This window comes from Mercenaria mercenaria, chromosome 9, assembly GCF_021730395.1.
Source record: "Mercenaria mercenaria strain notata chromosome 9, MADL_Memer_1, whole genome shotgun sequence".
NCBI lineage: Eukaryota > Metazoa > Mollusca > Bivalvia > Venerida > Veneridae > Mercenaria > Mercenaria mercenaria.
This window is the reverse complement of record NC_069369.1, coordinates 53,673,481-53,961,838: the sequence shown is the minus strand read 5'-3', so window position 1 is coordinate 53,961,838 and position 288,358 is coordinate 53,673,481. Positions and strand designations below refer to the sequence as shown.

Genomic DNA, 288,358 nt, shown 5'->3' with positions numbered 1-288,358 from the left:
TAACATTATGAACAAAAAAGCGAAAACTCATTTCCTACAGGGAAAACAAACAACAGTAGAATGCTTAATGGACGAGTACTATTTGTACGACATGGGCTCATAAATAAGTAAATAGAGTCTAGAATACAACAGATATTAATCTGGAGACTAAGACTTTTATGATTTGTTATCTTTTTATGACAATGTTCATTTGTAATATTATATTCTCAAATGTCAAATACAGGTATTGCATGCAACATTTCTGTCATTTTGGAACGAAGTTTTGTTTTCAAAAATGTCTACGGATTCTTAATTTTTTGAATTATGTAAATGGTGAAGAAGCAATGATGAGAATCGTTTGATAAATTACGAAAACCTCTTAGCTGGTCAGCACTGAATTCTGTTATGCATGTACATGTGTGTACAGATATCATTTTATTTTATAAAGACCGCTTGGTTCCCTTACGAGTGTTATATTTTGAGAGAGGTTTGCCTGACTAAACAAATACCTAAAATATATCTCCCAAAGCTTTACTTTATTCACACAAAAGCAAGATTGACGCCAATAAGTTCATGATTTTATAATATGAGCCGTGCCATGAGAAAATCAACATAGTGAGTTTGCGACCAGCATGGATCCAGACCAGCCTGCGCATCCGCGCAGTCTGGTCAGGATCCATGCTGTTCGCTTTCAAAGAATATCGTTATTAGAGAAACCATTAGCGAACAGCATGGATCCTGACCAGACTGCGCGGATGCGCTGGCTGGTCTGGATCCTTGCTGGTCGCAAACCCATTATGTTGATTTTCTCATGACACGGCTCATATTATAAAATAGTTGAGATTCCTTACAAAGAATACGACAGCATTAGTCAATAAAATTTATATAATAACCTAATTCAGATTGACATTATACTAACTTCTTTTTCTGGAAAAAATAGACGATTTTTCTGTTTGTTTTTTGGAGTCAAACGGATCATATATTACTATATAAATTTTAAGATAGACGCCTGCCCACCCCAGCTCTTGCATATGCAGTAAACGAAAAGCTGTGGTCAGACTCGGCCTGTCCCATAAGCGGAACCAGATTTTTCTTTGGGGATGAAACCATATCAGACGCCAGACAATCATCTAGCATTAGAAGGGTAAGTAAAAAGCAAAGGCATAGTTATAGTCCATTAGTAATCTGGGTAATTAACTCGATAGTCCTAAATAGTAAAATGAATAAAAATCAAGAAGTGCAGTTTCGGATTCTTATACACAAAACAACATAAAAGGGAATATTGGTTTGCGAGGTAACCTCACCACTAAATCGCGATTTGTTGCATATTTTACTCATCTATGCAAATATTTCACGGTCCTGTACATAAAAGAACACTTCAGTTCGTCGTTTCCCCGGCAACACCTCTGAAATGGTGTGTATAAATAAGAATCAATTTTTTTTATGTACTAAGACGGGCAACACCTCACGGGTTTCTTGCAAATCCAAGAATCGCGCTACAGCTTTATACAATTGGATAAGCTGTTTAGGAGATGTTGTTTGAAGAGTTTTCCATGTTAGTTCTTTCGACCCCTAGAAGCGTTTGAACAATTTAGATGAACATTCAAGCCGAGTTTCTTTAACTTCCAACAGAATGCCGTTTGGAAACTATATTGACGAACAAAACGAATGGTTTGAATTTAAAATTGTTAAAATTTGTCTTCTTATGCAGTGGGAAGCTAAAACAGTTTCCTCGAATCATAAAATTCACTAAATTAAATTGCTTACTTCAATTTCAAGCTGAACGTCTGTAATTCGTCCACAGAGACAATGTACTGCTATTAGTTTTCTGCAGGAAAAGTCGTTTCCCTCAAGCTTTGGTTATATTTATATATCTTTATTATACATGATGTAATTCATTGAAAGCCTTTGAGATTGTGGATCCAGATAGGTTTGAGTGTAAATATTTTAATAGCATCGTGCCAAAGACTTTAGATGTTAATTGCGTATCATTATGGCATGTCAAACGTTGCTAAATTATATATGTATGTTATTATTATTGTATGTTTGTTATTGTTATTCAATGTCTTGTCATTCATATTCTAAAAGTCATTATTGTTATTCTATATTTCGTTTTTCTATTGTATCTTTGATATTGTTATTCAATGTCGTGTCATTCATATTCTAAGTCTTACCATTGTTATTCTATATGTTGTTATTCTTATTGTATGTTCGATATTCTCATGGTTAACGTCATTATTGTTATTCTATATTTCGTTATTTTTATTGTATCTTTGATATTGTTATTCAATGTCGTGTCATTCATATTCTAAGTATTACCATTGTTATTGTATACTAGTATGTCGTTATTCTTATTGTATGTTCGATATTCTTATGGTAAAAGTCATCATTGTTGTTCAATATCTGACGATTCTATTTACAAAACGTGTCATTCTTATTCTATGTTATGTAATTAATTGTATTTGTATAGCGTCGCTGTGCTATTTATATCATGGGAAATCGCACATACAATAAGAATATCAACCTTAGAAAAAATAATGAATATACAACAACAATAACGTCTTTTACAATAAGAATATCGAACATACAATAAGAATAAAGACATATAGAATTACAATGGTAACACTTAGAATATGAATGATACAATAATAATAACGAAACATAGAATAACAGTAATGAATTTTACAATAAAAATATCGAACATACCATAAGAATAACGACATATACAATAACAATAGCAAATTTTAGAATATGAATGACACGACATTGAATAACAATAACAAACATACAATAATAATAACATACATATATTATTTAGCAACGTTTGACATGCCATATACCGTGCCTAAAACACCAACTTCCAAAATTATTTCATTTATTATAATAAGTTATCTTTCATGCAAGTTTTATGATTTTTCTCTTTTACAAAATGATATAATAGTATTCTCTTATTGAATAGCTTGTAAGTCAATTGTCAAACCTTTTGCCCGGGGTCGAGATGACTGAGAGCATGTAGTCTTGACTATTACAGGTTTTCCATTTGTACTGAGATCTAGTAGTTTTGAATTTTGAACGGCAATCTATTTCACAAGTGCCGTACAATTTGACAATATTTTAAAGTTGTTTTAGCCCAATTTTCGACTATAGCCCAGTTAAGCTATGTTGAACTATAGTCTGGTCAATAGCACAAACTGCGGACCATCGAGTCTTGTAATAATTCACTTTAATACACCGTTTTAATGCAGGAAGCATGTGATAAGTCTGGATATTTATTTGTAGATGATAATGAACTCCAATATAATTTCAATAGAGGTTTTATGACATTTTAACTTTGAGAGTAATAATGATATTTTTCTAATTATCAACTATCACTTAGATTTTAAATCTAGCTTAATTTATCTTTGCGCAGTTTTTCCATGATAGACAGAAGCACAGTTCATCTGTCTTCATATCTGTGACTCTTGCCGCCATTTTATCAGTTTAGTTTTTCTCTTCATTATGAACGAATTAACAAAGACATCCTTCATGACAGTAAAATTTTCGTCGAACATGCAGATTTTACTAATGAAATTTCGTTTTTCTGGTTCAGATTTTCATATACATCATGGAGAGATACATACGATAAACAGAAAGCAAATTATCCGTCTTCTAGCGAGTATATATTAACCAAACCTTGGGATGAGCGCTAAAGAGAACAAAGCCATATTAATTTAGAAGCAAGTAGGCTTTAACTCGATATATATGCAAGCGTATTGATTTAACTTAAAGAAACAAATAAATCATGATTGTATTAGTGCGCTTAGGCATACTGTTTTCAGTCCGTCACTAGTTGTTTTATTTCGTAATTCGTCACTAGATTTTGTTTACCTATAATGAAATTGTGAATATATATCTTTACATATTTAAACAAACAACAACATTTATAAACAAGAGGGCCAAGATGGCCCTAGTTTGCTCACCTGAGAAACACACCATAACAGTTTAAACATGTGTGACCTAGTGATTTAATGGAAAATATTCTGGCCAATTTTCATTAAGATTTGAACACAAATGTGATATCTTAAGTTTAAACAAGGTTTTTCTTAGATATGACCTAGTGACCTAGTTTTTGATCCCAGATGCCCCATATTCAAACTCGACCTAGATTTCATCAATGCAATCATTCTGACCAAATTTCATGAAGACAAATTGAAAAATACAGTCTCTATCGCATACACACAAGGTTTTCCTTTGATTTGACCTAGTGACCTAGTTTTTGACCACAGATGACACATATTCGAGTCTGACCTTGATTTTATCAAGGTAATCATTCTGACTTAATTTCATGAAGATCAATTGAAAAATACAGCTTCTTTCACATACACAAGATTTTTCTATAATGTGACCTAGTGACCTAGTTTTTGACCTCAGATGACGCATATTCAAACTTGACCTTCATTTTATCAAGACAATTATACTGACTAAATTGCATGAAGATCAGTTGAAAAATACACCCTTTATCGCAAACACAAAGTTTTTCTTTGATTTGACCTTGTGACCTAGTTTTTGACCCAAGATGACCTAGTTTCGAACGTATCCTAGATGTCATCAAGGTTATTATTCTGACAAAATTTCATGAAGATCAGTTGAGAAATATAGCCTCTATCCAATACACAAGGTTTTTCTTTGTTTTGACCTAGTGACCTATTTTTTGATCCCAGATAATCCATTTTCGAACTTGGCCTTGATTTTATTAAGGCAATCATTCTGAGCAATATTCATGAAGATCAGTTGAAAAATACAGCTTCTATCGCATATACAAGGTTTTTCTTTGATTTGACCTAGTGACTTAGTTTTTGACCCCAGATGATCCATTTTTGAACTTAGATTTCATCAAGGTAATCATTCTGACAAAAATTCATGAAGATCAGTTGAAAAATACAGCCTCTATCGCATACATAAGCTAAATGTTGACAGACAGACAGACAGATGGACAAACAGACGACGGACGCCGGACATCGAGCGATCACAAAAACTCACCTGAGCATTGCTAAAAACTTATTTAAAATTAAAATATGAAACTCTATTTTTTTTCAAAAAAAATATAGACATTAGTTAGTTTAAAGCGATTTTTGTGCGCAGCGAAGCGTGACCACAGATTTACCATACCACAAATTTACGAACGAAATTTCTTATCCGAAACCGAAGAACAAGTAGTTCCATGTCCTCCTTAGATTTTACGTAATTCAAGTCTGTTTAACTTGCAGAAAACTTCTGAAATTTAACTTTATCAACAAATACATTGCTTGAGTATATATTGGTCGTTATCTATATTTATAACAAAAACAAAGCGTATGAAAATGAGCACGTTTGTTTTGATCACATGACCAAAACATTTCTTTATCACGTGACAAAAAAACTATAAATAACCTACAAAAAATGAAAAATAGTACTTCAGCACCATCCGCGTAGATCTACATATATATTGCAAGAAAATCAACGGAAGATGTGTTAATTTATCTATTTTTCATAGAGAAAGATACGATCCTTTCATAATATTTACTTTAATAATTTTTATTTGCACGAAATTGCAGCCGTAACGGAGTGGGCAGAAAATTCGTACCTGTTTTCCGAAAATACGAACATATGCACTTCAATTTGAGTTAATTTTACATTCTAGCTGCTGTTTGTGACTGACATATTATTAAAGGGTATAAATAATTCGAAATAAACATTATTTTAAACAATTCCGCCTTTTAATCGCCGTTAGATTCGCGGTGTTTTCGTCCCCAAATATTCACGAACTGGCGTACGATTTCTTCTCGGATAATTAAAAAGTAGAGGGCTTCGGAAGACTGCAACGAAATCATTTGAGACAATTCAAACTAAGTTTGAAAACTTTCAATTATCAGTATTTGCATTTTTAACAATAAAATTCGTAAAACGATCCTTTGGAAGCATAGATCGAATGCAACCAAGAAGAATAATTATTAAGAAAGTCAGTAGGTCACATTCATGGTCAATGAAATTCAGTTTTACGATTGGTGTGCAAAACTATGTATGTCATTAAAATTTCAAGCAGACTCGGATGAATTAGTCTGTTCATGAGAATGAAATTTGCAACACCCCTTACGTCCCCTAGCACCGGCTTAAGCGGATCTCTATTACACATATGTTGAATGGACGCCATGATCCTGAAGGACCAGAAAATATAATAAAACTAAAGCATGCATGTTGTATTATGATGGATATTACATTAATCTACAGCTGAAAAAATTATTGAATGCAACCTGAAGATTATGATGTGTGCTGATATTGAAGACAGGTGTAGTTGTTTTGGTTGTTTTAAAATTGTTTGTGTTTTATTTAATCATATTTTATTGTATATCTTCATTACATACATAACATACACATATCTAATACAAACGTATGAAAATAGCAAATGGGTTGGACTTAAAAGTTATACCAATAATATCATTGTAAATATCCGGTTATGGTTGCTTTTTAGTTTAAGAACTATTCTGAAGTGTCTTTTATCTATGTAATTTATGTATAATATATTCATGGCCTGCTTTTACCAAGATGAGATCTCATTTAAAAAATTAAAAACAAATCACCTGTCAAGCCCTCATGTTCACAGGGGCCTGAACATAGAAACCCGTTTCTGATCAAAAACTTGAGAACCACTTGACCAAGAATATTGAAACTTCATAGGATGATTGAACATGTAGAGTAGATGATCCATATTGATTTTTGAATCACTTGATCAGAAGTTAAGGTCACAGGAACCAGAACATGGAAAGCAGTTTCCAACCAATAACTTTAGAATCATTTGACCGAGAACCTTCAATCACGATGATAGGAATTACAGAGTAGACAAGTAAAATTTTGATGCAGAGCATCAAATCGCCGGAGAACTGAATTTAGAATAACGTAAAAAAATCACGAAATTTAATGATATACATATACTCCATACAGACAAAATTTATCACGTGATCCGAAACAGGTATACACAGAGTTTTCCAGCCAGTGTGTTTACATACCACATGTACACATTGCAAAAATTAACTAGTGTTATCTGAAATAAATAACACACAAAAATTTAATTAAGTTTCAATTGTTTAAATGAAACTATATACCTTTTATTCACTCAGCAAAACAGCTGCATTGTCCGTCAAGAACTTTTGATTCTTTTAGACGATGTATGTGGTAATTCATTTTTCCTCTTGATTCGACAACATTTTGCTTTTAGAAGGAATTAATTGTCTGATTTACAAACAAACGCATCGTGTATATAACTTTTAATAAAAAAATTGTATCCTTTTTCAAATACCCTGTTTTATTTCCTCTTTCTTTTAAGTAATCAGCTGCAATATTTTAGAATTCCATTTAATTTTTATTCCAATTCAAAGAAATGATTTCGTTTAAACGAAATAAAAAAAGTCTCACATTACCTAAGTGGAAAAAAGTGTGTAACATGTCACTTTAGGGGCACCGTATGAGGGTCTAATTGTTTATGTATTAGCAAGTGAAAAAAATAAATTAACTGTGGTTATTAATCTGACATGGTTGCAGATCCATTGTAAAGGCATTCTCCCTGCAGTGTAGTGACGAATGTTTACTGTTTCAGACACGTGATAGGGCTTTAAATACGGAGTGTAAGATAAGTCTTTATAATTTTTATCTATTTCCTAAAAAGCTATCTTTGAAATAATAAAAATGTGTATGCATTTTCAGCTCCTAATTCCTTAATATAAGCCTTTCATAACTGCCAATATTTTTCTTTTTTAATATCATTTTTTGTCATATTTTAAAACTTCTCCTAAGCTGCAGAATCTAAGCGTATTAAATATAGTCGCCGGTTTCAACCGCGACTAATGATCCTTAATGTTTCTGGGTCACTTGACCTAAGGGAAAGGTCAACAGTTGCCTGAATTGAAAAAATCTTTCTGATCAATAACTTGAGAATCACTTGACCCATAATGTTGAAACTTCATAGTTGATTATACATGCAGAGTAGATGACCCTCTTGACTTTGGGGCTCACTCGATTAAAGTTAATGTTACAGGGACCGAAATGAAAACGGGTTTACTTGGGAACCACTTGACCCAAAATCTTGAAACTTCATAGGGTGATTGACACGCCAAGTAGATGATCCTATTGCAGCCAACCGTAAGTGTCTCTTTGATCTTTCGCTCTTATCCTCTATTGACCTTTGCCTATAAAACTACACTCTGGGATGACATGGACATCATCTAGTTTTGAAATTAATTGCTCTTCTTCAAAGGAGGGCGGTATATTGTAAATGTTATTGTTTGACGGATGTCGGTCGTCTGTAGACAATCAGTTTCGGATGATAACTGGAGAAAGCTTAGGATAGGATCACGAATGTTGAGCGGGAGATTTGTCATGACCAGCAGATGACCCCTAGTTCAGTAGTCAAAGGTCAAGATTACATTGATAATGAAACTTTTTGCCAGAAAACTAGATTATGATTTGTGTAAAATCACATTTGATTACGGATGTCATTTAAGACTGGTAATGACCCTAATTATTATTTAATGTCAATACGTCAAATGTCCAGTGTGCAGTGACCAATAAATTCTGTTCCTTGTCAGTTAGTTCATGCAAGTGTTCTACAAGCTCTTGTTATAACTAGAATCTCCAAACATTACATAATTATGAATTAGTACATGACCTTTGCTCGCATCAAACTGTTCGAGTAAAAGCAAAGTGTTTCCCATTGATTTGTTAAACAAATGCTTATAATTCAAAAAAGATGTTGAGCAAGATAAACCAAACCTCACAAAATCTTCAATAAGCACATGAGCTTTGCTCATATATTGTTTTATCCCCTTTGACAAAGTAAAAGCAGAGTTTTGCCCCTTGATTTGGTAAAAAATGGTTGAAAATGCTTATTATTCAAAAGTAGTTTGACTAGAATCACCAAACTTAAGCTAAATGTTCATGCCCATTACCAGAAGCTGTCAACCGCTGCCCACATCAGTCCTCTCAGTGCTTTGATTTCTTAATGCCAATGCGTATTTCATTTCAAATTTCATCAGTGATGTCACTACCTAACGAAGACCTTGATCATTTAGACATCCTCTTTCATTACAACATTAGCTGTCTCGGTGTTTTATTTACTGAGACAAGATATGTTGCAGAGATAATATCAGTCAACATAATATCAAGGTTTCTGTCAGGAAATGAGATGTTCCAATTGTTCTATCCAAAATTAGAACATAGAAATGATATATTTACAAAACAAAACATCGGCAATATTACAATATTAAGATAATTTTAATTTGACTCCTCTGTTCCTTACGACAGTCCAAATGCAAGTTCCTTTAGAGGATTATATATAAAACACCATTTTAGAAAGGGATTGTGTGCAAAATGAAATTAGTATTCTCAATACCTGAGATATTTGAAAAGGCAATGGAGACCACTTGCAAAATTAAAATTAAACACGGAAACTCAAAAATATGTAGATGTATCACAACACTGCTCTGGCGTCATGGTTTTTAACAGTTTTACTTCTTTTCCACTACAGATTCCTGTCGTTGTGTTATAAAGATTTGCCTTCAGCCGTATTTAGCATCAAACTACGGAAAAATGACAAGGAGTGATGTCGATTTCACGGATATTATATCTCTTTCATATGACTTCTAGTAAAATAAAAATGAAACAAATACAATATTGTATAATGAAACGTCTCACCAAGATATGCCGACCCGCACCTACAAACAGTTTAAGATTCTTATAATCTAGGACATATCAACAGAAAGTAACCGATAAAGACAAATTGCTAGCAATAACGTTATCTTTGTGACTTGCGTACTTTGATAACATGTCTGTTTACAGTAACTTTGTAGGTAAGACTTCCAATTAAACGATATCCGATTTCATTACATTTTATTTATTTATTTATTGGGTATCGACAATGTTCTCCTTATCTTGCAAATTTATCACGTACTTTGGCAATGCCTCAAATATGGTGGCATCTACGTCTGTTTGCTAGATGATTTCTTTTACAAAAGACTTTTTATTATTAAGACTATTTTACCCCTTCATGTTTGTGAGTTTTGCGTCAGTTTATCTGACCTTAGATGATATTCATTATAAGTTAGCTACTTGATGCATGGCAATAATGTATCTATCGAACGTAAACCTTTTATCAAATAGTAAAACAATCGTAATATTTTCGTAGATAACCACGTTACAACAGTTTTATTTTAGGCGTTTCGCCGGCGGCTTTCATTAATGTTATTCTTTGTCAGAGTACAAAACGTAGCGTCGCGTCTACTTCCGTACTGACCGATATATATAAAAATGGTCAGTTAACGCAGTGGTACAGTGCTACATACATACAAATTTAAACACGCACGTACTTTCTGTAAGAAATGTACATCTAGAGACAGAAATAGTGCATCATATCAATCAAACCCTCCCTTTTCCTACTGATTTTTAATAAAACGTTGATGATAGCAAAAGGGACAGCTATTTGAAAAAAAATAATAGAATATAAACAATAATAAATTTTATAAGTAATAAAATAATATAAATTAAAAAGATCTGAGTCAGAAGACCAATAACAATACACTAGATATACAAAGTCTTGAAGAAAATATCAGTCATCCCAACATTTTTATTTGTTTCTTGCCACTAAGATTTTATGTTTGCAAGAACAATTATAGGTGTCAATGATTTATTCATGCCTAGACTGCTAGGCAGACTTTTTCTTTTGTACATTAGTCAAATGTCACACCTCCTTGTAACATTTTCTCCAAATCAAATTGAGCACTCACATGATTACATGCAACATTGTCAATCATCTCTGAAAACGAGCAAATCAGGTGACAACGGCAAACCCATGTGATCTAACATTAGCAACACGTTTGGAAATTCATAATTTCAGGCAAATTGACATTTATACCAGGACCTTTGAAAAAAATACGTGTTAAGGCTTTTTCCGTAATATATTTGTCAAATTCACAATACTTTCAAATGATTGCATTGTTTACATTTTAACTGTTCCGTGTCAAAAAAGTCCGGAAAAGGAGTATTTTTGTAATACAAATATTGTTGGGTTTTTTTTTTTTGGTCAGTTTGTCACTTGTGTTACAAGCAAGGTATATCACATTCAACTTTTAAGAAATATATCTTTGCAATATAAAGTTCAAAAATGAAAAAAAAAACGTGATAATTTAGCTTCAGCCCAACTAACACGCGGCGGCAATGTGTACTGTACCGGTAAGGGAAAGTAACACTATGTCGGAATTTGGAATTTACATGATTACTAAGAAAAGTCTCTGAGAAACCTAAATCTCGTATGAACAGATATGAGCCGCGCCATGGTAAAACCAACATAGTGGCTTTGCGACCAGCATGGATCAAGACCAGCCTGCGCATCCGCGCAGTCTGGTCAGGATCCATGCTGTTCGCTAACAGTTTCTCTAATTCCAACAGGCTTTGAAGGCGAACAGCATGGATCCTGACCAGACTGGGCGGATGCGCAGGCTGGTCTTGATCCATGCTGGTCGCAAACCCACTATGTTGGTTTTCTCATGGCACGGTTCATATATTACATTGTCGACTGTTTCTAGATTTGCTGATTTAATTCAGGAAACGTACGACATGGTTTCGATTTCTTAGAATAGTCAGAATGAAACAACAGGAAACCGAAATCAAGAGAATCAGACTGGAGCAAACATGAAGTGTCATGTTCCATAACAAGTTTCTGATGATTGAGCCGCACCGTTAGAAAACAAACATAATGCATTTGCGACCAGCATGGATCCAAACCAGCCTGCGCATCCGCGCAGTCTGGTCACGATCCATGCTGTTCGCTAATGGTTTCTCTAATTGCAATAGGCTTTGAAAGCGAACAGCATGGATCCTGACCAGACTGCGCGGATGCGCAGGCTGGTCTGGATCCATGCTGGTCGCAAATGCATTTTGTTGGTTTCCTCATGGTACGGCTCATATGATAATTTAGTGTACGTACAATACAATATAATGAGATTTAGATACAATATATGTAGGGTTATAGGAGCTTTCCTATCATACAGATGACCTAGAAATGCTGAACTACTAACAAATTCCAATAGATACGAGAGTTTTAAAGTCTGAATCAAGCAAAATAAACTGTTTGAGCAATAGCTCATTTAAACTAATACTAAACAATCTTTACAACGAAATACATTCATTTGATATCTGCATGAGAAGTTCTTGCAATAAAAATTAAAGCAATTATTACACAATATCGTTTTTTGCCATCGTTAATGTCAAGTCGTACAATATTAAACTCTTAAATAGACATTGCATCCTGCAATTTTCTTTCACTAAAGGTTCAAATAACAGCTTCGTTATGTCCTTGTCTCTCTGTAAAAGTTCTAAATGAGCCAATGTTCCAAATTGGAATCATTAAACACGGGGTTTTATTGTGTAATGTCGGTAATAATCTGAGATTAAAACGGTTTTTAAACAGACAATTATTACGCAAATCCACCGCCGTGTGTTTCCTGTTCTTTATATAACAAAATGATTTTAATACAAAACCTGTATTAGTGACATAAAGTCAAAATTGAAATAACAAAATACCTAATATGAAGTATGTTCTTTTACCTTTCAAGAAATTATCTTTACTATTTCAAGACTTACAATGTTTTTAAGGTTGACACCGAATGCATTTTAAGAGACGTGACGTTAGAAATATCACGTCGTTGTATTTTTCATGTCATTTGAGCTATAAATTATGCGTATAACTAAGCTAACTAAACATGATTTTACTGAAACAAAAACTTAACCGTGTATTTTTGGTTTCTTTACTAGCCTTTTATCTGTAGACCTCTATATTATTTATTTTTAAAATATGGTAGAATATGATTTTTTTAGATAACTGATTTGCAATATACTAGTCTCTAGTTTCTGCATGAACATAAAAAAAACACTAATCTGAATTATTTAGTATGCAATAATTATATCATGTCACTAATACGGGTCTTCTCATGGATATAAACACATGAGAAATTGAAAAACAGAATAAGATAACATATATTTATCACACACTCATTTTGCATGGAAATATATAGCATGCACATCAATATCAAAACTAGCTATATTGTGCAAACCTCTCTGACAAGAAATATGACTGTCTTATATTACAGGATATTACATTTGACATTTGATAAAACGATTTGTACATTATGTTATTCTATACCTATTTTATCTATTCAATCGCGAACATTCATTTGCAACACGTGACCGTACAATATATTTCGGTATTTGGATGCACGTGCGTACAAAAATCCTGTATTTTCTGTATTTGGACGCACGCGCGTACAAAAAATCCTGTATTTTCTGTATTTGGACAGTTCAACAGTCCCATATTAAACATACGATAAAGCCCGAAACGCGTGAAAATGTTCCGAATGTATAAAGTAGGCGCTCTATGTACAGAGTTTGATTATGCGTCTTGAAATCTGGATTTACTTTGAGATTTTTTTTGTTCACAACACACAAAAACGATTCAAGGGATAACAATGCTATCTGATTTGGATATTAAAACGTTCGTTAATAATCAAAAACTTAAAAATACAGTAAAACGGATCATCAGATGTTGAAATATTTGAAAAGTCGCTTAAAGAAGCCGTTCCGGACGAAACCTAGACATTGGTATCAGCCCTGACTGTCTGAATAGCTATCTCAGCAGTTTTTATTTAACGGTTAAGAAACAAAATGGAGACGATTATGAATGGCAACGGACGGGCGGTCAGCATCCAAAACATGTCTGCTCTATAATTCAGTTTTCGTCGGATCTTCACCAAACTTGCTGACAATGTTTGTGGGCATTACATCTCCGCCAATTTCGATAACCAGCCAAATTGTACCAGGCACTCTTTGATTATAGTCCTTGAATTACTCGAAAAACGGAGGAATTTAGCCTTGTCCGCTCTTTTAAGTCGAACAGTTTTCATCCGATCTTCACCAAACTTGCTGACAATGTTTGTGGTCATAATATCTCAGCCAAGTATTATTACCACCCAAATCGCCAAATGGCTGTTGTAGGGAGGTTGCACCATATACTTGTTTTAATGATGATACGCAGAAAAAACAACATTCAATGAATTACGTATATTACGTATGAAGTGAAATAAATATAGAATAAAAAGGTTATTTAAGGTCTAACATTGCTCTGTATAATATATATTTGCACTCATACCAAGCTGGGAAAAACTAGAAAAGGCAGGAATACAATATTCAGTGAAACATTTTTAATTTAAACTATTATTATAGTAAGATAAAATAAACATAGAATAAAAAGGTTATTTAACATTGTACTGTACAATACGAGATTATATCTTTATAAAATTCTGCTGTCTAATCAGACAAAACAGTCGTAAATTACTTGTCAATAATCACAATCAAAATTTAAGTACTATAATTAAAAAATAATAAGTTCCCAAATGTGGTTTATCGTAGAATAACCCGAGTTTTGAGTTCTTATGGTTAAGAATATATCACGAAGGCCGTTGACCTGAGTGATATATTGTTTCGCATAAGAACGAAAAACTCGGGTTATTCTATGATATATCACACTTGGGAGCTTATTATTTCGATTCTAACACGACATACTAGTATCAACAGTGTTAGAAAAAAATGGTCACTACTTTTTACGACCGTGCAACGCACCTGGATCGGATGACGTCATTGCACGCGAGTGGTTTATTGCAGAATAACCCGAGAAAGAGTTTGCTCTACATGTATGTAGGTTATTTGCTGGTCGTGTTAGAATACATATTTACATGACCTTAATATAAACACTTGGTCCTATCTAAAATGTTAAACAGGCTTTGGTAAATTCATATTCAGATTTGAAGTTTACTGCATGCAAACAGTAAAGATATACATATCATTATCATGATGTGCTTCCCTGTTAATAGCGATGCATGCCAGTTGCGTTCAAAATGAATGTTTCAAATTGAGTGAGAATCTGAGAAACTGTTGAAATCATAATCGAATTAAACTACAAGTATTTAATATGTATTTAAACTTTTAGCTAATTCAAACTTAATGCTGTTTCACACTTTGTGGTATTTCCAGTTGACACTTTATAATACTTTGTGTAAATGAAGACGCAGACAAGTAGTTTAGAAAAAAAATAATATTATCTTAAAAAAAAAAGATATTTGCAGACTGTTAATTACTTAGTCTTCCTATAATGTAATTGATATTACTCTAAATGTTGTGCAAATAAATGTCGTAGCAGGGCTTGAATCCGACTTACAAAATAACTGTGATGATGTCAGCTATCAGAAAAGTATGCAGACTGAGAACATAAAACAACTGTTAACTGTTAGAAACGGAGCCTGTTTAATTTTTCTTTCGCTATTGATTACTGAGTTTGTGTTGGCTTCCGTTTATTGGTGAGTGCAGACCTGTTGCCCTTAAATTTACTAAGACTACACATTATCCAATCACTGATGTTTCGTAAAATAAATTTCCACTAAGAATGCAAAACAACAGCTGTTTTATGGCTCTCGAAGACCTAATTAGAGAATTTATATGGATTTTCTTTCCTGCATTTGCAAACTTGGTAAGGATTCACATCCGCAATTTGTACTGAGAGCTATTTTTACATTTAAATGCAGACGCATTTTAAGGCAGAACTGAATCTTCTTTAAATTCTCTTTTCCAATCTATTCATGACATTAAGTAGAACTAATATCAAGTCCGTATATTGTTGTTGATTTCATTACTTCTGCATTGCAATCCGATATAATTATAAACAAATATCAAAGGAATGTTTCATGCAAATATAAATATATAGAAAATCTAAATATGTATACAATTCAACGATGTATAATTCTTTCGTTTCGTGTCATGAGAAATATTTTAATATAGAACTCGCAGATGTTTGGCGTTGCAGTTATTCATCTCTATCGTATTATCCATATCATTATAACATTATTATGTCTGTGACAAATTTGATCATTAACCCATTTCAAACAATCAAAGAAGCTGAACAATTCCATTAGGGTCTTACGGTGTTCACGCTAAAATAAATAACGCTTCGCTTCCGGCATATCCGGTACCATGATAAGTAAAACCTGCTGCGACAAAATACTATATCATAAAAATGTCATAAAACAGCACGCAAAGGCAAGATTCATTTCCTACAGGAAACTAGTAACGGCGCACAGTCTCTAAGAACGTGTTCTAGATTTGCGACATCAAATCATATGCACAGACCTACTTTAAAAATGTATCACTTATTTCACGTTCAACCACAAATTATTGTAAACAGTTAATATTTGAAGCAATACGTTTTTGCAACAAACTAAACATTAATCTGTTTCGCATTATTTTTATTTATCACATGTTTGACGTCGCGGTAGTAAAATAAAGTCGTTACATAACTTTGTTATTACGCTAGTGTACTAATACTTTGACGTTGACGTCGTTTTAATTATAGTAGACGTTGGCCGAATCAGCTCTGTCTATAATACGTAAAGAAAGGAGAAATGCGAACGTTTAAGCAGGAAAGGCTAACATTTGATAAAAAGAATATTGCAGGTGTGTCTTTCCACATTGAATCTATTAAAACTCGTTGACTAAAAATTGATACAAATGATTTGCACAGCCTGGCAGTTTATTATTTTAATATTCCATATGATCAATACTGTTACGATGTATCACTTTGGAAAATAATCCATTTTAATATTCATATTATTCCTGCTTATGAAGAAGTCCCAATCCGTGACTCTAGCTACTTCCCCCTGACGATCCGTCCACCGTCACAAGCAACGGCTGTTTACAATCGGCGTGATCGAGGTACTTCAGTCTTTGATACATGATTTCTAACACAATGATTTAATCGAAAAAAGAAAAAAAATCTGAATAGAAATTTTATTCTTGTACTTGTTTTTGTGTGATACGCTATGTGTCATGTTATGAGCCCCATGTGGTTCTGGGAGAATTGGAATCACTGCCTTACCCTTGCATGATCGTAAGAGGCGACTAATAGGGTCTTAACACTTGGTTTTGCTGTAACTCTGTGATTCCAGCAGGTATGCAAATTTTGATTCGATACCTCGTGTTTTTATTTCGATGTAAATAAGATGTGAAAAACAAAATTTGTTGTCCTGTCTTGCGCCATATAACCTATACTGTGTTGGTGCGCCGTAAAACCCAAATAAAAAAATGTCATGTTATGAACACTTACCAGTACCTGACGACAGTAACCCACTAACCTATATCATCGATTTGTTTTCCTCCATTTGTGACGGCACAGTTTTATTACTCACTGCTGGCGTATTTCATTTGCCGTTATGTAACTGTACCGGATAAGAGTTAATGGGAAGCACACCGTCTAATTCTAAGCGTATTAACGCATTATTTGTTGTATTTTTTTCAAGAATCTAACATCGAATTTCAACATGTGAAAGAAAAAATGTTATGGGAGAGATGTACCTTTATCTATTCACCTGTGCTTGTTCATTCATGAACATCCGGGATAAAGCTAACTAGTGCGTTGGACAAATCGAGCACGACTTTACACTGTGCTAAATAACGTATGTTCATGCATATATTTAATAGCTGTTTTTGTATAGGTTTTACATGCGGATGAACGCCCTTATTAACGAGACAAATGTATTACATACAGCAAATTAAAATATTATTTTCGTTTCTTTGACTCTGGAGCTTACAAGTTTTGTTCGATATGAATCACTAAGGATTACGCCTGCTTTCTGATTTGGTTGAGTTGGACGTTATATCAGACTAAAATGAAATGAAAGTGATAATTACGTCATGAGTTGCACTACGCTCTTAGAAAGTGGCCGTGGTGTACAACATATTTCGAAATATTACAATTATGGTCCATTTTATTTAATAAGTTAAGTTGTTGTGTTGGAAAAAATAATATTTGCATGACTGTCATTGCAAAAGGTTATTTACGGAAGCTGGTCATGAGATAATACATTTCTCCTTACTGCCTACATACACTACTGGATGCACATACCATTAAACATGGTTTAAAACCCTGTAAAATATCCATTAAAATTGGAAAAACCGTTAAATAACCCCATTAATTCTTGCATCACTTTATTTAACATGTTTCACAATATTAATGGGTTACATGTTAAAATACCATTAAAACACCCATTTTTGACTAAGAATCATGCCATTAAGAATTTAGTTTGGTAGCTAAAAAAGTTAATGGCTTTGAAAAAATAGTGAAATTCTGTATATTTTTAATTTAATAGGATTATTCATGGCCCTTAAATTTGATTTACTGCCCATTAAATGTTCAGGTTCTGTACGATTTCATTAAAGAGTAAACTTAATGGCCTTTAACAGCAATGTGATGCACATTAAATCCTACATTTAGTAAAATGTGATTCGTATATTTTCTTTTGTTTTGGTTTTTGGCTTGCACTCCAATTGAATGCTTACAATTCTAGTCCCATATTGTTCTAAAATGGACTTTAATCACAATAAATGCATACTACGCACACATCGTCTATAATATATCATGATGTTATTATTAATATTTAGTTGCATTAAAGTTATTTCCCCTTGATGCAGATACGCCATTTTTTTTTCAAATGTTTGCCAAATTGTGTTCCTACAAAAAATCGGATTTATTTCAATGAAAGTCGGATGAAAACATATTAATTCATTTGATAACATCAATCTACATTATTTTGGTAAGGGTAAATACGTATTGATGCATGCCACTTTTTCTGTTTTTTTTTTTTTGTTTTTCCTGACCAAATAATCAGCATTTGTATAAGAAAATGGGTGAGGTAAGGAATTTACATTATAAAATGTGTTCAGACAAGTTTAGATTTTCAAATTTTCCAATCCTTGAGTAGAAACTAGGGTTTATAGAGAAGTGAACAGTACACATGGTTGTGAAGATTTACAGCCTGATTTAAATTCATTTGGGGCATGGGCAGATCAATCGCTTCTTCGTTTCAATGAATCAAAGAGTGTGATACGCTTGATTGGGGAGGGGGGGGGGAAGCTACTTGTGATGCAATCCCTCAAACATTTGCTCTTAGCTGTTTAAGTACATGCACCTGAGCACAAAGTACTGAAGTAAAGCTAAATTGTGATTGCCAATTGTGCGCTGACATAGTCATCAACAGTTGCTTTTTGAATACACCTGATGCCTAATGTCTGTACCAATAAAAACTTGGTCAGAATGTTCGTCAATATAAAAATGTTGAATAGTTAAAACTACCCACATGGTCACTTGATCTATTAAACCGGTACCTGTAAATGTACAATACAATACAATATCCATTTATTTTCTCATTTCATATGAACATATGACAGAATAAGGATACAATATGACAAATGTTTGTACGAGGCTGTTAAATGCTTAAACGTTCGCATTTCTCCTTTCTTTACGTATTATAGACAAAATAATGAGAGAAAAAGAAGAAACAAATATTCGTCTAGCATTTTACAAAACACTACATATGTATAGAAAGTTAGATACTATTACATGTATAGTAATACGTAGTTTAAATCAATACGGCAAATATCAATATGAAGTTGATTACCTTAAGATGTCTTATTCTGATGGCAAATTTTCACGGCTCTTAATTTGATATACCATTAAATATTACGAACCCATTAAAATTGAATCTGACATATTTAATGAGACCATTAATCATTTCTTTAATAATTAACTGCCATTAACAGAGTATTAAAACAATTAATGGCCACATTAGTTCTTACTAATTAATGTGGATTTAAGGGATACTTTTGTCAATTAAAAAATTTCATGGAGTTTTAAGGAGCCTGTAACTTATTTTAATGGTTTATTTTAAGCAGTTTTTCATGACCATCAAAGTCATTTTAACAAGGTATATTTTACCAGGGTTTTAATTTACTTATTTCATGGCTTTTTAATGTATGGCATTAAAACTATGGTCATAAAAATCCCATTAAATAGTAAGAAGTAATGGGTGAATTTTAATGGTGACCTGTTAAAACTCTGTTAAAAACGTTTGAAAAAATTAAGGCAATTTTCATGACCCTTTTAATGGCATGTGCATCCAGTGATAGTCAGTTTCAAAAGAATAAATGGAATTGAATATGTTTAAATGAGCGTACCGAATTATTATTTCACTCAAAAGACATTTACAGTAGTAATCGGCACCGATGCAGGTATAACACGTTCTTGGGCAGAATGTCATTTGTCTTTGGAAACTGATCAAATGCATTACATTAGATTAAGGAACTAGCTGACAAGGCAACTAATGTATTAAATAGTGTTGTGTCAATGAGCTACATCATAAACATATACGTAAAATAGGTATCCAGTCCAACATAAGTGTATTTTACCGATTTCAACGAAAACTATACGTTGAATACATGCTCGACTCACTTTTGACGAGACAACATATTCTGTACAAAGAAATAACCCTTACCCTGCTAAATTTCTATAATGAACTTGCCCATCTTTCAATTCGGAAAGTACCATTAACTGTTAAAAGGGGTACTTACCATAACTATACTGATTGAATGGCGAACAGTGCAGATCATGATCAGACTGCATGGATGTGCAGGCTGATCCATGATCTACACAGGTCGCAAAGGCTGAATAAATCGTGTTCAGCATGATAAGGGATAAAATACATCGCTGCCGAAATGTTTACTTCCTCCTATCTAGCCAAAAAGTACCTTGAATGACACATTGCTTTACGGTTTTAAAGTAAGGATTTAATACTGCAAATGTTTATCGCAATCAACACATAGTTTACAATTATACTCGAATTATACTCTTTTTTCTTTCTCTTTTAATTTTCTATTAAAGTGTAAACAAAATTGACGCAAAGTAAGAAGTTTTATGTAAGAACTATGCAGTCAGACGCTCCCGGCTCACCAGTGGATACGTTGAATGGTTGAACATTTAATTGTAAGTACATTTGTAAAGCTCTTCATGATATAATAAAAGATCACATGGCGGGTTTTACACGTCGAACACGTCAGGAAAATGCAAGTTTTCTTCATTTATATAATCGAGATTTAAGGTGTCAATATCTAATGCAATGATTTACTTTTTAAGCAACTATTATAACGTTCTGTTAAAGATGAGTCGTGCTTAGCAAATATCAATAAATATATAAAAATAACATTTTTCTAAAATCAAAAAGTCATTCTATTACGAAATTATTCGCTACAATGTAATTTTTCAGTTTCAATTGCGAGATCTTATTCACCAAAAAAAATAAAATCGGTTGGCTTCCCCTGCAGATGACATTTAAAATGTCGAATCACTGTTCCGATAAAAACAAATTTACAGATATAAATGATTTATTTGCTTACCGAAAGCTTGATGTAAAAGAAGAAGTCAACACTATATCGTCATCATCGTCAGCTTAATCATGTAGTTTACATCTCATCGGAAAGAAACATCTTTGAAATTTTTGATTTATGCTTACTGTAATAGAAGCTGGTAATACTATAATAAAATCTTTATGATGTAAACAACTTCTTATGGCGTAAATTAAAGTTTATTTCGTCAAATGTAAATGTCTTCATGAACATTTTCTCATAAAATTGTTATTTCCTTGTAAGGAAATTAATGCGCTGAAGTTGATGTAAGCATTTACAGTTATTGCCGTCCGTTATTTGTTGCCATGGTAACATTTCATATCTTTGACACTTCTTTTGGATAAGATTACCACCATGCAATTTCCGCAGTTCGGTGTTCCAAGAAATCAACAACTTTAGAGATGTTATTTCCTTAGGAAGCAAATAAACCCCTGACCAGTTCTTTGAATTGGAACGTTGGTTCACTTATTGGCACCGTCCCTGCGAGTGCAGCCTTTATTGAATGTCTTCTGACTAATAAACATGTTCGGAGTACACTTGTATAATACAATATAGAAAATGACTTTGACCTGACTTTTATCACTAAAGAAGAAACTTCAGGATGTGCTACAAAATATAAACACATGTGCTTGATATTCTGCTTGACTTATTTGAAATATTTGAGCCATGCCGTGAGAAAACCAACATAGTTGGTTTGCGACCAGCATGGATCCAGACCAGCCTGCGCATCCGCGCAGTCTGGTCAGGATCCATGCTTTTCGTTAATGGTTTCTCTCATTGCAATAGGCTTTGAAAGCGAACAGCATGCATCCTGACCGGACTGCGCGGATGCGCAGGCTTGTCTGGATCCATTCTGGTCGCAAAGCCACTATGTTGGTTTTCCCATGACGCGGCTCATTTTAACTTTAATTATGGTACATATGTTTGATTAATGAAATGTATACTAGGAAACATTGTGTGATTTCGAAAACCTTAGAGAATTTTGATCTACACTACAGATTTAAAGAAAAAAGAAACTTCTCACAGTTACAAACTGGCGTATATGTTGTGATATTTTAAAAATAAAATATACCCACCCGTGTGCTGATATTCTGTATATTTGTCCGTGATAAAAGAAAGAAAAATATCATACTGATTGTGTGTTAGTATATCTCACGTTATCATTGTTTTTAACAATACATATCATTATGACCATGGTTGAAACATGGTTTGACCAGGTATCGCAGATGGAACACTATGGTAAAAGGCCTGAAATGGCAATTTGACCATAATCTGGTCATGTCTAAAACATGGTTTGACCAGGTATCGCAAATGGAACATTGTCACATCATGGCTATAACAGATATGTCATACCCGTGATATGACAATGAATTGTCCATGTTATTGCTGAAATCATCTTGAACTGATTTGAACATGTCCAAATCATTGCCGGATCGCTCTCAGACGACACGTTCTGAATCATATCATTGTCAGTTCACAATTTCTTGTGACCATGTTCCAACTTCGATGTGGTAATGTTCCATTTGCGATACCTGGTCAAACCATGTTTCAACCATGGTCATAATGTATCTATATCACAGCCGAAACCTGGTCATTTACCATGGTTTTACCTTGTGTTAACCATGGTTATATGATGGTTTGTCCATGAATTCTTCCGCAGGGTTTGTTGACGAATGTAAAAGCTTATTACGTAAATATAAGAAAAATTCAAATATACCCATCAAAATTACAAAAATGCAAATGCAAAGAATGAACATTTTTTTTTCATCACTTGCGTCCAATATATTAGGGTACTGTTTCGCCCCGACTTCATCTCAGTGTTGTTATATTTTCTGGTCCTTCGGGATCATTGATTTCAACTCATTTAGATTCGAAGATTGAATACTGCTTAAGCCGGTGCTAGGGGGCGTGGGCAGTGTTGCATTTTCCATTACTGCTCATGAACAGACTCAATCAAACCGAGTCTGCAATTTTCACTTTTTGCATTGTTCTCGGTGCTTCCGAGGGATCTACTTTCCAGATTTTATTTACTTCACAACAGCGGGTGTTAAGTGCTGTGTGGCGGCCGTAAAAAGTCGCCCCGACTTCATCTCAGTGTTGTTATATTTTCTGGTCCTTCGGGATCATTGATTTTAACTTATTTAAATTTGAAGATTGAATACTGCTTAAGCCGGTGCTAGGGGGCGTGGGCAGTGTTGCATTTTCCATTACTGCTCATGAACAGACTCAATCAAACCGAGTCGGCAATTTTCACTTTTTGCATTGTTCTCGGTGCTTCCGAGGGATCTACTTTCCAGATTTTATTTACTTCACAACAGCGGGTGTTAAGTGCTGTGTGGCGGCCGTAAAAAGTCGCCCCGACTTCATCTCATTGTTGTTATATTTTCTGGTCCTTCGGGATCATTGATTTCAACTCATTTAGATTTGAAGATTGAATACTGCTTAAGCCGGTGCTAGGGGGCGTGGGCAGTGTTGCATTTTCCATTACTGCTCATGAACAGACTCAATCAAACCGAGTCTGCAATTTTCACTTTTTGCATTGTTCTCGGTGCTTCCGAGGGATCTACTTTCCAGATTTTATTTACTTCACAACAGCGGGTGTAAAGTGCTGTGTGGCGGCCGTAAAAAGTCGCCCCGACTTCATCTCATTGTTGTTATATTTTCTGGTCCTTCGGGATCATTGATTTCAACTCATTTAGATTTGAAGATTGAATACTGTTTAAGCCGGTGCTAGGGGCGTGGGCAGTGTTGCATTTTCCATTACTGCTCATGAACAGACTCAATCAAACCGAGTCTGCAATTTTCACTTTTTGCATTGTTCTCGGTGCTTCCGACGGATCTACTTTCCAGATTTTATTGTATATCACTGTCTACATTTATGACAACACATTGCGACATAAGTTGTACTAAGTGTTGTGTATCGTCCACTTGTCTTTGGAACTGCCACTGGCAGTAATTTAAATTTTAAAAATCAAACCTCAAAAAAGAAACGTCACATTAAAAAACACCAACACATCAAAAAATAAATTCTCAACGTGAACATGTCTACCCAAGAGATAACATAATAAGGAGGCCTATCCGTAATGGCATCGGTTTGTTTGGTCATTTACTAGCTATAATAACGTAAACAAAGACATTCAAGTTCTATAAGTTGAAAAGACAACTTGACATTTTGCATGTATAAACTGGCAATCGGGAAACTATAAATAATGCACGAATGCATCATACCGAAATCAATTAAAATATATCTTTAATCTCTCCTTAAAGTGAAAGGTTTTAAGAATTCTTTTCACCCGAACACAAAATTTAGTCAAGATTTAGGTATTTAGTCACAGCACTACAACGTCAATATTCAAAACAGTTTCTTAAATTTCGACCACAAATTCACATATTATTTCATATACCGCTTTGTACTATCTAAAAACGGGACACTTTTCACAATACTTAAAACATGCATAGAACTGTGTAAAATATATCTTAACACCTACTCTGCAAATCTTTGCAGAGAAACTCTGTTAACGCTGCAATATTTATATCAAAGATTCCGATGTTCTGCTGTACACATTACCATTATTAGTACGACATGTGTACTAAGATCTGTCCTACAATAATAAATTAGCGATGAAGCGGAATAGGATAACACTTAACACAGAATAATAATTTTAAAAGCAACACATGTTTACTGTAAATCATAGAGATAGAGCTCATTCATGTAAGGCAATGATCTTTTGGAGAGGTGAATGTTTGTTTTACTGCGAGACAAGAGGTTCAGTCAATGTCAGAATTCTGTAGTGCATAAACTCATGATAAACTGTCATATCGCATGAGATATTAGAACTGGTAGTCACGTTCTGACCTGCTGTCTAAAAGATTTATTGATGGTTAATGAAAATGTTACAATGTCATAACTCTCTTGACTAAAGTTTATTGAACCTTCCAACGACATGTGTCATTGTGTTCCTTTTGGTCCTTCTTTCGTCCTCGTTGGATAAACATTGTATGTTTTACTTGTCTATGCTTTTCATGTACAGTTTCATTCATGTGCACACCTTGCCATGGGTTACGGTTTGAGGTAATTGTGATCTTGCGATGTGATCATTCATCATAATCATCTGAACTGATTGATTCCGGCAAAAAGGTAAACCCATCATAACATAAAAAACATGCCCACTTTTTACTTTACGTTAATATGTTTGTCTGAGATATAAGTTCAACTAAATTTCATCTAAAACGTAACGTACCTTCTAAAATCAAAATTGAATACGTTTGTATGGCATATTTGGACAAAGGTTTTAACATGTAGAAATGTTCTTGGGCCTTTGCTGTCAAACATATAATTTGCATTAAATACTTAATAATAGCTAATTCTTGGAGTAGATTAATGCGTTAGATGACATAAAAAGTACATTTCTGTTGAAAACGATGTCAAACGCGTGTCACAACCTACCTCCAATATATTTAGCCAAAATATACATATAATTCTTTTGAGACAAATCCGGAGATACAGTGGGTAGACCCACTATATCATTAGTATGTCAAATACGAGCACGAAGGGCAAAACTAATTTCCTACTAGAAAGTAATAACAATAGACTATAAATTGACGAGTTCTAGATGCATGCTGAGAGATGTATAGAATTTGGTAGACTCTCATCTGGTTTAAATGACTTTTTAATTGTCCTTTGTATGACAACGACGCACTTCTTTAAAGAGCTTAATATTTGTATCAAACGTAAGAATCACATGCACAGTTTAAGTCATGCAAACAATGAAGTATCATGGCCTCGACATAAACCATCGGACGTCTAACTGACTCCTATGAAGGGCTTAACTAACTTCGAATTAGTGAGAGTACGTCGGAGATAGTTAGTTGTTTCCATGAATTATTAAGTCATGTGTAGGAGCTATTATCACTTACTCATACGTACGCATGTGAGTCACACGTAGGAGTAATTATTGCTAACCCCTGTGAACGATTTTCCAACTCTTACGGCCTTGACTAGACTAGCCACTAGATGAATAATTATAGTATATTGCTACATTTTTCCTTTTTTGATGAATTTAATTTCATAGAGACAAAAGCTAGTCTATTTTAGAGATTTTCACAGAGGATGATATAGACTGGCTCAGTTCACTACATTTAATCATAAAAATGTAAAAAAGATATATCATACCCTAGGAGCTAATCTAGGCCTTAACTAACTCATACATTGGACATATGTTTCGTTGGGTTTAATGTTATACCGATACATTTTGTAGGTAATATAACGACTTTACAGCTTTTGAGTGGTAGAGTAAGATCCCAGGTGCCCGTCCATGCATTATTTTATCATCTTCAGGCGCCTGGGATGGCTTCTTCACATGAAAAATTCTACGTCAAAAGCGAGGCCCGAACCCACATCGGTGAGAAACAAGTGATTTGAATCAGCGGCTTTATTTGTTTTTGTTTTTGGTCTAACGCCGTTTTTCAACAGTATTTCAGTTATGTAACGGCGGGCAGTTAACCACCTAACCAGTGTTCCTGGATTCTGTACCAGTGCAAACCTGTTCTCCGCAAGTAACTGCCAACTTCCCCACATGAATCAGAGGTGGAGGACTAATGATTTCAGACACAATGTCGTTTATCAAATAGTCACGGAGAACATACCATTCTTATAGAACATAACAACTCCTTCATATGACTTACTTAGTCCTACATAGGACTAAGTGTTTCCTATGTAAGAGTATGTACTTTATACGAGGAGATATTATGTGGTACGTAGGAGTTACTTAGGCTACGTTTTAATTTGTAAGTCATACGTAAGATGTCCTACGATGAAGTCTCTAAATCTTATATAATCTATAAATTATCATTTGGAAGCAAAATGAGCAACAAAGCAAAATTAAAACAGTATCTGTGTATCGAGTCTGTTCATGAGAGCTCATGAAATGTGCACCACCTCACGCCCTCTAGCACCGGCTTAAGCTAAATTCTAAATTTGTGAAACAAAATGGACTTCCAAATGACCAGTTAATGTAATCGCACAAGTCAAAGTGCGGGAGACTTTTTACAGCCGCAACATGGCATTAAATGACTACTGTTGTGACATTTCATTAAGGCTTTAAGATCCTTTGGAAGCATGAAATGCAACCGAGCAAAATAGCAGATTTCTTTTTGACTGAAAATGTTTTTGAGGTAAAATGAAATGTGCAAAACCTCTCACGTAAGGCATGCGTTGTAGTTAGATAGTCGTACACAAGAGTAAGAAACTCATACCTAGGAACTACTATTTTTACGTTCGAGTTAGTTGCGTAGGTGTTACTAAGTCCTACGTAGGAGTTCCTATGTTGTTCTTAGGAATTGTTATATAATACACTGGAGTCAGTAAGTCTTGCATAGGAGTTAATGTCATACATTGTAAGTTATCCTATCCTACGTAGGAGCTAGTAAAATCACATATAGGACTTACCTACGTATGAGTTTCTTTGTCGTAGGGATTGGTAATATAAGTCGCACGTATGAATGAGTTAGTCATATGTGAGTTAGTAAGAAGTAGTACATATATAGAATTCACTATAAATCACTCAGCTGGCATTAGGGCACTTATGTGTATATTAGCACTACGAATTTTCTCGGAAAAAGAAACTTGCTTGTTAAAGTACAAAAACATAAATAATGCGTTTGAATCTTTCAGCTTGTATAAAGCATTTAAATTTTCCTATGATTGTTTTTTCGTTTAATGTTTTTGATGGACCTGTTCATTATCCGAGCATGCTTTTTGAATTTTTGTAATTAATACGAATAGTTTACATAAACAAGTCTTACTTGTATTGTTCATTGCATATTATAGCTACATAATTATATAGAAACAACCTTATTCACGGCGTTGTTGACAATGTACAAGGCATTATGAAAGATGCAAACGATTTGGACTGCATCACAGTTTCGTTTCAATACATTTTAGTTGGAAACCGTTCTTTTTATTTTAATTTTAACTTGGAAACACAAAGAAAGTCCGAATTAAGCAGACCTAGCGGAATAATGTCCTTTATAAAAGAAAATCAAATTCGTTGAAAAGTAAAATGTTGTTACTAGATAAATCACTCATCTCTTAAAGTAAACAAGAGTGGGTTAAATCTAATAGACCTAACTTAATATTTACTCCTTAATTTATTTACATCATATTGGTTTATAAAACAAATGTATGCCAATCCTTTAACGGATGTATTGGGATAGATAACGAGAACGTCTTAAATTAAGGATAACATGGTGTAATAGCCAAATTTCATATCATGTAACTGGATGGTAATATTTAAATGAAATTTGGTTACTTTAAAGACATTCAAAATTAAAAACGTTTCACCGAGAGATTTTTCAAATTTCATCATTTTTTGGCGAGATAATCGGTATTGAAGTTAACATTGATGCCTATGGGAAATATATAATTTCTTTGATTATAAGAATCTGATCTCAAGTTTCGAGAAAATTTTGCGGTAGAAAGCTGCATTATATGATTCTGAGACAAATATCAAAAAGAAATCTAAAATTCCCCGCAGGGAAAAGGAGAAAATTATTTTTTCTAGTTTTCAGGGGAAAAACAAAAAATATCAGGGGAGGTAATCTGAAGGAAATGTTTTAGAACTCCTGTCACTATATAACCTGTCAATATGCATCTTATTTCTATCGTTTGACATTTTCAAAGCTTACATTATAAAGTTGTATGTACGCTTTTGGTGAAATTGAGGACTATTACGGGTAGTCAACCTTAAAAGAAAAGAAATTCAATATGAACTGCCAAGATGAAGCCCTATATTTTTTATGCAAACACGCAAATACATCACACTCAACAAATCCAATATATAATAAAATCTGGACAATAGATCCTTCGGAAGCACCGAAAACAATGCAAACCTTGACAATTGCAGACTCGGTTTGATTGAGTCTGTTCATGAGCAGTAATGGAAAATGCAACACTGCCAACGCCCCCTAGCACCGGCTTAAGCAGTATTCAATCTTCAAATCTTAATGAGTTGAAATCAATGATCCCGAAGGACCAGAAAGGTCATTTACACACTTCGTCGATGCTTATATATGGAAATATAAACAATGTTGTTAAAATGCACAATTATAATACCGCACTTACAGTGATGGCAATAACGCATAGATAATGTACTACATCACAATTAGTTTCTATTAGACATGTGCGCATAGAGACCGACCTGGCGTTAAATGTATTTCCTGATAACCCTCACAATTGACACAACAGTTTATTATGATAGAATGGGAAAAGTTTCTATTTAAGATAATCCATAGATACGTATAACGCGTATTAAGTTTATTGTTTTTCCATCATGCAAACCATTTACGTCACAGAGGATACTGTCAGCTTATGTAAATACAATATGTTTTGTGACAGGGTGTTTTAAAGGGAACATACTTAAGGAAATGAGTTAACAGGCCATACAATATATATAAATAAGCACATGCTGAGGGAAACTGTCAGTGTAGAGAATATTCGCAACATGGTATCTTCCCATCTTGCGTTGACGACGATTTATTCACGCCAGACTGGTAGAATACTAATTTTGCAGCAAGCAAAGAATGACTAAAGGACATACCTCTTTTGACTATTGTTTGCATGAAATATCATACATATAATAAAATTATGCCGAACAAATGTGTCTGAAAGATATATATATATATATCTGCGTTTGACATGCAAAGAACGCAGCTGCCTAAACAGAACTTTTATATAATAATTTCGTCTTATACATGTCTTTGAGGCGTCTGTATACTATTAGATGTATTCTAGCTTGAAGGAAGAGGAGATTGCAGTTTTTCATCTAACTGAATTCTGAGATATGTCTAGCCTCAATCAAACAGGGGCCTCCGTGGCCGTGCGGTTAAAATCGCTGACTTCAAATCACTTGCCCCTCACAGATGAAGTTTCGAGCCTCACTCGGGGCGTTGAATTCTTCATGTGAGGAAGCCATCCAGCAGGCTGACAGAAGGTCGGTGGTTCTACCCAGGTGTCCGCCCGTGATGAAATAATGTACGGAGGGACACCCTGGGTCTTTCTCCGCCATCAAGGCTGGAAAGTCGACAAATGACCTAAATTGTTTCGGTGCGAGGTTATGTATGTGTGTGTGTGCGTGTGTTCGGGTTTAACATCTTTTTAAGAAAACAAAGTATTTAATATGTAGTTTGTGAAACTTCCTATAAAAGTCAGGTTTTGATTTAGATTTTTGGATTATTCTTGCTTTCTTGATAGCGACAATGTACATAAAGTTGGACACTTAAGTTTTAAACGACAAAAAAACAACAACAACAACAATACCACACGTACACACAAGGAATAGTATCATAATTTTAAGAAATATACTTATGTTTATGTGTTGTGGTTAGCTATACTGCAATCACAAAAATTACAGGTAATACCATGTCTTGCAAAGTCATTTAAATATTCAGTCATTGAATAATTGTAAATTAGATTTTACTAAACGATGGAATATTATCATTTATCAGCTTAACATGCTAGTGCAACATATTGAATAAATTTACTTGTACAATTTCAGAAATGTTCTTGCCGATGTTTATACCAGATTAAAGATCATCACATGAATTCTTACATTAATGCCGGTTCTTAGTTTGTGCTTAGCCTATATGTGGTCTACATTCATCACATGGATACTGAATTAATAAGTAGAAAAAAAATAAAATTATAAAACTGTCATAACTAATTTCTGAGGTAATGTAATAAAACGATTATTGAATGGTTTTGCCGATTAATAGTCAATACTATTTGCCCGAGGTCCCCATTTATAAGTTTTGAAGCAATCGGTAGATTGATTCCTTTTACTCTGCTGATGTTTTACATTTAATTCAAAACATTAAGTGCTTTTTCAAACTTATAGAAATACAGGTAATGTAACAGTAATTTAAGAATAATAATTTCATTAAATTGGAATAAAAATTTGTGTTTTTTTATCAATACGACTTTATGGTGCAGGGCTTAAATCCAAGAATTTCCCAGCGTAAACAGAAAATATATGATCATAATTTTATCTGTTCTTTGCAGCGTAACTTCGTGGATTAACACGAAATTCATGACATTAAGTTCGCTACAGAGATCGATTTTACAGTAAATTTGTTACGTATTGAGATTATGTAGTTTAAAAATTATAGACAGAAAACGTAAACGTGCATGATCTGTGATGTTGGACTATTACCAAGTATTAAGTACATGAAGACATTAACCCTTATCAAGTTTGACACGACTGATTCTGCCTAGATCTTGATCAGTTTGCATATCCGTGCAGTCTGATCATTACCTGCATGGTTCGCCATTCAGACAGCGTCGTTTTGGTATGAACACCTTTTAACAGTTAATGGTACTGTCCAAATTCAAAGATGGACAAGTTCACTATAATAGAAATTTAGGAGTGTAAGATTAAAGAAAGTGTTCGTGTTCTAGGATAATGTTTACAAGACTGTGTTGCTGTACAAAACAAAGTAACCTTGCTACACTTTTACACCATCATTGATTTGTGTACCTATGTTATAGTTAACGAGAAACTGGCATGTTTGTAGATGGTAGTTTTCAATTATTAAGTTACATTAAGGAATAATTATGTTCTCAAATTGTTGCTTACATGTTTATAAAGCTACGAAAACATTATTTTCTGAAACACACGTAACAACAAGATAATTTGATTTTTCATAACGACTTTTTAACGTAGGATGTAGGATTTTTTGACAATATGCAATATTCTTAACAGATTTCCTTGACTGAACTCATACAAATAGCTTACTATTTGTTTCCATGGTAATTCTTCATATTACGTCAATAATCTTCTTTTGGATAAGATTACCAGCAAGCAATTTTCTCTGTTTGCGATTCTCAGAAAATAGCAAGTTGAAGAAACTGCTTCAGAATGGTAAATGCAACATATAGTATTGCATTATGAAAATGATTTTCCCTGTATTTTAAGATTCATAAGTCTTTATGTCACATAACCTTTGTTGCCGAGAACAAATTGATATTGGATCATTTGACTTTCATAAGCAGGAATTGAATTTTTCATATTTTGGTGATACATGTACCTTTTTCTAAAAATGAAGAATATGAAATTAATTTGATTTTAGTTTTAAATAAAATTTACGATTTTTCTACTTGCAAAAATCATAACACAGGGGCATGAGCTCGATTTTTGCCGCTTAAGAAGAAATTCTATAGCAAATTCAAATCAACGTCCTGTTGACCAGTAGCTCCTGACGTAAAATTCAAATACTGTTGAAAATATGTCGTAAGTATACACTGAGAACAAGCTGTATTTGTATTTGATATATTTATGTATTGGATACATTTTACATCATGGAATATATTAACTATGTTGCGTTACTGTAGCCAGATTGGGTTTTGGTGATTTAAAGTCATATGAATAATTCAAGTGGACTGGTGTGAATTTTAATCGGAAAAAAATCTGTGTCACATAATCAGCTGTTGAAAGGAAGACATGTTTGTTTCAGTTTTTGCATTTCATTGTAAATTGTGGCAAATAGTAATGGCTCTCGGGTTGGTTCTTGGTTTAAAATGGTTCTTTTTATTATTCGGTTGTTTGTCATGGATTTTGCTTTATTTTTTTGAAACAGGGCGTTTGTAGATTGACGTTTTCAATGATGATATCATATATTTTCGCGAAAAATCAAAGTAGATGCAGTTTCTGAATATGACAAATCTCCTTAAATGTTAGACAACCAAAATCGGCTAAATACATTTCAATACAATGTCACTATATAACAGCACAACTATTCGAAAAAATCTTAAAATATGATAACTACTTATCAGATATTTCAAATACCAATTCATGTATAATTTAGAAATTTGTTTATTATTATATCAAAATGGGAAAACAAACAAAACTCCAAAAACAATTAAGAATTGGCGTCATAATCTCTCAACTGTTTTGTTTAAAGAATATTAATAACATAAAGGCAATTTTACACGTAGTAAATAAATCATTAATAATTTAGTTCATCATCGATTCAGCTACTATAACAAACGTTTGTGTCACATACTTTGGTAAACAATTTCAGATCAGGTAAGTTTCGTCCAATGCAGATGTATAAATAATTATCAAGCTACAGTTAAGTAGACTAAGTGTATTTTTGCAAATAAGCATATTGATAAGTCTGTTTCATTCAATTTAAATTTTATAAATCAGACAAATAACGTTAGTTGTCTCTTCCAATAACTGGTTTGTTTATGCGTTTAGCATCCTTAGAATATTCTGAAAATATACAATACGTAAAGGGTTCTTTGTATAGATAAATTACGCAATAATAAACAGAAGTCGTAACAGTTTGTTTTTAATATTGATTGATTTTTGTATAGATTGTACCTGTGATTTTTTTTTCAAATGGGCTGGATTAGTTGTTTTTTTTTTTAATAAAGTGATCTTGTTGTTACCCTATTACAACGCTGTGCATGCCAGTCGTTATAGTTTTGTATATTGCCAGCCAGTTTTTAATTATAGAAATAAAAATATGCAAGCCTCTCGGTCAGAAAGAGTTCGAGAGAAAGATATTTCTTTAAAAGGAAAGTTTGTTCATATTATGAACATAAGAATATGAGTTTTTGTTTCGCAACTGTCTTTAAAAATGCCAAATCAAGACAAAAAAAGATGCCTGCTTCGGGAATTGAAAAAATAAAAACTTTTCAGCTGTCTCTACTAAAACCGCCACGAAGACATATGTATATAAAGACAGTTATGCATGGAAATTAATAATAAATGCAGTGTACCTCGAGTAAAGCAATACCAATGCTTTTCGATTTTCATTGTAAAAATAGTAATAACAACTAGTTCACATTCTTTTCCATAACATATAGTCTGTCAGTAATCAAGTTTCAAAGCATTATCAAGAAATATAGCATTAATTTGCTGAATCCTAAGTGTTCCTAATATAGAAAGGGAAGAGTCTAATATGTTGTTTTAAAGAAGAACGTATAATCGTGACATACAGGGATGACCTCGTATAATGTAGCAATTTATTTCTGGTTACCTTTTCAGATAGGGTTTTAATATGAAAAAAGCTTTCTATATATAATTTCCGAGAGGTTAAGTGAATCCTATTAATAGTTAGGAAGTTCCATTAATATCGGAACAACCTTTCTCGACATAATAAATTACCATATTGCATTATAAAAAAGAAATAGATCTAAAATTCTAAAGACACTTTCAGTCCAGATTTTGGCGAAAAATAATATTTCTTTAAAAGGAAAGTTTGGTCATATTATGAACATTAGAATATGAGTTTTTGTTTCGTAACTATCTTTGAAAAATGCCAAATCAAGACAAAAAAGATGCCCGCGACGGGAATTGAACCCGGGTCGCCGAGACAATAAAAACTTTTCAGCTGTCTGTACTAAAACCGCCACGAAGACATATGTATATAAAGACAGTTATGCATGGAATTTAGTAATAAATGCAGTGTACCTCCAGTAAAGCAATACCAATGCTTTTCGATTTTCATTGTAAAAATAGTAATAACAACTAATTCACATGTTTTTCCATAACATACAGTCTGTCAGTAATCATGTTTCAAAGCATTATCAAGAAATATAGCATTAATTTGCTGAATCCTAAATGTTCTTAATATAGAAAGGGAAGAATCTTATGTAATTTTAAAGAAGAACGTATAATCGTGAAATACAGGGATGACCTCGTAAAATGTAGCATTTTATTTCTGGTAACCTTTTTGTTAGTTTAAATATCTTGAAGTATGATATATAAACTGTTGCTAAGACAACGTTTAAAATCTACTCAAATAGACCAGTCAAATATTTTAATGATACATTGTCTATTGAATAATATCATGATAATTATACATTTTACAAATCACTAGGTTTTCTGATTTAATACTTTTCCTCTTCTCCCTTTTTATCGATAGGAAAATACTCATGTATTAACATATTCGAATAAATCGGAATTTCGCTTTAAACTTAATGATAGGACATCCATATAAATAAATAAATAAACTAGAGATGCTTTTGAGAAAAGTGCATGTCTCCCACAACTGCAACATTGAAAAATGTCTAGTTTCTCTTGATGGCTTTGATGAATGGACCCCATTGAAAAATGTCTGGTTTTTCTCGATGGCAGTGATGAATGGATCCAATCAGTAATTCAAGGGCCATAATTCAAAAGTGCCTGGGCAGATTTGGCTAGTTATCGAACTTGGCCGAGGTCTCATGGTCAAACACATTTTGTTCAAGTTTGGTGAAGATCAGATGAGAAATGTTCGACTTTGAGTGCGGACAAGCTTGAAAAATGTCTAGTTTCTCTCGATGGCTGTGATGAGTGGATCCAATCAGTAATTCAAGGGCCATAATTCAAAAGTGCCTGGGCGAATTTGGCTAGTTATCGAACTTGGCCGAGGTCTTATGGTCAAACACATTTTGTTCAAGTTTGGTGAAGATCAAGTGAGAAATGTTTGACTTAGAGTGCGGACAAGCTTTGTGACAGGCAGACACACACACACACAGAGACACACACAGACAGACAGACTGGAGTAAATCAATATGTCTCCCACACCACTGTGTGGTGGGAGACATAATAAAAAAATGGTTATTTGCTATATTCAAGCATTTCTTTTAATATACATTATAGCTGACTCCAGTAAAGAAGTATGTCTAATATAGTATATAAAATAAGCCTTAATTGTAAAGAAAAATATGACATGCCTTTTGATAGCGGTGATCTCGAAGTAATGTCGTAACTGAAGCATGTACTTCATCTTACTTATTGCAAGCATACAGAAAAAGAATTGACCTACCGCAATATGTCAAAGGGATGAAAAGACGCTTAATCTACAGAGCAAATATTTCCGTTTCGTAGTATGTGTTCAGCAGACTTACCAGCTGTTTTTATTCTTAAAATCTTTCACGAATTCACTTTGCCATCTTCAATTTGTGAGTCAAATCTAGTTAATGGAATTTAATCAGGCTGAGGTTGATAAACATCACTTTTGACATATTGATTATTTTGAACTGTTAATGTCTGACCTTATAAATTAAATTTACAAACTCTGAACTGACGCTGTTAATGCATAATGTAAAAAAGATTTTAGCAAGCATGCATCTAGAGTGCTTGTCAGCAACCTTAAAACGTAAGACAGCTGTGCATTAGTCGTACATTAACTGTATGCGATAAAGTTTCGTTGTGTTTGCAAAAAAAGGAAAACGTGATTAGAAGCTAATGTATCATTGTGTATTCCGTTCGTCACGCTAAACAATAAGCGCTTTAAAATCAAATTGAAATTCACTGCTATTGACACAAGGTTGTTCTCAACGTAGGGGTCTAAATTATTTCCAAAACCTTTTGTGGTTTAGAAGAAGAAAAAAAAAAGAACTGACCAGTTATTAGCAATAGAATATGAACTGGTAGCAATTATACGGTACGTGACAATTTTTCTAAGGTTTTGGGTATAACAACAAAGACCTTCTTACGTGACATGATAAAGAACATATCAAATATTCAGCTAGAAAACTAGAGTCAGTTTAAACATCGGCAAATATAAAAAAAATATACTTTTTTAATTCACAACATGCTTGGTAATATGTTTTTATTATTTTTTTTTTTAGTTTTTATACGTCTGATGAGTTTATCTAAAGTTTGTATACTGTGTAGAATATTCGAAGACATATGATTCTTTTTCGTATACTGTAATAATTTGCTATGCTTTTAGACGAATTTATTCAAAGTAGGCAAAATTAACTTTCTATTTGGACGAATTGTCTTTTAATATAAAGATTTTTTTTTTTGTAAATACAAAACTTATGTTATAGCAGATTCAATATTTCAAACATAGGTAAGCAGCATTAAATGTATTTCGTTTAAAACCTTTATGACAGCTAGACAAAATCAATTAATTTCAAACCCGATTTTCCTATGCAAGAAACAGTAGTTAAGATGTAAGGAGTAAATCTGGAGCTCAAGAACAAAGGCTGTTTCAATAAACAGGCAAGTGGTTTCCATTTAGTTGTTTCAGTTTGAAACAGTTTTGCTACGTAAGGACATACCAGTAAGATAATTCGTTTTGTGAGTTGTGAGAATTGCAAACAGCAAAAATTGCATGCTGGTAATCAATTCCGAAAAAGGAATGTTTAAATAATAAAAGATTACCATAGAAACTAAATTAATGTGAGATTATGTAAGACGCAGATCTGATTTATTTTGAAACGGTGTGTATTTTTAGAAAATTAGCCGATCATGAGAAAATATCTCTTAATGCAAAGTAAGAACTGAAAGGTACCTCGGTATCTGTTTCCACGTCACATTACAGAAACTGAGAATGTCGTGTCAGTTTGTTGTTTCCATCTTATTTTTCAAGCCCTGCCATTCAACCAGTAATATACCTCTGTCTTAATAATTTCAAGCAAGCCAGGTCGCGATTCGAACTCTTAGAAACATACTTAAAATTCAAGTGAAACTACATTGTTTATCATGTACTCTTAATTAATTTCAATACGTGATACACTGTTCGTACAACTTTCATTAAGAGACAACCTAACAAAAGGGCAAAATGTTGTTTCCTTACACAGTTGATCCTTTGATACGGCATAATTTGTTCTCAAACAACACAAAAAAGAAATTGAAAAAGTTATTACTTAATTCAGATGATCCTCGGGCTCTCGAGCCAGTTATCCTATACGTGCGAATGTTTACTTCAGCTTTAATGCCTTTCTGACATTTAAGTATGAGAAAACATTCATTTAAGAAAACAGAAGAAAACAAAATTCGATTAACGTTTTATAATAAGAAATTCTTCGAATCACAAAGATTTTATTGTTACCCGTTTCCATTACATCAGGCATAAAACAACACTTTCGAAGACAATTCTGTTCGAAGAGATGTTTTTCAAATGTAAATTAAAGGATTAAATTGACGACAGCTACGATATGATGTTAACCAATCTCCAAATAAACACAACGGCACTGTATTAAGCAAGCCTTTTGTAGACGATGGAATGTTATTTATTTCGAATCTGTTTCCATGGAAACAGAGACAGAATATAAAGGTGATGTTTTCTTGATGGGAAGCCAATTTACTATGAAGGCAAAAGGAAAATAAATGTTGGCATATGCACAATAGCAAAACAATATATTAAAGAAACAACGTTTTTAGTTATATATTTTGTTTTATATAAGATTTTTTGGGGTATCTTTTACAGCCAATATTGTTGGATTTTTTTTTTAAAACATAATACAAAAATCTTTATTAATTATTACAGAATTTCTCAATGATATCCCAAACTAAAATCGAACGATGGACTTCCTGATTAACATGATTTCTTTTTAAAATCCTTGGAGACACAAGACAGTGAAAAAATATTTAAACGTTTAGTTAGTTCAAAAGGGTTGTAAACCTACGTTTTAAATTGTCAATCTTGCTTTTCCTATCATCTCATTTAACCATATTTCTGGATAGGCATGTACTTTCATTACATGAAGTTTTGGTTGTTATTTTAGGCCATGATATAAAGTATTCATAGATATTTTTGTGCATGTATATTTAATGTCATTAAACGTGTATTGTGTATTGTTTTGATGCTATATCTGGAAATTGGCTGAATGAAAGTTGATGGAATAATAAAACCGCCATAAATTATTTCCCGAGTAGAGAGATAACTATATAAACATAGTTATGTCAGTAGTAACGTGCTAGCTTGTTACTAGCTTCTACATTCAATCCATCTAGACTGGAAAGTTATCACAAATTTCTGCTTGAGATTTCCTGTTGATTTCTTCTATTGAGTTGTAGAAATATATCTCAGACTGTGATTTATTCCAACCTTAGTATGCTTTCTTTGTCTTCAAAGGAAAATGGATTTCTACGAAACATTGTTTTGGGTTAGAGGTTAAGCAGAGACTACTCTGTCGTTAAAAACATAGAAGGGAGGATATGACTGATAGCATTTCTTAAAATGTATTTAACAGTAAAACCCCTGAGGTCTGAAATATTTATCATTCTCGTTTTTTCTTTCTTCCTTAGATATGTCATACTCACACATAAAGTGACACTAGAATAAATGTTATGTTATGTGAAACTAATATACTAGCGCAACAAAAGGAAGGGGACAGTATCTATTAATTATTTCTACACAGAACAATAGTAATTTCCTAAATAATGAAAAAAAAAACAACAAGAAAACTTGGCGCATATCTAAAGCAAAACAATCCGGAGGAACAAAAGTGTTTTCGTGTTGAAACGATGCTTACGCAGCAAGTGATAGTATTTAGCGATAAGCTTTTCCATTAACATATAACCTACAAAGGATTGAGATTTAAAACACCCGTCTGCCTTCACATGGAATCACAACATCATCAGAGATTCAACATGATGTTGACAACATTCAGAATTCGTTTTATGCCGCAGTGATTCGTTTTGATTTTGTGTGAAAATAGAAAGGTGAAAGTCATTTAAAATGTTTCCAGATTCGGGTTTATTCAGTTAGGACTTGATACTTTGCTAATGCATATAAGACAGATTAAGAGAAATATATCCAAAGATAATTTTTAGTTTGTGAATCTTGGACTACTGCATATTAATCAGTATTCCAACAAAGAAAAAAAAAACTATCTGGCCAACTACAAAGAATACGAAGGCTATATGAGAAGTGAATTACATTGTACCTTAACGAAAAATAAATATTTCAATACATTACTTATTAATAATTACTTTTTTTATGATGTCCCTAGCATTCTTTCGCCATGTCTGTTTCAATTACACACAAAGGTGTGTTTATACATGTAGGTTAAGAAGCTTGTGTTTCATGTTTGGATATACTCTTCACATTTTATTACACCCATATATTAACTACATGTAAAGATGTACTGCTCGTTTCATTTTGGGAATATTAAATGACTTTGCTCTCCTAATGTGTTATATTTCTCGAGCTGATTGTGTAATGTTATATGCGTTTACACAAACAACATAATACATAGAGGATATTTGTTTTGTTTCAGTGTACGTTTGATATATATTTCACGAGGGAACACCATATGCATTATTTTCACGACTGGCATAGCGACGAATGAAAATGTAAGATAAGGTATTCATGAGTGGAAGATATTTTGATCTTACATGTGAAACAAACAAATTTTCTTTTTCGTTTTCATGTGTTTACTAAATTTACCGATCTAAAGGTTTCTTACCAGTGAAATATATATTTGATATTTTTTACTGTTAATATACTAGATACATGTATATTACAGTGACTGTCTTATATTTCAATATTTCACTGCAAAACATATAATAGAAAATAATACACAAATCTATATTAATTTTCGAACTTCTCAGTGATATCTCAAACCTAAGTCTTGCTCATTAACACGGATTCCGTATAAAGCCCTTTCAGACAAAAGACTGTGCAAAAGGTTGACAAATTCAAATAGATCATTAGCCACGATGATGAGATCAAATCCTTACTCACTTGCTCAAGGAATGACAAAGTCCCATAAGACTTTTAATCAAGCTTTCAAAGAGGAAATGCTAATTTACAAAGCAATTAGAATTATCTGATTACCATGAAACTGCTTTAAGTTATAAATCAATAAAAAACATGTTCAATTCATGCATGAGACCTTTCCACAAAAACTGTATGATGTTGTCAATCAAGTTCAAAGAAAGTAAGGCAAGTGTTTCTCAATATTAATGTAGTACTTCGCATTTGTCAGAGTCGAATAAACAGAAAAAAATGTCTTAAAGAATACTAGTAGTTGTTGTCATATAGCGGTTACTTTTATATTTCCAATATTTGATCAATTCAAAGGAGGGAAAGGAAAGTTTCTATCGAGACATTCTAGTCCTATACTTTTAAAGAAAGGTAATCACTAGTTTCTCAAAGAGAAGCTTGCACCTGTCTATAGATGATAAAGTATTTTGTTTTTTAAGAAAAGGATTCGATATACATGTTTTAAAACATGACTGTTGCTTTTCCTACTATTTATCCATATGTTCGAATAAGCGCACTGTTTCATTAAATAAACAATATCAATGTTGCAAAAGACGTGCAAGATTTATAAAATATTTTGGAGCCGTAGCTAGGAAATTATATATATCTGAGATGAAATCATTCCAGACAAAGACAATGTTACGGCAGTATCTAGTCACATTAAAAGTAAAAGACTGAATGCGGGTAGTTATTGTCATATAGATGTTACCTTTATGATTCCAATATGTGATAGATTTAAAGGAGGGAAAATTTCTACGCAGACTTTCTATTTTTTTTATTTTTAAAGAAAGGTAACCATTAAATAATTCAAGAAGAGCTTGTACCTTTCTAGAGCTATAGACTGAATGTTTTTGTACAAAGAGAGTTGACACCTATAATTTAACACACCACTCTTTCTATTCCTACCACTTCAACAATGTTGTAAATAACCTGCAAAGTTTCAAAATATTTAAGTGTAGTTGAGCAAGTAAATGATTTATATATCTGAGATGAAATCATTCCAAGCAAAGAAAACTAAAACGTTAACTAGAGTCTATATTTAGATATCAAGCATGAAACTTTATATCAAATCTACCGATCCATGTTAATCACCATGTTGCATGTTTAAAGACGCGCCACAGAATAACTGTATTCTTTTGTGTTTTCATGATGGTAATTGTACATGATTTGCATGAAAACATTGCAAAATAAAAGTGTCCAGATACAAACTGACAGTGACAAATATTAGGCCAAGACAATGTGTTTAATGTCTTAGCATTTTATTGAATGAATGTAGGAGTATGCATCTTTCTTCATACATTTTTAGACCACACAGTTCCTACAGTGTATCATTGTTATTTATCTTTTCTTTTGAAATCATACTGAAACGAAATTGACTGATTGAATAAGTTTGCAGATGAGTTTAGTTTATACTAATTTGTTTTAGCTCGATTGTGATGAAAGGTTCAAGCTTATTGTAACCACTCTCGAGCCCGCCTCTTGGAAAACCAGTACTGGTGTCATATGAGAAGTCATGGTCGTGACCCCAGTGGGGCTCGAACCCACGAGCCCTGGATTGAGCGGCCGACACCTTAGTCCAGTGGAAAACACTGTTTGACTACGAAACCATGGGTCATGAGTTCAAGCCCCCACTCCTCCAACTAAAAATTACTAACATTGGGATAAGAGTCTCCTGTATGGGTGCTTTACACCTGGCACGCTAAAGAACCAGAGAAGGTTCTGGAATTGAAGCGTCTTATGTATCATGTACTATCCTTCTACTAACATTACTAACAGTCTTCTGTTGGAGTCGCCCATATTGGTTACCAGTGACGACTATAAACAAGCTTTCATAAAAAACAGACCACCGAAATTACATTTGCAATTAGTCGGTAAAGACAAAATTAATATCTGTGTCCTTCATACGGAAGTGACTGTTTTACATCTTTTACTGATATCTGTCTTGAAATCACTGCTAGTTAAACATATTGAAACAGCAAGACATTTAGTATACCTCCGGTTGAATGAAAATTGATCGTGTTGAACAGTTAATACGTTAACTAATTTCCATACATATACAATTTTTAGTATGATCAATGTTGCAAAAGTTGTATTACGGTAACCTTTATATCGAATATCGTGATTGTCGATATCTCTGCCGTGTCATCACCTCTATGAAAGTGATTAAATTCTTTTCCAGTAACAGCTTCCGTTCACCGCGGTATTAAGGTTTGCCAGAAGCCATATGTGGTGTCAATTTCCTACGAAAACAATGTAAAGTTTAAATTCAGCGGACATGATTTGTCTTTTATATCTTCTTATGGAAGAAAGAAATTATTAAAATAGAACTTTCGGTATATCAAACGACATTTCTAAACACTTACTGCAATGCATTATACGCTTATGGCCAAAATATATTTAACCGCATAAAATATTCTTATATCTGAAATTTCTTATTTCTACAAAAGATGACTAATGCATTAAAAATGCTCTATCTCTTATTTGATGAAGGCTATAAAATTGTTTAAAAATCAATATGATTGTTTGCACACATGAAAAGAGTATTTGAAACCGTTCATTCTAGTACGACATGTTATCGTGTTGTATATATATATAGTCACGTTCCCATATGTATGAAATAGAGATTGCTTTTTTGTCTCCCACAACTTATCATGCAGAAATTGTAACATACAAGAAATAAAGGGCCATAACTCGATGGGAAATCACTGAACCATGAAATTCGAACTATATACACGACCAGGTTTTGTGGAAGTAACTCCTGTTGAGTTTGGTGTAACTGCAATTAGTGGTAAACAAAAAGTAGCACAGATCAAAGATTTTGACAAATCAAGGGTCATGACTCCGCTGAAAATCATTTAATTAGAACATGATAATGATATGCACAACTATACTTGGCAGTGATCACTCTTGTGAACTTTGATGTAGATCCCTCCAGTGGAGTCGGAGAAGTTGCGCGGACACATTTTGTGACATGCAGACTGATGGACATACTGACCGATAGCACTAAAGCAATATGTCTCTTCCGCCACATGCGGGAGACATAATTAATGGCGTACACATTTTGTACCCACTCTCAGTGACAGTGTATGGTAATTCATTTCCTGTTGTTAACGAATGTAAATCTACCGTGCTGTAATGTGACATTTTAATAGTAATAGTGGTATTTCATCGCATTACATCCACTGTGCTTCAGAATGTGTGGGCTGAGGATGTTAATGTGCATGTGTGCGCGCCTTCATTGAAAAAAGAATATTTATAGCTTCATTTTCTCTCTTTGATTTTAAAATGTTTATATCCATATACTAAAGCTCAATTCACGATCAAATACATGATAAGATAGAAATAAACATTATCAGTGATAACACAGAAAGCATTCTTTGAGATCTTAATAAAAAAAGAGATGAAAGATATACTTAGTATTATATTGCTGTCACTTTTGAGGCAGGTATATTTATTTGTACTAAGTACAGCAGCTGAAGTTCGGCATCTCGAATTCCAAGGGAGCGTTTTCCTTCGAGATTACCAAAATTCGACACTGATAGTTTTGCACGTGTTTTCGGGACGGGCCATAAAAATTTCTTCGAGATTGCCAAAATTTTGAGATAAGCGAATTCGATATAGCGAGTTTTAACAGTGTTTAAAAAATTATGTAAAATATTTTCAGTGGCCACAGATAACAATAGAAACGTAGTTATGTCAGTAATAACGTACTGGCTTGTTACTAACTCAACATTCAATATATGATTGGAAAAAAAAACAAAACATAAATTTCTGCTTGAGATTTCCTGTTTGATTTCTTCACTTAAATAGTAGAAATATAATATATCAGACTGCGATATTTGTTTCAATCATAGAAAACTTTCTTTGTCTACAAAAAAAAACTAGACTGTTGTAAAACATAGTTTGTGGTTTAAGATAAAATATTATGGTGGCTGATTTCTGTCAATTAGTTATTTTGTTCTGTCTTAGCGACACTGACAAACGTTGGTGCTCCGCTGAACGTCGTTATGGAGCACCGACAAACGCCGCCTCGCCAAACATCACCCGAAAATCATCGCTCCGCCAAATGTCGCCCCGCCAAACGTCGCCTGGCCTAATATTGAATCGCCAAACGTCATCCCGCTGGGGTGACGGGCGCAATAACGAGGTTTGTCGTTGTGTCCCTGCGACAGAACGAAAAAAGGAAATGGGAGAAATCAGCCACCATAACATTAAAGACTATTCTTTCGTTCAAAAAAACATAAAAGCAAGGCTATCGATTGCTAATGGAAAGATCATCTGAACCGGGCCCTTTATCAATTGTCTTCAGATTCTATACCTTAGTGTTTAATTAACATACATGTTAAGGGAAAAACAAGCATTTTAACATTTACATATATATATGTTTTTAGTATTAAAATTCGTGAGGTCTCAAATACTCTATTTATTCACGTTTTTCATTCTTGCTTATCACAAGACCATTTCGTAAAAAAAACACCAATCAAGGTTGGCAAAGTAACAGTCATATTCATTAGTTTTCTGTTTGCGAACCAACACCAACAGCTCTAATTTGTACTATTTATGCTTTTACGAGACTAAATCCTTGTATCTGATAAGTATTATTTTGATTTTTTTCTATGAAAATACAATATTATTCCGATTTCTTTGAAAAATATGCTCACTTGTAAACCTTTCCTAAACTATCTGTTAATTTTTGTGGGGTTAAACTGCTACATCCAATGAAATTAGACAAAGATTAATCTCAGTTAGGAATACAGACAAGTCTTAAATCATTAGCAGGGAGAGTGTTTGTTGCACAGAGATGAAAAATCCTGCACAGATAAATTTTGCAAAAGAAAATCACGTATATCTAAATCAAATAAGTTTCTAAATTGTTTAAATTGATATAAAGATATGTGCAGCGAAAAGCACAGACGAATAAATAGCAATAACTGCATTGAAAGTATTTCAAGAAACACTGTACGTTTGAATTAAGGACAGACGATTTGACTAATAAGTATATATTCATCAATTAAATGTCAATGTACATGTCAACTGAAAACTACAAGATAAAATAATTTATTCTAATTTAAATTTCATGCCAAAATTAATCTATGTCACGACTATTTGCAATTGAAGATTGCGTACGCTAGACACCTTCCTCTGGACCATCTTTCCATTACCGTCTGAATCAGTAATGCCACTGACCAGGTGTACGTTTATGTTGGCAATCCTGCTTAGATTTGCTAGCCTCGTGCTTTCAGACATTGAGTGACATTTGATATATGTTATATTATATTGAAAAAAGTATAGCAAAATGAATGAAATTGTAATAATTATGAATTATTTCGAAACATAAAGTTGTAATTACTTTGAAACGTTAATCTGATGTAAATCTTGTATTATCTGAAGCCAAACAATGCGGCAAAACAAAATTGCTTTCGTGCAAAATGATGTTAACATTATTCAGAATTCCTGTTTTGCCTTATTTTGAACGATTTTATTGCTATGTATTTTGTGAAATTCGAAAGGTTAAAGTCGTTTTTTTACTTTTCCTGGTTGTAAGAAGCATGTTGTTATTCAACTGCCAGTGAGACAATTTATTCAGATAGGATTTAGAAATACAATAGCAAAAGGCATCTACTTGATACCAAGCTAATGCTTACAAGACAGTTTTAGAATCTGTGCTAGTCTGTGAATCTGGGACTGCTGTATAATAAGTATTCAAAGGAAATACTATCTGGCAGTGTGCCGAGAATAAACATGGGTAATTCCAATTTATTGCTAAGACCTTCCTTCTGGGAAGAGAAATATTTGTCAAGTAAATCAAAATTGACTCTTTACACTATAATAATGTTTACATATAAAGTATATACACGATGTCGTTTTTCGGCATAGCCGTATTAAGTCCGTTTTTATAACCTACAATGACCTGTACCACGTGACTAAGTTGGCAAAATAGATTGCTTGATAAAATGTCATAGGTATTTTAGCTGTACGAAAGATTTATGCAACTGAATGCTTACTGGATGTTCAAGTGTTCTTTTTTCACTCTGTGTCTTGTGGCAAAGCTGAGTTAAATGACAAACAGATCATCGTGAATGAAATTATTTTACTATTTCCGAGATATGTATCGCACGTTGATATGCCTAATAAATACAAAATGAGTGCTTATTAAAGTTATATTTTTCTTAAATAAATCCGCATATAAAGCTCTATAACTAGTACATACTCCATGTTATATTGAAAGGTGTAGTTTTCAATCGTTATTTACAGGTAGAGAAGGGGTTTGGTAACATTCTTTCCTCTTGTGTGTAATAAACTACCGTCCTTTTCATGCGAGATTTTTTCTCGTTTGATATACAGCTGTAGAACGGAATTTAAGCCCAATGCAGCATTCTATGAGTAGATCTGAACATATGGCTGACACACAGGTAGGTATCCCTTGTTTGGTTGATTTGTAGAAGACTTTTTTCACCACGACATTCCTGCATTACGATAAATAATGACGTACATATATCGAGTATACATAAATTTACAAAAGGGTGTGGCAAGGCGTTATAACAGTCATATCGGGGTCCCTCCCATGAAATAAAGCAGACTAGATATTATTCAAAAGTTTTACCATTATGTGATATATGTGAAATACTACTTATACAATACAAGAATATTCGATTTCCATTGTGGATATTACAAAGATCTTCATAACAAGCGTAGTCTCGCCAGACGTTAACAAGAAACGACCTATTATAGCCACTTGCCTTGAATGAGTTGTACGATTTTCTGAAAGTATTTTCTTTTTGCCGTTATTTTCATGCCCCCGGGAAAAAATGGTCTTGTGGCATACTAGTATGTTTTTGTTCTGTCTGTCTAGAACATAATAAAACGTTGCTCATAACTCATTCATTTCTTAATGAATCTCTCTGATACTCTCAGACATTACTCCTAGTTAGAAGTCACTCACATTGACGCATTGACATTTCAACTTGACCCTCGAAAACTTGCCACATTTTCCAAGTTTAGACTAAACTTTACGTTTTTATGGATACCTTTCACAATAAAAGACCTTCAAAAGTCAAGTTTTTCATGAGCAAACACCAAATCTATATTAAACTTATTTTCACACATAACTGCCACGACCATCTGTTTCAAAAATATTTCTAGTTTGTTTTTCTTATCTGCACTCTTTACGCAATGATTTTCTGAATAATACTCGGTAGGTTTTATCACCCTAGCTTGGATATTGGATGCTGACTGTAACATATCACCTTGATTAGGTGAAATTTCATCGGATTAAAGTAAAATACTTTGGCTTTAGATAGACAATTTAAGGAGGTAGGTTACCTTGTTACAAGGGTAAATTCAAATTAGTTGAACCGCAGCATGTTATTGTATTTCGTGTAATATGAAGTTTTAACTGCTACAATCTCAATTTCGTTTGTCTCTGTCCCTTCAAGTTCAATTTTCATCCAGGTTTGAAGAACATGACCCTCCAACGCTATTTCATATTGAAAGAAGAAGGAAAATACGGATATTTTACACTTTTCAGTGTATTTTAGTTTCATTGATATCCGTAGAAGTATGCATAATTGATAATTTTACTGGTTTGCACGTTATCTTTCTAATATAAGCTTAAAATGTATATGTCGCGGGGCTCGTGTTTCCATGGTAACGCATTTTCTCTCATTTTTAAACAACTATGTATAAAAATAGGGGTTTTCGACGGCTTCAGTGCCATTCTGTTAATGACCAACATAAAATATTTGGGTAATATTATTAGCAAAATACCAAGCACTTTACATGGTACCCTATTTTTCTTAAATTTTAAAGTAACCATGGCAACAAAGATGTTTAAAATAGCTTATATCTTGCTGTTTGTCGTAAATTCTTTAAAAACATATTGAATAAGATTATCTTTCTAGTTGATGTAGCTTTAAAACATATTATTTCTAATGTAGGTGACATTTTCGTGTTATTTGCATTTATTCAAACAAATTTCACAGCTTGGAATACGTACAGCAGTACACCTCGTCTGCCATTTTTCATGGAAAAATCGTTCAGCGTGCTGCTATTATTCTCATGGATATTGCTGAAATGAAAATAAAAAGCCGAAGCTGTGTTTCTTAAATAGACCAGTGTCAACGCTTTTGAATTTTACATTTAGATACATAGGTCACGGGCTTCGTTTCCATGGTAACATCAATTCAATTCAAGAAACCACAATTTTCTACTGAAATTTGAACAATTTTAGATTTTAGTTTTAGTATAAAAGTAACAAATTATCAACGGAACCTGAAAAATAGGTATTACAAATCAAACTGCTAGACTTTTTATTTGAAAATGGCCGTAACCAGTAATCTTTCACCCAACTATATTCCAAATAACATTGGTTGCCATCTTTCATTTTCTTACATTCCGCATAACATTTCAATATAACTACACAAAAGAAGCAAAATATTGATTATTATTCAGAGCAAAAGACTCATAAAAATATTTCAGCAAATAATGGTTATTTGAAAATAGTAAAAATAAAGAAAATGTACAGAATTACGTACTTTCATGATAAAAGCTATTAATTTTGCGCGGTAACTGGCACGTAACGTCATGACGTCAATGACGTCACTTTAAGCCAAAATTGTTTTGAAGCGTTTCTGCGGCAATTTATTCATTATTTGTGCATTATTATACCATAAAGCATCAGATGGAAGACAAGTTCAAGATTTGTTTTCAGAAGAATGAATATACAAACACATTTAGTTTGTCGTAAACGTCGTCGTAAATCGTCACGTTAGCTTCCGGGTGGACATGCGCACATACAAATATGAAGGTAACCTACCTCCTTAAGCAAACTGAAATACCAAAATGCGCGGTGTGGAATTAAATTACGCAACACATTAACAGAACATGCATTCCTTATACGTCTTCATAGTAGAGTACATTAATTTATTTTTGGATGTTGTTTGTTAAACTAAAACAAATTGATATAAATGATTTTCAAATGCGACATTTAATTTTACTATTCTTTTTATTCTCTTACGCATATTTTGAATAATACTGGATCAGTTTATAAGGATTAAATGTCACCAAGGTGAAATTTCATGCGTATTAAAGTAAATTATTGTGCTTTGATAGATGTTAAGGCAGTATACCTTGTTACCAAGTAAAATGAAATTAGTTGAAACCGCACATGCTTTGTTTCGGTAAATATGAATTCATAACTGCTTCAATCTATTCGTTTGTCTTTCCTTCAAGTAATTTCATCAGTTGAAGAACATGCACTCCAACGCTATTTCATTTGAAGAAGAAGGAAAATACGGATATAACACTTTCAGTGTTTTTAGTTTATGACATCCGTAATCATAATTATAATTTTACTGGTTTCACCGATTCTTTCTAATATAAGCTTAAAATGTATCGCGCTCGTTATTCTGTAATGCGCATTCTTTCTTCATTTTTCACTATATGTATAAGGGTTTCGACGATTCATGCATCTGTTAATACCAAACATAAATAGAAATATTACATACCAAGCACTTTAATATTTTTCTTAAATTTTAAAACATGGCAACAAAATTTAAAACAATGCTCGTAAATTCTTTAATACTATTGATGAGTTATTTTCATTTTACTTCTTTTTTCCTACTTGGGTGACAATTTCGAGCAGATTCAAACAAATTTCCAGCTTGTTGAGATCGACATTCTCGTCTTTTTCAGAAAATCGTGGGTTGCTGCTTTATTCGATATTTGAATGTAAATAAAAAGCAAGCGTGTTCTAATAGACATAACTTCTTTGAATTTTAATTGATACTGTTCAACTGGTTGTTTCTATGTAAAAGTCCACTCCCAAAAACACTAATTTTCTAGCTGAATTCTATAATATTTCTAGAAATTTAGTTTTAATATAAATAACAAATTTTCAGGAAATAACATATATATCATAAATTTTGTACGCTTTTATTTGGAAATAACAATAACTTCAACTATATTCAAATCTTGTTCACCAAACCATTTCATCCGATTACATTTCATTTGTTTAACGAAAAACAAAATTGATATACCATGAAAAACTTAAAAATTTCACAAATAATGGTTATGTTGTAATGTTAAAAAAAAAAATGTATTACTTGTAATGTTCCCCAGAGAAAAGTTAATTCGCGGTAACTGAATTTTTTGGGAAAATAACAAGGAATGTATTTATAAATAGCTAGATTAATAAGCTAGCAAAACATTGAACTCAAACGATGAAAACTGTTTCAATCTGTTACCAGTTTGTAATATCTCTAACCTATACGGAAATAACATAAAGATTATTTGTTTTCTGAATTCTGAGAATTGCAAACCAGGGAAATTGCATTCTAATCTAATCCAAAACTGGAGACTGGTTTAATTTTTGAAGAATTTCCATGGTAACAGAATATAAAATATTCATTATGTTTTCACCAAAAGCAATAACAGTCCTGAATTATTGTAAATATGTCGGCAATCGCTAGGACTTTGTTTTCTAGGAAAAAGAATTGAATAGAAGTTAATGTAGTAAAACCTTTCTCAGAAAGATATTTATATTCTGTGCAGTTTGTAGTAAAATGTCGCCACGGAGTTATAAGTGTTGGTATCAAATTATCCATCAAGAACGCCATGTTATTTGTGGTTAAGACGATAACACAATTGATAAGAGTTACCGGATTCAGTGTTGTCACCTATTGCCACCGTATTGTAGGTTTGAATCCCGTCTGCGGTCTAAAATATACTCATCAGGTCTTATATTTCAGTAAATATCTATTTAACTTTGTACTTCTTGTCACAAGAGAACGTCTGCAAAAACCTATGCATCCTATTTATTCTGTTTTGCCCCACTTTTAAATGGTGTGAGGTCGGTGTTTCTGTTGGCTTGTATATAATGCAATGATGAAGGTTCCACGCAACTATGAACCCGTTTACACAAGTGTGACCCATTTAGGGCTCTGATTAGAAATTAATAATCTAAAATCGTTTGAAAATTTTAATGGATGTAATTATTCATGATGAAATAAAAGTTTTTTGGAAAATTAAAACATTATTACAATAAACGTTAGAAGACAATTCTGTCCGAAGATTTTTAACTTCTGAATATGAACTACAAGTCTTCGACATAACTGACGATAGTCATGACGTAATGTTTATTTCTCTACTTCAATTTTTCATCAAGCCTGGTTTCTTTAAATAAAGAAAGTGCATATATTTTGAAATTTCTGCTATAGCAAGGATTACAAAACATTACATTAACAACATTTTCAAGTGAATTGTATCGAATATGCAACTATAGTGGAGAATGGAAATTTGAGACTGCAGTAAGCAAATGAGCAATCAGTTTCACATTGAATCAAATGATCTTCAACATACATATTTTATTTCACACGTATAGTTATTGTTCTAGTCTTATAATTGATTTGATCTATAAATGTGCACTTTCCGTTTGTTTTAAAGCCTTTGTTATAACATAAAAATCGTATAATATTATTTGTAAACCTCATAAACTGCATTTTACCTTTCACTATTTGCAATTGTTTCAGTGTCAGAAAACGAAATGTTACAATTTATACAAAGTTTTATCCGTAAACGCATGTGTATAGTATATGTCTGTGTATATCAATAAATACGATCACAAGCTACAGATAAATCTACACATTTATCACTGTTAACTTATCTTTACAAATCTTTATGATCGTGCCCAGCTAATTTAATATATGAATAGCTTGCAAAGGTCTGAATGTTTACACCTCAAACGCTTGTTGACATACAGGATGAAATACAATAAGCAGTCGTTCTATCACAGGTTTAAAACCAAAACCTCTCTTACACCTTCGACATCCACTAAGTGTATCAACATTAATTCTGTTTATTCTCTTTCCGTTGGCATTTATAAATTATGGATGCCGCCTTCAAAAGTTGTAAAATGTTTTTCGTATCTGTTTTCTTGGACTCAACAAATTATGCACATACCACAGATGTAAACTAACACTGACAGTATTTCTATATTGTTAAATAGTTGCTACAGTCAGCTGTTTTGTTGAAAATTTAAGTCAATGTACAATGAAAGAAAAATGGAGCGGCCATAACTGGCCTTTTGATTTATCTCAAAAGGCTGCGGAGGCGGTCTGGAGAATTGAATTACCTTAAAGACAACTATAAGATTCTATACATTAATTAATTACTTGTTCATGACATCATGCATTCTTCCATCATTTTTTTTCAATCAAACACACCAAGTGGCAACTATGGTCATTCTTTAGCTTTGTTGTAATTCATTTTACTTCTAAATGGACCGAAATGTTGTGTGGTTTCAATTATGTGTCGTGTGTATGACAGCATATCCACAAGCTACCATTAAATGATGATGAAAATGTTTCAGACATTTCAGATACATCATCGTCATATTGTCTTCTGTCGTCTTCGACTCACCAAGATGTACTGTTAATCATGTTAAAACAACAGCGTTTATATAAAATGGCAACCAATTTTAATTTGCCACGGACAATATTTGGCAAAAACAGCAAGTACTTCTACAATGACTTCAAAGTTAAAAGTACTACTAAATGTAAGCCCTTACCTATCTTATACCAACCAACATTTATTACTATTCTATTCATCTTATTTTTGTAGATATTGCGATTCAAACATTTCATTTCCCATGGGAAATAGCCGATTTCCTATGGGAAACGGTCATTTCCCATGGGAAAATGTCTTTCCCATGGGACGGTGTTTCCCCATGGGAACATTTGGCCAACTTTTCCCATGGGAATTTCCCATGGGAATTTTTTTTTTATTGATTAATATTCAAAGCATCATAGCTGTCTTATAAAAATGCTTTTTTAGTATTTGCAGGTTTATTTATTATAAGAAAAAAACTTTTTATTTTTCCCATGGGAAAGACTTCCTATGTGAATCCCATAGGAAATTGTTCCCAAGGGAAAGGTTTCCCATTGGAAAAGTTTCCCATCGGAATACGTTCCTGTGGGAAATGTTTTCTATAAGAAAGGGAAGAATTTTCCACCGAAACCTTCATTTTTTAAGGACATGAAAATGCTGACAGCCCTTTTAAATCCATTTTTCTTCCTTTGTTCATAGTTATTATTTGATGATTTTGTATGTTAAAAATAGAAAATTTTCAGTTCTCTAATCAATGTCAGATAAGACTTTTGCCTCAAGCCAGTCCAGAACTCTATCGGCACATATATTATTGTTCATCATATTAAAGGAAGGTAATTTATGGTACAAAAAAAGAAAGTTAACTTTGGTGCCTGTGACCTTGGCCTCTGCACAATATCTTGTAATGGTGAATATTTAAACGTTATTTAAATATACACCACTGTATACAAGAGGGCCATGATGGCCCTATATCGCTCACCTGAGTACGAGGGGTGATTGAAAAGTTTTGCAACCCACCTTCTATTTCTTTAATTAGCAGTCAAATCAACAACTTTAGGATTTCATTCCCTCAAAGTAATCTCCTTTTACCTTCACACAAAGTTTCAAGCGTTTAATCCAATACTGAAAACATTTTTGATAGTCCTCAATAGGCATACCCTTAAGGCACTGATAAATTGCTGCATCTAGGCCGTTTCGAGAGTCATAGCGTCTACCAGCAAGTTCAGATTTCAGTCTCGGGAACAAAAAATAATCGCACGGGGCCAGGTCCGGGGAATAAGCAGGATGGTCTAACACTCGCACCTTCCTTTCTGCCAGAAAATCCTTCACAAGTTGGGCTTTGTGGCTGGAAGCATTGTCATGTAGCTGTGAAATGTTCCGCATACCCTTTCTTGGTCGGCGTTTTTGAAAGTAACGATCAAGCTTTGTCAAAACCACTTTTCTATAGAATTTAGCATTGACAGTTCTTCCTTTAGGCACAGGAACTTGGATGACAGGCCCTTTACGGTTGAAGAAAACGCAATATAAAACCTAATTCAAAATAATGTACCCATGTTTCGTCACCCGTTACCAATTCAGAGAACGCATTACCTTTACATTTTGAGTACAGCTTCAGTAGTGACTTGGCCTTTTTAACGCGCTCCCGTTTCTGCTGTGGTGTCAGCAAATGAGGGATCCAACGAGCAGAAATCTTTGTAACTTTGAGCTTTTCCTTTAGAACAGAATAAACTCGTTCCGATGATATCTCCGTAAGACGAGCTAGTTCTCGCAAAGTTAATCTAGCATCTTTCTCTAAAAGTTGTTTTATTTTTTTGACGTATTTGTCGGTGGTCACAGACTTTGGCCGCCCACTCCTTGGTAATTTGAATCTCCTGCAATTCACCGACCCGATCTGAAAATGGATATAGACACTGTACTGTGTAACACTTCGTAGTGTCCATATATGTCAAAATTCAGCAAAGATCCTTTGCATAACCAAATGATCCTTGCTTATGTAGGTCGAATTTTAGCCATTACTCTTCTAAATCCAGGCATTTTAACACAGGTCACCAAGTAGAGATTTTCAATTCGCTCGTTTCGTAACATGTACATACAGAGTGAATTTACAATCATACATAAATCTTGAATTACAAATACACGCAAGGTTGTGCAGTATTGCCGTGGATTTCGAGATTACGGCGTTGCAACTTTTATCACCTGTACCATTGCTCTTAATGAAGATCAGTTGACATGATCCTACATAGACATTCAATTTCATCAGGATAAAATATTTTCTTGTAACAGTCACGTTTTTTTTTTAACCTAAGGGTCCTGACCTATATTTATTTACTAAAACAAAGGGAGGTAATTTGTCATAAGTTCAGTCAAAAGTTATCTACCCGATTGTCCGAGTCCATCTGATGGCATAAATGACATTTCAAATCAGTATCTTCATTGGTTACTGAGATACACCCATTTTCAATTGAAACAAAGGGAGGTAATTCGACATAAAATCAGTCCATAGTTATCTACCCTGATTGTCTCAGTCCAACTAATGAAAATATTGAAATTTCTAACAAGTACTATAAGTACTTACTGATATAAATCCATTTTGATTACAATCAGGGGAGGTAATCAGATATAAAATAACTCTGGAACCTACGATTGGATCTGACAGATTCGTTATGGAATCCAAGATTTATTGTTGTTGAAGATATTCTGCAAGTACGTACCAAATCAAACCATAAATGAAGTCTCTATATGGCTGCAAAAGCCAAAATAGCAAATTTTGGACCTTTAAGGGGCCATAACTCTGGCCAGTTGAAGGAAGGAACCAAGATCTTTTGGTGATACAAGTTGTGTGCAAATTTGGCAAAAATCAAATAAAAAATGAAGCTGCTTTTGTGCAGAAAAGGTCAAAATAGCTAATTTTGGCCCTTTCTGGGGCCATAACTCTGGAACCCATAATGGAATCTGGCCAGTTTAAGAAAGGAACCAAGATCTTAAGGTGATACAAGTTGTGTGCAAGTTTGGTTAATAAAATAAAATCATAAATGAGGCTGCTATTGTGCAGACAAGGTCAAAATAGCTAATACTGGCCCTTTCCGGGGCCATAACTCTGGAATCTGGCCAGTTCAAGAAAGGAACTAAGATCTTATGGTGATACAAGTTTGGTTAAAATAAAATCATAAATGAAGCTGCTATTGTGCAGACAATGTCAAAATAGCTAATTCTGGCCCTTTCAGGGGCCATAATACTGGAACCAATAAAGGAATCTGGCCAGTTCAAGAAAGGAACTGATATGTTATGGTGAAACAAGTTGTGTGCAAGTTTGGTTAAAATCAACTCATAAATGAAGCTGCATATTAAATGGACAAATCACATTACGGGTATCGCAAGCTCATACCGAGAATAAGCGTACTTTTCAAGACTTCCACCTCTGAAAAATGTGAGGAAAGTTGTCAGTTACTTGCCAAGAACAGGTCAGTAATGGTTCTAGTCAAGCTAAATTGGCCGACGTTACCTAAGACATAATTCTGAGAAAAATGTGTCAACCAAACAAGTATTATTTAATTTACCCTTTCGATCTAAAATACAATATAGCTAAATATATGCAACACGTCATACTATTAGGCCAATCAATTTTGCTGGGGAAAAATCGACGTCATATTTCTCGAAAACTACGGTTACGGAATTATCAAAAGATGGGAGTAATAAAACCTCTATTTCCTCATATTTTCCTTTATTTCCAGATAATAGTGTTTTCAAATATTTTAATAGACTAAGTATAAAAATCATACTTAGCCGCTGATAAGAATTGTCAGTACATATACAATGTACAATGTCAGATTAAATAACAAATTACTAAGGGCTCAGATAAAACTTCAAAGTGTCCTAAAGTTTTGGATCGCTAACAATTAAAACTTTAATTACATTTTCCCTGTCTAGAAATATCAGTCTGAGAATAAATATAGTTTCTACTGGAAGTATGTGTAACTTAAGAATGTGTAGCTTAAGTGTAACACGCAGTTATTAAATACATAAATATTATGTCGTTTTAAGCTGACTATTCACCGACAAGCAATTTAATAAGACTTAGTGTTTTATTAAATGGCCTCAGAAAAACCGTAATTTTGTTGGTGAAGTTTTGACATAAGTCCAGGAAAAAATATTGAGCTTTCAACCGGACAATTGCAAAATTCATGGATCGGCGATTTACGACAGAAGTCGTGTAATAAAGCAAAATGCTAATAGCATTCTTATAGAAGTTTACTGCTAAATAATCACTTCAAATAACATATGTTTAAGATTGCCACCAACTAAAGGTATATTTTGTAAAGCTAACAAAATGTTATCGCTTTTGTCGTCTTTGCCTCTCAATGCAATCTTCCTCAATGAGACAAAACCCGTCCTCACACGGAATTACACATGGACAATCTAAACTGATCATACAATGTTTCTGCCTTTAAATCACCATTATGAAAGTGAATTACGTATTTTCCAATACAACTTCCGTTTGTAGCTTTATTAAGGCTTGCCAGCAGACATATTCGGTGTCAATTTTCCTACGAAATATCAATTTTCCTACGAAATAAGGAATGATCAGCGGACATGATCTGATCTTTTGTCAGTAAACCAAAAAAGTAATCGATTTAATAGGCGATATAGTATATTTAAAAGACTTATAAAGACTAATTTAATGGCATAATAATAAATGTAAAACTGCAAATTTCTTTCGACTACGGTCAGATGATATCATCCCGAATATCTGAAGTTCCAGCATGACTTACATTTCTTACATATTTCAAAATATACACAGTTTAATATACTATTTAGCACAACATGTTTCAGAATATAAATGATTATTAGTGAAACATATATCAGATATGTAGTAAAATTACTATTGGTGATGGCGTGTTTTATACGATCATGAAGAAAAACCGGACTAGTTTCTAATTATGTCGTCGTTACTTCCACACAGGTTTTTGCTTTAAAGTTTGAGGAATACCCCAGGTGCCTCTCCGGGTATTATTTCATCACTTTGGTAGAACCACCAACTTCGCCCTCTTAAACTTTCTAGATAATTACCACACGTTAAAGAATTATACATCCAAGAAAGATTTCAAATAAAATCTATGAAGAGACATTTTGCAAGCAATAGAATGCAACCAAGCCAAATAATATCAGGCTCGGTTTGACTGACTGTGTTCATTGTCATGGAAAGTACTATACCCGTCATTGCCCCTAGCACAGGTTAGGGCAGAGTTCTTTTACATAAATATTGAACGGACACCATGATCCCAAATGGACAGAAACCATTGAATCGATTAAGTACGGGGACATTCTGCAGCCGCCACATGGCACTTAAAGATTTTAGTTGTGATAGTTATTTGGAAGCTAGACTGAAAACAAGCGATTTGGAAACAATAGCAGACTCGGTTTAATCGAGTCTATTCATAAGAGATAAAGGAGTGTGCAACACCCATCACACCCCTTAACTCGCCTTGGCGGAATTTGTATTACAGAGCTTTTGACTAGACTCCAAAAGGACTAGGAAATAGAAGCCATTGCGATAAAGGGCAAAAAGTGCTCGATCTCAACCACTCTCGGTCGTCGAGGCAATCTATACATTTTGTAAATAAAGGGCGAACGGTAGAAACACCGGGTCAAAATAGTACGGCGAAATGTAACTGTAGGCACATGAAAGTTTTATATTAGACCTCTCAGGACTAAAAAGATTATTGTTTTCGCTTTTATGTTTAACAGAAATAATCAGTTAACAGACGACAAGTGAAATATAATAAAAAAAACAATGCCTTACTAAGGGATGATATTTTTCAACCTTAGAAGATTTTGTTCTGCTACATGTATAAAGTATTGTCAATATCGAAGACTTATTACTTGGTTTACATGACTTGTATGCTCTTTGATTTCTTGAAATATAAAAGGAGGAAATACAAATGTAATTTTTGACAGTTCATGATACGTTAGAAGTCTTTATTTAGGATACTGTGACGAGAACAGTGCACTTCTAATCAAATGAAAATAAAAACTAACAACTTAAAGATGAAACTGCGGGTTCGTACCTCTTAAATGTAATAATTTGAGTTCTCCAAAAACCGATGGTAAACTTCGAGCAACAAATTTGTAACATTATTAGAGCCTATAGGAACTTAGAACGGAAAGACTTTTTAAAATAATTTAAAAGGAAAAGTTTGTCTCAATAAAAAAAGCGTTTGTTTATAAAGAAGTTGCGATCAGGCAAATGATTGGTATAGAAAAGGGAAGAACAACTGTTTCAGTAAATTGCGATTTCGTCGTAAAACATCTGATGCAGAAAAGAGTTATATTACTTTAAAGCTTACATTGTTTAACATACACGTTGGCTTTTAAAACATATTAGCTGTTTCGTTCGACTCGTACTATTTTTCGAAAAAAAACTGAGTTTAATTGATATTATACCAGAGTTGCATGTATATAGCGCCCTTTTTATGATAAACACGTCCCAAATTCATCCTCTACTAGTATAGACACAGAGTGGTCTGACCAGAGGAACAGAGCGACAGAAGAACACAAGAACACACAGAGAGAAATCCTTTAGAAACAGGCTTGTCTGGCTAACTTAGCCTATCTGGTTCTTTAACGTGCCCTGTGAAAAGCACCAATACAGTCACGCAAAGCCGGGAAGAAACAGTACCGGCCAATGGCTTGGGTGGGAGACATTCAAGAGCATCTCGAAATTTCTAGTTCCTGAACTAGGATTCCAACCTCGGACCTCTGGATTGACAGTCACCACTAGTCCACCTTAATACATAAATAAATTAAAGGTTGGTTTTATAACAGGAAACGTTTCTGAGACATACATAATATACCCTATGCTAAATTGACGTTAAACTTCTATTTTTCATATGCAATGAATAGTCCGTGCGAAATGAGATATTTCAATGATTTATCATAATTGTGTATTGACGTGTTTAGCATTTTCTCTATAGACGGAACGATAATATTTCTTGAAATATAGCTTTTCTCTAAGAACATGTCATTTGTGTTTCAATAAATCATAATCATTAACGACAGCATATTCTTTTCCCTAGCAATAAAGTTATTCATTATTCTCTTCAAAAGTTAATATCCATTCACGAATAATGTGCTGCATTATTAGTTTCTAGAAAATTGATATTGTTGAAAGGAAATAATCTAGATATTTTATTATAAATCAAAATGTGGATTTTTCTCAACAGAAAACTATTCCTGACTGCCAGACGGATTGACATCGTATTCGGGTTCAGTATCCATACGACAGTCTTTTTGGTTATAGATATATCGTATTGTAAATGCATTCAAGTCTTACATCAAGAACCCATCCTCGGAGACAGTCTGTCGTAGTAAGTTTCCGGCTGGAAATGATTTTTGCTTTACATTGCGGTTATATGACATATTAAAGACACGGTACATTACACCAACTCTAATTCAGGATATGCCGGAATAGAGCAGTTTATAAAGAACCTGTGTATTAATTCAATTTTTTAGTTTTAGAAACTAGTTTCTACTTATTTAAAGTTAATGCCCAAATCAAACGATGTTTCGACGATTTGCAATCCAGAGTATTAACTTGTATTTTTATTACACACGCTATGTCTATTCTTATTATTCTGTAGCTAGCTTACATTTGATAGGTATGTCTACATAAAAGTTCAGATTAATGTTTTTGTGCTCCCACCACTCGGTGGAGGTGACATATAGATTTAGTTTTGTCCGTGTGTCCGTGCGTCCGTTCGTGTGTGTTTCCGTCCGTCAGTGCATCCGTCCGTCCGAAAAAAGTTTGTGACGCGCCTAGCTCAAAAAGTATTTCATATAAATTGATGAAACCTTGCATGAGTCTTATTATGATATGAACTTGCGCACCTCCTATTTGATGTCCGGCTCCGTCCCCAATTTCCAGAATTATGACCCATGAAATAGTCAAAAATGTACAATCTCACCTTGTGACGGGTTACAAGGTATTCGACATGAATTCATGAAACATTGCGTGAGTCTTTATCATGATGTGACATTGCACACTTGGCATTCTTCTTCAGATTTTAGCGTTTATTACAGAGACACAGCCCTTAAGGTAGCCAAAATAGTGGATCTTTTTTGTGATGCTCATAGCTCAAAAAGTATAGCCTAGAATAATGAATCCTTTATATAAAATGTTTGTTGAGGCTATACACGCTTAAGACTGCAAACATTTGAATTATTGCCCCTTCTTTGTGACAAATGTACCAGAGTGGGCACATCCTGTGTCCTACAGACACATTCTAGTTATTTCATGTGTCTTTTCAAAGGAAGCTTACTAAACAATACCCGAGGATACTTCCTAAGATAACACAATTGCTGTATTCTGATTAGGTTCGCCATTGACCGACTCATTATAAAGGTGACGCTTCAAATCTAGTGTACGGTGGAGGCGCGTCATGTGAACAGCTATTAAAAGTGTGAAATATTTCTTGAAACGCAATGTTAAAAGAATAAAGAGTCTACAGTGTTATGGTCAAAGACAAACGAAAAACATAAGAAAAGGATTACGGTAGTCAGCCACTCAGTATAGAGACTAATGCTGGTGCTGGACTGTACATTACTTTGGAGGGTATTCCACATATATACTTTTCTTAGAAAGGAAGAATTTGAGAAATATTTGTGCCTGAGTGTAAAATTATCATATGAAAGTAAAATAATGTAAAGTAAAATACACAAGATATATAATACATGTACAAAATGCAGTACATATAATGTCAAAACATTTCTTACATTCTATATTTCTCTGCCAATATTTTTTTTCTGCCATGGCCACTATCATGCCAATATCTTTTAAAATAAATGAGTCTAAAAATACAGTTTGTATGTTATAATATTTTCCGGTTTTGTTGTTGGATAATTCTATATTTATTCGTTTAAGGATAAATATTTTATCCAACACATCACCGGAACCAAATATCTTATTAAGGCCTCCTTAGATCGCATTTTGTGTAAGAGAGTTTAAAGGGCAGACAATTCTGAACTATATAAGTAAATCGATTTCTGGAACTTTTCTCTTTCTCGACAGCTCCAATGCAAGGTAGACGTCAAACATTATTTGAATTTCTTACATTGTACGTTTAATATTTTTTTATTTATAAAAACCTGTTTTTTTCTGCTTTCAGTGTTACCGTTCCGTCGTGGCTGAACTAGATGATCAAATTACACAACATCATCGTCTGGACTATTCCAAAATATGGACAATACAAAAGACCTATTTCAGCGCCCGTTGCCGGAGCTAAACTAAATTTGGACACTAATAAATATCAGCGATCGTTGCCGGGGCTGACCTATATTTGGATGCTAATCATATCAGCGACCGTTACCGGGACTGAATATTCGTATTTCTAATTTTAACATAATATGACTTTGATACGCAGTTAATTTCATAACTTAATTTGACCATCTTTAATAAGTAATTTCACGGAATATTTTTATTACGTAATGTGATGTTTTACAGATACTAAATCATTTTCAATGTCTTATTGGACCATCTTTGATTTTAATTTGTAATTTAAGCGAGTAATGGCATTTTCTAACATAAAATAGTTTTTTTGCATCCGTTTTAGGTATATATATATATATATGTCTAAACATTTCGTACATTTTATATTTCTCTGCCAATAATTTTTCAGCAATGGCCACTATCATGCCAATATCTTTTAAATGAGTCTACAAGTACAGTTTGTATGTTATAACATGTATATTTTCCGGTTTTGTTGTTGGATAATTACGTTTGGTAGAACTGGGGAAATGTTAAAAGTAATTTCCATATTAAAAGATTGTTATCATTATTGACAAAGTTAAGTATTTGAATTATACAGTACATGACAATATATCCGTAGAATAGCAAATTGTTGGCAAATAACTGTGTTGTCTACATACTTGTTTATTACTTATGTTTTGCAATTTCTGTTTTTCTGGACTCGTTTTGTTCTTATTTAAAATCATGAAATCAGACTGTAAAAGACATATTCGTTTGTTGACATTATTCTGTACTTGTTGCGGATGTATTCATTACGATTGTTTATAATTTTCCTTTCTGTCTTTCTTCAAACAAAATAAGAAGGTCGAGTTCGTTTTGTACGCTTCTGGAATGCAATTAAGATGTTGAGACACAGCTGTCAGTTTTTATTTAGACATGATTCAGGCAAACATTTGCAAAATACATTTATTTGATACCGTTCCTTTACATAAAACAGTTTTAGATAGCAGAAGTCCAAAGACTTACCAATTAGTTTTTACCAAAGAAAAATAATGTCTGACGGTTTCGACCATTTCATTCAATTAATTCTGTGTTAAACTTGACACAAACAGACATTTGCAGTCTGTTTACTCATTCACCTATTTGTGAAAATTTTCATTATTTCGAGTGAAGTCAACAGAAATTATGTCTGGAAAAGTTCTCGATTAAATGAGAAAATATATAGATGGGAAATATATAAAAATGCTAAAGGTCATACAAAAAAAACCCGATAGCTCTAACGTCAGTTAAGTTATTCTGACAAAAGTATATATGCACAATTGCCCTATAGTGATATAGTGATTGATGTACATTTTGTATTGTATTAAATTTTATCAAGACCAAGAATTGGTTACTATGTTTTATAAGAAGTAATGAATTCAGGTTATTAACTCTGCCTCTGATGAAAGTTGCAAAGGCACAACATCTCTATAAATTAAATGATCAATATTTGTTTCAGGAAAATTCATTAATTGATTATTGGATCACTGTCTTAATGTGAAAATTTATGGATTTTAAAACAGTCAAAAGGCAATTACTCTACTGAAGTGATCTTGACACCATCGCCTTATTTTTACCTACATTTTTGTAAAGCTTCACGAAAACCAATAGAAAGGTTACATAGATACAAAATGTAAAGTAAAAAAACATAACCATTTTTACCAAATCAAAGGTGTCAAATCAAACTAAGTTTTAAATGGATTAATGGAAATAATACTATAAGAGAGCAGAGGTATTGTGCTGATTAGTAATCATATTAGGTTCGGTCATTTTAGCTAAAGCTAAAACACTTTTTTAATTAAGTAAGCATTTTCATTTTCGAACGGACGCACGCACGTACACACGCACTGACAAACAGCCGGGTGGACGACTCTTAATTTATATCCATACCCCTTCGGTAGGTATGAAAAGTGTTTGCATTATGACATTGTATTATTTCAACAAAAGCATTCATACAGATTTCACGCAATTTTAGAGGCGATATCTGTTACTTAGTTTCATAATTGTAAGCTATAAACCGATGAACTTTAATCAATGAGACCCATACGTAGCTAACAAATGCAAGAGTCATATTGTACTTCGAGTAGTACGTATTATTGACTTTGGGGACTAAGAGTCAGGTTTGTGCACAAATACCAATATTAAACTTCCCCGCTGTATTTTGACATTACCCATTGTCTGGTGCATCAACACTAAGGCCTCACCAAATTAAAAAGTAGTTCATCGGATTTGCCGCTCGTATATTTTCAGAAACACAAAGAAATTTTTTGTTTTTTTGTTTTTGGCTTGCGCTCGCCCCATTGAAAAAAATCAGTCCAAAATTTTTTGGTGCGCTACTTTTTGTCCTAGATTGTTCTCAAATGGATTTTAATCAAAATAAATGCATACTACGCACACCTCGTCTATAATAAATCATAACACTTATATTTAGTTGCATTAAAGTTGTTTCCCCTTTATGCAGTTACGCCATTTTCTTCAGATGTTTACTAAATTACATGCTACAAAAATCGTTTTTTTTTTTATTGAAAACTGGATGAAGAAAAACATACTAATTTATTTGATAACATCAATCTACATTATTTTGGTAAGGGTAAATACTTATTGATGCATGTCACTTATCTGTTTTCTGTTTTTCCTGTCCAAATGATCAGCATTTGCATACGAAAGTTGGTGGGGTAAGGAATTTACATTAGGAGTTGTTTTCAGAACAGTTTCGATTTTCAAATTTTCAAATCATTTAGTAAACTAATGTTAATGCACGTTAATCTCCATTTCAGACTTAAATTGAGACTTTGTTTCAACAAATTTAATATGTTATGAAAGTTTAAAGTTAGAAAAAGAGCTGTACATAAGACATCATGGTCGACTTTTCTGAATCAGAGCTTTGCCAGTAAAAGGGACATAATAGTCAGAAGCTTTGAAAGTACAGAGCTATTGGTCATTATATAAAACTTAATTAAAATATTCTATGTTAAAAAGGGGCATAACTCTGTCTAGATTCAGACTTAAGAGTATTGTTTCTCCAGGTGTAGACTTTGAAAGTAAATAACTGTTCTAAGTTTCAAATCAGAAGCTTTAATAGATCTAGTAACACTCACATAGATATTTGATGTATCAAAAACTTTGTAAAGTCAGCTAAGAATGCTACATTTTCATAGCAGTAAATATTCAAGTCACATATGTATGTGATAAGTATGGTGTAAGGTTATGCATTGTTGTTTATTACATATTTTCTAACAGCATTTTCAAAAGCATGCATTATTTGATTACAGTATACTGTATGACAATGTTATAACCTTTTTTCACGAGTTCGCTTTGTTGTGCGTCTGCAGGTCAGATTTTCTCAATCCCTGGGGACTTACTATTTAATTTAAAAGGGCTTTACATTCTATTTTAAGTTTTTTATTAGTCAATCGAGAGCCAAATGAAGACAAATATATTTCTTCGCTCTTCGCTCGCTCCTGATTTTCTCAAAAACCTAAAAAAATATTTAAATTAGTTTTTCGCTCGCCGCCTCATTTTTTTTTTTTTCAGAAAAAAATCAGATTAACAACTTATCAATTTTGTGTGTCCTAAGCTCCATAATTATTTTTTTATTCTACTTTTCTAGTTTTGAATACATATCAGTTACTGAAGAAAACATAGTAAGGGACAATAACAAAACGTAAATTCTAAGGAGCAAGTTTATAATTTGACAAGATTTATATCATATTATTCTTTAAAAAATCACTTTAACATTCATTAAGTTTTATTTATTGTTTGTAGAACTTGGTCTCAGCTTAACATAAGAACATAACAATATATGTAACATATATAGTATTAAGTTAAAAATGTAACTATCTAGACCTTGTGTGACAGTTGAATATTGTTATATTATTTTATATTTTAATAATTGGAATGTGAATTGAAATTGATAATTATATAGTAACATGATTGTGTAATAAGTGGTCATCAAAGAAAGCTGAGCAGACCTTAGTTAATCAGAAATTATCAGAACTAATTGATAAGGGCTCTAGACTGGACCTACTAGGGAGTTTTTGGTAGATGAAAGAATATAGCATAGAAATTGGAGTTTATACGAACTTGTGTATTATTTATTAATATTAATTCCCCGAATAACAAAGTTTACACTACGAACAGAGGCGTAGTACAGTATAATTGAAAGAAAAAAACTTCTTATAATATCTAGCTAAGATGTACAAGTGTAAGCTGACCTGACCACCAGATATGGAAACAGAATCCGAATAACATCAGGCGAACAGAAATACAATATTTGTATGTATATTCATGAAAATTAGCTAACATCATGATAATAACACACACAAAAAATACAGTCAATATTCCTAGTGAAGCTGAAGCAGTTTGTTACAAGGCAATGGAGCGAGACCTCGAGATATATACAACGACACCTGTAAGTAGAAATACAAAAAGAACAAGTAGATTATCTTCCAATCAAGTGCGTGGAGGTGGGATATTTATAATTTTCCTAATATACAAACAATCATTGATTCAGCTAATTTTAACCAAAATTACTGTTGACGGGTTGAAACCTTTAGCCTGCTGGCAGCAAGTGATTCTGCCTTTCTGACTTCCGTGCAGTCTGATCATGGTCTGCACTGTTCGCTATTCAGTCAGTAAAGGTTCAGTAAACACTCCTTTGAATAATAAATGGTATTGCCCAAATTGAAAGATGGACCAGTCCATTATAGACATTTAGCTGGGTAAGTGTTAAAGTAGCACCCTTTCAGATGCTTACTATTGTTTTTAAAGACGCACGCACGCAGGCACACGTACACACGCACGCACACACGCACGCACGCGCGCGCGCACGCACGCACGCACGCACACACACACACACACACACACACACACACATAGGAGCCATTTACACAGAAAGTATTATACAGACAATCAGCATAATCATAAGCGGTTTTTCCTTCAGTAACAGGTTTTTGTCGATAAACATTAAAAACACATTATGTGCACTCCACACTGCCGCGTTTGTCATAATGGGGGCTTAATTATTCTTGCAACTTGGATATTCATTTTAAGACTGTCTCCTTTTATAGACCAAGTAAAGCGTTTCAACACGTCTGCATTATATCCATACATATAATAGAATGCTTAGTTGTAATGACCTCATTGCTAAATCGATTTCATAAAAGTCATTATATTCATTTCTATGCATGCTTACTGAGACTGCTGTTTTAAAGTAGTTAAAACCTCATTACTTAACGTTATATTACGACAGTCAGCACTTCGAAATAGATTAAAGATCAACCATGTAGATGTTCTAATATATCTTAGAGACGTCAGGCAGTGCACACATTTATTAGACCTCGTGTAACAGCTTTTGCAAAAAGTAATAATAGTCCGAAATTCTCATAATTATGTCTGCAAACGCCAAGTCTTTCTATTTTAGGATGTACAAATGATTAGAAATAAGTGAAACCTTTTGAAACACAACATGTTTTCCTCAATAAAAAAATCTAACAAGTATTGAAAACTTGGCTGTTTGCAAAAGACGTCTGTCTTCGGTATGACACAGTACCATGTTCATGTTTAGCAGCGTTATTTTGGGTTATCGTGGAAATAAACTTTGTAAGATAGATAGGTAGGCGCAGATAGTACAATATGCATATTTCCATAGTGGTCCTTGTGTACTATAATATGGTATGGCATGGGAAGACATATCAAAGAAAAAGAAAGGTCATCACAGTTCGTACATAAAAATTATGAAAGACTAAACATTATCACAATCTAACTTCATTATTAGACTGATAAAAATCTACTATAATATATTTTCTAAACTGTTGTTCTATATAACTAATATTGCTATATTATCTGGTCGAATAAGGTTACCAGTACACTGCCTGGTAAGTCCAAGTGCGCAGTACTGTACGCTTTGTAATACTCGAAGTTAATTCAAGAATGGAACATATTGGAACTTACTATGGTAGAATCATGCCATGAAACATCTTACAAAAATGACTAGCAGAGAATTAATCTATCAGAATAAAATTGTATTGGAGCCTTGAAAATGATTAAAACAAAAAGATTTAGATAATACTTATCAGGTGTTCCTTGACCTTTCATTTAAATGGCGAAATATCTCTTGCATCCCTAATTCATAAGCAATAATCCAGCCTTTATTCTACGTTTTCCGGATAATTGACGTTACGCCATCACTTCCGGTTTATCAAACGTGCAGAACTACCTTAAAAGTATAAAATGTTTCTTCTGTTCGCTGTTTTATACATAGAGATAAACAGATAAAATACTATCTAATGTAGACAGAAAAACATATCTAAAATTAACCCAAGCTGTATGTACATCATCACAACATAATAATGAGGACCAGTTAGGTCCCAAAAGTGACTGCTGAAAACTTTCTTTATTATAATTCTCCAAGGAACAGAAGTGACAGTGTTATGTTTACCAATAGAGTCACATGTCAATTTCCTTGTACAAAAGATCATAATATGATTACTAATGCAAAAGTGAATCACACAACTCTGTGAAATGCAGGCACCATAACTCCAGATCCCGTTTGTTTAGTTCTGTCCATTGATTTCTTGTTTAGAGCAAAGATATTATTTTAATTGGGGACCATACGCCGCTGATCATGGAATTGCACTTTGCGTATCATTTAAAGGTTCCATGTGCACCGCCGTATGAATACATCTGCGGGTGTCTCTAAATTATATTTCGGTACGTATGACATGTGTAAATAATGAGTTCTGCTCAACCTTTGACTAGAGTGCATGTACGGTAGCTTGCATTTCCACTAAGGTAACCGTCCATGAACAATAAGTGATGGTGTCTTGAAGACAACTTTCAATGTTATCGACAGCAAAATGAAACACTGTACTCTGTCCGAATCATTGTTTACCCGGATATACTGCCAGTATTGACCGATCCTTATAAAAGTTCCACGCTAAACGTAAAACCAATAGAAGTATGAACAATGCTATTTTTAAAATATTCTTGATGTAAATAAAATGAAATCAAATTAAATCTCTGACTGCAACATAGTAGTATTAAAATTTTATGTTTGTTTACGAAAAAATGACTTCCTAGCTCACATACGCACAGTTCCGTAAATGGGTTTATTAGGGAAGTTCGAACAAGATATTTTTTGACAGTTGCAGAGTGTCTCTGTGATATGAAATATTGAAATAATGTGACTTGTGCACGATGGAAAATAGATTCCATTTGTTCAGTTTGAATAGTACCCATTTACCGAACTGCACGTTTTAGGTGATAAATGCGCGATTGAAATGGGTAAGTACATTTTCCCGTTCATGACCATGGTTCTTATAATAGTATACCTAGGGGTAGGGTATAACATGTAAAGAGTTTTTGTTTCTTTCTGGTCTTGTATCAAAATGTTACATGTGTATCAACTGATAAAAGCATTACTAAATACCATATGCTAAAATCTTAACGTTCCATATTAGCTATTTAAGCAAACCGTCGTATACTTGTAGTGCAAGACCTTATTTCTTTTAGAATTGTACGCTAGGTGACAAAGGTAATGGTGACCCTTTGTCGCTTTTGACAACAAAAATGTTCTTCTTAAATCAGAAGTGTATTGTGTCAATCGTGTACAAGCTGTTTAAGGCAAGGTGGTACGTAAAAGTTGTTCTTAAACTTCTTAATGCATATATCTACTTTATACAGATATTGAGAAATGGTGTGAAGATAAATGCTCCTTCCAATGCTTATGAAGAACCGAACTTTATTGCACACTTATTGTTTGGATCATAAAAAATATTTTATCAGTTTTGATTCAATTAACATAATACTACAATTTCAAGGACAGCAATGTTGTCGGATTAGGCCCTATCAATGACACACTCTTGCTTCTGCCAGATGTAGCAAATAAAGGGTATATATTAAACATTCTTAAACTGGTAGTATTGCTTGTATGTGTTTAACGTAGATTATTGGGATATTTCTTGTTAACTTATCTGCATAATGCAACATTAGTAGAAAGAAGTTGTTTAAATATGTATTTGTAAAAAGTTTTCAACATATTTTTAATATCTGAATTACCTCAAACTTTATACAATACAGATTTAATTATAATTTAGCATGTGAAAATATGTAATCGGTACTCTACAGTTACACAAGTAAACAATTTTTAAACACTTATGTTTGGTTACCTTCGCGTATGTTAGGGTTTCACCTGGCGGGGATAACTTTTATTTACACTGTCCTGTGACTTTGGAACGTGGTGGCGGTAAGAGTGAGGTTAGGTGCACCATAAACCGGTTTAAGCTCTCCAGTGGTGGTTTTGCCACTGACCGTTCCAAGGCGGTGCCCCACTGTGTTCCTTTGCTTGTTTGTTTTGTTCTTGTGTGTTTGCTTTGTGTGTGTAGTGTGCGTGTGTTGATCGTGTGCGCGTTTGGGGAGGCTGCTTTTTTAGAACGCGGCTTTCCCTGTTGGATATTCTTCCTTGTTTTTGTATATCCTTAACCTTTAGCTTGCTAAATTTCTAAAATGGACTGGTCCATCATTCAGTTTGGGCAATACCATTTATTATTCGAAGGGGTGTTCACTGAAAATTTACTGACTGAATAGCAAACGGTGTAGACCATGATCAGACTGCACATATGTGCAGGCTGATCTTAGTCTAAACTGGTCGCAAAGGCAGATACAATGGCCGTCAGCAGGCTAAAGGTTAAGATTACTTAAACTGCATTTTGGATGTTGTCGCACAATTAGAACTTTCAAAACAATAAAGCATGCAATATTTAATGTAAAATATTCGTTGTACATTCTAACTACAACATAATACGTGCACAAAATTGTGCCTAAAACTTGTAAGAAAATGGAGGTGTATATAGGTATTAACTTTTCACCAAAGAACAGTAAAGCATTAGACGAAACAATAATGCTCTTCGTAGATATTGCGTTCTAATGCTTTGTTTTAATCAACATTTTGTGAGGTTATAAAAGATGGCTTTAGTGGTAAAACCAACTAATTGACTTAGTAAATTAGTGTTTGATTTCTCGGAAGGTTTGACGCAAAACGGTAAACATCAATAACAATACTTTATCTAACAATTCTCGAAAAGTATGAGAAATTACATTTAACACCCTTTTATGAACCGTTACGTTAAATTACACATACAATATGTAATACTCTTTCCAAAGGGAAGATGGAAATTATGCCCTCGTTTAGTCTACTTGACATTGTACAATTACTTTAATGTGATGAACACAGTAAAGCAATTTTCCTGTTCATTCGAGTTTATACAGTAGTGAGATACATTACACCGTAAGGTTTGGTTACTGCTATCTCTTGATAATACGAACAAAAAGAAAATATAAAAAAATATGTAATGTACATTTCATATGATAATGTTGCTTTACGGCCGTTTTTTAATAGGTTTAAACTAGATAACGACAGTCAGTCAGTTTTCCTAAGCAGTGGTCCTGGACCAGTACAAGTATCGACTCATACCTAATTACTGACAGGTTTACTATCTAAAATAATTTCCCTTATGACAAAATGAAAATGAGCCTTTCATTAAATATCAATTTATTTGTAATTCGCTTACTCTAATCTCGAAATTCCTTTCGCATTCATAATTGATTGCAGATCTCTTTTGGAAATGACATACACGGAATGAAAAGTCAATATTTCCATGGCAACAGATTCAAAGTGAATGGCATGTCGTCGTCTACAATAGGAGTGCTCGACATATAGTCGAAGGTTTTATTTTGGAAAATCACATCAAAGCTGTCGTCAATTCAATTCTGTAATTTATATAATGGGGGCAAATGAGATTGAAGCCAGAGTTACCTCCACAAGTGGCACTGTTGAGATTGAATAATGAATGCTACCCGCTAACCAGTGTTTACTAATTGAATACATAGAAAATCCATTGAATATCTGCTATCAAGTCTCAATTATTGACTTGTTCTTAGACTAATGTATTTAAGTTACATTGTATGTTATAAAAATGGCTTATAAATGTTGCATATTATTGACTTGTTCTTAGACTAATGTATTTAAGTTATGTTATAAAAATGGTTTATAAATGTTGCATAAATTAAATGTAAGTGTGAATGAAATTTTCTTCTTTTTTTTACAGAGAAGATTATGGATCATTTGAGCCGTGCCATGAGAAAACCAACATAGTGGATTTGCGACCAGCATGGATCCAGAACAGCCTGCGCATCCGCGCAGTCTGGTCAGGATCCATGCTGTTCGCTTTCAAAGACTATTGTTATTAGAGAAACCATTAGCGACCAGCCTGGATCTTGACCAGACTGCACGGATGCGCATGCTGGTCTGGATCCATGCTGGTCGCAAACCCACTATGTTGGTTTTCTCATGGCACGGCTCATTTAGTTTACTTTTCATCAAAATACTACCAGATGGTGTCGAATATATCTTTATCAATCAAGCTATTTGTTATTTAAAAGTACTTTCAATTTAAAGCTGAACTACTTTAATTTTCTGATGCTGTTTCTGATGTATTCTAGGGCTTGATTGAACCGGACGTCAATCATTTTGTTCTTTTCAATTAAATAAGAGTTTTGGAAATTCTAACAATGATTGTTTTTCTGGTACAAAAAGAGATAATTTGTGTCGTAGATATGTGAGAGTTTTACAATCCAGTGCAAATTGCATCCAATAAATTATATGTAGTCAATGGACAATAACGGTAACATAACCCTGCGTTTATGACCACTGCCATATCATTGATCACCATGTTTGAACCATGGCCGACAATGAAATGGATATGTTTTGTCAATCATAAAAATCAATGGTAATGAAATGTCCATGTTGCAACTATGATTTGACCATGTCCACAACAATGATAAAAGGTAGTCAGGTAATAGACCTGTTTTGACCATGGTCAAATTATTGTCATATTAATACCATGAAAATATTTCACTTCCAGATCATGGTGAAATCATGTTTGTTGAAGTAGCAATGTTTTGACTTTGGTAGAATTTCATGGCCATATTATGGTCACCTCATGTTCTTGGAAAAGTTTACCTTTACTGAGCCTGTTTTGACCATGATCATGTTATAATCAAATCAATGTCCTCAAATATTCCATTTCCATACCAATGTTGAAACAGAGTTTCCTGAAGTGGCAATGTTCTGACAACGTCTTAATTTCATGGCCATATTATGGCCAAGTCATATTCTTTTCAAATTGACTTGTTTTGACCATGATTACATTAAGAGCTACACATTACAACGGCAAACTTCAAATAAACAGAAACAGAATTACTGTAGTTGAAAGATATGGCGCATTTAAGTGATGGTACAAATATTGATTACCACGGGTATAATTGATATGAAAATTGTAAAAAGGGAGTTTATTAAAAGGGTGTGTCTGAACAGAAGGGAAAAGGATATTAATAAATAAAAACGAGTGGACAAAAAGAGAGCATTACATGGCTTATATAAATGGGTGGAGTGAATGGAAGTGACCCAAACAAATTGCAAAGCAATATTCATAACATATCAAATGAAATGGACTGTCACAAAATAATCTAGATTAAGTAGAGCAAGTACTATTCATACGAGCAGAGAAAAAGAGAGAGAGAATAATAATTATTTTTTAAACAAAGAGAAAACTTTCAAGACAATATCACCTCAATACACAACGTGTTATGATCAGAAATTATAATAAGCCTTCACTTCATGCTGAAGGTAAAGAACGAGATTTAAGGCAATAAGGCAATTCAGGGTGGAATTTAGCACAGTGGAATGCGAGAAACATCATCTGAATTAGTGAATAACTTGAAAAATCAACTTTGAAATGGTTAAGTAAATGATCAAGGGGCGATTTAAAATTTAAGTCTTATCACATAATTATGCACTATGTACGTGTATGCTAAGAATTATATCCGTCGAAGAACAGGCTCATTTACACATATTCTTTTCTATTTTTATTATGTCAAAACACAAACTTATTTCATCTATGAATAATGATACCGCTCATTAACACTGTTTTCTATATTCGTATAATTTATTTGCGTATTTATATTATACTGTTTCAGACAAATGATATTGCAAGTATGGGTTTAGAGATAAACATACAACTACACCATATGTCAGCAAACGACATAAATTTTATTCTCAGGAACAAACTAAACTGTGTTGGATAATGAATCATAATTCCAGACAAAAACGAAAATTCTGAACTGCGTATTTATTAAACAAGTTTACATCTGCGAATCATAAAAATGATAACACATATTTACACATGCATATGCATAATCTTGTTTTACTAAATAGGTCCAAAACATTTTTATAATTATAAAACTTCAGCTCAGTCAAAATACTGCCAAAGTACTCAATATTGCCAGAGGCAAGGGTCAATGTCAGTGTTCGAAACAACTTTAACCTTTCCTCTGCTAAATTTCTAAAATGGACTGGTCCATCATTCAATTTGGGCAGTGCCACTTATTATTCAAAGACGTGTTCATTGAAAATTTACTGACTGAAAAGCGCACAGTGCAGACCATGATCAGCCGATCTTGGTGTGCACTGGTCGCAAAGGCTGAATCAATTTCCGCCAGCAGGCTAAAGGTTAAAATTACATTTTGCGATGTTTTTATACCTACGTCGGGATGCATAGATCCTGCCACGACTTTGTCAGCTCCGACATTTGAAAAGGACTAATGGTATTGTTTCAAACAACAGATGAGTTCTTGGTTAAAAGTATCAACTTTCTGCAATTCAGTTCAATAATTCCTTACCACAAGAGTGTAAGTTACTTTCGTATGGAGAAGATCCTTTATATTTCTAATATTACGGGAAAAGATTTTGGTAATTAGCAACTCACCCAGGATAAAATACTTCGATATAAGAGGTATATTTTTATAAAACAATTATGTTGTAACAGTAACTTTACTGTCTGACTTACTGTTTCTACTTCTCTGTATCACACTGACCGATATTTCGGCCAGCACGTAATTCACTTGAAATAAAGAAAGCCTTCATTAAAACGAGCATGTGAAATAACACGATAACGCTCAGTAGTCAATAATCTAAATTTGTGTGATTTAATAATAATAATCTAAATCAATAGGAGTAGAGATTTAATAATAATATTTTTATTATATTAATCTAAATCAATAGGAGTAGAGATTTAGTAATAATAATCTAAATCAATAGTAGTAGAGATTTAATAATGATATTTTTTATGATATTAATCTAAATCAATAGGAGATGAGATTTAATAATAATATTCTAAATCAATAGTAGAAGAGATTTAATAATAATTATTCTAACAAAATTCGTATACTGAACTGTTACATGTAAATAGATCTTTTCACTGCTGAAATAAAATGCAACAAAATTAATGTTACATTTTAGTACTGTTTTTGAGTTTCTATGATCTTTAATTAGAGAACTGGTAGTACTAGTCTTATAGAACAGCCCCATCAATGAAGCCGTAGAAAATCTGGCAAATCTGTGTCTACCGCAAAATCAGGAAAATTCTTTGCGTTACAAAACACTTATAAAGGTGATTTACTTCTTTTCCAATACAGCTTCCATTTGTACCGCTATCAAGCGTTGTCGGCAGCCATATTTGACGTCAGCTGGAAACGAGGAATGATTTCATATCAACTAACATGAATTGCCTTTTTGTCACTTGAGAGAAGAAATTAATCAATAGAACAGACAATGCGATATATTTAAAAGACTTTTCTGAACATTGTTTAAAAGGAAAAATAATAACAGCGAAAGCGATCAAGCCCTTTATTTCAACTACTGTTAAATCCGAACAGACCATTGTCCAGTGTATCATTTTTGGGTCTGTTTTAAAATGTCTGGGAGTGATAATGTTTTTCATAAAGGACATTCAGGTTTAATTTATACTTCTCTTGTTGATTATTTAACAACCTTTATATCTTTGTATTATGTATGATGTTGGAATATTAGTTTATCTTAACACAATAAAATACAACAAAACAAACTTCGAAGGAGACCTCTATGTTTTTAGAGGGACTATAACACTAGAATCGTCGTTGTCAATCGACGACAAACGAAAAGTTCACATCTTTTAAAATGTCATAATATTAAATTTTATGATTTTGAGAATCAAAGGAAATTAACTTCTACCTGAATTTTCTTGATTATTATTTTTCAGTCGGGAAAGAGGAAATACAAATCTAATCCTTTTTTCCCATAGTAAATGTCCCACAGGGAGACAGTTGCATTAAGGGCAACGTGATGCGAAAAATACACTAAGAGTTGTCTTTAAATGAAACATTGATACTTGGGAACAATAAAATGCTAATGTTTGTCATATTTGTTTAGTGGAGAGGTCTAACTAAGGGTATTCGAATTATTAATATACTATAGATAGGCAAGTTTTGAAATAAAATGTTCGTTCCAAAAATTTTACTTGTGGAGTCAAAAGTTGCAGCAAACCTGCAATCTAGAATAAGCATTCAAATACAGAATAGACGTGTGTAAAGAAATTTTGAGGTAATTATAACTTTTACTTGACCAAGTAATATAGATCAATAAAAAACCGCTTTAATTTCAGTAAATAGAGATAATGGATATAAAGCTGATTTTTGACTCAAAACGGAGTACATGACAAAATCTTCCAGGCATTTATTATGTAAGTTTTGCTAACTTAAGTTTCCTATTCAATTTATAGTACGTATGAAATGCGATATCTTTTGTGATTTATCATAATATTGTTCTATTAACACTTTATTCTATAGTTTGAAAGATAATAATTCTCAAGACGTGTAATTTTTCTCTAGGAACATGTCATAATTTTATCAATAAATCATAATCATTAGTGACAGTTAGTGACAGTATATCATCTTTTAGCAAAAAAATGTTATTAATTCTTCTCTCCAAAAGTTGATTTATAAATGATGTGTTGTGTTTTAAAGTTTCTGTAAAACAATATATGTTATTAATAGAAATTCTGATTTATAACTATTTGAAAATAACTTTAGCGAAATATGCATGATATTTTGTTATAAATCAGATTTTCGAAAGCATGTTGAAGTTATGTAGTCAACAACTTTGTTCAACATCGTTAATTTCTTATAATTTATATATTGAAGGCAGGCTTGCCAGCATTTGACCTTCGTCATTTTTATGAAACACGTCATTAGATTTCAAATGGAGTGCTTTCAAATAGACTAAAATTTTAGAATTTAAGGTATTAGATCACTAATAGAGAACCTCCTTTTTGAAGAGTATTCAATTCCTACCATAAACCTACTTTTACTGCAATTCTTAGGGGTGCGTAGGTTCAAGTCCTACTGGGACCAATTTTTTTCTCCTTATTTTCCTTTTTTACTAGTAAGTTTTTGCTTCTTTCAAGACTTATTATTGATTTTTTGTATAAAAATGGAAAAAGATGAATCTTATAAGCGATTTCTTGGTGTTCAAAGTGAATTTACTACTTAAACAGAAGGGGTAGAGTTACACATCTTTAAAAATATTGAGTTACAGCCGGTGAAAGTTCTCTATTTTGCTTTCACTCTTAGATTATATATTGTGGAAGAAATTTAGGTAGGTTTTACATCTTCCTTTAGGTTATTTTTAAATGGAGTAAGCAAAATTCAAAACAGAAACACAGCATTCGACCTTATTTTTTCAATGTTGAAGTATGAATTCTGTCTCATTAAATCCGTTTACTTGAGGTACCGTAGAAAAAATGATATTGACATTTTTATTTTGTGTTTTGTAATTGTTTACCAATAGTTTGATGTTTCTTCTATTGAAATTAATGGTAAAATGAGTTCTCTGCAAACGTTTTGGATAGTGGATATCACTTTGAAATTTGTCTATATTTGAGCTTGAGGAGATACCATAAGTTATTCAAAATTTATAAAAAACGGCATGGTAAAAGTTGTTCAAAATTTGCAAAATAGTGCAAAACACGGTTACCTTTCCAGAATATACCAAACAAAGGCCATTTTGTAAACATTACTATTAGTGACCTAATACCTTAACAGCAAAGACATTGCAAGAAGTAAATTCTTTGAAAGTTTGAAGAACCAAACAATAAAATATATGGTCAAAACAATATTTATTTCGTATTTATGTAAGTGTATTACATATATATTATTGTCGATCACTATAATAAATGATTGTTACGAATGATATGTTTGGAAAACAAGCTTTAATTTTATAGAAAGTTAATAAAACAGACAGACATACATAATATTTTATTTACGTAAACCGTACAGCGTTTCGTCATACTATATAAACATATACACAATAAAGTTTGTCATGTGGTTTTATACTATATATTTTATTCTATAAATATAGGTCATATGGCGACTTTCCAGCTTTGATGGTGGAGGAAGACCCCAGGTGCCCTTCCGTGCATTATTTCATCACGAGCGGGCACCTGAGTAGATCCTCCGACCTTCCGTAAGCCAGCCGGATGGCTTCCTCAATGGCTTCCTCACATGAAGAATTCAATGCCTCGAGTGAGGGTCGAACCATATCGAAGAGGGGCAAGTGATTTGAAGTCAGCGACCTTAACCATTCGGCCATGGAGGCCCCCGTGATTGTTTACAAATAACTCAAAGGGTAAAGATATTTGAATGATATAATTTTTCATAAAACATAGATTGTTATGGAGGACGAGCCTTGTACAAATATACACGGAAGTATCATTCAAATACTTAGAGCTAAATTATAAAACTATTTTAATAAAGATGTCCTTAGCACGAATGCATGACCAATGACTTTGGATAGATTTGTAACAATAACGTGGGTATCACTATTGAGAATTTCAGTAAATTTCAATACATTTGGCCTTCGTGTATAGTATGAATTTAAATATGTTTTGCTTATATTCGAGTATAATGTTCATACTATAACAAAATGAAATACATTTTCTATATGCTTATTCTGACAAAATATACAGACACGTAGAATTCTAATTGTTCTATTTCTAGAGTAACGGTCGGTCTGTTTCAATCGCTAATTTACGCGAAGATTGTATTAATTTAGTCAAAGCACTTCTTTATTTAAATGGTGATAAATGTATAAAATTTGCAAATACAAAACAGGTATTAAAATAGTTTTACATATCTTAATATTTTTAACATTCGTTTTTACGTTGGCGCCAGTTCTGCTTATAGGTATCAAATACACTTCTTTAAAGGCTATGTGGAACTTGTCTACAAACGTTGGATTAGCTAAATGACATTTCACCTGATAAGCCCAATTAGTTCCATTAGTTTTACTGACATGAAAATATTTATACAATTTAACTTTTGATATATTCAAAGATGATAATAATAATTTACCCTTAGCTAGTACTTGATTATTAGTACATATCCCTTTTATATCATGGGTTTCGTCCTAATTCTCCGTAAACAGCAATATTGCTAGTCGAAATCTTAACTTTCAATAAAGATTTGTTGAACTTAGAATGAATACGTTTAATTTTCCACACTCAAAGACTTCACAACCAACCAATTAACAGTAAAACCAACAAAGGTATCAGATATCTGACATATATCACTGTTTTTTATACTTAAACCTTTAACATCATTCATTAAAACATTTAAAACTTTAAGCTTTTTATCAGCCTTTGTTTGTTGGTTTAACACATAAGTACCTGAGTTATTACAACAATCCAAAGGTCAGTTTACTTATCAACAATTGTTGTTTACCGTTTTTATTATCTTTAACCGGACCTCGCTTTCCAAAACTATAATTTCTGTCTTTAGAGTATTTACTTCAAGACAAAATTTGTTATATTTAAAAGATCTAGACTTTTTTAAACCGACAGCAGTATCGCCTAAAGTATCAATTACGTCCGCAAATAACATAAGTGTAAATATTATATCATCTAAGCTAAGCCTTAAGCCATTTCAAGTTTTTGTTGTAAAATTAGTTCAAGCTGATCAACAACAAATAATGAAAATAACAAAGGGGGCATTACCTACCCTTTAAAATGTCAATGAATATTTTGATAAACAGCTTACAAGGGAAACACCTCTGTAATTCTGAACATTGCAAATTTTAAATACAGGCACAATTATACCCCAGGATCCCTCCACAAGAAAATGCAAATAATTTAGTACAGCACTAAATATACCAACCAAATATCATGATCTTACATCAAAACACACTGCGAAGTATTCATATATAAGATTATCATAACCATGAGCTTTATTTCTATTCAACCGTTTAATGATATATTCAACGTCTAATATAATAAACTGGGCCTAATTCCTGCAAGTATTTTGTTTGAAATTATTTTCCTAACAAATGTGCTCAGCTTCAGTTTCGCAGTCACTATTTATATTACATGACTTTTTTTTGTATTAACGATATTATTCAAAAAAGATAATCCTCAAAATTAAATATCTTCTAAAGGCAACTCTGTTATTCTCTAGTTACAGCTTGTTTGTTATTATTACATAATATGCTAAATGACAACGAAATGTTATAAATATCAAATGTGTTGTACATGTTCTGTAGTAATTTTAGATATTTTATAAACATTTCTTCAAAAATATACTGTACAGTATAAAAATAATTAGAAACCGAAAATATAACTTGTATATTAAGAGTTTCTTAATCAGTGCACTAGTTCAACAGTATACGGTCGGGTCAATAAATGACTCGTACTGATAATCGGCTTATTGTATGAAAGTTCAAATTAATAGAACACATAGCTGCCGATAAATACCAGAAATATTCTGAGGCCTACTGCTGTCTCCAAACTGCATGAGGTCAGTAGGTTGAAGTTCAAGGTAACAATGATCGTAAGGTTGGTTTATTTTCTTGGTAACTTTAGATTACTTAGTTATACCCAGTTTCTTCCGACAGGACATCGTAGGGGAAATGAACATCATGTTGATAATGTTGCAAAATATGGGTTCGGCAGAAACAAATCAACTTTATGATAAGTATATCATTCAGCATGGAAAATCGACCAAATTATTCTCTGAAATAGTCTCTAAGAGGGAAGTAAATTACTTTCCTATGTCTATTGGAACGGCAGTGTTACACAAATAATGCTGATTGATAACCAATCTTGATCGTTTGAATTTTAAAGACATTAAGGATGTATGATCATTTTTTTCTACAATTAAGAGATGTTTCATACTCTGGGAGCTTGAAGAACATTAGTTTCTAAGCCAAAAATAAACAAATTCAGTGAATTTATTTTCCCCGCCAAATAGGTTGTTTCCGTGAATGGGGGACTATATTTTGAATGATGTTCAATTATCAGATACACACAAGTTATGTATAATTGCAATGTGCTATGGTTTGCTGGTTCCTATTATTTACCACACCATGGGGAAAAACTCAAAACTACATTGATCTATATTTGCATTAATTTTCATGAAGGTCCATCAATGGGCTACTTTGTTTTGTTTGAATGTATGAATTTTAAACAATTAAAGGGCAATGACTCAACAGTTACTGAAGAGATCTTGATGGAAGATGTGCGTGCGCCACTGCCCTATAGTTTTCTATATTTGTGTTAATTTTCATAAAGATCTATCGATAGATTACTTTGTTATATGGGAATATATGGATTGAAAAACAATTAAAGGGCCTTAAATCTGGTGACTGAAGTCACCCTGACAAAATTTACTCATGCGCCACTGCCCTATAGTGATCTAATTTATGTAAAATTTCATGAAGATCCATAAAAAGTTACTCGGATACAGTCATAATCGTTGTGTCACAGACTGCAAATTATAAAGGAAAAGTTTCTGAAGAGAAACTTTAGGTTAACAATTTGAAGAATGTTAGACGCATATCTGTTATGATCCTGTATCATTGGAAACATAGATCAATTACTTTTCCATTTCAGTGAAATAATATGAATAGGATTGAGAATAAGAGATAGTGTTCACCACATTTTCATTTATAAACGGGTTATTTCCCTACCGTAAAGAGGGGTTTGGGTAAGCCTCTCAAGGTCACCATTGTTACAAATAATGTGATGGCTGATCTTGATTTTATTGAGCCATCGTAACGGGTTGATATTATTTAATATCTTGGTCTTGTAGGTTTCCTCTTTCGGAGAGTTGAATAAAAAAGCTCATTACATTAAGGGGACGCATACTGCTACATTCACAGTTCATACAGCAATGCGGAAGGGGTGCATATCAATCTGACTTAAGTACTTGATCTTCTAAACGAAGATCTGAAAACGACCCATTCACATTCGTCTTCTGTATATTTTGGATTTCCAGTATTGCTATTTTTATTCTATCCAATCAGACGACTTGTTCGAATGTCAGAGAGTAAGAAAAATGTGCAATTATTCCAGGGCTCGAACCCGGGACCCCTCGCTTACAAAGCAAGTGGCCTACCGACTGAGCTAACCGGCTATCTGATACATTATGATATAAGAATTGTAAATATCAAAAGTCAAGGCTACAGGTAGATTTGCAAGATGTTGTAAGTTAGGCTCTGATTGGTTAGCGAAAGGGTCGTCAGAACGAGGCAATGAATAGGTCGTTCTCAGATCCTATGCGTAGCGTTATAGGATATGTACTTTAGTCAGATTGGGGTGCATATTCAAGAAATCGATGGTGGGAAAATAAAAAACATATTCCTAAACTGATATAATACTGATGGACACCTGTAATATTCAGTATTTTGTGGATAAGGATGTGGTACTATGAATGTAATAGGAAAACAGAGGTCTTTGTGAAAGTACATTCAACACAAAATATTAAGCTTTTGTATAAGGAAAAAACAGGTTTTTTTACAATAACAGTGTTCCAAATAATGTTGAAGGGATGAGATTTTCTTTCTAACACACCAGGTTTGCTTAAACATGTAAAAATTTAACGCCACGTCAGTTCAGCTCGGGATGGACGCCATATTTCTCATTGATAAAAAATGTAAACAAAAAAATCAGAGTGGGATTAGCATTGCAAGGGCATAACATGACATTCTACACAATGAATACCTTAGAACAGATGTCTAAGATGCTACACAGGTCAGGCGGGTTAAATGCATAATGGCGATCACTTGAAATTCATCTTGAAAAGGTGGTTAATTTTAGTTTGTTTACATGGTTTTTAATTTTCCCACGACTTCTCGGCGATTCACTGCAAATGTATTACTGCGCCGGACGAAAGGTAACTCTAATAAACAACGGGAGACAACTTAGGTGTCAGCACGTGTACGATTTTTAAAAAAAACATGTCGATGATTATAATTTCTTATCAAATAATGAATCCTATTCAGATATTCGTCTTTAATATTAGAAAATTATTAATTTCTGGGGACATTTGTCAAAAAATATTACTTACATTGGACTACTTTGCGCATCAAACTGGTTTCCGCTTCAGTTGTGAGGCACTTCCGTTATACTTTTTGACAACAATAACAAAACATAAAATGAATCAATAGTCACTTATAAACCGACTGCTACTTAAATCAGTGTAAGTAAAGTTGTTGTTACAACATTATACATGTTCGTTACGTTATGAGATAAAGTTTATCTTGAACTGCATAATCCATTAATTACGTTTAGATGATATTGCATTTACAACTTATTTGACCCCATTTTTTACGTGAATGACAGCATTCTCGTGCAACTCGTGCAAACAGAATTATGAAAAGTATGGTGGAGAATTCAAGGACAAATTATAAATGACATTAAAGTGAGGATAACTGTATATTCGTCCAGTTTTGATCATTGACATGCCTGCTGTGTATTAGTAACTTTTGTGAACAAGATTAGAATGTTACTTTTGCACATATACACATTGATTGGACCTCTCAACCAAATTTCATACCTTATTTTAGGGATTTTTAAGACAATACATTTTCAAAAGTTTGTTAAATGTGTTTTGATATTTAAGTGCATTGTAGTTCATGAATACCAAGTTAAAAATTAATAATGGCAACATTTCTAGGCCCTTATTGTAAGCCACTAGACTTCTGTAACGATAAATGTTTAATGTATTAAGGGGAATATACTCTTTTAGTTTTGGAATGTGGCATTCCTTGACCACCGTATCTTTTCTTATGCACTACTTTGTAAACAAACTAAATAATGTGTTTTAGCTTACATATGCGAAATGAAAAGCAATACAGTGACCATATTTCACATTCTTTCTTTAAATTAGAATCTGTAGGACATTGATAAATGTTTGGACAAGGTGAAGCACTATTATTTTCGCACCAAAAAGTCTTAATTGTTGACTTTGAATGTACACAAGAAGTCTTATGTAATTCAACAATAACTTTCTTGTTTCAGTTTTCTCATTTTTATTTTAGTGAGCAATCCTTTGTGTACTTATAACAGTTGAAACAGTATCCATTTCATGTACCAAAACCTTGTACTTTTTTGCAGGTAAATTTTATCATACCCCACCCACTTTTTTCTAATTTCAAAGTATGCGTCCCCTTAAGAAAATATATATTTGTGACCTTTTGGAAGGTATTCCCTTCATAATATATAAAGCAGAATTGTCGATTTAATTGCTCGATTTAGATTTCATTTATTCTCCCAAACGGTAAATATATATTCATATTTGTTTAAGTTCAGCCATTCCAGATTATATCATACACTACTAGATACGTGTCACGCGCTTAATACATTAATAAATTTTCTTCTTTCTTTTTTCCCTATTATTTGATTTTTTTTTCAGTCATATTACACATAACTTAGAAAACCATATATCATACTTGTAAAAGAAAAAACAACACTTTACGTTTTCACCATTCTGACTTTGAGCAATAACACAACTGCTGCAGAATGGTCCAAGAAAAAGACATTTTATGAAATTAATTAGCAAATTGTTAAATAGTCGTCGGTCTTAATTTTTATTCACAGGCTCAGTCAAACCGAGCCTGCAACATTTTCGTTTTTGTCGTGTTGAGCGACCTGTGGAGTTTCCACTTTTTCTATTTTAGACATAATAAAATGATAAAGTATATTTCTCCTACTAGACATTTTCTCGGTACTATGCAATCATGTGTTTAATGTTTTGGAGAAAACAGTACAACGTGATGAGATATTTGGTAAGGACTACTGCGTACTAGTCAGTCTTCCAACACTGAAAATACGTCTAGCCGGCTGGTGATAATAAATGAATCATCATCAACTCAAATTGTTACTTCCAACATCTTTTTGTGAAGATGGGAAAAACCCTTGTTACGGAGACAGCATTGACAGTTTTCAAATTTTTATGTATGATATTCTTATTGAATGTTCTCTCCCTCATTGTTGGTATATTCTTTTATAATTTAAATATCTGCCGTTTTATACAGATCACCATTTACTGTTACTGGGTTTGTTCTCAATTCCAATTAAATATTGATTATACAACTCTTTAAAGAACTCAAGGTTAAAGTGCCGGACGCCAAAACCGAGGGCCATTGGTTCAAACCCCACACGACCACACCTTCTCAGATCACACCAGTACGCGCTTTTCCAGGACGCTGATTTATCACATATATGCTAAAACAAATTAGTATGAACTAAACTAGTCATTGACTTATTTTAAAAGTAAGGTGGTGTAATTGTCTCATTGATTATTTTCAATATTGAGCTTGTTCCAAGAGAAAAAGCATATATAAACATAACAATTAGATACGATTCATGCATATATGCATATTTTTTTCTTTGTTCATGTTATACGCATAAACATTCAATACTACTCATAGTATTTTTGCAGCATTGAAACATACATTTAAAACAAAGTACTGAAGAATATGTTTACGCTTTTATTCTCTTTCGGTCTGAATACACTTTAACATAAATAGTTTCTGATGGTACTGTTCAAGAAACATCTGAGGGTAATATTATAATCATCGTGTCTAACTGTCTTATGCACGCCTAAATATTACCTGTCAATGATACTACTTTGTATATCTCTGCGGTATTCACTACATAACTACATAGAATAAGCTAGGTGTGGTAATGTATTTGCCATCAAAAGAAGTCAAAATAATTTTCATAGTCGCATACCCATGATCACGGCTGTTTAGTGATCACTATATTTATGCGAGAAATATCCTGGAAATAAAGAATGCCAGTTGTAACAACATTCGTTGTTAACATAATATATAATAAAAAATTATAACATGTTTACTTAAAGTTGTAGCTAATCCGTACATCAAACAATATTATTATTGGGTCTGTGGTCTGTTTAAATAGCGAAATACAAATATCAAACTTGCAGGAAAACCATTGAATTACGAAGCTCACAATCTCTGAAATCTATGTTTGCGACTACATTCATTTAGCAATATATTCCCTGAAAAGAATGACCCCACTATTCATCTGGCGAAACGTCGGTCAAGACCAAATTAACTTTCTTTCTCACAAAACAAATACTCCTTCACATGAAATTAAACATGGAAAATTGAAAACAATCACACACTATTTTTGTATTGACATCACAATAATGAAAGCAATTTACTTCTTTTCTAACATAGCTTCCATTCGTAGCAATATAAAGGTTTGCTAGCAGCATTGTTTGGCGTTAATTTCCTAAGAAAACAAGTCAGCGGGAATAATTTGTCTTTTATGTCATACTAGGGAAGAAAGTTATCGATTGAAAGACAAAATGGTGCATTTATGTTCACACGACCTTTCCATTCTGAACAAAGAATAGATGACATAATAATGAATGTGAGATCGAATGATAACTTTTTGACATTTACGGTCCAGTAATAAAACTGCATAAACAATATAAAATACGATGTTGCTGTTTTGCAGTTCTTAAGTTTAAATAACTCACTGTCTGATAAAAAATACGAAATCAATCCACTTAAAACATAATGTAGTTCGAAAGAAATAATATCCATTGATATTGTAACAAATAAACTGGCATGGAAAACTGGGATGACACATAAAATAACATGTCAATAAATTACACTGGGCAAAAGATCTAACAGGACACCTCTGATTTTTTTGTGTGTGTTGAGAGAGAATACTTATTATGTACAATATCTGTATTCATCTTCTTTTTTATTTCTCAGTCTAACGCTAATTGAAAACGTCATTAAAATAAACGAGTAAGACGGGTATTAAGGATTAAGGTTTAGGAGTATATCACCAAAACACAGAAATTTTTGATAAAAGAACAACATCGTTACCAATATTTTACCTGACCATTACATGTTCTACCGTACTGTCCCGTACTTAAAAAATCCGAAAAAGTTGTCCCCCTTTGAAAATGAATGCCATTTGTAAAGAAATAAAAATAAACAATTGCTGAAAACAGTGTTCCAACTAGTTATGTGAAATTTCAACACTCGCACGCAATTGCAAATGCATCAAAACAACCATGTGTTACAGTTCTTTGAAAATGATGCGATTTTAAAAGCGTTTGACTGTCAGGAAGTGGGACCCCTTTAGGCAGTCCTTTCTCGGAATGCAATGTTTATATCAGTGTACTGACACTTGTTTTATAGTTTTTGTAATGAGAGCGTGTATATTACTCTACAAAACAAGTGTCAATATACTGATATAAACATTGAATTCCGGAAAAGGACTGCCTAAAAGGGTCCCACTTCCTGACAGTCAAACGCATTTAAAAACACACCATTTTCAAGGAACTGTTACACATGTTCGTTTTGATGCATTTGCAATAGCGTGCGAGAGTTGAAATTTCACATAACTAGGTGGAACACAGTTTTCAGCGATTGTTTATGTTTTATTTCTTTACAAATGACATTCATGAAGTATTAAGCATTAAGGCATGCAATAAGTAAAGCTCTTTCCAAAGGGAAGATGGTCCTTATTGTTTAATTTACTTGTACAATTACTTTGATGCGATGAACTTGAACAAAGTAATGTAAAGAGTTTGCCGTTCATTTTACATTTTATAAGTTTCGTAGTAATATATGACTTTTTATTTATTTCTAAATCCTTGTATATTTGGTCAGCTTTCTATTTTTTCATTTCTTTGTCTTTTTATTAGTTTGTATATACCGTGGTGTATAATCGCAAGTTTGATTAACTTTTTGTATTCAATATTATGAATGTTGCAGACTATTATTTGGTACGTATTTGATATTAACTATGTGTTAAAGACGCTGATTGTACTTACAACTCTTATATCTGTTTAATCAATAGTCGGTTAAAAACTTAAGGTCATTCAGAGCTTATGATGTATTGTTATATGACTTTTAGACTTAAATAACATTATCATGTATTTTCAGCATCAGAACTGATTTACATGTATATGCAATATAAATAGGTCCGTGTAATCAATGCATATGGTTTGTTTATGTTTATCGTTAGAAAGACACGCATAGGTAGTATTGTTCTCTTTAGCATGTCTAGTTTCAAGCAAGGCTTAAGTATGCTAAAAGAATATACCATATCATACCATATTCCTGGCGTGTTCGATTGTTTACTGTTTTGCATTATCACCCGTATTTTCTTTTCGTTTAAGATAGTATCGCCTAAACAAAATGAGAATATCCTAAAACTCATCATGCAAAGTTGTGGTATATAGCCCCAAAACCATCAATAGATTTTGTAATATTTTGTAATTAGTATGTGTCACACTGTTTCAATTAAAGATTAATGTATTCAAAAAAGTTCGTAGCATTTAAAGAAAATAATACAATGTTCTTGTTTTGAAATATATAATTAAACTAAGTGCGTAAATGCTATCATTGAATCACTTTTTGTAAGTTGGCTAAATGTCGTAGGAATGATAAAATCCTCGGAATTAGATGACCGTTCTAAACCCATATGTCAAAACCCAAACGAAAAGGTGTATATCGATGATATATGAATTACAAGCAAGTAAAGAATATAACAACTCGAAGGTTGCTAAGAACATGTAATCAAATCTCCTTGTGAACCATGCACTTTTTGAAAAAAAAAAAGAATTAAATGGTTGATATCCAGTTTCAAGTTTTACCGCAACGACCTTTTTACTTAGTTTTGAGAAAATGTATAATTATCCGCTGCAGTTTGACCACATTTTGGATATCTTTGACGGCCCGTCTTGTAGTTTGATATTAGATCAGACAGAATATCTAATCCTCTTCTTTTTAGCGGTAAGCTGTGTTTGAAAATTTTATATGACAAAGACAGCTTTGGAATACCTTTAGGTATATCAAAACAAATTTGGATTAAGTTCATATATTTAGTACCTCAATTTGACTTTAGTTACATTTCCGTGTGAAACTTGATTTCCCGACAATAGTAACTGTCTTATAACGGTGATATTTAGAATTTTATCAGTCATCCAGATGTAAAATGTAGCACAGACAGAAAATTGAATTTTAAAATATTGTGTACAGCACACACAACGACCATCATAAGCTGGTCTAATTACCTGTCTCTGGGCACGTCCTGAAGTAGAATTGCATTTCCCCTATCGCCGGAAGTCATGGAAAGGAATGTATATCCTTGTAATCTAATTAACGTATGTGTATCTCTTACTTCCGTTAATTAGAGAAAAAAGTTGTAAAGCTTGTATTAAATGAATTCCTTTTAATCCTGGATACATTGATATTTTGAATAGTCAATTACCTCTTGGTCATAGACCTGTTCTAATCTAGGACAAAAAGTTATAAGCCTCTCACATGATTCTTACGCTCAAATTCCATTAACAGGTCAGGTCAATGTTTCGATTTTGCATTGGTCCTTAGTTTCTAAACTAGAACAAAAAAGTTCAAAACACAAGCACATTAAAGAATTCGGCCCTGAAACGACAAATAAGTTATTCTTGGTACATAATTCCAGTTGTCAATTATTCGATGCCTATTCATAATCTTGGTTTTAGTGACACATGTCGTTGAAATGTGCCTTCCAGTGTACAAAACGTAGAAATCGCTGTAGGGTGAGATTATGTATTAATTTAGTCCGTTTGGTAAATGTAAAAGATAAAATGTAGCTGTTTTCGGTATCAACTGTGGAAATAAGACTACTTGTGCTGTACCTAATACTATGCAGGCTCGCGGTCAAACCGTAGAAAATCGATATATACCGTCAACATGAAATATTTCTACACTCTGAGCTATGTTCAAGTCAATACCAGTTATGTTTGAAGTCAAGCTCCAGTGCGTATTGAAATCGCCTGTGTTTAACACACTTTCTTCAAATAACATCTATTTTCTCCTGGTATTTGAATTTTTATTCGATCTTTCTGTACATACTTCAAATCGCTCTATCGTTAAAGACTATGAGAAAAAGCACTTAATAATATTATATTGACATTGTTCTGAAACCCACTCCTGTTTATTTCTAGCCATAACACACCTGTCTATTTTTGCAGTCAATCCCAAGAAAACCGCAGACGTGTGATAAGGTTTCTGAACTTAATTAGAAAGTCATGAAACAACCGCCAGTGTTACATTTCTAGTCAGACCAAAGTCGTACAAAAGAAGATGGCAAAAATAAATCAGTGAAAACTCAAACAATTGTATCTGATAGATCATCTTTCTAGTGGAAATGAAATGTAAGAAACCATGGTCCGAAGTAGATAAGCACTGACATTTCACCTGTTTTAATAATTTCAATGATCTACTCATTCACTTATTTGCAAGTAAGGCCTTCTTTAATATATAATAACAAATACGTAAAATACTGTCAGTAATAGGTTTATAAACAATTGTCTCACATCTAGACTTTACTAACTTCATATGTCTTGAAAGAACAAAAAATACTTGATGGAAGAGTTGAAATTTAAGTGGATATTTGTAAGGTCCTTATCAAGTAGTTAACATGTTTATGTTGATTGATCAGGCTTCAATCAGATGGTCTCAGTACAAAACACCACAAAACTCCAGTATGAACAATGGCATGTTATTCCCTGTCTAAATGTATGGTGGCTTTACATACATTACCGGGGCCTGCTTGGCCGAGTGGTTAAGGTCGCTGTCTTCAAATCACCTGCTCCTCATCGATGCGGGTTCGAGTCTCACTCGGAGCGTTGAATTCGTCATGCAAGGAAGTATCCAGCTGGCTGACAGAAGGCCGGTGGTTCTACCCAGGTGCCCGCTCGTGATGAAATAATGCACGGAGTCTTCCTCTACCATCAAAGTTTGAAAGTCGCCTTATCACCTATAATGTGTCGGTGCGACGTTAAACCCAACAAAATAAATAAATTATATACATTACCAGAACAGTCGAAATACACTTTCAATTGGTAATTTATATAATGAAGATATCGACACTCACGCAAACCTGCCAGTATAATAAATACAATACAGTAATGTGTTTTTAATGTTAACCATTCAAATCCGGTTACTGAAGGAGCTCCAATCCTGTTTTAAGGACCCGTTTTAGCATATGTCTTGTTGGTATATTAGAATATTTGTTGCGATTTAAACTCCTTTTGGGTCCTTTCAGTTCTGCAGATGGATGAAAGTCGTTTGCAAATAAATTTCAGGGTTGTTTTGCTTCTAATCGAAGAAACCATCGATTGTTTATACTTGCTAATGTTTAATACATGGACGTAATTTCTCTATGCGCATTTAGGTTTTGTTGTTCTTTCTTAGTATTATTATGGTTCTGTGCCAAGCTATCTTCAGTAGCTGTTTATTTATTTTTCAATTCGTTTTAAACATTAACTTGATTAAAGAGAAAAGCCTAATTCATAAAAAATAATTAAATATGCTTTTTCACCTTTGAGAAATTATCCATGCCATATCTTTCAAACTATCAAAATACGACTTAGACTAATATTTTAATGAAGAAGGTAGTGCTTTGTTTTTCCGCCTCTAATCACACATTTACGCACGAACATCTAAGTCTTAAGACTTCTTAATATAGCAAAACTAGGGACTGAACGCTAAGGTAAATGAAATCAGTATCCAGATTTGTCTGCTCGTCCAATTAGCAAAGGTTTATGACGCTAATTTGTATGTTTGAACAAAACGCACTATCATTAATGGGCTATCGATGGAATTTGGTTGTCTGTTATAAGGACATAAACTAGTTCATGATAGACGTACAGACTATATTAAGGCTATATTGAACCTACTTAAACTACTACCCAAAATGAAATCTTAGACTACATTATCTTGGAACATGGCAGCTGAACTTAAGTAAGAGTTGCACACGCACTGTCTTTCTGGATTAACCTTAACAATGGATTGTAAGTGTGGCTGAGATGGTAAAATGTCGCCCTTTACTAAGTGTACCAGTGTTATTATTTCTTGTCTTTTGGTGTCAGTAGGTCAGGTCAAAGTTTGTTTGAAGTTCAAGTGAAGTCGGTCAAAGAGAATGAGAGAGAATATTTACTTTTCATTATTTCTTATGCACATACTCAATCAAAGCAAGTGCAAAATTTTATACTGTGCGGCAAAGGATCGAATTCTGTATTTGACTTCTTTGTTCATTGAATGCGGTTGTATCATCACCTGCAGAAATGGACTTACAGATGTTTATCAGACGGTGATTTAGTGAAATATCCCAGAAAAACAAAGCGGTTATTCTAAATATATACTATATTCTAACTAGGTTATGACTGTGCAACGTCTAATGCAAATTTTAGAAATTAGACTTTCATACCTTGCATCCATTACCTTACTGAAATTAAAACATACAAGAACATTACATAAGGAATCGTATCAATTTAAAGACAGTTGATGATTGTGTATGTTGTAAAATTTTGTAAAAGTCAAATATTTTGCTCCATTTACAAACTCTTTCGACTACGTAGACTGTGGCTTCCAGCTTTGTACAGTTAATATTCGTCAAGCAGCGAACATTAATAACCAGCTGCTACCAACGTCGGGATAAAAAAATATAATGAATAAAAGGTTATACAGGCGCATAGTAGTTTGGGCTGTAGACGGTGGCCCGAATACCTGTGATTTCTTCTGTCTATTTTAAACAATGCTACTTTATAGCGGATACAAACAATTTGAAACAAATATATTTAGGTAAAAATGAAAAACTTATGGGTTTATTCAACCTAACAAAAAGAACCCCGGTGATCTTTTTCTAACAAATAGTAGGCAGTGGAACTGAAAATACAAACCTCAAGAAAGAACTACCTAGTTTAGATATATAAGAAGTTAACTGAATCAAAGTACAAAGTCTGAAAAAAAATTAAACCATTTTCTACGAAAGTCGTATCTAAGATGAAAAAAAATATCCTGAGTAAAGTATTTGGAAAAAATGGAGACAACTCCGTTAAAACTTTATTGTAGGCTTAGGTGACTTATGTACCTAATACCTCATGTTTTTCATGCAAAAAATACACTTTTACTTTAAGGCATGTAAAAAGCATGCATAATTACTGTAATTGTCAGCAGCTTGAAAAGAAAATATGTAAAGATCAAATCAGTTAATACCAAGAGAAAGTTTGACATCTTTTGTGGTGAAATTTGTCAACAAACAGACGATTACCTTTAAAAAGTATGAGTCGAAGTATTGAAAAATATCTAGAAATATAAGGATTTCAACGAAAACAATTTCATAACTGTTGGATACATGGCTGTATCATCCTGTATAGCAGGTAATATAAATAAAACTACCTTTCCATTGCATTGATATAATATGGACAGGATTAGGTTTGACAAACGGTGTTCGGTCAACAATTTTATTCTATAAACAGATTGTTTCCCTTATCTAAAGAATGTATAAGGTAAAGTTCGCAAAGGTACTGTAATACAAGCTGAAATGAAATTATTTTCGCTTAGCGAAATACAATCGATGTTATCTGCATTATTTCGACTTCAGACGAATTTGATGTTTATTATTCTACAATTATATTTCGCGAACTCATCAATAATATAAAGGTAATTTGTTCCAAGCAGATAAGTCTGCAGCATAATATAAAAAGGATAAATGTCAAGTTTTGTCCAAAAATAACCAGAAAACTAGGATAATAAAGAAACGGATTGGAACACCCTAACATTTATGTTTTAGATATATGACATAATACAAGACAATAACCTTGATAAATTTCCAGTGACAAGTTAACGGTTTTTTAACAATGAAAAGCCAAAATAATATTTCATTACAATTACGCTAATATTGAAAATGTGTTTGATTCTTTTTAACCTTTTGTCAATTGTATTGACGAATATGGTATATTTAAACTATGAACACCTTTTTAAAAGAAAAAATAGGTAAAATAAGTCTCTTTCAACAATGATGGGAGTAAGTGTAATCCTGTAAAAGTAACTGAACTCTTTTCGGTACATGTAATGGTGCATGCATAAGTAATAGAGTTTACGCGTTTCAGTAAAGGCGCGTCCTGGTTTGTGCTGAGGTACTGTGGTTTGGTTTAGTAGGCTAATTGCTTCTAGGCAGTCTACTTTGACTCTTCATTTTATGTGTGTAACTTAAGGAGTCATGATCAATAATACAAAAAGTTTAATTTATCTGTAGGGTAATGCAGATGCATTTTCTTACACTGGTGATAAAGATCCAGGATATATACAGCTTTCGCGCTGTTTGTCCAGCAGTTTGTCAGTCCTTATCATTTTCTTTTGAACTCAACACCTCCTACAGTTTTCATCAAAGATGAAACTTTGGTAAACATCAGTTATTCTGATTATTTTCATTAACATGACCCATTCGTTTGAATATTTTGGATTCAACTCCTCCTAATGTCTCCTTTTAGTTAAAATAAATCTTGGTATACATCGACAACATTGAATGGACAATGTGCATAAGATCTTTTAGGTCTTGTAGCTCGCTTCATCGCTAATTCAAGCTCTTGTACAACTACAAATATTTCAAAACAATTAACATCATGTCTAACTGCTGTGAAAGCCCACGTGGAAAGACACTGTGATAAAGTATACGAAAACTCTGGTAAACACTTACTTTGGTCGATTAAAAATTCTGGCGAAATCCTGGACAAGTTTAAAATTAATAATTACAAGGTATTTACAGTCAGTACATACGATTTTTCTACTTTCTATACCACTTTACCACATAACTTAATAAATGACAAACTAACCGCCCTAATTCAAAATACTTTTGCCAGAGAGAATGCTACATTTCTCGCTTGCAATTTTGATAAAGCTTTTTTTACTAGCAATATTATTAAACATTATACAATGTGGACCTGTGACGAAGTTTGTAAAGCCCTTTCCTTTTTATTGAACAACATTTACATCAGGTTTGGGAATGCAGTTTTTAGACAAGTACTTGGTATTCCCATGGGAACAAATTGTGCACCCCATGTCGCAGATTTGTTTTTATATTGTTATCAAAGAGACAAAGAGATTTTATGTTGAGCCTTTCTCCAGATACGCAGGCAGATATTATAACTGCATTTAATAATACATCACGCTATCTGGATGATATTCTTAATATGGATAATCCGTTTTTTGGTCAGTTGGTGGTTACTGTTTATCCTTGGGAGCTTCAGTTAATTAAAACAAACAATTCGGATACTGATGCTTCATTTTTAGATTTACATCTCTCTATTTATGACAATATTATACATACCAAAATTTATGACAAGAGGGATGATTTTAATTTTAGTATTGTAAATTTTCCCCATTTTGATGGGGATGTACCTCAGACTACATCAAATGGGGTTTATATTTCTCAATTAATTCGGTTTGCCAGAGCGTGTAGTCATGTCAAGCATTTCAATGAACGTAATCAATATATTACAAGTAAACTTCTTCAGCAAGGCTACCGTTATTACAAATTGCGTAAACATTTTGCTAAATTTTACTATCGTAATTCTGATTTACTTTTAAAATTCAATAGTAATTTAAAGACACTTCTGCGAGAAGGTATTTCTAAACCCGTTTTTATGGGGGTGTGGTTTACAAACTTCGTAAGATCTTGGGTCATGGTAATTTTCCAAATGTATTTGGTAAAATTATAAAACGTTTCATTAAAAGAGGTTACGACCCAACTGTTTTGAGACATACCGCATGTTTAGTGTTCAACCCGTTTACAATTGGACACTACGCTTCCCTCTTTGATTGTGTCTGACGGAAGAGGGGGAGGACTCTATGATAAGCAGTTTTTAAATCCTACCAGGACTGAACTGTTTTGATATCTGACTTCTGGCCTGTTTCGTCGGGCCCTTAAGGGTGTTTCTCTTGTTGCTTTGTCTTCTGAAAAGGCATTGAGTACAAACGTTTTTGATTCTAAAGGTTTGCTTTTTATATATTTATACACGAGCATTTTTGTGTTTTACATGCCATGCATTTTTGTTTCCATTACGTGTGTTAGAGATTCACCTGGAGGGGATTACTTTTATTTACACTGTCCCGTGTCTTTGGTACATGGCAGGGGTAAGAGCGAGGTTGGGTGCGCACCATAAACCGGTTTAAGCTCCCCAGTGGTGTTTTTGCCACTGACCGTTCCAAGGCGATGCCCCACTGTGTTCCTTTGTTTGTTCGTTTTGTCCTCATGTGTTGGCTTTGTGTGTGTGCACGTGTATGTGTGTGTATGTTTGTGGTGTGCACGTCTGCGTGCTGTAGGTTTCGTTTTGGGGAGGCTGCGGTTTTGGTACGTGGCATTCCCTGTTTGATATTTGTCTTATACTTATATATTTGTCCTTACTCCTTGAGGCCCACTACTTAAATGGGGCATCCGTGACCGAGTGGTTATGGTCACATTAAATAATTTGCCCCTCTCTGATCCTAAAACATTGTAATATGACTAGCAATGCGTAAATCATCACAACGATATTATGTTGCCGTCACGTCGACGTTTTATTTAGCGCCATGTATACATCAAGAAATAGCGCTTTCAGGTTTTATCAAATAGTTAACTTAATAGCATCTGTAAAACGAAATGTCACTTTGCACAACTGTCTTGATTAATTTACACTAATAATGACTTGGTTATCCGCTTTGCAGAATAATTCGCCATCATTTTCGCTCAAATTGAACTTTTCCGCAAGACGTACAACCATTTCCGGTCCTGACGTTTATAAACATAGGAGCGTGACGACCTTTGGCGCCATGCATGCGCGAAGAAACAGTTCTATCATATTTGTTATAAAGTTTACAACAAAATCGTGAAGGAAGAACAGGGAGCAGACAAAAATATAACCTCCAACAAGATATCAAACTTTTATACAGTTTCATCGCAGCTATTGTGAAAGTGCAACCGCCAGTCTGTATAAATAGTATTAAGACACGGTTTTGCTATCATAAATTATTTCTTAAATAAAAGAATATTTAAAACTGGTCTTCAAATTTAGTCTGCTAATATGTTCTTTTTATTTCTGTTCATGTACATGAATATTGAATAAAGGAAAATATCTAAGTAATATTAATGATATCAGTTTAGAAGAGTTATAATGTTTATTTACACTTTTTGCAGCAAATTGTATTTTAAAATAGAGAAATATATATGATATCAAACAATAGAAAACCATTTGTTTGAAATATGCGATATTCGCCGTTAACTAGACTAAGTATTAACTTGATTTTATTCTAAAGGAAATGTATAAAAATATTTTTTCATTAATATATAAAATATGAATAATATACAACCCATTTTTGTTTCATACAAATAAATAATCAAATGTTCTAAACGCATGTACAAGAAAACGGACCACACTTGGTTACCATCCCACTTCACTTGTAATGAGTCATATGTCCCTTGTAGTTGACCTACATCACATTGATTCCATTATTTTCCTCCCAGTGATAAGAGGCATTTTCATCATCTTCCAATGAAGTAATAACAGTCATGTCGCCATAATTTACTAAAGATCACAACCAGTTATTATATAGTTTTCCCTAAGATATATATTCTATATAAAACTGACATTTTTTAAAGAGCTACCAAACATAGCTAGTCCCATTTCAAAGAACAAATCCTTACCTCATTTTAAAGAGTTATGATAAAACTGATATAAAATGAAGAGAAAAGTAGGGGTCATGTATCTTCTAAGAGAGATTTCTCTGGTCACATTTGCTTACTGTAAACTGACATCTGCTGTGATCTGAAAGTACTACTCATACAACAATTGAAATTCACTTCACCAAATTTAGACCTCTGTTGCCATGCCAAGTGAAAAATTAGTGTCCAAATACCTGGCAGCCATTACGCGACTAGACCAGATGGCTCCCACGCTGGTTCCTTCAGTTTAGTTAGGCCTATAAGAAAAACTGTTTTTCTGTAATAGTCTCAATTTCATTTGTATAGTACCAGTAACATATTTGCATGAACAATACCAAGTTTCAGCTTGATTAGGTCAGTTTTCAAGCTTTTATCGCATTTTCAGTAACGTGAGTCCCTGCGCCAATTTTTTCTTCGAAATTGATGTCGCGACATATTTTTTAACCAGTTCTTCTAGCCAGAGCTGGTTTTTGCCCTATTTCATAAATTTTCACTATAATTTGCATCAAATTACACACTAACACTTTGAAATATACCAAATGTCTCCTCTAAAAGCTATATATAGGCAAAATTTAGAGTGTAAATGTGCATTTAAAAAAAAAATACACCCAAAACTGTGAAAATGTGATTTATTTTTTTGGTTTTTATCAATTTTTGCAGCAAAATTTCAATGAAATGCTCATTTTTTACCAAAATCTGACCAAACTAGTCCATTTATATCAATATCTGGACAAATCTCAATTTTACCCACATTTTCTTATAGGTCACAACCAGTTAAATAGTATTCCTTATATATATATTTTATAATACTGACATTTTTTTAAAGAGCTACCAAACATAGCTAGACCAATTTCAGAGAACAAATCCTTACCTCATTGTAAAGAGTTGTGATAAAACAGATATAAAGTGAAGAGAAAAGTAGGGGTCATATATCTTCTAAGAGAGATTTCTCTGGTCACATTTGCTTACTGTACAGTGACATCAAAATCACACTGCTGTGACCTGGAAGTACTACGCATACTACAATTGAGATTCACTTCACCAAATACAACCTGCTCTCACATTTGTCCTACCAAAATGTCGCAAATACATCCACAATGAAATTTAAACAGAAACTAGCTTTAATTTAGACCTCTGTTGTCATGCCAAGTGAAAAATTAGTGTTCAAATACCTGGCAGCCATTACGCGACTAAATCAGATGGCTCCCACGCTGGTTCCTTTAGTTTAGTTAGGCCTAAATTGCTTGATCCTAGATAAGTTTGTCCGGATTTATCTGTCACAAATCATTAGTAACGTTAATATTATAGAATTATTACAGACCTTCAGAATAATGATGTGACTGGAACATTATTAAAAGTACAGTTTAATTTTGTCAGCAATATCAATTGAGTTTAAAACTAATGAAATCAATAAAATGTTCCTGAATTAAACAAAATACATGATTGTAAGTAGTAATTTTGAAATGCAATTAAAACTAAATAAAACAAGGATATTACTTCAGTAGGTATAGACACGTTCCCTGAAAATGAGCATCTACTGTTTGGGTATATATCAGATGTGTACTTTAACCGAGGACAAAACAAACATACATGTATTTAGGAAACATTAGAACTACTTAAAGGTTCACAGCTTGGATGCAAAACTTGAACGAAGTAACTACAGAGAGTTTGATATAGAATTTATATAAAAAAAACAAGGATAGATGAAAAGACGAGAAAATGTACTTTTTTACTTGTTCACGGTAATAAGGTTAAAGCATGCATCGGGCCTACAACGCGAACTTTAGACTGCTTCGTATACACCACATAACAGAAAAGTAACAAATGCAGTCGAATGACGTGGATGACGTACTTGATCCAAACCTAAGCAAATCTGGATGCTTTAAACACGAAAGTAATGGTAATTAGACCCTCCACTGAACCCTTATATGACTAATACTCATCTGTATGCAAGGTTTTAAGAAAATGTAATAAAATCGCCTTGATAATAACGAGACAACTCGGATACTAGGGATAAAGATGCCTTCACTAAAAGTGTCCTGTTACTTAGTACTAAGTTTGTTTTACGATTATATGTTTATTGAACGTCTAATGCACACATTTCGTATGGAAGATGCAAGCCTATACATTCTAAAATGCAGTTTAAAAAGGTGCGATATACAAATGTACGCCCTAACGCATGCATTGTCCCTTGTGAAAGTGGTCAGCAATAACTCGTTCTCGTAGCGAATATGACAGACTGATTGCCATATCTCTCGATAAACATAATAATCCATCTTGTTACTGAATCTTAAGATATGGAACATTCTTTAAAGGAACTTTTAGTCCGGAAAAAAGGTCAATCAGGTATTAATTTTTAATTGTTAATGAATTCTCGTGGGATTCTACGTTGACTCCTGTATAGTACGTTTCTAAACATATCTTAAAACTTTACATATAATCAGTCAAAGAAAATAAAGAATATGACATTAAGCTATTTGAATATGAAATGTATGCAATTCAACGTTGACACATCAAAACACAATTAATTCTGTCTGATTAAGCATAAAAAAATAATGTCATAATATCGACCACTGAAGCTAAATATGTTGAAGGCAATGCACTATAAATTAAAGTTTCACAGTTTATATAATAGAGGAACACCCCAGGTTGCAACAGAACAAAACACAAAAATATGTTTGTAGACTCGGTTCGATTAAGCTAATTTATGGACGATAGTAGAAATGCATGCTATCGCCTATGCCCTCCAGTCACAGTATAGACAGAACTCAACATCGTGCATAATTATGTTACATGTACCGAACTTGACTTTGTAGACATCCATCATACGGCAGTGAACATAGAACCTTTAATAATAAACCAGAGAACAATTTCATGAAAGGATTCGAAAACATTTAGAAATGGGATTCGAGGTTATGGGGCCTGTATATCACAGATTCTGTCAAAATACAAAAAAAAATACAAAACAGGTACCAATATCAAAACTATGACCGCGGAACAGAACATAAAATGTGTCGGGCTGAACGAGCTGAAGAGACTCTAACTGAATGTACGAACTGCTCAGTGGCTGAGACAATAGAGTACAAAGGAGGAAATAAGCCGAGAATAAAAAGAAATCATTATCAATGAAGAACACCCAACTATTTATAACATCCGCATATCATAAATGCGCTTGCAAATACATGGACGAACGGTCAGCCCCATTGAGTTTAATTGTCTCAGATACTATGTCGTTATCGTAAACGATCTCTTCCCAATGATTGAGAGGTTAATATCTTCCCATAAAATGATATATATTACTCGGTATCGCTTTTTTCCCTGATTTTCATTTTCTAAATTGTTCCGTTATAAAACAGTCCTGAACAGGATATATCCGTCACAATTGATAAGTGGCATATTACACATTTGAGAAAGATTAGAAGGTTGTTTACGACATACGTCCCGGTGGAATAAATAGAAAGAAGTACGGTATAAAACGACATGATTAAGAAACGTAACTTAATTTAACAGACATATTATTTAAATGATACTAGAATCCTTACAAGGTCCTTTATGCTTTGGTGATATATATATATATAATTTCTATGTAGTAAATATAAATAATAACACTAAATATACGAATATATATTAATAATACAAATGAAATTAAAAGTAGACATAATTAGTCAATTTTAAGTACCATTTTCAAACATACAATCAGGTCGTTTAAAATAAAATACATTTTCTTTGCAGTTCCAATGAATCACAATTTCATAAACAATACTAGTTACTTCTTTCAACTTTTTATTTCTTTGTGACTGAAGTTGTTTAAACTAACATTAGACAAAAAGATATACAAATTTAAGATATCAAGTATTTTTTGTAAATCTGAATTAGATTGATTGGTCTAAGGCAGTAACTATTGTATCTGTTTTAACTAACTGTTTGATTGTGAAAAGTGTATAAAATCTTTTTGCTATTCGTTCACATTTACATTTTTTATTTATTTAATGATATATTTTATTTAGTGTTTTATTTGATATTATAATAATAATCTACGATAAGGTTCCGAATTCAGTTCATTGGATGAAACACTTAAACAGCGATCTTGTAATCCCCCTGCAAGCATTTACATGATACTGTATATTTCTAAATAAAAGTATTTCCAACACATTCATCCTTAAGTCCTGCAAAACTTGTCCATTCTGTTTGATGACTAAATGGTACAATTGTTAATTTATACATCTCGTTCGGTTTCGTGAATTATGCATTTTCAAACAATATGTTAAATACTTTCAAATATTACAAAGGTTAATCTGATGCTCTTTAATTTATAAAAACAGATTTTAATTGTATAAATGTTTATAGAAAATCACATTTACCAAAACAGAATTGACAAAACAATCGGAAAGTTATCAAATGACCCATTACAAATGCCTTTGATTGAAAGTAAGATTATTTACATATACATGTTATTATCCGTTTTTTAAGTGTGCCTATTGGCTGTTACTTTGCTATGTAATCTCCTGTTCCCTATCTAAATTCTAGTTTGCTTAGTTCTGACCGTTGTTTTCTCGTTACGGGTTAGTACATATAATTTAAACTAGGGGTCATACGCCGCTTTTTATTGAATTGCACTATTATATTAAATTATCGAAGGTTCTGTGAACTCTGACGTATGAACACACTGCAGATGTCTTTTGGCACTTGTTACATGTGTACATGTTGAGTTTTGTTCATTTCGGGGCGGCTAGAGGGCGTTGCTGGAAGCAGATATTTTTAATGCCGTTTGTGAATGAGCTCAGTCAAGCCGAGCCTGCAACATTTTCATTTTTGAGCGACCTGTGGATATTTCACTTTTTCTGTTGTATTACTGTAATCGAAAACTTTGTTTTTGCATAAAAGACTGATTTCTATTCGTCACAAAACAACCGGAAATGACTTCAACTAGATTAAAACGAATGAGAACATATCAATTCTGTTTGGCATAACATATATTAATTAACTTGTAAATCTTATTGAAATGATTTCCAAGAAAGCTTTAACGCGAAAATGCTCGTGAGAAAGGTTTTAATCTTGCGTTTCATCCATGAAAATGAAAATGAATTACCATTTCACTATTGTTTCTGAATAATGCAAAGCAGACAAGAGAGGCAGTTGTAACTCTTTGCATAAATTACGTTCTGAAAATGAAGGCAACACTTTTTTGCTGTCGGTTGAATACGTAGAATAAGTGTCCCACAAATTCACTTTTAAACGATGTTTTCCGACTTAAAATAAATACGTCTAAAATGATCTTACAATTTCAAATTTAAAAGTGTTTTTATTTGCTTTTCCAAGAGGATTTCAACGGTGGAAACGAAACACATTTTGTTTATTACTAAGATTTCTATCGCAACCACCCTTATGGACGTTTCTAAGGATATCTTCTTCATTTAGCAATACTAACAGATATGAAAGCTTTATATTTAAGTTTAGTTTTGTACAGATATTCAATTTTAGTAAATTAACGAGGAAGGTGTAGTTTAATTGAATTTCAGTGATTCTCCTTTTGCAAAATTCAACGGACGCAATTGAAGTCCGCGAAAACAAAGTTGAACCGATGACGACATATTCCCTATGACAATACCCCAAAACATAACAACATACAGCAATATATCTGCAAGTATATCAACAATCGCGTTATAAACTGTATAAAACATATTTAGAAAGAATTTAGAAACACCAACATAAAGAATCAACAACTCTTAAATGAAGAATTGCACGACGTTTGCCTTTCACCCAACAATCATAAGAATTAAGCATTAACTAAAAATATTGACCACATTACACTGTAACATATAAAAACGGACAGGCACACAGTTATGGCAAGCCAATTGTCCAATAATTACGTAAACCCCAGTTCACGGTCGAAAAACTAGGATTAACGATCGATAAACTAGGTTTTTCGAACGTAAAACTAGGTTTTTCAAATACTAACCTATATTTTCGAATGAAAACATCAGATACCGGGCGTGAACCCAGGTTTACGTTCGATAAACTAGGATTCTCGATTGAACTATGAATTTCGGTCGTTATCCTATGTTTTCGACCGTAAACTTGGGTTTACGAACGTGAACCTACGTTTACGAGCGTAAACTATGGTTTACGACGTTATCCTATGTTTTCGCTCGTAAAAATAGGTTAGTATTTGAAAAACCTGGTTTATCGAACGTAAACCTAAGTTCACGCTCGTAAACCCAAGTTCACGTTTGTAAACATAGGTTCACGCTCGAAAATAAAGGTTCAGGTCCGTAAACTATGGTTCACGATCGTAAACATAGGTTCACAACCGTAAACATAGGTTCATGTCCGTAAACCCATGTTCACGCCCGAAATTCATTGTTGATTCTATAATCCTAATATATCGACCGTAAACCATGGTTTACGTTTGATAAACTAGGTTTCTCGAATGAACTATGAGTTTCGGTCGTTATCCTATGTTGACGATCGTTATCCTATGTTTACGCTCGTAAACCCCAGTTCACGCCCGTAAACCATAGTTTACGAACGTGAACCTATGTTAACGACCGTAAATTGAGGTTTACAATCGTGAACCTACATTTTCGAGCATGAACTATGGTTCACGGCGTTATCCTATGTTTTCGCTCGAAAATATAGGTTAGTATTCGAAAAATCTAGTTTTACGTTCGAAAAACCTAGTTAACGGTCGTTAATCCTAGTTTTTCGACCGTGAACTAGGGTTCACGTAATTATTGGACAATTGGCTTGCCAGATAGTTACAAATCGATAAACACAGTTTTACGAAGGTAAAACTGTAGTTCACGGCCGTAAACCTAGGTTCACGATCGTAAATATAGGTTCATGACCGTAAACATAGGTTTACGGCCGAAATTTATAGTTGATTTCATAATCCTAGTATATCAATCGTAAACCATGGTTTACGTTCGATAAACTAGGTTTCTCGATTGAACAATTAATTTCGGTCGTTATCCTATGTTTACGACCGTAAACTTGGGTTTACGAACGTGAACCTATGTTTACGTGCGTGAACTATGGTTTACGATGTTATCCTGTGTTTTCGCTCGAAAAAATAGATTAGTATTTGAAAAACCTGGTTTTACGTTTGAAAAACCTGGTTTATCGAACGTAAACCTAAGTTCACTCTCGTAAACCCAAGTTCACGTTCGTAAACATAGGTTCACGCTCGAAAATATAGGTTCAGGTCCGTAAACTATGGTTCACGGTCGTAAACATAGGTTCACGTCCGTAAACATAGGTTCATGGCCGTAAACCCATGTTCACGCCCGAAATTCATTGTTGATTCTATAATCCTAATATATCGACCGTAAACCATGGTTTACGTTTGATAAACTAGGTTTCTCGATTAAACTATGAGTTTCGGTCGTTATCCTATGTTTACGATCGTTATCCTATGTTTACGCTCGTAAACCCCGGTTCACGTTCGTAAACCATAGTTTACGAACGTGAACCTATGTTTACGACCGTGAACTGGGGTTTACAATCGTGAACCTACATTTACGACCGTGAACTATGGTTCACGGCGTTATCCTATGTTTCCGCTCGAAAATATAGGTTAGTATTCGAAAAACCTAGTTTTACGTTCGAAAAACCTAGTTTATCGATCGTTAATCCTAGTTTTTCGACCGTGAACTAGGGTTCACGTAATTATTGGACAATTAGCTTGCCATACACAGTGACTGAACACTTGCATACAGTAACACAAAGAAATGCAGTTACAACAAAGAAATAACAGACACACACTCCTGTTTATGTGGTAATCAGCAAATCTAAAACCTCTTTTTCAATCATTCGCATGCAATGTCTCACACAAATTTTATAGTTTTCAAACATTTGTAAACTGACAAGTAAAGTGATAAATTGTACTTCACATCCAAACAATTTTTTTGGAACATTTCAATAAACATTTTACAGTTTTTGTTTAAGTCATAAGAGCAAATTAAATTTTGTTTATAAAGGTCAAGATAAACGCTTATTGACTTTAATGACTTCGATAACTAAATAAGACAATAAAAGAGAGAAAGATAGCTGATGAAGAGTGGAGTAAAATGTCTTATTTGATTACTGACTATTTTTGTCGTTTAACTTGGTAAAAGAAATATAAATTTACGCACGGAATCATAAAAAAATATAAATTTACGCACGGAGTTATTTTTTAACTAAATGGAGAGTCCCATTACCATCATCGCTTATACAAATAAACCATTTTTCACATTTTTGTAAGCATATTATCATCTCCGGAAATAATTACTGAGATGGCTGTTGAAACCCACGAAGATTTTTTAGCAGTTTATACTCTTAATTGAACAGGACGCTACTACAAACTACACTAGTTAATCATAATAATTACTTGTAGAATTGGAACCGCTCCGAACATCCTTTAACGTGTTATCAATTGTCCAAATAAGAGAAAACCCCATAAAACTATGACCAAACCATTAAAGCTTGGTATTAAATATAGTTGTCATAATTCGTATAAACTTATTGAATTATCGTTAAGGATTCATAAAGATAGTCCACTGTTGTAATGTACTTAAAGGTAGATATGCTAAATGTCAGATAACCTACTGTGTTTCAAGTATTTTATCGCCTTTTTGTTAAAATACATCATACAAAAATCAAAAGAAATACCATTTTAAGTACAGGATGAAAAGAAAAACTATTTACACTATCTTTGTTTTTTAGTATTCGTTTATAGAACTGCACTTTACGTTATAAAAATGGAATAGCCCACCTTTGTCAGCTTATTGGATTGGACCATGACATATTTCCACACATGTAGTTTACACTGTAGTCCGAGTAAACTATGTTCCATTCTTTAAAAATTAATAACCTTACTGGTAAAAAGTTAGAAAATAATCCAAACAATATTCTAGTTTATTCTTAGTTTCCAAAACTTTAAGAAAAAATGATTTTATAGTTAGTAGGAGATTAAGAAGTAGATTTGTTGGGAGGTTATTAATTATAGTCTGTAGCAAATACTTGTGCAAAATTAAGAGTTTGTGTTTTCCTTTATTATATATTACAAAGTCCCTAAAAATCTAATGGTACCAAGTTTTTAACAATTATTTTTGCCGCTATCCTGGCGTCATAATGGAAGTCTCACACTATATGATTTTGCGTTTTTATCAATTGAATTACACTCACTTAAACCCAGTATGTCTTAATCAACCATGATGTTACCACCGTAGGAAATATGACAATTTATGACCAGCATTGGTTTCTTATTAAAGCTAGGATCAGATTTAAATTACTGCCCTTCACCTAATTTGTTCTTGTAGAAATTCATCCGTCTGTTTGACATAGTTTTTATCTCAATTATATTGTCTCACTACAGTATGACCAGGTTTGAGCACTAGAGCACACGAGCACTACATGGGGGTGTTATAATTCCATTCAGTTAAGGTTTTTTAAGTTTTGATACTGTAAGTCTGAGATTGTGAAATGATGCAATAGTCTATATCCGACGAAGTTCTTCTTATTCTGAAAAAAAAATAAAATTCAGAGATTTTATACAATGTTTTATGATACAACAATTAGGTATAATTGTGGTTTGCAGGGCTATACCAGCTATATTTGTGCCCTTCCTTTTTAATTTCTCCAGGAATTGTACGCTATCGTTTGCGTTTCCATACTGAAACTTCAGTAAATCCATGAATCGTGCTAGCGTCCTTATATGATGTGCAAGAAAAGACCTGCCCACGTTCAATTGTTGTACAACCGTTAAATTTAGTGAAAAATCGTATAATCGTGCAGATTCAGTTTTGATCTTTACCGTCAAAAAAAGTATGAGCTTTTGATATTCTTGTTTTGAATTTTTTTAGTCCACTTTTGAAAAAAAGATCGAACGACGCCATTTTGACCATGATTGTTTTCTGAATGACGTCAGAGTGTAGGTGTCATCTCGCTTAAACAACCGTCCTAGATATCATTACGCCGATGTTGTTAATAAGAAAAAAAACATTTTTTGTTTCCCCATAAAATATATCGTGAATGTAAAGATTTGATTTAAATAATGTTTTTTTACGTAATATATGTATTTTTATTGTATTTTTGGTTTATCAAGATGTATTATTTTTAAACTTATTGAACTACTCCGTGGAATAATACATACTTATGTAAGAAATAGGCATTCAATTAAACAAAAGAGATGTTTTATTAGGGAAAATCATAGTTAGAATAATCGCAATTAGTTTTGGTAGTCATTTGTTTAGCTTGTCGATATTGATTTTCTGCTCTAGGAATATAAAGGTACAAAATGTTCTCTATGTTCTCTAACTTTAAATTCATCGTTTACAAGGCGTTAAATTCAGTGTAAAATGTAAATGCTTCTCTTCATAGATTTTATAACAATATATAGCTTATATTGTGAAGTGATGTGATGGGATGATAAATAATCTTTAACACCCTCGTAATGGAGGAAGAACGGAAAATCTCTACTTTGTTAGGCCTTTGACAAAATAAGCAATTGTTTGCATCATAAAGATTTTATCATGCCAGCTACTATTACAAAAAGCATAAAACAACACTTTCGAAGGCAATTCTGCCCGAAGAGATGTTTTCCACATGTAAATTACAGGCATGAATTGACGACAGCCACGATATGGTGTTAATTTTCCCAATCTCATTCCAAATAAACATTACGACACTACATCAAGCACATAGTCTGTAGACGAGAAGAAATGCTATTTATTTTGAAACTGTTGCCATGGAAACGGTGACAAAACGTTAAGTTAATGTCAATTGCATGAGAAGCAAATCGACTGTGGACGCGAATGGAGTTTTGAGATTGGTGTAAGCATATTAGCAATGTGTTTCATATGACATCCCAGAGTCCTTCAGAAGACATTTATATTTTATTGAAGGATTATTCTGAGACTACTATAGGGGCGGTATTACTTAATATCCAAATCTGAAAAAAGATATTAATAACCAAAGGAATAATGTTTAGGCATATTCCTTTGAAAAAAGTTGTTTTTATCTTTTTATGTGTCGCCTTTTCTTTTCTCAATATATTTGAAAGATATTAACAGCATTTGAATGCAAGTGGTGTAAATGGAATAAATTTAAATACATCAATTGAAAAAAAACTCATTTATATTTGAAACTCTTTATACTCTTATATGCAGACGATACAGTTATCTTTAGTGACAGTGAGACTGACCTGCAAATAGCTCTAGATTAATTTAAAATATGTGATGAATGGAAATTGAACATAAATACTACCAAAACTAAAATTATGGTCTTATAAAGTATTTACTGTAGGTACAAATGCCTTAGAAACGGTTGATAACTACAAATACCTAGGTTTATCTTTTAGTAAAAGTGGTTCTTTTTACAAGTCAAAAATCCATATTGCTGAACAAGCTAATAAAGCTATGTTTCCATTGTTGAAAAAGGTGAAATCACTCGCCTTACCATTCGACTTACAGACAGAATTGTTTGAAAAACCATAAAACCTATTTTACTCTACGGAAGCGAAATTTGTGGCTATGGTACTACGGATGTTCTCGAAAAGGTGCAACTCAAGTACTACAAATACATCTTTAACTTTAAAAAGTCCACACCATCTTATACGATTTATAGTGAGACTGGGGTGCTTCCGCTAAAAATTGATATACATAACAGAGTTATTACTTATTGGACACGAATTATTGATAATATTAATAGCAGCGATAGCACTGACCTCGCTTTCAAAGTTTACACAGTACTATTAGAGCTACAATCAGAAAATAAAATAAAGTGCCAATGGCTTGAAAGCATTAAACAATATCTTTGTGAGGCAGGTTTTTCAGGCGTGTGGTATAGTCAAAATTTTAATAGTAGCAAATGGCTTAAGACAGCAACGTAACAAAAATTTAAAAAATATTTTTTATTCAGACCTGGCAGGCTGAAATAAACCAAACGTCTAGCACAAATATTTACAAATATATAAAGACCTATTTTAAACGTACTATATCAATTGACAAGTTGCCCTTAAATCAGTGTAAAACATAATATCTTTTCTAACGAGAAACCATAGACTTCCTATTGAAACAGGCCGATGGCAAAATTTACCCGTTAACGAACGTGTATAGAGAGACATATACGAATACGTCCAAGTATGTTCAAATTTGTCAATTTTGTATCAAGCGAAAATGTAATTTCACTTAAAAAGCTTAGCTTATTCTGTGAGAAAATCATGGATTATTTCAAAACAAATTAACTAATGACACAATATTTGAAAACAATATACTTAAGCTTTGCAACACTCTCACACACGGCATATACACTAATGTATAGAAATTGTTGTGATCGCCTATGTCTGACGTACATACTTTATTTTGTAGTACATATATACATGTATGTTATAATTAGGTCAAACAGGTGAGCGTATCAGCCCCCTGGGGCCTCCTATCATATCTCTCCTCATTTTTATCTTGTAAATAGATATGTTGTTCAAATGATTATATTAATTCTGTATAAAACACAAAGGCTACACATTATACTTGTTAATTAACTACAATTAAGTAGCCGTTTTCCATTGTTACACGTGATGTTTTATCATGACGTTATATTGTGTGCTATGCTGATGTTTCCCAATATTGTGGGACTTGTGCAGAATGTAAATAAAATCTTGGAAAAATCTTGGAAATCTATTTATTTCAGAAATGAAAGTAGTAAAGTATTTTAAAGAAGTTTTTAATTCTTGCCTTATTGTATCAGTTACGGCTCAATAAATCTACGAACATTTTTTAGTTAAAAGCTGTTAATATGTTTAATTCGACTTAAACGGTTTTTAAACTTGTTCATTGGGATTAAATTTCGTAGACTGACTCAACAACGAAATCCACGAAAATTAGTCCCCACGAATATTAATGCAATTCGATTTTTGGGGGCAGGTTTATCTACGAATATTCAATTGTCTAGAGATTGCAGTAGTCAAATCTCTATCTCTGCTTCTACATTTTATCGATTCTGGTATTCTAGATAGTATTTCCAATCTTCTCGTACATAGAGGCACGGACTCCCTTAAGGGTACTCCGAATATAACCAACTGAAACTTGCAAGAAACAAAGTTACGATGTAAATTTGCAAATTCCTACGTATATTACGTTGAGTTGCACTCGAGTCGGTTAGGAGAGGGTTTCGGAACTTCAAGAGAAATTATTCAATGCATTCATTTTAATTACTAATAGAATATGATTTTAATAAATAAAGTTTTAATTATTGACAAATCCAATGAGATTTTCTTCAAAATGATTTCAGTCGCCTTTAAAATATACAGTAATATTTTTGTGTTAGTAACTCATAAAAATGATAAAATTATAAATAAATGATGCGGGTAAGTACATAACATCGGACTTTATACTATAACTATTTTTCTTTGATACTTAATTCACATTTGAAGATATACAATGCCCATTTTTCAGTAAAATAATTTACAATTTGACATATGAGCGACGTCATGATGAAAAACAACATAGTGGGTTTGCGACCAGCATGGATCCAGACCAGCCTGCGCATCCGCGCAGTCTGGTCAGGAGCCATGCTGTTCGCTAACAGTTTCTATAATTGCAATAGGCTTTGAAAGCGAACAGCATGGAAGCGCAAGCTGGTCTGGATCCATGCTGGTCGCAAACCCACTATGTTGGTTTTCTCATGGCACGGCTCATATGTAGAAAGTCGTCGTCAAACGTTTAACTTATCTTTACTTAGTCTAAATAAGTATATAGATTACTGTTGTGTATAGAGCTACATTATAATTAAATGTCACGTTCAGTTTTTGTCTCAAATGCACATTTATACTATGTCAAGCTATAATTGTACATTATTATTAGCTACATTATGTTTTATAAACACATAAATTATCGATGTTTTGTTGACATAAACAATTTGTAGAAATTTAATATTTTACAACATGAAATTTGGATCTAGTATACATTACCAATTTAACACTAACATAACGTTTATTGTGATACTGCAGCTCTAGCTGATATCGATACCTATTTTACATACTAAAACTGTTAATTGAAGTCACAGTAAAATTTATATAATTTTATATTGATTGGGCACCAAGAAAAGCACTATTTGAATACATATCGAAAACGATTTGTTTCTTAGTTTTATGCAGTGCAAAGCCGTAGTGTGTTGCTTGTAGAACAAACCATTTAAGCATTAACCAAATACATATCTTTCCCTTCTTTTGAAGGACATTAGAAATATGCAGTTTGAAACAAAAAAAGAAAATTAACAATATGAATTGGAACTTTAAACTCCAAGTACCCTAATTGATTAACTACCTTATAAGTTAACTATCTGGTGAGTTTGTTTTATTGCCTATCATGGGGAAAGATAAACAAAGTGATATATATTATATATTATCTTTGAGTACACGATATGGAGGTGTTCCAAAGTTTCCAGCCTTTCAAATCAGAAATGAATCCCGTACATGTATACGTTAAAAATTGAAGATTTTAATTTTACTCAGTTACTTTACTGGCGCTCTAACATCACAAATTCAAATACATCTCTAAATGCTTTTAAATTTTTTTTATAACTTTGGTTAATATTAAAATTTCAAATACAAATTGATTACGTTCTTATCGATGATATCACAAAATAAAATCAATGTATTACAAATAGAAACACAATACATTACAGCCCGCCCACTTAATATGGAGAGCGGCGATCTACGGATCGCGGGGTCATGAGTTCGATCCCCGGGCGAAGCGTATGTTCTCCGTGACGATTTCATAAAAGACATTGTGTCTGAAATAATTTTTCCTCCATCTCTGATCCATGTAGGGAAGTTGGTAGTTACTAGCGGAGAACAGGTTTGTACTGGTACAGAATCCAGGAACACTGGTTACTGCCCGCCGTTACATTAACTGAAATACTGTTGAAAAACGGCGTTAAACCTAAAACAAAAAAACAAACACAATATATTACAGATATGTCGCTAAAGGCTGATATATCATTACCTGTCAAGTCATTTCATCTTGAAATCAGATTATCTTTCAGGAATTAACATGTTCTACATAGATTGGACTCAGTAGAGCTTGACCGCCGAACAATCTCGAGACAAAATATCTATAAAATATGTGACTGCTTCCAGATAAAGGCAATGATTTGCCTATCTTTTTCCTGACCAAACATCATTTGATTCTTTTTATTCATCTTGCACAGATAAAATTAATTCTTGCGTAAGAAACAAACACTACTTCAAATGGAATTAAACATGGCAGCTAGAAAATAATCAGACGATATTTCTGCCGTGACATCACCATTATGAAAGTGATTTACTTCTTTTCCAATACAGCTTCCGTTCAAAGCGTTATCAGGGTTTACCAGCAACCATATTTGACGTCAATTTCCTAACAAAACAATGAATGATTTCAACTCAGCGGACATGATTTGTCTTTTATGTCACTGTAGTGAAGAAAGTAATCGATTAATAAGACAATATGGTATATTCAAACGAATTTTTGAACATTGATTTAAAAAGGCCTATTGTTAGCAATAAACAGCTAAACCATTTCATTTGGACAGGTCTATGTTCTTGTAATGTGGTATTTAACAGAATGCATGTTTTTTTAATTATTTGCTGTCGCTTTTCAACACTCATTATACATATTTCATTATATAACTACATGTATTTAACAAAATATGCCAAACTCGTTTTAAACGATATAATGAATTTTAATTGCTTTAACGTTATATTCACCATACGATTAATTGCGATGGCGTATGGAAGACATACATGTACATATCAAAGGGACACATGGCCGGACACCTATTTGAACTTTAAAGACGATGTCTGTAACATTTTTCAACGCTTAATACTGTTCGTACTTAGAAACTTGCCGATGTTTCAAGCAAATAACTAATACGTACATAAAGTGTCAAATTAAATATAAGGATATTTTCGAGTTGAAAAACGTACTTTAATACATTAAAGGAACATTGCACCCAATATCATCTTTATATCTGACTCTAGCGTACTTTTCCATAAATCTCGATATCCGCAAGCGATGTTGCGTGATATATGCATTTTATGCCTAAAGTTTTGTACATACATACAAGTTGTAGCCCGTCCAATATTAGAAGAAATTTGATAATACTGACAAGTTTTAGTAATTATACCTCGTATGATTTATGATTAACTTCTGCTACATTATGAGAACAACGCCTTCTATCGTCGGCATGACGTATTCTGAATACTCCTTTGAGTGAAATAAATACATTACTTAGAATTATTGTTTTGGTATTGGTATTCAACAAGCAAATGATACAGTCTCTACTAGGACATTTTAACTGCAAATAATAACTGGAGTATATTAGTTCGAGGACTAGCTTCTGACTTATTCCATGGAGTTACCTTCCTTCACATACACATGCTGTCAAGTGAAAGCGTGGTATTCTAAGAACATGTTAAGTAACAAATAATCTACTATGTACTGTAAATGTTAGGATTTAAGTTTTCCGGATAACATTATCATTATTTAATATATTTATTCAAATACTCGTCTATTTTTAAACAGAATTTAAAGTTTAAAGCTGACACAGAATGTATATGGTGATTAACAAATACTTATATTTTTGGATAACTAGTTTCTCCAAACATATAAATTAAATGTAACTTCAAGTTGGTAAACAGTTAAGAATGTTCATGTTATAGCAGTAAGCAGACTGTCAGTGGTTCGTTTAGAATCTTTCGTTGGACATAGTAAGTGGTGCATCTAGAACCGTTTCTCGGAGGATGTGAGTGATACATCTAGAACCCTTCCTACTTCCTAGTAGTAAGAGAAATTCTGCCGTTCCTCATAGACAGTGGTGCGTTTAGAACAGTTCCACGGAGACAGTCAGTGCTTTCTTGAACCATTCCTTGGAATCGGTCAGTATGTATATGTAAGTAACACTGGTAAAAGAATTATAATTGATACCAAACTTTGCCTATAATCTACCAGTCTAATTTTGTCTGTCCTTATCACTAGCCTAGTTAAATTGTTACTCGAGTCAAATATATCACCAGAATTTACTAAACAATTCTTTAAATTTAGTCATATTTCTGTCTGTCAAACTCTTCTAATTTACAATGCCACACTGAGATAAATTGAGTTCCAAATTTGAATATTCTTCTATGGCTTTTAGCTGATACACTGCCGGACTTTGCTCGGAGAATTAGCCGGGTGTCAAAGCTAAAACATTTTCCATTCCTGTCTAGATGTTTACCACGATTGTACTGAAGAAAGACTTCCGTCTGTTTCTTTTATTGTTTTCCAAGATCCTAAAGATAAGTTAACAAGTGCACATGTACTTAAATAGCCGATTCAATGATAACCCTCAAGTGATTTTTACAGATAATGCTATAATGATTGAAACTGAAAGATTTCTGCACGTGACCCTTTAGTTGGATTCACCCTAAAACTTATTTATGAAACAACAAAGTAATTAACCGAAAAGTAGTTATAGAACGTCGTATGAAATTGAAAAAATGGTGGTACTTGATAAAACATATAATATCCCACTTGATATTATAAGGATTTCAGGTCTTACAGGTTAATATGAATACAAGGTGATTTCAGGATTATATAAGCATAAATGTCACAAATCTCTTTCATTTTTACATGTTGACATAATTACCCCACCCACTTTATTTTCAATGGAAAAAAAAAACTATTTAGATCTACAAAAAAAAATCTGACGTAAAGATTTCCAAAATATTTTGCAGCTTTCATGACACACAAACATGCTTCAAAATGGACAGAAAAAATGTTGGGGTCAGACTAAAACGTAATATAGAAGGGAATAACGATATAACATATTTTTCTCACATTCAGTAACCAGTTGACATTGCTGTTACTAGGAAACTGAACAAAACTTTTCCTCTGAGGTACTTATATTCGGTCAAGAGAAGATAATGATGTGATTTTCGTTCTGTTTGAATTTCACAGTTAATGAATGATACGCTACAAATCTTTATTTAGACCATAATGTACTTTTTAAAATAAAAAAAACTTCAAGAGTAGGATAAATTGTGGTTGGGAAGCCTTATTAACGGTTTGCAATTATGGATCAGAGAAACCAGATGAAGTATCTAATAGGATCTCTAAGAACCATACAAATGCTATCTTACGCAACTTTTAACGTTATACTTTGAATTCTATGATTTAAAAAAATACGTTCGCCCTAAATAAAGTACAAAAGGTATCATAAGACTTTTCTGATGTCTCTTTGTAGCAAACAAGCACACTGGAATGAGCCACTAAATAAAATTTAGTAAATATTTGCGGAGAGATTTTAAGCTCACTCATATTTTTGGTATTATATTGTATATAATAAAACGTAGCTAGATAAATAAATCTATAAAAAATAGTTGTAGTCGCATGGAAACTAATTTTACCCAGACTCCGATGTTTGAACTTCAAGCTAATACCACAATTACGTAAAATCACCATTGTAACTAAAAGTATTTTATGTCATTGTACAAACGCACTCTTGTGGTAAAAGCTTTTAACGTTTGTTTTAAGAGTACTTAACAAATTTTACGAAAAAATAGTATAAATACATGTATAAATTTAACTTTATCTTAATTTAATTAGAATTGATCGATATTTTTTCATGATAGTGTTACAATAAATTGTCATTGTAAAATGAGATTTATAATGATTGCATATTTATGCTGTGAATGTTATCCGTAGAAAATATGTAAAATATGTGTTTTATCGAAAGTCATGTGAAAGTTACTTTATTTATCTAAACATTAAAACCACTCTTAAAAGAATGTTCTTAATTTCTAGCAATAAAGTTACTCATTATTCTCTTTCAAGTTGATACCTATTTAGAAGGGATACGATGCTGTCTGACCGAAATGAACTACCTTGTATAATAGGTGGTCGATTGTCTTACATTTGTCATGTTTGAGATATATTTTATAAACAAAAAGACCAAGTGATCATCAAAAAGTATATGTTTTATTGCAGCGTTCATGAAATATGTTTGTTCGTTGGGTTGGGTTTAACGTCGCACTGACACAACTATAGGTCATATGGCAACTAAGCTTTCCAGCTTTGTTGTTTGAGGAAGACTCCATGTACTCATTCGTGTATTACTTTATCACGGGTGGGCACCTGGGTGGAACCACCGACCTTCTGTAAGCCAGCTGGATGACTTCCTCACATGAAGAATTCTATGCCCAGAATGAGGCTCGAACCCACATCGGTGAGGGTCAAGTGAAAATTGTAATTACTCCCTTGTAATTACTACTCCCTTTGATATGAAAGTGGTCAAAAGGATTCTATTTCTTTTTATCTCAATATAATCTTTTAGTCTTACATTTGCATTTGATAGATATTGAGATATTTCTAAAATCAGAACAAAAAGGCAAAGTTTGAAACAATGCGGATCTTCCAAATTGATTTATGTCCAATAACGAGATTTGTGACGGTTAGTAATAATGCATTTCGGGTAAATATGTATTTGACATTGTAAATTTTCGACAAATACAATACAATGCCATTACTTGGGCAATGCGCATTTATGAATTTTATACATATGTTTAAGTAAATCTCTTTTGTTTTGGCAAGAGGATAGGAAAATAAAATTTTAACAATACCTTCTGTGATTATCTAGTAAGTCTTAAGCACTTAGTAAACACAGATAAGCTTAAGTGATCATTTGTTGAATAAAACAATTATTTGGTCAAAATCTGATTAACACCTTAAAATATGGCTACTCATATTATATAAACCTTGCTGATGTTGTTATTTTAGTAGCTGTCAAAAACAGAAATATATCAGTGGTACTTGGTCTACATAATACAACGACAATGATACATTTGTCTAAATACGGTTTTCTGGGAACATCTTACACTTGTGCTCTAGACGACAACCGAGTCTCTGAAGGTCCTGGGTGGAACGACAGACATTCCTCAGCAAGAAGCTGGACAAATTAGTAGCATTTTATGCTCATACCAATAAATATGATATTAGAAATTAAACTACCCATTATTGTGTATCTCAGACACGCTATAAATACATTTTTCCTTCTTATTTTTTTGCTATTATTTGAACTTTTATTCGTTCGTACTACACGTACCGAAAATCTTCCGTCATCACAGACCTTAAATGAGAAAAGGCACTTAACATTGTCATTATTCTTCACAACATTTTTCTTTAACCTTAAGTGATAACACATCTTTATATATTGTTTTTTATCAGAAAATTCCACGAAGACCGTAGACGACTTGTATAAGGCTCTTTGAATCTGATTAACAAGCCGTGAATTAGCCAAACATCTTACATTTCTGTTCAAATAAGATTCAGACATGAACTAGTTGGAGAGATTTCTTCGGTAAAATGTTATCATATGTAAGATTTTAGAAAGACGTCAAATTAGCAAAGAGGTTGTGTTTTGGATAACATGTATCTTGAACGTTTGCTTAATTCCATGTCAAAAATAGAATAATACTGTCTGCAGACGTCGAGAATAACTGTTCATTTCTAATAAAACGTATTTCTGTTAGAGAAATTAGAAGATGCTATATTTCGAAGTCAGTCAACAATTGTCTATGGCCTGTTACTCATCTATGCGCGTGTAAGTTTTTTCTTTAACATCTAAAGATAACCAAATACCTGAATATTTGTCTAATATTGTAGATTTTGCTACTTACAGCTTATTTGTGCTCTCCCTTAACAATACGAGTGCACTACTTAATTCATTGAATTGATGTACTAAATCAACAGAAATACTTGAGAGATGAATTGAAAATTGAGCTAATACCTGTTAGGTCCCTGGGAACAAAATATAAGTGACTTTCGATAAGACATATATTTTACATATTTTCTACGAATAACAATCACAGCATCAATGCTGAACGGTCTACATTTGACATGGTTTTTTTTCAGAGTCGTAACACAAGAATAAAGTACAACTATAAAGAAGTTCGAACATGCCATTCGCATTCTAAATGAAATTACACCCTCTTTTTTCTACAGTATATTAAAGGAGGTAGGGTAATTGTTCATTTTATTTTCCATATGAAATACATTGTAAGTGGCAAAAGAATTATAGATAATTATAAACACATTATACGCGTTATTCACTTATCTTTGCAAACTATGTTTTCACTCTCTGTCTACAAAATAACGAACAATATATTACAAATGAAATAGATTAATGTTCATGAACACCAGGCGATGTTTAGGAATGTTTTAGCCTTAATCTGGTGCTCTTAAGTTTGATCTGGCGCCCTTAAGTGTGATCTGGCGCCTTGAAATTAGATTTCTAACAGAAACCATCGAACATTTGACAAGTACTAAAAGACTTCTTAGTTTAAATCAGTAAGTGATTTAGCTGTATGTGAAAAAAAACTGTAGCAGGCAAATGTTATCATTGTTATGTTTAACCTCAGTCTACGTACCTCATAAGCAAAGTCAATGTTGCTAGTTTTGTATGTTTGAATAATTGTTGCTTGGTTAGTTTTTTTGTGGGTCATCTTAAATATATGAGCCGTGCGATGGGAAAACCAACATAGTGGCTTTGCGACCAGCATGGATCCAGACCAGCCTGCGCATCCGCACAGTCTGGTCAGGATCCATGCTGTCCGCTAATGGTTTCTCTCATTGCAATAGGCTTTGAAAGCGAACAGCATGTATCCTGACCAGACTGCGCGGATGCGCAGGCTGGTCTGGATCCATGCTGGTCGCAAACTCACCATGTTGGTTTTCTCATGGCACGGCTCAAATAATATTATATGACCAACTATGGCATAAAGGCAACTGTCACAATCATTACATGTACTGCGGTAGTGCGTACTTCTATCAGTAATTAATTAGGCTAAATCTTTCAGAAAAGATCATCAGAAACAATTTATTGATTCACGATGTACCTATGCTCCATGTGAATTGTAGGAAACTGTTATGTCTAGCAGCATTTACTAAAATTTAAACATAAAACAACAAAATGGTATAATTTATTTTGTGAAAATGATTTCTCATGAAAAAAAAAAACTTAAAAAAATATCCATAGGCCGTTATTTAAAAGACTAATGATTGCGTGTTGCTAGATATGCGGATAAAGTAGATATTTCGCTGCTTTATGTTTATTTAGCTTTATATAAACCTTGACTGACTATAGCTGATATTGGCTTATACCGTTCGAGATACTCTTTCACTTTGTTTCATGGAAAGATATGTTACTTGCCCACTTATTTGATAACTTTCTAATCACTCTGTTTTGTTAATTACTTTAGCACAATCGTGATTGTAATGTTAATCAGGACATTTTTAGTTTAATTCATTTCTCAAGTGAGGAATTACAAAAACTGAAACATTGCTGGAAAAACAGAAATAACGTTTTAATCATTTAGTGAAATTCTATTATCTCGAAACATTTCTATACCAGCAAGTTGCAATACTGTAGATTATTAAGGGCAAGTACTACATTTGTTTACATCCACTAATCAGTCCTTTGTCTAGATTATACCCCGACGTTGACGCCACTCTCTTTTTAACTAGTGACGTTAGGTGTCTGCTATATATCATTCTTAGCTCTCAGCTTGTATTTGCCACTGGCTGTTCCAAGACGGTACCCAACTGTGTTCCTTTGTAAGTTCATTTTGTCCTAGGTGTCTGCTTGTTTTACTTTGTGTGTACATGGCTACATGCATTCATACATGCGCGCGCATGTCCATGCTTGTACAGCTTGTTGCCATGGTTTTAGAAGCAAGCGTTTTCGAAACTTGGCCTTCCGAATCGAGCAACAAATCTTGATTTTGCGACCACAAAGCCACAAAGACACTATCCCACCACTATCTCTGCCCAACCCTGATGATAGACCTTTCATGTTATCAAACTGTATAAATCGTCTTATTACAGGTTCTGCTTATGATGGGCCTACTTTGAGATATATATCTCTGGCTGTGTTTGTGATTTATGCTTCCAAAAAATCTACCCCTACTTGGCAAAGTAATGGTTTATATTCTTGGTTATTGCAAATAAAACACTGAAAGAACATACAAATCACTAAATGATTCAACCTACAGTCTAACTGAAGGTATAAATATTCTCTGAAAGCAACTAGTTTTTACATACTAACTATATCGACGTTTTCTAAGAAAATTAATGTAAGTAATGATCTGTTCAGTGTAATAAACCTATAATTTGCTTTTTAGCTATCTATCACATGAGATTATATAAGGAATTCGGAATACCGAGTTAACTGAGTTGCACTGAAGACAACTTTGGATTAACCTCAACAGCCAGATGAGAAACTGTTAAAAATTGAACGATATGAAGAACAAATTGTAAAATATTGTTAAAACAAAGGAAGGAAATAGGCATAACACATGTGAACATGAAAAAGAAAAGATTTTATGGGTTTCCATAATTTGCCATTGTAAAAAGCAAAAAAGAAAACAAAAACTGATTTATAGAGATATATATAATTTTTCTCTGATACTCTCTTTCAGTTAACTGAATGTTTATAAAACATGGCATGTACTGATTTCTGCAATCAATATTCAATGACGAATCTAAACAATAAACATGTTTCAAAGTTTCAAAAACAAACGTAACGATTAGTGCTCTTAAAACAACTGTATCATTGTTATGTGTACGTTTTATACATAACTTATCTTAAAAAAAAATCTCCAAATTATAAGTTCTCCTATATTGCGTTAAAGAACATTTAAATTTAAAGTTTCCACAAAAAAAAAAAAAAAAAACACTAAACAGGATGCAGACAAACAGCCTTATTCTGTCAAGATATCGCGCTTGATTTCGCTGCAGCATCGCAACAGTCAATTCAAATATTTTTAATATTGGTTTATGTATGTGAGCATCTCTGCGTTTTTCAAATTCTCATTTCTTTTCTACCAAATAAAAGATAATTTATCAATTATATACCTCTGCGGGCATATGAATTATTTAAAGGAAGCAATTTTGGTTTCAGTCCAACTATACTATTTTGCTATTACATTAAATTAGTCCAATTTAGAACACTTTACATTTAAAGCCGCATTATGGCCAACTATTCAGGCATTAAGTGATACCACATGCATTAACTACTACATAGAAACGACAGATTGATATCATTTATTAATAATCAGTTTCATTGTGTACAACCCTATCTGTATCCTGCTGCTAGAATTAAAACTTCAGTTTCAAGTTGACCTCAACATGTCAGAAATAAAAGTTTCCCGAAAGGGAATTAAACGGATTCATTTAAGTCTGTAGCAAAGCCATAATAGCAAAACCATAACAACCGTTATGTCAAAATGATTATAATTAAATTTTAGTCCAAAATACATTTTTTTTCCAAAAAAAAATATTTGGAAAAAATCTGACCTTTGCAAAACAAGTCATGACTTTGTCCTGTTGGGTTAATTTAAAGTATTTGTCTATTAATTAATTAAATTCACACATGTTTCGAAACAATCACAGAGCAGTCCATTCTTGTTTTCGAAAGTATAAAAAATACAACATTCTTATCTTCGTGGATTTCGAAATCTCGCTTTGGGTGTAGAGTAAACCATTTAGTTGACTTACGAAAGCCTGGTTGCTCTAGCCAGGTACCTGCCGGAGCCTGACGTCTTCCTTTACCATATAGCTAGAGTCGCCTCATGGTCGCCATATGGTCTATAATTGTATCGGCGTTAACAGAAATCGAAAAAAAACCACATAGAATTCAAGAGCTGTGGAAGCTTCTTTCAAAATTTCTAAATGTTTAAACGTTATCTCAGAAAACACATCTGTCTTTTTCTAGGCTCATATGACAAATTGACTACCTAGCAAAATTAATATAGTCGACTTGTAAATGTTATTTAAGGTATCAAGTATTCTATAAATGAATTTTACATACTACAGCATAGAGATGTATCTGCGACACTTATTCATAGACATATAAAGAGTTTCCTGAAATAATGACTTTTCAAGTACAATTTCTATGAAAACGAAAAATAACTACAACATCTATAACGTTTGAACAGTAAATAACTTCGAATGCCTATTACAAATGTAACACATTTGCAAAAGTGACGACAAAAAGTATATTAACAAGTTGAACAAAATACTAGAGATTTGAATAATGCGTGTCAATAATCGTTGACAAACAACAGCACGTCGAATGTCGTCTTATTTTGCACACAAAAAAAATAAGGTTACGAATTTTTCCATCAGTTTAGCTAAAACATCTAATTTTGAACGGAAATGTACAACAAAACAGCATGTTCCAATAAAAGTTGAATAATAAAGCTAATTTATAAATATGTCACCCTAATTTCTTAAATGCGATAGCAAGAAAACAAGATACGAGAATAATAATACGGTGCCCCTAAAGTGACATGTTACACACATTTTTTCCAGTTAGGTAATGTGAGACTTTTTTTTATTTCGTTTAAACGAAATCATTTACTCATAACTTATTTCGTTTAAACGAAATGATTTCGTTTAAACGAAATAAAAAAAGTCTCACATTACCTAATTGGAAAAAAAGTGTGTAACATGTCACTTTAGGGGCACCGTATAATAACTAAAGCGCAGTTAAATCTTATTTTTTTCATAGCCTTATTCCTTAAGGCCGTTTATCCCATTACATTTATCAATAAAACGTCACGTCGTGATAATAATATTCAGTACCGCTTCTTTCTTTGCTGTCTTTCTTAACTGTATATGACTAAGATAAGTCAGTTCGGAACAAGAAATATTTGTCACAATTCATAAGAAATATTACATATTTCAGAGGTATTAGTGATTTTCATAATGATGAATGGAGGATACAATAGAATATAATTCACCATGAATTCCAAATACTGATTATTCAAAGACAAATGTTCTATTTACCTATAAATACTTTTAACAGATTATTCAGCTTAAGTCTGCTCTGCATAAAAGACGTAAACAAATGCCGTTTCTCCTTAACTGCGTTTAGATCTAATTTTGAGTCGTACATCGAGACCTTCATTTCTGTCCGATATACATATTATTTATTTCAGTTCTTTGCCGTGATGTCACAAAACAAAATCCGATATAATATCCTGAGGGACACAATATATTACAAATATATTCGCTAGAGGCTGATATATCATTACCTTACATGTCGTTCAAACTATTTTCCAGGAAATGACATGTCTATTGGACTTTGAATCGAGCTTCCAATTACAAAAGACTTAAATACAAAGAAAGAGAAATCTGCAGATTAACGTCCAACAAAATACGAATACCTTTCCAAAATCTAATGCAGTGATATCTTATTGAAAATTACATTTTAAACCAAACAAAAAAGGATCCTGATATCAAATTATTTTATACTGGTTCTTGACAATTTCAGAGACAATGTCAATACTTGCTGTACAGTAACAAGTCTGGGAATGCTTTTAAATTTGTTCACCATATCGGCTACAATATTATAACAGTCATGCAAGCACTCTGAAACATAAGTGACTTAACACTGCAAATGTTTGTATTTGTAAAAATACAAACACTATTAAGCCCTGTACCAAAAACAGATTATAAATACTACTGACGTCAACGCTTATGGTAGAAAACAAAATGTCATGATACTCAATGTTGAAGAATTTTCGAAAATAATGAAATCCAACAGATACATTTAGAAGCACAGACCTCAACCAAGACAATTACAAGCGTAATAGGAGACTCGGTTTGACTGATTCCTAACATAAGATGTAATAGTGTGTGCAACACCTAGCCTGCGAAAACAATAACAACAGCAGCCAGTCAATATTTCTAAATGGGAAAGAACGTTTATTTAACGATGTTTCTATATCTTCTATATCGGACATGAAACAACCAAACTGTTCAAGCCAAATGATAAAATGACAAACTCTAATACAATGTATGTACGCTTATTCTTCGATCGAGCTACTGTTATAATGACCCTTTTATTATATACCTTTTGTTTGTTGTTTTGTTATTGAACGAAATCATCAATGTTAAACGATATTAAAATGGAACTAAGTGATGTTTTTAGGTGCGCTATTTATAGAACTGTGTCAGGTCATGCATACTAATGACAGTAGTCGGCAGCATACAATACGGAAGGTACAATACGGAATTTAAAAGGTACAATACGGATTTTTTTTCTGCCTTTTCATATTTAATTGAGAAAATTCAAGCCGATCTTTTACAGAATTTATATACATGTAGGTATATAATAAAAATGTGTTCCTTCAAGTTGTTTGTTCGTGGCAAACATGCGAAAAATACAACCTGTACTAGGACTTGTTTACTGTCAAACATAGTACATTAGATTGAGAAAAAGCTACTGACTTGGGAAATATTCAACAAATGTATCATATTTCAGGTATAGATGCTTTTCAAATGAAAGCGAATTGTGTTTAGGAAAATATTAAGTAACTAATAACTTCTGTGTATTCCATTTGCTGTTCATTGGCACAAGTACATCTAGAACCGTTTTTGGAGACAGTTAGCGGTACATCAAGAAAATTTCCTCTGTGTCAGTTTCTTGGGGACATCTGGAACTGTTCCGCAGAGATATCCAGTAGTACATCTAGAACAGTTCCTAGGAGACAATCAATGGTACATCCTTTCCTCGGATTCCTACGTCATATTAGTGTTCTGTCACAAATAATCCCTACACATAATGTAGTTACGCAACTTTTGACGTTATACTTTGAGTGCATATAAAGTATATGTTTGCTGTAAATAAAGTAATAAATAACTTCATAAGATTTAACTGGGTGTTCTTTGTAGCACACAGCATACTAGAATAAGCTCGTTCATGTGGGAGTTCTATAGGTACATGCATATGAAGTCAAGAAAAACTGTCGTACTCTTACTGGCCTATCATGATATTCCATGTGGTTGTGCATGCGTGCGTGCGTATTCGTTTAGGATATGGGGTGCGGAATTATATGAAAGTAAAACGAAACTGGCTTCAGATTTGCTTGAAGACAAGATTCTAGCTTCAACAGATCGAAAATAGTTTGTTGCCAAACACTGAAGGAAATATCTTGCTCCAGGTCAGATTTTTCATAAATACTCTGGCAGCAATATTCTTTTCCTTAATTTGTTTTGAAGTTACAATAATAGAGCTAGTATATACTGAATTATATTGCTCTAGATTTATATTAACTGAGAAAAGCCTTTGTTTATCTTGTATTAAGATGTAGATAGATTTCGTATGACGCTTGTTTTATCCAAAAGCAATTATTATTGGAAGATAAAGGTGAGCTTATACATAGTATCAAACAGTTCGCATGAAATGATGTTAGATTGCCGATACGTGTTTGCATACGTAGGATGGTCATACGCACAGCGAAAAAAAAAGGCACAAAGGACCGTGCTGCACAAGCTTTTCTAAAACATAATTTATGCTTATATTTTCAAAAGGGAAAAGTTCTTATCTCCAAGTAATTGCTTAAGTTGCTTGTGCCCACCTATGTGTGGAGCTCTAATTGGTTTATCGGTTTTGTAACAGTATTAAACTTTTACTTTTGATGCTTTCGCTATATAAAAAGATATAATTGTTTTTCGTCATTTAAAATAAAATGACATTTTCACAAAACAAATGGTTCATGTTTTTCTCTGTTGTTGGTAGCTCACACATATTAACTGCATCTCAGAAGTGTACGGTTCCTTAATTAGCCACTGCCTAAACTATTTCCATAGCAAACTCACATTGCCAAGTTTTACCTTTAGCAAACTGTTGTATTTCTGGAAAAGTATGATGGAAGGAAGGATTCAAATTTTATTTAGCGAAGATAAAAAATTTTGAGTCTGCCCCTTAAACTATGCAGTTAATACATTTGAGTAGTTCCCTGATCAGTTCGATCGATTAGGTGACGTAGAATTTGCATCTGGTCACGTGGTTGATTTTTAGCGTGCCCAGAAAGAGCAGCCATTTTTATGTAAAAAAGGAAACGTTTTCTTCCCTCCATCCACCCCAACATACCTCCTATCTTTTTAATCCCCGCCGTGGCGGAGGGATTATAGGAATGGTCTGCGTCCGTCCGTCCTTCCGTCCGTAACAAAATCGTGTCCAGTCCATGTCTCCTTAACCCCTTGAAGGATTTTCATGAAACTTGGGTCAAATAATCACCTCATCAAGACGATTGCAGAACCCATGAGTCAGCCTTGTCGGTTCAAGGTCAAGGTCACAACTCAAGTTCAAAGGTTTGAGCCTGCCATTTTGTGTCCGCTCTATATCTCCTAAACCCCTTGAAGGAATTTTATAAAACTTGGGTCAAATGATCACCTCATCAAGACAATGTGCAGAACCCATGAGTCAGCCATGCCGGCTAAAGGTCAAGGTCACAACTTAGGGTCAAAGGTTTTGAGCCTTCCATTTTGTGTCCGCTCTATATCTTCTAAACTCCTTGAAGGATTTTCATGAAACTTGGGTCAAATGATCACCTCATCAGGACGATGTGCAGAACCCATAGGTCAGCCTTGTCGGCTCAAGGTCAAGGTCACAAATCAAGGTCAAAGGTTTGAGCCTTTCATTTTGTGTCCGCTCTATATCTCCTAAACCCCTTGAAGGAATTTTATCAAACTTGCGTCAAATGATCACCTCATCAAGACAATGTGCAAAACCCATGAGTCAGTCATGCCGACTCAAGGTCAAGGTCACAACTTAGGGTCAAAGGTTTGAGCCTTCCATTTTGTGTCCGCTCTACATCTCCTAAACTCCTGGAAGGATTTTCATCAAACTTGGGTCAAACGATCATCTCATCAAGGCGATGTGCAGAACTTATGAGTCAGCCATGTCGGCTCAAGGTCAAGGTCACAACTGAAGGTCAAAGGTTTGAGCCTTCCATTTCATGTCCGTTCTATATCTCCTAAACCCCTTGAAGGAATTTTATAAAACTTGGGTAAAATGATAACCTCATCAAAACGATGTGCAGAAATTATGAGTCAACCATGCCAGCTCAAGGTCAAGGTCACAACTAAGGGTCGAAGGTTTGAGCCTTCCATTTTGTGTCCCCTCTGTATCTCCTAAACCCCTTAAAGGATTTTCATCAAACTTGGGTCGAATGATAACCTCATCAAGAACTCATGAGTCAGCCATGTCAACTCAAGGTCAAGGTCACAACTGAAGGTCAAAGGTTTCAGCTCTGTATCTCCTAAACCCCTTGAAGGATTTTCATGAAACTTGGGTCAAATGATCACCTCATCAAGTCGTTGTGCAGAATAAATGAGTCAGCCATGTCAGTTCAAGGTCAAGGTCACAGCTAAAATCAAAGGTTTACCCTTTCACTATCCATAGCAGTGGCGGGGGATTTAGCTGTCTTTCAGACTGCCTTGTTTATATGTAATTTATGTTATTTGTCTTTTTCATATATCTTTTCTTACATGTCATTCTGACGATTTAGTATTACCCACCTATGTGTGGAGCTTTTATTTGTTTATCGGTTTTGTAACAGTATTAAACTTTTACTTTTGATGCTTTCGCTATATAAAAAGATATAGTTGTTTTTTCGTCATTTAAAATAAAATGACATTTTCACAAAACAAATGGTTCATGTTTTTTCTGTTGTTGGTAGCTCACACATATTAGCTGCACCTTAGAAGTGTACGGTTCCAGAATTAGCCACTGCCTAAACTATTACCATATCAAACTCACATTGCCAAGTTTTACCTTTAGCAAACTGTTGTATTTGTGGAAAAGTGTGATGGAAGGAAGGATTCAAATATATTTGTACATTTTGTATTAAGAGCAACTAAGGCATCGGAGGTCTTAGAGTAGAAAGACAGACATTTCTCATCCAGCTAGATAAATTGCTAACATTCTACACTCAGAGATATGTTCAAACCAATAACGATGATAATTCTAAATCAAACTTCGATGTTTAACAAACTCTTCCTTATCTGAGACACGTTCTTAACATTTTTTCTTTCTATGTTTCCTTCTTATTTTTCCTATCATTTGAATTTTGATTCGTTCGTACTACACGTACATTAAATAACACCGTCACCATAGACTTTTAATGAGAAAAAGCACTTAATATTGTCATTATTCTTAATCTCATGTCTCAGTATCTCAAGTGATAACACATCTTTCTCTCTTTTTCAGGAAATTCCAAGAAAACCATAGACTTGTTGATTTCCTGAACCTAATCAACAAGACGTGAAACAGACAAACGTGTTATATTTCTAGTCAGATACAGCCTTAGACATAAAATAGTTGGAGACTTTTCTGTGGTGCCATGATATCAAGATGTTGAGGAAGAAGTTCAAGGAGATGTGTTTTGAACATTTTTGCCACATCTGCATAATATCGTGTCAAAAAAAAAAGAAAACAATCACTGACAATAACAAATGTTTCTTTCTTAGATAACCTTTTCTGTAAAAGCAATAAGAAGAAGTTTTATTTCAGAAAGAGTCAACACTGATATTTTCTCTTATCTTTTTTTGTATACAGTTGTTTGTGATCTGGTTCTGACTTGTATGCCTTTAAGTATTAGTAATTAGTACCTAAAGACAATTAAATATTAGAATACAATACTTTGGTTATTGTATTGATTATTGAATGAACAGAAATATTTGATAGATGAAATTGAAAGTTAATTATGTAGTATGTAATTACGAGAACGGGATTTTGTTGAACATTATACATTTTGAAATGTTTTTTCTCACTGTCGTAACATAAGAATAAGATACGAAAACAATGAGGTGAGTACATGTACACGCCATTCACATTCTGAAACAAGTTATTCCGTCTTATCTACAGTATGTTCATTTAACGTTCTGTGACAAAATACTTCCACGAGAAAAACAGAAATATTAAACATAAAGTATACATGTTATTAAATTATCTTAGAAAAATATGTTTTCACTTTCTATCCAACTCTTACTACAAAAATCGGAAAAATATTTTAACGACCAACGTAGTTTTATCTTCATGAAGTACCGTTGATGTTCAATGAATGCTATTTCAGTCTGTAATAATATATTTCTAATAGAAACTACTTCCAAACATTGTAATCTACTACCAACGGTTTAAAGAAACCTCAATATAAGAAAACTAGTGATTGATCTGTTCAAGGCAGTATGTCTAGGTGAAAGTTATGATTTCCATGTCTAACCTCAGCCTACGTACCTCATTAACAAAGGTAAACAAAGATTAGGCCGACATTGTTTCTGAGATTTTATTTTAAAGAAATATAGTTTGTAACTGTCATCATGATGCACGTATACTGATTTTAGCTAACTGAAACTTGCCCAGCCTAGTTTGATGGACAGGTATAAAATAGACACCCACAACAAAAACACAAGCTTTCATATAATATTATTAGAACTTTCAGTTGCAGGCTCAGATCCCCTCTCTAAACTCCAGTTTGTTTAGTTGTTTACCGGGGGACCAAAACACCGCTTTTTAATAGAATTGCACTCTGTGTATCATGAAGGTTCCATGTGTTCCGCCATATGAATACATCTGCAGGTGTCTCTAAATCATATTCTAGTATTTTAACGTGTAAATGTTGAGTTCTGCTCAACCCGGGTCTGGAACGGAAGCTTGCATTTGTTTCACTAACGTCCATGGACAGGCTTAATCAAACGAGCCTGCAACATGTTTGTTTATGTCGTTTTGGAAAATAACTGCTATATCTTTCCACTACTGTTTTACTTGTGGTGATATTTGTTTTTAGCCGTGTGCCATATCGACTGCTTTCATTACCATCGGTGAGTAACCATCCTTAAAATCTACTTTCCAGATTTTATTGTACGTTAAATTCATTTCGCTTCATGCACATACTTAAAGGGATATTATGCTACATTTTTCTATCCTGAATACCACATTTGTAAATTCCAAGACAAAGCAAGTGATCAGTACATTGGAAGTATATTTTATTACAGTGCTTCAATTTATGGTATACATTATACTCATAACATAAGTCTTCTCCAATCAATGTACTAGTATAAAGTCAATGGCAGACCATCTTGGATGATTGATCTTCTTACGATGTCCATCTGTGCAGACACGGTACAAATGTGCGCAATTATTGACAAACTCAGCAAAAAAATATGTTCTGATAAAGATGCGCAATAAAAGTTTCTATATAATTATAATAAATGTTATTCTCTAATAAAAACTGATAATTCTAAAACATTGCCAAACACTCTCATTTTACGTAACGAGTGACCTTTTAGGCGCATTTAAGGCAGTAATACAATTAAACTCCCGTTAGCTAGGCTTTTCTTTTCGGCTTTTATATATTCAAATACATAAACTAATTTGCCGACATATTTAGTGGTGTTTGTTACTTCACTGACGCGTTTCTTTTGATTAAAAGTGAGTTTACTTTGAGAATTATCTGTATACTTTTATAGTCCTTGTATTAACACTAAGAACATTCTCTATATAACTAGCTGTTTTATTCAATGTTAAAGTAATTTTAAATGTTCGACAAAAAATAAACAGGATGCAGACAAACAGCATTACTTCTGTCAAGATATCGAGCTTGATTTTACAGAAGCATTGCACCTGTCAGTTCAATTTTTTTAATAATGCTTTATGTATGTGAGCATCTCTACGTTGTTCCAACTCTCATATATTTTGGGCAAATAAAAGATAATTCATCAATCAGGAATCTCTGTGGGCATATGAATTATTTAAACGAAGCAATTTTTGGTTTCTTTCCAACTATACAATTGTGCTGTTACATTAAATCAGTCTAATTTAGAGCACTATATATTTATAGTCGCGTAAGAGCCAACTTTTCCGCAATTTAGTATTAGCAATTCTACTTTGAAACGAATTGTGGATACATTTAGTCAGTTGCATTGTATAAATCCTACTTTGTATCCTAATCAAATTTCAGTCTACAAGTTTAGTTCGACAAAAGTCAGAAATTCGAACTACTCTCGATGGACCTGATTCATGAAGTAAATCATGAAGAAAAACTTTGGTAAATGGTGCCTCCGGAAAAAAATTAGTAAACGAAATCATCCTACTTTGTGGGAAAGTTATAAAACTGTTAGTTCGAAATAATTGTAATTCAGTTTCACCCCCACCTCCTCCCGAGACAAAAAAAAATATGCAGACAGTACTAATGAACGTTTCCAACTCGAAGCACAGAAATATTGGCCAATTTATTTTTTTATATATGTCCCTCCAGCCAATCAACAATCGTCCCTCCCTGTTTTTAAAGAATCAGAAATCTTTAAAATTATATATCATTCTTAATAGAAAAGGACTCGTCCTTGGCCGAGTGTGTAAGAACACTGTCTTCGAATCATGAGCAGAGGGCTTAAACTCTCACTTGGAGTGTAGAATATATGCATGCGAGGAAACCAGTCAGCTGGCTTAAGGAAGGACGGTGTTTCTGGCCAGATGTCCGACAGGGCCGTACGTCTTCCTTCACTATGAAGAGGTTTAAAGTCGCCTTATGGCCTTTACTAGTGTCGGCATGACATTTTACCCAATAAAAACTAGTAACCATCTAGAAATCAACATTAAAACAAATATCAATAGTTTTCTTTCAAATACCTAAATGGGTTGCCTAATACAGACAACACTTGCGTTATTTCTAAGTTATAAGCACATATGATAGATTGACTGCCTTTCTAAAATGTGATAGCAAGGTAGAATTATATTAACTAAAAACAATTTATTTCTATTCGTTCATAGTCCTATTTTCTTAAAGGCCGTTGATTCCATTATTTCCTTCTCAGTGATGAAGGACAATTTTCTACAATGAATGTAGAACTTGATGAAACCATAATATCTCAAAACTTTAAATTATTCATAGAAAATTCAGCAAATGAAACAGATAGGGTAGCGTGTTCCAAATATTGCTAGTATAATTTGAAAACACACTAGTTTTCTTTATGGGAGTCTATAGGAAAATCCTAATATCGGTGAAAAATTCGCGAATATCTTTTTTCTAAAAATAGATTTTGATGAAATAGTCGAAAATAAAATATATTATAGGGTAAAATAAAATTCTAAGGTCATTGTGTTTGTTTCTGAGATATTTGTCTATGGTTAAAGAGATCTACATTTTTTCAAGATAATTTTAAGACGTTTTTACATTTGAAATTATTTAACTTGTCAAACATTTTACTGTCACATTTTATCTTTAGAAAGCTATCTATGTTTCCGCTTTAATAAATTTGCAATCAGGTTGTCTTTAATTTATAAAATATTTTTTTTGTTTCCGTGTTCCTAGACCAGTAGTTATTCTTCCGGATAAATAACGTTAGGCCATTACATTCAGTTTTCAAATGTGCAGAACTACCTTAAGACAATTATATTTCTTCATTTTACAGAACGATCATAATAACAGCCACGTCGAGAAAATTTACTCAGTATATATTCTTTCCTACATTTTCATTTTCTTAATTGTATGAACTGAGATGATTAAGTCTGGAACTAGATATATTCCTGACATAGTTCATTAGTAACATTACATATTATGGAATTATTAGTGATCTTTAAAATGGTAAGTGTAGACGATGGAGGATATTTCACCAAGAGCTCATAAACTATTATTCAGAAACAGATTTGTATTTATTTATAATACTCATGCAACAGCTTATTCAGGTTCTGCTCTGCATAACTTGTAAAAATTGTTCTCTTACGATTCCTGCCGGAATGTTTCAAACATATCGATTTCTATCTAAACAAATCATGTTTCTCCTCAACCATGTTAACATATAATTACAAGTCCTACATCGAGACCTTTACTTCTGGCCCGTATTCAATTCTATGGTTATCTATGTTCATAGCCTCCGATAACTTTTGTAGGATCTAAAGCGTTTTGCCAAAATCATAAAAGAATACCGCCTCTTTTTCAGTTATAAATATGATTATTGTTAAGGGCATATATGCGAGGAAATTACTGCGGGATCTTATTTAATTTTCTTTTCGTTAGTGGTAGAGCGTCAACTACGGTTGCGGGAAGTCTTGGGTTCGATCCCTGGCCGCGTCATACCAAAGACGTGAAAAATGGTAAAAGTTGCTCTCTTGGCGCTCAGCATTAAAGGGGAAACTGGTTTCTCTTCTCTCATACTCTCGTGGCGATGGATTCCATCAGGAATGAGGTGGCGAGTGTGATTAATATAAGTTGTAGAACTTGCTTCACAATCGACGAAAAAGACTAGTATAATTATTACATTTTCTGCTTTTAAAAGTTAATCTTTCCATTTATATATGATAATATACACGTAATGTCACTAAAACGTTTAAAAGATCTATTTAGTAGGAATGTAATTGAAGCGTTTGGTATGCATGATCTTGATGTTAGACACAGCAGATCTGTCTGAAACGGTGGCAAGTGACTTATTACTTAGATTTAACTCTTTTTAAATCGATAATGTTGTTCATTGTTATAGAGACAGATAAAGATATATTTTGCACATTGAATTAACATCGTTTGCTAACTAAATCATACTACGAGCGTGTGCTGTAGTTAGGGTTAAGTGTATTTTAAAATAATTGTTTTAAATATTGAGATATGACTGGTTATTAGGCAAATTACAAATACTATCGTTTAAACCGATAGTGCAATTTCAGTCACTGTACTTCCAAGTATTTAAGTATGAACTTCCACAGGCTTAATCAAACCGAGTCTGCATAATATTGTTTTGTCGTGTTGGGGGACAAGTGGAGTTTCCATCTTTTATATTTTAACCGAATGGATCCAAGTTAAAACCTTATTCATCATAATTCAGCTTTAAGTAAAATAAATTTGACTATCTACAGTTTACGTGAATGGTATAAAGACTAATCATTTGCACCCTAAAACTGACTTTGTCCAATGCCATATTTTAGTAAGGCGACTGTGACTTGCAGAATAATTCTTACGGAGATTGACTTAATCGTTTGTTATTAATCTAGGGAGGATACAAGTTCGAAATTAATTCTCTTGTAAGAGATCTTCTACAGAGTGAAAACTAAGAATATTTCTGTTTCTTGTCTACTTACAGCACATATTCTGTCTTCAAGCGGGAATGCAGTTTTTGCATTGGATTTGATTATTCAATACAATGCACTTACAACAAGCAATTTCCACACTGGCTTTCAACATGCAAATAATCTCTATTTCAGACCATATAAAATATTGGTCTGATTGTCTAGTCCGTGAACACGCACATTCTATTTGTTGAAATCATAAGCGGATTCAAAATAACTTCATCTTCCTTGACAATAACGAAATAAAATACTTATAACCAAAGTAAAATTCAAATCGCTAAGTAATACCTTTAAAGCTTACACCCTTATCAATACTGTTTATCTATGGATTCAATAAAAACATTATATATATTCTCTTGGTTTAAACATTTATAGCAAGTCATGAAAAAGACGACTTCGTTGTGTAAATCAAGAAATAAAGCTTCCATGGATTGATGGCCTCTGACAATTAATTTTGACGGCTACCCAATAAGCTATTCGATAAACGCGTACCAATCATTGTGTATAATGACAACACTTGCTTGTTGGCGGCAATTAGTTTCCTTTCTACGTTATTTTTAATAATTCTCCACGTTTTGGCGTTTGAGTACTTTCAGACCATGACTTTAGATTAATGTTTTAATTACATAACTATCCCGGGAAGATAAGTTGACAATTACTGACAAGAGACACATAGAAATTGAATTTCATTAGTTCTTCATTATTTTCAAGTAAAACGTCGTCTTCTTCTAATCGTTAATAACCTTGATGTTGATATCTGCATGTTATATATCAACGCGAAGGGAACTGAACAAAGGACATTTTGGATATATTACTCATTAAGAAACTTAGATGTTGCCATAGAAGGCAATTAGCGTCTAAAGATATGTATTCATAGCGGCTTTCTGAATTAACGGAGAAAAGGATATCACCAGAGAAGATCTAATGAGAAATATATCAAAATAACCATAATATTGCTCTTGTAATTCCATTTGATCTCACTTGTCCTTATATTCGAATATTGTGGCACTCCCTCTAGGCGAAAGTGGGAAGGAAGACTAAGGACATGTTTTACATATTTTTTATGTGTCTCACGTACATGTAGAGTTTAGCTCATATGGTGAAAAGGGTATCGACAAACACATATTGAGTTACGCAATTCCAACTCTAGGCGAAAGTTTAAAATTTAAAGGATTAGATTAAAAATGGAAAGAATATTTGCCAAACGATACCGAGATTTCGTAGATAATTGAAATAAAGTATTGTTTTTTTTATCAATTGCAAGCAAGCATGACGTTCACAAATAATTTTTATGTGTGCTTCTTTCTGTTTACACTTCTCCAATGTACAATACAATCTAATTAGAAAAAAGTATGTCACTAAGCTGTGTTGCCAAGTTGCCGTCTTGAATTCCGTTACCTCTTAACACAGGTTCACGCACGCACCTTTAAACAGTAATCATACAAAGGAATATGTCAGTCACATGTCAATCACAAATACAGTTTGATGTAACGACAAATATTTTACAAATGGACTTGCAAAACATTGTGCAGGGCATTTTTATAAAGATAAGTAACGCAATAATATGTCATTATCAAACAATGACATTTCGCCGTGATCACCTTCACAACAAATGTCTTAGACAGAATTCATTTCTTCACACATTTGATAATTTGGTTTACGCCAGGTTTGCCGACATACACGCACACTATACAATCACTTCTAATCGAAAGTTTTTTTATCATATGTTGTCCTCAGTTTTATTGTGTGCGTGTTTTTTTTTTTTTTTTTTTTTGTTGTTTTTTTGTTTTTTTTTTTTTTTTTTTTTTTTTTATTTTTGTGTTTTTTTTTTCTTTGAGATTTTGTCTATTTATCATTTTTTGCATCATACGTTTTTTGTTTTCAATAGCCTTTTTCTTACAAAATAAATTCAAAACAAAACTAGTCATATTGGCATTTTGTCCATGCTCATATCTATCGCTGTAAAAGCCGTTATTATATCTTAACGACATACACTGAAAATTGCGGCATGATCAGCCTAGCTCCGGAATCGTTTCAAATTTCTAGCCCCCAAGGTAAAGGTACTTTATGGAGAAATGGAGTAATTTGTTCAATCAGAAAAATGCCGTTGAGGTATTTTTCTAGTAGATATTATTAACTTAAAGTCTCCGTCCATGCTATTAACTAAAGGTTAGATCTGAAAACAATTGTACATTTGTGGAGAACAGTCACGCTTTTAGCAAACTGCGTTCAAAAAGCGTTATGGGTTTCAGTATTTTATGTAGTATTACAAAGCACAGTCATTGAGCATATTTAGTTTATGTCCAGGTTACAAAAAACTTTATATTCATACTGTCCTCCAAATTATCAATTTAGATCTGCACAGGGGTCTCCGTGGCCGAGGGTTAAGTTCACTGACATCAAATCACTTGCGCTACACTGATATCGCTCAGGGAGTTGAATTCTTCATGTGAGGAAGGCATCCACCTGGCTTACGGAAGGTCGGTTGTTCTACTTAGATGCCCGCCCGTGATGAAATACAGTCAAACCTGTGTTAAAGACCACCTATGAACAGAGACCACCTGGCTCTAAGGACCACATGTTTCGTTACCGATTTTAATATTTACAGTGTATTTTAATCTGTGAATAAAGACCACTTCCCAATAAAGACCACATTTGGACTCTCCCAAGGGTGGTCTTTATAGACAAGTTTGACTGTAGTGCCGGGATGTCGCCATATGACCTACGATTGTGTCGGCGTGACGTTAAAACCTAGCAAAAATAAACTATATAGAACTGCACAGTCCGATAGTTAAATGAAATCGCCCACCTGTGTGATCTGAAAGGCTTGAAACGTGTAATAGTTATTAACGCAATATCAGTACCTTCTAAAGTAAACGACTGCTTGGATATTAAGAAAGCAATGCAAACAGTAGTCTTATTTTATAACTTTATTTTACATATTACAACACTTACATTTAGAACGTTTCTATTTTCATATATACAATACAACAGCTTGAACTTTGGAATATACCTACATTTACATATCCTTCACAATTTGTATAATGTTCCAGTTTGTGCTGAAAGCTTTTAAACTGATTAAGACGCATCATAATAATACTTCCATGGTCAGTAGGATGCTAGAAATAAATAAAATGCAGTCAGATTAATGCTAAGACCAGTTGCGTTTACCCATCATGTTTGTTTATGAAAAATGCTTTATATAAGAATTGCTCTGATACATATAAGAAGAATATAAAATTATAAATAATGATAATAATCATTATCATAATGACGACGATGATGATGAAGATGATTATACTACCAATAACTTATCTTATTGTCCGTGTAAAACATTGTATTTGCCGTATTACTACGCTAACTGCTGACGTAACATAATCGTAAAGTCGCCAATCTTTGTTTAGTATGTGCCAATACAGGATTTCTTAGCAAATATCAAATTCCTTTTATCTTATTGTTGAATGTAAGAACCCCTTGCTTGGCTCTGTCAACTCTTGCAATATCAGGAATCGTTTTTGGAAGAAAAATATACGCTATCTTCAAAAATCTAGTTTTACTGTTTAACTTTACTGGTATAGCTTGATTTCGAATACTCGTGACAAAGATTACGTGCGCTATAACACAAATGAAATATAATTTTGTTCGTGATATAACCTATGACCATCACAATACGTTTAAGGCAATGGGAATCGGAAGTTTGAATTTGCATTGGTCTTCGCCATCAGATTTGAAACTAGAGGACCATAATGGTCCTGAATCGCTCACCTGTCCCCACATGACCCAGTTTTGAACTGAGTATGACGTTTTTTCTATTATTTGACATAGTGACCTAGTTTTTGAGCTCATGTGACCCAGTTTAAAACCTGACCTAGATATCATAAAGGTGAACATTCTCACCAAATTTCATGAAGATCTCATGAAAAATATGGCCTCTAGAGAGGTCACAAGGTTTTTCTATTTTTATACCTACTGACCTAGTTTTTAAACGCACGTGACCCATTTTCAAACTTGACCAAGATATCATCAAGGTTAACATTCAGATCAATTTTCATGAAGATCCATTGAAAAATATGGCCTCTAGAGAGGTCAAAAGGTTTTTCTATTTTTAGACCTACTGACCTAGTTTTTGAGCGCAGTTGACCCAGTTTCGACTTGACCTAGATATCATCAAGATGAACATTCAGATCAACTTTAATACAGATCCCATGAAAAATATGGCCTCTAGAGAGGTCAAAAGGTTTTTCTATTATTTGACCTACTGACCTAGTTATTAAAGACACGCAACCCAGTTTCGAATTTGACCTAGATATCATCAAGATGAACATTTTGAACAATTTTCATGAAGATCTATTCAAAAGTATGGCCTCTAGAGAGGTCACAAGGTTTTTCTATTTTTAGACCTACTGACCTAGTTTTTGATCGCAGTTGACCCAATTACAAACTTGATTTAGATATCATCAAGATGAACATTCAAACCAAGTTTCATATAGATCCCATGAAAAATATGGCCTCTAGAGAGGTTACAATGTATTTTTATTATTTGATCTACTGACCTAGTTTTTGACCGCACATAACCCAGTTTCGAACTTGACCTAGATATCATCAAGGTAAATATTCCGACTAATTTCTATGAAGATCCATTGAAAAGTATGGCCTTTAGAGAGGTCACAAGGTTTTTCTATTTTTAGACCTACTGACCTAGTTTTGGACCGCACGTGATCCAGTTTCAAACTTAACCTAGATATCATCAAGATAAACATTCTGCCCAATATTCATAAAGATCCCATGAAAAATGTGACCTCTAGAGTGGTCACAAGCAAAAGTTTACGGACGCATTGACGCACGGACGCTGAGTGATCACAAAAGTTCACCTTGTCACTTTGTGACATGTGAGCTAAAAATGTTTATGTATTTTCCGAAACATGTGACGCATTGCATTTCCTTGATAGTAAGCGACTGCCCAATTGCTGCTTGACCTTAGCAGCAGTGTGTGTTTAATCAAATTGAAGAAATGTTTGAAATAAAGTTTAGCCAGGCCGATATTTTCTCTTTGAACGATTTCATACATGTAATAATAAATCAATGCAAAGTTGACATTCTGTTCCCTTTCGTGATTTACCTTGATATATCGAATGAAATAAAAATCATTTACGTTTAGTTCTTAAGTTTTTTGAAATTAATCGATAAACTAGAGATACATTAGTTGAATTTTGATTCACGCCAACATAAAATCACCGAATCAATGACATTATATAATAATGCTTATTTCAATAATAATAATAATAATAATAATAAATATAATAATGATAATAATAATTTAAGAAATACTAATAATGATAATAATTATTGTTATTTAGTAATACTAATGAGAATAATAACAATAAGAAGAAGAAGAAGAATTATTATCATTAATAATATACAGATGTCTTTACCTAAAGAGGCAGCACAGTGATGTGATTTCTTTAGAAACATATAAAGAATACTGATAAAAACGTTGTTATATTCTTCAATCTTCATCAACTTTACCAATTTTTCCTGTAAAATATATAGAGGATATCTGTTTGTTTCAGTGAGTGAGTACCATATGCATTATTTCCACGAGGGGCGCAGCCAAGTGAGAAAATGTGAATTATGGTGTTCAGGAGTTAAAAATATTTTGATCTAACGTGTAAAAGAAACAACTTTTTTTTATTTCATGTTTTTATTAAATTTACCCATTTGTTTTAGTATCGTACCAGTGAAAAATTAATTTGATATATTTCACTTTGAAAATACCAGAGAAGCATGTAATAATTATGGTAATCATGAGCGAAATATATTTCGGTCTTAAATTTTTATTTCAATATTTTGACTAAATTTATCCATTTTTAGTCCCTTACCAGTGAAACATATATTTGATATTTTGCACTGTGAAAATACCAGATATATTTCTCTCTAATATTTCGGTAATTTACTGTGAAGCACGTATTAAAAATGTTGATCTTACAAGAAAATAAATGGAATAGCGATGAAAGTAACAAGAATGCTTGTTCCCGATCATTTGTACTATAAGCAGCAGACGACGGAATGTGTTAATCAATGTATGTAGCTTATATTGTGCATGTACATGTATAAAGATCTTTTTAAAAATAATGTATTACTTCACAAGATTTACTTTTATATTTACTGTCAAATATGGAGGAATACAATGCAGATAAGGAGGTATATACTTATTTGATTTTTGTCTTTGTATTTATTTTCGTCAAAAGCAAAGCCTTTACAAAAGTAATGATGTTTGTTCTCTTTTCATAACTGTTCACTTATATTCATACAGAAAATAAATACCCTAAATGTGTGTCTAACACAAAGGTGATGCATTGGCCTGATGCATTTGTAATTGTTCCTGCATGTAACATCCACTATGCTCCTTTGAACTGAACAAAATAGTAAGATAAAAGGTAAAATATAAAGAAAAGTTGGAAAGCATACATTGCCATTCAATATAAATGCATAACGATATTGCAATTTCGTATATCTATGCAGATTTGACGTATTCAATTGTACAAGAGATGAACTGCTTATCTACATCGTATCTAACTATAAATTTCATCAACGCATTCTACCCTAATTACATTACTACCGAAATATTTTCAGAGCAATAACGTTTTGGATATAATGACTCTAAAGGGCAATATTCATATATCGTTTCCATGTAGAAACAGTTTAGAAGCATTTATGACAGCAGACTGCCTAAGGAAAATAAAACTAGTATAAACTTTATTCTTTAAAGTTTACCCTGTTTTTGTCTCTCTGTTGCGTTATTTGTAACTGCATTTATTTATGTTTATGTATACATGTGTTCTGTACGTATGTGCGTGTATACCTTTACACGTAGATCTATTACTTTTTTTTCATGTGGATTTCTGTATTGGTGGCTGCATTCTTTGAATATGGATTTTCCTTCCGGTTTATTATTTCAACAATTTGTCTTCACTGCTAGCTATGATACATAGTAATAGAATACAAAGAACATAGAATATCCACAAATAGATCTTAAACAACATTCAAGATATAGGAATGTACAATTTTAACTCAAATGCAATTACAAATTTCGGCCGCATAAATTCCGTTAATAAAATAAAATGGACACACATTATCATAGACATGTCGTGTAACATTAACTTTCAGTAGTGATGAACACTCGTATCAGTTGCTTATATGAAGGATATTCAATTTCCATTTTTTAAAAAAATCAGAACGTCAAAAATCACATTAGAACACATTAAACGAATATGCTTCCTACGAAAGGGAAACCAGTCCCGTAGTTTCACATAATTATATAGTGGCACTTTTTTTACTTGACATTGATATTACGTTAAACAGATATATACTTTGCTGATTTCTCTGCTATTAGCATTGTTTAGAATATGTACACTTTAAATAGCTGTGTTACTGTGTACATGATCTTCATGAACCTGTAGGCAATGAAAGTTCCTGCCTTTTAGAATGGCCAATCACATCATAAGCCTTTCAAGCAAACTCGTTCTCTAGCAAAATGACACAAGTTGAACTAAAATCAAAAACAATAAATAACAATTATAATACAAGAAATCTAAAAAGTACAATTGTGGCACAATTATTAACGTCCCCAGCCTATAGAAATTTTGTCCAGACACTCCTAATATTAAGTTGCAAAATACTAAATCTGTCTTCATTAACTTGAACCTAAAAATCGTATACATAATGAACTTGATGAAGAGAGTATTAGTTTGAAAATGACTGGAAATAAACACTTTAACACATATTGCTGCATTTATTTGAAAGATTTACTGCTATTTTCCATTTTTAAGCTTTCAGATACCAGTTAAAGGTCGTGCCAGTGTAACTCAATGCATAGAGCTGCACTAGCTGCATCTCCCAGCTTAGAATTGTTAATGCAAAACGACTGGATAAATGGTATTGTGATATATATTGATAAAAATAATCTTCTAATAAGGTAGATCTGTAAGGCGGAACCGTCATTTATCCAGAAAACGAAGTATATAGCCTTGATCCAGCATATGGAAACGAAGATCATTCTACCTCTTAATGTCAACTCATTTGTAAATTTATGAATAGACGGTTTAATAAATTTGTAAAGATAAATATATGTAATTATGTGGTGAAATTTCAATGAATGTGTGAAAATCAGCTTAAAGTTCGCGGATGTTTTCACTTATCAGCAAGTATCTCAAAATTAAATACACGCACCTATATATTTTACTTGACTGTATGACTGACAATATACAAGTTTCTGGGGTCCTCCTCCACTATCAAAGCTGGAAATTCGCCATATGACCTATATTTGTGTCGGTGAGACATTTACCCCAACAAAATAAAAAAGAATAAAAAGATACTAAAGGTTTGGTTAAATTAGTTAAATTCTACATTGAATAATGCAGACCTACCTTAGACAGAATTTTAATTGTAAGTTAGTAAGAACATTAAACAAAAACAGGATTTGTTCGTTATCAGATAAAAGGGAATAAGAAATGCATGTAAGTTTTTATTACCTTGACTTTAAAGTTAGGTGCTCTTGGTCTTGGAAACGACATATTATTTTGTAGTTTTGTAGTTTATGCCAATTTATTTGAATAACCATGCATACATACAGAATTCTATGTTCCCCTTAATTTCCTCGGAAGAGACAGAGGCAATGAAGGTTCTGTACCTCTATCGTTTGAAAGCATTGATATTGAAAATTCTGCATTAAATATTCATCACCTACAACAGTTTAAAGAGAAAGAATACTAAAATGATTCAATTCATGATATAATTAATCTGTTATGGAATACATATACCGAACAGCAAAATGTCAGAAAAGAAATATTTAGGTCAAAATGGCGTTTTCAAATAGATATGTTATTTCGCTTTGTAAATTGAAGAATAATCTTCCTTATTTTTAATTTAAAACATTGCTAAAATCGCATGACAGGTCTCCAACGTATTGTTACATGTTCATTATGAAATTATTTTTGAATATATTTTCCATGGAAATCACAAATACATGTTGGTCTTATCATTTGTTGAATTTACAGTATGTTTGGTTGACCGAATAATTTGCCAAATAAAACAATTTTAAGACTAACGGGATTTACTCGAAGTAAAGAAATAGTGTGTGCTGCTTTTCCATCAAAAGGATGCGCATATATCGACATCCTGAGAGAATAGATTTAAGTCATATACATGTATATGTATATACGAGTAATAGTAAAAACCACTGTGCAACAGATGAAGAAGCAACAGAAACAATTAAATCTACTTAAGACTTATATAAATATGAACTGTGACTGCATGAATTAAGAATAGGTTTATGCAGTTAATGCATTTACATATGAAGGTGTTATTTTTTTAGTTGTTTTTTTTTGTGACACCTAGTGGAAATATGTTTAATCAGTATGATAAATTGGGTAGGACAACGATACGATCGCTGAGTCGCCTTACTTATCTGACTACCTGTATTTCCGCGCAGGAGCACTACGAAACCTAAAAATTGCACTGTTTATCGGGCAATTGTTTTTAGCTTAACCCGACGTGAGATCTACTGCCTTACATAAATAGATGGGGTTACAATGTGACCACCTTTTAACCAATAAGACTGCTAGAATCTTATAGGAGGCAACAGTAAATCTAGCAATGAAGTTATACTTACCCATATTTCAAGAACATGTCTATTCAGGCATCACATATTGGTACTTAAAACACCTGACACAGGTAAGTTCTACTTATCATCACAATTTTGTTTAAAATCAAGCTGTCATATACATATGTTAATTTCGTTTCGTGATGTGAATAATCTTAATTAAAAACATGTTAATATTAAGGCCTCGTAATATTTGGATATTTTTTTTGAGTTTGAAACAATGTAAAGAAAATTAGTTATTTCAAAAAAAAGCATAGACTTGTTCCTCACTTTGTTTCTTACCAAAGAGGTACTATCACATTGTACTATTTCTTAAAACAAACTTAACGGCAACAATAAACTAAAACAAAACAAATTATTACGTGACTTGAACGGCCCAAGCAACACATTTACACACAAAACTATTCAATGGAACATATCAATATGTTAAACACAACAATGCCTTATTTAAACATTTACAAAACAATGAAGGAATGTGAAATATAATGAAAATTGTAATGACAAACGTTGACAGGTGAAGATGACCTAATCTATATCATTTGTTTCTACTTTCTGTTAATAAAATCCGTCCGACAATTTAATATACAATACATATATTAAGCAAACCAAAGAGATGATTGTTTACCCATTGTCGGGATTTTAATTTTAGTCACGTAAAAATTTCTCTTGTTTCAATCACATGGCGCTTAATAGGACCACCCACAATGGTGTAAATAGCAAAAGCGGATATTTCAAAAACGAATGGTTCTGCTTGTAAAAACGTTAAGACTTTTATTACATTTTGTTTATCCTAAGAATGTCAACTATGGTAAGTCCATACTTCGAATAAGTTTAGTACTGTTGTATCTAAATAGCATATTATTAGAATTATAACAATTATAGTATGAATGCTAACACATTTATATTAACGGCCAAATCTGTACAACAACAAGTAACTTGAATACACATCTAAAAGCAAAACATTGTCCCGCAGAAGAATCACCAGTACATAGTTTAAACACAATTCAAATACTAAAATGATTGGAGGATTACACCACACCGCCATAAATCGAGATCATGATGACGAAACACCTTATTTCTATCAAAGTTATCAATATCTAATCTTTACATAATCCTGGTCCTGTTTTCAGTTTTTACGAGCGTCTTATATCTGCCCATGAGTTGCCTCCATATTCTCTGTAGTGTTTTTTTCGGATGTCATAGTGTCTTAAAACTGTTTTATTACCGGGATTTCCGATCGTACAGTTCTGACTTTTGCGAATCTAAAACCCGTTGGGTACGTATGGCTTTAAAACGCAAGCTTTATTTTCCAGAAATATCTTGTTTCGGAGACTCATCTGGGTATAGGAGTCGGTATATCCACTCGTTCTCCATCAAGTGCCAATATTTCAGACTGCTAAAGTTTAATATTCCTAATAATGTCTAAAACTGTAAATCTAACATTCTCTTTGTAATCTAGCATGCGTTGGACTACCACATATAAACGCTACTCTTTATGCGCACAATTGAATAACATAGTTCCGATAGTATTTATCATCCATTGTGACGTAATGAGAATTCCCATCAACGAGTTTTATTTCGAAACGAAACACCTACACATGAAATATTACATATGTTTGTGTTTAATCCTATTACAGATGAGTCTCCAGGTACCTTCAGTCAGAATTGTCATGATCCTCACTTACGTTTAAATGAACTTTTTCAGTGTCTGCTTCAAAATATGCCTTTGTTTCTTTTACATTATCATTTCCATTACTTTCTCTCTGAGGCGATTTGTTCATTACGACTGAAGGATTTGTCTCTACATGAGTATATTGTGTATAGTTCCCATTTACATTACTACTACTTCCTCGACGAAATAAACACGGAAGTACAAGTTTAAATTCTTTTTTAAAATTGTCGTTCATCCATGCATATAAGAATGGATTGTAAATTGTCGAACTCATAGCGATCACATGTGCAGTCAGAAATATCAGAGGATGATACGGAGTATGTGCAAATGTTGGATGATATTCTCCCACTAAGAGAACCAGGTTTAAGGGCAGCCAGCAGATAACAAATATAGTCACCATAGCTATCAACATTTTGTTAGTTCGTCGCTTTCTTCTTATTTCCATTTCGTCACGTTCACGGCTCACACTTCCGCTTCCAATGCGAGATTTAGACCTTTTTCGTAAAGCTAAGGAGACTTTTGAATAGCAGTAAGTTATTATGCTACAAGGCACTATATACTGTAGTACAAGACTTGTGACTGTGAAAAATTGGCGTGCTTGTTCTTTTGGCCATTTTTCGGTGCACGATTTTGTGTCTCCAGTTTCTTCAATTTGCTGATAAATTCCGAGAGGGAGAGATATCGATACCGATATTATCCATATAGCAACGATCATCAGTAGGCATACACACGTCTTCATTCTTGGTTTGAAGGGATAAACGATTACAAAGTACCTATCAACCGCTATTGCCGTAGACGTAAGTGTTGATACGTAAACGCATATACATAGTGTCATAGGCACAATGTGGCAGAGAACCTCTCCGAATGTCCAGGAATTCATGAAGTACGATAATGGGGTAAACGGAACAGCCAATAAGCACATCATGATATCTGATACAGCTAAATTAGTAATGAAAATGTTGGTTATTGACTGCATTGCTTTATTTCGCAAAACGACATATACGACCAAGGAGTTTCCACTGACACCGATGAAAAACAAGATAACGTATAAAATGATAAAAATTGCTGTAAGAGGTATGGACTGTTTCAAAATGTCCGGCCGACTGTATGAATCGTTACCAATTATATCCAAACTATCCTCTGCACCACGAATGTCAGGCGACTCCATTGTTTTGTACTACCGATAATTTATTCTTATACTGTAGATGTTATCTTTTCAAGTTATAATATTTGTTTGACAATAATACTTTAATAAGTGATTATTTAACTGATTTCTCACTTCTTCTCATGTTCCACTGATTCAGAGAATACAAAATTGAATCTTACTACATTCATAAGTTTAAAATAACTTTGCAGATTTTTCTGTCATTATGTTATTGAAGTTTATTGGTCCGTTTCTATATTAAATCGAGTCACAATACGCAAGCGATCATATCTCCTTGATCAATATGCATTCTTTCTGAAAGCTCATACGTCTTTGATTAGAAACAATATCGGCGGAAAATAACAGTCACTTTGAAAAGATCTCCGACATTTATTACTAACTTTATAGGATTAGGTTAAGTACTTTATTCAATATTTTTCCATAAATAATTTGGTCATCATACATATTACTCGCCGTCATAGGGAGTAGTCATAGGGAGTAGTCAGAAATGTCATAAACACAATCTTTTTATATACTAACAGATGTGGCAACGATCGTTTATCTTCTTTGAAATATGCTTTATTTTTGAAACCAAACACGCAGTGATCAATCCTTTAAACGAAATATGTCCACTTCATCTTGATGTGTTTAAACATGTTGTCTACTTCAGAATGTTCGTCAGTAATTCTGAAAATAGAAAATAATATTGATTGAAAGTGTGTACAGTCTCAAACAACACGTGTTTGAAAATTGTGGAAATATAACCAACTGAAATAATTATAAATGCATTTAGTGCCTGTCAATTGGATCGGATCATTAATTATTGTACTTCTTGGTTCACAGTATGTTCAAAGCGCATTACCAAGTATATAATGGTTTGCAGAAGTACAAATGGACGACAAAATTCTGCAGGACCGGCGCTGTATAGAATGTGTCTTTGTGATATAGAAGCTAAACTGCGGCATTGTTCAAGGTCCTACGTGTCTCCCTTGGATTAAGTAAAGAAGACTATGTGTGGCCTCGCTGGCTTTCTGCGTAAAAAATGATAATTAAAAAGACGAGCACGGTGATTTGCCCGCTGTTTTCGTAAACATTGCTTTTACGCATTAAAGTTATTTAGTTTACCTAAGTTGTTGAATATTTGTAGGAGATACTCGCTGTTTTGCATAATGATATGCATTTTATCTTCACACACGAAGTATCTCGTTCACATGCTAAATTGTGTGCCACGATATAGCATAAAATTGTAACAAAATATATTTTTTTGACATTTTCGGTATAATCTATATTTTTGAGTTCCAGGGAAATTATATAATCTCACGTAGTCTTACACATATTACATGAATCGAAACTAAATGAAAGAAATGTACTTCAACTAATTTTTACGCTCTTTGATCAGAATATCTACACTAAAAGAAGGTTAGGTTTTAATTGTTATTTATATAATATTCCTATGATAAATCTTATGATTAAGTTTCCACTAGAATAGAAGATTCAGTTGGTTCATTCGCTATAATTTACTATGTATGGATAATTATACCGACACAGACAACTTTAAAAAATGTTCAAAGAAGACACAAATAATTTAATTCTTATTGAAATACATCTATATTCATTGATATCAAAAAGTTATCCGTCGTCATTGTGACACTATGAAGACCGTGCTTAGCAGTGGCACTTTGGGTTTTGAGTGATCAGGTCAGGACTGGTGTATGCTGTCGCTGCCGTCTCCGAATATATGCTCTGGCTTAAATAATGCTGAATTTGACAGGTCATATAACAGTCTCCGGATTCAGTTTGCAAATCTGGAATTTTCGCAAACTCAGCTACCTATTCCCTTTGACTTTTCTATGACTTTTTGACATCTAACAATAGTTCAGGTCTCCTAGAGAAATAATTGGCCGTTTTCTTTTACTTAACTCAAGAAACGAAGTCTTGGGATGATTTCAAAGTCGGTCCTCCCGTGGGAGTAATTTTTTCTCCAGTGGGGTTTTCGCTATCTCATGGGAACCCCCACAGGAGGTTTTCTCCCACTTTATCAATTATGGGAGGAAAAACCGAAGTTTTTTTTCTAAAATTTTGAAATCAAAATACCTTAACTCAGATTAATAATGTATGTGATAAGAAACTGCTTTGGCATTATTTCGCGATGAAAAGCGACTTTTGAAGAAAACCTCCCATACTCGTTACGGGAGGAAACCCCCCACGGGAGATTTTTAATATTGCACTTAATGTGTTATTTTTCAATGACTGATTTTATTTGTTTCAATATTAACTTAAATCTAACTTAAAGATGCATTATTGTGAGTAATAGAAAAAAATACTGTTAACCCCGCGGGTGAAAACCTCCCGTAATCGTTACAGGAGGAAACCCCCAACGGGAGATTTGATGGATGTTTAATATTGCACTTACTGTGTTGTTTTTACTAATTGGTACTTTTTTTCAATATTAACTTAAATTAACTGAAAGATGTATTATTGTGCGAAATAAAAAAAATATTGTAAACCCAGCAGGTGAAAACCTCCCATTTTTAATTGGAGCACATCCTCGTGAAAAACGAAAACCATCACAGATATATATGGAAATCTCCTTTAAAAATTATGTTCACCTTGGAGGAAAAAAAAAACGAAATTAGTAAGAATTTACTTAATTCTTTAATTGAAATATCTAGCCAGACATTTAAATTTACTAAAATATACATAAATAAACATTTAAAGAGAAAATCAGCCTTACATCAGGTCCGTTTCATGTTGAATTTAATTTTTTTCGCAGTTTTGAGCCACAGTTTTCTTTGGAGTAGACAGGATAACGCACTCATGTCGAAAAGATACGCGGGGATGGGGTGGGGGTAAGGTGGGGGTAGGAGATTATAAGATATTTCAATAGCTACAAGGTTAGTGTACAAGTAATCTGAAAGTAAAACAGTTGACGATCAATCAACCGCATTTCGGCATTGTATTCAAGTTTATAATGTTTAAGCGGCATTTTCAAAGAAAGTAATTTAATAATTCAAATTTAAAATTTAAAAATTTTATTTGGTTGCTCAAATGTTAAAGAGGCAAAAAAGATACGTATGAGCAACACAACTAGCACTAGTTAATAATTCATTTATGTAGGAATGATGAGCCGCTTTGACGCGATCGTACGCACGACAGCTCATTCAAATTCATACTGCCCAATGTTCGCGGAAGGATAGTTCAAGATATAGAAGACGCTCAAAATCCAGAAGCTTCCTTGGTTCTCTAGCGTGCAAGGTTTAAAGTACCCATGCACGGGACTCTTATCTTAATGTTAATAGTTTAGTTGGAGGAACGAGTATTATGTGGTACTTATTTCAAAATTATAATTATTTTCTTTTCGTGTCCTTTAAACGTTCTTATCGGATTATATAGCACCACACACATTTCTCAGCGTCATACACAATTTATGACAATAGGCTCCTTAAATTTGTTAAAATGTGATATAATTCTTTAATACAAATGTATATTCAGATTTCAGCTATATTTTAATACGATGACGCATCTTTTTATGTTTCTATGGGTATTTTAATTCTTTTGCGTTCGAATGTTATCGTTACATAAGTAAGGAAAACGGCGTAATAAAATAATTTGTTATTTCACTAATCTAAAACTAAATACTCATTTAATCCTTGTTTCATTGTTCTTCTTCATTTTCCTATTTTTTCTTCGCTCCGATTATATTCTTTAATTCGAAGAATAATATAATATCTGAATAGGTTCAGGAATAATCCCCTTTGTTTTACCTCCCACCAGATTCTAGCCCTTCCATTGGTTGAGTAGTGTCACGTGGTATATTTCTATAGAGGGTCAGGTGGTGACAATACATGAAAATTGCGATTCAAAATTGCGGAAATTTGCATTTTCGATTTAAAAATGACGATAACGTTTAGGTTGACTATTCAATGAATGAGGGAGCTATCCTACTCGCCCGGGAGATGTAATTAAGTGGTCGATAAAACAAATCAATTACTGGGTTTGTTACTGGCCCTTTATGGAAATGTGTAGGGTCAGTATGCTTCATAGAGAGCTCGGCTTCGCCTCGCCCGGTGAACTAGCCCGCGGGAGATCCGCCAGTACTACTTGTGGGAGGAAATATACCGTGGGAGATTTTCAAAACGCTTATTTTCAGGTTTGATATAGGAAACACACACTATTAACTCCCTGAGGCCGAAATGCGACTATAGGCGCTATATTTTCTACCCCTGTAGCGTCGATATGCGACTATAAGCGCGTTATCAGGACTCCCCAGGACGGCGATTGACGACTATAGTCGCGGTACCGACATCATGATAACTGCGTCACATACTTGTTAATTTTTGATAAATCTGATAAAAGCAAAATTATATTGCATTCTGGTTATTATTTCTCAGATGTTATAATTACTAAGTGTGCTACTAATCAGTTCCCTTGTTGAAATAAATGTTTATAATTATGCGGTCATGTAAAGGAAATAAAAAGACGAACTCCGCCGTGTTTTATTTTTTCTTTCATACTGTTCATACATTTTTTCAAAAGAGTAAAATAATGTCGTTGGCCAGAGATCTTTCTTAAAATGAAGAAAATATTTATTATCATGCTGATTCTGACATATCAGCTCCGTCGGGTGATGAGACCGATGATGAAATTCCAGTATCAGAGAAATGAATGGTCGGGAAATACTAAGATTTAGAAGGCTAAAATATTCGTACATTTATATCGCATACGATACAAATGGATACAAATAACACACCAAAACATGTTTGAACACAACAAAAATGTATGTAAATAAATGCATGTTTGTAAATTTAATGATTATTTAACCGTGGATGTAAATGTTGCAACTTAACTGTCTAAGCGCGTTTCACACAATATTTATGTACATATTTAGAAATAGATTATACATCAAAATAAACCATCGATGTTCACACTAAAACAGGTGTAAATTTCAAGTAATACTGATTTAAATATTCTGTGTATATAACGTATCTATCAATTGGAATATAATGTGTTTACGTGTAAAAAAGGTAAGAAAAGCAGAAATGTTCAAATATTTATCAAACACATTAGGTGTGCTTAAATTGTGAATATTTCGAAGTGAAATTATTATTCAATTTGGATATAAGCCACAGGCGAAATATGATATAAAAATATTTGTTTAAACTTCGAAGATTTTGTTAGTTTATTTTAACTTACACAACAGTTAATAATGTTTCCCTGCATGATTTCAATTGACCGCATGCGAGTGTGATTATGATAAGATCACATAATGTCTTCGACGTCAGGTGGTAATTTTTATCTCGCCGCAGCAGGTATGTTACACTATCGGCCTCAGTGAGTTAAAGACTACGGAATGCTTCCAAGCGATAGAAACTGAATTTCAGAAATTTTATTAAAATTCCATGGGGATTTGCTCCCGCAATTCGTAAGATGGGAGAAAAAAACCCATGGGATCTCCCACGGGTTAGCAAAAACCCCACTGGAGAAAAAATATTCCCACGGGAGGACCGACTTTGAAATCTTCTTTAGAATTTATCTTTTGAGATATATAAAAGGAAACGACCAATTATTTCTTTATGAGACCTGAACTATTGTTAGACATCAGCAAATCAAGGCAAAATCAAAAATAAAAAATAAATGCGAAATTTCCGGATTTGCAAAGTAAAACTAAATCCGGAGACTGTTTTATGCAATGATTTAAAAATAATTCGTCATTTTCCTTCTTACAATCAGTAAAAAGACGATTTGTGTTATTAAATAAACTAAATTTTGTTGGTAACCAGGTCAATGATTCTGGTGCCTAAAAAATGCCACCACGTTTCTGCGCATTTAGGCCTGACTTGCAGTTCATATTATAAAACACGATAACAGAAATGTGAGATGTAAATGCTTATAAATAGCCAAATTCTTAACATCAGCTTCGGAGCATTTATATTAAGTGAAATGATGTAATGGCACATGTTAATTAACAAACTTGTAATAGAAGAAGACACATTAGACATTTTACAAAATCAGGACTTTTTTAGACTATAATAATTTTCCAAAGAAGACACTTCTTCTAAATTTCCAAATAAACACTATGACACTATTTCAAGTACGTTTCGTGTAGAGGAAGAAAATGTTATTTTAGTTTGAATTTGTTTCCATGGAAACGGTGACAAAACATTAATGCAATGTCATCTGCAATAGAAACCAATCGACTATAATGGCAGTGATAGTAATTTCATGATTGGAGTAAGCAATTTAGCAAATGACTTCATATTACATCAAAGTCATTCAGTAGAGTTATATTGAAAAGTATACACTCAGTCCCAAAAGAAAGTGTGCACTTAGTTTTCTGTTATTTTTTCTCGGTTATTTTCATGAAAACTTATAATGTTTGGTACCAAAATTTAAATCAGTTCGTGAACAAATTGGTGTGACAATACCTGAGAGTTAGTGTATGAAAAAATGAAACAAAAACGTCGGGGAATTTGTTGAAATATTTAAACTTATAAAGTGCACACTTTCTTTTGGAACTGAGTATAATTCTTACTGATTTCGTTTACACATTTAACTAAGTGAAATAGACATATTGATATACCAGTACTATTTTATGTTCTCTCCTTGATATCTGCATAATTCCCCTGCTATCTACAAATGCACAACTCCAATTTAAATGCATCTATAAAACGATCACAAAATATTTAATGTCCAATCAGAATAGCCGCGTGCCAACTTAAGTGTAAACTGGTCATCTTTGTATGACATTGTATTGAAGGAGATATACGTAACAACTAAGACAACTATATTACAGAGACGAATTAAAACAAATAGACAACGAACATTTACAGAAGCAGATAACATGTGGTTGCACAGCACTGGAACGGTCAGTTGAAAATCACAACTTATCTTCTGTGCTTTTTTTTTTCAAGTAAGACAATTGAATATATCAATGTACGGTTAATAAGCATTTGTGTTTTGCCCTTCGAAAACATAGCACCGGTGTACCAGTTTCAATATTTAAGTTATACATTACTGAATTGCGTTAGATATTTCTCGACGTAGCTTGATATATAAGGATTGCAAATGCAAATATTCCAGTTGAGGAAAATCAATTTAACTATAAAATATACATACTTTAACTGTTATCTAAAATGACAAAGACATAAGAAGGAAACCGGAATAAAACATGTTATGTTTCTTCGACTGCAGTCATCATAGTATATTAATGTATATCAACATGTCATAAACATAAGAAAAATATTTTTTTTTGCATACGCAGTCATTTGGGTGTATAAAAACATTTCCCATAAAGAACAGCAAAGAGGTTTCTTTTGTTATGAATATTTTATAAGTTGATATAACCTAACAGATTTTTCAGTCATCTGAAGTTAAAAACTGTTCGCTCCCCTTTCGTCGAATTTGTATGAAGCTTGAAGTCATGAAACGTCTTAATACAATGAAAAACGAAATAAGCAAATAAGCAATTTATATGAAAATATATTCCCTCCACTAAGGATGCTTAATTACAATGTATCCCTTGTGTAAGCAATTTATCCTCAAACAATAACGCGGATACAAATGACCTCCTCTTTAAAATAAAATAACTGACTGAGATGGATATTTAGAAGATTGAAATAAGACCATGGAAGTGCATTGCAATACTTTATATAAATTGTTTTCAAAATTATGTTCACATTTTTTTTATTTCTATCTATTTATCACAACAATACATAAGCTGTTGCTGCAATCCTTTGCAACAAAATTTCCAGTAAAATCATCCCAAATGGACTCGAAAATACCAAAAGAAACAATATATACAACTTTATTTAGCCGCACTCCTGTTTATACACAAGAAGTCAACATTTTGATTTGCTAAATTTAAGAGATTGTGCATGACAAAGATAACCAGATGGTAACAGATAACATTCTGAAATGAGACGAAAAATTTATATGATTGGCACTTTTGAATCATGTAATTATGTGAAAATATACATTTATATTTCCGTAAACTGTTTCCTTTTAAAATGGATCAATAGAAATGAAAATTATACCCATAGCAACAACTCGATGGTGTGCTTCTAGTTCCGCACTGAATACATTTTTTGACATTGCGATTTTCAAGGGGGAAGTCCCAGAAGACTTATATATGCTTGGTTTGTCCTCTTTGCTGTTAAAGAGGAAAACCAATAAACAAGTGATTTTGAACTTCTCAGATAATGTTAAATTAGAACCCTTAATGTAGTCCATAGTAAAGGAAAAATGTCTCGAAATTTAAAAAAAAATGTATTCTCGGAACAATTTGCGTGTGCGAATCCTTATAAAAATTACAATTATAGAATAAAGAAACCACGTGAATTTTCCGAAAGGATCTTAGAGAGCCATACAAATGCTATTGCTTCGCAAAATTATGGGGTTGTTATCTTGTCGAGTATTGATATGGTTCACTGAGCACTATGATGGTCGCTTAAACAGATTCTATGCAATGTTTATGTAGTTATGATATTTTAAATTTAGATTAATTTTATTACAAATAGCCGCTGGTTTCATTTTGCCACGCCAGTATTTGGCAAATTCAGCCCATATTTATATGCGCTTTACAAAAATGAAAATTGCCTTAAATTGTTACATTAACCCACCTATTTTAAAGTTAATATGTTTTGATATGATATCATTACTAGTTTTTTGTTAATCAGTACGAGAAAATTACATCTGCCATGGCAAAAGCGGTTTTGCCATGGCAAATCGGTCTTTTGCCATGGCAATATGTGTTGCCATGGCCATGGCAAGAAAATTCATGATTTTGCCATTGCATTTTTTTTCATTTTTCTTAAAAAGTGATTTTAACTATTTTCAAACGAATGTATTGGTAGAAATATGTTGTTTCATATCGATAATACAGTTTTTTCTTATTTTGCCATGGCAAAAACTGGCCATGGCAAAATTTTCCCATGATAAGTTTGCCATGGCAAGATTTTGCCATGGCAATTCATTTATTTTTTTTCAAATATTTTAAAGGAAGTTTGATAATTTTAGTGATTATGAAATACAATACTGGAAGGAACAGAGAAGATTTTAGATTTCTTGGCACATTTAAATCAGCAAGAACAGAATCTTGCTACATAGATTGTTTCACCATTACTGGGATAAATGCTGATTGATTTTCAGCGGCAAGAAGTAGTTTTTTACTTCCTTGTTTTAATGAATGAAATGTATGAAATGTATGTGTAATATTACATAACAGTGACCGTGTGCCATATATTTTTCTATTTAGAACAATACAAATATTACTTAAATTACAGAACATATCTATTCCTCAAATAAGTAAGTTTCTTTCGTTTATGAAATACAATATTAGTTATTATCATAGTATCTGATATTTGATGTTATATATGACTCGAGAATTTTAGCAGGCTTGGATAATCTAAGCCCCGCAAAAATAAACATTTGAATGGAAATTTACGATGCATTACGTATGCAATAGATGGTTCGAAGCTTCTTATTCTTTATTGGATTTCTAAATGACACAAAACCCCATATAAAGCTCAATTCATTGCTAATTCAACTGTATGTACTACAATAATATTTACCTTCCTTTGACTATTGTTTAACTGCAATAATAGACCGTGTGCATTCGGCTCTTAATCTGTTTTGGTCTATCAAGATGTCTGGAGATGTTATCAATAATCAAGCTTTTTAATAAACACTACAAATGTTTAACTATAAGAACTTATGATTTTTGTCCTCTTTATACTAATTGACCACATTATCAATCTGTTAAAAGAAAAAACTGGTAGCTTTAATTGATAAAACGTTTGCAAGAGAAATCTTTAATTATTTGGCATGTAATGAAACTAGGGCATTTTTTCCTGCAGAGAATTTAACAAATAAAACCTGTGGAGTTGTGATCAGGTTTGTGCTGTTCAATAACATATCAAATTTGGCAATAAAAATATAGACAAGTAATTGGTATCCTTATAGGGACAAACTGCGCCCCATTTATTGCTAATTTATTATTTTACTATTATGAGCGAGATTTCATGAGCAGTGTTTCAACTGAGACGCAGTTTGACATATTGAAGTGTTTAATAGAACCTCGAGGTACCTTAATGATATTTTGAATATGGACAAGCTAAATCTTTCAGAAACAGTTGAAAAGAATTACAGATTAACAAAGCTAATACCTCAGATTTAGAAAGGTCAATTTTGTTGTGAAAAGTAATTTAGAAACAAACATATTTCATAAAAGAGACGATTACAATTTTGAAATTGTCAACTTCCCCACCTGGATGTGGATATTCCTAGAACGACATAATACGGTGTCTATATTTCACAACTTCTCCGATTTGCAAGAGCTTGCTCACAGTTAGAGAGTTTTAATGATAGAACTCTTGATATTACCAAAAGCTTATTATATGTACAACAGGGTTACCGATATTATAAACTACGAAAGGCTTTCACTGAATATTACTACAAATCGTCCCAACTTTTGAAGAAATAGAACCCAAACCTTAAAACACTCCTAAAATTTGGACTTACACCCTCAAATACTACGGGAATGCATATTATAGACTTCGAAAAATTACACATAATGTTGTTTTTAGATACGATATTTGTAAAATGTGTAAAAAGGTTTATAAAAAGAGGATACAATGCGAAAGTCGTTAAGCACGTTTGGTAACAGACCCCTCTACTGTTAGTCGCTACGCTTTTCTGTTTAATGATGCGATGACTGATAAAGTGTAAGACTCCGTGATGCTTTCCTTCTAAATCCTACAATACCACACGGAGGTAGTGGATTTTTTTCTTGCAGCTTGCTTAGCGGTACTCTTAAAATCTATGCTCTTGGTGCTCTTACTTCATGGAAGTTGTTGAGTACATTAGTGCGAGTGTACCTTAGATTGACCATATTTCAGTTCAAGTCTTGCCCATTGTTTTCTCGTTTAGGGAAAACCCATTATTTAAACTGTGAACCATACGCCGCTTTTCTTGGAATTGCAGTCTGTGTATCATGGAAGGTTCCATATACACCGCCGTATAAATACACATGCGGGTGTTTAAAAAAAACTATTTCAGTACTTATAACAAGTGTAAATGTGGAGTTCTGCTAAACCCGAGGGCGTTGACGGCAACTTGCATTTCCACTACCGTAGATGAAAAGGCTCAATCAAACAGAATAAGTGACATTTTCATTTATGCCGTGTTAAGCGACCTATGCTTTTCTACTTTTCCTATCTAAGCACTTTAACTCCTTGAGGCCGATATCATAATACACATGCTATGGCGAGATAAGAATTACCACCTGACGTCGAAGAACATAATCTGATTTTATCATAATCACACTCGCAGGCACTCAATTGAAATCATGCATGGAAATATTATTAACTTGGGTGTAAATTAAACTATACTTATAAAATCTTCCAAGTTTGAACAAATATTTATATTCATCCACTTCCGTCCGTAAGTTATATCCAAATAGAATTATAATTTCACTTCGAAACATTCATCATTTTACACACCTATTGGGTTTAATAAATATTTGAACATTTCCGATTTTATTACTTTTTCAAAATGTCAACACATTAGATTCCAATAAATAGAAATACATTATTAACACAGAGTATTAACATCAGCATTACTCAAAATTAACACCCATTTTTGAGTGAATATCGATGGTTTATTTTGATGTATAATTTATTTCTAAACATGTACACAAACGTTATGTGACACGCACTGAGACATTTAAGTTGTAATATTGGCACCTATCTTTGAAGAATTATTAAATTTACAAAAAGCGTTTATTTACACACATTTTTATGTATGAAACATTTTTTGCTGTGTTATTTTTATCCATTTGAATTTAATGCGATGTAAGTGTACGGATATTTCAGCTTTTTAAAAGTTAACATTTTCTGACCATTCATTTCTCTGATAATGAAATTTCATCGTCGGAATAATCATTCGACGGACTGATACGTCAAAATCAGCATGATAATGAATATTTTCTTCAATTTAAGAAAATTCTCGGGCAGCCGACATTATTTTAATCTTTAGAAATACAGTATGAACGAAACACAGAGTTCTTTTTTATTTCCTTTTAATACCGAAAATTTACAAACATTTATTTTAACATAGAAACTAATTATTAGCATAATTAATATTTATAACATTTAAGAAATAATAGCCGGTATGCAAAATAGTTTTGCTTTTATCAGGATTATCAAAAATTAACAAGTATGTGACGCAATCAGCATGATCTCGGTGCCGCGACTATACTCGTCAGTCGCCGTCCTGGGGAGTCCTGATAACGCGCGTATAGTCGGATATCGACGCTACAGGGGTAGAAAATATAGCGCCTTTAGTCGCATTTCGGCCCCAAGGAGTTAAATAATCTGGTATTATGTCACTTATGGTACAGCTTTTCTCAGCGGGAAGTTATTTATTTTATTTACACTGTCTTGTCTAACTTGAAAAAAGCTGTTGAACATGAGTAAGAGTGAGGCTGGAATGTCCTAAACGCGTTTTAAACCCAAGTACCCTTTATATAGGTTACTGACCGTTCAAATGCGGTGCTCCTATTTTCAACGTTCTTTGTCCGTTTCGTATTTTAATTTACGTAAATTGTCTCGTTTGTTGTTGGTGTTTCTTTCCTCTTCCTGCCCCCTCCATCGCTCCGTTGCATTTACGTCCCCTCTCTTTTAACTATAATTGAGGTTAGGTGCCCTCCTTGTTTTTGGTCACCGGCCGGCCCTGGGCAGTGCTTACTGTGCTTTTTCCTGCTTGACTTTGTGCATCCGTGTGTGCGTGCATGCGTGCGTGTGTATGTGTGTCTTGTGTAAGTGCGTGTTCAACACCCAGCACCTCACCCACTTTGTATTTTGCATAAAATTAAAATGTACTTTTTTGCTTTTTGAAGCAACCTGTCTGCTATATTTTTCCGTTACAGCTTCTGTTTGTTGCTGGTCTTCTTTGCGATGCATGGCTCTATGGCTCTGTGCCTCCGGGAAATCTTCACTTACCTTTCTTGTTTTTGTTAAATCAGATAAAAAGAAAGTGTTTTAATAATCTCTGTGTTTACGTCTTAGTCATTCTCTATCAACAAAGACGTTGTTTCTTAAGATATAGCTTTTTGCTAAAGTTTCTTCAACGTTTTACCTTCCTACGTCAAACATTGTTAGAATAATTGTTATTTATTATTCTCTTGAAAATTTACATTAATGTTATACTTACCATCAACACATGTAATACAAATTATTCCGTATAATCAGTTTATATGGTTATACATAGGAATCCCTTTTGGAGTTTGTTTTCTTTTAGAAAAGCACACAAACACGTTTGTTTGAAAATTCCTAAAGCAAGCAGAAAAGCTGTTTAATATTGATAGAAAAAATAAATCAAGACATACCATATTCCTTTTCAGTTTGGTTGTGAACTTTTTTACATTTTTTCCATCTTCTCTCCTTTGAGATATTATCAACTGAAAATGAAACGAAATAAACAGAGATCTGAAACGTGTTTAAAATAAAAGATTCTTGTAAATAATCCAGATATTTTAGATTTATGTCAAAAATCTCTATTGAAAGAAGCTGTACAAGTTAATATTTTAACCCTTAGCCTGCTGGCGGCAAGTGATTCTGCCTTTGCGACCAGTGCAGACCAAGATCAGCCAGCACATCCGTGCAGTCTGATCATGGTCTGCACTGTTCGCTATTCAGTCAGTAAATTTTCAGTGAACACCCCTCCGAATAATAAATGGTATTGTCCAAATTGAATGATGGACCATTCAATTTGAGAAATTTAGCAGGGTAAGGATTAAAATCAACCAACATCAGTATGATCAAACAAAGTGTTTAAACGTGTGATTATCTGGCTAATGAACAGTTATTGCCAATACATTGTAATTCATAATGACACTAATTTTACGGAAATATATATTTCCAACATACGGACAGTTCTTAATGAAACACATAATGTTGTTTTTTGAAATCTGTCAGCAGGGAATTTATATATTGTTTATCATTCAAACGTTTTTGCAGGATTGAGTAGAAATGTCCCATAGCTCCACCGACAGAACACAATGCATCCAACTGCATCCGAATTGCAAGCCAGAAAAGATTATGTGGAGGTTTGTGAATCAATTCCCAGGATACAAGCCGACAATGAAACAATGCATTAAATAATGTCGTTCTTTTTCAGATTGATATGAGTATAAGCTGCAGCGAGATTACACTTCAGTTGTCTATGGCAATATGATTTAAAATTTTCGATTTCATGTACAAGAACCAAATTGTTTTAAAACATATCCTAACGCTTCTCGTTCTTCCGGGTTTTTTGAGGGTTTTTTTTTTTCGTTTGTTTGTTTGGATATTTTTGCTAAAACATTTCTTATTAATTTAAATATCATTCACTACGATACCTTTAAAATATATATACATTATGTTATACCAGATTTATATTTTCATGATAAACACGTTCAAAGGCGCTTAACCTAGCGCAAAGGCAGCCACTCATGGCGCAAATTTCATCCTTTAGTAGTACAGATACGGAGCGAACCGAACAGAGGGACAGTGTGAGACAAAGTCCCCAGAATAGAGAGAGGGAGAGAGAGAGAGAGAGAGAGAGAGAAATCCTTAAGATAAAAGCCTGACTAGCTAATTCAGCCTAGCTCTTTGCAAATAGATAATGGTTCTTTAACGTGACCGGTGTATAGCACCGATACACGCGAAGCCGCCGTACATGGGAAGAACCAGTACTGGCTTCTTATAATGTTACCAGAGACTCCTAGTCACATTATGAATACTTACTTGATGTTCATTATTGTTTTAAATCAAGCACAACCCTATGTTAGTAATGGATGATTTCTCTTAGTAAAACAATAATATAGCCATACTGTTGTTACAGTACTACCGGTATTTCTCAGTATCCTTATAAATTTTTCTAAAGTAATAGTCACAATGACAATAATACCTCAAAATGGGGAATTTACATAAGGTCAGTATGATTAATATTGAAATATTTTCCCATGGTATAAATACGCCATGTATAACCCTTTAAAACAAATATTTATATTTATCCACAGGTGGCTACAGAAGCTGGCTGCTGGTTATTGAACAGGAATATTGGCAGACAAATGCCACTTGTGCTCTTCCTGGAATTATTTAGGCATGCAAGGTCCTTTGTAAGAACTACCCACATCTCAAAATCAGCTGGATGGATCGTTACCATAAACAAGGTCTACATATTGAACAGTGTTAAAATCAATAACGATATTCGAAATCAAATTCTAGTGCTCATTTAACTGATCTGTATAATTATGAAACACTATAAACACTATAAACAAAATGTCTTCCTTTTTTCCTATATATGAATTGGTTTGCCATTCATACTACATAACATCAGATCGCTCCATCATCAGGGACTTCTTGCATTATTCTGAGTACCATTTCTCCTTACTTCGAGCATTAAGTTTCCTGTACCTTTTCAAGAAAAGTTCATGAACAAGAAGACGTGTTCTACATTTTCCTGAATATAATGGGCAAGTCTAGAACCTACCTTCAGTGTCAAATTTCTGTGCAAATACGATTTGGACTCGTACATCAATTCTCGGAGACATTTTGATACCATGTAATCATGCGTTTGATTTTGAGAAAGTAGTACAAAGCAGTGTGTTAGTGAGATCACCTGGGATTTACGTAACCGGTTTTTAATCAGTGGAAATATACTGTTGTTTTTAATATAACATTATAATGTTAAGACGATTGTCATTAGGTCAATCAAATTCACATTTTTGTTTCTTTAATATTGTGTATAGTCTGCCCTCTAGTCTATTAATGCATCAGGGTATCTTTTAATATCTTATTGATTTATTCTAGTAGTAGTCTAGTTTTTGCTGCAGTTCATCAAATGTTAGTTTATTTTAAAGAGAAAAATAAAATACTTCATAAATATGTTGAAAATACAGCTAGCATTGATTGTTTATAACAGAATATGCAATAGAAGTCTTAGTACTACATAGTTTTTATGCCCCCGAAGGGAGGCATATAGTTTTTGAACCGTCTGTCCGTCTGTCGGTCTGTCAGTCTGTCGGTCTGTCCGCATTTTCGTGTCCGGTCCATATCTTTGTCATGCATGGATGGATTTTCAAATAACTTGGCATGAATGTGTACCACAGAAATACGACGTGTCGCGCGCAAGACCCAGGTCCGTAGCTCAAAGGTCAAGGTCACACTTAGACGTTAAAGGTCATTTTTCATGATAGTGCATTGATGAGCATGTCCGGTCCATATCTTTGTCATCCACGGATGGATTTTCAAGTAACTACGCATAAAGCATGAATGTGTACCACAGTAAGACGACGTGTTGCGCGCAAGATCCAGGTCCGTAGCTCAAAGGTCAAGGTCAAACTTAGACGTTAAAGGTCATTTTCATGATAGTGCATTGATGGGCGTGTCCGGTCTATATCTTTGTCATCCATGGATGGATTTTCAAGTAACTACGCATAAAGCATGAATGTGTACCACAGTAAGACGACGCGTCGCGCGCAAGACCCAGGTCCGTAGCTCAAAGGTCAAGGTCACACTTAGACGTTAAAGGTCATTTTTCATGATAGTGCATTGATGGGTGTGTCCGGTCCATATCTTTGTCATCCATGGATGGATTTTCAAGTAACTTTGCATAAATGTGTGGCACAGTAAGACGACGTGCCGCGCGCAAGACCCAGGTCTGTAGCTCAAAGGTCAAGGTCACACTTAGATGCTAAAGGTCATATTTCATGATAGTGCATTGATGGGCGTGTCCGGTCCATATCTTTGTCATTCATGCATGGATTTTAAAATTATTGGGCATGAATGTGTACCACAGTAAGACGTGTCGCGCGCAAGACCCAGGTCTGTAGCTCAAAGGTCAAGGTCACACTTACACGTTAAAGGTCATATTTCATGATAGTGCATTGATGGGCGTGTCCGGTCCATATCTTTGTCATTCATGCATGGATTTTAAAATAACTACGCATAAATGTGTGGCACAGTAAGACGACGTGTCGCGTGCAAGACCCAGGTCCGTAGGTCAAAGGTCCTAAACTCTAACATCGGCCATAACTATTCATTCAAAGTGCCATCGGGGGCATGTGTCATCCTATGGAGACAGCTCTTGTTATTTTAACCCTTACCTTGCTACATTTTAACAAAGAACTTGTCCGTCAGATCATGATCAGACTGCACGGATGTGCAAGATCTGCACTGGTTGCAAAGGCAGAATCAATCGTGTCCAGCATGACAAGGGTTAAATTGATCTCCATTGACTGTCCACTTTTTTCATTAAGAAGAAACGTTTAATTGTCTGAATTTGTTTATGTATACACATCCTAAGTTTAGCTGATAGTGACTACATTTTGTTAGACATTTTATGGAAAAATAATTATTTCTTCCAAATATTGAAATATGGTCATAAGACAAAAGATTGCAAAGGTAAAGAAATAAAAGCAAGACATGCCTTATCAGACCCCAGGTTTAAGTATGTGTGTGATATATCTAACATTATTTGACATTTACATGTTTAACTTGTCAAACAAACAAACAACTGTACTTTCCTTCATATTGAATACGTAATAGTTCATATTCTTGCTATTGCAAGTCGTAGGAACTTGTAAAACACATAAACCCCAAATATGATGAACGGAAACACTTAACAGAAAATAAATTTTTCAAGTACTGGCTTGACTAAAGAGTCGTATTGACTGCCTACAGAGCCCACATATCTTTTTATACTCAGTACCAAATTATATTACAAAAGGGATGAATTCGAGACACCGGATCTCAAATTAATATTTTACTGAAATTAAATTGTCTGGTAAAATAGTTTCGTTTGTGGAACCAGATTTAATACGCTTTATCATCTGTGTATCTGAGTTATACAATTATAGGTCATATGGTGACTTTACAGTTATTCATTGCGGAGAAGAACCAAGTTCACCCTCCGGGTATTATTCCATCACTGGTTGATACCTTGGTAGAACCACCAGTATTCCGTACGCCAACTATATAGCTTCCTGACAATTACGTAGAATTTTACGTCCAAAGCGAGACTCGACCAACATCGATGAGGGGCATGTGATTTGTGGTATGCAACATTAATCACTTAGCCATGGAGGTTGAGATACACTGTTTAAGCCGGGGGCAACTTAGGTCTGTACAAAAACAAAACAGTTAATGTGTGTTGCTAACAATAGGAATTGACAGGCTTAAGACATCATATGAACACCAGAAGTAAATGTTTTAATTGTTTTCAAAAATTTGTCATTTCAAATTAAACTCAAAAAACAAAGACAAATATCAAACAGGGAATGCCACGTACCAAAAGCAAGCCCTTCTTCAAATGAAAGTAGCTTCAATTTCTGTAACTACAAATATGAAGTTTAAACTCGTCTGAACTTGGCTGCTCTTTGTGGATTTTGTCCTTCAGTTTACCAGTTTTGGCATTCTAATATTCCAAGAAGGATCTAATTTGGCAGGATATATAGCAAGTTGTATACTTATTTAATTTACTGACGGGTTTCTTGTCATAAATGTTCAGATGTTCCATTCCCTTTTGTTATTTCCTTAATCAGCTGTATCTTTGTAGACAAAACTTGACATTTATTCTGTTTTATTTTGGCTTTACACCGGTGTTCTTGGAACTTATATCTTCCATTTTATTGATTGTCTCTAGGCGGATATCTATGTAACATTTCAAAAGTAACCTTCGACAGAAAGAAGCTGTAAACATTTTCTTTTGATATCTTATGTTGTGAGTGTTTGTGTTAACCCAGTCAATAGATTGTTTAAGTCTCGTTTCACTTTAATTGTTGTTACAATAAATATATCTAAAGCTACACTGATTTGATAGTTTTTTTCTAATTTCACGTCTAGGATTTATATTCACTGCCTTGAAGCAATTATGTATTTCCTACTGAAAATGTTTCTGTACGAAAATAAAATCTACTAAACATATGTTTCTAAGTAACATATCAAAAATGCCTTCAATACATATTATCAAAGTACGAACAAAGTATTATATAAAATGTTTCATTTAGTGTCGTTCAGCTAAATTGTCGTAACACATCAGATATATATACATTAACTGCCAGTCCGTTGGAAAAATACTACACAATATACGAGGGGAATTTAGAAAATTAGACTACCGCTCTTCAGTAGACTTTCTTTTCGGTGGTTTCAATAACCATGTACATTTCAACACAATTTGTTTTGTTACAGCTGAGTTAAAATAGCGTTTTAAGACACTATATTTGTATACACTGATGTTATTTTATCTTGGTGCATGGAGGCTCCATGTAAGTAGGAAATTAGGTCCTACATAAAGATGCGTTGATCTGTGAATATACCAGCCAAGCAGATTCTGCAGTAATATAAAATTGTTTATGGCGATTCTTCTCTATCCAAAGCCATTGTTTATATGTGTATATGGGTATTTAATAATGGAAAAGTTAGAGTCCAAGATCTACATAAAGGCGCCATCATCAGTAGCTGCATGGAATTCTGACTAAACACTTAAACTTATCGAAGGTGTGTGCAAGGTGGGTACTCCTTCTATTGACCATAGGGTAAAAAGGCCAAAGGGTCTAATGCTGCTGAAGTATCTATACAACCTATAAAAATGTAGGTGACGTCAGGTTAAATAAACTTCTCAAAGACATGGGTATATTATTTCTAACCTCAAGTGGGGATAAACAACAAACAATGGCTTAGGAAAGGCAAGAACGACCAGTTATCACAAAAGAATTCAAAGTTGCAAATGGGTTCTTTACACAATTTTCTTCAATTCCAAAGGCCCTGTTGTGCAAATACCAAGTGCATCAGGCAGATCTATTACTGGAAAGTTTTACAGGTAAAAAGTAGAAAACGTTACGTTATGTGTATCACACAAACTTGCCTTGGGGGTATTTTATTCATCATAGTGTATCAGCACACAAGAGCAACATTGTTCAGCAGTATATTTACATGATCAGCAAGTAAATATTATGTACTGTGTTGAAATATATTGACGTCTACAAAGGAAGAAGAACAGGGTGCAAACTAACATTATTACTTCTGTCACATTTTCTTGCAGAAACATCGCAACTGTCAATTCAATTATATTTCATGATGATTTATGGATATAAACATCTCCAGTTTTGTTTTTCTCTCATCATTTTTGGGCAAAGAAAAGATCATTCATCAATCAAGAACTTCTTTTTTTGGATGCCTTAGCGGGCATATGAATTATCTAAATGAAGCAATTTTGGTTTCTTTCCAAAGTTTTAGTTGTAAATCAATCCCATTAAGATCACTTTATATTCAAAGCATTATATAAGCAAATTTTCCTGCAGTTTAGATATATATATATATAGTAGTCAGATATTTTATGAGTATTTAGAATTATTATCAAAGGACCTGTTTCATGCAGTTAAATATAATAACATTTGAAATTGATGTAAGTAAAATGTTCCCTGAAAATCTTTTTAATGTGTTTTCCTCAGTTTGAAGATAAGGCACTATTTATCAAAATAGATTATAATTCTGTTCTAGTCACATTTCCGGAAACAAATATGCCACAACCTGCTGAAAACGTTTTAGGAGAACACTTCTTATATCAACGTTTTGATTGAATGCGGCGATTAGTCTCTAGGCAATTGAAACCTGCGTAAATTGTTATTTTACTTATTGTATATCATTCCAGCAAAAACCTAAATTAAAAATTTCCAGATTTCGCAAATATTTTAAATATCTTAACATTTATTTATCCATCCATGTGGAAAAGGGGCTTTAAAAATATAATTATTCAAGAGTAGTTAAATTGTGCTTTCAAAATGTTTTGATGATTTGCTTCTCAATTATTAGTTTTCTAAACAAACATGATAGAAAACTGCCTAGATAAACAATCTTGCAAATGTAACTTATTATACTATATAATAAGATCAAGGATCTTATTATTATTTTATCCGAGATAAGTCAGCATTTAGTAGGAAGAATTTATTCGTGAAAATTATTTAATTGGAAGATAAGAAATTTTCTAAATAGTAGGAAAGACAAAAATATGACAAAATCACTTAGTATTAGACGGGGTCGTAACAAAGGATACATAGTTTGTTTTGCCCGCTTCACTAAATAGGGAGTGCCGCGAGATCGAGAGTTTGATCCCCGGGCTGGGCGTATGCTCTGTGTGGCGTTATGGTAAAAGACATTGTTTCTGAAATCATTCGTCCTCCACCTCTGATTCATGTTTGGAAGTTGGCAGTTACTTGCGAAGAACAGGTTTGTACTGGACCAGGTACAGAGTCCAGGAACACTGTTTAGGCTAACTGCCCGTCGTTACATAATTGGTATACTATCCAAGACGGCATTAAACTCAAAGCAAGCAAGCAATATATGAAATTATGTGATAAAGAATTCGGTGAAAGTCATCGTTGACAGGCTATATAAATAAACCATGGTTTCCTAATATATATATAAGCAATAAATTAGGTGAAAACTAAGATACAAAATGAACCATTCCTATTTATCAATGCGCGTGCTACAAACGGAATAACATTTGAGCCGTGCCACAGGAAAACCAACATAGTGGGTATGCGACCAGGCTGGTCAGGATCCATGCTGTTCGCTAATAGTTTCTCCAATTCAAATAGGCTTTAAAAGCGAACAGCATGGAGCCTGACCAGACTGCGCGGATGCGCAGGCTGGTCTGGATCCATGCTGGTCGCAAAGCCACTATGTTGGTTTTCTCATGGCACGGCTCATTTTAATTAATGCAATCAAACTATTTCAGTCCAATTCTAGTAAGTCTCATATCATAAACCTAAATAAAGTTGAAGTCAGTGATTAAGACTTAGTGTGATTTTCATCATCTTCCAATGCAGTAACAGCAGTCATGTCGTGGTGACTTACTCGATACTGCTACTTTCCCTGGTATTTATATTCCAAATATTTTGGTTCGTGATCCATTAGTCCAGAATAAATTATATCCGCCACAAGTCATTAGCAACATGTTACATATTATAGAGATATTTAAGTTTTTTTCGACGACAAATGCCTTAAAGATATATAGAAAGAAGTACAGATAAAATTCCAATACTAAAATTAATTTTAATTAATTTTAGAATCAGTAACAAATACATGTATTATTTTTTCTTCTTATTTTCGTGAAAAGCAAAAACATAAAACATCCCTGCCATATATTTTTGTCTTGACGAGTTACAAAATTGCATGCAGTACAAGGTCGAGTATGGAACAAAAATAGGCGTTCCAATAAGACAATTTTATTTCCATCTAAATGATATTCACCAACATTTTCAATCTTCAGCATAAAAATGTCAACAACCTATGAGATTAACCCAGTTGTATTAGAACCAAGCGGCCATATAACGCAGACGAGGTGCAATAAAATGGGGATTAGCGCAATAACATGACGAATCTATACACCACTATTCAGGCTTACGTCATTTGCATTCAATTACTCATGAGAATGTTTCCTTAAGGAGTTAATGCCATATTAGCTGCTCAGCTATTTGTTACAAGTTGCATATCGATTTATTCCCCAGTCACACATACGGCGCGGATAGCTACGTCTAGCTACGGACAGAAACGTAGTAATCCGTATCGATCCGTACCTAAGCCGTACGTCAGAGTAGTCATTCGTATTAATCCGTACCAAAACGTGGTCAAAACGTATTCAAAACTTATTCCAAACTTGCAAGTTTCTCCAACTTTTGAACATGCACAAAAGTTTGAGCGAACCGTAGCCATTTGAGCGTGACTTTAGTTCAACTTGGCTGAAACTTATTCACCCGTAGTTAAACGTACTTAAACGTAGTTATCTGTGCTGTTACGTACCTCGCTGTAGCCGAACGTAGTTATCCGAGGCTGCTCGTACTTAAGCATAGTTCAACGTAGTTTACCACAGACCCGTCCGTGCGCTGGGCAAGTTGCAAGGCGCAGTAAAACGTAATTCAACGTAGTACCTCGTACTTATCCGTACTTATTCGCGTCCTGTATTGTTTTGTTACTTTCCTGTTTCTCGCCAATTTTCCCGTACTAAGACGTACTGCTCCGTAGTTATACACCCACAGACTAATCCTATCCGCACCGTACTTCAACGCACGAACATATCCGTATGTGTGACTGTAGCTTAACTGTGATGCATTTACTTTCAGTCAAACAATTCTGTCAGATGTACCTGTTTTAATTAGTTTAGTTATGATTACATTTTTACATTTTTGTTACAATTAATCACGGATGTATCACTACAGACTGAAATCCTGAACATATTTGTTTCGTTTAGAGAATTGTTTCATAGATATAGGTATATTGCATCGGTTGTTCAAGTTTGTTATCTGTCTTAAGATATGCCTTTCCAAACTGCAAACTAATCTTCTTAATTCATTTTATGCAGACGGTCACATGGAAATGATAGCGTACATAAAATACAAACATTGTCCATTAAGAGGGGTGGGTTTCGTATAAGAGGTTTTAAGTACATGTAATACCTGCGACAAGACTTTCTTAATCAATCTGAACCTAGACTTTCAGCAACCAAAATACTATTATTGCATAAAAACAGTTTATGCTCTTCTTTGTAAAATCCTGCTTGGTTCTCTTTGTTTATCATGAGTCCATACGACTGATTTTATTTTCGGAATAAATACATTTCCTATTTATTTGTTAGTAATCGTCAAATAGCTTATGCAGCCTTTGTGCTTCGTCAGTTGTAAATCTCGCCGGAATGTTACCAAACATATCAATTTATATCTAAACAAATGTTGTTTCTCATCAACCGTGTTAACATCTAATTACACCGCCACCTTCAATTCTGGCAGATGTTCAATTTTAGGGTGATCTATCTTTATAGCTTCTGATAACTTTTGAAATAATTAAAACCGTTTGCCAAAATCCCAGAAGCATACCGCCTCTTTTATCAGAAATATTCAGGTATATAATTATTGTTAAGGGAATATGAGCATCTAAGTATTTTGGTATTTTAAGTGGCATCGTACTGCATTTTCCTTTTTTAAATATTACTTTACTTTGATACTTGTACATGTAATGTCACCTGAAAGCAAACTATATGAAAGATTTTTTGTTTTGTTTTATTTCATTTTTCACTGTCCTAGATATGAAAACATACACTTTGTCATTTTACAAATTTGATCTGAAATTTGTCAGGAAATGATATAGTTAAATCGCTTTTTTTTTAAACAAATAGAGATATTTTTGATGTTGAGCAGATTATAATTCGAGATGCTTTAAAGCTTAAAACCGCATTCTTCCTTTTGTCAAGACTTGTTATGTTCTCATTTTTATACATTATCATACACCTTATTACATTAACTTACTTTTTACTGTCAATTGTATAATGCATGATTTCTCTATACAGTCAAACCTGTCTATAAAGACCACCCTTATGAGAGAAAAATGTGGTCTTTATTGGGAGGTGGTTTTTATTCACAGGTTAAAATACACTGTAAATGTTAAAATTGGAAACAAAACATGTCGTCTTTAGAGCCAGGTTGTCTCTATTCAGAGGTGGTCTTTAAACACAGGTTTAACTGTAACTTAATGCATGATAGAATTGAGAGACCCACTAGCCTTATAAGGCTGTTTATTGATATGATGTTATTGTTACAAAAATTTAACTATATCTGTTTATTTTGTACATTTCACTATAATAAATAATGTTACAAAAAGGAAACTTCTTACGCAATATCGATGAGCTCCGACTTGTTAGTATTGTTATTACCATGAACATTATTACTTATTCTTGCTTCTTTGGCAGCAAGGCAGTTAGTCGTGTAAAACTTGCTTAAGACTTCTTGAAAATCATCCAACAATCGATGGCTTGATTCATGGATTGTCTAGAAGTCCTGAATGGTTTATACATTTTGTATCTATCTCATCGCAAATATTCACAACTCAACCCCTTTTCCTTGTTAAAAACAACATGCAGAATAACTGTTAAATGGATTGATGTAAACGTGATTCAGAATTCAATGGAGAATTCCTTTGTCAAATAAACTATCACGAGAAGCGCTACACAGAACAGGGATACATGTGTCTGTTTCAAGACTTGTCTATTAAAAAAAGGTACATATCTGTTTTTATCTTAAAACGGGGTCCATGACTAGAATACAAGACACAATTACAAATGTAACAATAAAAGAATTTAGAAAAGCTTATTAAAGATCGTTAATTGTTAAATATTATCTTCATGTTCTTGTATAATTTAAGAAAGTATATTTAATGGTAACATTTGTATATGATGGCACTGATGTTCAAGGGCACGGGGTTTTCATGAAACAGGGTCAATGAAATATTCTTTAGAGAATTAACGGATATAATTTGAATGTTTATTTACTAAATAAAACATGGCACTTTGATCTAAATGCAGTTAACGGATCGCACATCTATTAGGCAATACTTGCCGAAAGATTACTACCTCCATTTCGGTCCTGGTAAATTATTTGTCTTAATGTGCGGTCATTGGCATCAGTACTATCCAATCGTACAACGCGAGGTTTCAAAAACAAAACCACAACTTTGTCTGTTCAGCAATTATCGATCGTCTATGGCAATAACGACCAAGTTGTAACCCCCAGAGATGTTTTTTGAAATGCCTGTGTGTCTGTAGTCGATAGTTTGAGTCGTATGTCACATTTCGTTACAACGATTTAGTTCCAGCCATTAATCAGATGGTATGTAATATCACAAGAAGTAGAGTATTTGTTGACATCTTTGTATAAGCAATTGTTAAAGCCTTTTGCTCTTGATGCTTTAGGGCGAAAAAAGACTCAATGAACTAAATCCGTTTGTGCACAGCCCTAAGCCGTACACTTGTACAAATAATTCACAATTCCGAGACTTAGGATAATTGCTTTCATGCTACTTTGCTCGTCGTTTACAATTCCGTTTTTCAGATTTTTAAAAACTTGCTTAAACGCAAACTGGCGCCTGTGCGTTTTCGTAAACTACTGAAACAGCTGCAAAATATATAGTCTGAAATGATTGGACAAGATATTTTGGATCTATTATTCATTAACAGACTCAGATGTTCCAGTAAAGGCAATTAGAGTTTCTAAATATATATTCTTGCCAGATTCTTTTTAGTAAAGACATACTATTTCCTGTTTTTCAGAATCAATTGTCAGTTTCTCCTTTCTCTCGCGGAGAAATTTATGCCACCAGAAAGGATTTAATGAGAAATATATGGAAATAACCGTGATATTTCTCATGTAATCCCATTTGTCCTTATATTTGAAGATTACACAATTCTCTCTGTAGGCGACATTAAATTGCAAGGAAAAAATATGGACGTATTTGCGTAGTTGATGTTATTCTCACGTGGAGTTAAAGAGATTGTTGCAAATAATATTGACCAAGTGATTTACAGTTTCGTAGTTCCCACTCTTGGCATGTTTAAAAGCAAGACAAATACGTAATTGCATTATTAATCTGTTTTCTCGTAGAACAAACAGCAGTTGAATGGTAAAAAACTGATGCAGGTCAAACATAATCATGTTTTTCAAAATTAGTTAAAACAAAATATTGATTATATGATACCATTACAGGCAAGCAGGAGGTAGTAATTCAAAGATCGAAACAAACACATTCCCATCGCATCTTAAAGAAACAGTTTAATCTAGTGACAAATACAAAAAGAATTTTCGAGTACTCACTTAATGTCTATTACCTTTAAACTGACGTATTGCCCAGAACGAGTGTGTTAATGCAAGAGTTTTTCACTGACTTATTTCCTTTAATAACCTATTGCTATTTCCAATGCAGAATTATGTAACAATGTTAGATATTCGTACAAAGTGTATTAGAAATACTGTCTTTATTTCTGCAAATCTTTGACACATCAGAAAGAAAATAAACCAAAATCTTGAGATTGATAAAACTTTATTTGCGTTCTCGTATTAACGACTTCTTACAATAAATATTCAGTTATGACTGTTTAATAAAACTTCTGTAAAATATGTTTATGCTTTTGGCACGGGAAAGATTTACGTACTGATTTTCCGATACCATTAAATAAATAATTACTTGTAGTTCAAATACATTTGTTTCATGTGTTTGCATATTCCCGATGATTTTAGAAGTATCCCTGACTGGCCCTTTGTGTCTCTATCTGATTCCAATGAGTTATAAGGCTTTTACGTAATATGTAGAATGTCACTATGAGTAATAAATTTAAAGGGACTGGCCTCCAAATCGTTCGACAACAACAAATATCTTTTTTAGATATCTGGAAATAAATGCTATATTTCTTAAGAAGGTCTTAAAACTTAATTAGTGACAAACTGTATGTTACGGAAATACATGAGAATTTGCTGTTTCTGCTACTTTTTACGATGAAAATCAAAAAGCGTTTGTAACGCTTTACTCCAAGTAAACTGTCTCGATTATAAATATCTATATTTTAAAGTCATAATTCACTAATTCCGCTATAGCTCTATTGGTTACGACGATGGGAAATGTCTTTATTGTCGCGGCGGTCCGCGGTTCGATTCCTGACGCGGTCATCTTTTTTCCTTGATCTGGAATTTTCAAAATATTTTAGAAACAAATGCTCACATTCTAATGTTCAGAATATGACCAAACTTCAATTTTAAAGAAAGATTATTCTTAGCCAAATCTAGAGGTCAGTGCCTTTAAAACATTTGTAAAACATAGACAATTGAAATATCTTATCACTGATATTACATTTGTCAATTATATTAAATAATTTTATTTTTAAAAGTTCACGCAGAATTCGTACGGATATTACAGTTTGAAACATAAACATGCACCTAGGTAGTACAGACGTAATACAAAGACTTACAAAGAATCGGACATCAATTTCGTTCATAAATATCAAATCATAAATTACAAAATAATAAAGTATTAAATTGTCCAAAATAAAGGGAAACCTAGGGCTTTTTAATAAATTAGGTTATTAACATATGAGCCGTGCCATGAAAAAACCAACATAGTGACTTTGCGACCAGCAAGGATCCAGACCAGCCTGCGCATCCGCGCAGTCTTGTCAGGATCCATGCTGTTAGCTAACGGATTCTCTAATTGCAACAGACTTTGAAAGCGAACAGCATGGATCCTGACCAGACTGCGCGGATGCGCAGGCTGGTCTGGATCCATGCTGGTCGCAAAGCCCACTATGTTGGTGTCTCATGGCACGGCTCATATATAAATCTTATTTCTGTAATCAAAATCTGGTTACACGATGCATTATGTATTTTGCCTGGTAACACATTGATTTTCCTTTCTAAATGGCAGGAACTATTCTCATCTAAATTAAGATGAAATGAGGTGCAGATCTGTTTACATAATCCATGATGTTTTTGCATGCCATCTTCCGGTGTCTATATCTCAATGGAATGAATTCCAGGAAATATTTAACGAGATAATGCACGTGCTAAAGGTTTTACTCTAAAGTGTTGTACATGATAATGAAGATAAATCACATGATTCCAATATTGTCTCTGAAAATATGCAAAACATTCAGACAAAATGTTACAGCTTTTTACATAACCTAACCTAACATTTCAAAATTCGAAGAAGATTGTCCGTGGTACATGGTTCTTAAAAATATCCGACCGTAAATAAATGTAACAGAATCTTACAGTATTAAATTTAAAGTAATAATTAGACTGTTTAAATAAACATATATGTATGTTAATTAAGTTCTATCAGAATCGAGGGGCATCAGTGGCCAAGTGGTTAAGGTCGCTGACTTCCAGTCACTTGCCCCTCATCAATGTGGGTTCGAGCCTCACTCGGGGCGTTGAATTCTTCATGAGAGTAAGCTATCCAGCTGGCTTACGGAAGGTCGGTGGTTCTACCCAGGTGCCCGCTCGTGATGAAATAATGCACGGAGAAACACCTGGGGTCTTACTCCGCCATCAAAGCTGGGAAGTCGCCATATGACCTATACTAGTAATTGTGTCGGTGCGACGTTAAACCCAACAAATAAATAAATGAGCCGTGCCATGAGAAAACCAACATAGTGGGTTTGCGACCAGCAAGGATCCAGACCAGCCTGCGCATCCGCGCAGTCTGGTCAGGCTCCATGCTGTTCGCTTTTAAAGCCTACTGGAATTGGAGAAACTGTTAGCGAACAGCATGGAGCCTGACCAGACTGCGCGGATGCGCAGGCTGGTCTGGATCCATGCTGGTCGCACACCCACTATGTTGGTTTTCCCATGGCACGGCTCAAATAATATCAATCAGAATCGCTCAAAGCGTTTTGAAGAATATACTACAGCTATATTTCAGATGTAAAAGTTAAGGTTTGAATTAAGGCATCGCCACAGTCACAACTCAGTATCAGTTCATATTTTCAGGCAGAGTATTTTTCTCTTGAAAATTGCACTAAAGCATTAACAGCTGGTCAAATTATCATAAACATAAGAAGCATATGATGATTTATAGTACATATGACGCTTGTAAAATATTTGAGTCTCGTTTAGACCGAAAATATACCCCAAAATATTGAAATTTTATGTGCAGTAGAACTCCAATATAAAAAATATTACAAAGACAAAATTTAGTTAATTTCATAGTACAATATGTATACTGCAAACTCCTACGGATTTTTGTCGAAATTGTTCCTGGTTATTGCATTAGACACAAAAAGACAACCCTATGTAAATTTAATTTAAAATGTTGTTTGTACATGCATTACTGACCACAGGTAGCCAGGTAAACCTATACATAATCCTATAATATTACCTGTTTATATACATGTAAATTATGTGTGAACAGATAATACAAATTGGATAAATTGATGGTGTTGGGATTTTTGTGTATAATTCAGTAATCAGGAACAATTTCAAAATAATTTCTGAAGACTTTGTTCTTCACGGTCTGCTTTACAATTGGCTGTAATTATCTTTGAAATGTATTGAATATATATTGAGTTTGACTGCAGATAAAACTGCAAAATTTTGCCATAAAAAATATCGAATAAAGGCATAATACAGGTAGTGAAATGCACATCCTTCTACTTGCATATGTTCACATAGATATTTAAAACATAATTATGACAAATTTATTGACTTTATAGTTACCACTTAGTCATCTTTTATTTTTATGAAAATTTGCATGTAAAATTTTGAGTCAAATGGCTGCCACTGTAGGCGATGCCTTAATTTTGATCGATTTACTAAGAACATTTATACTGATTGATAATCAGTGCCATGGTATCTGCATAAATCGAATGATTCAATATTTGAATGGCTGGCGGCATATTAAATACATTTCTGTATTATATAACAATGATAACAAAAAAATGAAAATTAAAGCCGCAAGCATACTTTAAACTATAGATATCACATCTGCTTAATTTACGTTTACGTTAAAATCCTGTAGATCTAGTCTTCTTTTAATAGATGAAAGGCTTCTAGATCAACTTAAAACCCTTAGGTTAATAATTTCAGTGACGTTCAACTTTAACACTACAATCCATTAGAACGGCTTCGTTTCGACTTCTATTATTAATCAAAAACGAAACCGTAGAGGATAAAACATATTTATCATTCGGTTCTTTAAAAGACATTCGGTATTGAAAATGCAAGTTGAATTTGAAACAGTCTCCATGAATCATTGTGTGTTTATAGGAACTAATATCTTATCTGCAGAAAAAAAATGCGGATGAACAACGAAGGTAAAAGCAGACTCCCTGGAAACATAGAGCATATACACATCGTACAAAAGGCCCAAAACAAATAAAAACCAATGGTGGAAAGGTATAGCAGATGGCTTGCTTCAATTAGGACATTTCAATTAATACAATTAAGGCCCAAGCAATAGGAATAGGACTGGGAAAGTGTAAGTTGACAGGCGGGGTATAAAATGGGAAATAGGAGGTTATATTTATGAAATATACACAATAATTCATTTTCCTGTGCTGAATGGAATGTAGCTACAGCTCATGAAGCTCATACTCCATATATTTTATTCTAATTTATTGCGATTAGTTTGTCGTTTCCTAAAAAGAACATGAAATGTCAGTTTAAGTCGTTTCACCATTGAAGATAAATAAACTCACCAGTTTTTCCAATGATACAATATTGATTTTCATAGTGTTAAACGTCAGTGTAGGTGAAGTTAAGGTAATCAAAACGTCCATGTGATGGTGTGAAACGTGAAACCCTAGAGCCGCTGCCTGGCCAGTATAATGTCGGTGACTTTCCCATACCATGATAACGGGAAAATGTTTTGATACTGTCCCTTTATAGCGTTTCCATAAAAGTTTTGAAAAACGCCTTCTTTTGAGAAGAGCTGAAGACATTATTGATATTTCTTAACAGACCTTTCATTTTATAACAGTCAGGGAATCATGAAAGGAATGGTTGTTCACGATTTAGTTATAACACATGTTTGTTAAAGCCATGTGAGTTTTTTATGTATTGAATTACAGGGCGAGCCTCTCGGGTACAGATGAAAACGGTAATGTTTCAAGTATCACAAAAAATACAATATTTGATGAATTATAATGAGTAATGATAAATGAATAGCACACTAATTGAAAATAAGTTACAAGAATGAAATAATTGTCAGATACGGATATGGCAATTTTACAATCTTTGTTTTTGCGTATAAAGCTGACATTAGCTCTAAACTTAGGTACAAAAACAAAATTGCTTAATAAAATAAAACATGTAATTAGCGTAAATCCAATGTATCTGCACACCAAATCACATACCAACCATATGATTTTCTAAGAATTACAATCGATCACTGGCGAAAAAGCTCACATAGAAAGTGTCTCCATTATCACTTTTACCATATGGAACCCAAGGGCCATTCTGCAAAGTCAGTGTAAACATCATCGGTATCGCTGTTACAAATGAACCCTCTTTCAGAGTCTTGTAAACTTCTGATTAGCTCCGGAAATAATTATCAAGATAGTTGTTGAAACCAACAAACAGCTTTTAGCAGTTTATAATACTCTTAATTGAACAGGATGTTACTACCAACACAGACTGGTTCTAATAATTACTTGTAGAGACACAAATGGAACAAACCTCTCCGAAACATCCTTAAAACATATTATCACTTGTCCAAAACAGAGAAAAGCCATAAAATAAAGACAATCCCATTAAGGTTGAGTATAAAATACGGCTTCAAATATTCTTAGAAACTTGTTTACAGCTTTTCTATAGACGTATTGACAGAATGCAGTTTGCTAAATGCAAACTACGCAATCAGGATATTTTTCTACCAGTGAGTACGTTATAGGGGTGCTCTCCGCAGCTACGAAGGGGAAATGATAATAGGTGCAAAACTTTGATCAAATGCCCCCATGCGTCAACAAGTCTCTTCGTGCAAAAACAATGTCAAACCCTTCGTTTTTGAAATAACAACGCAAAATGATGTTACGTAGTTGTGACCTTCCTCGAGATAATCACCATATATAACATATCAGAGCAAAAAAATCTCGAGAATTTGGATGTTACTGGCTTTGTTGTATCAATGGATGAAATAGGTTTCTATGTACATGTAGGTTTATTACCTGTAATTGCTCTTCAAGTACCAGTGATCTACGTTTCAACAAAGTAACAACGGTATTTGCAGAATGATTTTGTATCCTTCTGTAATAAAATAATCAATTATAAGTATCTTACTACAAAACAAATAATAATACGTTTTTAGTGATTAGTCTACCTCTTCTGTCGAATGATTTACGCATTTTTCCATATAAATATTTCTCTTCTTACTAGCATTGAACAGTTAATATTGATTAATTTTTCACCTTCGGTGGCCATAATGTTTTATGACTTTTCTTATACATAATTGATGCTATCTGTAATGGTCATTCTCTGAAAATTATTGTCTTGATGAAAACAAATTTCATAGTTGATATAAGTGTAATCCAGAACATATCTATTGAAACACATGGTTAGGTTACATGTAACCATTTTATATGTCATCCTTATTATTGATATTCTTGTGTATCAAGGTTTGATATTGAATTCATGCAATATTTACTCAAGTTAAGTATATACAACTTGATATGCAATGATCTATAGAGTATAAAACTTCGTATGAAAATTCACTTACAAAACACGTTACAATACCCTTAAAACACAAAAAACCAACTTAAAAGTTGTTGGTGCTGAAATGCATGTATGTAAAAGGATACATTGCTGATTTTAAGAAGAATTTTGTGTGTTAGGGTAAACTGAAAATATCAATTTTCAAATAACAAAATGCATCTTTGACTTTACGTTTTCAATATCTGTTACTATTGGCCGTGGGGTACGTTAAAATACATACAATTCGTCTGTAATCTTAATAATGATTAAAAACGGGTTTACTGTATAATGCATACGTTAAAATAACAAAATAAAAATTATTAAAACAAGGTATCATGGAAATTCAAATTGTTTTGACACTTCCATACCAGTGTTACTATAATTGAGTGCTTGCATGGAATCCGAACACATTTTTACTGATGAAGTGTACAAATGAAATAGATGCAGTGCCTGGTCAGTCAAACGTCGGCGTACATTTTGCATAGTGTGCATCAAATTGTTTGGTTTAAACAGACGTATATAAATGACAGTAATGATATTTTGTTTAAGTGTATGTGCTTAAGAAGTATAATCACACTATATCGCAATAGAAGAGAATATGAAACTGTCCAACAAAATCAATATGTTTATAAATAAATCTGGAATAAAAACTTCCATTTGATATACGACTTACATCAACCAATTATTTTGACATTAAGTGGAAAACATGATTATCCTTGCTATGAAATACATACGTTGTTAGAAACTGATTCATGTTCGTATATTTGGTAAATGTGCGTATGTAGAACATACAGAAGCATAAAATAGTCCTAACCTCTAATATTTCGGTATTATTCAGATTTATTATGTACGTCTGAACTTTACATATTCATATATTCAGTATACCAAACCAGTCTGTATTCATACAAAACAAATGCACAGAGGAAACGTTGATTTATGTAACATACGTTAAATATGTACGTTTGGTGTGATTTGAACGGTGTATGAATGGGTTCTATCAACGATTTCATGTTCTCTTCATACTGCATACCGGGTGTGCTGTTATCAATCATTATTACAGATTCCCTTGGTATTGATGCCCATTGAACATCATTTCTCTGTCATAGCGCCGATCATGACTCTACCTTTACCAGCAGTCAGTGGCCTATATTTTGATATGCGGCTAGTAAGAATGAAAAGGTTGGAGAAACATATGACATTGTGTAAACCGGTTTTCATGCACTTATTTAGCGCGCAGTTGCAATGTCATTTACCCGACAGTGTAACGCTAATGGGATATATTGAATATTCAAGAGCGTAAAATGTTTATCCCAGACAAAATAATTGCTGTTACTAAGAGAAAAAAAAACAACAAAAATATCTTTATGTGTTTTATATGTAACATGTTCCAGCAATTTTGAGAGGGTCACATTACAACTTTTACATAGAAACACATTATCAGAAGCCTACACGTTTCTGTAAGATATACATGTGATCAATTTATGTATTATGATTAATTACATGTACTTAAGGACAAAACAGAAGTTATTAAAACTCAAAGTTAAATATATGAAGATTTTCGAACTGAAAGCGCAAAAATGTGCGCCAAATTTGTATCAAGATGTCGTTCATATTTCTTGGTTCTGGTTTGAGACAGAAACTGCACCGATGTGGGCTTTTGAAACGTTAAATTTGGTATATATTGGCTATATCCATACAACAGTTTGGGTATTTAGTAGCAGTTTTTTATATCTAAAACTACATTGTTCATTTCGACAGGCGATCCTATCCGTTTCTTTTTCTGACTTTCTGGATCTGTTTTCCGATAAGTGAACTATTTATCAGCTATAATACACCCCGGGAATCCTTTCGTACTGGCAATCAACGTTCTTGATCTTTCCAATTATATTTTCAAGATATTTAGACAGTTTGATAAATGGATTGTATTGATTAATGGCTAGATATTGGAGGAAAAGAATGATAAAGATGTGTTTTTATCTCATTTCTGTATATACCTGCCATATTGGTAATGTTTTTGTCAAATAAACCTTCTCATCATTTACTACATACGTCATTGTCTAGCTTTCTTAAATCCAAAATGTGCATGTTGCAAAACTGCAAAAAACTGAAAAGGCAAACTCAGTTTTACTTCGTGATGAAATTATTAATTCTATTTTAGTTTGAAATTAATTTATGACATTATAATGCCAGTTCCGTTATTTTAGTAAGTTGGAAAGATGGAATGTGACAAAATGTGCAGGACTAGAGTTACACAAGCGGACACTATCTAACACAGTCAATCTTATTGGTATAATTATCAGTACGTTCAAGGTTCATATTGTGTTCTATACATTGTATATTTTAGACGTATACGGCGATAAAGGACATGAACGAAAATTTACTGTAATTTAACATCTATGTATATATGGTGCAGACTGCTAAACAACCCACAACCCTTAAGTTTTCGCTATAAAACTAATCACAACATTTGCTACTCGGTTAAATTCACTCATTGCATTACAAAGTTTCCGTTTGTTTTATTTGTGTACGAATCTTGTAATAACCCATCCTGTCTAGAAACGTTTAACACAAATTGTCTGCTTTCCTCAAATACTGTGTCAAATCTCTTAGAAATAAGGTTAAGATGATTAGTTTTCAGTGACGTCTGAGCTATTGAATGAAAAATGTAGGCATGTGCCAAGAATTGATGTAGTTCGGATAAATGTGTCTGGAGGTAGACATATTTCAATTTGCAACCCATTAATACAAAAGGGTGATTATAGAAGAAACTTGTTGTGTTGTCTTCTGCTCGACTGACTTTCTATCAGCTCTGGATCACGCAAGTTGTGCAAGCACCGGATGTCATTCGCCTTAATAAAACACACGAGAGCTGAATATTTTCAATATCAAACTATTGTTAAAACGATCATTTTATTATATGCCTCTGAAAACAATTGACTATAAACCTCTGTGCAACAAAACATACTTGTTTACCGGGGCATTGTTACTAGGAACATGATAAAGATAAAATAGTTTACACCACAATATTTTGATTTCTGTTCCTTTTAAAATAGCAAATAGATAGGTACCAACGTTTATAAAAGAATATGCGCCATTATAGAAATAACACTTGGTTTTCATAACTTTTCGACAAAGAATTGTGACACCATCGTTAGTTCGCAGTTTCATACTGGCTTCATGCTTTATGACATCCTATATAAGAATAGAAAAAAAATGTCATCTTGTGCTATATGCCATGTTGTACCACTAAGCTGCTTAACATGGCTCATATTTACTACATACAAGATATGCCATTGAAGCGGACATCTGTCAGAAAATTTAGTTTAATAGATGTTTGATAATTATGTGCCGTAATCTTTAAGATGTTTCTTTTATCAGAAATCGAAAAACTAGAAACGATTTTGTTGAAAACCGGACTGGCTTTTCTGTTTATCTCACCCATGCTGGCAAACCATCTGGCTCTCTTGCCCACATGTTAAGGTGACTATCCTGCTGTTAACGAAGTCACGTGAATTACACATATATATACATATAATTATTACATATGTATGTAATATAAAACTAACAAAAGTCCAACTACTTTGACAGGTTTCAAAACTAAGTATGTTTTTCAGTTCAAATCAGAAGAAATTATTCTACGAAAACATGTCGTTATGCTACAGGTTGTAAAACTGTATCAGCAATCGACGTCGTTGTGCGTCTATATATAATACGCCATGGCGTCATTTTTTTATTATGGACTTTAATATCCCGCGCTTAAATATTACATACACTATTAGAAGAAAATAGCGCTATAAAGAAAACCATTCGTTTTAGTTTACTTACTCTCTTATTTGTAGATATGATAGAAACATAACTTGTCACTTATTGAGGTGTGGGTCGGAACATCCTGCACCACCGCCTAAACAGCTACCCATCAGCAGCTGATTCAAGTGTCAAATTCTTATGGTAAAGCACAATTTTACCAATCTTCAATATGCCAGATGAAAGGCTCCCAAATATGAATAATTTTATACCACAAACGAGGTTTTGAGCCCACAACGGCAAGCGATTTGAAATCACCAACCTTATCTTTATGGCTAAGGGACCCCTTGTATTTCACAATGGTAATGTGTTATTAAAGACTCTCTCTGACGTTAACGATTGTCCCAATCTTACAAATTGTAAGAATGTGAATAATATCTATTTGTGTTCCGGGTACTATGCTAAAGCTGCGTGTACTACAAATTAATTCACGCTTTAGATATCCGTGAAAATCATTCAGTCAACAGGACATGAAAGCTGTGCGCGATATTATTCTGATATGTGAATAGATTCTATCAGACTTTTCATTGTACTGTTTCCTTTTATCTCGGCAATTTATACTACATATCAAGGGCGATCCTATTCTTCTTTATTTCATATTCCCATGGTACTTATGCCAATTTTTGCACCGTTTATCGGCAATAATACGCATTGGGATTCTATTCTTGCCAGCAATCAACGTTCATGATCTTTTCAATTATAGTTTTAGATATTCAGTCAGTGTGATAAATGGATCATATTGATATATATGCTTAGATGCTTTGGATGAGGATAAAATAAAATACGCAACATAACTACGAAAGTATTAGTTATTCATCGAATGCCTTTCCTTGATAAGGTATATATTGCATGTAGTGCCAAACTGTATACACTGAACATTAATATATTACATCTGAACGCGTTATGTCATTATCAGATACAGAGTTTTGTCCTCAGTATAATAAAAAAAAAGATGTATGTCGGAAAGAGAAAGGGGGGAATAGAGATACATGTTGGAACAATCTAAACATATAAAATGCCTGTTTCAGAACAACCTGATAAGGAAAAAGTATTACGCTTAAAAAAAGCAACACAAAATGGGAATGTGTATAATCTAGCAGTTGAACAACTAAGTAGCCAACAATTATTCTGGTTGGTTGAATTCCGAGTTTTTGGCTGATCTGTGCTATTTGCTTAACGTCCTTACATAATATTGTGTCTGGATTTAAGAGACCGGTATTTACAATCATTGACACATAAGTCTCAGACAAACATTATTTATCTATATGTGTTCTCAGACAGGTCTGGGCGTCTCTGTGGAAACGAAAATACAGTAAAATGGCATAAATGATACAGTCCAGATATGTTTGTCTGCATGTAGTCACATCCATTTGCAAATGTGTCAATTAAACAATTTAATCTGTCAAAATCCCATCTTCGTGCTTGATTTTAGTATTGTCACTATGGATTCATCTCCCATCACTAAATTACCCAGTTCAATAAAAACAAAGTAAAATTTTAACAATTTGCATGACATCACTTATCATAGATGTATTATTGCCATGAAATGTCTTGAGACCAAAACAGGAAACGATATACGAATGTAATGGTGAGTGATATTAGATATTGATGAGTAATGGTTTGAAAACAGGTTTAAATCACGAGTTTAAACGTCATGTTAGATTGTTGGAAAACATCTTCCACATAATATGTCATAAGTTCTAATTAAGAAACAGCCCCAGCAGTCTGGAGTGTGTCTACGCTACTACAAACTATATTGTTTTAATAGTGAGGATTACCATGTCGGCATTTGTGTTATTCTTTGAAATCGTTTTTACTGTATAATCATTAACAGAGACACTGCATTTTCTCTTGCGTTTGCTTCTCTCAATTGCAATGTCAGTCATCCAGGCAAATCTCGACGTCGTTTAATCGTTTGCTCGAGAATTTAGAAGTACCAAATAGGTTTTTGTGATAAAGTGTGAGAATTAATAATAAAATTATCAAATACCAGTAAATGTTGTTATTTTATTTTAGATAATGTGGTTGGAGAAGATAGGGCGGATATCGTTATTCTGGTAAAATATGTTTAAATTTACAAAACAAAAATTATAAATATACAGCAAAATATTAGAAACATTGTAATGAAATTGGGTGAGTAACTGGCATTTTCTGCAGACACATGTCTAGAATTACTCTGCTTGCAATGACAAGATGATTTGAATAATAAATAGTTCTATATCCTATCAAGAAGATATGGAAAGAAGACATCATTCCCAAAGAAAGTGCTTTATGCTAATACGTAATTTTGACAGATTATATAATTGCTAACAAGATCGCATGAGGTTAAGAGTTCACATATGTTTCACTCTTTTCAAATATGAAGCCACGCGATTATAGGAGGACACATTACACTAAAATTTATTTCATATATTACGGGTTTAAACTGTTTTCACTTGGTACTATAAAATCATTTATTTATCCTATTTTAATATTAAAGCGTTAATTGAATTAGTTTTCTTTTACTGAAAAACTTGTAAAATGGAAAAGTGGAAAACCACAGGTGGCCCAACACGACATAAACAAAAACGTTGCAGGCTCTGTTTGATTGAGCCTGTTCATGGGCAAACTACCTTCCACTTCAACATGTAACCATGTTACCAGAATGTAATTTAGAGACATCCGTTGATATATTCATATGGCGGTGCACATGGAACCTTCAATGATGCACATAGTGCAATTCCATGAAAGGCGACGTATGGTCATGACTGTGCCCTAAACGAGAAAACAATGGGCAGAACTAAACAAACTGGAATTCAGGGAGGTGATCTGTGGTTATGGAGGCTGCATATCAAGTCACAAAATTACATTTCTTTACTAAAATGTTTTAGTATGAACAATTTTTTACTAATATTTCATTTTCTTGTTGTCAGTTGTTTGTCTGTTAACATCGAGAGAGACATTTTGTACATTTTGTAATGTCTTATTATGAGTTATTAGGGTATATATAGATCTTCCTGTGGTGACAACTCAAAATTTTATGAAGGCCTATAATTGTACTGCTAAAGCTGCGAATATTTGCCCAAAAACAAATTTATCCATATCAAAGTCTAAGAATAGATATTCAGTAATAATCCCATTACTAAAACAAAAGAAAAATGTGTACATAAAACAAATAAAATCGAGGACGCTGACTACGAAGGTCGGTGGTTTTATCCAGGTGCCCGCCCGTGATGAAATAATGCACGGAGGGCATTAAAAAGAGGTCGTATTTGACATGCTCTTCCATATAAAAGAGTTGAAATGTATTTTAAGGTTTTGACATTTATAAATGTTTATATCGAAGTCGAGTTATATCAATATATTTTTAGGTATTTTTCATTTCAATACAGTCATACAGCGAATATGATTAAATGAAACGGAATGTTAATTATATAAAGGCGATTATTCATCTATTTCCGCTAGAAAATTCAACGACATTCTACTCATACTTCCAGAACACGTTTGGTTAATGTTAGTCTGAAATACATAGCAGAGTGTGGCAAACTCATTTTATTTGCTGCATATGAATTCTAGGTTTTGTCAACATGATTTAGTAAATAACAATAATCAAAATAAAACGAAATACAGATTAAAAAAATGTTTGAGCTTAAAACAGATTTCTTCAAGTTTCTTACATAAGCATACAAGCTTTACTTCTATTAATGTCGTCTAATGTCGTGCAGATAAAGCAACAATGTATTTGCATATAAAACGAAATTTAATAAAACATGGTAAGTCACATTTCTTGAACAGACTTACTTATAAAGGTGCATCTAAGAAATGTGATACTCCCTTGATAATGTGAAAGATAACTTTTAAGGAACATAAGTTACACTTTAATGATCGGTCGTAGCTATCGATCTATTGATCTATTTTGAATTCCGAAACTATTTATACTAACCCATGTAACTGCCATGTCATGACAAAACTCTATTTATCAGATTTTCTTGTCATTTTCTGTCTCTGAAGACGAATCTATGTTTCTTCTCTGGTGCTGATTTTCTTGCCAAACACGATATTCTTGCGTGATGAACGCTAAATATAATTCTTGTCACGTTCCAAATCGTTTCATATTTCAATACAAATGACATTTTCGTTCCTTCTGGGGAAATTGTATAGTCAAAATCTTTCGTATTCAGAAGATTAGTTAGAACAGTTCTGCGCTGTTAATGAAAAACTAAACTTTCCTGTAGAATAATACCGACTTTACAGGAGAACTCCTCACAATCCAACCCTAAGACACGTTCTTAGATCATGCGATTGCGATTATTTGCTGGTTTATTCCACCAGGTCATATAAACAATATTGGACAGCAAATGTTGTTTTTCCTTCGCTATAAATGATGTAAAATGTCTTTAACCTGACACTGTCATCTGTCACATTACAAGCACTACGAAATTCCGTCACATAGCTCAGAAGATATTTTTTCTATTTGCATTTGGTGGGTAATAGTAGAGTGACAAATTATTAACCCTTATCATGCAGGATACGATTGATTCTGCCTTTGCGACCAGTGTAGATCATGATCAGCCTGCACATCCGTGCATTCTGATCATGATCTGTACTGTTCGCCATTCAGTCAGTATCTTTTTGATAAGCACCCCTTTTAAAAGTTATTGGTACTGTCTAAATTGAATGACGGACAAGTTCATTATAGAAATTTAGCAGGGTAAGGGTTAATTGGAAAGGATTGACGACTCACTTGATATTACCTCTCACACCGTTACTCTCATTAAAAATGTAGTGGCTGTAATGATACAATAATAGAGATTTGCATAACTTAAATGCCGCCCAAAACACTATCTATCAGGCACGATAAGGCGGACGGTGTGGGACACCTTCAAGCTATCCTGTAGTACCTTATATTACCAAAGACTTGACATCAGACAAATTATTTTGCCACAGTATGGTTGATTGTAGTCAACACTTTGGTGCATAGAGTTTATACTTCTAATATTTCATAAATGTTAAAAGGTTACTCTGTAACATTTTCATTCCATGTTGCCAAAATATTCTGAAATCAAAAGTATCGTTTTGGTTTACGTAGATGGATGATCATTGTAAAACCATGACAGTGAACCTGGTTTATGGTGTTTTTGATGTCCGAAAAATTCTGCATTAACAGAATTGTCTGCATTAAAAGAATTGTCTAAGACACTTAGTTTTCCTGACTTTTCAAACGTGTTGATAATTTTTAATGTTGATGCCTGTCAGTCAGCTTCTTTCTTGAAGTTGTCTATTTTACACTCTAAATAATCACGCTAAGTTTGATTTCGTTGTATATTTGTTCATACAAATAAATTAAATGTTACACATTAATCAGTGGTGCTTCCTTTAAAGTTCAGTTTTATCCATGCCACGTTGCGATCCTTTCTGTAATTTGGCCATCTCTATACTGTACCATTTCCTGTACTCTTTCCTAGAAAAAGACGACTTTTATCCAACACACCACGCATACCATCTTATATGAATAGATGATTATTTCATGTTGTCTCTTCCATTCTCCTCCGTCAAATGTTCAGATGGTTTCCCTATTGATCCACATATTTTGTAAGCCCATCCACAATTCCTTTCCTTGAAACAGGTCATTTCCATATTAACCTACCCTATCTGTTATCCTCTTTACAGTATCGTTCAGAATCCATAGTCCTTTCTGCATTCACGTATTTAGTTTTACTTCCTTTCTGTAACTAAATGACTTCCGTCCTGGGCCAGACACTGTGGTGTATTCTCTATAAATAGATGATAAACACACAGAAGAGTTTCCGGACCTCTCCGGTCCTTTACGTAGACTGATGAAGGTCCAGAGCGGTCCGAAATCTCTTCCATGCATACATACTTGATACGAGTCCCATCGGGTATGTTGTGTCCTGGTTCTTACAGTTACTTCAGTTCCGCTGTAACAGTTATAGCTTCTTCGGAAAACGTATTTTCGCATATTCCAAACTTGTCAGCTAAAAGTGATAGATCTATGCATTGCATGAACCGAATTGACCGGATTGTGTTTGTATTGTTTTCTAACGAGCTTTTAATGATCAATGCATAGTCAATGATAAAAACGTTGATGCAGGACTGAACGGTTTGCATTATAAAAATAATACACTTTATACAACATTTTACGACATATCTGAAGCTGGGGCCTCCGTGGCCGAGTGGTTAAGGTCGCTGACTTAAAATGACTTGCCCCTCATCGATGTGGGTTCGAGACTCACTCGGGACGTTGAATTCTTCATGTGAGGAAGCCATCCAGCTGGCTTACAGAAGGTCGGTGGTTCTACCAAGGTGCCCGCTCGTGATGAAATAATGCACGGAGGGGCACCTGGGGTCTTCCTCCACCATTAAAGCTGGAAAGTCGCCATATGACCTATCATGTGTCGGTGCGACGTTTAATCCAACAAAAAAAAATATCTGAAGCTGCCGTTCTCGCTTACGGTTTTCAAAGGGAGATAATATCTTACGAAATTAATGTAAGTGCAACATTTACGTAATTCTGCTGTACGTAAGTGATACGATTGGGAAGACGCGGGAAACATTTGTTTATCGCGGTGTTCTTTTTATAGCATCATGTTTATATTGTAAACATACTACAAGTCAGGTGAATTCGAAGTTCAGAAATACAAAATCAAAGTTTTCAATACAAGACTTAAATGTGATAATAAAAACTACAAAAGTCAACAGTAACAATGTTGCTATGAAGTTTTATTACTTGAGGATCGAATGGTATCATTCTGAGCAGAAATTTGAGATAATGAAGGTAAAGCAAAATAAAGACAATATAATTATGTAAAGAACTTGCTACTTAACTACATTATTGATTTAGAACTGCCTTACTTTTTCAGAAAGGTAAAGTTTTCATCAGTCAAACAACGTTTGTGTAATATATTCAGCTATTGCCTGTTGGCAGGGTGTAGTTCAAAGAAATACGTTTAAATGTGCGACATGCTGTAAAACAATTAGACGATATTATGTTAATGACCCCTCAGAATATGACTTACTGACATTTCGCCTAGAACCAATATTGTATCTCTAAGAGGATAATTTTCATTAAATACCCACTAGGCACAGCTGATTCCTATTCAAACAGACAATAAGAAGATTAGAGTTTAGCTAAAACAGCTGGTTTCGGATCAAGTTTTCATATAAAGTTGGCGCCGTGATATATTGTTCGAGCTTTGACAATATAAATGATTGCGCTTTATATTTATTGTCATTGTTTTTCTTTACAACGTGCCCCTTCTACAATAAATTTATGATTCTGAGAAAAGTCATTTCAAAACGATGAAATAAATAATGCGAAATCCCAGTCATAAATATTCAGGCGCAAAATGCGTCCAAGATAAATATAAAATTATCTTATTCTTTTAGTGTTTTTTTAACAATAGCTCAAACGACATTTTTGCGAAAAAGGCAGTATACCATAGGCCCTTTTCTTGACCTTAATTGTCTTTGATTGAATACTGAAAGCAAAGTAATATTTCATATGTTCTTATACTGTCAGTGTTTTATCTGTATGTAACGTATTTAATTCCTATTTTTATCTTTCGTTTTAAATATAAAACCCATAAGTGTATAGTCTACGTGATGATGCTAGCTACAATCTAGAAACTCAACCATGTCGTTACGTCTGGAAAGTACAATTCTACCGAGAAATCATTCCATCACAAACTTGATAAAACATTAAGGTCACATCAAATAGCAATTTCGGAGATCCCAATCATAAATGTAATATCTGCGTATTCCCTTGACGCAAGAAATCTAGATGCGAACCTTAATGATTTACTCCCGTGCAGCCAAAACAAATCCCAACAACCCACTGTGTAGAATCTAGCCAATATTGATATAAAAATGTAATATAAGATGAACTTATCAAACTTATTGTGCAGATGATATGAGAACTAAGCACAACGCCAGATCCGCGGCCAATGTAGAATTGCAATGGAACTATTTTTAATTTTTAGTTACAGATATATTGTATTAAACTAAGCCTGCTTATTCAGTTAACCTTTAGCCTGCTAAATTTCTAAAATAGACTGGTCCATCATTCAATTATGGCAATACCATTTATTATTCGAAGGGGTGTTCACTGAAAATTTACTGTGTGAATATCGAACAGTGCAGACCATGATCAGCCTGCATCGCCGCAAAGGCAGAAACACAATCATGCCGCCAGTAGGCTTAAGGCATTCGCACCATTTAGAAACAACATTTTAGTTTGAACTACACTACTTTCTGATATCTAAATTTAATTAAAAAATATATATAAACTATAATAATAGTTTTTAACTTCATTCAGAGAAATGATACATCTGATGCTATATTGCTACATGTTTTGATATATGTTTTTCAAGAAAATATAGCATTGCAGAAACTGATTTTTAGTGTAAAACATTGTTTTATTACGATTTTAAAATAAGCTAACTTAATCATTTGGAAAGGGCACAAAGTTAACGTCATTCTGACGTAAATTTGCTGTATGAATCATCAACAAAACCTGACATGAAGATTTCTGTATTCTTATCAATAATTAGTCATTATTTTCAAACATATGTTAAATATCCTTTTGACGCATTATAGTCTTCCAAGCTAAAATACATCAGACTTGGTTTGACTAAATCTATTCTTCAAATGTAATTAAATGCTAAAACTTGTTATGCCCCAGTACCTTTTCAATCATTGCACCTGTGTACAAGGAACTAGAAAATGTCATTAAATTGTATCCATGATCCAATAAACCAGAAACTGACGAGTCCGACTGATGAAACTGCAAACATTCTGATTATTAGAAATTTTTGTTACGTTATGAAAGCTTTGTAGCAAAATGATAAAAAAAATCATTACAGGGAATAGTACTTTTAAACTGATACAGTTAATGGTCTCACTCAAACACACCATTACAAATATTTCTTTAGTTCATGAATGTGCATAATCCTTCCTTTGAAATAATCTAAATTCCGTCAGACAGAATACATTAATACCTTGTCATGTTGTTTAAAAGACAAAGGGAAATGAAAGCATCTGAAATTAATCCGGCAAAATGAATTGTAAATTCAGTCGGTGTAGAAAAAAAGAAGCAAATCTATCTCATTCTTTTTTGAATCATATTCAAAGTATAGCCAAATAGTTAAAGTAAATTTATTTAATATGATGTTCAAGATACAACTTACTCCTACGTTCAAACTTTGTATTAAACAGGCTTCGTGGAACGGGCTCTAATACATAGATATTTGGCAAAGAAATGTATGATTTAAATTTTATCAACGGAACTAAAACAAGAGCACCGCAATGCGGAGCAATATAAGCCCAAAGGAATGGCATTTAACCCCTAAGTGTGACAGAGCCATCCGAAATATGCGCTCTGCATGTCGTCTCGATTTGTTGAGCATTTGTGTCAAGCTTCTTCGAAATCCTTCAAGGGGTTCAGGTATGACATTTGACCCCGAAGTGTGACCTTGATCTTGAAGCGAGCCATCCGAAACATGCGCTCTGCACGTCGTCCAGATGTGGTGAAATTTGTGAAAGTTGATTTAACATCCTTCAAGCAGTTTAAGAGTTACAGGGCGGACACGAAACAAAGTCATATGACCTTTGACCCCGTAAGTGTGACCTTGACCTTGAAGTGAGCCGTCCAAAACATGCGCTCTGCACGTCGCCTCGATGTGTTGAACATTTGTGTCAAGTTTCTTTGAAATCCTTCAAGGGTTTCAAGAGTTATAGAGCGGACACGAAATTGCTAACGGACGGACGGACTAACAGACGGACACCGGCGTCGTAACATAATACGTCCCTTCGGGCGTATAAGAAAACAAAATCAGTACGCATACCCTGATTACTGGTATGCACACTACACATCAGTTTAGTATTTACATTTATTTAACTGAAACATTTTCTGAAAACAAAACACAGACTGGCATATTTTCAGACAGAAAGATGTACGTAGCGATATCATAATATAAAGAACACTCAAAATTATATTCCGAGGTCATCTTTTCATAACGACAGTTTCCGTAAAGATTTAAAAATAACGAACGTTTCAAGTAACTAGCGAAAAACAACAAACACAGGTTGAACACTTGACGATCATCGTTAGGCTAGTGAATGCCTCTGGTGTTAACCCCAATCTCGTTAGCTTTATTCGTTTTCTCGACGTTTTATGCCGGTTGTCAACCGGACACGTCATATGTTGTAAGCAGAATTTTGTAACAACATCGACTGAACAATATATAGGTTGTGTGTACTTGTAGTAAATACTGCCATTTCGATCTGATGAAGTCTGTCTTTGAGAGGTATTGAAATGTGCAACTGGCTTTCATGGAATTCAAAGGGCAGCTGATTTCCGTCGGCAAATCTGCAACATTCGTAAATTTTATCATCCAATCAGTTGCTTTCATGTCTATGGTGACATTAAATGTAATACAACCTCAATAACTCCAAATAATAAGATGCCTTACTACATGTCTTACCAAAGCTAGCGAAACATCCTAATAACGTTCGGCAAAAGTAAATAAAATAAATAAATGCCAAACATTTTCAAATTATTACCACAGTGATAGACATGGTTAAATCTGATTTATAACAGAGTATTTGACAGCAAAGCGTATAACACACGAATAAGGACGAAAACTAATTTATAAGTACAATAGTTTGAGCAAAACGGGGCAAATACAGCACAATAATATTTTTCCTCCACAAAAGTTCATCAGCGTATTAATACATTGCAAAGATAAGAGATGGCATTTCTGTCTGTATGTTATTGCCTAATTTGTCTGCCAAGTATGTAATATAAGATGACAGATCACGTACCATCGTTATTTATCCAGTTGAGATTTATTTACTCAGAGACGACCGAATTGTTGAAATTTGTATTTAGTCAAATAACTTGGTTAGCTACGGTTTTCTGTGAAGTACGCATAACCCAGGTTCCAATGATCATGGTTAAAGGACAGGAAAGAATATCACATTTGAAGGTAAACGGGATCTTACATATACATTTCGAGTTAAGCAAGATGAGTAGTGGCAAGAAAACTTAATGGAACACAGATTTTAAGCTGTGGTCTTGGCTCAAAATAATATGCCTATATTGAGGAAAAACTTAAATATTTTCAGTAAAATAAAAATCCCACATGACCTGGTGTTTAGCAATTATTAACAAAATAGTGAAGCATTTATATGAAACGCGGATATGAATTTCGAAATGCCTAGTTCCCTTGGTGGATAACGCGCATTTAAAAATTTTGACTTATTTTTCTTAAGTTCTTAAGTTTCTGTTTTCATATTATAAATGGTATTAATATGTATTTAATACACTAAGGCAATGTAACCATGACAACAGCTTTCCCTAGAAACTGACAATTATTTATTTTTGTTCTTCTCGCCCAGATAAGGAGGAGATAATGATAACGTTATTCTGCAATCCTAATTTTATTTCCATTTTCCCCCGACAAGCATGACTTGATGAAAATCAAGGGAACATGGTGGTTGATATTGATAAAAACATGTTAACTCTCTGTTACCCTCTGCACCATTCTATTACATGGTTCCCGACACTATATTTGTTCTTTCATATTTCTTATAATTAAGTTTCTTCATAAACAGAGGATCCGAAGTTGTTTCTATACTGACATTTTTATTGCTCCTGACTCCGAACGTAGGTTGAGCTATCAGATAAAATGTACTATGTTAGAGCCTCGGGCTTAAAATTTACTTGAAAATGTCCGCAGTATTCAAAGAAATAACCATGCAGCCAGAGAGCCATGCTACCCATTTACGTTCAGACGTTAAAGTATAGATATTTCGTGGGTTTTATCTGACATTATCCTTCTATATTCAGTAAAGACATCATGAAAATGGGAAATTAATAATGGGACAAATGACGCATTATATGTCTCAACATAAATATTAGAAGAGCCGTTTTGATCAGAATCCATACGTAGGAATTATAGACTGAATTTAAGGAATTGAGAATTCAAACGAATCCTGTCTTATATAGAAGAACTCTGTCCCTATTTTCAAAACAAATAAATCAGCATGCGAGTGTATAAAAACAAAAAAAAAAAAACAAAAATAAACGAAACAAACGCGCTGACATGAAAATAGCAAGTTGTATGATAAGATCATCTTTATGTAGAAACATCTGTGTAACATCTATTCTAAGTATTCTCTTATTAAGTATAATTAAACAATATAGACACGATAAAGGACAATACATCCAACTTATTAAAATATAGGGCAAAATGCTCCTACAAAAGTGAATAGTTATAGAAAAAAATGTTGTTAATATCAATACTATCAATAAAGTTGTTTTTTTAACTGAAGTTGCAAACATAACACCTATGCTAAAATATAAGAATACTTTTCCCTGGAATTGCTTCAAAATAAACAAATATATTTTATTAGATTTAGCGTCATTTCCAAAGCATGTCTATTGACTTTAGTGCCTGTCGCAAAGTACGTTAAATCGAGTCATTAGTAAATTGCATTTGCCCAGTTCAAAGGGTTTTAAATATTTATCTCGTCAATAGCAAAAATATGGCGACGCAACCTGTACATAGGGACGAAAAGAGTGTAATTTGTTGATGTAATTTGCTAATGCTTTCGTGAATATGAAAAGGTAACATGTGTAAACAAGTTACAAATATTGAACAACTGGAAAAAGCATCAAGACTTTAAAGTAGCGGACACGCAATGGTGATCGGTAATTTCCGTGCGACTACGTATTCTTGTACGGCGATTAACCTTTAGCCTGCTAAATTTCTAAAACAGACTGGTCTATCATTCAATTTGGGCAATACCATTTATTATTCAAAGGGGTGTTCATTGAAAATTTACTGACTGAATAGCAAACAGTGCAGACCATGATCAGCCGGCACGGACGTGCAGGCAGATCTTGGTCTGCACTGGTCGCCAAGGCAGAATCACTTGCCGCCAACAGGCTAAAGGTTAAGCACTCGTCAGACGATAATGTAGCTCATACGAGAACCTGGTTTTCGTTAATACCGGAGAATGCAACAATTGCATACTTAGAATACGTATTGGAACGATAATTTGCGATTATAATTACAGGAACATGACCTTAAGGCAGTTCTGCACGTTTGGATCGCAAATTTTTCTACAATGTAGACTTTGATAAAACTCTTATTTTTCAAAAATTGGGGTATACTTAGAAAATTCAGCAAATAAAAAAGCTAGGATCGTGTGCTTGATTTTTCGCCAGACAGATTTGAAAAAAAAGGATCTCACGCAATTTTTCATAATGGGAGTCTATGGGAAAATCACAGCTTTTATAACTTTTTCTACAATGTAGATTTTAATGAAACTTCTCACAGCCGTAAATAAACAAATGGCCTATATTTTGGTGAAATAAAATGTATAGGTCCGTGTGCTTATTTCTGAGATGTTTGACCATGATTAAAGTGACCCGAACATTTCAAGCTTATTTTAAGACATTAACATGTCAGATGTTTTAATATCATATTTTAACTTTAGAAAGACAGAAACAGTGACATTGTTATACATCTACTAATACATTTCCGTACGCCGAATCCAGACTTTATTCTACGATTTCCGGATAAATGACGTTACGTTATCATTTCCGGTTTATCAAACGTGCAGAACTGTACTACTGTATTTTCATCGCCTATTCAGTAACGTAGTCTTAGTTTATATGTTCAAAAGCACACGACAATTGCTATGCATTTGTTTCGGGTATGTGTTCCAACAGAAAATGTTGAAGTGTTAAATGGTTTTATTTTAACGTGTACGCAAGAAATTGATATTTATCTTTGTGCCGACCTGCAATACATTCGCATTAGTTAGATCTTGGATAACAGAAATCCACACTAATGATTAAAACCTTTTTCTATTCTTGATGGATGCAAGCAGATTAAAACACACACGACCTCGACCTCCAATGTAAATGCAAGAGTATTCGCAAAATTAATTACTAAATGAAGATAATCTCAATATTGGAACATCTCTGTAATTCGTGCAAGATAAATACAAACACGAGAAGTAAATATTATTCCACATAATATTACTTGATAACACCATCTCAGGAAAATATATATATATAAGTCTGCAACGGTTGTTGTTTTCCCTCCCGGACAAGCACTTGTACACAAACAAAAGTAAGATTTCCAGGCGAAACAATCTGCTTATTAGATGGTCAAAAAGCATTATAATACATCAAATAGCTTTACAAATTAAAAGGACCAAAACTAAAACAATATTAAATCCAAGTACGGATACTTTTGGCACACTATAACTGATGTTATGATAGTTAATACAATTTGTAGAAAATCCTTCGGAAGCACATAATGCAACCAAACAGAAAGATAGCAGACTGGGTTCATGAAAGGTAATGGAAACCCCTTACGCCCCCTTGTACCGGTTGAAACGGAATTTAACACAGATATTGAATGGACTACACATGCTTGTGTAATTAACAAGACAATATACAGCAATACTGAAATCAACTTTTATAAGCATTTTTATAGAGTTTGTTTATGTACGTCAGATGAAAATTACTATAACACAACATGTCCAATGTCTACAGACTAGACTACAATGTTCAAGAAACAATTATTAAATTTGATATGCTTGTAATAATTATTCATACACACATAATCAGAAAATTCCTTTTGTATTCACATTTAATAGTAAGTGAAGCCCATAACAGGCAAAAACCTGTGCTTGCCTTATATGTGAAACACTAAGTTTATGACACTATTATCGTATAACGGCCTTCATAAATGAAGTGATTTAGAAATATATCTCTAACGTTCATCAGCTCAATTGAATACATTTTCACTTCATTCGCTTTACAATCAATAAAATGAAAGTAATTAGTCATATGAACAATATAAATCAATTTGAGATAAGTTTAATGACTGTCATCAAATATAATGCTGTAAAACAATAATCTAAGTGTTTTATATCAGGCCATGCATCATGACTGTTTTCGTTCAGTTACTGTATACGTTAGTAATGTAAAAATTACCACAGCTGTTCAGCATGCGTGCTGACTTTTTTTAAGTGTTTGGTAACGTTCAAATGGCATTTAGTGTAACTCTATTGTGATTGGCTGTGACTAAATACAGAGTTGGTGCACCCGTGATATACACATGTATTACAGACTCCGGTATATACCGGATTAACTAAATTCAAGGGAGTCATACATTCGTTAATACGAATTTCGTTTGATACGAGCATATTTCCCAGGTCCCGAAGAGTTCGTATAAAGCGAGTTTGACTGTATTACAGACTCCGGTATATACCGGATTAACTAAATTTGAACAAAAATACCTTAAATGTATATATTTTGTAACCATGGTGATTCTAACCCTAACCTTTAGTCAGTATATTATGCACATTATACACTAAATGCGTGCGGACATGCAAAAAAAATTAGTATTTTTGCCGTGCGTTCCAGTTGATAATAATTCCGCGCATGCGCAGAACGGCTGCACCAACTCTGCAATGAGAAACATTCATTGTGATTCACATGTGTGCTACTAGTTAACACCTACGAAGCTTGTATAAGACACTGTGATTATTTACACGAATGCCTAGCATACATGTATGCTTTTGGCGTGCACATTTTTCTTGTCTAACACTTGATCGCAGTTCTAGATTTTCTCATGTTCATTTATTCCGTTACCAGACAGGTTGTTATCTGTTTCCTTAAGAATACTTTAACCTATAATTTGAGACAGAAACAAATGAACTAGGATTGATGCAACTGGAAAGTGATTTGTAAAAACTGATGAAAGTTTAATATTATCAAAAGAGATGGATAATGAATAGAAATAAGATAACACTTCTGAACATCATTTTATGATGTGGTTTTACACAAGGATCTAATTCTATACCTCGCTTCGTATTTTAATTTGTTCGTGAATGATATTCATCCAAACATTAATTGTTATAAAGCATGATATTGAAAATAGAATTTAATATTCACTGGAAATAATATCTAAGAACATTTAATTTTATGTTATTTATGTTTTCGTGTCAAATACAGGATAATATTAACATTTACCCTGCTAAATATCAAAGTGGACTGGTCTATCATTCAATTTGGGCAGTACCATATTGGCTTTTATAAATGTTGTCTAAATTCAAATAAAAACGAAATACATAACGTGTTTACCACAGTTACCTTGTCTAATATTTAGAGATTTCCTACACTGCAGTTTTCTTCCATTTCATTTTACAAAATCTGTTCAAAATATATAAGGGAACATATCATCTGTACTGCGGTGCTCTAACAGAAATATAAAAATGTATAATTATTGTACTCCCCCGGTGTCTAATAAATGATGTATCGGGGAGAGATTAATGCTATGCTATGTCAGACTATAACATAAGTCTGGTGCCCAGTGTAACTGCTGACTTCTCTCTTTGAGCATAGACTGAACCGGTGTAAAGGGTATATTTAATTGGCGAGAGTAATTAAGTTACACCATGTAAGGACGTCAATACGCTTAATATTCTCATCAACCGTTGAATTTCTCTGTAAGCAAACAGAGCGTAAGTGATGCAGAAAATACAACAGTCTAGCTGCACACTACGCTCGAATTGCATATTCAGACAGACAGAAGGGAACTCACGCAGGTAATGTTTCGTCTTATTAATCTCAGCCGTGAACGCAGGGGCGACACGTAAGTTTCTGATTTCTATTTAAACAATACATTTATGCATGAAAAAGAAAGGTGATGGATACTCCCTTGATATTAAAAGAACAAAAGCGGAATTCATCGACTGGGTACGTACATATCTCGTCTTACTAAGCGTGCAAAAGATATGCGCGTCTCCTCTTGGGATAAATATTAGCCAAGGGTTGCTGATGATTACTCCGGAAAAAGGAAGGCACTATAGTATACTAAATTAAATGTTAAAAAATCAAAGGGCACTTTCCCAGTGAAAACTAGTCTGACCAAATATGAAGATAATATGTACATCTTCCGTTTGGGTGTGAAGTTTCTTAAAGTATGAATTTTCTCTGAATTCCAGACAGGTTCGCTAAAAATACTGCGGACAATGATGACGCTACAGTTTATTTATAACCAAAGGGATCCAGACAGGGTTGCTGAAAAATACTCCGGACAAAGATGCCGCTACAGTTTATTAATAATCAAAGGGATAGATCTCAGTGAACAATTATTTGAGCGGAATATGAAGATAATTTGGCAATCTATTGGGATATTAGCTTCCTGTGTAATTTTGCTGAATTTCAGTCGGCGATTACTTGGGAATTATCTGAAAAAGAAATTGCATTATAGTATTCTAAAAGTGAATAATCAAAGGGCAATAACTCAGTGAAATATCATAAACCGGAACATGGAGATTATACGTGCATTTCCTCATTGGGCTGAAGCTAAAATCCTGTGAAATAATGCTGAATTCCAGCTACTTGTTGCTGAGAAAAACCACGGACACAATATAACAATATAAGAGATAAAACAAATTATTTTGTAACGTTTGCATTAGGATAACACACTATTTTCAGTGGTGGCTATAGACTAGAGTATTATCGAGTAGTGAATGCTTTAAAAACATTTGATACAAATTTGTATGCTAGTGTTACTCATTGGAAAATGTCCCGGTATACTCATGAAACTCAACAGAGATAACAATCAGTACTTTGCTTACACATAGAAAATGACACCTGACACCTTTATCATATGAGCTTCATTGTTGCAGTTGTTTGTAAATATGACTCTAACGGTCATCTACTGAACTGAATCAAGTTTCACTTAATACGCTTAGCAATCAGTTAACTCGAAGTTTTGGCGGGATAAGAAAGCTAGGTAAATCACTCTGACATACGTTTAATGACCGTCATTGCCGTACAACATTATTCTGAAAGTTTCGTACATGTCTATCATCGTTACCATTTTTGCTAAATAAGACTACTAGTCCAAATAATTTACCACCGTCTTGTCACTGGAATACGTGATTTAGTAAATAACTTGTTTCAACAGATATTAACAAAAGAAAATCAAACAAAGACTGAGGTTGTTTTAATTCACAGCTCTGGTAAATTGGCGGTTGTTCACAGGAAGGCATCAGCCACACCATCAGACAATGTCTAAGATGCAGCCATCCGCCTGTTTTTACTAACAAGCTGCATTATACTTTATGAATGACACTATGCATAGATATAAGCAATTATTAGGATAATTTTTATACATAATATATTGTCTTAATTCCTGTAAAAGAATGAAAACTAGAGCTGTCACTGGAGTGGCGAATTACACCCCACAATACGGCCTTGTCACGTGACACTGACCTTTGACCTACTGACATAAAAATCAACAGGGGTCATCTGGTCATTACCAACCTTCACATCAACTTTCATGATCCCTGTGTACCAAAATTTATGATCCTAGGCCCAAGCATTCTCAAGTTATCATCCGGAAACCGTTTAACTGTTCTGGGTCATTGTGACCTTGACCTTTTACCTACTGACCTCTAAGTCGAACTTGTCCTGTATTTCATAATGTTACACCTTGTGTACCATAATTTGTTATCATAGACCCAAGCATTCTCAAGTTATCACCCAGAAACTGTTTAACTGTTCCGGGTCATTGTGACCTTGACCTTTGTCCTACTGACCTCAAAATCGAACCTGACCTGTATTTTATGATATTACATCTGTGTACCGAAATATATTTAAATTTGTCAAGCTTTTCATGAGTTATTGTCCGAAAACCAACGTACCGACCGACAGACCCTCAAGCTCACTTCTATATACCCCCGCCCCCACCACAATTTCTTTTTTCGGGGGTATAACAACATTCATAAAATATTTCTAGCTGACAATAGGGACTGCAATTTGATGTTTCAGAAGCATTTTTATTTGTTTTCACCAACACTGTTATCTGTTTCAAGTAAAATATCAGCCAAGCCCGTAGGATAAAAGGCACTGTGTCATTTTAACAAATATTGAAATACCTTGCATATAAAACTTGATGTCAGTTGCAGATTTGCAAATGTTCATTCCGTTAGCAGAGTGGTTGTTATCTACTTTCCGAAGAATACTTTACCCTATCATTGAGACTGAAATTTAATGGAACACAATGATATCGTACTGCAAGTGGACTGATGCACTTCGAATACAATTTGTAAAAACTGATAAAAGCTGAATATTTCTACGAACGACAAATAATGGATAGAAATGAGCTACTTGTACTGAACAGAAATGTTTGAAGTCAAACTTAGACAAGGATCTACTTCTATCCCGCGTTTGTTATCATAATTTGATGTTGAATGATATTCATCCGAACTAGCACGATATTACAATAGAATGTAATAAAAACGAAATATCCATTTAAAAGTAGTCAAATGCTTTTAAACATTAAGGTGTTGCGGCTCCATGTCAAACAAAAAATACAGTTAAATATACGGTTGAAATTTGCTGAAAATAGTACCGCTGAAATAATGCTTCTTGTCTGCGATGAACTTCGAAATTTGAAACAAGCTTTAATTCAACCTGTAGTCTAGATCTAATTTTATCGGATGAAATTCTTAATGTGTTTACCAGACCTAGCAAATCTTATATTTAGATACAGCATATGCTACCGTTTTTCCTTTAATTTATAATATAAATTTCTAAATAGCAGGCCAAAATATATACCAAGGACCATTGTCATCTTTATTACTGTTTTCAACATCAAAACCCAACCTGTAATATAAAAAAGCATAGCCATTGCTTTGCCCTGGATTTTTCAATAGGGCTTCCCACAGATATATTAACTACAACGCCTAATATTCTATTTCTGTCATTATAAGTCTGATGCCCACCGTTTCTGTTGACTTTTCCTAGAGCGGAGACTGATAAAGCTTTATTGTAATACTTTATAGAACCGGTGTAAAATGATTTTATTGATAGGCGAGACTAATTACGTGGCACATTGTCAGAATCAATACTCGTAATTTTCCCATCAACTGTTTAATTCATCTGTGAGCTAACGGACCGTAAGTGATGTAGAACTTACTGAGTCCAACTAAAAACTGCCAACACATTAATGTTCCTTCAAATATACTCATTTTTATAATGCAAACCTTATCATCTAGGTGGCAGCTCTTCCATTCAGAACTGCACATACTAATATTATATGGATGTAGCGACTAAAATTTGTTTTAATGGGAATATATTAGAGCATCACAATATGTTTTTAAAACACAAGGATAAATATCCAACAGGGAAATCCACGTTCCAAAAACTTAGCCTCTCCAAACCGCAACCAAACACGCGGACGTGCACAAGACAAGCACAAGCATCCTCACATAAAGCAAACACTCGAGGACAAAACAAACAAATAAATGAACACAACCGGCACATACTTCGAACGGTGAGTGGCAAAGCGCCCCTGCGAGTTTATCTAAAACGCAATCCTTAAGAACAGGAAACGTATGTACTCTCTGCCTTTGTAGAAGACGAAGCACCAGGGGAAAAGCCTTTAAGGGCCCGACGAAACAGGCCGGAAGACAGAAATCAAAACAGCCCAGTCCCGGTGAGACTAAGAACTACCTATCATAGTCTTCCGCCTGTTCCGGCAAACACAATAAAAGAGGTAAGTCTATCTATTAATCAAAGAAATTGTCAAAAATATCAGGCGTAACGATAGTGTTTGGTCTCAAATTAGTGACAGCAACGTTCATAGCCACATTAGATAATATGTCATGAGTTAATGATAATTTGTTTTACTCATTTTAGAGAACTGCATGTAGCTCCTTTTAATTTTTCACTGATCAAGTTATGTAAATCGTGCGTTTCTTACCATGTGGCTTGATTTAAAAGGAACAGCTCTTCAAGTTGAACGGTTGTGATTGTCTTGATGTCAAAGTTGCTGTAACTGTCTTTATATGTTGTCATACGTTAAGAACAGATAAGTTCACGTAAATACAGTTAGGTGCATCATACCTGAAAATAAATAGGATTTCCATTGACTATACTCTCTAGACAGAAGTATGGCACAAGACTACAATGATCATCGCAATTGCAAATTAAAATAAAATCTCATGTTAATATTTGTTTAATGAAAAAGGAACGATAACGACACACTTAATATCATAGTTAAACTGCAAAGATCTTGATCATAGGAAAACATGCATAATACTACATCCTACGAAAATTGACTGTACTGTCACAGAACGCTTTTGTTTTAGTCTGGTTTTTAGTAATTTATCTTATTTGAACTTACTGTTTATAAAGTTGTTTTCGTATCAGACATGCGTTAAGATGTTTATGCGTAACTATAAAATAAACTATGTCTCATAGTCCGTCTGTTCTGTCTCATTTGGGACAAGCAAAAGTTAAAAATGTTCTATTTAATTTTGAAACAAATCACGAAATTTTGCATCCGTTTCTTGTATTAATCCGAGATTGTTTAATGAAAAAAAAATGTTTAATCTCATTTCAGTAGCTGCACATTTCAATGTGAGACGATGGTATTCTGATTAATATCCATCTTACTTGAGGCGAATTCAATTATTTTGTGCATTTTTAACACATTTGATTTCAAACAGTTGGCGGTCTAGGGTTCTTTGATTTCGTCTCGTGGAATATCAAAAGTATTGCCGAGCACTTTGTGAATTGTCTGAATGTTCTAATTAAAGTTAACCGCTATTGTGGTTAAAGACTTATTGCTTTAAGACAAATTAAAATTTGCAGAAGGTACAATCAGCTAACGCAATGCTATTCAAAACAACAAAAATATATCACGTACGTTGAAGACACTTTAGTGTAGGACGATAAAGGCCTGAGTGGCTCGGTATTGCTTGAATTCCTATCAGAAGAAACTATTAACGAATGCCTTCATGAACTTTAACTGAAGCCCGAGTTCGTGCAAAATACAAGGACATGGATCGAATAAGAAAAACTATGATTATGAAACGAGTTTGGATACAAGCTAAGTTTCCATTTTTTTCAAGAAGTTTCTCAGATACCGCTTATCCAAACTTTACCTTAGACCTTAGCCTTCTACACGACGCATACGTTGAACAGTGGTAAGTCTCCCCGCATCTTGCTTGTTACATATTTGGTCCTTTGGGGAAATGGAGTCTATTCCAGACTGCTTAAGCCGGTGCTTAGCGGTGTGAGCGGTGTTGCACATCATTTAATTACATATGTCAAACTGAGTCTGCCAGTACTTTGTTTGTGTGTTCTATAATTACGTGGGATCTTGTTAGTAGTTTCATTTGTATGGCGAATCGATATTATGTAAAAATGAAATTTAAGAATTAGTTACTTTTAACAGGCCTACTGCTTTGAAAACGAATTGAGAAATTTAAAGATAAAATATTATCAATTTCTGTGGATTGAAGAGAAAATTATTCTGTTTAAATCTGTTTCGGAAATGGTTTTGTAAAACAATTGCAATGCAATGTTACAATATCTCTATATTTTTGTTTTTTACTTTAATACTTTGTATCAATCGAAATTGATCAATATTTCATCCACTTCTGTGGAACATTGCTGCGTTTTCTGTGAATTACTTACTAATAAAAAGATAATAAGTTGTCTGGCAAGGTCCGATACAAGATTAGATTGATGGAAATAAACTTGACAGGCCGCAATGAAAAGATGAAAGATTGCAATAAAAAACGGTCATTACTTCCACCCTAAACCACCGATTGTACCTTGTTTCGTTTAATAAGCCAGGAACGTGACAAATTAATCCTATTTACTGTGCGTACGTAAATCCGCCTCGGATATTATTTATTACAAAACAGTTACTGCAATATATGCTACAATGCCGTATTGTGATAAAATAACTGTAAATGCGGAATTACATGCATCTGTATTAGCGGTTGTCAGATATGCGGGGTGATCTGTATGAAACATTTCGTGTTTGTTAAAAGCAGTAGCGTTTTTCAACAATTCTGTCAACGAACATTCTCTTTTTAATAAACAAATGTAATAAAAATCAGCAGAAGACCTCTACCCATTCTTCTCTTCTTTGCAAAATCCATACGCATATTCTATTACTTCTTTTCAATCGCTGCTATACTTGCATATCATGGAAGGCAATTTTGGCTGAACGGTCCGTAGGATGTTTTCTGTAAGAGGTACACTTTTCCTAAAGATTATGACCAAAGAACAAAATTCATTTGTGATAATATGACATATTATGTCTTTTTTTTTTTAATCCGAGATGGATTCTTACCATAGGTTTGCATATCTTGTGTGTGTTTTATATCTTTTACTTGCATCTTTACCTTGTGAGCTACCAAACGCTTCATCAGAATACATTGTACACAGTTTTAATTACATTATAAATACGTCTTACATTTACATTTATTTAAATCACTCGTGTAAACAAGAATGGTTTATATTTTAACTGCGAGTCACGTCTCAATACACTGTTAAGAGAATAGACACACGTATTTTTATAAATGTGTCAATATTGCCTGTTCGTATGGCAGAACTATTTATTTACCACCATTTCAGCTTGTGAAGTCATAATTTTCACATTCAGTCTTTTTTTCAGACGCAACTAAAGTGCGGTTTGTCTTAATAAAATGCATAGTCTATTAATAAAACAATTTTAAAGAAGATAAGACAGTTGAATATGAATGTCCTCAAGATACTTTTTCCCAGTTCACTGAGAAGCTTTAAAAGTCTCCAACCAGAGTAATGTATAATTATGTTGATATCGGGCTAAAGTAAGTGTATAGAACCCCACCGTGTGATATTACTCAAGCTTATGATTCCTTACAAAATCTTATTAATGACCTTCTGCCATCTAATTAAGGAGATCCTATGACAATATCTTTTAAGAAAAAGTATATTTCATCAAGAAAGTTTCTCCACATGGATTCCTTAAATGCATTAATTAACGTCATTCTGTCTTGGAGATATCCTGGATTGTATATACCGTGCGGCATTGAAATCTGGTTATGGATATACTTTCTTTAGACTCTTCCTTTCCTATGAATATCTCATATTAAGCCTTCCTGTTGAAAAAAAGGCAAATTAGACTCCCTATCTGAAATTGCACTAATGTACGTAAATCACGATCTTTGTTAATTAATGCCTTTTGAAAACAGTAAAATAGATGTTTTGTCTGAATTACTGTTATTGTACGTTAATCACGATGTTAGTGGAAGTACTGTGCAAACAGATGGTCGAAATGAAACACACTCTTATGCCATTTTACAGATAACGGTATGAAGAAAAGTTAAGATATTTATGTCTGTAGGTCATATATAGTCACCCCGATATTCCCTTACAAAGGCATTCCGCAGTGCCCGAGGAAAACCACCCACCTCTGTATTACCTATCGTTTTATGTTTTTCCTGTGTCTTTATGTTCATGTATATATTTAACAGCTGTTGTTACAGATTTTACGCACAATATTATGCTTAGACTGCCAATAACCCCATGAAAAATAACTCTTACAAAGCCTTAATTCTAGATTCCCAAAACGTGTGTCCTCCAAAGAACTGAAATGCTCGCATTTACTTTTTAAACCTAGCTTATACTGTTTTAGATTTGTAAGGCATAAAAATGTGCAGATTGGAAATTTATACTCTGTTATCCGATACGAAAGTACCATTTATTTGAATGGGGCTAAAATTTCGTTTTTATTTTTTCATTAAATGACTTCGTAACCTTTCTAAAGACATTAGCGAAGTCTTATATATATTCATTTTAAAAAAGACAAATACATGTACATTTGTAGCTGTAAAAAAATATCCATTTAGTTATGGACACTTTTGCACACAAAAAAAAACCCTTGAAAAATCTATGACATGATTTTAACACCCCGTAACTTTTATGTTCAAAATGACAAATGACTTATGATTCATACACATATAAGGGTCCAAAAGCAGGATTCTCATCTTGTTATCAAAACTAATAAAAAGTGGTGGTTGTTGCTACTTCGACTTTCTGTCTCCACAAAATAATTGCATTACCTACAGAAAGTTAAGATGTATATTACTGTCTGAATCTTATATTCTGCAACTTATAAAGTCGACTGAAAATTATATATAATGTCGCCGATCTTGATTTACGCTAACATGTACGAAACAAAAATGCAACAAACGATGGCAGTAATTACGTCACGAGTTGTACTAGTGAATGCTGTTGTAAAAAGAAACTAAATATAACTCAATATAATTTTAACATCTCTGTAATAGCTAACATAATTTCCAAACATACTATTGAACTATATTTGCACACAAATATGTACATGTCGTATTTTACTGATTTATAAAATGTTCATTCATTGAGTGTCCTTGCCTAGTTAAAATCTATGGACTTAACAATAATGTGCAATCATTTAATGGTAAATAAGTCCCTACGTGTATTTTCACACGTTTATTAATAGAAAACACCACCATTATGGTATATATACACGTATCAACTTCGGGAAAACATTGGCGCGCCTCTCCATGAAATGCTCACAAATAAAAAGGCTAATCAGATGTCTGGCAAAGGGCGATACTTTTTAGATTGATGGAATTAACTTGACAGAGCGCGACGAAAATATGAAAGATAGCGATAAAAGCGGCAGTTACTTCCACTCTAAACCTTTATTGTATTTTCCGCTGTTAAATACCAGACAGCAATTACCCAATTAATCTAATTAACCACGGGGCCGTAATACCGTTTTGTATATTATTTACTATAAACCTGTTATTGCTTGATATGACACGATGCGGTATTAAGATGAAGATGTCGTAAATACGGAAACATAATTACGGGAGACAATTGCCGCACATATGAATGAACTTATTATTGTATTGAACGAGCAAGAAATACGAATATTATCTATATTCCGTTTTAAAGCTAACAAACGCGCTACGGAATCCTTGGCAGCGTAGTAGCTTCAGTTCTAGACACAAACTCCTACGCAGTGATCTCCCTTGCCGCTACGCTCTCATTGATCACTGCCACCACAACATTCACGTAACCATTAAACATGGCGGACGATACTCCGAAGAGACGGGTTCCCCTTAATTGTTTTCTCTGTGATAAAGAGATGTACTATAATTTAAGTGGACAAAATTGCCAGAATTAAAAGTTAAGGTTAAACTTGGGAAAAAAATAACGAAATAATTAAATAAATAAGAAAAGTCAACTTTGATAAGCAGTTTTTAAATCCTACCAGGACTGAACTGTTTTGATATCTGTCTTCTGGCCTGTTTCGTCGGGCCCTTAAGGGTGTTTCTCTTGTTGCTCTGTCTTCTAGAAAGGCATTGAGTACATGCGTTTTTTGGTTCTAAAGGTTTGCTTTTTATATATTTATACACGAGCATTTTTGTGTTTTACATGCCATGCCTTTTTGTTTCCATTACGTGTGTCAGAGATTCACCTGGAGGGGAGTACTTGTATTTACACTGTCCCGTGTCTTTGGAACATGGTGGGGGTAAGAGTGAGGTTGGGTGCGCACCATAAACCGGTTTAAGATCCCCAGTGCTGTTTTTGCCACTGACCGTTCCAAGGCGGTGCCCCACTGTGTTCCTTTGTTTGTTCGTTTTGTCTGGTGTGTTGGCTTTGTGTGTTTGCGCGTGAATGTGTATGTGTGTGTTTGTGGTGTGCGCGTCTGCGTGCTGTGGGTTTCGTTTTGGGGAGGCTGCGTTTTTGGTACGTGGCATTCCCTGTTTGATATTTGTCTTTGTTTTTAGTCAGATTTTAGATAAAACATTTGTGTTGGCAGTAATCAATGAAAGCCTAGAGACAAGGGAGATCACTGCGTAGGATATATCTTGTTCCAGACAAACCCACAATCAGCTTGTTGCAATCTAGTAAAAATCAACACTGCTACATGTAATTACCTTACCAACAACGACTCCTTTTTATTTACTGAAATATTGTTACTCATATAGCAAATTATAGCAAAATGTATTTGGATTTTGATATTTGCTCATCTCTTTAATTGAATATTTGGAAACATAAGATATCACAACTTTCATACTATGTGATATATTGAAAGGTTAACTGGAAAATCTTATTAATTTTTAAACTTATGGAAAAAAAAGGAATCTTGTAAAACCCTCCAAAAAGCAGACGGCACTTAAGGAGGCCAACTGTGGATTTTATCTACAGATCGATTTCATTCCCACGTCAAATGACATTGCAATCGTGAAATCACATATTAGTTCGTAAAGAACGGTGTGCTGTCCGTTCACAACTGGTCTACAATTTCAAAGAATTGTCAATAAGTATCGAAATTTCAAAAAGGTTTCACCGGTTTGCAAGTATAAGGAAAACAGATAATAATAATTACAATCTACATTGGTCGAAATACATGATATTGTAAATGCCGGTTATTACGCGTGTGAAAAATTTACATCTGTTTAACAAGACCTTGTATTACATAAAACTTGTTCATGCTAAGTATCTTCTAAATGTTTCTTGGCAATTCTTAGCGTAATGCCTACAGTTTGTATATATGTAAATGGAATTAAGACAGCTTCTATCTATTTTCGTATATATCTGATTGAAACACATGAATAATCAAGTTACGGTTATGCCGTAGTAAACTATAAACTTATATTGAGACAGTGCATGTACATGTTGCCATGAAGATAATAATGCATTATTCATTGGAACAGTGTCTTTCTGCTTTCCCATTAGCCGAAAACATGTTAAAGTCGTTTAAGCTAATAAAAATGTCGTGGTTCCCGATGCTGTTGATGTTGTTTTTCTTCTTGATTATCTTTTAGTGACGACAGTAAGTGCTAAAATGTCTTGTTGCGTTGTCATCATATCCCTTTAGAATACAAAACCACTCAGAAGCATTACTTTTAAACGCTTTAACTTTTTATTTCCATTAATAATATACTAGAGCAATAAAAATCTTATTTTAGTAATAGGCTTTGTTGCTTGGTAAGATAAAATATAGCTGTTTAATGAAACACAATTTTAAAAATACGGAAAAGTATATTTTCTAATCTGAAACAATGTAACTCATCATTTTTTACTTTAAAATGAAAATCTAAAAGTATCATATATAATAATATAAAATACATTTATCGTGTTTTAAATAGAGAAATACGCTTTAAAACAATATTATAATAAACTACAAAATTTAGAAAAATAAGAAGACACTCTCTTTTATATTCCTTACAAACGTAATGAGTGTAGGATATTTATCAAGAGATATAGTTATCTTTTCCGAAATCTGAGAATACAAATTCGACAACAATATAAAATATTAAGAAAACGATTGATTGTTCCAAGATCGTAGATGTAAGGCAAAAACTCTACAGCAGAGTATGTACTGGTATTTACACAGCTCGTATTTTCGCCAATTTAAGCTAATCCATTTGAACTATCAAGAAGGATATACTACCAAACTAAAATTTGAACAATTTATAAGTTTGTTTGGTTAAGCGTCGCACCGACACAATTATAGGTCATATGCCGACTTTCCAGCTTTGATGGCGGACGAAAAGCCCAGGTGCCCCTCCGTGCACTATTTCATCACGGGCGGGCATCCAGGTAGAACCACGACCTTCCGTAAGCCAACTGGATGGTTTCCTCACATGAAGAATTCAACGCTCCGAGTGAGGTTCGGAACCAAATCGGTGAGGGGCAAGTAATCTGAAGTCAGCGACTTTAACCACTCGACCGAAGAGGCCCAGTGGACTCAATAAGTAGCTTTCTTCAAGTAGTTGTTACTAGTTTATAGACTGCAATCGAAAAATATATAATTTTATTGTATGACCTTGAAAACCATTTTCTCCAGAGCTCGTACTATAACTCGAGCTTTGTGTTTCCTGCAAAATATAATTAACGAACTTCCCGATTTTTGATTAAAGAGATCCTATGACATTTTCTTTTAAAAATCTTTATTTCATTGGCACTCTCTTCACATTAATTATTTGAATAAATTTATGTCTTTCTGTCATGGAGGATTAAACCACTGTAGAATCTATACCATTCATTTTGCGTGTTTATTTTTCTTTACTAAAAGCATTGATTCCCTGCTGAAAAAAATGAATTACACTTACGTCCTGAAAGACCATAATTTACATTAATCACGGATTTTCAACTGTCTATGATTTGAGGTGATTAATGCATTAACGGAAGTATAGAGCAAAACTACTCCTAGGTTTCGGTCATCTAGGGGATGAAATGATCGAATATAAAAAAGAACTACACTTTCTTTCTGAAGGACCATAATTTACGTTAAACAGTTTTTTTTTATCAACGCACTATAATTTAAGGCGGGCGATTAACTGCATTAACGGAAGTAACGTGCGTTGTCAAAGCTACTCCTAGGTTTCGGTCATTTAAGGGATGAAATGATCGAACATAAGACAGCTATAATTATCGCACATTTATTGCTTAAAATAAGAAGCCTTTAAACCATGAAAAACTAGGCAATGACACAAAAATGCATCACAATACTGGTAACCATAACTTTACTTAGTCCTAAAGGAAAATTCATATTTTCACAGTAAGCCATAATATTTACCTAAGATGTCTGCTTTGGATATAGTGAACGCTATTGGGTATGTAGTCGTCATTTATCTATTTCCTTATATTATTTATGAATTTGTCTTTTTAATATGTACTTATGTATAATGTAAATTTACGTATTTCAATCCTCATAATTATTATTACAGCATTTACAGCATATATTACAAACACCTCAGGTTATTATACAAAAGTAATATACAATAAATGGGAACTCGCACATTTCGTTATTTTTCCTAATGCGTTTATTATGTATAGAAGGTGGAATAACATACGACAAGGCAGACAACAGAATACGTACGATATTTTTTTTCTACATACTGTTTTTGCAATATTTCGAAATTTGGAATAAGGTACAAGAGAAGATATAGTTGTCGCATGCAGCATTCAATTTACATAAAATAACTTTTACTAACAAAAATTACACCATCTCCACTCTTGATATTTCGTACGTATTTCTCCAAATCTTACATTATTTCGTTTTGAATCAGGTATGTTCATGTTAAGACTTCTAAAGACTTCTGTTTTTTGTTTTGAAATAAGCCGTTGATACGTTATTTGACGTCATCTCTGGTGAAACAATTGGAAATGACCTGCATTAATACCTGCTGTCACACAAAATTTAGCAATGATATTGCGGTAAAAGGGAAAAATATGGTACATTTTTTTCAGGACGTGTTTTGTCTAGTAACATTTTCATTACTATTTGCTGATAACTTGAAACAATTCTATTTCATTCTTAAAATTATATTATGTCGCACTGAATTTTATTAAAAACAGTAAGGTAAATAACTGGTTTGGTAGTAAAATATGCACAACAGTATGTATGTCGCAGAAACGGTCCAAAGTAAGAAACATACCTCAAAAACCATAGTTTGTATAACTTACGTTATATGCCTTGTTTCTTGGGAAAGAATTGATCACCTGATGCTAAATATATATATTTAAGACAAATGCAGTACCATTACTCCGCGACTAAATACGACCTTTGTAATGGATGTTGCCATAGAAACCAGTAGAAGATCAATTTACCATTAGATTAATATTAGATTTATAGGTAAAAGTTTATTCGATAAGGCTTAATTAAATAAAAACATATGTAAGAGATGTAATATTTATACTACGTTGCCATGTTGAGACTGTCTGCCCTCGTGTTTTAATTAAGTCTAATACAATGCGAGATAGGATCGTTATCCGTCCTTGTATATCCGCTGGAACAGTAAGAACAATAAACGGAAAATTTCAGATTTCTGAGACGATTGGTAATGCTTTCACATTCTGATAAGACTAGAATAATAATCAGACTCCTGTTATATCCCCTATGAAATGGATTTTATGTGAATAAATCAAAGGTATGTGGATTGTATAGAGAGAAAAAAGAAAGAGAGAGAACGTGGAAGGAGGGGGGGGGGGTAAAAACATTTTTTTTTAAATATCCATCAATGTATCAATATAATATCTGAAAAACAAATGGACTGTGACCTGTCCTCTTTGCAAAAGAATCTCTTACTTGCTATTCATTTATAACTAGTTTCTAAATGTATTTAGAAAAATGCATCCTCTTTGCCAACATCACCGTCGAATAATTATTAATAAGTACAATGCAGCTTCCCGATAAAAGTGTAAGCGACTGCACCTGGTTCACAACAATTTTCGCTCGAGGAGATCAGTATTACATTATACAATATGTTAAAAAAAATACTGATGTTCAGGGTAGTTGGTAAGAAGAAATCATAATATGGTAATCAGAGGACGGGATACAGAAAAAAAAACGCTATTATAGGAGTTTGAGGGCCATGACAGCCTATTTTTTACATACATGGCCAAATTTTATACTTACGGGAACCCCGTGATCGAATTGACTACACAGGCAAACCTTATTATTGCTATATAACATCACTTCTTTTTATTTACAACTAGTTTCAAAGGTGGTGTCTCACTGTATTGGTTTGCCATCTCTCATTTACACATCCATACATAAACTGCTGTATCGTTTCTTTTTTCTTTTCTTTTCTTTCTTTCTTTTTTTTTTTTTTTTTTTTTTTTTTTTTTGAGATAGGGGATTCTTTTAGAATACTAGCATTGACAGTGCTACGACTTTATTTTAATGATTTTGATACCTTTCATTTTTTAGGTATTCATGTTTCCATCTTCAGATTTTAGCTGACTGTAAAGCAGACCAATGAATACAAATTAGTACAATGTAGAACCCTATTGTAAGTTTAAATCCAGCCCTAGATGTTGTCTACTGTAAATTATGTTCAGTTTGCGTATATTTTACCTCACGATTTACCCTTCACTTGTATGATTTCAATGGTGAGCGATATTCCTTACTGCATTAAAATTGAAAGAGATATACAATTCATATGCCGATAAAAGCGTACATGTTGTATTACGAAAACTTTGAATACTTGAAAGATGAGACTGGCAGATTACAGAATGTTATTACGACCTATTGTCCTGTTTATATTTCCTACAAGAAGATGTTTTAATCAAACGGTAAATAACACCTTAACAAAAGTCTGTTTATGAACTGACAACAAAGACGGTTAATTAGATGTAATTAATGAAACTGGGTATGTAGCAGATTTTTCCTTTCACTAGTCTATTGCAATCAATAGCCTCGCGGGGTTTCCTAGTCTATTCATTATACCTTTGTATGTCTCGAAACTTTTTGAGTGTCTGGATTGTCAGTTATTAAAACTGATCCATTCGCTATCAGTTTCAGCCTTAGGGGCCATTTTACCATTTACTTACCATAGATAAATTAGCCATAAACCTCAGGGCCTTGCAAATGGGAGATACGTGCGCTATTTGGTTATTACTGAAATGCATAATGTTAAGTGAAATATCATGTATTCTGTCCACAGACATTGACCGACATAATATTCCTTGGTCACTGTAAACTACAACTAGTTAAAGAGGGTGCTGCCTTCTCATCGGTCATTCAATATAATTCAAGACTTCAATAAGGCTGCGATAATTATGTGACTACGTATCAGTTGTCTCGTGAGCGAATGCGTACAATTCGGTCTGGCTTTATATTGAGAAAATATTTAGAGTAGTGAACCCTTAATGGCAATTGCAAATTTCTATCCAATTTTATATTTCTCAGCTTGTATAAACGCCGTTTACTCATATAAGCTATCTAAGAGACCTAAAATATCATACAAAGTTACATAAAAGCACGGCAAATAATTGTTTTTTACAGGTAAGGTGTTCGTCAGTTACTTTTAAATGTTGACAGTTTAAATGCTACTTCAGCATACATTTTATCAGATTCAGCCCAAAGATATCATTTCATGTTTGAAAATATGTATGATTAATTAATAGATAGTATTTATATTAGTATATCAAACAAAATCGTGTCATAAAAATGTGCAAAACAGATCAAAGTAGCAATTTATTCTCCAGAAGATTTTTTTCAAGAAAATCTATTACAGAAAAAAAAATAAAGTGTATTCCTGTAAAATAATTACAGCTTGATAAAAACCCACATTTTCCGGGTCGATTTCACAAAATCCGCTTTTATTGGCCTTATTAAATCTCCTTGACAACAGTTGCAATATTGCTAGAAAAAAGCGCCACCTTCTAGACAGGAGTGTTCTATAAAAAAGCACTGAACGAAAGCCACTCTCAATAGAAAACAGTTCCTCGTATAAGTTTCATTTTCCTCTGAAAGCGCCGGCAAGGGAAAACATCTGTAACATTAACAGAATCGCACAAAACACGTTAAAGAACCATTAAAATACATTTCGAATTAATCATCAATAAATAAAGAAATGACATTGTTTTGAATAAATGCGGTCCGATGAATGGTGCAGGCTATTGGTTTTCAAATTCAATCAGGACTGTATATTTCGATCTTCTGAGTTTTATGTCGTGTTATTGGCACTGTTTAGTTTTCAGCTTGAACATTTCGGCCTGACCTGCTTTCATAGCTTTGGGCATTGTATAATCAGTCCTTTGATATGGTGCCTGCTTTTTAATTTTGTCTTTTGGCAGTACCTGTGATATGCAAGCTCCATACGATTCCTTTTCTAAATTCTAAGTTTGTTTAGTTGTATAGTATAGTGTATCATAGAAGGTTCCATGTGCACCGCCATATGAACACATCTGCAGATGTCTCTAAGTAGTTTTATTTGTACTTTTAGCATATGTAAATGTTGAGTTCTGCTCAATCCGGGGCTAGAGGGCATCCATTTCCACTACCGTCCATGAACAGGCTCAATCAAACAGAGCCTGCAAAATGTTCGTTTTTGGCGTGTTGCGCGACCTGTGGAGTTTCCACCTTTTCTATTTTAACGTCGTAATAAGACTGGAATATATCTCAGCTGTAGTATTACTAGTAATTAGAATACTAACATTGAAATGGTAAATAGATATAACGTTGACAAAGTGTTTTTTAAATTACCAATCGCATAATGCAAATAATTATACATTTATGTCCTTGACAGCGCGTATTGTAAAATATACATTGACATGATTTTGTTGTAGTTCACTTGTAAACACGATGCTATTTAAAACAACAAAAAGCACTTATGCATGTAAGCCAATCAGATTTTCTGGAAGAGGATTTTTAATCATTGTGTCCAGTTGTATTAAGCCTTACCTAACTGAGATAAAAGCAATTCCGTTTTGCAATTTGTTCTTGTAGCTTTCCTTAATAACAAGGCTTTCCTGTCAACCATCATAAGTATGAAAAGTGGCCTTTGATAGGATTAAAATGCCATTACAGAAGGATTAAACTATGTTCAAAAGAATTCGTCGTCAGCAAAATATAGATATCTAAAGGTACATGTAAAATCGCGTTGCTCAATACTCGCTTTGTTAGTTTGTTCTTTTAAAAACGGAATATCGAACGGAAGTACTTTTAAAACAAAACTCATTTGTCCATTTATAATCTATTATTTTGTCATTCTAACTTTTAAGACTGATTAGCTGATACTGTATTATATATTTTTATGGCAATAGTAGGTTCAGAACAAACCTATATAGTAACATTTTTCTGCATTGTTTCTCCTAATAGTAAACATAGTAACGTGTACGTCGTCTAAAATGTGTAGTTTTACTATCGTGCATGCATCAGTAATGTTTCTTTGTTCTGGTGGTAAGACACGAAAATTCCAGTCGTATTTTGATAAGTATGTCCTGAATATTACTCAAGATAAAAAAAATGTATAACTATATTGTGACAATACGTCTTGTCTTATCTGGGCATGTCAATTTATTTTCACCACAGTATATTGCTCATTTCTTTTAGCATTGTGGTATTACACTCACCAATGCAAAGCCTTCACGATGCCCAGGAAATAATAACCTTGTAGACAGGACAATCAATACGTGTATGAGTTCGAATAATGAACAAACAGAGGAGATAATATATATTTATTTACGGTTAGTTTAATAAACACCATGGAAGGCATTTGATTAGTTTCTTCTTAGGATCAACATCTGCTCTTCCTTCAGCAATATCAACGGTCAAATAACGAGGAGGCCTGATGCATCATTTCTAGATAAAATAACTACAAAAGTAGCTACAGAATCAATGTATTCACCAGATAATTTAATGTTGCCTTTTCCGTTCTGTGTAATATAAATCCATATTAGATATACAGTTGTACACCTTGATGATTCTTTGTGTCAAAAGCATAATAATGTCTCATACAGTCATAACATCTACTTTTGATCGATATCGTGTCAAACTTGTCATTGAGATATTTATGGAATTGCCTTTTGTATTTTCCCCTCGCGTTGTATTCGAACATGAGCATTGCGACAAAACGCCAGTGATAAAATATTCAATTACGGACAAATTTCAGAAGCTGGTATGCCGTACACGCAGTATGGAAATTGGTATGCGTCAGTCTAAAATAAATGACAATTGTACAGAGATTTTGCAATGTAATAAATTCATGTACATTGTATGTTTTTTATTAACAGAACAAATCTTAATCAATACGACGACCAACAGTTGTTTATTAGCCTTGGAAGCTTGTTTTGCGCACACACATTCAATAATGTCTAATTCAGCTGCATAGTGCTACTGTATCTGAATAAAGTTTTCTACCTGCATAACACACTAAAATGTGATATTAAAAAGTACGTTTGATGATCTTCAACAGGGTAAAGGACTGCAGAAAGCTGTGCACATATATTTTTGTAAGTAGTGGACGAGTATATATAGACCGGTATCAATATATCATCAACGTTTTGTTAGCGGTGGCGCGCTTTCCTGTGCATACCTTAAATGTGGATACTTCAGGCAAAGTTCTGTCAGTTAGCTAAAAAAAGAACTCAAATTGTTGCACTGACATATACAAACTTAATTCGTATGTCAACAACAGTAAACTTTGAAAGTTAAATTTTGACTTGTTACACTTAACGATAAAATTGATAATACATATCATTTTTATATAATCATTAAACTCTATAAAATATAGTTTTTTGCTGCAATTTTTATTTAAAAATAATTTCAAAATTTGAATTATTGGCATACACTTACCAAACCAATAACAGCAATACAGTTCAGAAACCGAACTACTGTCACTCTGGTATATTTTTGAAAGTCTCTTTTTGGATCAGCGTGCCAACAACGAAATCATAATTTTAGACCTACCACATAAGACGAAAACGAAATATTTAAGCATTCAATTTAGAATGAGAGACAACTAATTATCTACTCGTTAGAGAAGCACCGTAATTAAGATTATATTCTAGCGGAGGATTTGACAACCGCAACTGCTAAACTAAATTGGGCTGTAGATTGGGAAAAAAATAAACCACACATTATAACATAATATATATAGCTTTATTTACTTACTAGGAGAAAGAATGTTTGCTTACCCTCAAACAAAGTATTTAAATGTCTGGAATTCAAAGTCACCAGTCAAGTTTGAAGCGAAATGGTGTTAAATAGCAGTTTAACCTATATATTTACATTTGAAACATTATTAAAGATAGTGGTATAATGAGATATATATATATATATGCTTGCTTAAGTGAAGGAGGTGAAATTGATACATAGATCACTCAAGTGAAAGATAGTTTGAAATTACGAAATTGGATAAAACAAAAATATCAATGATTTCAAACAAATTAATCCAAGAATAAACATTTTAACTTTAACTAACAACCAATACCAAAGGCAGAAGAATACCTCTAGACGGCATAAAACAGCACAGATAATAATCAACCTCGCCAAACATAAAACATTATATATGGAAGCAAAGACCACAACCATGTAAAATAATGCCAGGAGGTAGATCTAGCAGTCACTTTACCACTCAAACAGTTACAACTGGGATCTTATATGACATTTTCCCAAACCCGAGGAACAGCATGGAATGTTAAATCCAGCGTTAATGAGTATTTTAATCCACGTTTTCCCGAGAGATGGGAAGACACATGCCTAATTAAGCGACGGTGTTAGATCATTTTTCTTCTCTAATGTTAATATTATTGCCACATTTTGAAGATTCTGAGAGATCAGAATTGCATATACAATATGACGTCACAATATTACGTCGCATTATGTCGTATAATTGCGCACGTGTAGCTAGAGGATAGATGAGGTGATATCTTACACGGATAATCTTGTCTTTCCCCGCTATGTATGCGAGAAATTCCCACCTGCACCTACAATGTACAACCAGTGACATGATCTTATAGGATAGGTCGGCGGCAGTTAACCATTCTTGAACAATAATCCCTCATAGCCCATAGCGACGGCGTATAAGTGGTACTTTATGGCAAATAACAATATACAGACTTCATCATCCCAAAGAGCGAGAAATAAAATCAACCAGAGTGTGTGTGTGGAGGGGGGGGGAGGGTTCTTTTCAACAGCCAACCACCGCGAAAAAAGCTGCTGTTCTTAAAATTCAGCAATAATTTATTATTCTTTAAAAAGGTCCTTTGGAAGCATACAGCACATAACATACCCGTTTTTACCCGAGTTTGTTGATGAGAGATATGATAACAGAGACTATTTGATGTAAAACACCCCTTACTACTCTCCATGCGCTAGCTTTAGGGACGCACTACATTACCATTGGTTAAGTGGCAGGGGCCAGTTTCGCATTTGGCCCGGGTACGTTTTTAAATAAAATAGACAGATGCACTTTAAAGGCATTTATATTCAACTGGTTATTTATGATGTTTATAGAACTGAGGATTCCTGTGTACGAGTAGTTACTGTGTAAAGTAAATATGTGCTTGTATCGCTTTTCCCAGCTCCGTGTAGACGGCCGGGTCTAAACTCTTACCTGAGGAAACGGTCATCCATCCATCCAGATTCAGCTCAAAATTGCGGAAAAAGTAAACGGTTATGAGACACTTTTCTTCCCACCATTATTTTCTTCTGGCCACATGCTTTAAAAATACACATGTGTTTTAGGTCAGTCATTTGCAGATAATACGGTACAGGTCGCGCAAGGTGTGCATTTTGGGCCATGTTTGCCTCAAAATTTAGTGTCCTGAAACCTGCGTTTTACTCGTTTTTATCACAGAAGCAACAGAATCGGCAGGCTGAAAATGTCACATAATGAAGTGCTAAATCCATGCAATACATTCGCTCAACACTTGCCTTGAATTTGTCAAAATTGGATTTTTCATGATTTTTTTCGCACTGGTATCAGCGCAGATTTGTGGAATTTTCAAATCTACTGTCCCTTGCCCCCATAAACAATGATTCCATATACTAGTGATCAGAATAATTAAGTTAATGAGGCAAAAAGCGGGCTGACATATATAAGCGATGCATTACTTTAAGATTGTTGAACATTTTAAAGGTGAGTCAAATTAATAAAATGTTTTCCCGTACAATTGGCAAAAATTCACATTTTGTTTTCTCTGTAGATTTCCTTCTGTTTTATCTTCGCGAGGTTTTTCTCAAGTGTAAAGCCTTCAGCGATAACACCCTAAAATATATATCTTTCGTCAGATAAATTCTTTAGAATCTGTCCTTGTGGTATTACCTTAATTGCCGAGTTTCTAACAAAATCTAATTAGCGAAACGTTTCCTTTTGATATAAGAGAACCTTTGACATTTCCACTAGCAAAATAATCATTCAGCATACTCTCGTATGGCTTTTCAATGTATTTTCACAATTCTCGTTCCTTTAGATACAACCAGGGAGATTCAGCTTTGTTAAAAATGAACATTATAAATTTCGATGTTGCTCATTGCAGACCTGGAGCGGTCTTCTTCGCATGTCCGGAAGTGATTTTCAATTTGAGCACACGGTAAAAGTACGCATTTAGTGTATAATTTGTATAACATATTTACTAAAGGTTATGGTCACTTTAATCATGGTTACAAATTATATACATTAAAGATACTTTTTATTCAAATTGCTTAAATCCGGAATAGAGCGAAGTCTGTAATTTATACAGGCGCTCCAGGTCTGCAGTGAGTCACAGCCTTATAATTTTAGTGAAACGTTAATTAGAAGCTATTAATGAAGGCCGTTCGTTCAAATTATATAGGACCTATACAATGTACTGTGATTGGGGTATTTAAAGAGGACAAAATAATGACCAATGGGATTGATACTCTTTTTAGGTCAATTAGTGGATATAATTCTCGGAAGATGTAAACTATTATTATGTCTTCAAGGGAAATTATTGCTTTGAACCGGAGGGAACCGATACTAATATACGTAATATATGAGACTTTAGACGACGAGAAGAACATGAGATTTACTTTACAATAAATAAAAAATGACTGAATTTACACCTAAGATAATGGAAGTCAGCACTTTACATATAGCCTAGTACGTATAAATAAGCTTCTTAAAGAAAGAAATTATGAGTACAAAGCACCTTAAAATATCAAAATGACTCAATTTCTTTTTTATTGTTATAGCGACAAAAACACCCCGAAAGGTACACTGTTGCAATGTCATATTTTCATCAAAATGTAAATTGTAATAAAGTTTGTAAATAAAATATGCTCGAAACGCATAACATTAAACCATCCTCAAATGTACAATGTTATAATATCAAAAGATCATCGACAGGTAAATTGAAACAGTATTTGAATATTCTCGAAATGAACAATGTTATAGCATCAAATCTTCATCGAAGGCCACAATGCTATAATGTCAAAACATCATTGTAAGGTAAATTGTAATAATGTTTGAAAATTTTCTCGAAATGTATATTATTATTTAATGTTATATTGTCAAAACATCCTCGAACGGTAAAATGTTAAAATGTCAAAACATCCTCGAACGGTAAAATGTTATAATGTTATAATGTCAAAACGTCATCGAACGGTAAAATGTTATAATGTTAAAACATTCCCGAACGGTAAAATGTTATAATATCAAAACATTATCGAACGGTAAAATGGTATAATGTCAAAACATCCTCGAACGGTAAAATGTTATAATGTCAAAACATTATCGAACGGTAAAATATTAAAATGTCAAAACGTCATCGAAAGGATAACTGCTATAATGTTAAAATATGCTCCAAATATACAATGTTATAGCGTCAAAACATCGTTCAGAGGTACAATGTTGTTATGTGAAAAACAACGTCGAAAGTAAATTGATATTCGAAAACATGCTTGAAATTTACAATATCATATTAACATCCTAAACTGGTAAAGTGTAATACATGTGTAGTGTCAAACAATATATGGTCTCGACAGAGATTTAACCTCTAACATGTCTAATAAATCCATGGACATTTATATTTCGTAAATACCTGAGAGAAAATGTCTCTAATGTAATCGATGTTGCCATAGAAACTAGCAGAGAATAAATTCGCCGCCGGATAAATATCTTTATATCAGGTTTCTAGATAATGTTTCATCCAATAAGACTTAATTAAAGCAAAGTATATGTATGAGATATGGTATTTGCAGAATTACTGCTAGTATCATTCTTTGTAAAAAGAGACCTGTCTACATTAAAGATTAAATTAAATCCATTTCAATGCCAGATAAGATCGCTGTTCTTCCCCATATTTCCTTTCAACATGGGAGAAATGTTAATGTAAAATTCAGGTTTCAGAGGCATTCTGATAATGTCATTATATTCCATATGTCACAGGATGAGAAAAATGTGCAGCCAGCCCGGGACTCGAACCCGGGGCCTTAAAATACCGTTCCGATGCTCTACCGAAAGAGCTGTCCGGCTGCCTACACATTTTCGCCCCGTTCTAATATTCAAGTCCTATACAGTGACATACTCCCCCGCTATATCAAATTCGTCCTCGAATTTCTAATGGGACAGAGAACAAGGTGAACATGATCTCGGAGTATATTCAGTCACGGCCCCCATGTTAGCCGCCAGATGTCACAGAGTGAAAAAAATGTGCAGCCAGACCGGGTCTCGAACTCGGGGCCTCGGAATACCGTTCTGTTGCTCTACCGACAGAGCTATCTGGCCACCTACACAGTTTCTCCCCGTTTTAATATTCAAGTCCGATACCGTGACACACAAACACATTTGCAAGGAATAATCATCACAGCTGTTTAATAACCTCGAGGCGAAGGCTTCCACGTTTATACTAAGATCAATAATAGGCGGAGAATCAACATAAACTTTCTACATAAAAGCGTACAACATAGTTTGGAGACGGGTACGATCATATATCCATTCAGGATGTATCTGACAAAGATACAGTATGTGAATGAACCTATTTCTTGGTAAATCAGTATGTGATTTATAAACATATACAGATCATTCGTGTTTGCAACATCTAAATTAAAAAAAAAAAAAGATATTCTGATTAAAATGTATCAGGATGCCGAGTTCAGAAATTAATGATAGAATGTTTGATATACATGTATCGAGATTTACAGCCATTAAGTTATGTGTGCCGTGCCATGAGAAAACCAACATAGTGGGTTTGCGACCAGCATAGTTCCAGACCAGCCTGCGCGGATCAGGATCCATGCTGTTCGCTTTCAAAGTCTATTGCAATTAGAGAAACCATTAGCGAACAGCATGGATCCTGACCAGACTGCGCGGATGCGCAGGCTGGTCTGGATCCATGCTGGTCGCAAACCCACTATGTTGGTTTTCTCATGGCTCGGCTCATGTTATTTATGATCAAGGGAGTCTACTTTAATTGTGTCACCTTGGTAACTTTAAGTACGAAATACTAGGGACATTAATTCGATTGAGAACCCTGTCTAATACTGGCATAAATGTCATTATCCCAGCTTTTTCAATTTCAGATTACATACATCAAACATATAGATCCATCCGATTTCTTGCTAAGTTGGTTATTAATATGATATGTTTATGAAAAAAATAAATTTGGAAAAGCTCACTGTCAACTTATTATTATAATAAGAAAAAATCCGTAACAGTTTCGTGTATTTATATGACGCTTGACGGCTGTCCTATTGTTAGATTTTTATTTCCAGAATTACAGATATAGTCGAGTTTTCACATTATATGTATTTAAATTTTCCTAGTTGCAATTATAAAGTTTATTCTGTAAACATTGGTTATTTTTTAGAACAAGCGGTGATATATTTTGAAACTCATCTGATGGGGCTGTGCATGCAAATACGAAACTTCCGCTGAATACGTGACGCTTGCATGATGCGCGATGATCGGAATCCCGCGTCAGCCTTTTCAGAAATCGAAGACGAATAAATGCAACAAAATTGAATAAAAGAATATACTGAAAAAAAAATAAAATGACAAATCTGTCACATACTAAATGTGTTTTTGGTTGTTCATGTTTGGGTTAGTCGCATTGAGGTTTTAGAAGTAAGCTCTTTAATTCTCAAGGCGTTCCTGATATTCACTCCAGAAAAAAAAAAGATATCAGAACTTTAGAGAGAACTAAATGACCATTATTAGGAAAATTATTTTCGCCAGCTGTCAATAAATGCGTTAAGGGACCATTTCACCATCACATTACATTCTCACAGAAGCGTCATGATTATGTTGGCATCTAGAACTGTACAGTTATTCCCATTTTAGAAGAACCGACTAGACTTTTTTCTTTAACTTTATCCTTTATTGTTCACAATGCTGATGAAATGGGACCTCTAATGTTCGTCTTCTTGTACATAAAGAAGTAACCCGAAACAAATAAATATTTCTGTATGAAAGTGTATTGTTCATAGCCGTACGTCATTACATATACGATTTAATTAATTATGTAAAATCAGAAAGAGAATAATCATAACCATGGCAACTAAAGCATTAAAATATCAATAAAACAATCCCTTAATTAGACTGCGGTCCAATGACTTGACTAAAAAGGATGATTTGAAAGATATCATTTAATTTATACTTATGAAAGAAAATAGCCATTGAATACAAAACTATTATATTATGATCAATGACATATTAATTTATATTCGTGTACAATAAAACATATGTATAATGAGTTTCGATATGAAAAGAATTTCAGAAAATTAGTCAAAAGAAATCAAAAAATCGACCGGAAAGTTAATGACTTCATTCTAAGTTAAAAAGGTTAAAAGGTTAAAAAATCTATGTTTGCTATTATACTGAATACATGTACCCTTTGACTGACTAAATAAAGTACAGATTAGATTGATGTTTAACTTGTAAATGTCAACAGGTTTATTACTTCGAGTTTTAATTGTTTTCAGTTTCTAGAAGTATCTTTTCGTGAATGTAAATGTTTCAGTAAAACGACATTCTAGTAATTAAAAGACAGATACAGTATGAACAGAGTAGATGATAACATACACAAAATCAACTGAGATTGTACAAATCCATTTAGACATTTTTGGCGAATCAAATAACATATTTATTTAACAGTACTATGACCTATTATATTTTGAAATTTTCATTTTCTCCATTGTAACGTAAAATTTATGACATGCTATTTGTGTTCAACAACACGTGTTCCATTCACAAGAAACACACGTAAAGTTTCAATTTTATTTTTAACACAATGTCATGATGATTTGCGGTAGATGGGGGCTTTATGTATGTAAGCTTAAACCCATATCGTACTTTCTTGGCTATATAAATTTTATATTGATTGTGCAATATAAGATCATGTTCTCTAATCCGAATGTCTACTTTTCATTAGGCTTCAAGGTTCAGTTAATCATTCGCTACACGTTATCATAAACAGATTACCCTTCTTTCATAATATAATCTTTATGTCGTCTGCAAATCAAGTAATCAAGGGGTTTAATCAAGTACGTTCTTAAGATCAAACATTGCTTAACTACCTTTAATTTTACCATACCTATAAATTAGAGAATATAGTAGAATGTGCATTAAAAATAAAACAAACACATTTGCTATATAATAATGCTTGAAGATCGCGAAAAATCATTGAACATTTTATGTCTTTATTGCCCTCGCCTTCATCAGGATAATTCAAATAAAAATATTTTTTATTGCCCTCGAAGAACGTGCACTAGTAAGTTATGTTTAGTCTTGTCTTTCAGTTAAAAGGGTATCTAGTATCGACCCTTGTGAACACAGCACATAAAATGGTCATTGGTGGTCATACATGTATAACTTACACAAGCATATCCCCCTATATAACCATACACATTTCGGTGACCACCATTTAAAAAGAGAAACAGACAAAAAACGTCCCTCCTTGTCTTGTTAATAACATAATTACAAATGCAAAAGTCATTTCAAATAAACGCGTCAAGAAAGACATTACGTAGACTGATTTATCAAGAAGAGATGAGAATTCAAATAAACAAGAGGGCCATGAAGGCCCTGTATCGCTCACCTGACCTATTGACCTAAAGATCATCAAGATCAACATTCTGACCAAGTTTCATTAAGATATGATCATAAATGTAGCCTCTAAAGTGTTAACTAGCTTTTCCTTTGATTTGACCCGGTGACCTAGTTTTTGCCCCCACATGACCCAGATTTAAACCTGACCTAAAGATCATCAAGATTAACATTCTGATTAAGTTTCATGAAGATACAGTCATAAATCTGGCCTCTAGAGTCTTAACAAGCCTCTAGAGTCTTAACAAGCTTTTCCTTTGATTTGACCTAGTGACCTAGTTTTTTAACACACCTGACCCAGATTTAAACTTAACCTAAAGATCATCAAGATTAACATTCTGACCAAGTTTCATTAAGATATGGTCATAAATGTGGCCTCTAAAGTGTTAACTAGCTATTCCTTTTATTTGACCCCCGTGACCTAGTTTTTGACCCGACATGACCCAGATTCGAACTTGACCTAAAGACCATCAAGTTTAACATTCTGACTAAGTTTCATGAAGATATAGTCATAAATGTGGCCTCTAGAGTGTTAACAAGCTTTTCCTTTGATATGACCTAGTGACCTAGTTTTTGACTCCATCTGACCCAGATTTAAACTTGACCTAAAGATCATCAAGATTGACATTCTGACCAAGTTTCATTAAGATATGGTCATAAATGTGGCCTCTACAGTGTTAATTAGCTTTTCCTTTGATTTGACCTGGTGACCTAGTTTTTGACCCCACATGATCCAGATTCATAATTGCCCTAAAGATCATCAAGTTTAACATTCTGACTAAGTTTCATGAAGATATAGTCATAAATGTGGCCTCTAGAGTGTTAACAAGCTTTTCCTTTGATATGACCTAGTGACCTAGTTTTTGACCCCACCTAACCCAGATTTGAACTTGAGCTATAGATTATCAAGATTAACATTTTGACCAAGTTTCATTAAGGTATGGTCATAAATGTGGCCTCTACAGTGTAAACTAGCTTTTCATTTGATTTGGCTTGGTGACCTAGTTTTTTATCCTACATGACCCAGATTCAAACTGGACCTTAAGATCATCAATATTAACAATCTGACCAAGTTTCATGAAGATACAGTCATAAATGCGGCTTCTACAGTGTTAACAAGCTTTTCCTTTGATTTGACCTGGTGACCTAGTTTATGAACCCAGATAACCAAATATCGAACTCGTCCAAGATTTTATTAAGGGTAACATTCTGACTAAGTTTCATTAAGATTGGGCCAAAAATGTGACCTCTAGAGTGTTAACAAGCTTTTTCTTTGATTTGACCTGGTGACCTAGTTTTTGACCCCAGATGACCCAATATTGAACTCGTCAAAGATTTTATTGAGGGTAACATCCTGACCAAGTTTCATTAAGATTGGGCCAAAATTGTGACCTCTAAAGTGTTAACAAGCTTTTCCTTTGATTTGACCTGATGACCTAGTTTTTGACCCCAGATGACCCGATATCGAACTCGTCCAAGATTTTATTGAGGGTAACATTCTGACCAAGTTTCATTAAGATTGGGCCAAAAATGTGACCTCTAGAGTGTTAACAAGCTTTTCCTTTGATTTGACCTGATGACCTAGTTTTTGATCCCAGATGACCCAATATCGAACTCGTCCAAGATTTTATTGAGGGTAACATTCGGACCAAATTTCATTAAGATTGGGTCAAAAATGTGACCTCTAGAGTGTTAACAGTCAAATTGTTGACGACGGACGGACGGACGGACGACGACGGACGCCGGACACAGGGTGATCACTAAAGCTCACCTTTGAGCACTTCGTGCTCAGGTGAGCTAAAAACAAACAGGTATAAATCATGATATTAATCTGCAGGGTTCTCGGTAAACAATGTAGATGACACTTGATTAATTTCGTGTTGTTTGCATTCACAAATGTTTGAGATCTAATCAAGAAAGTATCATCATTTTCCCTTTGATTACGTGTTCCAGGAATGTGACTTCAGCACTGTTTTTATGGAAAAAATGAATGCCGAAATGGCTCATGATAAGATGTAAATCGCACGAAAAATACCGATCTTTGTCATTACAAGACCGCTAGTGACGAGTCTATGGTATGCTGAAATGATTAACTTGGCTATTTGCCCTAAATATTTATTACGTTATGTAATATTTTTGTTGTCTCCAGTGTGATTGTATTTAAATAATACTACAACAAACATAAGTACATTCTGCTGTTTTTAACTTGATCTGTATTTCATATAGGTTCACCAATACAGTATAAAGTGCACGTATTATAGGTGAGTAATTATTCTATTAGAATAAACGAAAACAAGAACGTTAAACTTCTCTTGAAACTTTTACACTCATTTTTCCTGAAAAATAATTCAGTTAACAATAATTCTTTAATATGGGTCACGGCAAAACGTAGAATTATTGTCGAGATAAATTCTATAGAACATATTCTTGTGGTATAATTGAAGTTCTGAGTTTCTCAGAGAACCCAATTACTAATACGCGAATTTCTTCTTTTGATACAGGAGTTCCTTGAACGTTTTTCTTTGGAAACTCATAACATTTTCCCGTGGTACAGCTATTGTATTAACGTCCTTTTCTTCAGTACAGTGTATATCTAGCGGATATCAGGTTGTCTGCAAATGGCAATTTGAACTTATTCTTTCTATGATCTTTCCTTATTAAATCATTGATTTCCTGCTGAAATATGGTTAATTAGACGCTCTTTCCGAGGATCACTAATATTCTTTATTGTTGCTTGTACACTACATCGCGATTAGGGATGATCGATATCCTTAGACTGGGGTCATGCAGTAGAAGAAAAAAAGCAAATAAAAGTACACCCGCCCGCTTAGCTCAATAGGGAGAGCGCAGGTCTACGGATCGCGAGGTCGTGTGTTCGATCCCCGGGCGGGGCGTATGCCCACTGTGACGATTTGATAGAAAGGCATTTCTCCACGGTAAGTTTACCAGTTAATTGCGGAGAAAAGGTTTGTACTGGTACAGAATCCAGAAACACTGGTTAGGTTAACTGCCCGTAGTTACGTAACTGAAATACTGTTGAAAAACGTCGTTAAACCCAAAGTAAACAAACAAACAAACAGAAATACTCTGTGTCTGTGCCAACTACTGTCATTCACAGAAACTTTGACTACTTTTTACGATGAAAATCGAAAAACGTTTGTAACGCTTAACTCGAGGTAAACTTCCTCTATTATAAATATCTATATTTAACGAGCATTGAACACTAAATCCTTTATAGCGTTATTGGTAACGACGCCGGAAAACTTCTTTATTGCCGCGGCGGTCCGGGTTCGATTCCCGACGCGGTCATCTTTTTTTTTCTTGATTTGGAATTTTTAAAATAGTTTAGAAACAACAACTCATATTCTGAAGTTCATAATATGATCAAACTTCAGTTTGAAGGAAAGATCATTTTTATCCAAAATCTGGAGGTCAATGCATTTAAGAAACCCATAACATAAGCGGCTTCTCAATACATCTTTTCTAATCCATTAAACCATTAAAATGTCTGTAGCGCTATTGAGAGAAATAATTTTCCATAATGTTCTCGTAATCCATTAATGTGTTGAGGAATTATTTCACCAGTCTGGTGCTTAACTCGAACTTAAAAGTATTAGATACCTCATAGATACGTAGACGGAGATATTTGTACGATATCAATCTGACTAAAGTACATCTCCTATTACGCTTAGGATCTGAACACGAGCTATTGATAGCCTCGTTCTGACGACCCTTCCGCTAGCCAATCAAAAGCTAACTTACAACATTCTGCAAGCTTAAAAAAGCCTTGGTTTTTAATATCTACAATTCTTATGTCGTAAGATGTCAGATAACAGGTTAGCTCAGTCGGTAGGATAGGACACTTGCTCTGTAAGCGAGGGGTCCCGAGTTCGAGCCCTGGACTGACTTTAAATTTTTCTTGCTCTTCACATTCGAACAAGTCGTCTGATTGGTTCAAATAAAAAATAGATTTGCGAAAATAAAAATAGCAATATTGGAAATCCAAAATATACAGAAGACGAATGTGAATGTGTCATTCTCAGATCTTCGTTTAGAAGATCAAGTACTTTAGTCAGATTGGTACGATATGTACTTGATTTTAGAGTAGCAAATACGTTTTATTGCCGTGATACGCCGTTATATGTTATATAAATGGCTTTTGGTCTGTGTTGGTTTTAGAGTACGTTCTATAATACTAGGACATTATTTACATAAATACAAGTGTAAATTTCAACTCGAAATCAACTTTAAAATAAAAATATCTTTTCTTTGAGGTCCGTTTTAACCCATATTTTACATTTTGTGTCTCCCTGACGACCATTGCAAATGGCTAAAATATTAAGCGCCAATAAACTTTTGAGATGTGTTGGAGCGGGAAGTAAGGTGAACCGCAATCTCAACAAAGAAAACAATGGCAAGAGAGGTCAGTAAGACAGTAAGACTAGTAAAACAAGATGTTACCCTAACAACATATAGAATGTTGCACCCTAAATACATCTCTAACTTGACAACTCAAACAAATTAAAAAAAAACACACACACAATATTTTTGATACAGAACTTAAACAAATATACGGTTGTATAATAATTTAAACATCAAGTTTTAAAAAATATGTGCGGTTATGTTCTACAATTATATTAGTAATGAATTTGTTATTTCAGTATATTTTCAATATTATTTCAAGATAGTAGTAAAATGTGGTAACATATCACTTATGATACTTTTTCAAGGTTCAGAGCTTAGGCAATGAAATAAGATACTGTATTTCAAAACAGAAGTACAAAATGATAATGTTCATTGTAATTTTGTTCTAGATACAAACCTATTTAATCATGAGTTTTTATCAGTATGAAATATCAAATTAAGTGAAGGGAATCATAATAATTTGCAATAGTTATATCGTATTAGACAATATAACTATAATTTTACAACCAATGTTTCTCGTATTGTCTAGAAAGAGATAATTATCTTAAAATCAGATATTTATATCAGTCTTCCTGGAATCAATTATAAGCTTTGGAATCATTTTAGTAATACGTTTTGTCCTTAAACATTTTCTTCAAGGCAAGGCTAAACCTTTGGTCTGGCGTCTTCAATTCAGGACAAGGAAGTTATTTCCGTTTTTGTAGTCATATTTATCCATTAGTATATGAACAGCCAAGCAAAACTGATAATCATTAATTTGCAGCGCTGTACACAGTATTCTATTTGTTCCGTCTATGTATGAAGCGATATTTTTCTCCTCTGTTTTTGAAACGTCAGAAGTTATCAAGGAATATCGGACACATGTGACTTACAAATGTACAACGTTTAAGCTTGTCGTTTATGGTTTTGTACAATGTTAGTCATTATCTGCTATTTTCAAAATGAAATGGATGTAACATAACCATGTGATTTAACTAATGCAAAAACACTGGTTTTGGACTAGTCACGGCTCAAGCAGCAATAAAGAATGTATGACGAACACTGCCTTGAGCTGTATTTCTCAATATTCCGTTGAGATTGTTTCGAAGATAAAATGTATTTGTATTCATAGAATTGCTTTATGTTATTTTCTTTACCATTATATTTTGAGGGAAGCATCGTCACAAACACTCCTGAAAGAAAATTCTAATTACTCACAGATCTTAGAAACTCTCTGAACCTGAATGTCTTCACATAGTACAGAAATATTACAGTGTCCATATTTTACCGTCGGAGGAAGTACTTTTAAGTTTTAAACGAAAACGCATGAGCCTGATTTAACTGGATCCCTTAGAGAGCAATCACATTCACTATATGTGGCCTCATTAAAAAAAGTTCCATCTTCCTGTTTCATTTTACACGGAAAAGAGTCCGACTTTCCAAATACAGCTTTTATGTTAGAACTAATTGTTTACGCTTTCGCGCTAATAATTTCTCTTCTGTTTTCCTTAAAATAGTATTAGGAAGTGCATACATCCCCATTACATCCCTAATTCTGATGCAAAGGCAATCACATCTTGGGAGTATGTGGCGGTTGTATGATTGTCTTTGCCTTAGAATTTCTTGTCCTTTGTTATCAATAAGTCCATTCTTAGTTTTTGTATTTCATTATTTCTCAGAAAGACGAAGAGACTCTAGAATCAAAACGAGGCTGATTTTATAAAAAAAAAATAGTTACGTCCTAAGCTTCCACATGTTGTTCTCATAATAGGCAGAAACAACTATACAAACTATCTTATTTTGAGTCAGTAATTAGTTTTTAATTTCTGAGCTCAAATCTGATGTTTCTGTCATATTTTGCCAACTACGTCATCAACATTGTTAGTAAGCGTTCCATCGTACACCACGTAATCATTCTAAAAGCTACTACACATTTTACCTATTAGCTTTACATGAAATGATTCATATCAAAGCTTAAATTCCGCATTATTCACAAAATTACTTATAGATTTTTCTAAGGCACAGGCAAAATTTTCACCGACTGTCTGTCATTTGTAATAAATTCTAATGTATGTTTATGTTGTGTACCATTCCCAAAGATTAATTACACTTTATTTAACCGATATAATATTATACCTGGATTTTGTCTGCGAAATTAAGCCGCAGTTGTACAGTCATAAGAATATAATTATAGCCTTGCTATTTATTATTTCGCAATTCTTGCAAAAACAAATGGCATGTGATATTTAGATAAAGAAACCAGATCACAATGGTATATATTATTTCGTTCAATCAAAGAAATACATCAATCTCGCTAATTTCAATACCGTTTGCTGATACTTATTGAACATATGCTAGGCACGCATATGACAAAAAGTAGTTGTTTTTAATTGTGTACGTGGGAGAACAAAGCAGACAGATGGCTTGTATGACCTTTCGTTGTAATCCATACTTGAACATTTGTCTACACTAAAAATATACAAAATATTTCATTTCACTTGAAATATGCTTTCAAATTCATATCTTCTTTCAAGATGAGATAATTCGAATAACGATCAAAGGAATATAATCAATCATTTTTTTCTGCAGCGTCCTTTGTAAGCAATGTAAGTTTTTTTTCTGTGAATAGTAGGAATAAAACTTCAGAAGATTGTAAGCTGTTTTGACCGATTTTTGCCAACTGACTTGCATCTGATTTAAGTCATGGTTTATTTAAGATCCAATGTGATTAGTAATTAATTAACTTTGAAGTATGATTTATCCCTAAAACTACGGTGCGGGAGTTCCATTTGAAGTTTTCAATGCCAAGAGAATACCCACAAGATAGTCGGATATTTGTTTTGTAAAGAAGTTGGTAATCTTTGAACGTTGCGGATATTTGTAATTGTTTTTCTATAAACAACTTCTTTATGAAATTAGTAAACGTACCAAGCTCTTTTGCAGGAGTTTCCTCTCATTTTATAGGTTGATATTATATTTTATTATATCTCGCATGAATGTCCAATGCAAATTTCCCATTAGTTTAACTTGAATAATAAATCATATTACCCAGCGATTTTATATCTGATGCGCAAAATCGTTCTTTTCAATTTCTGCGCATGTGATATGATCCATAATTTCATATCACATGCGCAACAGCGCTATTTTGCTTTTCTGCGCATGTGATGTTATTTTTTCATATCTCCCGTTGAGAGATTGATACTTTCGTATTGATTAAAAGACTGAGACGATAAATTTTCAGACGAGGCGCTTATATATACTTTAGGATTAAACTACTTTTTTTGGTGTTCATGCATGTGTGAACCCGGCCGATTTTTCTTTTTTTAATGATTTGTTCTACATGCCAGATATTTCGAAAACAACTTTTTATCAAATATCGAACTGAAACTATCATCATCAGATTGGAGATTATCTAACGAAGAAAATGAGTGCTCACACTTATATGTTTCGTTTAGAAATAAGAAAGTTATCGCCGTTTTTCGAATGTTACTGCTATCGATTTCAGCATTGACGCAATGTTAAAATATGCACATAAATACAGGGGTACAGGGGTCAACGATATGTAAACGTCTAGACTATATCTATCAAAAAGTCTTATTACACAGCAAAGACGCCTCAATTTCTGAGTGCTAACAAGTAAAGACTCCTTAATTCTGTCTTCATTATTTGGTAAGTAACTACTTTCTAATGTTAAAAAAATCATTTTAATCATTATGTTGATTTTCCAGTAAATGTTTTGACCTTTATATGTTTTCGGTATAATAAAATAAATATTGCATTCCTGAGAGGGTGATATGAATATAGACCTCGGCTGGCGCCTCGGTCGATATTCACATATCTCGCGGTGAACATTTTTCATATCACCCTCTTAGGAATGCAATATCTATAGAATGAAGATTTAATTGTTTAAGAATAATTTCCATGTGTCATACAACTCACTCATCAAACTGAGAATACACGCTTATGGGGTATATTATTTTAATTCTAAAATGCTTATATAAACCGTAAGTAAACAGTAGTAAAATTTGATATTCCTTTTTCTTTGCGAAGCCAAGTGTTTAAATTCGGCTGTTGAATGTCTGCATAGGGACTGATATCTAGCTAAAAAATAAAGTTTTTGCGTCTGCATTGTGACAGTTATTGTAACTTATGTGATCGTTGGCAAAAAACATTAGTTACGTCGAGACACCGCTCTTATACAATACTCCACCCGCATGGAAGGCATTTCAATCAAGTAACCATCTGATTATACGATTTTACCCTAACAAAAGGGATGGTATCACCCGTACAGAATAATTAACCCAATTTGAAAACTTACTCAACGAAATTATCCGGAGATAACACAAGGGAAATTGTTTTTTATAGAAAATATCAAGCCCCTGGATAATAAGTCTGACAATAACAACTTGAACTGGATAGAAATCATGCCAACAACCAGTCACCTTCAAGAAGATGTACGTTATACATATCGCAGGAAAGCTGTCATCGGACATGTTTTAGACATATGCAACAGGAAAAAGCATACAATGATGGCACAAACATGATTTTATCCAATGTCATAATAGATTTTAATTTTTCAGCTTGTAAATTATATCGCACGGGCATAAAAGCTTAACTTAAATTGGATTGTATACAAATCTGTTGAACTAATATAAAATCTGTATAGGATCAAATGCAAGAGTTTAGTGACTGACAAAATCTTTAGTAAGTGTATCAAGCTCTACCGATGCGTTTTTGCTAAATCACTGAACAATAAAAAGCCAATTTCCCGGACGTATCGCAATCAATTACAGCCTCGATATATCATCTAACCATTTAGTTATCCGGTCATTAGTTCAACTGGCCAGATACCTCCGATATATCCCACTTAAGAGGTACTTACGATCTATACTTATTAATAAAGTGCCAACTGGGTTTGATGTCTTTTATTCACTTCCTGGACATTAGCCGATAAAATGTCATTGCATTAGTGCAAGCTGTCGGTACTGTTCAATTTATATAATTATACTAGTTTCTTTGTCTACTCAAGTGGTAATTTTGTCTTAGATTATTTAATTTTCAAGATCCGAATGACGTGGTTATACAAATTGTTCCTTAACTTTTGATGGCCCACTGATGAAATGTGTTTACAGAAACAATTTAAATTAATGTATATAGTTCCTGATTATGTCAAGAGTGTATTTTCATTATTATTATTTATATATTGTTTTCGACTAAATGCATTTATTCTTTACTGGTTTTAGGGAATTGTGGTATAACAAAACGCTTAATAGTACTATTTATTTTACTGTTCAATTAAAAGTAACCTTTATTTTTTCAACATATCTTGAACACAGATGTCGGGGAAACATAGTGAGTCACTTCATCTACTGATATCAGTACTAACTTAAGTTTATTCTTCCGAACTCAAAAAGAATTTTCTGCCTCCTAAGATATAAATATTGCATAAAAGAAAATGTATTTTAAAACGACGTATGATCATAATAATTATGTATTTTGCTAACGTCATCATTTCAAATTCATGTAGCAGTAGTTTCATGATAAACACGTACGTAAGTACGTACTTACATATAAACAATACCTCGTGCAACGCCGATGCCAAAGTATTTAAAAAAATAGAAATTTATATAATGATTAAAGTTTCATTTGTTTTACATTTTAATGTTTTAATTCAGTGACATTTATAATTATCAATCAACATTGCTATAATTAAAAATACCAGTAAAGAATGATTTAAGAACAAATGACTTAAGAACAACATCTCTCCTGAATGGAGCTACTAGTAACAAAATTTTACGAAAGAGGATCGTTAATAAACATCTATAACTGTATACGATTTCTATCCGAAATATACAAAAATAAAAAAGTGGAAAACCACAGGTCGCCCAACACGACATAAACGAAAATTTTGCAGGCTGTTCATGGACGGTAGTGAAGTGCAAGCTACCTTCCACGCCCTCCAGCCCCGGGTTGAGCAGAACTCAACATTTACACATGTTATAAGTACCAGAATGTAACTTACAAACCGTGTTTATATTACATGTAACATGACTGTATATATGACTGTAATCTATACAAAATCAACGAAACTCAATCGGTTATAAGGTACCAAAAATGTCGCCCTATCCTGTTTACTTTTGTGTTATCAAACACAATATTTCTTTCTTTGATGCTGAAACACATATTTATAACTTAAAGCTTCAAATATGTTTCTTTAATTGAACGTAAATAACATTCCCTTTCGACGGGACGTTTTTAGAAACCCAACAAAACTAACATTTCATGTGATTTTATTCGCTTAAACCGGCTTTATTTGCTTAATTATATCTCCTTAGAGGCATTAAAAGTTCTATTAAGGACTGTTTGTCTTAAGACGCTGAAACTGCAATACTTCCACAAAACATATTGCGAAATATATTGTTCTTAAGGGACATCATTAAGACCGTTTCTCTTCTGTATGGTTCGTTTTACACCAAAACAAGCGTCTGTCATTCAAATTACAGTTTGAAACTTAAAAGTAGTACGTACTCTTACTGATAAAAACGAAATGCTATAATGTATTAAGTAATGAGCACAATTATACTGAATGTCTGGAAAACAAAGTACCCCAGATTTAAGAGTTATTGCGCTTAGGTTCATTTATGTTTTTGATTTTAAAATATTAATGGATTTACTTCATTTATTTGCGCTAATTCGGTATGAAAGGGAAATATATATTCAATACGTCGCATAATATTTTGAGAAGTTCTGCGCTCTGATAAAATATTTGACGCATTTGTAACTGTCACAGTGGTTGTTTTATACGAAACGGATTAAATGAAGCATATTCTAGAGGAACAAGAAGTGCTATAATGTATCTGATCATGACGTTCATCCACATAATAAAAAAAACGGAGATGCCCATTTACAACAGCTTTGTATGAATCACTTTAACTTTAAATCCTCTTCGTAACGCATATTTTCTTGAAAGAAACACGAAGGCTTTGCGCTGTTGTTAGTTGTGTACGTACACATTCTAATGACTACTAATAATTACGCATCGAAATTAAAGGGTGATATTATATTTATAAGAACATACTAAATAGCTGTGCTACATATCATTAAAAACCTAACAAGATATCTTGAAAATTAAGACAATGTTCCTAATACGACTTTAAACCCATGTAGAATAACAATGGCTTTGTTAAGTCAAACATAAACGTTGTTACGCTTAAGGCTGGTTACATACATAGATCTCTCAAGACTTGTGTCTTGTACAACTACACAGCGTTACGAACGGGCCTAGAGTATCCTTGTGCATGTACGAATGTATGGCCTTTCACGGTAGTCCATTTAATATCTAGGGAAGCTTGATCACCTGTCTACAACAAAACCTACTAAATATATTATCCCACTATTAGCATGCTCGCTAACTCAGTTCTTTCAAGATCAGAGGTATTGGAAAGAAGATCAAACAAACAAAACTTATGATTTTTTTTTGCAGCATCCTTAGGTAACAGTATACATTAATTTCTTCTTTGAAATGACATTTTGATTTCCTTCTGAAAAGATAAAGAAATAATTAAGGTTTGTTTTTTTGGCTAACAATATGTTTTGAATTCCAACACGCCTTTGTTCCACTGTTCACCGCACGGGTATTCACGTTTTTTTTTTATTCTAATCAAAGCAATTTATAATGATCTTATAAGCAGCCTTCTATTATTTTGTGTACCTGATATCATTTATCTTCAGAAGCTCACATGATTGTATCAACTATCATAACATCAGTCTTTTTATGCCGTGTGGTGGCTGTAAAATACTTTGACTTAGTGTTGATAAATTTTCTGGTCCTTAAGGATCATAGAGTACATTCATTTTTACTATAGAGCCGATGCTAGGGTGTGTTAGGGGTGTTGCATATATTACCTCTCATGAACAGACTCAATAAAACCGAGTCTGCTATTATGTTATATGGTTGCGTTCTATGCTTACAAGCGATCTTTTCAGATTTTTTTGTCTCTTAAGTACGCGTATGAATTCAAAGAATGTTTTGTTTTATTCTATGCCGCATTACATGCAATACATGCTGTTTATAGCCTTATGGGACCTGGCACATTTTTATACACCGTATGTTTCTACAGCACAGAAAATGAAGTCGAACCACTTTCAGCTTTTCCCGGAAGCCATGAAAATGGAAGAACACAGGCTAAAGTCGCATTAGTATTGGTCTACAGTCAGGGTTCACCCCGTCAAAAAGTATGCGCATGGACTTTTTCTTTTTGCAAATAGGGAGTAAATACTGATAACTATTGTTGTCACATTATCACACTTCAGAATGTTTCGGTCACATTCCAATGTTACAAGTTTTTTCCACAAACTGATAGATCATTTGTTGAACGTTCGGAAAGTACAGCTGTACTTGTTTGTGGAAATTCTTAAGGTCAGCTTGATCAATAATGTTCTGTGGCTATAATTATGTTTGCATGTTGTATATAACGATATGACGATTATTCATAAAGGTAGTTTTCTTGACAGAAGCGGACAGAAACCATATGGATTATTATATTTCTTAATCAACCACATTAAACGCGTTAGTTCTATTATCAATTGCTTTGTTTGTTCAGCAGTTTGTCAAGTCAGGGAGAATAAACACAAGAAAGCGCAAGTCAATCAAATGTGCTTTATATAGTTTTTATGAAAAAGTATTTTATGTCCATTATCCTAATCATGTGCATTCTAAAGACATTTCCGATACTGTTGTCTAGCTATACATTGAGTAAATAGATATGTTTCTCACACTGCTTGAAGTATTGCATAAAAGCTGATGATTTAACTTAGCTTAAGGTATAATTTCCGAAAACTTAAATGTTCTTTTGTGCATGTACAGACATTACTTCAATATATCTGCAATATATAAAACCTGTCATGTACAGCAATGACTGTGGTTTCGTACTGCATTTCCGGGTAGTCAGCCTTCGAAAAAAGCAAATGGCACATTTAAGCAAAACCCGGTTGGTTTATATAGTATGGCATGTTATGAATAGATAAATGTGTTGGTTATGAAACTGACAAGTGCGTGAAGTTGATGCACTGATGAAAATACGAAAATATCACTTACAGTTAATACACCGTAAATTGTATTACACACCCACTGCAAAGGGTCATTTTAGGAATACTTTTTAATTTACAGCCTTTCTATTTTTGTTTAAAAATCTCACCAATCTGATAACGCAATACAACAGTTTTAGAATGCAATTTGTTCCTGTCATTTTCTTCATTGATCAAATTACTAAAGGTAAGATGAAGCGGTGATACAATCTCGCACTGGTTTTTTCTTTTAATAGTCCCACATCAACACTATTGTACTATCTACCGAATTACAGGCAATTGATTTTCAGGACAGCTATCCATTGATGGAATGATTAATTATAACGTTTGTGGAAATACACTGCCACTTCGATACTACCAATATCATGTTTAAAAGGAGTATATTTAGCATGTTTTACCAAACAATTATTCTTTACTTAGATCATGAAATTATTTTGTCAATTAGGATTTGACGTTACAAGAATAATTTAGTTAATCAACAGTAGATGTGTGATAATTTATTGATATATCAGCAGCAACTGCAGTCAGAATTGGTCAATGTATAGCATAAATTATCACAGTTGGTGAATACTGTATACTGAACAATCATGCTTGATACATATATACAACAATCACATTTGGTGAATGTATCTCGATTGTTTGTTTTCAGGTTTTCCAATAGTTTTTCTGTTATGTAACCTAACCAGTGTTCCTAGATTCTGTACCAGTACAAACCTGTTCTCTGCAATTAACTGCCGACTTCCCCACCTGAATCAGACGTAGAGGACAAAAGATTGCAGACACAATGTCTTTTATCAAATCGTGAGGGAGAACATTCGCCTTGCCCGGGAATCGAACTCACGACCCCGCGATAAATTCGTAGAGCTGCACCCTCTCCATTGAGCTTAGCGGGTTTAGTGAATGTATAGAACAATCCAAGTTGGTAAATACATTGAACAAGCAACGGGCACCAGCATGAACAGAAGTAATGGTTTGTCTCTATCAAGAACTAGCATATTTCTTACTGATGCGGCAAATGTAGTAAATTCTCATCGAGAAACATACACTACAATTTGAACTTTAAGTATTGAACTTAGCAAAGTGGTCTAGTTCATGGGTAGTATTTAGAACACAGTGTGCTGTAAAATAATATCAAATCATATAATACTGACGCTGAACGCATTTTAATATATTTCCATCAGGATCTAAAAAAAAAAGTTTTGGTCTATGAATATCACATTCGCGTTACATTAATGGTTATTTCCTTCCATAACAGTTTGCACATAATATTTAAACTGAATAATAAAATATACGCTGTAAATTCAACTAATGTTAAATTAACCAACATTTTCGACGATTAACCTTTTCAATGATATTTAATTATTTTGCATCAACAATTGTTGATTGATCGAAAACTGTTTTGATTTCAGCGTTGAATCAATACTCATTATTCTAATACAGCCAGCAATGCTTAAATCATTACAACGACATTGTGATGGCGTCAAGTCGACGTGATATTTTGTGCCATGTATGCATGCATAAATAAATAGCGCTTTCAAATTGGATCAAATATTTAACATAAATTCATGTCACAGCACAACTATCTTGATAAATTTGTACACACAATGAGTTGGTAATTCCCTCTGCAGAATAATTCGCCATCATTTTCGCTATAATGGAACTATTCAGCAAAACGAATGACCATTTCCGGACCTGGCGCGTGTAAACAAAGGCACGTGACGACCTACCATTTGGCGCCGTACATGCGCGAAAAAACATATTTGATCTACATTTTACAATAAATGAAATAATTTAGAGCAAAACCGTGTTTAACACTATTAATACACGATGGCCGGTTATACGTCGTATGAAATAATTACACTGGGCCTGTCCCCTCGTGAAATTATTACGCCCGACTTATTACCGCCCATCGCGTATAAATAATGTTAAAACATGGATTTGGTATAAACTATTTCTTAAATAAGATATAAAAAAAAACACATGTCAAAGGCACTACGACGGGTATCCTTGCCGACTCTCTCCCTGCTCTATTTGTCTTCAACATTAATCAAGATATGACAAAATAAATCGACAGATTAACGTGATGGCACAAATCTGCCACCATAGAAATAAATCATATTGCCTATTTTCTACTTACAATTAAATTGTTCACACGAGACCGATGTCCCAGAAGGAATCTTAACCTAAATTATCCAGACATTTAGAGATAAATTAAGCTGGACAAAATATATTCCAATGTGATTAACTAAAACGAACCTTACTACGACTGTGATTTAAGGTAATGATTTAAGGTAATCAATCATGAGATGTATTTGTATACGCATCTATATACAATTGGAATCGGGTCTTGAAAATTGCACTTCTACCGGATCAAAAATCAAAGCAAACAATGTCTAATGAAGTACTGGTTTAAAACATGCTTTGTGGCACTGAGATTCTTGCATTTATTTCAAAATATTTAAATGACGAATACTGAGGTTTTCAGTTTTTATACTTCTTATATTTTATCACAAAAGTAGTCTTTAATTGCCGTGTGTCGACATTACAAATTCTCCTCATACGTGGACACAAAGTTGTTACATGTTTCGCTTCTTTCAAACTGGTAGAATGGAAAATTTCAATTGACCTGCTTTATTTTTTACGATTAAGATAGTTTAAGTAACTACCTTACCCCGTAGAAACAAAGTGTTGTCTAAATTTGACATAATATACCAAATTATGCGCATTCTTCTACATGCATTCAATAAATTGTTTAGATATGAAACACATTGTCTTGGCCCAATATACATATATATATATACTATATATATATATATATATATATACCACTGTCAGTTTGTAGCTAGATACTTGTAATTCTCTTTCTTTTATGCAAATCATATATAATTACCATCACGGAAATATAAAAGAATACAGTTATTCTGTGGCTTATCTTTAAGAGGTAAGCACTACTACATATTTATACGTGCGGACATAATGCATGCTGGTAAAAACTCAAGTCTGTTTTGAACTCGGACGTCACATTCGTCTCGAATCACACTTATCGCGAATCAGACTTGCAGCAACTCGCTCCTGCCACAATTCACGCATTTCACAAATATGTGCGGTTATATCACAGTCGCGGATATTACCCTATCAATGTGCTAGTCATTATTTCTCTGACAATTTTAATCGAGGCCATGTATACCGTAGTACTTTAAAGAAAAGCTCATGTAATAACTCTTTATCATGCATTAAATACAATACAATACAATACATTAAATGATAAACACACAATAGCGCCAACAATTATAGTGATTAGAAACTGTAGAAACAAACAGTACAAAACATCAACAGCAAAACCATTATCAACGAACTTCAAAATTATCAATGAACAAATATTTACATACATGTTTAACGTAATTGCTACCTAAAAAACCTGGCACAGATTCTGACATCGTGTTACATACTGTGAGCAATCTGATATAATGTTATCAGTCAAGACTGATAGTATGTTAACACTAGCAAGTATTCATACATCTGGTCGGGTATTTCAAACTGGTACAGACATTTATTGTTTTGTAGAGTAGGTTTTAGAATTTCGTGTTGTATTGGTTTTTATCTGGCAGGTTCAATGTTTACAGTTTCGGAGCACGCTAAAGTCAGAAAGTCTGTAATAAATGTTCATTGTTTTTCTTATTGTAACATCTCGATAACAATTATTATATAATAAGCCGTCTTATGAATATTATGAGACTGCTAAACGTATACATATTATTTTCTAAATCACTGCTCTGAAAACTGTTTAGTTACCTTGATTATAATTCTCCAGACAATTACATGTGGTAACTAGACAAAGTAACTGTTAAATCAGCGTTTCCAAACTTAACTGACAAGACTGTTACTAATTTGTCTTAAGCTTGAACTTACTGTAAATACATTCATTTCTTTTGTATGCGTGGGCAAATCTGAGTGCAGTAATTACATATAAACCATTTTCGTCTCCTGAAATAATTCTTAGCTGAATATATTTTGTTTCTATACTCTGAATCATAAAGTACATATTATTTCATTTGCTGGTAAAATTTTGAACGGCCTTTGAATACTTTGATATCAATAAATTGCTAATGCTACAAAAGCGACGATTTTATCTTAAATAATTCACGACATCAGTTAACATACATGTAGTATTACAATAAATGATTGTTCCGATGGAATTCCTGATCATCTATAATAATTGTACAATACTTCAGAGCACTTTGATGAAATTTCCGTGCTAGATTGACATGATCAAAAACACTAAAATCTTGAAAAACACCATATGCATTTTGAAAATAATGCTTGCCAATATACTGTCTGCCAAATTACGCTAGACAAAATTTAATAACCAATGAAGACAACAACAGATATTTTCTTTCTGTCAAAATATCCAATTAGATACTTTAATAGTGATTGATGAGGCTTTAACAATGATTTAGGTGTACGCACTTAGCAATACCGCTTTCTGCATTCCCCAACAGTTCGACAATAACAAAGTACAGCTTGCATGTTTTGCGCAAAGTAATATAGAGTTGTAAATATTACCTTTTTTTCGATGAAAACTTACAGAGATTACTTTGCGCATTAAACGGGTGCAAAACTGATTACTTTTCAGTTTTATTTCTCTTGGTATTACATGATACTCATTATGTTTTACAAGAGTTAGACTGTGATCAGACCCCGGAATCATTTTGTTCTTAAGAGCATGATATCGGTAAAATAAATCGGAAGAAATGAATTGATTTGTTTAACTTTTAATGTCAAACGTGTTAATCATTGAGCTGTCTTTTCTTTTCATTAAGAATTGTTATCTGCTTCTTAACATACTTTACATTCGCAGACAACTTTTTTCATCAGTCATCTCTGAGTCAGTAGCATTAAATTAAAGATGGAAATGCATAAATTAAATTTAATAACATAAACAATAGTATGTAAAACAATGTTACCATTAAGTAGCTTTTGTGCGTTTATAAGAATAATCATTAAGTATTAAAAACTGTAGTACAAATCTAATGTTGAGTTGTGCTCAACCAAGTGCTAGATCATGAATTTCTACTACCGTCAATAAACAGGCTCGGTTTGACATTGTTTAACCGAGCCCACAACAGTTTCTTGTTTCACGTTTTCTTGCGCCTGTGGGTTTCCAGTAAAATATATTATGTTTAATTTTGACTGTTGATATCTCCTAGAAATATTTATAGGTTCAAATATCTTGGTGTAAGTGACATACAAAATTATTGGTACGTGCGATAAATTCTTTCAAAACACTATCATATTGTTGCTTGACTGCTTAACTCCGGCTTGAAAGATTAACACTCTACCCACTGCAATAGACAGAGATAGCTGAAGAGTTTGATAGAGCTGTCTAATCTTCCACTTCTGGATTAACACCAACAGATATCACCATAACATCAACCATATGTTCCACTGTGGCTCTTTGACTTTTCTGTTTCCCGACGCTAATAGCACGTAAAAACAATTACGAATCTAATGGTCTACAATTAAGATTTATGTTCGCGATAGCTAAATGCCTGCCCTGTTCTTAATAGGGATAATAGGATCATCTGTAATAATAGATTATCAGTCAACAGACAATCATTTTATTTTTGGACAAATCAAGTACATTATAATTATATATACAAATAAATAGCCTTTTAGGCTCCCTATAAAATAAACGTCCTTACTTCGAAGTTCTTTTATGAAGAAAACGGAATATTGCTTCTTTTTTTTGATGCAGAATTTAGTTGCAAAATGAAAAGAAGTTTTGTTACCAGCAAATATTGTACACTCATTTAGATGGCGATGTTCCTTTTTATCTTTTTGAAGTTCACGATATTATAAATCATTAAAAAAACTCCTACCAATACTCATAAACTGTGATTTTATATCATCATTAACCCTTATCATGCTGGACACAACTGGTTCTGCCTTTGTGATTGAAGTCAATCAACTGATATATTTTCAACCGTTTTCGGAAATTACATGAAATCACATTTAGTCATTGTGTTACAAATAAAATGTCAGATCTGAATTGATGCAAACATGATGAAACATTTGATGTATATACTCGAAACATAGATCAATAATTCTCTAACTGGTTTAGTTGAAAACACTTGGTCAATATTTTTAGTGTTTCTAGATTAATGAAGTATGTATTTACATCAGATCTAAACCTGTACAACCAACAATCGTTTTACGGTTTAATTAGAAGACAAATTTCAGTTAAATAAGTATTTTACACTTACAATAAATTCGTTGTATTAAAGTGTTTGTTTATGTATCAAATGGAAGTAATGAAATGTTATTAAATTCGTTATACTAGGGGAAATCATTTTCCTTTTTTGCCTTCTCTGGATTTCCTTGATATATCAGTGAAATGAATTCAGTACAATGTGTAACCCAAAACTGCCATAGGACTAACCACCTGCGATCTTTTCATAATTCGGGACCGTAAGAATAGCCACTTCCTTGTTTAAAGAGGGTATATTGTATTCCTTATTCCTATGTTTCACTTGCTTCCCTGGATTAAAGCTTGACATTTTGATATAATACATTTTCCCAAATCTAAGGTCACAGTGAATAATATGATAATTTGAGAGTACAAAAATAATAGGGAAATCACATTTAAATTTAAAGGAATAAAAAACAAACTCGTTTGATAAATATGTAGAGCAATAACAATTTGTGAATACAGAATAATCTAAGTGGGTGAATGTATAGAATAATTATAGTGGGTGAATATATAGAACAATTCCAGTTGATGAATACATAGAACAAGCAGCGGATACCAGCATAAATAGTAGTAGTGGACGGCGTTGACCTCGATTTAGAACCGAGAAATTACTTCTATCAAAAGCAAATGTAGAAAATGTTCACTAGGAGAAATACAAAGTTAATGTTAAACTTCGTTAATTAAACTTACGATATTTTGAGCTAAACAGTCTCTGCTCATGGGTACCGTTTAGCGTATTAGGTGCAACTATGTAATGCAATATACAGCCATATAATTTGAATCTGAGAGGTTTGTTATTCTAACAAAACAGATCTTTCAAGACAGAATGTATTTTAGTGTTAGAATAACGATTAATTCCGTCTGCATTCATAAACGCAACAAAACGCTAATGGTTTTAGCTACGTATTTGCTTCATACTGAAGAATTGGGAAAAAATCGATTCAATTATCTTTCCTTGTTTATTGAGACCAACGCTATACCTTGTTGTCTCCCTTCGACCGTCTAGCTAAATATCGATCACTGTCGGATATTTTTTAGATCGTTATGGTTCGGCTATCTCCGCTTATCGTATCACGGGAGGTGCCGATCATAAAAAACAAGGATTATAGATTAGAGATCTCCTGTAAAAACGTAGTGGGAAGGGTGATTTATTTTACACCAATTTTAAGTACCGGTAAAACAACAACAGCAAATATAGTCATCAACATGGTTTAATTCTGTTTTCCAATAATGTAAAATACGGAACGGAAAAAAGAAGACACTACGTTATTTATTCTTTTATTTTGCATAGTCAAAGAGCTATAAAAAGGTGTTTTATACTTCTTTGGCATAGTATATGAAAATATGATCAACACTATTATCTTCTTTATATTTTACATTAAAGAAACTGAGACATAAAAACAAATATAAATACACAAAATCATGTATATTAGGCGAGCAAACATACATGTACATGAAACTACTATTATCTTAAAAAATAGAAAGCAGGAAAAAAAAAATTTTTAAAAGTGCTTACAAACTTGACAATTTCATTTTCAGTTATTATAAATGGATGTGAAATGCGTTTTTTTTTTTTATTATTATTATTATTATTAATCATATTTAACTTGTTAAAATTAATTTTGGTATGTAATGAACATTTGAAAAACATATTGTCACACACTGATGAAAAATGAACAGAAAAACAAACTAGCAAACATACTTGACAATGTAAAAGGTATCTTTTTATGACACCAGAGCCTGTTAATTGGAAGTGTGACCTATTTGCCCCCGAGCCAGTCATTGTGTAATAAAGTATGTGCGAATTATGACTTCTCAAGGTTTCTCAAAAGGGACTGACTGACTGATTTAATAAATGTCAGATTTTTAAAATAAAAAGTGGAAAACCTAAGAATAAAACAAACACACCATAGAAAAAAGTCTTTTAGAACAGATTTAGGATAAAGTGACACTAATGTAGTGTAAAGGTTATTCATAATAACTATCACGAATATTTTTACTATATGAACAGGGGATTACAGATTTTTTTATTATCTTTTAGCGCGTGCTATACCTTCTTGAGATTAGCTGTGCGTACATTCAGTTCAATTCAGTTTCGATTTATTGCATAAATACAATGCCTATAGCAAGTGAAAGCATTATATAATATGGAGCAGAGAAAGTACATAATAATTTTCAGGAGAGACAATAAACCAAAGAGCTATAAAAAATTAAAAATGTATTTTGTACTTCTTTGAATAAACTAATAAATTAATAAACGACAATTTTTCACAATGTTGTCACAAAACTTCTATACTATAATATTTTCACTCTTAGGCGAACTTTTAACACGTGTTCTATATATCTATACTTTAATATCGAACAATTAACCTGTATTCATAAAAAAATACTGTTAATCAAATACAAGTAAATACTCAATCACTGTCCCATTATCTTATGTATCTAACAACATTTGTACTTGAAAATGAAACAAAATATTTATTGTGTATTTAAGTCTCGTTCATTAAACATGTTACAATTTTCAAAATGCTCTTACGTAGTCACCGAGAAGATTATTATCTGTGTAATAAAAAGACCTGATCGTCCCTAATCCCCTAATAAAAAGGTGTTGATAAGCAATAAACTTGCAAAAAGCTGTTAATTGGTAATAAAGAACTATCGAAAAGCGCTTTAATATGGCTGTTTCAGAGGCTCCGAAAACAATTTACTCAAATGTTGCATTATATAAATTCTTTATAACATATTTATGGTTAAAACTTAAACTAAGGGGTATAAGTATAATTAAACGAATCTTTAAAATACGAGACGGGGGTTTAGAAAGAAATATATATAGTTGCAACGTGCATCATGTCTTATATTTTTTTTATTTATTAACATGATACGTCAGCATGTTTCCCTGTAACATTTCTTTTGCGGTAAGCTTGTAATTCCTAAAAACTATGGTTCGCCTTAATATAACTGAAATTATTCCCGCACTATTATTATCACTTAATACTATGTTGTAACAATAATATTTTCTGTATCATCGGCAGCTTAACTTCGGGCAGGTTCGTGCGTTTCCGCACGCGTCCGGAAATACCACGGACACGGCAAATAAAGAAATAATACAAAAATCACCAACTTTTAAACGTCTAGGGAAGCAAGAAGACATTAAAATAATTTCAAAATAAAAACATATATAAAATGTTTATTGTCTGTAGAATACTTCAATAGGATAATAAATATTCTCAATATATGAATAAAGTGGCTACAGGGAAAAGAATAAGATACGTATCACAGGTTTTTGCTTATTTTATTCAGTAACTATATGCCGTAAACAGAGACTGATAGTGATGTTTTTTAATCGCCAAGGGAAGCATTAATTCTTCATTTTAGATAAATAATTTCTATATCTTGTAAAGAGAAAAGAATGACGAACACTTCAATAGATAATAATATTGTGTGTTCATTCTAATTAAACAATATTTGTTCAAACTTTTTTTCCTTATTTGTTTCTATTGGAAAATTACAACCAGATAAAAATCGATTATCGCACTGCCAGGTTGATTTCAAGGGGATAATTTTACCGATAAGACGACAAATTTTACCTAATTGTTGATCATGTATGTTTTACGACATTTGAGGTAGATTTTGCACGAAATTGGAAATAATTTAACTCTCTTTTAGGATCTTATAACATATTCGTCTGGTGTATCAATATTGCATTCCTGGTTGTTTAATAATCAATTGTTTCTACAGAAGTATGTATACATACAACATTCAAGCTGTTAGTAATGAAAATCAACTCTCAATCAATATAAGTGACTATTTTGTGGCGATTTATCTTTTACTCATGTCTATGATACAACGTATTATAACAGTATTTCACCAAATATTGTCATTTGATCGAAAGGTACAGCGTTGAATTTTACGAGCTAACGTAAGGTTATATCATACATCGAAATATAATTACCAACGTGACGCGGACTCTTAACCACCATATCACAAAATGAAAACGATGCATATTGTTGCTGACTTCAGCTGTCTTCTGTTCTACATTTCGCTAAACGCAAATCCAGATAATGGCAAAATAAGTTAACAGATATATGGGAGGGCACAAAATTGCCAAAAATGGAAAATAGTCATTATTTCTACTTTTTGCATACTATCAAGTTTTTCACATTTGTGCCAAATTATAACAAATATCTCCGAGAGGGAATCTTTCACTTACTCCTCTTGACTTTCTGAAATGAATTAAACTGAAACAAGAGGGCCATGATGGCCCTATATCGCTCACCTGAGTTAAATTGCTTTCTTGAAAAAAATTCTTTGCTAAAGCTAAACAAGTAACCCCACGGGTTGGGGTCAATTTGACCCCGGAGGTCATGATTTGAACAAATTTTGTAGAAGTCTACTAGGCAATGCTACATGTCAAATATCTAAGATCTAAGCCTTCTGGTTTATTTTTAGAAATTTTTCGAAGATTTTACTATGTAAAATCAAGTAACCCCTGGGGTGGGGTCAACTTTAACCCCGGGGTTCATGATTTGAACAAATTTTGTAGAGGTCCACTAGGCAATGCTACATATGAAATATCTAAGCTCTAGGCCTTCTGGTTTATTTTGAAGATTTTTCTATGTACAATCAAGTAACACCATGGAGCAGGGTCAATTTGACCCCGGGGTCATGATTTGAATTTTTTTGTAGAAGTCTACTAGGCAATGCGACAAATCAAATATCTAAGATCTAGGCCTTCTGGTTTATTTTTAGAAAATGTTTGAAGATTTTCCTATGTAAAATCAAGTGACCCCTGGGGTGGGGTCAATTTTGACCCCGGGGTCATGACTTGAACAAATTTTGTAGAAGTCCACTAGGCAATGCTACATGTCAAATATCTAAGCTCTAGGCCTTCTGGTTTATTTTCAGAATTTTTTTGAAGATTTTCCTATGTAAAACCAAGTGACCCCTAGAGCAAGGTCAATTTTGACCTTGGGGTTCATGATTTGAACAAATTTTGTATAGGTATACTAGGCAATGCTACACGTCAAATATCTAAGCTCTATGCCTTCTGGTTTATTTTTAGAAAAATTTTGAAGATTTTTTATGTAAAATCAAGTGACTCCTTGGGCGATGTCAATTTTGAGCCCGGGTCATGATTTGAACAATTTTAGTAGAGTCCACTAGGCAATGCTACATGTCAAATATCTAAGCTCTAGGGCTTCTGGATTTTGAGAAGAAGATTTCTTAAGATTTTCCTATGCAAAATCAAGTGACCCCTGGGACGGGGTCAATTTTGAACCTGGGGTCATGATTTGAACAAACTTGGTAGAGGTCACTAGGCAATGCTTCACACCAAATATCTAAGCTCTAGAGCTTCTGGTTTTTGAGGAGAAGATTTTTAAAGTTTTTCCTTTTGGTTGCCATGGCAACCAGAATTCTGTATGGAATTCAATTCTTTGAACAATTTTTAAAGAAGACCGTCTAGGGAACATCCCTGTGAAGTTTCATCAAAATTGGCCTGTTAGTTTAGGAGGAGATGTTGTTTAAAGGAAAGTGTGGACGGACGCCGGACGGACGGACGCCGGACGGTGAGCGATCACAATACCTCACCCTGCTCAGGTGAGCTAAAAATATGCTTCAATGCGATAAAGTAAAATGTATTTTTACCATTTGTCAATCTCTCGACTGTGATATGAGATAATCAATCAGATGTTTGTCTTTTGAGATTTTTCTGTAAAGTTATCTAGTATGCAAAATCTGATTTCGATCTTGCTTACGTCTAAAATTATGTGAACAAAAAGAGCAAACCATGTCTTATAGTGTACCGGCTTAAAAAACAAGAATAAATATCAAACAGGGAATGCCACGTACCAAAAACGCAGCCTCCCCAAAACGAAACCCATAGCACGCAGACACACACATACACGTGCACACACACAAAGCCAACACAAGAGGACAAAACGAACAAACAAAGGAACACAGTGGGGCACCGCCTTGGAACGGTCAGTGGCAAAAACACCACTGGGGAGCTTAAACCCCACCATGTTCCAAAGACACGGGACAGTGTAAATAAAAGTAATCCCCTCCAAGTGAAACCTACATTATGGCACTGAAATTCTTGTCTTGCATTTCTTTCAATTGACAAATAATGGCGATTTCATTTATTTAAGTTCTTGTTTATTTTATTAACTATCATGTCAGCAGCCTCGTAGTGCCGTGACCCAACCATAAGATATTCACATACTTGAATTCAATGGTGTTACATCTTTTGATCATTTAGAACACTCAATTAACCTGCATGATAGAGGTCCGATTAAGCCGGTTCAAGGGGTGTGAGGGTCGTTTCACATTGTATTCCTACTCATGAAGAGACTCAAGCAAAGCAAGTCGGCTATTATTTGCGTGGTTGTAGTTGATGCTTCGAATTGATCCTCAAAATTATTTTTTTTTCTGTTTTAGGTTTAACGCCGTTTTTCAACAGTATTTCAGTTATGTAACGGCAGGCAGTAAACCTAACTAGTGTTCCTGGATTCTGTACCAGTGCAAACCTAATTTCCGCAAGTAACTGCCAACTTTCCTACATGAATCAGAGATGGAGGACGAAAGATTTCAGACACAATGTCTTTTATCAAATCGTCACGCAGAACATACGCCTCGCCCAAGGCTCGAACTCACGACCTCGCGATCCGTAAATCTGCTCTCTCCCTATTGAGCTAAGCGGGACGGGCGCACAAAAATTAGTATGACACAATGATACTACTTATCAAAATATCCGTCTAATGTAGACTGATTTCATTTTGCGACTTGAAAACCATAAACCTTAATTAAATTGTTAAGAATTTGACACTAATACATGGTCATATATAAGAAGAACTGTATATTACAAAACATGTTACTCATGTTCATATACATTTTCAGAAAAAATACAGTATTTATGAATAACCATGTATTTGTATATCATGTTGTTATGCCATGTAATTTTCATGCGTGTAACCTGATAGAAAATAAAGGTATCTGTCTGTCTGTCTGTCTGTCTATAAGGACATAATGCTGGTCAATAATAGCGCCCGTTATGAATTCGCGAGTCGCGCATGTCGCGAATTAAACTTGTGGCGAGTCGCAATGACCGTAATTCACACATGTCGCGATTACTTTCACAAACCCTTCCGCAAAGCTCAATAGGGAGAGCGCCTATCTACGGATCGCGGGATCGTGAGTTCGATCCCTCCCCGGACGGGGCATATGTTCTCCGTGACGATTTGATGAAAGACATTGTGTCTGAAATCATTCGTCCTCCACCTCTGATTCATGTGGAGAAGTTGGCAGTTACTTGCAAAAAACAGATTACATGTAGTACTGGTATAGAATACAGGAACACTGGTTAGGTTTACTGCCCGCCGTTACATAACTGAAATACAGTTGAAAAACGGCGTTTAAACCCAAAACAAACAAACTTTCGAACAATGAAATGGGAAAATTACTCAACCAGTGTGCTCGAATCAAATCGTGGTCGCGAATCACTTTTCTATCATGCACCATACATCACATCTCAATTGATTGATTAACTCACCCATAGAAGCGCCGAATACATAAAGAAAACCGCTGGCTGTAAAAACAAACAATACAAAGCATCCACGTGGAAACAATCAACTCACGGATCACCTAACGAATCTTAAAACGAAAAATATCTCAAAAAGTGGAAAGATATTACATAACATGAAACAAAACCATTACAGACGCACTCCTAAATTATCAACAGACAAATATTTAGATACATGTGAAATGTAACTGAACAAGCAAATATTCTGACATGCTAGGTACTTTGAACATACTGATATTATATGATAATTTTATCAGCCAAGACTGATAGTATTTAATCAAAAGCAAGTATTTACACATCTGGTCGGGTATTTCAAACTGTTACTGACATATTACTGATTTTTAGTGAAGGTTTCTAATCTAAATACTTTCGGTGGTTATTTTCGCCGCACTCTTAGTATACGTCTGAAGGTTAAATTTTCGAGACACTGTAAGTCGCAAAGTCTATAATAAGTATTCTCTATATTTATCTTAATAAAAATATCATATTATGTTTTGTTTTACGTACTCCGGTTTATTTTTAATCATTGCTTTGAAAACTGAATAGTTATCACGCTTAAAATGCTCCCCAGTTCATGTACAAAATGTGCAACAAGGCAAATTGCTGTTTCCCAACTTAACACACATGCTCTTTATCGTGAGCTGACATTAAATGCAGTCAGTTCTTTTGTATGCGTGGGTGATTTTAGTAACATGTAGTGTAACACGAAAATAATATATGCATTAATTTTCTCGAATTGTCTTTCTTTTTTTTTTTTTTTTTTTTTTGGTTTTCGAAAAGCTAAAATTTCCGTTTTCGAAAAATTACGATTTAATTAAATACTGTTTGTTCCAATTCCTCAAAATTTCGAACTCATCTTATTTCATTTATTGCTAAAATTTTAAATAATCTTTATTTTACCCGTAGTTATTTCGTAGTGCTTTTAAGATATTATACCTTCGCAGACTGGTAAAATAAAGTTCAGACAAAGTTAAACTTTGCGTCAATGATCATGCATTCCATAATCATTATAAAATCATAGTTTGTCATGGTATCAAAATCCTAACTGAAATATGACCATACTTCAAACACTAGTCAGTACGTCTTTTCTGGAGTGTACACATTTGGAAAATAGACACACAGCCTTTTTCATTTAATCATTTTAGAACCATTAAACAAAGAAGCCTGGAAATGTAGATATATATTTTGTAGTGATTGAAAAATATTTCTTAAAATAAAAGTAATCAGTATCCTCCATGTTGTTCTTCAATTATTTATATGTATATAAAATATGTAGAAAATAGCCACGTGGTACAAATGTCGAATTCTTCGCAACCTTGGTTATGAAGGCGTGGACGGTAACATGGATTTCCATTACCGTCCGTGAACAGGCTCAGTTAAACCGAGTATGCAATATTTCCTGTCTTCATGTGTTGGATGACCTGTGTGTTTTCTCTTATTCCATTAAATATTGAAAGACTATGGGAGCACTATCAAAACAGATTCTATTAATGTTTGGCTGTCGATAGTTTGTATAAATATTTATCACTTGAACTGTTTTGATATGTATGACGCACTTAATTATTGACATATGCGAAAAAGAATCCTTTAACAACAAAATCATATTGTTACTTGACTGCACAAAACACGTCAAAACACCGATCCCTGTGTGGAAATATAACTAATCTATCTGATGCAAACGTAAGAGAGGAAGTTGACGAGTTTGATAGAGCTGTCTTAAATTCCACTTAACAACAAGCAGATTTCACATCACCATAACATCAGCCATATGTTCCATTTTGACTTTTCTATTTCCCGGCGCTAAAGGAACGGAAATAAATCACAAGGCCAATTATCTACACTTAAGATTTATGCCCGCGATAGCTAAATGCCTGCCGTGCTCTTTTCATACCGTAAAGTTGCAATTTTAGAATAATAAAGCAAAAGACACTCACTTTATTTTTAAACATAATAATATAATACCACTAGTTACTATTTTTAAGGTCTGAATAAAAACAAACGGCCTTACTTTGAAGGTATTATTTGAGCCTTGCCATGAGAAAACCAAATAGTGGCTTTGCGACCAGCATGGATCCAGACCAGCCTGCGCATCCGCGCAGTCTGGTCAGGATCCCTGCTGTTCGCTAACAGTTTCTCTAATTCCAATAGATTTTGAAAGCGAACAGCGTGGATCCTGACCAGACTGCGCGGATGCGCAGGCTGGTCTGGATCCATGCTGGTTGCAAAGCCATTATGTTGGTTTTCTCATGGCGCGGCTCATTTTATTTTATAAAAAGACAGCATTCTACTAATGTTTCTGCGTGTATTATTCGGTAATAAAATAGAAAAAAAAGTTATGGCATCAGCAAATATTGAATATGTTCTAGCGATATTTGTGCAGATATAAGGCTCTGTTGGTTTTCTATCCTTCTCAAGTTTAAAAACTTTGAAACCAGTTTCATAATCCCATCAACTTTGATTTTACATCGTCTTTAGAATCAAAAAATGAAGTTCAGCTTCTTCTTTTTTTTAATTCGATTACTATATCAAATCGCTTATAGCGTGTTCCGAAGCTGACTGGATTTTATTTTCATATAACTGTTATGAATAATTGATAGGGATAAAATATTAAAGGAAAATTGATCTTCAAGACAAGCATGGCTTTAAACAAACGTGCTGTTTTGGAATATGAAACATCCTCAGTGGGTGAATATATAGAACAATTATAGTGGTAAATAACTAGAACAATTCCAGTTGGTGAAAGCATAGAACAAGAAGCGGATATTAGCATGAACAGTAATCATGGTTAATGATATATAGAGCGAGAGAGATATTAAGAACTGTGAAAATACCTTTTTTTCCATATGTAACACAGGAAGTAAATATTAAGGTTTAGGATTATATCATCAAAACACAAAAGTATTTGTTAAACAAACAACAACTTTACCAACAATCTATCACTCCGTTACATGTTTAACCGTAATGTTCCGTACGACTGGATATGTAAAATACTCTCAAAACAGTTATTTCCCTTTAAAAATGAATGTCATTTGTAAAGAAATAAAAATAACCATTGCTGAAAACTACGTTCCAACTAGTTACGTGAAATTTCAACACTGGGACATTATTTCAGATACATCTAAACGACGATATGTAATAGTTCTTTGAAATGCTTGAACTGCCCGAAAGTATTGTCCCTTTAGGCAGGCTTTATTCCGGAATACAACTTATATATCAGTAAATTGACAATCGTTTTGTAAAGAAATATACGTTTTATATGCTGTTTAATTGTCGTGTATAACAACCCTTTCTTTCTATGATTCGGTGTTGTTTGAATTTTTTTTCTCAAAATATGGGACTAACCATTAACTAGGAGAAATGAGCCGTGCCATGAGAAAACCAACATAGTGGGTTTGCGACCAGCATGGATCCAGACCAGCCTGCGCATCCGCGCAGTCTGGTCAGGCTCCATGCTGTTCGCTTTTAAAGCCTATTGGAATTAGAGAAACTGTTAGTGAACAGCATGGATCCTGACCAGACTGCGCGGATGCGCAGGCTGGTCTGGATCCATGCTGGTCGCAAAGCCACTATGTTGGTTTTCCCATGGCACGGCTCAAATACAAAGAAAATTTTAAAATAGTAATTTTTGCTAGCAGTCTTAAAGCTTAACGGTCTATGTTTACTTGCAGTGTTAAGAACAGAGAGTTCTGTAAAATAGATGAAATATAACGTGCAATGTAGAGTCATGTGCTTAGGATCTAAAAGGTTTCTTATTTAAGCAATAAAATTTATAAAGACTTTAGTGTAATTAAGTATTATAATTAAAACAATTGCGTCTTAATTCTTAAAAAACAGCAGCACGCTAAAGGTATGCTCATTATGGCGATATTTCCAGTAAATATTGGTAAAATATCATTATATGAAATAAACTATTATATCAGAAGATTTTTTGGAAACGTAGATTGCAATCAAACAAACTGATAGCAGTGTTGGTTTTAGGCTATATGGATACCGTAAGTGGCAATGGAAAACTAGAGATTCTTATATATTATGACACCAAAAGAGAAACAATAAACTCATAGAACAACATAGGGATTTTAAAACAAAAACCGTTCTCTCAACAAATGGATTAGTATTATACAAGATCAAACAAAACCATTATCAAAGCACGTCTACATTATCAACAAAGTGATAAATAAGATACATGTTAAATGTATTTAATACCTAGGGAAAACTGGCACTGACGCTGCCATTATGCTAGATACTGTGTACATACTGATATAATGTTATCAGTGAAGACTGATAGTATGTTATCAAAAGCAAGTATTTATACATCTGGTCGGATATTTCAAACTAGTACAGACATTTATTGTTTTAAAGAGACGGTTTTAGAATTTCGTTTTGTATTGTTTTTTTTTCTAGTAGGTTGGCTGTTTACAGTTTCGAACCACGCTAAGTCAGAAAGTCTGTAAAAACTGTTCCTTGTCTGTTTTCTTAGATAATAATTATTTCATTATATTACGTCTTTGCAGAACGTACACGTGTTTCTTTTAAATCACTGTTCTGAAAACTGGAAAGACATCACGCTTACAGTTTTCTTGTGCATGACAAATACATGGAGCAACTATGCAAAACTTTTTTTTTAAATAAGCGTTTCCCTACTTCACTGACAAGACTGATTTTAGATGTTCTTAAGCCTAAATACTAAGCTGATATATAAATGTATTCATTTGTTTTGTATGCATGGGCGATTCTGGTTAAATGTACTGCAGCATGACGATAAAAAATTTAACTTCCCTTGACATAATTCAACAATGTAAACATTTCACTCCCCTTGTTGACGAATATCCATTTAACTAGCTATATCTGAAATTTCGTATACATCTTATTATTTGCTACTAAAAGATAAATCTATCTTTATTTATCTCCAGAATACTTTGAGACTGCTATATAAGTAACGACCTTAACTTGAATGTTTGAACATATCAGTTAACAAACATGATGTAATGCATGAAATGGAAGTTCAAATCTCTGATAATTTGTTGTTCAATGTTTTATAACACTTTAACGAAATCGTCATACTACAGTGGGATATCAAGTGCTCATAAATATTTAAAAGGAAGATATGCATTTTGAAAGTACTGCTTGCCAATATACTGTCTGCCAAATTACGCTAGACTTACTTTAATATGATCAATGAAGACAACAACAAATGTTTGCTTCTAGCCACATTATCCCATTAGTTGCTTTAATGTAAATTTATGAGGCTTCAACAACAATATAAGACTTAGTGTACGTACATAACAAAACCGCTTTCTGAATTCTCCAATATTTCGGCAATAACAAGCTTTGCCCAATGTTACTGTATAGCTGTTGTAAATATGACTTACGTCTATCGATGAAATCTCAAAGAAAAATTATATGATTTAAGTTATTAAACCAGTGCAAAACTGATTACCTTTTCAGTTTTGTCTCCCTTTGTATAGAATTTAATACTATTCCTTATGTTTTAGAAGTGTGATCAGAAATCATTATCTTTTATTTTCTAAGAGTCCTATATCAAGAAAATAATTCGGTATAAATATTATACAATTATTGCCTTTTGGCGAGGTCGATATGTGGATTTATCAGGTCGATAAATCCACATATCGACCGAACTTAAAAGGCAACAATTGTTTTATTATTTAATCCAGCCTACTCATAAACATTAAATACAAGTATCTGCAGCCTTTGGTCACTTTTCGTGGTAAATTGTGTACGACGTCGTATTGTTTTGACGTCAAACCGTGATGACGTCACAGCTGGAGGTCAATACGTGTGTTTGGCTCCACCTTCGAGTCAATACGACTTTTTTTTATCATTGCTCATGTCACTACATCTAGACCAATGGAAAGGACTACAAATTTAAAAATAAATATATTTATCATATATTTGACGTCGCGGGAGTGTAATAAAGCCATTAAATGATAATGATAATACACTAGTGTAATAAAGCTTTGACTTTACGTTTTTAGTATAGGAGACGTTAGTGAAACTGACTTGTTTATATAGTAAAAGAATGTAGATTTTTTTTATGTTTCAAAAGGAAAAGCTAACATGTGATAAAGAGAATATTACATTTGTTACTTTTCACACTAAATTTATTAAACTCGTTGAATACAATTGATAAAATGCTCGGCAGAGCTTCGCATTTTATCATTTTCTTCAAATCGTTTATAATAATTTCAATATGAAAAGACACTCATCATGTAATATCCTCTATTTAAAGTGAACTTCTTTCACAACAACACTTGTCAATTCTTTAGCTTTGTTTTCATCTTCTGCTTTAAAATTGATTATGAAACTTCGCAGATTTGGAAAATGTGTGACGACAAACAGCATTTGCCAGGTTTCACTTAGCATCAATACATTTATTCCTAAATCATTTTGTAATCACATTATTTAATAACTCTAAAATTCATCCTACAGTATAGTGTTTGACTGCATGACCATACTTCTGACTAGTTTATGGGTCAGTTAAGGAGTCTATACACGTGAAAGGTAGACACTATACTTGTAGTATTATTGTAGATATTACATTTAGTTCCTAGTAACTGGTAAATAGCATGTAAAATAAAAATACTAAGTGGCACGTGTACAGTATTAATGTGTTTATAAAAGCAATCTCTAAGTACGTTAAGTATGCGGTACAAATTTAATGTTTAGTTCTGTTCAGTCTAGAGCTAGATGGCATGGACGGTAGTGTCAATTTCAAATTTCCGCACATAAACACGCTCATTTAAAACGAGCCTGTAGCATTTTTATTGCCGTGCTGGGCGACCTGTGGCTCTTCAACTTTTTCTAATCAGTCAGTCTGTAGGTTTTGCAACTAGGATTGTTGAGTGTGGGTATTTGAATTGGTTCAAATATGTGGGCTGTTGGTGAAACAGTAAACGCTGGAGCTTTATGTTTGTTGATGACGGTCATATGAAGGTAAAGGTCATCTATATTAGGTCAGTTTCTAGGTCTTGACGCAAGGTTTAATGAGTATGAGTATATACTGAATAGGGTTGTTTATGTGGGTTGTAGGACCATAAAATGTTATTTTTTTATGGTTTTAAGTTTGAAGGTGAAGGTCATATAGGTTCAAGGTCATCTATATATAGGTCGTGAGTTGTAGAGTGTGGGTATGAACTAAATCGAGTCATTAATGTGGGCTGTAGGCGAAATGGTAAGATTTTGTTCAAGCGGACAATATGCCCGAGTAATAAAAATGAAAGAATTTGGCAGAATTATCAAAACATATGCTACAATTTTGTATCAATTTATTACTTTTGATATTTGCCATAAACATTTATCGGCTACGTTTTGATATGTGCTACGTATATACCAAACGTCAGGTAAGTCTTTAAAAACAGTATCATATTGTTGCTTGATTCCTCAAACACGTCAACACATCGAACCCCGCTTGAAAGAAAAATAATCCACCCGCTGTAAAAGTGAGAGAGATAGCTGATGAGTTTGATAGAGCTGTCTAGTCTTCCACTTCTGGATTAACAACAACAAGATATCACCATAACATCATCCATATGTTCCAATTTGGCTCTTTGACTTTTCTGTTTCCCGACGCTAATAGCACGTTAAAACAATAACGAGGCAAATTATCTACACTTAAGATTGATGTTCGCGATAGCTAAATGCTTGCCTTGCCTTTTATGATGGAAAGGGGGCATTTCGCTTTTTTGCACACATTACTCGCTTGTTAAATACATACATTGTTACCAGCAAATATAGTATTTATGTTTTAGATATAGGTTCTTCTCAAGCTTAACATATTTAAAGTTTTGTAGTACTAATAAAGCGTGATTTTATATCTTCCTTAAAAGTAAAACAAACGGAACAGAAATTAATTAGTATAATTACAGCTGATTTCAAACAATACGGTGTAAGTTCAGTTTCATTTATGTTTCTTTTCCTACTTTTGTTTACTACATTAAATTATTTATAGCATGCTTCAAAACTTACTTTGGTTATATTTTTTTCATTTTTCATACAATTTCTATGAAGACTTGATACAGATATAATATAAAAGGAAAATTGGGTTGTTAACACAAACATGGCTTAACTAGGTCACAAACTGGTATGTAAATTTGTTATTTTGACCGACTTGTTTCCATATGGCTCAGCTAACTTAAAAATGATACATTGTGTTCCTTATTCGTGCGTTTGGAAATAAAATTTCGTTATTTGAATTAAAGTTGTTTAAATGTTTTATTGTAATATTAAGTAAATGTGGTTCTGGGACGATCTGTGTATGAAAAGAATTGGAACCACTGCCTTACCCTTGCATGATCGTAAGAGGCGACTGATAGGGTCTTAACACTTGGTTTTGCTGTACCTCTGTGATTCCAGCAGGTATGCAAATTTTGATTCCATACCTCACGTTTTTATTTCGCTGTAAATGAGATGTGAAACCAAAACTTGTAGTCCTGTTTGGCGCCATATAACCTATACTGTGTTGGTGCGCCGTAAAACCCAAGTTAATAAATAAATATTATAAGTAAAATAACAGTAATAAGTAAAGACTTGTGGCATGGTGTCAAGAATTTTGAGAGCTCAGTATTGAAACTAAGGTAATTGCTTTAACGTTTGGTCTGTGCTGTTTCTTAGAGAAATTATAATGTTCTGTTATTTTTAAATAAAACGTAATATCTTAAGACATGGATGTGTAATTATGCTGTACTGTACTAGGATATTAGGAGTTCACCTTTTTGTAAGACGTTAATCCTGTCAAAAATCCCTTACCCTGCTGGTGGCAAGTGGTTCTGCCTTTGCGACCAGTGCAGGCCAAGATCAGCTTGCACATCCGTGCAGTCTTATCATGGTCTGCATTGTTCGCTATTCAGTCAGTATCTTTTAGGTAAGCACCCCTTTTAACAGTTAATGGTAATGCCCAAATTGAAAGATGAACAAGTTCATTATAGAAATATAGCAGATTAAGGGTTAAAATAGTACTGTTATTCAGATGAGATTTTTCTAGTTCAAGATGAGCAAGTTTGGACTTCGAGGGTCATCAGAAGAAAGAGATATGTTATACCATATACGGTAACAGTCTTTCAAAACTCATTGCAAAATAAAATATCCCAACTATAATAACAATTTTAAAATGGAAGTGGAAGTGACGATGTGTCACTAGAAAAAAACAAAGTCTTAACATGTGATAAAAAAATCATTTGTATCTTTCACACTGAATGTATTTTAGTTGTTTGAAAAATAATGATAATTCATATCTATTTATTTTATTCAACTCGTCTCACGCATATAAGGTCTTCAATTCCTATATATTTGAGCCGTGCCATGGGAAAACCAACATAGTGGGTTTGCGACCAGCATGGATCCAGACTGTTCACTTTTAAAGCCTATTGAAATTGGAGAAACTGTTAGCGAACAGCATGGATCCTGACCAGACTGCGCGGATGCGTAGGCTGGTCTGGATCCATGCTGGTCGCAAAGCCACTATGTTGGTTTTCTCATGGCACGGCTCATTTTGCTTTTTGAGAGACATGATTTTTTATATTGACACTAAGCTCTGCTGTAGATACTGATAGGTATACTTCACAAAGTTAGGTAAATATAATTTACAACAACTTCAACTTCTGCTTGATACTTAATCCTAATATGTCATGCTGTGAGGGATTTCCTTGTTGTAAAATGTTGCAACATGTTGCAAAATTAATTCGCTTACGCATATTTTTCCCCACAGCTATTGGAGGCATTGGCGTAAACAATTTTAAATGCATTGTAGAAGCATTCTCTGTCTGTCGTATTCTTTGTACAAAAAACCCAGGTTTTATGTCTGTATAAGGCGACATTTATATTAAAAGATTTTATCAGATAAGCCCATATTAGTTCGGCAAATTACATTGCGTTTGGTTTCAGTTACAGCTAATCATCTCTGACATCAGATATACTTCATTAATATACGCAAATATGTCTGGGGAATCTTCCTTAGAAATCCATGGCATTCATTGCTTGAACGCCTCAGACATTCGAGATGTAATAAAGGTACATTCAAAATTTATAGTATAAGAGAGAGAGCCTCATATCTTAAATAGAATCTATATCTAATTACAAGTGGATTTTATTTGAAGTAATCGTTCTTCTGTCATTCTGTATCGCTTCTCCATTAAATATTTTATAGATTTAAATTTTCAACAGTACGCAAAAAGGTAACAAATTTCACGGCTTTTACGAAACTAGAAATACGTTTCCTTTCAAGTGACACCCGCAAGTTCATTCAAACCATGAACACATTATCTCATTATTTGTAAAATAACTGATCCTCAAACTGTATTTACCAACACGTATAGAAGTATTATATGAAATCGTGTTGTAATGTTCATATAACAGCAATCAAAAACAGACAGGATGGCTTAGTCTTCTTCAATTTTAAAATGGTTTAACTAGTATAAGAACTAAAAACTTTTGAAAATATATACCATTATCCAAATAAAAATGAAGTCACTTAATTTTACTTCATGTTACAGTACTGTACACAAACACTTTTAACTTATTATGTACACTAAGATATCGCATTCATTACCACCCTCAATTCGAGATTGTTCCTTTTTTCTCTTGTCTGCCTTGCATGTTTTATTTACAATGATCACTCTCGGTGGAATGTGTTAAAAGTTTTGTTTGTTCGGTTTAGGTGAAATTAGTCAACAGTATCATACGGCGACGGTAAGTTCAATTCTTTTACGCACTGATTTCTAAACATGTAATTAACCCATGGGGATGGAACTCGTTGCACCTCATACTCATGTGGTCTATATACATGTGTACTGAAAGAGCCGAACGTGCGCCACGAAAACAAAAACATACATTATGTACAAAGTAGGAGAACCTTACTCACTATGCAAACGCATTATTAGTATTTACTTAGCACTTTCGATGCCAACTGCAACAATATAATTTTTTACCGCGTTCTAATAATAAACGAATACATGTATATCGGGCACTAATAAAAATCTTAAAATGCTTTATAATTTAGCCTAAGACTTACAGCCTCAAGATCTCTAACCATTTCTATCCTACCGAAGGATGTGATTAGTGCAAATTCTATATAAGCCCGTTAATTCGAATACGATTGTGATAGTGAATGATGTTTCTTGGTCTTCAGTCCTCTAGAAAATAATAACAATCAAAATTCAGTAGCATTATTTCCTAAATTAAATCATTTTCCACAATGATTTAGGAAAAGCAACTGTCAAGAGAGTGTAAGATATGCGTTCAAATACAAATAGAACTCACATTTTAGCTTTACTCGAGATTGGGATTCGGACATATTTTATAGACACATTAGAGTGGTTACAAGACTTTTTAAAACATTCACTTTTACGCACTTCTACTTACATCAATACAAATTTCGAATCAGTGACTTCTTTTCAAAAGTCCCGTAAAATGTGCAGATTTCAAGTCTGTAAACAGTTATGTATCTGATTAATCCCATATTTGTATCTATTCAGCGACAACTGTCATAATTCTTAGGAAAACATGACCCTTTGAATTAATTATGTACAGCTTAATTACATGCACAATACGGGTGTCTTTTTTTATATGTGTTACACCTTTGTCTTATACAAATTCCTTATATCTTGTCATTGTACAACCTTTCGCTAGTAAAAAAACTCAAATTGTCCTTAGTTGACAAGTGAACAACACGTTATTTACGAGTTTGTTTTTATTCTGCCAAAAAGGCCCGTTCTTTGCTCTAGGTTTCCCTAATAGCGATCACAGAAGGCGATAAATGTCAAATTGATATCTGAATTACTTCTCGTGGTCATCCGTATTATATTTAACAATCAGTGCATGCTTTTATCAAGATGAAAATGTACCAACCAGTCATTGACATGTATTTATTGCGAAAGAGACGGTAAAAGTGTTTCAAATTTCTTTACTTGACATTGCACTTTAGCCTCTGTCGCTGCTATGATTTACGGTGTAGGGAGACCATGTTTTAGGAATGTGGCTTTCCCTGTTTAGCATTCATCCTTGCCCCACTTTCCGTAACACCCGACCCTTTTGTCTACCCCTTACACACACGCGCGCCCTTTTTTCTTTATTTTGCATATAATTAAAATGTACTTGTTGGTGGATTTTTGAAGTAACCCGTCTACAATATTTTTCCGTTACAGCTTCTTTTTGTTTTAGGTCTACTTTGCGATGCATGTTCTCTATGGCTGTGTTTGGAGTGTTCTGTGCTTCCGGGCAATCTACCCTTACCTTTTATCTTTTATAAACTGTAATTTGTGTCTGTCATTTCTTGTTTTCTATGTGGCCAGTTAAATTGTTTGAGACAAAACTCATTGACCTACGATGCAAATTTGGAGTCTTCTTAGGACAAAGTTGGAACTTAGGATTAAGGTGTTTCACATACATCATTTTAAGGAGTTCATTTTGACTATTTGGCTATTCTTAAAATATAAGCCAAAAAAACAGACAGATTTGTCCTGTAATGAACTCACGACACCTTGTTAACCGTTTTCATGCTGGCCACGAATGACACTACCTTTGCGACCAGTGCAGATCATGATCAGCCTGCACATCCGTGCAGTCTGATCATGATCTGCACTGTTCGCCATTCAGTCAGTATCTTTTTGGTATGCACCCATTTTAACAGTTAATTGTTCTGTCCAAGTTAAAAGATGGACAAGCTCATTATAGAAATTTAGCATGGTAAGGGTTGAAACTTCATACTTAGAACTTAGGATGAAACTTATGAACTTCTGTGAAACGGGCCCCTGGAAAAAAAAAACATATCGAAATTATACTCAATTAACACGATGTCTAATTACTAAAGAACTGCAATCGATCTACAGCTATAATGTTTATCCCTGCTGATTAAGACCATATTTCACCCACGAGTATAAAGTGCACATCATGAACTAATTATATGTACTGTAACGTTAATGATGTAAAATACCGCTGACAAACCTACGGATTATACAGATTATGTAACTATTTCTGCAGGCGACAGAATGTTAAAAGACAAAAGGAGAAGCTAGTTAAGCCGCCATTAGAGATTCATGTATGAAATAATGATATCAACAAGTCTCCAGGACATAGCTCCGTAACGAAATATAAAGAGACGTGATATCTAGTATACAAAGAGCAAAAGAAAAAGAAATGCCGAACAATTTTTCAAGTAACAATGAACATAAAGTATCTTAAAAATCTTTAAAAAAGTTACTTGGAAAATATATGACATGTAAACAAAATGAAAAGCAGACTTGGTTAAATAATCTGTTCATATGAGAAAAACGAACATAAAAGCTCATAATGTGGATTACTACCGCTGCACATTCTCTATGCGTTATTGGTGTACCAGTGAAAGCAAACAAAATAATGTTCAGAATACGGAGAATCAATACATACATAGTCTAATGATAACATCTGTAATTAATTTGTTTTCAATACTTCAAAGACAGGATTAACGTATGTTACAGATGAAAAACGACATTATTCCGTAGACAAATCTTTAGAAAATTGTTAACCTGTTTTCATTCAGTGTAGTATACCATTAAAAGGAGTCATATTTAAAACCATTGGTTTCACAAATGGAACGGAAAAAATAATTTATCTCACAGTTTTGTATAAAATTAATATCACAAACAAAACAAAGTCGGCAAAAGCGAATTATAATTATAGTCAATCCTGGGCTAAATACCACTAGTGCACAGAGATTATCTGACTCTTAAAAGCCATAAATATTATTTCTGATTTCGACGTTTTCATTTTAACCTATCAATATAGAACATCTCTCGGGGATCTTTTTAAACAGGTTTGACTGTATGTAAAGTTTTTCGTAATATGGGATTAAAGAGCGCATTTATATGCCGACATGCAAACAGTCTTTAACCAAATTACACTTTACCATATTATAAAACGTTGTGAGCCAGCCGAAATTAGATAAAACCATTCTAACTGCTAATTAATCACCGACTATTTAGACAGGAAACCACTTAGTAATATTTATAGGTTATTAGCTTTGTATCGGGAAATATTACGCGACTTTAGGAGCGCAATATTCTTCCGCTGAAGAACGAGTGCATATTTTCCGATGCAAAGATTAGAACCTTTTTATTACATACGCATCTACACGTATAAATATCATGTAATTATTACATACTCGTTTTTATTTCCCGCTAAGTTACAATGGAACCGGAAACAATATTGTTCCATACACTGACGCCTGAATTTCATATTCGGGTGTGGGACGTAAGTCAGTATTGTAACGAACAAATTCATAATGTTTACATTACATTTACGTGTAGATACATATGTAATAAAAAGGTTATTATCTTCGCATCGGGAAATATGCACTCGTTTTTTAGCGGATGAATATTACGCTCATAAAGTCGCTCAATATTTTTGTTGCAGAACTCGTGCATATTTCCCGACACAAAGCTAATAATCTATAAATATTGAAAGCTGATGTAGATTCTATACTTTAAAAGGAAGCTGTTATAGGACATTGTGTACCAGCCTGAGAAGCCGTTGTTAATTCGTTCTTCCATCAGAAGAAATCAAACATAATATCTATGCATTAAAGGTCCTACTAATTAGCGCTAACTAGTATTAATTGGCAGTAACAGAGTTTCTGATATTATCGTCACTTTGAAGATAGAAAAAAAGTTAGAAATTGTCAAAATGGATTCCCAGCCTAATTGTGTACCAGTCATTGCCACTTTATATACTTATAAAAAATCAATATTTTTCAAAAGTTCAAACATTTATCACTTAATTATTGAAAATGTTATTCAGAATGTTTAAGAAAAATATTATAGAAACACGGTGACACCAAGTTTCTGTTTAAATTCAATAAATAAAAATTAAGGGTACTGTGAAATCGTTATTCTAGAGATATCCTTTCATTTATTCCGACTTCAAAACTAATTTTCTAGCAAGGTGAAATCAAATTAAAAATTACCGTAGCTCGGTGTCTTTTCGCTGCTTTACTCAGGCAGGGAAATACAGAAAGCTAACTAAAAATGAGTAACTGTTGCAAAAATACATTTGATTCAACGAATTACATTTCTATGGTTCTCCTACCATCACTATCTCATTTGGGAAGTTAACACCCATCCACAATTTCTCGCTTTTGACAGAAATACTGCATAATATATTATATCTACAGTAACTACAAAACCGATAAAATTAGCGATTCAATGTTTAATATTAATACTAAAATGCTGGTACACTAAGGTTAATAAATCTTCAGGGTGTTAGACTTAGGTAATAGACTTAGTAATAGTGGCTGTTTATATTTTACATAATACAAGTTTGTTTGTTTTTGGTTTAACGCTGTTTTTCAACCGTTTTTCAGTTATGTAACGACAGGCAGTTAACCTAACCAGTGTTCCTGGATTCTGTACTAGTACAAATCTGTTTTATTTTCTACAATCCATTCAATAGTAGACATTGTTTAACACATCTGAATGCTTTCATAGAGAAGGTTCTACAGGTTTCTCACCACACTCAAAAGGAAGACGTTCTACATAATATCAAATTTTATGAAATTAAAATCAATCGCAGTATTTATTATAGGCAGTCGTGTGAGTCAGAGGAGGTTAAGCACAGGATCAAAAAGGAAAAATGTATTGTAAAAAGCTTATAAAGTACTTTTAAGAAAAGTTGTATCATAGCTCAGTGTTTTTTCTTAACAAATTTGGTGCAGGTAATTCGTATACTCTGAGTACAGAGTGCGGTAACTAAAAGTGTGCAGGTATTTAATACCCGCACGCTAGTTACCGCACTGTTGGATAGGAAAGTATGCCAGCGTGTCTGGAACAGTAGACGGCGAGGTGTATTTTATTGATTTTCTGCTCTAGCATTGGTTTATTTTACCTGGGCTTTACACATTTGTAAAGCAAGGATTTTAAGTACTCACTGAACTGCTGTATATGGCAGTGTGGAACGCCTACAACTACCATATATGGATGGCTATGATACAAAACAGAAAGAACATTAAAACTCTCGGGTAAACGATTTATACTCGGGGGCTACGCCCCCTCGTACAAATCGTTTACCCTAAAGTTTCAATGCTCTTTCTATTACATAATCATCTGATAAGTTGATTATTTCACTTTTCAGACTGCTTTCTGTCATAAAACGGTTATTCTACATTTCTGGAATTTCAATCAAGATTTTTTATCGTTTTAGCCACTTTCATTTGTTAATTAATTCTACTTGTTACTTTTAAATTATAATGGTGTAAAATTTGTCATAAACATAGACATAGACATAAATACTATAAATTAAGTTATCATCATCAAATGTAGAGTTATAAATGGTTTTGAATACTGTCAAAAATACACATTTGTATTAAAAGCTGTTTTTATCAATACTACATGTAGTATGTGTAAGCAATGTTTGAAAAATAATAATACTTGACATATGGCCAATTAGCAAAATAACGAGAATGCAAAAACAACATGAAACTTCCTATCATGCAGCTTTATGTATTTTTTATTATGTTTTATTATTAAGATCTCACAGCGCATATGAAGGTAACAGAATGTTACTACATTTTTTTTATGATATTCTTGCTTAAAAATCTACTTTTCTTCACTTTCGGTCTTGGTCACAAATATCCCTGCGGGCTTCTGCAGACGTTAATACACAAAGAAAAACGTGACTGTACAGTCCGTGTCTGATAACTTCGGAGTGACTATTTGGACGAGTCCAAGTCAGGAGGGTAATCGATAATTATCATTAATCTAAGTAAACAACTTTTATATTATAGTACTAACTGAAACGCTTTCTTTGAAGTAGAAGATTAGTACCAGTCGTAGCGCGTTAGCCTTACATGTGCGATTCTTTTATATTTCCATTGTCGCCTTGGTTCGAGTCCGACGTGATTTATACTTTTTTAAATCCTTGCTTTTTATCTATGTTTTAATTACAGTTTTCCAAAGACAATTGAAAATATTCAAAATGCAGCAATTCAGCACTACGGTATATAATAACGAACTGAAATATGAAAAAAAAATGATTATGCTTGAAATAACCTTCAGAATAGTTTGTAGTATGCATTACTGGTACTGATGATAAACCCGAACAGAAAATGAGGTTTTTTACCTGTAACTTTTTTATTTCTGCAATTTGTAATCAATGGTTGGTATCAAAACAAAGCTTAACATTTGCTGAAAACTTTACATAATTCAAATTTATATTTAGTTAGCAAACTCACACGATGTGAGGCCCTGAAATGGGTTAGTAAAATGGGGACTGTAAGCAGGTTGACTGATGATAAATTCGAACACTTTGTCATTTACAAAATTTTCTTCATAGTATTATATTGAAACTTTCACCAAAAAGCTGCAACAGTCATTCCTGATCAAGTAATAAAAAGTGACCCAATGTCAGGCCTCCATGTGGCGACAGTGAGCATGTGCAAAAAAACACCCTCTTCCCCAGTAATTTTGGATAAATATTTTTATACAGATTAATATAAGTCATTTATTTATACAGAATATTTACCAATTTTGTTTTTATTTACACCAGTTGGTGTTGTAAATGGAAACTATTAGATGGTGTGTTCAATTTTATAAATAACCGATTGCAATCAAATATTTCCAAGGTAGTCGACTTTATCATCTGTCCGGGTTTATCATCAGTACCAGTAAGCATCATTCTTATACTGAACAGTGTTTCTCTTTGCAAAAAAGACGTGGATGCCTCGGACATGTTGACTACAGTAATACTGGCAATATACCAGAGGAATTTAACCTGCAAAATTTTATGTTAAAAAGAATGAAATATTATATGAAAACCAAAATTCTAGTTACCGTGCTCGCACAAAAGGTTATACTTCAAATGTAAATAAATAACGTAGAAACTTGTCTGAGACTTTCTGACTTCCAACATGATGATGTTAATTCAATGGTATTTTCAAAACATGCATGGATACATACAGTAATTTGTTGGTATTTATCAATTAACTGTAAATCAGTCTTCAGTATCGTTTATGGAATAATCGAAATCTTTGTGTGGTTAAACACCTGTGAAGCACGCGCCTGCGCATGTTCTTTTATTGCAAATGAACAAGTACATACTTCAATCGTGATGTAATCATCAATAATATTATGTAAGACGTGCATTATAAAAAAATAAAAAATGATACAGTGCCAATTACCGTCATAAAATGTTCAGAATGATGCGGATTCCCATCGTTTACCAATATTTAAGCTTTGTTATTGAAATCCCATAGAGCAGGTAATGGTAAAGGGATGTTTTTTAGATTAGTTTTGAGATATTTAGGTTAATGTTTTACTCTGCGCTTTATATCAATGGTACATTTCTTACTTATCATGTACTTACTTACTGCACCATTCGCAAGACGTAAAAACGATAACAACATCATGATAAATAAACACCTGCACGTTTATATATTATATATAAATTTCTACATTATATTACATAATAAATATCTACATTTCTAAAACGAACTTGCCCATCATTCAATTTTGACAGTATCATTAACTGTTAAAAGGGGTGCTTAACAAAAAGATACTGACTGAATTGCGAATAGTTCAGATCTTGATCAGACTGCACGCATGTGCAAGCTGATCATGATCTACACCGGTCGCAAAGGCAGTCTTAGTTGTGGCCAGCATGATTAGAATTTGTAAATCTGAGCGTCTCCGGTTTCTTTGAGAATGAAATTGATTTTAGCTTCAAATGAATTTGTATCTATATAACGCACATGATGCCATAACTTTTAATGCAAATCATAGATGTTTACCGTATTTATTTGAATGCACCTATCATGGTTTCGTTTTCATTCAGCGAATTGATTATTATTCTGCTCATTTTTTTTAAAAGCATGTGCAATTTACTTCAATGGATTGCACTGAACTATAGAGCAAATTAAGCATACATTTGAGATTAAATCGAATAACTGCATTTGGAAAATGTCAAATGAAATGATGCTACACTTTGAATTAGTTCTTGCCATATTTCCTACGTGAATTATAAAATACTCATCAAGGACCAATAAAAGATTTGCAAGTACAGAAATTAGAGATGTTTAATAAATAGAATACAGGGCACCTGCAACTATATCTGGTGACAGGAAGAATGGATAATTTGCATTCGACGTTATTCTTTTTATGACCATCACGTTTAAATTGAACAATTTAGATTTTTAAATTTATATGCAGGGTATTTCTTCATATAATACTATTTTCAAATTGATCAGCATAAAGAATCTTCTTCGCATTCATCATGGTCTTGTGACCTGTGCATGCACGTGCAATCATTATTAGTGCTGGCATTCTTAGGCAACCATATAGTGCAGTTAAGAGCTAAGCTAAGAGAGTTATTAAAACGCAAATTAAAAACACACATATATATATATGTAATAACAATATATTATTAGGTCATGTTTGGAATGAAATCGGTTTGCAGTGACTTATTTATTTCTTAGCTATGACTGCAAACTTACAAATTGTATTATTCAAGAGATGTATTCCTTTTACGTTAAAACGAATAAGCAATGGCGACGTAACTAGATTCCCCATATATCCTACTTGGATTTATAGAACACAATAGAAAAAACGAAAACATTGTGCAAACTTGATCTCGATATCTTTAAAGTAGAATCAGGTATTTCTACGGATTTGACTTCGTATGCAGCCATCTCCATGCGACAGAAAAAAAAACAGTTCCAGAATCCAGATAAGCCGTCATTTATAATTCGTTCTGTCGCGGATATATAAAATATTAAATTAATTTTAGAGTTTCTAGTATCAACATTTCAGATAATGCACAGCCTTTCAAATTAACTGTAATAATTCAATTCTAAATAAAAACTAGTACATTTGAATAGCAAGTCTGTAATTTGAAATCTGGTAGCACTTGTTAATTGGGTACACTGAGTATTTTTAGAATAAGAATTCATAGAAAGAATTTTACAAATAATGAAATATTTAATCCCAGTCCGTCAATCATAACGGAAGGATATGAAGTTTCTCTAGTAAAATTGTTGATATTAAACTGATCTAGAACGTAAATCTTGTAAACCTGTGGCGGTCAAATAGATCCATTACAACACTTTTTAACTTTTGGCAGTAAACTGTTCCAATGTCTGTAAAAACTTCCAAAATATTCTAGAAAAACTTGCCTTCCACATTTTCTGTTAATTCTTTATGATGCTTAATGGGTCAATTATGCCCAACGAAAAGTGTTCAATCATAACAGCAAGTTAATTAATATTTGACTACGACTTTGCTTTCAAACTTAGTTTTTTTTTTCGTTCTTATGATGCTAGTATATAAACGCCCCTTCAATACTTTTCCTGCATTTATGTCATTATTCCCGCCAGTGTTTTAGATAGCAGGTTTTGGTCTCTGTCGGTTTTTAAAAATAACTAGAGTAACTTCATTCAAAGTGTATTTGAATTTAATATTAACGTTTTCAGTACTAAGAACTAAGAATTGAAAGTTTATTCTTGAAGAAATCAGTATAGCTCTACAAGTGTCTGCAGTTATAAATACATGTAACAAATGCTGATATTTGGCTGCTCTAATAAGACTCTTAAATAGGGATGAAAAGTCTTTGAGTATCCGAGCGTGCTTCAGAAATACGAAAACCCCTTAAAACCACCTTTCAGTGAGTATCATAATCTTGTGTATGCATGTGCAAAACCTGAAGTTTGTGTTTCATAATTTTATTAAAAGCACGATATTCGGACACTCACTTAACCTGTTTATTTTATAGACATATAACCCATGCTGATATATTATTTTCATCAGTACTGTCTTTTAAATATCTCTACAAACAATAGTTAGATATACATAATGCTGTCGTTTATTGTACATATTGATTGTTTTACATAATTATGTATCTGCAAAATTCCGTTATTTGAGCTTAAAGGCCAGGTGTTTTTGAACATATCTCTTTATCTGAATTGAAGTCAGAAGATGAGGATACACTATTATGGCATTTATCATAATAATCTTTGAAATCAGTAATTCATTTATTTGTTTTCAATACTTTGAAGGCCAGATTTACGAATGTTACTAATGAAAAATTGATTTCTGTCTTTTGATCTTTTGGTATTAAAGAATGTTAAAAAAACGTTCTATACATAAGTGTATAACTTATCGCACGGACTGAATAGTAATTTTCAATATCTTTAAAATTATCGACTTATAATACCCAAAATAAAATCTTATGGAGCAATTATACCTCAACAGGTTTAAATCTCAGCCACTGTAAGAAATAACGGTTTACAAATATCAATACAATATTTTTTTTATCTACTTTTTCACTCAAAAAATCACTGGGTTCGAATAAGCTTTCCAGCTGCTAATGTCCCTTATAATCACTCCAGATATGGAAACGCAACATTAACACATTAAAACTGGCGCAGCATAGCAGCTTCGTAAATATATTAGTCATTTCCTTTCTTATTCATTTTCTTTCCCCACGACTTTGGCAGCCTCCGCGAAGGAATATTGTCAAACAATCATCCCTGCCTCGAAGCAAATCGCGTGGTAAAACCATTGATCTTAAAATGGCGACACGTTTGGAAACGCTTGTTAAATCAAATGCTTGCCATAATCTACAGGCAAATTAACATTTATGTCACAACCTTTAAGAATATAATGAAAGTGTTCAATATATCTATATTTTGCAGTATGCGATTCGTCAAATTCTCTGACTGTACTGTACAAATGTATTCAAAATACTGTCAAATAATTCCACTGTTTACATTTTAAGCAGGTGCGCGTCACAAGTAATTTTGTTTTACTGTATTATGTTTTATTTGGGTTTCGTTTGCTAGTTTTGCAAGCAAAATATATAACATTTAACTATTTAGATACAAACTTTGTACAACAAAATTTAAAAAAAAAAAGAAAGAAAAATATTACTCGGTTTGAAAGCAGCCCAATTTATGCGTGATAGCAGTGTAAGATGAAGTAACAATGTGCTGGAGTTCGCGACATTTTTCTTCTTTTGGTATGATGCCATTTAATTTGTGTTCACATGTAAATGGGAATATAAGGTATTTGAAGGAATATACAGTGACAAATACTAGGCATATTATATACATTAACTGTTATTAAACACAATGAATGTGGGCAGAAGATTACGGAAAGTTGATTCGCAGAAATATTGATCCGACAGGTAATTACTGATAAGGAACTATTTTTTCTCGATGCAGGCTTAACGACGAATCACTAAGCACTAGTTCTATTCACATTCTGCTCTCTGGTCGTCCCGGTACCAAGTCTTTTTGACAAAATCGTTGCGACATTATGACAGATTGTAAAAATTACAGGCATAATGTCTGTAAACAGTTCCATGTATGACCTCACTCTCACACTTTTAAATTTTTCACAAACCAAATTATATTTGATTTTAATTAACTCATTAATCAAATTTAATATAAACTGAATAGAATTTTTATCTCAGACGGTCGGGTCGTGAGTTTATTTAAATAAATACTGTTCATTTATCCTATTATATAGTAAATACATGTGTTAAATTGAAATATGTTAATGTGATTTCAGGAACATTGTTAAACACATATAATAAGTGGCGTCATTTTGTTAATTCGACCAGTGCTCGTTTGGAAACATCTCTTCTTAATTATTTTGAATGAAAGCTAAAACTGACAAGTTTCAAAAGAAATCACAACAGACATATTATCATTATGATTGAAAACCAAAGGGTTCCGAGTCCTTCATTTTCTATATTCACTTTTACCTGATTCGCAGTTACTGTTTGAACTTTGTGTCTTGCATTTCTGTTGATTTTCTGGTAACAGTACTACCCGGTTAAATAATGTTAAAGGGACCTCTGTGGCCGAGTGGTTAAGGTCGGTGACTTGCAATCCACTACCCCTCATTGCTGTAGGTTTAAACATTCGCTTGGGTGTACAGTTCTTTCATTTGAAGAAGCCTTCCAACTGGGAGGTCGATGGTTTCACCCAGGTTCCTGCTCGTATCTGGAAGACAACGACAAGAAGGGGCACCTGGGTTCTTCCTTCATCACAGATTGCAAAAATCTGAATAGCTGCCATATAATCTGTAATTCTGTTAGTGTGCCGTGAACCCCAATGCAAATAAAGAAATAAGTTGACATAAAATGAATTGATATCAAATACAAGTTAATTACCGATCACCGTGGCACAGTCGGGATCAGGAGGTCGAATGTTCAAGCCCCATGGGGAGCGTTCGTCCGTCCGGGGAGGGGGGGGGTATGTTTGTCGTGGGACTCACTCCGAAAAGGCCGGTTCGTGAGCCGCGAACTAGTTAAATGAATGGTTACCGACTTCTATCCGCCTGGCGCCTGGCATAGTGGTAGAGTTGGGAGGTTATTGGTATGCACAATAAAGGTGTCTCATAAGCCAGATTGGCTGGCCCTTTCAATAGTGGTGACACTATAATAAACAAGACCTTTACCTTTACCTTTTACACATTTGAAATTACGAGCGTATATTAAACTAAGCACAAAGACTATATATTTATCTTCTCCGAAAAGAAGTCAAATGATGCTTCAGTCAGAATAATACCGAAGCAATTAATTTCTCCCGAATATCAGAATCTGAAACCTTATTTCGTACATGATCAATGATCAATACGATGGCATACCGACTGTAATGAAAAGATTAATAAACAGGGTAGTATTTCTATGAATATTTCACACCGCATACAACCTGTCATGCGGCGGAAAATTAAAGTGATTGAACAAATCTTAGGTTTGCCGCCATTTTAAATTCATTCTAAAGTACATATTGAGAAGAAATTTAATCTGGAAAAATTTTAATTTCAAGTTATTGGGCATTAGCTTCTCAAAAAATGTGACTAATCAAAATCAGTCAGATTGTTCAAATTTGAAATAAGGGTTTTGCATGATCATGTTTGCATAAAGGTGCAGTATCTCGTCTCTTAAGGCCAGGTGGATTTATAAATAAAATAAATTACGTCGAACGGTTGCGCGAACTGTTTACAGACCTATTAGCAAAGGCGTGTTAAGTTAACGAATTACAAGTCTTTTTCTGAGATTTATTTTTACTGCAGACATTATTTACATACTGTAAATCTGAAATCAACTATGATGCGACAGCAATTTTTTAGTAAACTTTCACCATATGTCTTTGATATAACTTTAAAGGTCTGTATAATCATAAGATAATATATCTTAATTTAATTTAATTAAGTGATTTGCTTCCTATTAAAGCGTTTTTTTCATGCAGTGTGATCTGCGCATGCGCGTGTTAGCACTGTAGTTCTCATTTTTTTCTCACTCTTCTGGAACTATTGACTTTGACGACATTTATTAAGTTAAGATACCTTAGATACAAGACTGAAATAAATAAATCCTAAGAACACCTTTCCATATCAAATCTCTAAATATAATGAATACAATATAGATAACGTTAGAAAGGTCACACCAGTCTTTAATGCAGACTCTGGTATTTCTAAGGAGTCTACATCTTATACATCTATTCCCATGCGAACAAAAGATAAGAAAACTAAGCCGTCATTTCGATTTCGGTCCGTCGCAGACACGAATAGAAAAATTACACAAATAATTTGGAATTCTTGTTATTAACGTTTCAGCAAAGACAAGAAACTACTTGTCTAACAAGGAGCAAATATACAACTCGAAATGAAAAGTATTTGTTCGTTTGAATAGCTACATTGCAATTTTCGATGTTATCTGGTAGAAAGTGCTAATGTGTATTTGACAAGCACTTTTGTATGACGATATCAAGAGAAAAATAGAAAATTTCATCCAAGTCCATAAGTGATTGATCTAGCAAACTTGCTGATGTAATTTAATTTGTAAACTTGCAAACTTGTCAAAAACATCTATTAGAATACGTTTTATCTCTTTGCAGTTACTTCTTTGAGTTGAGAGACTGTAAAAGCTTTTGAAATATTCTGAAAACCTATTTCAAAATGTCCTGGGGATTGCACAGCATGTTTAAGATGATGTTTTGTGATATGAAGTGTTAATTCAATACCAATAATGACAAGCATCAAAAAGACTTTAATTTCTAAGATTCTATGCTGCTAGGTCTCTTCCATACTTTTACACTCGTTTAGATTAATCTCATTACAATAGGCACTATAGAATAGAGCGTGTTTATGTTAATTGTGCGTCATCATTTGATAAAAGTACGATGTCGGTCCGCTGAATATGTTGAATATGTTGTTACATGATCACGTGATAAAGTTTTCAAAACATTCTCATGTGTATATCTATGCACAACAGTTACGTACTAAGATTAATATGTCTTTTATTTTTCAAACAGACGGTTTTATATAAAAATATGTACATAAACTTATTTTGTGCTGTAGCACAAATGGCACTGTCTGAGCAATAAGAACAGATGTTATTGCCTTCCTATACCAATTACCTCCCCTAGTGCTACATTAATCAGTGCCGTCACTTGATTTTGTAAATCACATGATCGTTAGAAAGAATTTTAATTATCTCCTTTCTTTCGATTTTATTTTTTTTATATTTAACACTCACATTAGTCTTAAATTATTCCGTAGAAATTCTCAAATCAATTTCACTCAAAAAAAATCTAACAACATACATTGTAAAGAATGATTTATCAAAATATTATAAAATGTTTGTGCTTTCCTGTAAGGGGAGTCCACTGCGGGTGACACTGGTGTAACATAGATCTTACCTCACGTGATGTTTAATTTCAGAAGTAAGACAAGATGACGTGAAGTAATATTAACAGTTATATTTGAAATCTGAATTTATCATTTTCAGTATCAGAGTGACACGATAAAATGGATACTACAAATGAAAAATGACACTAACCCATTGTATCTGTTTTTATTAAAGTGTAACTAGAAAAAAAGAGCGTTTATTTGTCTGAGAATTTGATATTGCAAGAAATCAAACTTAAAGCTAATTATTTCACGAATTGAAATGATACTTGTGAAACAGCTGCTTTACAAATAACATTTTTTTTTTCAAGACATTTTCTGAATCAATTTTTGTTGATATATATGATATAGTTCTTGATAATCAACCAAGACATTATTCGGATAATATGCCAGTATATTAAAAATTATTAGTACCAGTTATTTACACTTACATAGAAAGCTATTTTTCTTATTATGTAGGACATATACGACATATGAAGTTTAGCTCTTTTCAATGTTTGCAGCATTGCATTAGGAAAGACTCGTTTAGTAAAAGTAAAACAAAAGAAGCGCGTTTCATTCCGTTTCACTCAAAGGATTATTATAACTACATACACAATGTATAAAAACAGATTGACACAGCTTATCGCCCATTGCGAGTTATATGTTGTGGGTGATTTGGATCATATATCACTGATAAAACACAACAAAATTAACAAATTAACCAAAAAAAAACTAAGCGGAATACATGTATAACGAAAACTAGATTCGCAGAAATATTGATCCGACTGGAAAAAGCGATAATGAGCCGTTGCTCTGAAGTGCTCATATTTTTAAATAATGTTACGAGATCCGGGTAGAATAATGACCGTTGTTGCGTATTATCTAACTAATTATCCATTATTGGAAATATATTGCTAGTCTTTATGGTGTCATGTAATTATGACGTCGTCAAGTGAAAATATTAATTTATACTAATAACCATGGCTGCCTGACACTTTATATGATAACTTTAATGATTTCTTGTATAAATAATGTTGTGCATGTATGAAGGCCGTTTTAAATAATGATATCCATAACCGATGGGAGACAAATGATGTGAGAGAGATACGATTATGTAATACCGTTTTTTATTTTGAAGCTCTGTCTCACAGGTGAGAACATGTTTCAGTTAAGATTGTTCTACTGTTTAAACAAGTTTAGTAAAGAAACGCTAAAGTTCCACACAAATTTCGCGCCTTCTACGACTGTAAGGAATTCATCTGGCTGTAATAAATTAAATTTACACTATCCTGTAATTTCGGAACATGGTGGGAATTAACAGTGACAATTTCCGCGCAGTCAACCCATACATACAGCGTAAGGTTTGGGGAAAGCTTAGGAAATTCCTACTGAGGTATTGTCCTACCTATAGTTTACAATGAAACAAAGGGGAGATAACATCCTTAATATCCTAAAGGTTTCTCATTACATCTGAAAAGAAAATAAAGACCTGAAGATTTCTGGAGGTTCAAATCAAGACGATATTCATCACAACTAAGTGATAACATAGTAAAGTTAAATTTCTGGTATAACTGAGGAACGTGCCAAAAATAAAAAGTTTGTATGCAGGAAAGTTGTGTGTACCGTACAACATGATAGTCAGTGTTTACATTTTCAAGATTTGTATGATTTTAGAAGGAGGGTTGATATAATGCACCTTTGAACGCGGTTGTCATGAAATGCGCACTATTTAGTATAATAAAATATGCATGTATAATTCTTTCACTTAACAATTGCCAAACTCGTTATTTTTAAAGGGTTTATTAACTAAAACTGAATGATCAATCATGAAGCAATTTTAGATTATTCTACCCTGGGAAAATGTGTGTTTTTATGACATAACTGAAAACTATTTTACGACATCAGTATCATTTATAGAATAATCAAGCGTTTATAATGGATTTACCAGCCGTCAAAAAACACACGCTCGAATGTGTTGTTTTATTACAATTAGACAATTACATAAAGTTATTGTGCTGTAAATGTCCATAATACTTTGAGATTAATGCATTATGACAATAAAAAAAAAGATACAGCGCCTAATCAACAGCATAAAAAGGCTGTTCCGAATAATGCAAATTCCTAGCATTCACCTGTATTCAAGTTCCTCATAGCAGGTAGCTATAACGGAGTAACTTTGGTAAATTTCAAGTATTTTTTTTTATGTTGAAGTATAACATTTTCCGCTTTTTATCAATGGTATATTTCTTTTTTATCATGTAGTTACTTACTGCAGAGTGCGGTACGTCAGATATTTTCATCAAATAAAAATGAGAACTAATCTTATGAAGAAAAAATACACCTGTACGGTAAATACAAAACAAAAACAAAAACAAAACAAACGACGCGTTAAAAATTAACTCACTTTTGCGCTCTCTTGGACAAAGGAATTGATGAATTATAATTAAAAAAGATAATGATTTAGATGGAAACAAAATTAAAGATACTGGTTGTCGACGTAATAACTATGTCTTTCATACGCGCAACAGCACTTTTACCATCATAAACATGTAGTTTATAACCATTTCCCTACGTTTAGTAATATTTACAGATACGTGAATCAAAACAAAAATTAGAGAGACTAAAAATACAGTTTAGTCAGACTAGTATACAGTTATAGTTGTTCAACTATATGCTATTGTATCCTTTGAAATATTTAGAAAATATCTTTTGCTCTAAAAATGTAGAAAAGGATATATAAATAAATCTGTTGTAAATACCAATATAACGCATATGTCTGATATTGTCTTAACGCATCATGTCATATTCATTTTCCTAAACATTAAAAAGCAACAATATATGCTATCGGATACCAACAAAGCATAACAGTACTTATAGGCTTGATTTGTATTTATAGTGATAAAAGAAATACGTTCAAAGTAATTTTATTCTATGTCAATATGATGTAGTGAACAACTGCATATAACGTCGCTTACAATTATTTTCATAATCGGCTATCGTATGTTTAAGTTCAAATTATTCTTTAATAAGATAATCACCCATGCATACGATGCGTTAGTCAAGAATTATAATTATGTATATATAGAACAGAAACAAATGATCGCTGACACACTGACTATTAATATAGTCAAGGTACTTTTTCGGGTAAAGTGCGTCGCATATATAAACCCATGCATTAATGACAATTGGCATAAAATACGGATCAGATGCTGTCAGAGGGAAATTCATTTATAAAACATATATATGTATTTTGTATGATTTTATAGAATAGGGCAGCATCTAAATTTTCGTACTGGGCATTTAAACATTGTAACATTTTAACAAGATTTATAATTTACAAGATTCAAAATTTCAGATAAATTTGTCATACTGCAATCGACCGCGGTTATATTATACAAAATATGATAACAGCACATTATCGTAATCGATATCTTCAACTCTTTACTTCAAGTTCGGACTATTTAAAATCACAGTATTTAGAGACTATTATTTACTAAATTACCGGCAGACGGAGTATGGGGATCCCGCTGGGTCCAAGAGCATGCCTCTTACTTGATATGCCGCTAAAATCGGTTTATCCAAGGAAGCGGATTTGATAGGTATTCAGTTAAGCTCTAATTATTATATATATGTATATAAAAATATGATTAAATTGTAAAATTATATAACTGACTCGGAATTCAAAGTTTAGTGCACAATTTGATCTGAATTACGTATCTCTAACAGCTTTTAAAGTTAAGCCCCTTTTTCAAGTTTCCACGTTATTTTAAAACTGATCAGTAAGATACTCGTATCATTCCTTCAATTATACATAATTTGGCGATAATGATAAAATACTACACATGTTGAACACGTTATTTTATTTTCTATCTATCATCGTTATTCCTTTGTTTTTTTGGCTTTTCGTTATCAAATATTAATCCAGGAATTGTGGTGTCATGGTGGTCTTTTTCAGATTTTTCTAAATCTCAATTTACACAGACATGGTAAACCGCTTGTTTTCAACGCGCTTATGCCGAACTTTAAACGATGTTTTTTTTTCCTTTTCATTATACGTCATAAAAATGAACAATTAACCCTAGAAATTCCTTGAACAGCTATTTACAATGGGTAAAAACGTGCGTGCCAAGTGATTCCACTCGTTATTACTTGTATAACAAATCACAAAGCGCCAATTTACACTCATTGTTATTGCCACTTTTATTTATAACATGCTATTATCACATAAACACATTGTAACATTAATACTCCTTACAAACAATTCTTACCTGTCTGTGAGGAATTCCGCTTCTTTCAATATGTTTATCCACTGAACAACTGGATATGCATTTATACTTAAGTATCAAATTTTGTCACTTTCTTTCTCACATATAGTATATTACAACATTACGTTTGCAAATGAAGAAAGAAAATATCAAAATATCATTAAAACATCTTAACTCGCTTTTGAATATTATCCATTCGTTCAGTTTGTCAAACCATATGCTATCATAATTTTTTCTATTAGACGACCCTTAAAGTAAAATGATTGAGTCAAATCAAATTTTCCTACCGGTATGAAAGTTCATATCCATTTATTAATTTTCATGAAGCAAGAGTAATTCCCACTACTGCTATTGTATATACACCCAGAGAGCTAATATCATTTTCAAACGATCATAAGAATAGCACATTCGTGGAATCCACTTTCAACGTCTGAAGCGCCGCGCGGAAAGGCAGTGAGATTTAAGCAGACTGAGCGACTAATCGATAAAGCGATGTGTTTGCTCGATAACAGGAGAAGCAGCGCGCGACACAAATTCTCTTACTCGCACATTACCGATTACGGTTATAGGTTTTTCATATAGTATAAGGTATAACTAGAAAGCCCTCATGTCATATGCATACAAAATCCATTTCAGACAAACAGTTACCGATCAAATAAAGTGCTAGTGTTGTTGATTTTTTTTGTATTTGCCTGCAAACCAAACAGGGGAAATTATATCAATACTGTTTGCGTACTATTTATAGGCCACTAAATCTCTGTTCATATTCAGATGCTTCTAGGCCTTACTGATTTTAGATAATATTGTAGTCTGGTTAAAAAAATGGACTCAACGTTGTTATTATTTCTTGTCTCTTGGGACCATATTGTCTATTCAATATTGCTATATAATATAGTTCCTGCTAAGCCGTTTCAGAGGTACAATTTTAGTTATATCCCATGAACAGACTCAATCAAACCGAATCAGCTATCGTTTTGCTTTGTTTGGTAAAGGATCGGATTGATTTTTGCTAAAAGGGCATCTAAGCGGTAGTAATAAAATGCTTATATTGGCAAAACGTAAATGTGTCTAAATAAAATAATATATGCGCTCAATCTGTGAGGTTAAAGGTCATAATAAAACTATACAACAATTGGCTACGAGTTAGATATTGTTTTCGAATCTTGCTGATTCTTCCGTGAACTTTCTGCCAAAGATTTTATGCAGTCCTATTAAAGAGCAAAATCCTAAAATTGTCTGGATTAGAGTGTTTTGCTAGAGTGTATGTTGTTTGTATATCTCCAAATTTTGTAATTATTGCTAGTTTTTCATCACGTGGGTAAATTTATCAGGATGGTCACATCCTATCCTATTACATATATTTAACAGTAAGCCGAAATGCAGCATTATCTTGTATAGTACTATATTTCATCTAAATACAGTTTTAAACATTTCAACATTATTTTCGTATCTATTACTTTCCGACATTTTGTACTTTATAAACGATACCATACTTTATGTGCGGTAATTTTCCAGCTAAGGACGATTATATTGGATTTTACATAAAACATCACAGAAATTTATTGAATACAGGAACTTTTCCCGGAAATACAATTTATGTGTTGTTCATAACTAATAGACCACGGGGAACCATGTAAAAATTGATTAATAAGGCGATTATGTTGGATTTCTATTGCATGATGGGAAATTATTTGATACGACTTTCTCCCAATGCTAAGTGATTTTCGATTAGGTATGAAAGTTTTAGAAAGCGTTAGGAAAACGAGAAACAGTAACGTTTTACGACTAGCACTGGTATAGCACTATTTGTGACAGTTTGAAGCGTTAAATTTGGACTCACAAGGAAATTTGTGCAATTTTCCAAAAGATTTTGAATTATCCGTATTATGTGAATTTAATATCTAACTGGATTTATTTCTGTTTATTAGCAGTATTTTCACATTGCTTGTTCTACCAGTTGATACTATAATGTTTAAGTACGTGAAAGAAAAATAGCTTTGTTAGCATGTGTACTTAGTCCTTAGTGACTCCTTAGCGACTCCATACTTATTTGTACTTCTTCCTCATTAGTACTCCAGTTAGTTTTTGCGACGTGCCGGCAAGACCACCACATATCTTATACATGAATAATTGTGCTTATATCACATTGCACTTTGTACTACAGAGCGGCTATATTTGGTAACATAGATACTCAAGTCATTTATTAGTAGGATGTTTTTCCATTTCTGTCGTGATTTTGAATGGTACAAAATGTAGTAGACTTAGAAGGAAATGCAGAATGCCAGTCATTTCAAAGTGCTACGGAAGGAATAACAGTGCAAGGGATGGTACAAGAGCTCATGTTTTAGGTCATCGATGTTTAGGTTTCTGCTCATACTGAACTGTTTGACTACTTAACGACTCTTCCAGGTATGAATATATTCATAAAATCTTAATTGCAATACTGTTAAAATGACTGCATTTCTAGTGTGAAAGAAAAATAGTTTGAAGTAAGGATATTGACAAAACAAAAAAGAA

The 288,358-nt window shown here is 33.4% G+C and overlaps 1 protein-coding gene across 3 annotated transcripts; it reads right to left on the bottom strand.

Moving 5' to 3' along the window:
* Nucleotides 1-138,017: 138,017 nt before the first annotated feature.
* On the bottom strand, nucleotides 138,018-286,439 carry LOC123547167 (neuropeptide Y receptor type 2-like). 3 transcript variants are annotated; one of them, XM_053551420.1, is made up of 4 exons: nucleotides 285,845-286,428; nucleotides 205,228-205,370; nucleotides 160,964-161,035; nucleotides 138,018-148,266 (listed from the first exon to the last, which is right to left on the bottom strand). In XM_053551420.1, exon 4 carries the CDS (start codon nucleotides 147,601-147,603, stop codon nucleotides 146,419-146,421), a length of 1,185 nt encoding a protein of 394 aa, XP_053407395.1. In that variant the 5' UTR covers nucleotides 147,604-148,266; nucleotides 160,964-161,035; nucleotides 205,228-205,370; nucleotides 285,845-286,428; the 3' UTR covers nucleotides 138,018-146,418. The 3 variants fall into 3 exon arrangements, 2 of the variants coding, with proteins under 2 accessions (XP_053407395.1, XP_053407396.1); XM_053551421.1 differs by having other exon boundaries at nucleotides 286,129-286,428; XR_006685602.2 differs by lacking the exons at nucleotides 138,018-148,266; nucleotides 160,964-161,035 and adding an exon at nucleotides 193,335-194,789 and having other exon boundaries at nucleotides 285,845-286,439.
* Between the last annotated feature and the right edge of the window lie 1,919 nt (nucleotides 286,440-288,358).

What these genes read in the sequence shown, in the direction of transcription:
- LOC123547167 (XM_053551420.1), bottom strand. Translation starts at nt 147,603, where the DNA reads ATGGAGTCGCCTGACATTCGTGGTGCAGAGGATAGTTTGGATATAATT.